The sequence below is a fragment of the Indicator indicator genome, chromosome 35 (assembly GCF_027791375.1).
Source record: "Indicator indicator isolate 239-I01 chromosome 35, UM_Iind_1.1, whole genome shotgun sequence".
Classification (NCBI taxonomy): Eukaryota; Metazoa; Chordata; class Aves; order Piciformes; family Indicatoridae; genus Indicator; species Indicator indicator.
The window spans coordinates 1,748,854-2,028,873 of record NC_072044.1 but is presented as its reverse complement, the minus strand read 5'-3'; the positions used below and the strand labels follow the sequence as shown (position 1 = coordinate 2,028,873).

The following is a 280,020-nucleotide window of genomic DNA, read 5'->3' as shown; positions in this document are numbered from 1 at the left end:
GTCAGTGTGCACTTGCAGCCCAGAGAGCCAAGCAGAGCCTGGGCTGCATCTGGAGAAGTGTGGCCAGCAGGGCAAGGGAGGTGATTCTCCTCCTCTGCTCAGCTCTGCTGAGACCCCACCTGGAGTACTGCATCCAGTTCTGGAGCCTCTGTTACAAGAGGGCTATGGACAGAGAAGGGCCACCAGGATGAGCAGAGGGCTGGAGCTGCTCTGCTATGAGGAGAGACTGAAAGAGTTGGGGCTGTTCAGTCTGGAGAAGAGAAGACTGTGAGGTGACCTTCTTGTGGCCTTCCAGGATCTGAAGGGGGCTCCAAGAAAGCTGGGGAGGGACTTTTTAGGGTGTCAGGTAGTGATAGGACTGGGGGGAATGGAATAAAGCTGGAAGTGGGGAGATTCAGACTGGATGTGAGGAAGAAGTTCTTCCCCATGAGAGTGGTGAGAGCCTGGAATGGGTTGTGCAGGGAGGTGGTTGAGGCTCCATCCCTGGAGGTGTTTGCAGCCAGGCTGGATGAGGCTCTGGCCAGCCTGCTGTAGTGTGAGGTGTCCCTGGGCATGGCAGGGGGGTTGGAACTGGCTGATCCTTGTGGTCCCTTCCAACCCTGACTGATTCTATGATTCTGTGATTCTATGATTCTATGATTCTATGCTGCTGCTCCCGAGGTGGTTTTGCTCAGCTGGAGGATGTGGGTTTGGATTTCAAACCTCCTGCAGCCTGGGAGGGAGTGAGTGTGGCTGGCTGCTCAGCTCCTCCAGGAGAGCAGTGCCTGTGTAGGAGGGAGCTGGGGCTGTCAAACCAGTATGGCCCAGTGGGTTTGCCCACCAGACAGCTGGGACCAGCCTGCTGCATCTTTGAAATGGTTCCTGGTTGTCAGGCCCTGGAACTCCAGCTTTAAACAGGGACTTGATGATCTTGAAGGGCTTTTCCAAGCCAAACAGTTCCATGATTCTCTCTTTCTAGGCCTTTAGGAATTAATTGCATTATAATTGGAGGGTTTTTAATGGGATGTTTTTGGGGTGTGGAGTGGGGGAAGTCACAACCAGGACAGAGCAACCAGCACAGGACCCCATTTTGAAGACAAATCCATTCACCCACATGGCAATGACCTTTCCCAGCCCGTGGGAGCAGGGATCTCCTTTCCTTATCCACCAACCCCTGCCCAAGGCTGTTGTCTCCTCCTCCCTATTTTGTTCCCAGAAGCTCTTCTCTAGCATTCTGCACAGTGACTCAGAGCCACCACCCTCCCAGCCACAGCAGCTTGGAGCCTCCACCTCCTGGGTAACACAAGGGAAATTCTCCCACCCTGTGTCTCTGCAGAGGCTTTTCCCCAGGGATCTAGGCAGGCTCTGGGCAGGTGGCAGCAAATGTGGGATCCAGCCAGAGCTTGGTGCCCACCATGCCCCACCACCACCACCAGGGACTCTTCTGCACAGCACAGAAGTTCCCCTCGTGACTCTTCATTAGAGATTGCTTTTAAAATTCCACAGAAATAGCCTGAAATAAATCCTGGGGAGATGAAAGGGAGGCCTGAGCTGGCAGGAGGTTCTTGCAAGAGGCACTGTTTATACAAACAGTCTGAGAGCACAGGAGAGAAGCTGCTTGGATGCTTTAGAAACTCCCCTGCTGATCAATATGCATCTCAGAAGGGTGAGGCTGGGGGAGGCAGAACAGGGTGAGGAAGACACAGAGCCAGGGGCCTGAGTTCTCTTCCCAGCTCCTCTTTTTGACCACCAGCAAATTATGGAACTGCAGGAACCTGCAACTTGCAGTAGCTTCTTTCTCTTGAAAGAAAGAGGGAGGAAGATGCCATTACTGGGGTGGTGAGGAGCAGGCAGCACTTAGCCACTTCCCTTCCAGCCCCAGGGCAGGGGGGTGAGGACATTGGTGTGGGGTGAACCCCATCCAGCAGCTTCTCAGACATTGGTGTGGGGTGAACCCCATCCAGCAGCTTCTCAACATTGGTGTGGGGTGAACCCCATCCAGCAGCTTCTCAGACATTGGTGTGGAGTGAACCCCATCCAGCAGCTTCTGAGACACTGGAGTGGAGTGAACCCCATCCAGCAGCTTCTGAGACACTGGTGTGGAGTGAACCCCATCCAGCAGCTTCTGAGACACTGGAGTGGAGTGAACCCCATCCAGCAGCTTCTCAGACATTGGTGTGGAGTGAACCCCATCCAGCAGCTTCTCAGACATTGGTGTGGAGTGAACCCCATCCAGCAGCTTCTCAGACATTGGTGTGGGGTGAACCCCATCCAGCAGCTTCTCAGACATTGGTGTGGAGTGAACCCCATCCAGCAGCTTCTCAGACATTGGTGTGGAGTGAACCCCATCCAGCAGCTTCTCAGACACTGGAGTGGAGTGAACCCCATCCAGCAGCTTCTCAGACATTGGTGTGGGGTGAACCCCATCCAGCAGCTTCTCAGACATTGGTGTGGGGTGAACCCCATCCAGCAGCTTCTCAGACATTGGTGTGGAGTGAACCCCATCCAGCAGCTTCTCAGACATTGGTGTGGGGTGAACCCCATCCAGCAGCTTCTGAGACATTGGTGTGGGGTGAACCCCTTCCAGCAGCTTCTCAGACACTGGTGTGGAGTGAACCCCATCCAGCAGCTTCTCAGACATTGCTGAGGGGTGAACCCCATCCAGCAGCTTCTCAGACATTGCTGAGGGGTGAACCCCTTCCAGCAGCTTCTCAGACACTGGTGTGGGGTGAACCCCATCCAGCAGCTTCTCAGACATTGCTGAGGGGTGAACCCCATCCAGCAGCTTCTCAGACATTGCTGTGGAGTGAACCCCATCCAGCAGCTTCTCAGACATTGGTGTGGGGTGAACCCCATCCAGCAGCTTCTCAGACATTGGTGTGGGGTGAACCCCATCCAGCAGCTTCTCAGACACTGGTGTGGAGTGAACCCCATCCAGCAGCTTCTCAGACATTGGTGGGGGGATGAACCCCTTCCAGCAGCTTCTCAGACATTGCTGAGGGGTGAACCCCTTCCAGCAGCTTCTCTGCATCCGTTTTGGCTCCCCAAAGGGCTGGATGGACACTGCACAACACGTGTGGGTCCAACATTAACCACAACAAAAGTGCATTGCACAGGGGCTCAGCATCAGCCTGGGTTTTGAATGTTTAGCTGCATCTCAACCTGCAAATGTCCCTGGGGTGTACACAGAGGCTGTGGCTGAGCTCTAAAAGCCACGAGGAGTAGTTATGGGACTTAAGCAGAGGGCTGCAAAGCATTTCCTCACTCTCCCACAACAACCTCCTCCTGAGTGAAAATTAAAACACAGGCAAATGGCTGGAGGGGCAGCCTCTGGGATCCAGCCCTGCACTGGAGGCACCACAGCCCTGTGTTGTCATTTAAAAGGCCATCAGCATGTTCTGAAGAGCACTGCTGGCACCTTTGCCCTGGCTACCTTTCAAATGAGACAGTTATTTTCAACCCTGCACTTGACCCGAGTTCACCCACCCCAGAGGTGCCCCTGGGCTGGATGGGGACAGTCACCTTCACCCTGGCTGCCTGCAGAAGTAAGAGATCCTTCTGCAGCTCGTGGAGATGAGAGATGCTCATCCTTTGCAGAAAGTTCTTTTCATCAGTAGCAGTAACAAAGCCAAGAATGCCTGGTTTGTGCCCCAGGAAAGCCCTGGGTAGAGCAGTGGCCAGGTGAACATGGGCACAGGAGCAGCAGCAGGAGAGGTGTGCAGAGCTTGGGCTCTCTCCAGGCTCCTTGGGGACCTCATGCTACACTGTGCCTCCTCCAAGCAGCATGGAATGTGATTCTGGATGCTACTGACATCCCAAAGGGCAGAGATGAGTGGCTGGGGGGTTTAATCAAGCCTCATCACCCCTCTCTTTGCTCTCTCCATCCCCTCCACTGCCCTGCTCATTCCCTTATTCCATGTCCCCTCCTGCCCTGCAGCTGCAGGGAGCCCGGGGGAGTCTCACCCACCTGAGGATCTGGGGATCCCTGGGTCAGGACCAGCAGGACTTTGGTTGCCACACAGGTGAAGGCTGTGGGCTCCAGGCTTTTCCTTGCTCCATCCTTTCCCTTTTCCTGAGTCTGGCTTGTCCCCTGTCATGCTCTGTGGAAATCTGCTGTGGGCAAGTCCTGCAGGATGGGGACTGTCTCAGTGTCCCTTATTTCTGAAACATGACTCACCCCCTGCCTGGTACCCACAGACTAATTCATCCTTGTCTGCAGAACCACTTGTAGTGGGGGGGGGGGGGGGGAGCTTTTATTTCCCCTGGATCTCTTTTAAGTGTGTTGTTTTTTTTTTTTTTCCCCCTGCCTTTCCTTCTCTGATCTCACCAAGATCTTATTTATAGCATAGCCATTTATGTCTGGGTAAGCCCAGAGTGGCCCCAATGGCTTAAAGAGATTTACTCCAGATTTACAGGGGTGTAATGAACAGGGGGATTTGGTCCTGGCTGCACTAATCCTCCCCGAGGTGGAAGCAGAGACTTTCCCCAAGGCATGGGGAGTCACATGGAAAGGAACAAACAAAACCCCACAGACCCCTTTTGAGGGGACAAGGAGCTGATGGCTCAAAACCAGAGAGGCACAGAGTCCATCTGCTGAGGTGGCCACAGGCTCAGTGCTCCCCATGTCCCCAAGGCACCTGCAGTGTTCCCAAGCCCCCACTTTGTCCCCAAACCCCCATGGTGTCCACAGGTACCTATGGTGTCCCCAAGCCCCCAAGGAGTCCCCAAGCCCCTCTAGTGTCTCCCAGCCCCAGTGGAGATCTTCAACTCTCTGTGGTGTCCCCAAGCCCCCATGGTGTCCCCAAGCCCCTCTAGTGTCTCCCAGCCCCAGTGGAGTTCTTCAAGCCTCTGTGGTGTCCCCAAGCCCCCATGGAGTCCCCAAGCCCCTCTAGTGTCTCCCAGCCCCAGTGGAACGCTTCAAGCCTCTGTGGTGTCCCCAAGCCCCTCTGGTGTCTCCCAGCCCCAGTGGAATGCTTCAAGCCTCTGTGGTGTCCCCAAGCCCCCATGGTGTCCCCAAGCCCCTCTAGTGTCTCCCAGCCCCAGTGGAATGCTTCAAGCCTCCAAGGAGTCCCCAAGCCCCTCTAGTGTCTCCCAGCCCCAGTGGAGTTCTTCAAGCCTCTGTTGTGTCCCCAAGCCCCCAAGGAGTCCCCAAGCCCGTCTAGTGTCTCCCAGCCACAGTGGAGTTCTTCAAGCCTCTGTGGTGTCCCCAAGCCCCCATGGAGTCCCCAAGCCCCTCTGGTGTGCCCCAGCCCCAATGGTGTCCCCACGCAGGCTCCCACAGCAGCTGCACTCCCATGCTGGTCCCTCCAGCCTGGGCTCTGCTGGGCACTTCTATCCTCATTTGCAACACAACACATCACAGACTCAGAGAGCCATTAAGGTTGAAAAAGACCTCTCAGATCATCGAGTCCACCACCACCTGTGCAGCTCAGAGAGGAGAAGACACCACCAGGGTCGGCGCCCACCTCACAGCCCTACAGCTTCCCAGGACAGAGGACAAAGGGCAGTGCCAAATGAAGAGGAGGAAGGGAAAGATTTTGGTCTTTATTTGCTCAGTGGTGGTACTGAGAGCAAACTGTTCTGAAGGAAGTGGTCCTGAGAGGGTACAAAGCACCTGGAGCCTCCCCAGGATTTCAGCTCCATGCTGGACCAGGCTCCACAAACAGGAAGATGAGCTGGAGGCAGCCAGGCTCGGGAGGCTGCCAGGGTGCAGGTCCACCAGGAGGCTCTTCAGGAAGGAAGCATCATTTGTACCTTTTTATTTTTAATCCCTGTGTATTCAGACCCAGCTGTTTCCATGATGGTTGGTGAGGATGGAGGCTTCTTTTGTCCTGCCATTACCTCAGAGATGTTATTTAGTTCCTGGGGGAGTGGAAGAGGGTGGAAAGGATTAAAAGGAAGGATTTCTTTCTCTTGACTGTCTGTTTGCAGTGAAACACTCATGGATCTCTCACTGGAGCAGCAAACTTGGGTGTACCAAGGCCACTCATTGCCAAGATTGCTGCCCTGATCTAGGGGAACAGAAATGGTTCTCAAACTCTTGCTCCAAATCACAGCTTTGGAATCTCCTAAGGATGCATCTGGAGTTGGCCTGTTGGTGCTGGAGGAATGACCACACACTTACCCCCACACTGGAAGGGAATTTAACCTGAGTGTATCACAACAGCACAACTTTGGTGCCCCCTTTAGCACCTGTTCTGTGCAGCTTTTCAGCACCTCAGGGCCCCAGAAGGAGCTGGCAGGTGATGGGATGGCTGGGCTGAGGGAAGGTTGGATGGCACAAGCATGACATTTTTTTGGCTGGAGGTCTTTGCTAACCCAAACAATTCTCTGTTTCTCTTTTCTCTCTCAAGTTGAACCTGCTGTGGGGCAGAGCAGGGAGAAGATCTGCAGCAGGAGCAGGCAGAGCCATTGCTGAGCGCTGCCCCTTTCTGCGGCTCACCAGCGAGCGTTTGATTGCCCTGTCTTGTACAAGTTCAATCTGTGGAGGAAATCCTGTCCCCTCTTTGCCTGCCTGGCCCTGGCCTGGCCTCCTGCTGTGCTCCACAGCCATTAAGGCAGGAAGGATCTGCAGAGCAGCCCTGTTGCCACCAGCCTGCCCAGCACACGGCCGAGGGCCCGGGGCAGATAACGTCACACGGGGACAGATCGCAGCCTTTCAGCTTCCTTGGTTACCCACGGCAAAGGTTGTAATCAGCTCTTAAAATAGCAAAGCCACTGACAAATGGGCAATTTACGGCCACCCTGAGCTGCAGCCTGGCAGAATCTTTGCCATGGTGGGAAGCAGAGCCTCAGAGGGGTCTTTGCTGGAGGTGAACCTGCACCAGACCCAGCTTTGTAAAGCCAAGGAGCTCACTGCACTGCTCAGCACCCTCTGGGTCCAGCCTGGCCATGCTGTGATGCATCTTGGAAGGAGTGGGTCAGGCTTTGTGTCTGAAGGGGTGGAGAAGCCACAGCTCTCACCAGCATCACCCAGAGCTGCTGGCCCCCCTGGTTCAAAGGCTGCATCTTGCTTCTGGCTCCAGCTCCATGTGCTGGGTGGTGTTCTGCCATCCACAACTGCCTTGTCCTGTGGAGCCACGTTCCTGGGTGGGCATTTCAAAGGTGCAATTTCTTCATCTCTAGCATCTCCTAAAGCAGCTCCAGTCTTTTCAAACCTCCACTCAGGAGAAGATTTTCAGGGCAGATGGAAGTCTGCTGGTCTTTCTCTCCCATGTTTTCACACCCAGTTTGAAGTGTGGACCAGGACCCAGCTCTGAATCAGAGGCTCCAGGTCCAATCCTGCCTGTTGTCCTCAGTGACTGATGTCTTTGGCCAGCTAAAAGCATCACAGATTTGATGGGGTGGTGGCAGTGGGCAGCAGCAGGAGGCAAATCCTTGCTCTGTAAGGATTTGAGGTCACAGCACAGGTCACTGCACAGAGAGATGTGGTGACACTGGAAGAACCACACCAAGGACAGGTCTTAGTAACTGCAAGGTATTACTCATTCTCACTTTGCATCAAACCTCAATGGAAACCCCCTGTGTGTACTGGCAGGACACCTGGTGAGGCAGCAGAAGAGACCAAGCCCCAGCAGAGCCAGCATTGGTGATCTGCTGCCATCCCACTGGGGTTGAAGCTGTTGCATGCCTGGAAGATCCCAGCTGGAGCAACAGGGAGGCCACAGAGGGGACGTCCATGGCTCCTGGCCAGGCTGGAAGGCAGGCTCCAAGCTCAGGATCGGTGCAGAGGGGCTGGAGCCTGCTCTGAGCTGCCCCTTTGTTTGCTGCCAAGGGATGGAGGACGCAGAGGAGAGCAAAGGAGCTGCTGGCAGGGCTGGGGAGCCCTGGCACCCTCCAGGTGGTGACAGGAGCCATCAGTGGGAACCTGTCAGTCTGGTATGTGGCACCTCACCACAGCACAGGGTGCAGGCAGTAGAAGCAGAGATTGCATGGGCTGATATCTCTGTGGTTTCTGTAGCTCTGGAAATACAAGTGGAGTTCTGTGTTACGAAGGTAACTCCAAGAACTGGCACCAGGAGCTGGTGTCTCAAAGGAGCTGGCAGTTCTGGGGAGAATCTCTCACTGTTTTGAGGAGCTGAGAGATCTCCTGGCAGATAAAGCTTCTCATCTCCAGCGTGCTGCAGAAAACAGCCCTGGGAGCAGCTTCATTCCAGCCCTCCCCAAAGGAGACCCCACGGCAGTGACTTGCTCCTGCTGGAGGGCTGAAGCAGGGCTCACTCCAACGTCCACCCCCCTGTTTTTGCAGGAGCTGGTGCCCCCAAACCCAGCTGTTTGCCCCCAGGCTGCTCTGCTCCTTGCTGGGCTGCATGCTGTGGGGTCACTGGGTTCAGCTGCTTGGTCTAAGTGCTGATAGAACTCCAGTCCCTGAGACCTTCACCTTCATCACTGCCAGTCCTACACCTCTACCACCATGCTCATGTTCAAGAGTTTGTCACACCCAAGTGGGCATGTCTTTGGAAAGCAAGAGGCTTGGGTGGCAAACAGAGGAGGAACCTAAAGCCCTGCATGGCTGTGATTGATTTTGAAGTCTTGGGAGTGGAAGGAAAAGATCTCAAAGCTGTTTCATGTTCCTGTGGGGAGAGGAGCTGCTGGTTTGTGCAGCTGGTCACAAAGTGGTGCCAGCCACAAACACGTCCTGAGGTAAAGCTTCTCTCTTCAAACCCTGCTGCTTCAGTGGAGCTCAGAGTCATTGCACATCTCCCTGCAGTATGGAAATCACCACCAAAGGCTGCTTTTAGGAAACACTCCACTTCCCACCTTCTGGGCTCACTTAGTGGCTTTGCAAATCCAAGCACAGGTGACTGGTGAAGGGAATGGGGATGGTGCAGCTGCACTCCTTGTGAAGAGGACTCAGGATAGGGGTGGGGGACACAGTGGGATGAAGAGAATGCAGCAGCCACTGTCCCAGAGCCACAGTAAAGAGAAGGAAGACTCAGGATGGGGAGGACACAGTGGGATGAAGAGGACCCAGCAGCCACTGTCCCAGAGCCACAGTAAAGAGAAGGAAGACTCAGGATGGGGAGGACACAGTGGGATGAAGAGGACCCAGCAGCCACTGCCCCAGAGCCACAGTAAAGAGAAGGAAGACTCAGGATGGGGAGGACACAGTGGGATGAAGAGGACCCAGCAGCCACTGCCCCAGAGCCACAGTAAAGAGAAGGAAGACTCAGGATGGGGAGGACACAGTGGGATGAAGAGGACCCAGCAGCCACTGCCCCAGAGCCACAGTAAAGAGAAGGAAGACTCAGGATGGGGAGGACACAGTGGGATGAAGAGGACCCAGCAGCCACTGCCCCAGAGCCACAGTAAAGAGAAGGAAGACTCAGGATGGGGAGGACACAGTGGGATGAAGAGGACCCAGCAGCCACTGCCCCAGAGCCACAGTAAAGAGAAGGAAGACTCAGGATGGGGAGGACACAGTGGGATGAAGAGGACCCAGCAGCCACTGCCCCAGAGCCACAGTAAAGAGAAGGAAGACTCAGGATGGGGAGGACACAGTGGGATGAAGAGGACCCAGCAGCCACTGCCCCAGAGCCACAGTAAAGAGAAGGAAGACTCAGGATGGGGAGGACACAGTGGGATGAAGAGGACCCAGCAGCCACTGTCCCAGAGCCACAGTAAAGAGAAGGAAGACTCAGGATGGGGAGGACACAGTGGGATGAAGAGGACCCAGCAGCCACTGCCCCAGAGCCACAGTAAAGAGAAGGAAGACTCAGGATGGGGAGGACACAGTGGGATGAAGAGGACCCAGCAGCCACTGTCCCAGAGCCACAGTAAAGAGAAGAAGAACTCAGGGTTTGGAGGACATAACAACCACTGCCCCACAGCCACAGCAAAGAGACCTCAGATGCATCTGCTGGACTCTGCATGTGTCTGCAGCACAGCTTGCTGCAGGGAGCCAGCCCTCAGGCACTGACAGTCCCATTAATGCTGAAACAAGCAGCAATAAAAAAAAAAAAAATTTAAAATCTCTGCAGCACCAAGAGCTCCTTTTCTGCTGGTGCTGAGTCCTGGGGGGGAGCTGCTGCAGCTCCGGTGCCGCAGTCTGTGCCGGCTGCCCTGCTTCTGCAAACCCATCTGCTCTGCTTCTCACATCAGATGCAAGTGTTTCCTCTTTGCTCATTTCTCTGGCTAAACACTGCCTGGGAGCTCAGCTCTTGGAAACCCCATCTGCTCTTATTTATACAAACACTCTGCTTTTCGAAGGGCAACAGAGGAAAAGTGATGAAAACCAAAGCACCTCCTCCCCCCAAGAAAAACCCCAAGCCACGTTTCTGAGATGGAACTGGGCTGGGTTTGTGCCACATGTGGCTCCATCATCAGCACAAACCCAACCCAATTACATGGCTTGGTTACCCAGCTGGTTCCCCACCTTCCACCATGTTTAGCTGCAGAAAAGCAGAGCAGGGTCTGCTGCTGCAGGTGTCCAGGTCCCATGGGATGACTCTGCCCAGCCTTGGTTCTCCTGCCCATGGGCAGAAACCTCTGAGGGCTGGAGAAACATGAACAAGACATCCAGCCCTTACTCAGGCAAAGTTTCCAGTCAACTGAGTCATAACTGGAGTGGAAATGACTCATGATCTGGTGAGGAGGCAACAGCTGATTCCAGAGATGAATTCATGGTTGTGCTGCCAGTTGGATGGTGACTGGGATACCCAAAAGGACCTGGGGCTACTGTGCTTGGGAGGGAGACATCTTCTCCTTAGGACAGGCTGTGAGGAGATACAGTGCCTCATGCTCCCTCTTAGTGTTTGCTTCACCATTAATGTACAGTAACAGCCTTTCTGTAGGAAAATACCTTCCCTTCCAGGAGCACAAAGCCAGCATCACCTTGTGCTCAGGAAGCAATCAGAACATCAGAGTGTCAGCTGAGACTAAGGGTTGTCCTGATCCTAATTACAGAGGAACAACCAACAAAAAGGGCCTCTCCTGGTTGAAGACAAGCTCCCACCAACACCTGAAAGCAGAAGGAGAAAGAGGTTTGGTGATTCTGCTGCAGGGTCTCCAAGGAAGGTCACTTAGGACAGCAGAGCAGCAATAATTGGAAGCACAAACCTCTTCTCCAGGTGAGCTCATCACTGTCTCACTGATGTCTTTGTAAACCCTGTCCTGAAGCCCTTGTTTTGGCTGCTGCTGGCTGGCTGGTGCTGCTGGCCTGGGGCTTGGCTGAGGGCAGAAGAATAGACTGAAGACTCCTGGTTCCTGCTATATCCCATCCCTGGGTGCTGCCAATCACCAGGACTGACCCTGGAAGCCACCAGCTGTCAACTGGGAGAAATTTGGAATGGGTAATGAAGAGACCTCACAGATCTCCAGGGGTTTCCAGTAGCTTGCAGACCAGTCACTGGATTGCTGCTGTTACCTACTAATCAAACATTAGCCCCTGGCTATGCTGCAGTCCTGATGTGACCAGGGTTAAACAAAACAAGGCTTTAAAAACCCAGAAACAAAACCTGGGAGCAAGCAGTTGGTGACTTAGACTTTCTCCCATTTCAATATCTATGACATTCAATCTCAAGGCAATGTTTGCCTCCTTGTGTGTGGTTAGCAGCACACCTACAAAGTCAAAGGCATGCCTCTGACTTCCTCTAGTACCAAAGACACTACCATTTAATTTTATTTTTCTCATGCTTCCTGCCCTTTCCTCATGCTATTTGGATTTTGCAAAGTGGAAGTAGGAAAATGGACACATTCCCTGCCCTAGGAATGGGTGAAACCAGCTGGCAGCTGCCTGTGAAGGATGAGGTTTGGTATCTGGGTGCTGCTCTGAGGCAACTCCTCATCATGTGGGGTGAGTGAGTGCTTGGCTCCAAAGTGCTGTAGGCAGAAGGTAGGCAAGAGCAGGAGATGCATGGCTGGAGCTGCCTTTGAACAGTGAGCACAGTTTGTGTCACCTGAAAGAATAACATTGCTCATTTTGAACTCTGCTGCCCCAGCCTTTCCTGCTTGAGGTGGTGCCTCCCTGCTCTTTGGAACACAGGAAGTTCCACCTCAACATGAGGAGAAACTTCTTTGCTGTGTAGGTGCTGGAGCCCTGGAGCAGGCTGCTCAAAGAGGTTGTATTGAGTCTCCTTCTCTGGAGGCTTTCAAGACCCAGCTGGATGTGTTCCTGTGTGACCTGCCCTAGGTGATCCTGCTTTGGTAGGGGGGGTTGGACTTAATGATCTTCAGAGTTCCCTACCACTCAGTGATTGCTGGGTGGGGGTCTGGGAGCTTATTTTGACTTGGTCTCCTGCAAACCCAACAGCTTTGGTCAAGCCACTTTGCAAGCTGTGCATGGGAAGAGTGTAGCTGATGGAAAAGCCAGCCCAGGCTTTCCCTCTGGAAACCCACTAGACCTTTTGTGGAGCTCTGCCATGGGACCTGCCAGCCCTCCCCAGCTCCCACACCTCCCAACTCATCTGCCTAACGATCTGGTAGCTTCACCCAGCCAGACAATGGGCATGTTAAAAATAGATCTGCTGCAGCTAAGGAGTCTTTGTGGTCCTGCCTGTCTGCTCTGGAACAGGCTCCTGGCTCTGGAGCTCACCTGCCTCCACAGATCTTGTCAGCTGCTGGCGTGTGTGAAACCATCCTTTACGGTCTGATTCCTGGCAAGGACACTGCACCCTCTGGAGCACTGCATCGAGGTGCTGCAGGGCTGGGAGATGAGCTGAGGGTGTGCTCAGTGACCCCTGTGTCCACGTTATCAGCCCAAGGAGTGGCTGCCAGCAGTGCCAGTGATGTGGGCACGCTGTTAATAACATAATTAAGTCATTATCCCTAATGACACACTGCAATCTCATCTGTAAAGAAAATATTATGTTTGTACTTCAAAAGCTCACGTTGAGCTCTTGGTAATGAGCATTTCCCCCCCCCCCCACCCCAATTCTTCCATGATTATAGCTGATAAAAGCCTATTATTGTAGATTTAGAGAGGACCAATGCCTGCTTTTGTGCAGTTTAAGTTCAGACAACCAGGACACAGTCAGCACCTTTCAATTCCAGCAGCCAGAGCAATAGGGATGATGTGTTATTAGCTTGTCCATGTGTTATTAGCCTGTCCAGTGTCAAATACACTTCCATTTCACTGTGCTGTTGATGTGCTCTTGAGCTCATTTCTGCTCTTGAGCCCTGTGATTCCATCAGCCAGGAATCCAAGCTCATTATGTGATGGCAAATTGTTTCTGGATTTCATTAAATTAGCAAGTGAGCATGAGATAGATATTTACATCAGCTGAATTTGGGATTATTTATCCAATTTGACAAGGAATAATAATAATAATAAAAAAAAAAAAAAGTCCTGAGAGGTTATGATTTGCTTTCCTTTATCTGCAGTGCAACCACTGCAACTCAGCTGCAGAACCAGGCATGGAACTGCCATCGTGGTGCTGGGGACAGCAGTGCTCAGGTTGTCCCTGCTACTACAACACACACACACAAAAATGCTGGTGTAATCCAACAATGTCCATGGATTTCATAGAATCACAGAAGGGCTTAGGTTGGAAGGGACCTCAGAGATGATCTGCTCCAACCTGCCCACCATGGGCAGGGACACCTCTCAACTAGACTCAGCTGCTCAAGGCATCACCCAACCTGGCCTTGAACATCGTCAGGGAGGAGGTAACCACAGCCTTCCTGGGCAGCCTACTCCAGAGTCTCACCAGCCTCATAGTGAAGAACTTCTTCCTCAGCTCCAGTCTAACCCTGCTCTCCCTCAGCTTCAACTCATTCCCCCTTGTCCTACTGCTAGACACCCTCATGAAAAGTCTCTCTGCAGCCTTCCTGTAGGATCCCTTCAGCTATTGGAAGGCAGCTCTAAGGTCCCACAGAGTCTTCTCTTCTCCAGGCTAAACACTCCCAGCTCCATCAGCCTATCCTCATAGCAGAGGTATTCCAGCCTTGGATCATCCTTGTGGCCTCCTCTGGATTCACTCCAACAGCTCTGTGTCCTTCTTATGGTGGGGGACTCAATTCTCTTTGCTTTATGACCTTGTGACGTTGCCGAGGTGGTGTGGAGTAGTGATCCTCTCCCTGAGGGTGTCAGCAGGTTTTACCCACTCCAAGCAGGTGTAGGTGATGGTGGCAGAGACACTGTGGGTGTCCCTGAAATCACAGAATGTGGTATGAATTGGAAGGGGCACTGAGGGAGAGACAAGGTGTGGACACAGGGCTTAACACCCTGCTGACAGAGTGGATTTGCTGACGAGCAGTCTCCAGCTGCACAAGAGATAAAGTGCAGCAGCACAGTGGTGAGACAGGCTCCAGGCTGACCGTGGGGCCACATCCCTCTGGCCAAGGGAGAACTGCAGCATGAGGGAGTGGGAGAAACCAAGATCCAGGTTTCAGTAGAAAAAAGAAATCCCTGTGATTGCATCTGGACCTGGCCCCCTTTCTCCTTCTGATCATCTCATTAGCAGGTTCCCATTCATCCAGATCTGATTTCATGTCCTTGCAAAGCCTGACTCAGCAAGAAATGCTATCAGCTTCCATTCCAGCCTGCAGAAACCCCAAAAAGTCCACCCTCCCAGAACAGACACCACAGAGGTGCTTTGTCTTGCTGAGTCAGGCCCTGAGCATGCCCAGACCCTCATTGTTTTGAAACTTCAGAAGATGGCCCACAGCCCATGGAGCAGATAAGTAGATTCGTTGGATGCTATGAAGTTCTTCAGTCAGTTGTGCTGGGCAGGAGAAGCTGCAGATGCGTTGATATCAGGGCCACAGTTTATTACTTTTTGAAGGGAAATACTGAACATTCTGCAAGGCTCTACCCATGAATCTTCATGTCTGCAGAGTCTCTCAGCAGACACGAGTCTCCTTGTACAGTGTCTGTCCACAGGAATGATTTTTTACTAACATGAAACCAGAATCATAGAATTGTTTTGGTTGGAAATGACCTCCAAGATCAAGCCCCACCATCAGCCCAACACCACCACGGCCACTAAACCATGTCCCCAAGTGCCATGGCCACACATTTCTTGAACACCTCCAGGGATGGTGATTCCACCACCTCCCTTGTTATTGTTGATGTTCTGTTTCTGTCTGGTTTCAAGGTACAGCCTCATGTTTTTAACACAGAGCTGGTGACTTCCTGAGCTCACAGATTTCATGATAATGTTTGTATTTGGAGGAAACAGGTTGTTCAACCACCAGGGCTAAGCATCCTTGAAGCAAGATGATACCACATCAGCTGCCCCACTATCAAGAGTGACTGAGCCCTGCTGCCAAGTCCTTTGGAGAAAGAAAAGGTGGAAAAGCCTCTGCTGAGATAATCCTGCCTCCAGCTACATGAGTTAGGACACAGCAATTCACTTGCTCCCTCCCAATGTGGTGGTCCTTGGGGAAAGAGATACCTCCTGAGGAATTGAGCCATAAAGAACAAGGATTCATAGATCAGTATCAGCAGCCATGAGTTGTACCTAGAAGCAAAATTCTCTGCACTATGTATTTCTAATTCAGGCACAAAGAGTGTGAGGGGAAGAAGCAGAGCACTAAGAATGGAGGGTGAGAGTGGGGGCTCAGAGCTGAATTCCTCTCCTGGCCACTGACACGCTGGGGATTTTGGACAAGGCAATCAATCCCTTTGTCTTAGTTTCCTCATCTGTAAACCCAGGCAAATGATATTTAGCCTTTTGTTTGGAGTTCTGGATGAAAAGCAGTGTGAATGCAAAAACATTCATGCTCTAGCCTCCAAATTCAACCAACCCTTAAGTTTTAGGAGCAAAGCACCCAGCCCACTGCCTCTTGCACAGCCCTTCCTCTGCACCCTCATCTTGGGTGTCCCCAGGGAAGGTGGCTGTGGTCCTCACCCAGTCCCTGGTTACATAAGGAGGAGACACTGTGTTGAAGAAGATGAGAGATGCTTCTGCACCTTCAGCAATGCTCATGGAAAGCTGGGTGTTCAAACTGTGAGAGCAATCACAGCTCTTCACAGGGCACTTAAACATTTTTGAACAAAAAAAATAGCATTTTGATGAAATTGATTAGCTGTTGGCATCAGCTTGAGCCTGTATTTTGTAGCTGAATTGTAGTTTATGTGAGCACTACGGAAGCATCTAACAGATGACGAGTGCCAGGGGTGAGCTTCTGCCCTGCTCCTTTCTGCTCAGCTGCTGCTGCTCACAAACATAAAACCAGCACCAGGATCCAGGTCTGTTGTTTCCTTTTTCTGCATCTCTTTCTCCTTGATCACTGAAAGATTTTACTCCAGTGTCACAGCTTTCCATGCTTTTTAAAACAAACCAAAACAAAGCGCTTTATTGTTAAGCACATCTTAAGCTGCCACCCGAGTTCTGCCCGCCGTGGGGCATCAACCCCACCCCACCGGCACCTTCCCCTCGATAAGGAACCGTTCCCGGCCTCATTATCTGCATAGCCGCTGCTCTGTACGCTGTCAACCGCTGCCTCTCTTGGCCCCTTTCCATCAGCCCTTTGCCGGGGCGGGTGAGGAGCTGGTGCCCCAGGACGGGTCCCCGGGGCTGCTCGGGGGGTGGGAGCCGAGGGGAGGCGAGGCCCAGCTGCCGCCATGGCCGCAGTGGCAGCGCCGGGACTCCCCTCGCACTGACCTTCGCCCGGGGTGGGGGAAGGACGGCAGGGAAAGGTTCCCGGGGAGGAAGGCAGCGGTCCCGGCACCTGCCCTGCTCCGCGGGTGTCGTCGCCCGAAACTTTCCACGGCCCTCCGCGGTCACCGCCCCTCCCGCCGCTGCGGCTCCGCGCCCCCGCCCGGCCCGACCCGGCCCGGCCCGGCCCGGCCCGCTCCGCTGGCTCCTCCCCAGGCCGCGGCCGGTGAGGGCGGAGCGGACGCGGCGCTGCCGCCGCGCACAGCAGCCGAGCCGGGAGCCGAGCGACGGCGGGAGGCGGCCCGGAAAGGCGGCGGGTGAGCAGGGCCGGCAACGGGGGAAGGAAGCGGGCGCAGGGAGCGGCGGGGCACCGCGGAGCGGGGGCAGTGGCGGGCCGGCTCCGGTCCCCTTTTCAACCCCGTGTTGGGGCCTGGCCGTGGCGAGGCGGCGAGGCCGCGTCCCGGCACCGGGAGCGAACGGGTCAAGGGGACGGTTCGGGAGCGGTGCAGGTCCGGCGGCGGGGCTCCGGCGAGCGAGGCGGTGTCAGCGGGGACGGGCCGTGCGCTCCCTCCCCCGGGGCGCGGCGAAGCCTAGCCGGCAGCGAGGGGGAGGCGGCTTCTCCCCGGCGTTGGCCGCGGCGAGAGGGCTGCCCGCGGGAGGCTGGGCCCCGGCCCGGGCGGTGCGGGGCTGCCCGCTGCCGGAGCGCCGATCCCGCGGCGGAGCCGGGGCTTGCCCCGTTCTCGGCGGGCTCGGGCTGGACATCATCCATCTTGTTGCGGCTGTGCCGGGGCTGCCGGCGAGGGCGGCCGGGCTCCGGGCGAGGGAAGGCGGCCAGGGCCGAGGCGGGGGCGGTTGGCCCTCGGCGCGGCGAAGGGTGTCACCGTGCCTCGGGAAATAACCCAAATTCTTTTGGTGTTTCGTATAGTCAGGTGTGCGCCGGGCGGCCCGGGCTCGAGGGGAGCTGCGCCCCGAGATGTAACGGGGCGCACAAAGCTGCCGTCCTCGAAGACCACCCCGAGGTAAATGAAGAGCGAGGCCGGGGGGTGCGGGAGGGCGCCTTGGGACCGTGGGGCAGGAACCAGCCTTCGCCAGCCTCCCCACTGCCCTGTTCCGCGTGGAGGGTTGGAGTTTGGGCAGGAGAGAGGAGGGGACAGTTTGGTGTTCCAAGCAAGTGCTGAGCAGCCCCTCACCATCCATGCGGAGCAATGCTCTGGTTCTTTGGGCCCAGGGTTCAGTTATCTTACAGCAGTCCAGCTTCCAGATGGTTTCTTGTGCTTCTTTCAGTTGCTTTAAAGAAGCAGCATGAAAGGAAACTGTTCTCTGCGTTGGGAAACTTTTGTGTATAGATACTTCATGTCAGTTAGTGTCTTTGCTTATGATGTTTGAGCCACAATACTACAGTACAGGTGGTTTTGGTGCAAGGACTTCTGCAGAGCTCTCTTGAGCTTTCTGCAGAGCTTTCTCAGCAGCTGGCTTGGGGTTTGGACATGCTGAGTTGGTACCAACCGACACAGAAATGGGATTAGCTCTTGGGTTTTGCTTTGCTCGCAACTTGGAAAGAGCTGCAAACAGGAAGGGCAAACCATGAAAAACTGTTTTTTTCCTTTCAGTAGCTTAACAAGGGAGATAATATTTCTTAAAATAGTCATTGGAGTTGAAAGCACTCATCTGCCTGCGGAGCATTGGCTCAGCACTAATTGCTGTCGCTCTGTAATTCCCTCAGAGCAGTCCTAGTGCTGCACGTGAGAAGAGACACCAGATGATGTGGAGAGTTCTGAGGAACCTGCTCTTTAGCTGAGCGTGGCTCTCAGCCCTGGGATGTTTCACTCTGTGGTTTTGATTCTTGCCTTACTGAGATGGTGTGTCATGAACTCTCAGTGGTGCTGGCAGATCCCTCAGATTCTGAAAGGGATTTAATGTGGGAATTCGGGAGGCTTTTAGGCAATAATGGATGAAGCTATGGAGAAACAGAAAGTAGTGTGGTAGCAGTCAAAGGCTGTGCCTTTAGTGAGAAGGTAACTGAAGTGAGGCAACTTAAAGGGAAGTTTTAGATGGAGCTGCTTTGCCTTTGTGCTGTCTGCAACTTTTTAACTTGGAGAAGCGGCATAGTTCATTGCGTCCCGAGCACGAAATGCTGTCTGATTATTCTGACATCATTACCACGTTGCTATAGTGACTTCATTAGGCTGGGAATGCCATGTCCACATCCTGTTGCTATGGAAAAGATCAGTGTAATAAATAAAACCATGTAATTTTCTGTTGATCATCGCGGGGCAGAAGTGCCCTCGATTTGTCGACCTAGTGGCCTGAAGGGCTGCCAAGTGTGCACCCAGCAAAAGCTAACCCGGGAGGTTGTCACTGGCACTTCTCAGCAGCTTGTCTCTCCCTTCTCTCCGGTGACTGGGCAGCAGGAGTTGTGAAATCCTAGTTTTGGAAATGAGAGTACAAACGTCGTTCTTCAAGGTGGAGCACAGGAAGTGCTGCGCTCGCGCACACTGCTGCTAAAAATAAGCTGCTTTCGTGCGCAGTGTTTTCTGGGCGCCGGGAGGAGAGGAGCAGTTTGTGTTCTCCCGGCCACACGCAAGTAGAGTTGTGCTGCTTAAAAGCAGACCTCTCTCTCTCTCTCTCTCTCTCTCTCTCTCTCTCTCTCTCTCTCTCTCTCTCTCTCTCTCTCTCCCCTGGCCTTTGTAAAGGCAACAGAAGGGTGCAGTAGGACTGGTCAAGGCAGCATGTGCAGGGCAAAGCTTGCTGACATCGAGTAGGCACAGGCGGTTGCTGGCAGAGCCAAGAGCTGTGTTGGTGAGGACAAGGAGGAAGCCAAGCGCGGTGCCTGCTGTCACGTGGCCTGGCTCCGGTGTGGCTCTTTGGAGGGTAAGTAGCTTTGATGAAGATTTTGAGAGGACTACGTGCCAAGTGGACTCAATGAGTAGCAGAGGGTAATTCCAGTGACAGGCTAATGCTTTTATTTGGAGACCAGTGTTTACGCAGTTTATCAGAGTGGTTTACATTGGAAAGCCTGAGCTGCAAACAGCCAGGCGCAGGCTGTTGGTGATGTGTTTCGTGGCTCTTCAGCCTCTCTTCTTACCAAAACTGAATGGAAGTAAATAGCAGTAGCCCAACACGTGGACATACTCTTAACATAAAAGCTTTGATTGTATATTGAATCATAGTCTGGGGCATAAACAACTCTAAACATTGGTTCGTCGTCTCTAGTGCAGTGTTTTTTCTTGTGCTGTGCTCATGTACTCGGTGCCACTTTGAACTTCTGCTTGGGGTTTCTAGAGCAGATTGCTTCTGTGCAGCTGTACAGAGGCTTTTAAAATCATCTTCAAGAGGAATCCCTATGTTCTGAGAACAGGAACATGTTAGCTGTTTACACTAGAGAAAAGGAAGTGAGGCTTTTGAACTTCCATGACGTTCAACTCTTTATTCTTTATGTTTGAAATGGTTTCTTTTTTTTTTTTTTTTTTCCACTTGTAGCTGTTTGACATTTGGAATTCCTTTGGTCCAGTGTTACATCCACCTAGCAGAGTGCTGCTGGGTTCCCTCAGATGGGTCTGGCCCAGGATCCTGGTCAAAACTTCCTTTCTTTTTAGGATAATGTGGGACACTTCTAGTACCTGAAGGGATCTTACAGGAAGACTGGAGAGGGACTTTCCATGAGGTTGTCTGGCAACAGGACAAGGGGGAATGGTTTGAAGCTGAGGGAGAGTAGGTTTAGACTGGGTTTTAGGAAGAAGTTCTTCAGTACAAAGGTGGAAGGACTCTGGAATAGGCTGCCCAGGGAGGTTGTGGATGCCTCCTCCCTGCAAGGCCAGGCTGGATGAGGCCTTGAGCAGCTGAGTCTAGTTGAGAGGTGTCCCTGCCCATGGCTGGGAGGTTGGAGTAGATGATCTCTGAGGTCCCTTCCATCCTAAGCTGTTCTGTGATTCTATTTTATTGCTTAATTTGAATTTCTGATGAGCCAGATGAGTGTTAAACATCAAGCACTCCTGGTAGCTTTGTGTGTTTAATTCTGTAGAAGCAGATTCAAGAGAGACCTAACTTCTAAAACTCAGTAAGTCCTGGGGCAGTGTTTGGATTAGTTTTGTTTTGGCCTTGCTTTGAGGTAGATTTTGGTTGTTTGGGTTTTTTTTTAGGAGGATATAGAGGGGATGGTGGTTGGAGCACAGCTCTGATTCATTTTATGCTGAGCTCTGAAGTAGTTATTGATTTGCTTTTACTCATTCAATAGGTAATAGGCAATTAAACAGAGTTTTAATGAAAGCATCGTCTTAGAGGGGTGCTCATAAATCCCAGGGTCATGGTTTTAGTTTTGTGTTCACACTTTGCCCAATCTGCTCCTGGAAACATGGCACCTAACGGCTGAAATAAGTCAGCATGTTAGAAAGTTCCTGGGAAGAAAAGTTCACCTTGATCCAGTCTGGCTTGTTCAAATGCTTAAAAACTTGCGTGAGGTGGTTTGTTTTATTTGCTGCAGTACTGAAATCTGCTGGCAGCCAGGATTTAAGATTATTTGGGTTCCTAGATTGCTCTCTGGCTACAAATCCATGTCCTAAAGAGCTCACCTTTCAGACAGGTTTTTCCTAGGATTGTATCCTGGCATCAGAAGTGCAGAGGCTAAAGGAGGACCTGGCTTTTTGTTCCTAAAGCACAGGTTGGGAGGAGACTGCAGCTGTGTTGGCTCATGGCTGTTATTCAGCAGGCTGAAAATATGATCTGCTTGCCACTGGTGCTGTTGCAGATGTAATCAAGTTCAGTTTATTTCAGCTAATGGTTCAAGATGGTTCTTGTTTGATGACCAGCTCTGCTCTGAAGCATCCCTCACTCTCTTGTTTTCCTCCTGTATTTGTGTCCCTGCCTATGGGTTTCTAAAGAGGTCAAGGGATGGAGGTGCCTTTGTGCCAGCATCTTTAGGGCTGGATCATTTGGGGACCAGGAAACAAATGAAAGGTTTGAGCTCCTTAGTGTGGTGTTAGGTGAGCAGGGGGAAGTTGGCCAGATGTTCCTCCTGCCTGATGGATTCTCTGGAAAACAATCCTGTGTCATAAGTAATGCAGATTCCTTCCTCAGATCCATCTAGTTGTTTCCTTTCAGAATGGAATATTTCAGTTGAGTGTGCTTTGAGTTGGTTTGGGTTTGCTCAGGTGTCAAAGCACACCATGAAAAACCATCCTCTGAGGTCAGAGTGGGTTTGCTATGGGTGACAGTCCTGAGAGGGCAGAGCAGGGAGCTTGGATTTCTCTGGATAGTGTCTTCCATGTGCAAAATTGAAGAATTTTCAAGTTCTGTGTTAGATTCCAAGTTAAACATGTCTCTGTGAGTTGGTTTTGTGTCTGCCAGCTGACTGAAACCATTCAGAGCTAAATGGCTCATTATTAGAAGCTTCCTTTTCTTTCCTGTGATAGTGGTCGTTTTGGTGATTAATGCCTGTTTGCTGAGCTGCCTTCTGAAGGAAGAGGGAAGCTCTGTAGACCCTCATGGCAGTGGAGCATCAGCCAGGACACAGCATGTACCTGCTCAGCTGCTGCTTGGTGTTTCCACTGGAGTCCTTTATTCAGGACCTGGCTCCACTGATGCCATTTCACTTCCAGGTTTGGTATGAAACAAGTTTTGACCTCCAGAGCCCTGAACAGGACAGAAACTGGTTAGTGAGAGATCACTTCTCCCTTTGCAGTAGTGCAAGAGCTGAGGTTGTTTGAAGCAGTCCATTTAATGAGATTGAAATGAAGAGGCTGTGGGAAGCAGATGGGTGGTGCTCAAGGAAGAAGCACTGAGCCCTACATTCCTAATCAGAAATGGTGTGTTTAAACTTAAACGGCGTTCAGCTGCTGTGGGAAGATCCTTTGAGGGGTGTGTGTGGGAAGAAATGGGCCACCAGAAACCTCCCCTGCTTTCAGTCACCAGTCAGTTGGGGGTTTATCACTGGTACCTCTGGTTAAAGGGGGGTTTGCAGCAGGGTTGGTGCTGTTTGTCCCTGCGCTGGCAGCACTCAGGGCATCACAAAGGGCTCGTTTCTCACCCTGCCAGCTGGCTGAGGCAGGTCAGGCAGCTCTGCCTGAATCTGAATGTGGCCACATGAAGATGATGTTTTGATGTGTGCTGCTGTGAGTGGTCCAGCAGGAACTGGGTGCTGGCTGTTGGGAAATACCTGCTCTACCTGAACAGGCGCTGCCTTGGTGCAGCTGTCGTGGCTTGACCTGAACCTGGGTGAAAGCACAGCTTTAAAGTTGTTGGGTTTTTTTCCTTTTGGTTGAGAAATCCAGATGCTGACAAAAGCAGGCCTGTGTTTGTTTAGAAAAGTGCTGTTTGCTGCCTTTTGCTGAGCAAAATCCTTTAGCAGAGAGAGGGGAAAGCCTGACCCTCCACAGTACTTTTTTTTAATGGGGAAGAAGCAGGTAAGAAGGCAAAAAGAGGAAGCCTGGGGCTGCTTCCAGCCCAGGGCTGCAGCTGGTTGCCTTGGCTTTGCTCAGCCTTTTCACTTTGTTTGCCTGAAAACACAGAGAGCCAGGCAGTAGCAGTCCTGTTGAGCAGGTGGCCTGAGTCTTTGTGGTTTGTTCTTTATTTTGAATATTGATAAGATGGAAAGGATTTAAACCCCATCTGGGGCACTGAAACGAGGGCTGGATGTAGCCACAGCAGTTGGCTGTGTTATGGCTGAAACAGATCTTTATTAATCACTTAAATGAAGCCATCAGGAAAGAAATGCTGCCCTGGTGCTTCCTACATATGTAAGAGAGTTGGGGCTCTTCAGCTTGGAGAAGAGAAGGCTCCAGGGAGACCTTAGAGCAGCCTCCAAGTACCTGAAAGGGGCTACAGGAGAGCTGGGGAGGGACTTTTTACAAGGGCTTGGAGTGACAGGATGAGAGTGAATGGATTAAAGCTTGAGGAGGGGAGCTTCAGGCTGGAGATTAGGAAGAAATTCTTGACAGTGAGGGTGGGGAGACACTGGAACAAGCTGCCCAGGGAGGTCATGGATGCCCCTTCCATGGAGGTGTTCAAGGCCAGGTTGGATGAGGCTGGTGGGAGGTGTCCCTGCTCGTGGCAGGGTGCTTGCAACTGGATGATCTTCATGGACCCTTCCAACCCAAACCATTCTGTGATTGTAAGAGGTGGAACAAGGATTTCTGCAGTGGGTCGCTGTTGGCCTGTGAAAAGTTGCTGGGGTATAAACCCCCTGCTTTTTGGAGATGCACTGCAGCTGGTAGCAGGTCATGGTTGTCACTTGCTGCGTTGCATAACTGCTGCTTGCTGGAGCATTGCAGAACAGCAGACGGTTGCATTTCACTTGTCAGTAGCCAGAACTGCCAATTCAATGCTAGCTGGGAATGTCTGGGGCTTTTTGTTGAAATATTCCTTGGATCCAACAGTGTTGTGCTCTGGAGTGTTCTAATACTGAAAACGTTTGGATTGGTCATATTTAAATCAGGATGTTGTGTGTGAACACATAGCTATGTGAGCTGCACTTGTGGTCGTGTTTCATGCTCCTAGGAGCACAACTGCTGTCAGTTGTTGTCCCAGTGGATAATATGTATGGAATTGGACTGGAGTGTCTCCAGAGAAGGGCAACAAAGTCCTTGGTGAAGGGTCTGGAGAACAGGGCTGGGGAGGAGCAGCTGAGGGAACTGGGGGTGTTGAGTATGGAGAAGAGGAAGCTGAGGGGAGACCTCATTGCTCTCTCCAACTCCCTGAAAGGAGGTTGCAGTGAGGTGGGGGTTGGGCTCTTCTCTGATGTAAGAAGTACTGGGGCAAGAGGAAATAGCCTCAAGTTGCACCAGGGGAAGTTCAGGCTGGACATTAGGAAAAATTTCCTTGCTGCAAGAGTGCTCAGGGATTGGAACAGGCTGCCCAGGCTGGTGGTGGAGTCACCATCCCTGGAGGTGTTCAAGCAATGTATGGCAATGGCACTTGGGGACATGATTTAGAGGCCACGGTGGTGTTGGCTCTATGGTTGGACTTGATGATCTTAGAGGTCTTTTCCAAATGAAACAATTGTAGGATTTTATGATCTCCCACATTTTTAAGCAATCAGTTGGAAGCAAACTCCTTCCTCTGGAAGCAGTGAGCACGTGGGAGGAGCAGTTCAGCTGGCTGTGTTGGTTGCAGTGCCCTTTTATGTTGCTTTTTTTTTTTATGTAATACTCTTTTTCTCTAATGCAAATAAAACTTGAAGCTGTAGGGAGGGGCTGCTGAGAAGAGGAAAACTCTCATTACAGACAGCTGACATGCAGAATGAGATCTTTTTATGTGCCACCTACCACGTGATGGTTTAAAGTAAATCAGAGTTCACTGGGTAAGGTTATTTCTGGCACGAGTCTCCTGTTTTGCCTCAGTAGTCTCATGCCAGCACATCTCTGTCTTTACCCTGAGGTTTGATGTGTTGATACTGGGCTGGATCACTCTTATTAGGCCTGAGGAACACAAAGCTTGATGGATTTATGAAATAAATACAGGTGAAGAGAGAAGGAATTTAGCTAGTTGGTGCTTTCTGCTGTGGATTAGAACACTAATTGTAGTTGAAAATAACATTAAGGTTAAAGATGCAGACTGCAGCGTTTCCAGGCAGCCTTCTCATGAAATATTCATGCATTTGGGGCTTTCAACTCCTCAGATCACTTATGAAGTTGTAAGGATTACAATACTCTTAGGCTTTGTTGTCTTTCATGAATACACTCCATTGCCACATTGATCACCAGCATGCGCTCAAATTGAGAGTAAAGCTTTGTCAGGAATCTCCTTTAAAATGATCAAGCAGATGTTTTAACGCTCCAGGGCACTTTTATCAGTGCTGTGATTCTGAGAAAATGAGGCTTTGCCTTTATTCTGGGACTTTGTAGCCTCTGTTAAAGGAACTGTTTGCTCTAAAGCCTCATCACAAACTCAACAGACAAGTACAAGTCAATTTAGCTCTGAAGCAAGCTTGGGTAGCTGAGCCTGCCATCAGCAGGTGTCAAAACCCCAAATCACATAGAGCTGAGAGGCTGAAAGTTTCAGAGCCAAGTTCATATCAGCTGCACCTGGATGGGCAGAAGCTTAAAGAAGTCCCTAAATGTCTTTCAACCCCAGTGGTGGTAGAGCCCTTGGGTTTGTGTGGCTGATGGTGTGTCTGTAGAGTTACAGGAGAGCAAACAGTGGAATGGGAGCTTTAACTTCCATGGGAGGATGTCCTAACCAAAATGGAAAGCACAGAAATTGTGGATCATGGCAATTCCCATTCAGATGAGGTGTGGAGTGTTCTAAGGCCTTGCAGAGCACAGAACTGGCTGTCTCCAGGCCACATGTTTAAGAAATTTGCATCCTAATATGGGAGAGATTTTTTTTCTTCCTATTGCATTACAGACTTATTTCAAAGACACACAAAAACCACCACCTGTTTTTTGTTACTGTTTGAATACTGTTAGTGAGGTGGAGGGGAAGAGCTGACTGATGCTCATCTTGTTAGCTGCTGTAGGATGTCCTCTCCCTTCCTCAGGAGTTACACATAATATTTCTTCTTCTGGGAGCAGGAATCCACCTGCCCATGAGGTGTTTTTGTTGTTTAAAGACAGCTGTAAAATAATAAATTTTGATTGTAATCAAACTCGACCTAGCACATACTGAAATGCCTCCTATAAAGCTGATCTAAACTATCAAAGCTCTTTCCTGTAGGGCTTAGTGGCACCTTTTTGTTTTCCATAAAGGAAATTCCAGGATGAGTTGTCAAAGTGGTTTTTGTCCTTTTAAGCCCAGCGGATTCAGGAGGATTTCAAAGCTTCAGTGACCCTCCCTGCAGCGCCGGGGTCAGGTCTGCCAACCCTCCTGGCCTGGAGGTTCTCACTCTGATGCCCCTCAGGCTCCTGCATGCTGGAGTGTTAATAACGTTTTTGAATATTCATAGACTCACAGAATGGTTTGGGTTGGAAAGGACCTTAAAGATCATCCAGTTCCAACCCCCCTGCCATGGGCAGGGACACCTCCCACCAGCCCAGGCTGCTCAGGGGTTCATCCAGCCTGGCCTTGAACACCTCCAGGGAGGGAGCATCCACAGCTTCCCTGGGCAACCTGTTCCAGTGTCTCCCCACCCTCACTGTCAAGAATTTCTTCCTAATCTCCTGTCTAAATCTCTCCTTTTGCAACTCAAAGCCATTGCCCCTCATCCTGTCACAAGAAGCCCTTGTAGAAAGTCCCTTCCTGGTTTTCCTGTAGGCCCCTTTCAGGTGCTGGAAGGCTGCTCTAAGGTCTGAAAGGAGCCTTATTCCTTCAGTTAAAATCTTCACATAGAAGAAAATGTTCTTTTTGTTGTAAAAGAAAACTCAGTTTCCACCTCCCTTTGCCCCCAGGTTCCTGGAAGCAGCATTAAAGGCCTGAGCTAAGTACTGAAGGATTAAGCAGCATATTAAATAACCTCATTTCTTTATAAACCAGAATGAACCTGTTACTTTTTTCTTTATTTGAAGTTAATTCTGTACATCACCTCACAGAGTGTCAGGGGTTGAAAGGGACCTCCAGAGATCATTGAGTCCAACCCCCCTGCCAAAGCAGGGTCACCCAGGGCAGTTTAGATAGGAATGTGTCCAGGTGGGTTTTGGAAGTCTCCACCAGAGAAGGAGACTCCACAGGCTCTCTGGGCAGTCTGCTCCAGGGCTCCAGCACCCTCACCATAAAGAAGTTTCTCTTCGTGTTGAGGTGGAACCTCCTGTGTCCCAGCTTGTACCTGTTGCTCCTTGTCCTGTCACTGGGCACCACAGAAAAGAGCCTGGCATCTTCATCTTGGCACCACCCCTCAGGTATTTATAGACATTGATCAGATCTCCTCTCAGCCTTCTCTTTTCCAGACTAAATAGTCTCAGTCTCCATAGCAGAGATGTTCACGTCCCTTCATCACCCTCATTGCTCTCTGTTGGACTCTCCCCAGCAGATCCCTGTCTCTCTTGAATTGGGGAGCCCAAAACTGGACACAGCATTCCAAGTGTGGTCTCACCAGAGTAGAGCAGAGTGGGAGGAGAACCTCCCTAGACCTGCTGGATGCTCTCACTGCTGCTCCTTCCCTCTCTCAAGCCTTAGGATGTGCCACGAGAACGTTTCAAGAGGCACAGTTTAAATCGCGCTGCTAGAATCCGTCCCTCATTAACCGTACTTGGGTGCTGGTTACAGGGCTACTGGTGGCTGTAGGGGGTTATTGAAGCTGATAACCAATGTAGTATTAATAAGTGGCCAGATGGTAAGTGGTGCTTTTCATTCACAAAGTGGATGTTCAAAGAGGTGTTTAATTAGCAGCAGTTGCGTGGGAACGGTCGAGGTCGGGGTTGCTGGTGGCTGACGCACGCCGAGCGGTGTGAAGTGTTTTGAAGGCAGGGAAAATCTCTGGCCTGCATATGCAAACCTGACCTTTAGATCAGTCTGCATGGTCACATCCAGGCTGCACACAAACTGAGTGCTGCAGCTTTGCCAGCAAGGTTTGAAGAATCTTCGTATTTATAAGTGAGCCTGGTTAGCTCCTGAGGATCGCAGAATGGTTTGGGTTGGAACCTCAGAGGTCATCTACTTCAACCCCCTGCCATGGGCAGGGATGCCTCCCAGCTAGACTTGGTTGCTGTAGGCTTCATCCAGCCTGGCCTTGAACACCCCCAGGGAGGAGGCATCCACAACCTCCCTGGGTAACCTATTCCTGAGTCCTACCACCCTCAAACTGAAGAACATCTTCCTAAGCTCCAGTCTAACCCTTCTCTCTCTCAGCTTCAAACCATTCCCCCTTGTCCTGTCTCTAGACACTCTTAGGAAAAGTCCTTCTCCAGCTTTCCTGTAGGATCCCTTCTTGTATTGAAAGGCATCTGTAAGGTCCCCCTAGAGTCATCTGTTTTCCAGGCAAAGCTGGCAGTGGTCCCTGCTGAAAGACAGCATCTTCGTAGAGGCCTAATATTGGTCTTATGATGCATAGAAATAATCTGAAGAGGAGTTTAAACTTCTACAATTGAGAAGTTTCAAAGAAACCTTCATCAGCAGGAAGCTGATTTGATCTCTCCACCAAAGATTCAGTGCTGGAGACCAGACATAGAGCAATGCAGTGATAGGATGAGAGGGAATGGATTTAAGCTGGGGGAGAATTAGACTGGAGATTAGGAAGAAATTTTTTAGAGTGAGGGTGGGGAGACACTTGAACAGATTGCCCAGGGATGCTGCAGATGCCCCATCCCTGGAGGTGTTCAAGACCAGGTTGGATGAGGCCTTGAGCAACCTGGGCTAGCATGAGGTGTCTGTGCCCATGGCAGGGAGGTTGGAACTAGATTCTCTTGAAGGTCCCTTCCAACCCAAACCATTCTATGAATCTATGACATAGGCACACACTGGGTTCCAGCCCCCAGCACTGAGCAGTGCCCAGGCTTTGTGATTGGTATCTGGGCACCAATACTGCAGAAATAAAAGAATTAAAGTGCAAGCTGAAATGGCAGGGCCAATCTACCTGCCTCATGTCACTTATTTCCCCTCATTATATAAACCAGGAAGAACACTGCTGAGGACGTTGCCAAGCTACTATCAGCACACAAATTATTCTTACCAAACATAATGTAGCTGGTGTTTTGCTGGGATTGAGCCTTCTAGAGTCTGTCTGGAATTTAATCTGTATTTAAAAGGTCAGAATGTTGTTTGGTTTGGGTTTTGTTTCCACTAAAGAAAATGGAAAAAAGAAATCTTTATAGGACTTAAAAATCAGTGGCAAGAGGGAGACAACAGATGGAGGAAGTGCCACGAGTGGCTTCCACCTCTAATGTATGTACCCTTGAACATTTACACGTTCTGCTGATGAGGAAGGATGAAGAGAAATGTTTCTCTTCTTCCAAAAAAGCTGTTGCCATCTCCTGAACCTCTGCTGAAAAGACTCAGGTAGCTCTGGATGGGAAGAGCCATGGCTCAGTGTGCCTGTGGTGTTGCTCAGAAAGGTGGAGGACTTGTGTTTGCCTTCCATACAGTCGTTCATTGCTGTTCTGCTTCCATCATGTGGCCACACAGTGCTTCCTAATAAGCTGGTTTATACCTCTGACTGAGAAAAGGCTGCTTTCTCCAAGCTCTGCCCTGTTGAGGTGGACTTCTTCCCTCCTGACTGCAGATCAGAGCTCATTAGGATTAAATTTTTATCCTTCTGCAAAAGGTTAAAATTTGGGGCTGTTAAGCATGGTGAAGAGAAGGCTCCAGGGAGATCTTAGAGCAGCCTTCTAGTACCTGAAGAGAGCTACAAGAAAGGCAGGAAGGGACTTTTTACAAAGGCTTATAGTGATAGGATGAGGGGCCATGGATTGAAGCTTGAGGAAGGGAGACTGAGACTGGAGATTAGGAAGAAATTCTTTCCAGTGAGGGTGGGGAGACACTGGAACAGGTTGCCCAGGGAGGTTGTGGATGCTCCCTCCCTGGAGGTGTCCAAGACCAGGCTGGATGAGACCTTGAGCAACCTGGGCTGGTGGGAGGTGTCCCAGCCCATGGCAGGGGGGTTGGAACTGGCTGATCTTTAAGATCCCTTCCAACCCCAAACCATTCCATGAATCTCTGAAGTTTGCAGCAGTGCTGCAGTCAGCTGGGAGGGAGGCTGCCAAGTCCAGGCAGTGACGTGTAGCTGCTGTTCTAATTTGGGCCTGCAGTGTGTGCTGGGCTTTGAGTTCTGCTTCTGGCTTCCTTTCCCCTCTCTTTGTCTGCCTGGCACACATCCCTAGCAACTTTCTGAAATGCAGACCCAGAGGACAAAAAACTAAATTAGCCATTTGAGCCTGGCAGGCTCGAGCTGCCCAAAGGACTTGTGCCTTGCTCCTCTGGCTCCTGTAGCAGGGCAAGTCCAGCTGAAGAAGTCAGCACCCACTGCCACAGAATGAACTTTATGGCATTTAAAATTGCAGGTTCAGCCTGGTCTGGTTGCAGGAGAGATCACAGGCTGAGGGAGATCAACGTCAACGTGGTTGTGCATCACATCACTTTTTCCAAGTTACAGAGTTGCTGCTGCTTTCAAAGTTTCTCTGACTTGCTTGAGCTGTAGTTCCTGTGCTGAAAGCTCCAGTCCTGCACAACACTGAAGGCAGAGAGAATTTCTCTGTTGCTAGAGGACTTTACTCTTAGCCCAGGCTTTTATGGCCCTGGCCCTGCATCAGCAGCCCTCACTGGACACCGTGGAAGAGGTGAAATTGTGCAGAAACTGGTGATTTAGATGTGGCTCAGAGGAGCACGTGGCTGGGACCTGAGTTTTGAAGAACTTTTTGAAGTTTTGAAGAAGTTTGAGTTTTGGGAGAGTTGGGGCTGTTCAGCCTAGAGAAGAGAAGGCTCCAGGGAGACCTGAGAGCAGCCTTCCAGTGCCTGAAGGGGCTACAGGGGAGCTGGGAAGGGACTTTTGACAAGGACTTGTGGTGATAGGATGAGAGGCAATGGCTTTGAGCTGGAAGAGGAGAACCTCCTCTATGGGACAGGCTGAGAGAGTTGGGGTTGTTCAGCCTGGAGAAGAGAAGGCTCCAGGGAGACCTTAGAGCAGCCTTCCAGCACCTGAAAGGGCCTACAGGAAAGCCAGGAGGGGACTTTTGACAAGTGGCAATGGCTTTGAGCTGGAAGAGGGGAGATTTAGACAGGAGATTAGGAAGAAATTCTTTCCAGTGAGGGTGGGGAGACACTGGAACAGGTTGCCCAGGGAAGCTGTGGATGCTCCCTCCCTGGAGGTGTTCAAGACCATGTTGGATGAAGCCTTGAGTGACCTGGGCTGGTGGGAGGTGTCCCTGCTTATGGCAGTGGGGCTTGAACTGGATGCTCTTGAAGTTCCCTTCCAACCCAAACCTGTCCATGAATCTATGAATTCCTGCCTTAATACCTGCAAGATGTCAATAGCCTCAGGAAAGGTGGAGGAGGTTTTCTGCATACCCTAAAGACAGGGACTGCCTTGGGGAAGGGCCTTGGCAAGGGAGCCCCTGGCAGTGCTGTTATGTGAGTAAATTGGGTGCTAAGTGCCAGGGTGGGTCTGTGGCAGCGTTTGTCTCTAATTGTGAGGGGAGGTGTCTGTTAATTAAGGGTGCAGCTTGCAGCCAAGCAGCCTTTCAGTGGTGCTCCAGCAGCCCTCTGCCCGGGCGCTTTGCTGGGGCTCTCCTCTAACAATTGCGTCGTTGTTGACAGCTTTGATTAATATTAGGGAAGCATTTAATGTGCTTTCAACTCCGTGGAGTCATTTAATACCTAAGAACACGGTGTATAACGAATAATTAATTAGGGAGCAGATGGGGAGTGGGGTTTGGCAGGGCCAGGCTGGGTGGCCGGACCCGCGCGGTGCCGCTGGTGGTTTGCAGCCCACGGTCCTTGGTGAGGCCAAGGGTAGGGCCCTGGGTCTGGTGAGTTCAGCCTTTCAAAAGCAGTGTAGCCAGCAGGTCAAGGGAGAGGATTTTACCTCCTGCTCTGCTGAGACCTCACCTGCTGTGCTGGGTCCAGCTCTGGAGCCCCCAGCACAAGGAGGACGTGGAACTGTTGGAGCGGGTCCAGAGGGGGTCATGAAAATCAGAGAGCTGGAGAACCTCTGCTATAAGGACAGGCTGAGAGAGTTGGGGCTGTTCAGCCTGGAAAAGAGAAAGATCCAGGGAGATCTTAGAGCAGCCTTCCAGTACCTGAAGGGCCTTAGAGGAGAGCTATGGATGGACTTTGGCAAGGGTGTGGAGTGACAGGACAAGGGGCAGTGCCTTTGAGCTGGAACAGGAGAGATAGAGACTGGAGATGAGGAAGATATTCTTTAGAGTAAGGGTGGTGAGACACTGGAACAGGTTGCCCAGATAAGTTATGGAGGCTCCAAGCCATGAAGTGCTCAAGGCCAAGCTGGATGAGGCTTTGAGCAGCCTGGTCTAGTAGGAGGTGTCCCTGCCCTGTCCCTGTCCAGCCCAGCAGGAGGCTGGAACTAGATGATCCTTAAGGTCCCTTCCAACCCAACCCACTCCGTGATTCTATGACCATTTTTTTTTCCTGTCAGTTTTGGTGTGATTCTGATCATCATAAATCTTCTCTTTGCAGAAGTGCTGGGTTTGAGTTTGTTTTGCAAACATGGCTGTGAGTAATGAAGGGATTCTGGTGGAGTATTGAGCAATGTTTAGTAGACACTTAAAGAAAAAATCCACCCCTTTTCATGGCCTAGTTTACAGTAACTTAAAAACCTGGCACGAAGAACATCTACAAGTTCAACATTAAACAGGTTTTGTTTATAGTAGCCATGATTCAATATTTCACTGCCAGGGTAAAAATAACCCAGACATGTGGCTGTAATGTCCCAGGAGTCTGCTCCTCTCTCAGGGAGGTGGGAGGGCAGTGGGTGGCACAGCCCTGGAGGGGAGGTGCTGGAGTTCATGTGGGCATCTGCACGTTTCACTCCCAAAGCTGTGAAATGCTGACTGCACATTTCCCTTGGAAATGGGAAAGGGTTTGGCTTCCACTAAAAAGAGGGAAGTGTGGGGGATGAGCAGGGCAGCACCCATGAGGAGGCAATGCTTTTTATTTCCTTAAAGCCAGATGAGAGAGGAGACTCAGGGGAGACCTTTCCACTCTCTCCAGCTCCTGAAAGGAGGGTGGGTGTTGATCTCTTCTCCCTAGTACCAAATTTTAGGTTGAGCAGAAACGGTCTCAAGTTGCACCAGGGGAGGTTTAGGTTGGATATCAGAACAAATTTCTTCACTGAAAGGGTTCTCAAAGACTGGAACAGGCTCCTCGTGGAGGTGGTTGAATTCCCATCCCTGGAGGTGTTTCAGAGAGGCAGAGATGTGGTGCTGAGGGCCATGGTTTAGCCCCAGCCATGGCAGAGTTAGAGAATGGTTGGAGTGGATGATCTTAAAAGGCTTTCTCCAACCAAATCTATTCTGTGATTCCAGTGGTGTTTACTCCCTGCCTCTCTCTCTCTGCTATCCCAGGGACATCTTTCCCTGTCTTTTTCTTGGGACCTTTCTTTCTGGGGAACAGCAAGAAAGCAGAACACGTGGCAGGGTAGCAGTGCACGTGGCTGTAGAAGCTGCACCTTGAGAGAGGCCATCTCTAGGATCTGCTGCCTGTGGTTTGCTGTGTGCTCAGTCACCGCCTTGCTATTTTTCTGTTCCTTTTCTCTAACCCTTTTTTAAACTAGGGCTGTCCCTTGTGCTTTTGGACGAGAGTGCAGCCTGCATTGCTGAGCTGTCATCTGTCCCCAGCCCTACAGCTGATACTGTGTCAGCACTTGCACTAAAAATCCCTCTTTCCAGGTATGTGCAGATTGGATCCAGGGACATGATTGCAGCTAGAGCTGCCTGAATGAGCTCTGCTGAGCTGGAGACTCACTTCTGTTACATTTGGAAAAGGATTATGACAGTTTCCTTATCTGGATGATCTTCAAGGTCCCTTCCAACCCAAACTATTCCATGAATCTATTCCTAAAACATTCTGGTTTCTGTGGCTCCAGGGTGGCACGTGCCCATGTCTTTGGAGTGCCAGATGGGTGCAGAGATGCTAAAAAGAAATATTTTGAAGGAAAAAGAAACATCAAATGACTTAGTTTTTCATTTAAACTTCCTGTGGTTCAAGCATTAAAAGGGGAACAGTTGTCCCTTGGAAGCTTTCAGAAACACTCTTGGGAACAGAAAGTAACCACAGAGCTGGTTTCCATCTGGGCAGGGCTGAGGGAGCTGGCACCAGGGTGGGCAAGGAAGAGCAAAATCTGAGGCTTCCTGAAAATACAGCACTTGCTTGGCAGACTTAGGGATGTTGGATCTGCTGCTCCAAATCCAGAGGGAAGCACAGAGCTGGAGGCTTTGAGTCATGAACAGAGACTTTGATGTTGCTGACGCTGGGTCCATGAAAGGCTGAAGGCAGAGGAGCCTTTGCTGGTCCTTGCAGCCATGGCTACAGCTGCTGTTGCTGTTTGAAGTGTCACTGCTGCTGCAGGCCAGTCTTGCTGACCAAAGGCTTGGGATACCACAGGTATTGCAGCCTTAAACACATGGACAAGGTGCCAGCAGGGTTACTGGGGCAGGGGAATGGGGGCACTGGAGCTTGTCCTGCTCTCAGGGTCTGGTGAGATGCTGTGTCCTCTGTCTGGGTGCAGCCCTATGCTGTCTTCTCCACCCTCTTCCTTTTTCATGGCTTGGAGATTCTCTTCCAGTAGTGTCACAGTGTGCTGTCTGTGCTGCCCAGGAGGACAGCCTGTTCCCCTCCATCCCAGGTGGCCGGAGGAGGAAGCTGGGGCCGGGGCACGGCAGGGCTGTGTGGGCTGGAGAGGTACAGGATGAGATGCCTGATGCCTTTCAGAGGGACCCTGATAGCATCAGTGCCTGGTGCTTCTGTTTCCTGCCTGTGGTGATGCTGTGCCTGCTTTAAACACAGCCTTCTGCCTTCTTGGTGGTAGAAAGTACCAGGTTTTCATCTCCTAAAATTGCAGACTTGACAGAACCTCAGATGGGGTGAGGCTGACCTCAGTTTGTCTTTTGTAAGTGAAGTTTTCTGCAGAGTGTATTAAGAAGAAGTCCACAGGAACACAGGGATTTGACTTTAGCAGCACCCATCTCACCTGCAGAAGAAAGTTGGCTTTTTGTTGTGGGAAAAACAAACTGCAGGAGAGGAGGAAAGAACCTGAGGAGCACGGGAAGTTCCTGAGTGCTTGGAGGTCTGTAACAGCCAGCTTTTGGGTGAGGGGTTTGGTTTACTGCAGTTTGTCAGAATGGATGGAATCTGTTAATCTGTTAGAATGTGGCTGTGGCTGTTCAAACCTGCATGCTGGATGTGTGCTCAGAGCACAGTGGAAGCCAGCCAGTGCCCTTGGTGGCATTTCCAGCCCCCCTTCAGCTGCCACTGCCTGCCCGAGCGGCTTCTGCAGCAAGTGTGAGCTGTTGAGGAGCAGATGCTTCCCCTCTGCCCTGCCTCCCCCCACCTCTCAGCCCAGCCATGGCCTTCTGACTCATTTAGTACTGACTCAGTTCTTAAGGCCTTTGCTGATCTGTTATCTGCAGCTTGTTCTTCAGAAACACGTTTCCCTGGGCTTCTGGGCTGATGCTTGCCCACGCTGGCACAGCCACGGCGTGCTGCAGGTGTGCAGGAGGCAGGGAGGGTGTCAGAGCTGGGAGAAGGGGTGTGGGAGGCCAGGTCCTGTTGATTTTCAGTAAGAGCTGGTCATTGAATTGTTTAAAAGTTCCCACCCCTGGGTTAGCAGAGCAGTGAGTGGTCAGAATCGAGGGAGGGTAGAGGGATGGAATCCATGGTGTTGCGGTAGGAGGCGTTGCCAGAGGAAAGGGAAAAAGTGGACTTTGGAATTGGGTGAGCTCTCTGCATAACAGGAAGAGAGGACAGGAAGGTCAGCTTCATAAACCCAAAAACTGCTTTAAAGAAAACAGCAGACAAGCTGCTGAGATAATGATTTGAAAAGAGTGCAGGACAGGGAACTACTGGAGAGAGAGCACTCGAGGCTACAAGGTTGATAAGGGACTGGAGCATCTCTGTGAGGAGGAAAGGCTGAGAGCCCTGTGGGTTGTTGAGGCTGGAGAAGAGCAGCCTGAGAGGGGATCTGATTGATGCTCAGCAAGAGCTAAAGTGTGAGGGGCAGGAGGATAGGGCCAGACTCTTGTCACTGTTTCCCAGCGGTAAGACAAAGAGCAGCAGGCACAAACTGGAACCCAGGAAGCTCAACCTCAACATGAGGAAAAACTTTACTGTGAGGGTGACAGAGCCCTGGAGCAGGCTGTCTGGAGAGGTTATGGAGTCTCCTTTCTTGGAGACTTTCAAACCCCATCTGGATGTGTTCCTGTGTTCACCTGCTCTGCCAGGGGGGAGTTGGACTTGATCTCTGGAGGTCCCCTCCAACCCTTAACATTCTATGATTCATGTCTTCTTCCTAAGGTTCACCTTAGCTGCAAGTCCAGGCTGTAAAGCATTTCTTAATGGCATTAGCACATAGAAATTGTGTTTTGCCACTGGCTTCCATCCACCCTCCTCAGTCTTTCACTGTCCTAGAGGCAAAGTTAAATTGTGCTGGACTTGCTGGTTTTAAGGTAATTTGATTGGAGCACAGAAATTGTGTGGGGCTCCATTGATAAAGCAAAGAGCAGACTTTGTAGCAGGCAGGTTTGGGTTGCAGAGCACACAGAGAAGATCTGAAGTCTGCATAAACATCAGATGAAAAATGATTCATTCTGGTCTTTTCTCTCCTTTTTTTTCAGTCCTTTATAGGGAGCTGAAGAAAACCTTCAGTAGGGCTGCTGACACTGATGAGAGATCTTTTATGCCAAGGTAGGAGGTTTTTAATGTTCTCAGTATATTTAAAATGAAACTGCTAACTGTAGAAACATTGGCACTGGGGGAGATTTGAGAAGTGCTGAGTGTTTAAAGTGGTGTTGAAGTGAAAAAGGTGTCTGAAGCTTGCTTCTTTGTGGCTGAATCTTCCTAGTGGGGAAAAGAAACCCTGAAGCTTTGTGTTCTCTCTTTCCTGAAGTCCTCTGCTCTTGTACAAAATACAAACTGATGATTGAATCTTCACAGTGAGAGTCGTGAAACACTGGAAGAGGTTGCCCAGGGATGTGGTTGAATCCCATGGGACATTCAAGATCAGACTTGATGAGGCCCTGAGCAGCCTGCTCTCGTTGGAGGTGTCCCTGCTGAGTGCAGGGGGGTTGGACAAGATGACCTTTGAGGGTCCCTTCCAACCCGATGCGATCTGTGACTCTGTGGTTGCAGTTTGCAGGCCTTAAGGCTGAGTCAAGAATGTGTCTGCTTTGATTTTTCTTTCTGTAAGCCTTTTGTTATCTTTTGCTTAATGGAGATTGTCATCAGTGATGGCCAACGCTTCGAGTTTTGCAAAGCCATCAGCCCACATGCTCTTGCCACTGTCTTCCTCACACTGAGCAGCAGATCTGCACCTCCTCTTACTGATAGCTCCATCAGTGTTTGGAGCAGGCAGGAGAAACTAATAAATGCAAAATGCCCTCTTCAGAGGCGTAAATTTGTACTTGGCCATCTGCATCTCATGGGGGCCCCTCATGTTTCAGGTCAGCCTGATGTTCCTGCACCCACTGTCTGTCAGTGCTGTGTTTACTTATCTTTGTTTATGCTTCTCTCTCCCCACTACTCAAATGATAAACTTTTTTGATGAGCTGGTGAAACATTTTTAACAGGAGCAGCCAATTTTTGCATCAGGTTTATCTGCTGGAGGGCCTGGGCTCTTCTCCCCACAGCCCCTGCCTGGCTGCTTCCGCTGCTTGGGAAATACCCTGAAGGTTCTGGTTCTTTGAACCCTGACTCAGCCTCTTGGTTGCAACAGGGCAAAAGAGGACTTGGTGCAGTTCAGAGAGCGTCTGAGTGCTTGGCTGAATAAAGATGAAGCTCAGAGCCAGGTTTCAGGTTACATCTTCACTTGCATTTGAATCCATCTGCTGCTCCTCGTCTGAGACCGTCCTGTCCACACTGCTCTTCATTCCTCTCTGATTTAAATGGATGTGCTGCAGTTTTCCTTCACCTCTCATGGGACAAGGCCCTTCACTCTTTCTTCAGAAGGGAGCTGGGCAACTTGGGGCTGCTGCTCTGAATAGCTGAGTGTCTGTCTGTCATTCCCAAGCAGTGTTGGTGACAGCAGCAGCAGAACAGAGATGCTTCTCTTAGAGAATGAAGAAGAGAGGTCAGGCATCTTGCAGTGTGGAAGCAAAGTTTGTTCATCATTAGAGATGAAATCTAAGAGATTACTCTGTGCTAAACTGGCTGTACAGGTGCTGGGTAGGTTGTTGAGCCTGGCAGAGCAGGGAGAAGGTGTTGAGGTGCTCAGGGCAGTGATGGGTTAGTGCCAAACATGCTCAATGCCCCAGGGTTGTCCTGCTGCAGCTTGGTGGCTCTGTGTGCTTGGCAAAGGGGAGCCACACTCAGCTTCTGCTTTTATTTCCCCACTGCAGCATTCAGGACTAATGAGACCAGTTTCACAACATTTATGACAACACTACAAGTCATTTTTTTTTTTTCCTACACTCCTTAGTGATTAAATTCTTTTCTTGACTTGAAAGGGACACTTAACACCCATAATTGAATTCCACTTGGAAAGGTGGCTGTCACTTCACAGCGTGTGACTGCACTAACCCAGAGCTGTGGGATGGAAATGAATGCTGCTGTGTCTGACTCTATTGAGGTGGGCACAAACAGCTGCCAAATGAAAGAGTTGGCCTGGATGCAGCATAGTAATTTCTTGAGCACTCTGGTGGTGGTGGAGAAACAGATAACATTTAACAGACTTGTGAAAGGGCTACAAGATAACCAAGGCGTGTGGGGTTTGCAGGAACAAGGCTCCTGCCTTTCAGGATCTTGGTTTCCTGTTGCACCTGAAAAAGAAAAAAAAAAAAAAAAAAACCAACCCAAAATATGAAATCAGCAAATACTGTAGAGATGAAATGAGAAGTGGGTCTTGTACTGCTCCCAGCTGAAACTTTCCCACAAGTATTTTTACTATAAATAAGAAGTGAAAGAGTTCTCAGCTAAATTTAACCCTTAGCTCGATGGCTTGCAGGGTTTTTTTAGGTGGGAACAGAGTGTGGAAGCTGTAGGAAGGTGAAGGTAAATTGAATCATTCAGTTTCATTTTTACTTCATTTAAAGAAAAAAAAATAAAAAATCCATTGCCTTTTAATTTCTAAGGATTAGCATGAGGAAAACCATTGATGATTGGAATTCCCTCTTCCTTCCCATCATGATTTTTGAAAGCAGGGAAGTGAATGCCACTTCTCAGGGAAGTTTTCAAGCAGAAGAGCTTACAGCTGCCAGAATTTTAACCTTAAAAAAAAAAAAAAGCAGTCAGTGTACCAGAGTGCACAGACATTGCTTGCTCTGCTTTTAGATATTCAAAGTTCCCACTCTGGAAACTCCCTTTCAGTTTGACTTAATTTCACAATTTCTCTTGAGGTTAAACAACTGCAGCTGAGCTGGAAGCTGTGCTGAACAGGCTGCAGAATTTGCCTGCCTCTCTCCAGCTGCATGTGGGGTGGGTTTTATTTTTTGTCTAAACCTGTGCTTATGTCATGTTTAGACCATAAAACATTTCTGTGGTCGAGGGATGAGGCTTAAAAATGGGATTGTTAGGGCAAGGGCTTGCAGTAAATGTGTTCAGCTGCTGGTCCTGATGCAACCCTGACCAGGAACTGGCTATGGGTGTGTGGCTGCACGTGGGTTTCCTCTGGACTCTTTTACAGCTTTCACTTGAGAATTGAAATGATAGGAGGGGGGGAAACAAAAAAAAAAAAACAACAACCCAACACAAACCTAACCAACCAAACTTTGTCCTGATTTAATGATTATATAAACTTGAGACACGGCTTGTCAGGGAGTTGTCCACAGTTGCAAAGCTAAAAATACAAACCCTCTTCTCCCCAGGCTGTCGCTAAGGGTAGGTGACAAGGTGCAAACCCCTTGCAGGAGGTTTTTATTTTTAAAGCAATCCTCAGCTGGTCGCCAGGGAAGCCAGAAGTCCTGTGGCAGGGCAGCCTTGCTTTGAAATGTCTTTGAGAAGCACAGCTTCATAGCAGTCATGTTTTCTGAAGCCTTACTTGGGAAGAAAGCGCCAAGTCCTCAGTGGCAGAGAGAAGAGGGGAAGATAATTAGCTGCTGAGGTCATTGTTTGCTTGAGCCCCGTTGATAGGGACAGCCCAGGCTGGCTTCTAATGTAAACACAGTGTAAAATGTTTATCACCAGCTTTGTCATTTGCCTTATTTGTCAGGGAATCTCAACCAGAATGAGGAGTTTTCTGGTGCCGTGCACTGAGTTGAGGGAGTTGCACAAGATTTCCATAAAAAGGCAGAGCCCTTGCTTGGGTGAGCAGAGAGCCTCTGCCTTGGCAGCCCTCAGCTACGTCTGACTTTTTCCAGGGAGAAAATCCTGACCCAAATCCTTCCCTGCTGGGGGTTTGTGGGAGAAGTAAACCCCTCTTACTTGCATCCTTCTGGTCTCATGTTCTTGTCTGATGCTCAGTGTTTTGTGCTGTGAAACGCTGGGGTGCAGAGACCATGATGGGCTTGTGGTGCACAGCAGTGGGAGCCCAAGTGCTGGGTGTGGGCCATGGTGTCATCATCCTCTTCCTCCTGAAGCACCACCAGGCTAACTGGTGCAGCTTAGAGCACCTCCTGTCAGAGCAGCCACGTGAACTCGAGTGCCCAAGTGTGAAAATGAACCCCACAGCACCTTTGTCCTCAGGTGGAGGTGGGGAAGGGGAGGCTGTGGCTGCTTTCAGAAGGCAGAGTCTTTGAGCTGGTCCATGTTTAACTGTTGGCTTCTCTCCTGCTTTCCAGGCCATCACTGTTTGAACAGACCACACCATGCGTGAGTACAAGCTGGTGGTCCTTGGTTCAGGAGGTGTGGGGAAGTCTGCTTTGGTGAGTTTGGGGAAGCACCTCTGAAACCCACACACACACACCCCCCCTCAGAATGGGCCTGGCTCATGGCAGGTGCTGCTTGTGAAATGCTGTGGGATGTTTGGATTACTATGTGTGTAGTGGCTTCCACCCAGCCCCTGTCACCCTGCTGAAAGAGCTCTGAGTGTGTGACACCTCTGTGGAGAGGCAGCAGGTGACTAATGGCTGTCACAGGAGTCAGCATTTCACTGCTGCAGTACTGGAATGACTGAGTGGCCCCAAGCTGCACCAGGGGGAGATTTAGGTTGGAGATTAGGAAAAATTTCCTTGCTGCAAGAGTGGTCAGGGATTGGAACAGGCTGCCCAGGGAGGTGGTGGAGTTACCATCCATGGAGTGATGCAAGAAACCTGTGGACATGGAACTCGGGGACGTGGTTTAGTGGCCATGCTGCTGTTGGGTTGATGGTTGGACTGGATGATCTTGGAGGTCTTTTCCAGCCAAAACAATTATGTGACTTGTACCCAAGTATTAAAAGGCTGCCATCCCGTGGAGCAGTGAGTGGAGCCTGGCTGTGCATGGCAGTGGATCAGTGATGGATGCAGCTTTGCCTCCCTTGCAGGCTTTGCTTCCATCCTGGACAGAGCAGCCTGGACTGGAAACACAGGGCAGGACCAGGAGCCACCTCCAACGTGTGTGCAGTGCAGAGGGATAAGCAGACTGATGACACTTTGCCCTCCTTAAGCACTTGTGTTGATTGTAAGGAGAGGTTTACACAGCAGAGTTGATAGTGAAGCATTGTGAGAGATTTCTGTCACCTATTTATCACCAATCAGTCAAGCAGCTTGCTCCTACAAGGAAGGCAAAGAACTGGTCAAGTGCAAAGTTATCTGCAGCAAGGAACTACCTTTTCACAGAAGATAACAGCTGAGCAGGGGCTGCACATTGAAATGGGCTGCTAATAATCTTGGTGAATCACCTGCAGGACCCAGAGCAACAGCAGAAGAGATTATTCAGTTGTGTATCAGATTTCAGGCACTCAGAGACCCCTGACAGAGGATCTTGCTTTTCTTAATGCAGTGTTGAAAGAGTCACTCAGATAATCCAGGGCAGTTATTAATATGCTGGACATAAAAATTATTCAGCATCTGACATACTTGAATTTCCTTATTTGTGATGTGAAGCCTTGAGTCAGCATCCAGCCCTGGCCTTTGGAAAAGCTGAAATGTGAATGCTTGGTCTGCTAAACAAAAGAGAAATTCTATTTGGCAGCCAAGGTGCTAAGTAAGCATATATTAGAATAATTCCTCTGCAAGACCAGAGTCATGGAATGGGTTGGGTTGGAAGGGACCTCCAAAGGTCATCCAGTCCAATGCCCCTGGGGTCATCAGGGACATCCTCCACCAAATCAGCTTGCTCAGGATTTTGTCCAGCCTGACCTTGAAGATCTCCAGGGATGGGGCCTCAGCTACCTCCCTGGGCCACCTGTTGCAGTGTTCCACCCACCCTGATGGTGCAGAACTTGTTCCTAACATCCAGTCTAAATCTCTAACTGCAAACCACTGCCTCTCATCCTATCACTGCAGACCTTTGGAAACAGTCCCTTTGCAGCCTTTTTGTAGCCCCTTTCAGGCACTGGAAGGCTGCTGTTAAGTCCCCCTGGAGCCTTCTCCAGACTGAACACCGGTGCTGGTGGACAGCAAGTTCTCCATGGAACAGCAATGTGCTCTTGTGGCCAAGAGAGCCAATGGGATCCTGGGATGCAGGAAGAAAGGTGTCCAGCAGGGCTAGGGAAGTTCTTCTACCTCTCTACTCTGCTCTGGTGAAACCACACCTGCAATCCTGTGTGCAGTTTTGGGCTCCTCAGTTCAAGAGAGACAGAGACCTGCTGGAGAGAATCCAACAGAGAGCCATGAGGATGATTTGGGGACTTCAGCATCTCCCCTGTGAAGAGAGACTGAGAGCCCTGGGGGTGTTGAGTCTGGAGAAGAGAAGGCTGAGAGGGGATCTGATCAATGTCTATCAATAGCTGAGGGGTGGGTGTCAAGGGGAGGGGGCCAGGCTCTTGTGGGTGGTTCACAGTGATAAGACAAGGAAGAATGAGTTCAAACTTGAACAGAGAAGATTTCATCTCAACATGAGGAGAAACTTCTTTCCAGTGAGGGTGACAGAGCCCTGGAGCAGGCTGCCCAGGGGGGTTGTGGAGTCTCCTTCTCTGAAGGCTTTCCAAACCCCCCTGGATGCATTCCTGTGCAGACTACCCTAAGTGATGCTGCTCTGGCAGGGGGGGTGGACCTGATGATCTCCTGAGGTCCCTTCCAACCTCTGCTATCCTGTGAGACTGTGAAAAGTACCTCGTGGAAAATCCATATTTCAATTCAAATCACATTAGAGCTCCAGTGGAGCTGCTCTGGATTCTGTGCCCAGAGCACAGGCATATTGCAGGGCAGCAAGTGAAATTTGGAGTGCTTCCAGGTACTCCATTTGTATTAAATCATTACAGGGGGAGTTACCACTCATGTCAAAGAGGAAGCCTTTCATCCCCTGTATCATTATTCAAAGGAAATCTAAACATTTCCCATCGAGCTGTCATTGGGATATGGTCCATCTCTGGACATCCAAGTTCTGTACATGCCCTGCTTTGGCTCCTGGCTGTCCACAGCTTTACTTTCATAGATTCATTCATAGAATGGTTTGGGTTGGAAGGGACCTTAAGGCACAATCAGCACCACCTGGGCACAGAGGAGTTAAACCAAGGAGGATTAGCAGTGGAACAACACCATATTGTAATCTCCACTCAGATTGTGAAAACACAGAGCTGGAAACACACAGCAGCCTCTTTGTTAGTTTAGTTTCTAGAGATCAGAGAAAGGAATTTTTAAAGTGACCTCCATATTATTTTAAATCCCACCTTGTAACTTCTCCTTGCCAATGCCTGTCAATAAGCAGTCACCTTAAAAGCAAAGTATTGTTGTCTTGGCTGCCAACTGGCACTTGTTGTGTCCTGTTATAAAGACAATGGATCAAAAGCAGCGTGGCCAGCAGATCCAGAGAGGGGATTCTGCCACTTTGCTCTGCTCTGGTGGCACCTCACCTGAATGCTGTGTCCAGCTTTGGTGCTCTCAACACAGGAAGGACAAGGACCTGGTAGAGAGGGGTCCAGAGGAAGGCTACGAAGAAGATCAGGGGACTGGAACACCTCTGCTATGAGGGCAGGCTGAGGGAGCTGGGGGTGTTCAAAGTATCACAGTCTCACAGGATAGCAGAGGCTGGAAGGGACCTGCAGAGATCATCAGGTCCAACCCCTCTGCCAAAGCAGGATCACTTAGGGTAGTCTGCACAGGAATGCATCCAGGGGGGTTTGGAAAGCCTCCAGAGAAGGAGACTCCACAACCCCCCTGGGCAGCCTGCTCCAGGGCTCTGTCACCCTCACTGGAAAGAAGTTTCTCCTCATGTTGAGATGAAATCTTCTCTGTTCAAGTTTGAACTCATTCTTACTTGTCTTACCACTGTGAACCACCCAAAAGAGCCTGACCCCTCCCCTTGACACCCACCCCTCAGCTATTGATAGACATTGATCAGATCCCCTCTCAGTCTTCTCCAGACTCAACACCCCCAGGGCTCTCAGTCTCTCTTCACAGGGGAGATGCTGAAGTCCCTAAATCATCCTTGTGGCTCTCTGTTGGACTCTCTCCAGCAGGTCTCTGTCTCTCTTGAACTGAGGAGCCCAAAACTGGACACAGGATTGCAGCTGTGGTCTCACCAGAGCAGAGTAGAGAGGTAGAAGAACTTCCCTAGCCCTGCTGGACCTTCTTTTCCACAGCCTACAGATTGCCAGTGCCTCTGATGGAATTACAAATCTTCCATATTTGGTGATTTTTATTTTTTTTTTTTTAATTCTTCTCAAGTGCCAGGCACTGAAGTAAAGGTGTGGTTTGAGGCTATCATCTTTCACAAATAAAACAAGTGAGCAAACAGTTCACATTTCAAAAGAGCTTTGAAAACCTTGCTGGAATAAATGGATTCTGAAACCACCAGCAAATGCCAGTTTGCTTTTATAAAAACAAAGAAAATATTTTTCTCTGCTCCCCAGTATTGAATTTTAACAGCAAGGTTAAGTAGTTTTGGTGGTGTCACCTCTTAGAATCATAGAATCACAGAATGGGTTGGGCTGGAAGGGACCTTAAAGAACATCCAGTTCCAACTTTCCTGCTGTGGGTAGGGACACCTCCCACCAGCACAGGTTGCTCAAGGCCTCATCCAGCCTGGTCTTGAACACCTCCAGGGAGGCAGCATCCACAACCTCCCTGGGCAACCTGTTCCAGTGTCTCCCCACCCTGACTGCAAAGAATTTCTTCCTGCTGTCCAGTCTCAATCTCTCCTCTTCCAGCTCAAAGCCATTGCCCCTTGTCACAAGTCCCTCCCCAGCTCTCCTGTAGCCCCTTCAGGCACTGGAAGGCTGCTCTAAGGTCACCCTGGAGGCTTCTATTTTCCAGGCTGAGCAGCCCCAACTCTCACCCTGTTCCCAGAGCCCTCTGATCATCTTTGTGGGCTGCTCTGGACCCTCTCCCACGTCCTTCTTGTGTTTGGTGCACCAGAGCTGTGTGCAATATTCTAGGTGGGGTCTCAGGAGAGCACAGAGTAGAGGGGGAGAATCACCTGGGAGATGTAAGCAGCATAAACACAGCTGCTTATTGACATGGCAAAAATAAAATCCCAACCAAAACCAACCAAAAAACCCCAACAAAGCAAAGATTCCTGAAATTGGGGGGAGGGGAAGAAGAAAAGAAAACAGGAGGTTTGTACACACAATAAAACCAAAACACACCCCCAGAAGGTTCTGTGGGAGCTCTACTAGGGGAGTTGATTCCTTGTCCATGCCATGATGCATGCTTGTGTGTGCACAAACCTTTAATCCAGACCTTCCAGATCTCTCTGCTTCCTTAAATGCTTCTTGCTGAATGTTATTGGTTGTGCTCAACTCAGTTAATCTTTTGTTTGTTTGATTGTTTTCTTCTTCTTCCCTTTCTCCCCAGACTGTACAGTTTGTTCAGGGAATTTTTGTTGAAAAATATGACCCAACAATAGAAGATTCTTACAGAAAGGTAAACTTAACATCCCTTTTGTGATTTATTTGATGTCTCACAGAGCTTGCTTCGTGTTAATGGTGCACCAAAAGCTTATCAGAATGAGAAAGGATCTTTCCTTGAGTGAATGTTGTGGCTGCATAACAGCAGCACAGGAAAACATCAGTCCTGGAACTGCTCTATGCAGATTGTTGCCTTTGGTTTCTCAGAGCTTGGGGTCTCTGAGTGGACAGAGCAAATTTTATCAGCAGCTCTCAAGGTGAATTATCAGGGAAGGAGAGATTTTGCTGTTAATTGGAGTGCTCCCTCACTTAGCTCTGTTTATCAGGAGGTTTAAACCTCTGTTACTCCATGCAACCAAGAGCTTTCACTTCAAATCTCCAGGGACTCAAATTAAAGCAGTTTGGGGCTGCAGCTCTCTGCTGTTTCTTCTTCAGAGGTTACCACAGCTGCCCAGAGAGAGTCTGGTGTGTTTTCACTGATTTCTACTTGTACTGGCATATGAGCCTGGTGGTTGGCAGACTGTGCTGCCCATCCTTCTGCCTGGCAAAAGGATCCTGGGGATCCTGGGAATAGGAGCAGCTCAAGCGGGCTAGGCCCAGACTCTCACTCAGATCTATTTGCTGTAACTCCACAATAGAATCACTCCTTCAAAACACACAGCTATCAGCATTTGCTGTGTGTGTGCTCTCTGGAGAAGCTGTTGTGAAGGATTTCCACACCATTCAAGCACAGCAGGTTGTGTTGCTGTGGCACATCAGTTGCCTGTTGCTGTTTCTTTTAGGAGTGGCTGTTCTGCCATTTAGTTCCAATGCCTTCTGCTTGCTTTGAAGCCATATGCAATTCTTCATGGCTGTTTTGGATGCAGGCTTGTAATTGCTGAGCAGAAGTCCTTGTCAGGATCCCTGATGCTGTGGTATTATGTCATTCTAGCAACAGAGCTGCTTTCTTCCCTCCATTGATGTCAAGTAACCCATTGTGTCCTAGATTAGCATAAATATTGCCATAATTAAAGGCACAAACCAGAAGACAAAACCTTGCAGCATTTGTGCCTGTGATAATTGGGTGTAAATTGTGGTATGAGCCCTGCTGTTAAATTTATTTGACTTTCCTGGAATTGCTCTTGTTGAATCTGAGATGTTTCTCAGGGGCTGGAGGACTTGCTAAGGCTCACTGTGAGGATCATGAAATGTTTTGCTTTTGCCTTCCTTCCTTACTCCCTTCTTCCCCAGCAGCAGAATCAAAAGGAAGCTGAAGGTCCTTTTGATTTGTAAGAGTGGATTTTTATCTCACTTAAGCTGAGATGTTTACAATGAGCTGCTCATTTAAGCCTTTATAATCAGCAGAGCCCTAGGGCCATCAATGAGCTGACCCAAATGCCTGGGCTTGGGGTGTGATCAATCCTCTAACAGCAGGGCCTCTGGCAGTGCTGGGGAAGTGCAGGTGCCTGGCTTGCTTTGAGAGGCTTTTGTGGCAGAAGTGAAAGCTCAGCTGAGATTCCTCTTGCCTGACCCATTTCTGACACTTTTAACAGCTTTTGTCTCTTCCTTTTTCTTTCCCCAGCAAGTGGAAGTAGACTGCCAACAGTGTATGCTTGAAATCCTCGATACAGCAGGGACAGTAAGTACAAGCTCTTGTTCTAGCTGCTGTGCAGTTCCCTTCTTCAGAATGAGACGAGGTGTTGAGAGTTCAACTTGTGTAATGATCCTGCCCAAGCAAAACCAACAGATCAGCTGCAGTCATTTAAACAGATTTTGTCCAATGACCCAAACCCCACTGCAGTGAGTGAGCCTCCTGCAGCCCTGCCAGCAACTTCAGCCTCTTCCCCAGCTGCTGTCCTGGTGCTGGGACACCAAGGTTGGTGCATCCTGTGCCATTCAGCTCTTCTCTGCCATCCACCCTCATCTTGCTGTCACCATACTGACAGGGTAGACAGTTTTTCAGGTTAATTTTGCAAGTGGCCAGAATCACAGGATTGTTTAGGTTGGGCAAGCCCTCTAAGCTCATCCAGTCCAACCATCAACCCAACACCACCATGGCCTCTAAACCATGTCCCCAAGTGCCAAGGCCACACGTTTCTGCAACCCCTTCAGGGATGGGAACTCCACCACCTCCCTGGGCAACCAATTCCATAGGTCAGACACAGCTTGAAGCCACCTCCAGGCAGTGCCCAGGGATCATCTCCCAGCACTTCACATCAGCCTACCTGGGAATGGTTCCATCAGTAAAGGTTTTGTACCTTTCAAGGACTGTTCCTGTAGCAGGTGGCACCTCCCTGGCACTGCTGTGTGCTGCTTTGGGAGCCCTCTGTTGACCCTCCAGCCTGAGAGCAGCCAGGGCCATGCAGTGACTGCCTTGGTCTCAGCAGTGTCACTGCCATGCAGAGTCCTCTCACTGAGTAAACAGAGCCTGTGATGGCTGAGTGCACATCACAGGGCAAGGACATGCTCCCTGAAGTTAGTTTGATGTAGAAAGCTTTGAAAATGATCAACAGCAATGTGAAGGCGTGGAAGCAGAAATCATTGTTCCAGGGCTCTGGTAAAGCCTCTTTCACAGGCCTGGACAAAGGCAGCTCTGAGCTGGGGCAGCGTTTCCAGCCTGCTCTGCATTTCCCTGCATTGAAGCTTTAAGCCACTTTCATGCTAGAGGTGAGGATAGAAAACTTTGTGTTCAGAGGTGAGCAGGCAGGGCCTGCCCACGCAGTGCTGCTCACACTGGGGGTGACTGTGGGACACCCAGGTCCATTTCACTGACCTGCTAGAGGAGGAACTGACTTGCCAGGCCAGATCTGGGGCAGCTGGTTTGATGGCAGACTTGTGCTTGACACCACAGTAGAAAAGAAATGGATCATAGAATGGTAGGGGATGGAAGGGACCTCTGGAGATCGAGTCCAACCCCCCTGCTAAAGCAGGGTCACCTAGGGCAGCTCACACAGGAACACAGCCAGGTGGATTTTGAAAGGTTCCAGAGAGAAAGATTCCACAACCAATCTGGGAGCCTGCTGCAGGGCTCCAGCACCTTCACAGTAAAGAAGTTTTTCCTCATGTTAAGGTGGAACCTCCTGTCTTCTAGCTTGTACCCCTGGTTCCTTATGCTGTCACTGGGCACCACTGAAGAGAGACTGGCACTGCATCCAGTTCTGGAGCCTTCAACACAAGAAGGACATGGACCTGATGGAGCAGGTCCAGAGGAGGGCCATGAAAATGATCAGGGGCCTGGAACACCTCTGCTGTGAGGACAGGTTGAGGGAGCTGGAGCTGTTCAGCTTGGAGAAGGCTCCAGGGAGACCTAATGTGGCTTTCCAGTGCCTGAGGGGGAGGCTAGAAGAAGGCTGCAGAGGGACTGTTTGCAAATGCCTGCAGTGATAGGATGAGGGACAATGACTTGAAACTAGAGGAGGTTTAGATTGGATGTGAGGAACAAGTTCTGCACCGTGAGGGTGGTGGAACACTGCAACAGGTTGCCCAGGGAGGTAGTTGAGACCCCATTCTGAAGATACTCAAGGTCAAGCTTGACAAGGCTCTGAGCAACATGATTTGGTGGAAGATGTCCCTGATGAGTGCAGGGGCATTGGAGTGGATGACCTTTGAAGGTCCCTTCCAACCCAAACCATTCTGTGGTCCTGATGGCCACCCCTCGGATATTTAGATCAAATCCCCTCTCAGCCTTCTCTTCTCCAGACTAAACAGCCCCAGGGCTCTCAGCCTTTCTTCCCAGGAGAGATGTTCAAGTCCCTTCATCATCCTCATAGCTCTCACTTGGACTACCTCCAGTGGATCACCACAAAGACCACCACAAACTATTTCAGCCAAACCTTCTTAGCATCTCATGTTGAAATTCTCTGTGTGTGCGTGTTATATTTTTGAGTCTTAACTGCAGGTAGATTTTTATTGCTGCTCTTAGTTATTTTTTTTCCCCAATTTTTTCAAGAAGCCTTTTTCTCTATTAGGATAGAGGGTAAAAAAAAAAAAAAAAAGAGGAAAGAGAATTATTGATGCTTTAATTAACTTTGCATGCTGCAGTGGGTAAAAAATGTCAGTGCCTGCTGTACCAAGGCTTTGTTGTGTCTCCATTACAACACAAGGCTGTAAATGTTCATTAGCTGCATTCACTGGCTAATTACTTCTTCAAATTGTTTGATTCCAGGAGCAATTCACAGCAATGAGGGATCTCTACATGAAGAATGGCCAAGGGTTTGCACTAGTATATTCCATAACAGCACAGTCCACCTTCAACGACCTACAGGACCTGCGGGAGCAGATCCTACGAGTTAAGGACACTGAAGATGTGAGTGGAAATTGTTTGTTTGGTTGTTTCATTCTGCAAAAGGTTCACATTTTTGGGGCTGTTCAGCCTGTGGAGTAAAAGAAGGCTCCAGGCAGACCTTAGAACAGCCCTCCAGTGCCTGAAGAGGGCTATAGGAGAGCTGGGCAGGGACTTTGGACAAAGGCTGGGAGTGACAGGATGAGGGCAAAGGCTTTGAGCTGGAGATGGAGACTGGAGATTAGGAAGAAATTCTTGGCAGTGAGGGTGGGGTGGCACTGAAACAGGTTGCCCAGGGAGGTCTTGGATGCCCTCTCCCTGGAGGTGTTCAAGGCCAGGCTGCTGCAGAAATAATTTCTGGGTGCTAGGATAAGAGGGAATGGAGTGAAGCTTGAGGAAGGGAGGTTGAGACTGGAGATGAGGAAGACATTCTTTCCAGTGAGGGTGGGGAGACACTGGAACAAGTTGCCCAAGGAGGTCATGGAATCATTTAGGTTAGAAAAGGCTCCTGGGATCATCAAGTCCAATCACTGAGCCTGCTTTACAGAGTTCACCCCTAAACCATAACCCCAAACAGCACATCTAAATGACCTTTAACCACATCCAGGGGTGATGACTCAGCCACCTCCCTGGACATCCTGCTCCAATGTCTGACCACTCTTTTCTGTGGAAAAATCACTGAATGTTACTTTATTTTCCTGTCTCTGTGTGAGGGCAGTGTCTGGGGAGGTGGGATGGGAGCCTCCTCAGTCACCTCCACTCCAGCTCTGCTCATTAGGTGTCGTTGGCCTGGCTCTTGTTGTGTGGAGCTGGCATTTGGCAGAGTCTGCAAGCCAGAGGAGCTCACCCAGTTGTGTGTATGGATTGATAAAAGGACTCTGGAGGAGGCTTGGCTGGTGACACCAGGTTGTGACCTTGTCCTAGACCCTTGCTTGGCAAGGTTGGGACTTGGGTTGTGTCGATCCCACTTTAAACTAAGGGAAGATGACATGAAAGGTGGTTTGCATTGTCCTGTGTGACAGAGCAAAAGCACTTACTGTGTTTCCAGCCCTGGGTGCTGTAACTGGAGCTTCCTGGTGAGTTTGAATTTCTAAGCACATGGCCCAGGGGAGGCTGCTGGTGGCTTTTGCTGTGGTTGCCACGTGGCTGTGGAGATGTGTGGGAACTGTCTCTGCAGGCTGCCTCCAAGAGAAGCTGAAATTAATTCTTTTTTTGCCTAACAGTTGGTAATGTCTTCAGGGCTTTGCCCTGAGGAGTGTGAAAGTAGTGCCTGGGTTTTCCCTTCTGACAGCTCAGAGCTGTCCCCTGCCCTGGGTGCCCATTGCCTTGGGGTTGTGTTGGTGGCAGAGCAGTGAAAGCAGCTGCAGCCTCTCCTCCCAGCCCTGTTCTGTGGCTGGGGGAGTGGAGCAGGTCGGTGGAGAGGGCTGGGGCAGGTCTTTAGGCCAAATCCTAGGTCAGTTCTGTGCATTGTTTGTAAATTGCTGTTCAGGAAAGTGCTCTGAGCCATGAGTGTGAGGGGTGGGACGAGCAGAGCCTGCAGCTCTGGGGCTGAGGGCAAGCTCCCAGGCTGCTGCTTTCTCTTGGATCTTCATTGTCCCACAGCCTGATTGCCTTGTTCTGAATGGCTTAGGTTCCCTCCTTGGTTTAACAAGCTGAGCTTCTATTTATGCAAAACTGATTTTCATTTTGGGAGGGGTGATGCTCACCCAGCTCCCTGCTTAGCACAGATGCTTTACTGGCTGGGGCTGGAGCCCAGCAGCTCACTCAGCAGCAGGGGAACGTGCACTGTAAGCTGCTCAGGTTCAGCAGCCACCAGAGGCTGCTGCTTTGGGCTTTCTTCAGTGATGTGATTGAATGATGAAAGTGCTTTTCTTCATTTTGGGTTGGAGGATGTTACTTGTTGAAGCCTGACAAACCTTCTGCACGTTGACACCATGCTCTGCTGAGCTAGGGAAATGCTCTCCTTCCTGTCTGCAGTGGCAGAAGGTGTCTTTAAAAGTGCTTAAACCATCTGTGGCTAACAAGTTTCAATTCCAGTCTCCTCCACGAAGCAGGAAATGATCAAAAGTTGGTTGTTCATCAAACTCCACTTCTGGCTCTGTGAGAAACAAATGACCACCTGTTGAAATAACCTTACCCAGCTTCACGTTTCTCAGCCCTCCACCCAGCCAAGGATCACTTTTTGTTACAAGGGCCTGTGGTGATAGGATGAGAGGCTTGAAACTAGAGAAGAGCAGGTTTAGATTGGGTGTTAGGAACAAGTTCTGCACCATCAGGGTCATGGAACACTGCAACAGGTTGCCCAGGGAGGTAGTTGAGACTCCATCCCTGGAGATCTTCAAGGCTCAACAAGGCTCTGAGCAAGCTGATTTGGTGGAGGATGTCCCTGCTGACTGCAGGGGGCTTGAACTGGATGACCTTGGGAGCTGGGGTTTGCAGCCTGGAGAACACTTCAGGGGGACCTTGGAGCTGCCTGTCAGTACCTGAAGGGATTCTACAGGAAGGCTGCGGAAGGACTTTTTGTGAGGGTGTCTAGAGACAGGCCAAGGGGGAATGGTTTGAAGCTGAGGGAGAGCAGGGATAGACTGGAGCTTAGGGAGAAGTTCTTCACTATGAGGGTGGTGAGACTCTGGAATAGGCTGTCCAGGGAGGTTGTGGGTGTCTCCTTCCTGGGAGTGTTCAGGGCCAGGTTGGATGAAGCCTGGAGCAGCTGAGTCTAGTTGAGAGGTGTCCCTGCCCATGGTGGGCAGGTTGGAGTGGATGATCTCTGACTTTCCTTCCACCCTAAGCCATTCTATGATCTGTCAGATGCCTGTTGTCAAAACAAACATCAGAATGATCAATAACCCTCAGTTCTCAGGCATAGAAACTCCTGAGCTGTGTCCCAGTGTCCAACCTGGCTTTGAAAACCTGATGGCTGGGTGCTCCAGCTGCATGGTCCTGGGGCTGTGTTTCCCCCTCATCATCTTGTAGGGGTGGAAGTGGCACCTCTTCCAATCCCTGACCACACTTGCAGCAAAGAAACTTTTCCTAACTTCCAACCTAAACCTCCCCTGGTGTGGCTTGAGGCCATTTCCTCTCATCCTATCACTAATTACTTAAGAGACCAACCCCAGGGAGCTGTGTTCAGGGAGTTGTGGAGAGCAATGAGGTCTCCCCTCAGCCTCCTTTTCACCAGGCTGAACACCCCCTGCTCCCTCAGCCTCTCCTCATAGCAGAGGGGCTCCAGCCCCCTGATCATTTTGGTGGCTCTCCTCTGGACCCACTGCATCAGGTCCATGTCCCTTCTGTCAGCTCACAGAATCATAGACTCATAGAATCAACCAGGTTGGAAAAGCCCTCAGAGCTCATCAAGTCCAACCTATCACCCAGCACCTCATGACTAACTAAACCATGGCTTCAAGTGCCACATCCAATTCTTTTTTGAACACCTCCAGGGACAGTGACTCCACCACCTCCCTGGGCAGCACATTCCAATGGGGTTGGGGTTTTGGTTTTTTGGTTCCTCAGGGAAAATGCCTCAACTCCTGGTTTTTACTGAGGGTTTTTTTCATGCTGTCTGTCTTGTCCTTGTTTTGCTGTCTCCTCAGATGCCTTTCTAAGCTGTAGCACTCCAGTCCATGCTGTCTGCTAACTGCTGCCCCTCTTGTTGCTTGTCTCCCCTACAGGTTCCAATGATCCTGGTGGGCAATAAATGTGACCTGGAGGAGGAGCGTGTGGTCGGCAAAGAGCAGGGTCAGAACCTAGCCAGACAGTGGTGTAACTGTGCCTTCCTAGAATCCTCTGCAAAGTCTAAAATCAACGTTAATGAGGTAACTCAGCACCTCTGGCCTGGGCCTTCCTGCTTCAGCACCACTGCCACGCTCCCCCAGCAGGAGCAGTCCTTCCTACAGGCCGTAACGGGGAGGATTCAGGGCCAGGCTGACACTCAGCCTGAGGAAGGTTTGGGCTGCAGCCTCTTCAGCTGCTGCTTTCTGGTGGTTCTGAGGGGATCTGCTCCCTTTCCTCTCCAAAGGGTGGGGGACTTCACAAGTGGCTTTCTACAGGCTGTGTCAGAGGACGTGAACAGCAGAGGGTCCTCAGTGAGGCCCTTTCAGTGGGTGGCTCTTGGCTTAGATCAACTTTCTGGCCAGACTCCTTTTTCAAGGTAGCTGCTGCTGCTCTTCAGAGTGTGGGTCATGCCCCAGTGTTTTCCTTGCCATCTTGTGCAGTGCTGGCTGGGGGTTCAGAGTCTTTGCTTTTCCTTTTCTTTTCCTTTTCAGCTTTTCTGCTGCTGGGAGTCTTTGCTTTCCCTTTCCTTTGCTTTCCCTTTCCTTTGCTTTCCCTTTCCTTTGCTTTCCCTTTCCTTTGCTTTCCCTTTCCTTTGCTTTCCCTTTCCTTTGCTTTCCCTTCCCTTCCCTTTCCTTTGCTTTCCCTTTCCCTTTCCCTTTCCCTTTCCCTTTCCCTTTCCCTTTCCCTTTCCCTTTCCCTTTCCCTTTCCCTTTCCCTTTCCCTTTCCCTTTCCTTCCCTTTCCCTTTCCCTTTCCCTTTCCCTTTCCTTTCCCTTTCCCTTTCCCTTTCCCTTTCCCTTTCCCTTTCCCTTTCCCTTTCCCTTTCCCTTTCCCTTTCCCTTTCCCTTCTGCATCTGGCTGCTCAGGCAGACACCCCCTCACAGTCCTCCTCTGGAGGCTGTGTCCAAACATCCCTGTGTCTGAACGGGGCCTTCAGGCCTTTGCAGTGCTGCTGCTGCTTCTGGAGGCCATAGAATCATCGAATTTTTGGGGTTAGAAGAGACCCTTAAGATCATCAAGTCCTACCTTCAACCCAACACCACCATGGTGATCAAACCCTGTCCCCAAATGCCATGTCCACACATTTCTTGAACACCTCCAGGGATGGTGACTCCACCACCTCCCTGGGCAGGGAGCTCTGCTCCACATCAGGCACCAAGTTTTTATTATCTGACTGTGACAGAGAGCAGGTTTCCAGCCACAAAAGCTAAGGTGACCCCATTGAGCATGGCTGGTTTGGTGCCAGGAGATAACTGGGGCTGTTTAGGAGGCTGTGTGATAAACAGGGGCAGCAGGATCTTGGCCTGGACCCAGTGCTGAGTTGGCAGCTGCTGGGACATGTGCAGCACTGCACCGCTGCAGCTGAGAGGGCAGAGAGCTCCTGGCTGCAGGAATTGCAGCTTCTGAGGCTGGGATGAGCCTGGCTGCAGGAATTGCAGCTCCTGAGGCTGGGATTAGCCTGGCTGCAGCCTGCTCTAATCTGACCTGGTAAATATAGCTCCTGAGCCAGACTGCTGCCAGGAGGGAGGGCTCTGTGTGTGTGTGTCTGAGCTGCAGTGAAACCATGGCTGTTAATGGAGAAACTGTTGGCTCAGGCATGGAAGGATCACCACAGGGTATAACAAACTCTGGTTTGTTTGTATTTCCACAGTTTGTGGCAGGGACTGACCTCTCCTTAGCCAAAGGTGCCTGAAAGCTCTCCCAGGAGCTGTGGGAAAGGGAATTCTCTGCAGGCAAGCACTGGGCTGGCCTGGGGCAAACACACAGCCCTGGTTTACATACAGCCAGCCCTACTGTGTGAACCCTCTGCCTGCATCTTTCCCTCTCCTGTCTGTCTGCTGCCTCCAGTGAGCCTCAGATCACAGAGAGGAAAATTACTATTTGGAGGATTAGTTTTTGGGTTTATGTGATCTTCATTTTCTGGTTTCCTGCCAGGTGTTTAGTTAGGAAAAGCATAAAAGCTGAGGAAATCAGAAGGAAGAAACACCACGAAGTAAGCAGCTCACTGCAGTGGTGATTTGGTTGTTCTGCTGGCTCACAGACTGGGGAAGCATTTGCATTATTCTGGCCTTTGGTTTTGCCCTTTTAGCTACTTTGGAACCTCTAACTTTGTTAAAATCTAGGCTAAAGGCTCAGAGATATCTGTGTGCCTTTCCTGGCAGTGAAGCAAACCTTCCAGATGATTCTGTGACTCTATGTTTACAAGGGCCTGTAAGTGGTAGGATGAGCAGCAATGGTTTGAAATTAGAGGAGATTTAAATTGCATGTTAGGAACAAGTTCTGCACCATGAGGGTGGTGGAATACTGCAACAGGTTGCCCAGGGAGGTAGTTGAGGCCCCATCCCTGGCTCTGAGCAGCCTGATCCAGTGGAGGGTGTCCCTGCTGAGTGCAGGGAGGGTTGGACTGGATGACCTTTGGAGGTCCCTTCTGACCAAGCTATTCTATGATCCTATAAGGAACTTTGAATCCAGAGTCAGTCTCAGCTGCAGCACTCCAGATGTCTCTCTGGTGAGCTATGTGATGCTCTTGATCCACACAGTCTTAGGGAGAGTTGTGCTGCAGAAGCCTTGTTGCAGACTGCTGTTCTTACACTCAGCACTAGCACTCAAATGAGCTAACTTCAGGTTCTTTTTTCTTTTCTTTTTGTCAGAGGGATTTTTTTTTTTTTCCCCTCTGTGTTAGTCCTGGGAAGGTGCAAGGGGTCACTTCAAGCCATTCCAGGGTTTCATTTGCCAAAGCAGAGCTGGTTGGTGCCTGCAGAAATTCAACCTCTCCTGCACATCATAATCCCATTCAGTCATCTTGCCTCTTGTTTATAAAGGCTTAGCTCCTGAAAGCTGATTTACAGCAGCACAGGAGATGCCACTTATTAGTTGGCTTCTGCTACAGAAAACATTTCTCTCTCTCAGCTGCACACTTTGGAAGGGCTTGGAGAGTCCAAACTCTTACTTCTACCTGAGGCTGGCAGTAGAAACCAGCAGCAGTAAGCTCCACTGAGGGAGCAGCAGCTCAAAGGCTGTTAGAAAATATTTCACTTGGGAGCTGCACCTTCATCTCATCCTTGTTCATGGAGGTAGCAGCCAAAAAAACCATAGGAAAGATCTCACTTGACAGCTTGGTAAAGCCTCCACCATGTTCATTTCATCTTTGTTCAGGGAGGTAGCAGCCAAAAAAACCAATCTTCACATTTCCAGGTGTTGCAATTTATTATAAACTGCTGCTTTGTCTCCTGAATTTCTTTGGAATCAACAAGAATTTGTGAGCTGTCAGCCACTCCAGGAAGGACAAAAAAAAAAAAAAAAAACCCAACAAGAAAAAGTAAACAGGGGCAAGGGTGGAGCCTCCTGAAGGTTTAAATGTTTTCTCCTCAGTGCTGTGACCCAGCTCCAAGCATTTTTGCACAGCTCATTTTGCTATAAATGGTTTGAGGATTGCTGGGAAAACAACTCACAGCAGAAGTGCTCACAAGCAGCTCCACTCTGCAGCTGAAAGAGGCCCCTGTGCTCCTCTCCTGCTGGAAGTGCCTGAGTGCAGGGCAGATGTTTTGCTTCTTCTTGCTAATTTGTATTAATAGACTGAAAAGATTGGACCAGGCAGGAAGGTGAAAGATTTGTTTGGCAAGGAGGAGAGTTAAGAGTGCTCCCCATGACTGAAGGTCACTTTGGAGAGGGGGAAAGCTCAGGAGAAGGGCTGCTTGTCCCTGCAGTGAGAACAGCAACAGCCCAGGTTGCACCAGGGAGAAGATGATCCTTTTGTCATTCCCGGTTTTCCCCTCCTTTTCCAAAGCAAAGGATTTGTTGCCATTTCCTTGATGTGCTCTTTGAAACCTTTGGCCATACATAACCTAAAGGAGAAAGCTGTGCAGGACAGGAGCTCACAGCTCATGCATTCTGCTCTCTCCCTCTCGGCTCCCTCTCTCTGCTCTCCCTCCCTCTCTCTCTGCTCCCTCCCTCTCTCTGCTCCCTCTCTCTCTCTGCTCTCTCCCTCCCTCTCTCTCTGCTCTCCCCCTCCCTCTCTCTCTCTGCTCTCTCCCTCTCTCTCTCTCTGCTCTCTCCCTCCCTCTCTCTCTCTGCTCTCTCCCTCCCTCTCTCTCTGCTCCCTCCTCTCTCCTCTCCCTCCCTCTCTCTGCTCCCTCTCCTCTCTGCTCCCTCTCTCCTCTGCTCCCTCCTCTCTCTGCTCTCCTCCCTCTCTCCTCTGCTCTCTCCCTCCCTCTCTCTCTCTCCCTCTCTCCCTCTCTGCTCTCTCCCTCCCTCCCTCTCTGCTCTCTCCCTCTCCCTCCCTCTCTGCTCTCTCCCCTCCCTCTCTCCTGCTCTCTCCCCTCCCTCCTCTCTCTGCTCTCTCCCTCCTCTCTCTGCTCTCCCCCCTCCCTCTCTCCTCTCTCCCTCCTCCCTCTCTCTGCTCTCTCCCTCCCTCCCTCTCTCTGCTCTCTCCCTCCCTCCCTCTCTCTGCTCTCTCCCTCCCTCCCTCTCTCTGCTCTCTCCCTCCCTCTCTCTCTCTGCTCTCCCCTCCCTCCTCTCTCTGCTCTCTCCCTCCCTCTCTCCTCTGCTCTCTCCCTCCCTCCTCTCCTCTCTCCCTCTCTGCTCTCTCCCTCTCTGCTCTCCTCCCTCTCTGCCTCTCCCTCTCGCTCCCTCTCTCTGCTCTCCCTCCCTCTCTCTCTGCTCCCTCCCTCTCTCTGCTCCCTCTCCTCTCTCTGCTCCCTCCCTCTCTCTGCTCCCTCTCCTCTCTCTGCTCTCTCCCTCCCTCTCTCTCTGCTCCCTCCCTCTCTCTCTGCTCTCCCCCTCCCTCTCTCTCTCTGCTCTCCCCCTCCCTCTCTCTCTCTGCTCTCCCTCCCTCTCTCTGCTCTCCCTCCCTCTCTCTGCTCTCCCTCCCTCTCTCTGCTCTCTCCCTCCCTCTCTCTGCTCTCTCCCTCCCTCTCTCTGCTCCCTCCCTCTCTCTCTCTGCTCTCTCCCTCCCTCTCTCTCTCTGCTCTCTCCCTCCCTCTCTCTCTGCTCCCTCTCTCTCTGCTCCCTCTCTCTCTGCTCCCTCTCTCTGCTCCCTCTCTCTGCTCCCTCTCTCTGCTCCCTCTCTCTCTGCTCCCTCTCTCTCTGCTCCCTCTCTCTCTGCTCCCTCCCTCTCTCTCTCTGCTCTCTCCCTCTCTCTCTCTGCTCTCTCCCTCTCTCTCTCTGCTCTCTCCCTCCCTCTCTGCTCTCTCCCTCTCTCCCTCTCTGCTCTCTCCCTCTCTCCCTCTCTGCTCTCTCCCTCTCCCTCCCTCTCTGCTCTCTCCCTCTCCCTCTCTCTCTGCTCTCTCCCCCTCCCTCTCTCTCTCTGCTCTCTCCCCCTCCCTCTCTCTCTCTGCTCTCTCCCTCTCTCTCTCTGCTCTCCCTCCCTCCCTCTCTCTGCTCTCCCTCCCTCCCTCTCTCTGCTCTCTCCCTCCCTCTCTCTCTCTGCTCTCTCCCTCCCTCTCTCTGCTCTCTCCCTCTCTGCTCTCTCCCTCTCTGCTCTCTCCCTCTCTGCTCTCTCCCTCTCTGCTCTCTCCCTCTCTGCTCTCTCTCTCTCTGCTCTCTCTCTCTCTGCTCTCTCCCTCTCTGCTCTCTCTCTGCTCTCTCCCTCTCTCTCTCTCTCTCCCTCTCTCTCTGCTCCCTCTCTCTCTGCTCTCTCCCTCTCTGCTCTCTCCCTCTCTGCTCTCTCCCTCTCTGCTCTCTCCCTCTCTCTCTGCTCTCTCCCTCTCTCTCTGCTCTCTCCCTCTCTCTCTGCTCTCTCCCTCCCTCTCTCTCTCTGCTCTCTCCCTCCCTCTCTCTCTCTGCTCTCTCCCTCCCTCTCTCTCTCTGCTCTCTCCCTCTCAGAGTCTCTCTCTGCTCTCTCCCTCTCTCTCTCTGCTCTCTCCCTCTCTCTCTGCTCTCTCCCTCTCTCTCTCTGCTCTCTTTGTTCCTTGGTCTGAGTGCATGCAAATGTTTCATTGCATTGATGAGCCTGCAGCCACCAGGGCAGGGTTATCAGCTTGCCAACCTGCCTGAGCTTTTAACATTTGCATAGTATTTTATCACTTGGATTTCTCAGTTTGTGTTTTTCATTTTCAGATCTTTTATGACCTGGTCAGACAGATAAATAGAAAAACACCAGTGGAAAAGAAGAAGCCTAAAAAGAAATCATGTCTGCTGCTTTAGACTCCCAGTGTGCAGCAGCTCTGAGCCAGGTAAGAGAGGGCTGAATTCCACCCACAGCTCAGCAGCAGGAGCTGCTCCCAGCAGAGAGGACTTGCTCCCTTCCTTCCACTCCTCTTCTTCCTCCCTGCTCCCAGATATAAAATCCTGCACTTGTTGGACTTCAAGAAGTCAGTTGTGCTGACTGACCTGGCAGAGATAATCTGCTTCCCTGCCTTTCTCCTCTGCCTTGGGTTGATGAATGCAACAGAGCAGGAACTTCCTTTTCACTCTTGCAGGTTCTCCCTCTGCCTTGTGACACCACAGCTCAGTTTTGCTTCCTTTTTCTCTTCTGCTGAAATCCATCTGTGTAACTTCTGCTGCTGCTGCAGCTCAGTCCTAGGAGCAGAGGAGACAACAGCAAATCAGTTTGGGTGGGGAGATGGAGATCAATAGCACAGAAATCAAGAGCTGCCTACCAAAAAAAAAGGCAACAATAACAACATTAAAAAAAAAAAAAACCCAAAACAAAACAGAAACAAGAAACCACCCCAAGGTTGGAGACAGCTATAAATAATCTTCCTGTGTATCTTGGCAGGGTGCTCTGTGTGCTTACAGCTGTTCTGTTGCACTCCTGAGAGGAAAGCTGCATTTCTGTAGCTTCAGTTTTTGGTACAGAAACATCAGCCAGGCTGCCCCAGGCCTGGCAGAGTGTTGGCACAGGAGTGGTGCTGCTCAGCACCATGCAGAGACAGGGGTGGGTGGGAGGTCAGAGGCCCACCTTGGCCCAAGGAAGTGAGAAATGGTCAGAAGACAGACAGATGGTCCAGAGGGTGGCTGTGGTGCACAGGCTATCAGCTTCTGATCATTTCAGTGCACATCAGAAGCTTTGTCTCCCTCAGTTTCATAAAGAGGTGGAGTGTAGCTGGCAAAGCAACTCAGGTGCCCCCATCCTGCAGGGTTTAAGACAAAACTGCTGTTAATAGAAGGATTTGGGGGCTGAATTCTGCAAGCAGGTGGCTCTGCCTTCTGCCAGGTCTGGTGTTCATGCTGTGGGTGGCCATTGGTGTAGCTTAGGTGTGCCTGAGTGGAGCTGTGCAGGTCACCTGGCCTCCAGTGTCTTGTGCTTCAGGGGTGGATCTCTCTTACCCTGAGCTTTGCTTGCCAGAACAGAACAGCTTAGGGTTGTGGGAAGCAATGGCTTAAGGAAGAGAAATTGAAGAGCAAGGCTCAGGTGGCTTTTCCTGTTCCTCAGGTGATGCATCTCAGTTTAGTTGGTCTGGTCTCAGGCAGGAGGACTTCTTGGAGGTGGCTTTCCCCACCCAGGGAGGACTCTCTGTGGCTCTGACCTCACCTCCTGCCCAGGATCTGTGCTGCAGAGCCCAGCAGCAGTATGCCAGCAGCTGCTAAAGGAGTTCTCCAGTCACTGAGGAGGCTTCTCCTAACCTTGACTTCAACCTATGCCCCCAAATCTGCTCTAGATGGTCAAAATATTGCACAGTGTGTCCTGCATTGCTGGTAAATCTCTCCCCAGTTCCTTGCATGCTAGAGCTGGAGTAGGACTCAGGGAGGTCTCCAACTCAGTAGACTTTAAGAGCATCCCAGAGACACCAAGGATGAAGTCTCCCTCCCATAAATGGTTCCTCTCTTGCTGAATTCAGTATCCACTTGCAGGCTGCCTGTCTGGGAGAGCAGACAAGTTGGGAGCTGGCTGTGGTTATCACAGCAGGAGGTCAGGGTGGTGACTGCCACTGCTCTGCTGCCCTCCTGATAAAGCAAGAACCCTTTCCTTAGAGCTTCCAAAGCCTCTTTTCTTTCTGCACCTCTGAACTTGGGGTGGGTAGGAGCCAAGCTCATGCTGGGGAAGATAAACTCTTCCTGCTGAGATGCTGTGTTTGTGTGGGCAGCTCTCGGGGGAAGCTTCCAGATCACTCATGGCCAGGAGGAGAAACTTTCCAGAGGAGGTCACAGAGATGATCAGAGGGCTGGAGAACCTCCTGAGAGAGTTGGGGTTGTTCAGCCTGGAGAAGAGAAGGCTCCAGGGAGACCTTAGGGCTGCCTTCCAGTACCTGAAGGGGCTCCAGGAGAGCTGGGGAGGGACTTTTGACAAGGGCTGGGAGTGAGAGGATGAGGGACAACGGACTGAAGCTGGAAGAGAGGAGGCTGAGACTGAAGATGAGGAAGGAATTCTTTAGAGTGAGGGTTGGGAGACACTGGAACAGGTTGCCCAGGGAGGTTGTGGCTGCCCTCTCCCTGGAGATGTTCAAGGCCAGGTTGGATGAGGCCTTGAGCAGCCTGGGCTGGTGGGAGGTGTCCCTGCCCATGGCAGGGCAGTTGGAACTGGATGATCTTTAAGGTCCCTTCCAACCCAACCCATTCTGTGATTCTATGAATGTTGTCTCCCTCTCTCTAGATCACAGGAATGAAGAACTGTTGCCTCAATGGAAAGTGCCAGCATCCCCCCACTTCAAAACCTTATGGAAATTAAGACCATATCTGAAGAAGCTTCTCCTGTTTTGATATCCTCTGGGAAGAGTTTAGCTCTTAAAATGGTTTGCACACAGTCCCTGGGGAAAAAAAAATAAAAAGAGAGAGAGAAAGAAAAAGAAAGAAAGAGAAAGAAAGAGAGAAAGAAAAAAAGAAAGAAAATTATTTTGTGTCTATCTCTTGGAAATCTAAGACCATAATACTCCTCCTTTGCAATAGCAATTAACAGATGTGAAAACAAACCTGATTGACTCTAGCTTGTGATCATCCAGAGGAGCATGGATGCATTGCAGATGTTAGCTACTGCTACCATAATTCCAGTTCCATATTGACCCTTTTATCATCCTTTCCCCCCACCAAGCACTAAAAACTCTCCCACTGTTATGTTTTCTATCTATAACCAGAGATATATTATCTGAAGTTCCCCTTCTTGAACTCACTGCAACAAATAACTTTTTTTTTTTTTTGTGTGTGTGTGTGGGGTGGATATTGAGTCATTGACTTCATTTTTTTTTTTTTAATTTAAAGGTTACAGAATCTCATTCTTTTCCTTCTGCCATTATATTCTAATGAGAAATATTTGTGCTTTCAGGGGGGGGAGGGAAGGATCTTTTATAGGAAAACAAAACAAAAATACCCAACCTGGGATAACTGATTTCTATGGCTTTAAAAGCAAAAAAAAAAAAAAATTAAATATATATATATATATAAAAAAAATATACTAAACCAACTCTAATATTGCTTCTTGTGTTTTACTGTCACAGATTAAATTACAGCTTTTATGAATGATTAAATTTTAGTACATTTTCAGTTTGTTTCTGTGTTTTTGTTATGGTTTCCAGGCTTTGGTTTTCCAGGGGTTTGGGGTTTTTTTTTTGTTGGTTTTTTTTGTTTTTCTCCCATGTTTTCTGAATTCCTCTTCCATTTGGCTGGATCCAGTTCTCTGTTCTAAGCAGTCCCAGCAGCCTGCTGTTGTCCCAGTGCCATCTCTTCACTCCCCACTGAAGCACAGCAGGCTCCTCCCAAGCAGCCTTTGGACCTTCTCCTGACTGGTTGAAGATTGGACTCAGCTGAAAATGCTTCCCTCTGGGCAATTCTTTTTGTATCTACAAGTTTGCTTTCATCCTGTAGCGAGGTCTGACTTCTCCTCTGACCTTTGCTTGCACACCACTGTGTACTTTGGGGTGGAATCCCTGGGTTTTGACAGTGCCACCCACTGGGCAGCAGCCCAAAACCATCTCTCCTGGTCAGCACCTGGATGCAGAGCTTGGAAGTTGGTTCTGTTTCAAGGCAGTTTCCACACAGCAAATGTCAGCTGAAAGCTGACAAACATCCCCATCTGCAGTCAGCTGAGGGGACTTGTTGGTCCAATTTTTGGGTTTGTTTGGGTTGGTTTTAGATACCTGTTGGCTTTATTTTTTAACCCCCCCTGTTGGCTTTGTCAAGTTGAAAAGGAGCAGGGTGTGAAGAGAGCCACTGGTGCTTGGCTTCCGCCCTCCTGTCTGTATGCAACTACCAGAAACCACCTTTGGAACCTCGGGGCCTGAATCCCATCCTGGGTGTGATGCTGCTGGGATTCCTGCAGTGCTGGAGGACTTGCTCCTGCGTTGCTTCTGTTGCTAAGTGAGAGGAGAAAATGTATCTTCACAGTGGAGAAAAGCCAGGCCAGACTTTGTCCTGCTTGTCCAAACACCATAGCTGGAGACCAAGTTTGGTCCTGGAGCCTTTGTGTGGTTTTGGCAGCAAGCAGGGGAAGAAATTGCTAGAAAGAGCTTTTTCTAAACCTGTGTTAAGCAGCTGTTGGCTGATGCAGAGCTCTTCTTAAGTGCAGCCCAAACAAGACTGGATGCAAACATTTGGATGCTGCTGATGTGACAACATTCAAACATCTGCCTACTTACAAGCTGCTAGGACAAATGGAGTTCCTGAGCTGGTTGTCTTCAACCTTCCTATGTGCTTCCTTTTTCAGGAGGAGCAGGAGCATGGGCTTGCAGGTTGGTTACCTTTGCTAAATGTACAAATATTTTAGTAATAAAGGAATTTTCATCTACCTGCTGCTGGCTGGCTTGTCTCTTCTCTGCAAACACAACCACAGCCTTTGTTCTAGCTACAGGGAGCTTTGTTCTCAGCTCACAGCAGGAGAGGGATCTTGCCTTCACTCCAAGAAGGACATTGAGGGGTTGGAGTGGGTCCAGAGAAGAGCAATGAAGCTGGGGAAGGGTCTGGAGAACAGGGCTGGAGAGGAGCAGCTGAGGGACTGGGGGTGTTCAGCTTGGAGAAGAGGAGGCTGAGGGAGACCTCATTGCTCTCTGCAACTCCCTAAGAGGAGGCTGGAGCCAGGTGGGGGTTGGGCTCTTCTCCCTAGTAACAAGTGACAGGACAAGAGGAAAAGGCCTCCAGCTGCAGCAGGGCACGTTTGGGTTGGACATTAGAAGAAACTTCTTCACTGGAAGGTTTCTCAAAGGCTGGAACAGGCTGCCATAGAGGTGGTTGAAGGATCCCTGGAGGTGTTCCAGTACCTCAGAGATGTGCTGAGGGCCATGGCTTAGCACCAGCCTTGGTAGAGTTAGAGAAGGATGAGAAAGGTCTTACCCAAGCAAAAGCATTCTGTCACTCCAAGAGCTTTACCCCTGCCAGCAGAGCTGATGTGTGTGGGGCTGGAGCTGCTTTCCTACATCTCTGCAGCATCTCCCAGTCCAGCCCTTCCCATGGTGACACTGGTGGGACTGGTGAAGGTTAAGTCCAGTGGCAGTTTTTGCCTGTAGCAGGGGCTGCCTAGAGCACATCAGAGCCTGCTCCTGAGCACCAAGCAGAGGTGTGGGTGTCTGAGGGGTACCCGATGGTGACTGCACCCTGAGCTCCCCAGGGAACCTCTGCTCTGCTCACCCATCTCCTGCCCAGCTGGCTCCATGGGGAGGCAGGAGGGGCAGCCTGGGTTCCTGAATAAGTAGTAAACTTGGTGGAAATGATGGAGCAAGAAGCGGAAGGGTAGTGGAGACTCTTCCCCTGCTCGTTTGCCACTAGATGGGGATGTGGGAAAGCGTCAGGGGCTGGGGTGGGGAAGGCTCTCGGTGGTGGCATCGCAGCAGAGCAAGAACCCTTCAGAGGGTGAAGCCCTGGCTGCTGCTCCAGGCTCCTCAGAGCCCTCCCCTTTGTGTCTGACACGACGAGTTCGTTTTCTTCCTGGATTAGATTTTTTTTTTTTTAATGGACTTTAGCACAGAATCTCCACTTCTGCCCATGGAGCCTTCAGCAGATGCTGCTGCCTGGGTTTGTGCCCAAGGAGAGGTTGTCCTGCAGTGCTCTGGTGTTTAATGGTTAGAAAGGAGTTCATAGGCTCACAGGCTGTTAGGGGTTGGAAGGGACCTTCGAAGACCATCAAGTCCAACCCCCCCTGCCAGAGCAGGACCATAGAATTCATCACAGGTCACACAGGAGCACATCCAGATGGGTCTTGAAAGTCTCCAGAGAAGGAGACTCCACAACCTCTCTGGGCAGCCTGCTCCAGTGCTCTGTGAGCCTCACAGTGCAGAAGTTCCTCCTCATGTTGAGCTGAAACCTCCTGTGCTGTAGTTTATATCCATTGCCCCTTGTCCTGTCACAGCCTGTCCCCTCCCTCTTGACACTCAGCCCTCAGATATTTATAAACATTGATGAAATCCCCTCTCAGTCTTCTCTTCTCCAGTCTAAAAAGCCCCAGGGTAGCCTAATGAAAAGGTAAAATGAACACAGACACACAGACACACCCCCCCCAGCAGAACTCATTTCATGTTTCTGCCTGTGAGCAGCACCCAACCAAACACAGGAACTCAGTGAAATTCCAGTGAAGCCTCCCAGTCCCCTCATCCATCCAGCTCCTATCCACATGGATTTGGCACAGCCTCAGCTGGGGTGATTCACTGCTGTCTCTGCAGCCAGCCTGCTCCTCAACCTCTCCACCTCTATTTACCTCTCTATTTTTGGTGTTATCTGAGGGCTATTTTAAATCCTCTCCTCCCATCCAGTGTGGGTTGGTGGAACAGCCAGGAGCTGCCCAGTGATGCCCTGCCTTGCTGGAGAGCTGCCAGGTCCAGTTTTGATTTGATCCAAACATGGCAGTGAAGCAGAAGCTGTGGAGGAGGTGTTGCATTGTCCTTGGAGCCAGCTGGTTGCCTCCAAGCTGGAGAGACCTTCTTCTATGAGGACAGACTGAGAGAGTTGGGGTTGTTCAGTTTGGAGAAGAGAAGGCTCTGAGGAGACCTTCTTGTGGCCTTCCAGGATCTGAAGGGGGCTACAAGAAAGCTGGGGAGGGACTTTTTAGGGTGTCAGGGAGTGGTAGGACTGGGGGGAATGGAACAAAAATAGAAATGGGTAGATTCAGATTGGATGTTAGGAAGAAATTCTTCCCCATGAGGGTGGTGAGAGACTGGCACAGGTTGCCCAGGGAGGTGGTGGAAGCCTCATCCCTGGAGGTTTATGCAGCCAGGCTGGATGTGGCTGTGAGCAACCTGCTGTAGTGTGAGGTGTCCCTGCCCATGGCAGGGGGGTTGGAACTGGCTGAGTCTTGGGGTCCCTTCCAACCCTGACAATTCTATGATCCTGCATATTGCACAGTGTGGATGTGTGAGGTCTCCAGCAGTGACATGAGACATTTAAGGTTAAGTTCAGAGTTAATCTTTGCAACATCCCCCAAACTAAAGAATGTTTTCTTCATTTTGCCAGGAACAGGCACTGAAGAAGGGAAACTGGATTTTGGAGGGGAGCAGGCACTGTGCAGTAAATGGCCAGGCAGATGCTGGACAGATCTCCTCACTGCTTCCTTCTGCAGTGACCATTCTGTGTCCTGGTTTTTGGCTGCAGTGTGGTCTGCCCAGCATGGGGCAGAGCCTGCCCCTGGTCTTCCTGGAAAGCAAACCCCAACCTGAGAGATGAGGGCTGTGCAGGAGCAGTGAGAGGAGCTGCTCTGGAAGGTGCATCATGAAGCTGCATCACAAAACCAAGAAATGCCCAGCAGCAAACCCAGCACTTGGCTGAGCTTGCTGCCTGTGGGGATTTCCTGGACCTTCAGCCTGGATTTGTTACCAGTGGTGGCACTTGACAGCCAAGGGCTTGGGCAGCAGGTTGTGGTGGCTTCCTTCACCCACCACTCACCTGGAGTTCCCCTTCCACGAGGAGCAGCTCCTGCCTGTGCCTCGCAGAGGTCCCTGCTCTGCCAGGGCCGTGCAGGAATCTCCTGCCCATGCTCAGAGCTGGGGACAGGCAGCTTTGGCCAGCAAGTGCCCTCTGAGCTCCCAGCCTGGGGCAGCTCAGTGCAGAGCCTCAAGCCAGCTCTAGAAACAGACTAATGAGAGGCTCTGCCAGGGCTAATTAGCCATGCTGCAGGTTCCCAGTAGCCCTGGCACAGGGCTGTGCCTCCGTGGCTGCTCCGGGCTGAGGCCAGGCTCTTGCCTTTAGCTCTGCTGCTGCCTAATCCCAGTGTTGGAAAACAGTGTTTGGATCATCCTGGGAATGCCACCATTTCTCCCTCACTTTGCAAGGAAGTTGCACAGCAGGAAACTTGGCTCTCTTCCTTGTGCTTGTTCCTTCCAGCAGCCAGCAGAGGCCAGAGCAGTGAGTGACCCCCTGTGATCCACATTGCCCTGGACCCTCTGTCCCTCTTCTCCAACGGGATGCACCTTGGAGAGAGCAGCAGTGGAGGGAGATGAAATTATTTGTCAGGGATTTTGGACAAGTCAGTGACAGAGCTGGAACTGCAGCCTTGTGCTGGTGTCTGAGGTGCCAGTCCTGCTGGTGTGGCCATGCCAGCTCCTGACTGAATCCAGACTGCAACTTCGGGTGCTGATTTCACCACCTCCCTTTGGACCCTGATTTCACCACCTCCCTTTGGACCCTGATTTCACCTCCCTTTGGATCCTGATTTTACCTCCCTCTGGATCCTGATTTCACCACCTCCCTTTGGATCCTGATTTCACCACCTCCCTTTGGATCCTGATTTCACCACCTCCCTTTGGATCCTAATTTCATCTCTCTTTGGATCCTGATTTTACCTCCCTCTGGCTCTTGATTTCAGCTCCCTTTGGGTCCTGATTTCACCTCTTTCCTTTGGATCCTGATTTCACCATCTCCCCTTGGATCCTGATTTCACCACCTCCCTTTGGATCTTGATTTTACCTCCCTTTGGGTCTTAATTTCACCTCCCTTTGGATCCTGATTTTACCTCCCTTTGGGTCCTGTTTTTACCAGTCCCAAGCCTGAGCTCAAGCACCCCTGGCATTTTCTTTGGGTGGTACCCACATGGAAAGCCAAAAGCCAGTTCCCCCCTACCCCCCCTTTCCCTGGCATGTCATGACAGCCCAGGGGGTGAATAAGGATCCTGTTTGTGCTGCCCAGGGAGGATGCTCTGGGCACTGGCAGCGAGCCCATGCAGTGCCCACGGGGCCGGCTGCGGCACGTGGGCTGCGGCAGCAGCAGGACTGGCACGGCCAGCAGCTGCTCCCCCCTGCCACGGCCCAGCATCCAGCAACAAAGGACAAATTCATCGGGCCCAGGGTGGCTCTGGGGGCCGAGCACACAGGGGCATTATGGAGCTGGGTGAGGCAGCAGTGGGCAGCCCCTGGCCGCGGGCAGTGGGTGACGACCACTTCGTGCTGCAGGGGGCCAGCACTGCCGCGGGCTCCAGGGATTAATTTCCATGGAGCACTGTTCTGCAGGCAAGAAACCTGAGACCCCCACCCCAGGTGTCCTTCAGAGTGGCCTCACAGAGAGAGCAGCAGCACCACCAGGAGCTGAGCTCTCAGCAAAACGCAAGTTGGTAACTGTTGCCTTTTCCCCCTCCCACAACTGAAACAGAAATCAAGATTCTTGCAACCCTTTGTGAGGGAGGGGTGGTGGAGCTGAGTGAAAGCTGCTCTGCTGCCCTGTCCTAGCCAGGTTGTCACAAATCTTGGGACAAATTGACTTCAGACACCTCCTGCCTCTGCTCAGCCTTCCCCATGGTCTGTCTGGTGAGGCTGCAGCTTGAATCCTGGTTCAGTTTTGGGTCCTTCACTCCAAGAAGGACATTGAGGGGCTGGAGGGGTTGAGAGAAGGGCAAGGAAGCTGGGGAAGGTCTGCAGAACAGGGCTGGAGAGGAGCAGCTGAGGGAACTGGGATTTAGTCTGGAGGAAGCTGGGGGGAGACCTCCTTGCTCTCTACAGCTCCCTGAAAGGAGGTTGGAGTGAGGTGGGGGTCAGTCTGTTCTCCTTAGTATCAGGTGATAGAATGGGAGGAAATGGCCTGAAATTGCATCAGGGGAGGTTCAGGTTAGAGAGGAGGAAAAAATTTCTGTGCTGCAAGAGTGGTCAGGGATTGGAACAGGCTGCCCAGGGAGGTGGTGGAGTCCCCATCCCTGAGAGTGGCCATGGCACTTTGGGACATGGTTGAGTGACCATGGTGGGGTTGGGTCGACAGCAGATCTTAGAGACCTCTTCCAGCCCACACAATTCTCTGATCCTCTCTGTGGCTGTAACATTTTGAGGGCTGTGGCCATCCAGCATCCTGTGCCCATTCTTCATTGCCAGTGAGCAGTGTCAAGCTGCTGTGTCAGTTTGGCTTAAATCCACAGGGGGGGGGGGGGGAAGGGCTGGGTTGATGGGAAGCAGTTTAGGTTATTAAATATGACTGCTGAGGAGCCCCTGCAGGATAATCCTGTGTGTGATAAATGATGTTTGAAATGAGGGAGCCCTGATCCTGGGGACTGGTCATGGTTAATCTGCAGGAGCAGGGAAAGGCAGAGCCCTGGGCAGCAAAGGGCAGAGGCTGGGCTTGGAGGAACCAAGAGCTAAACCTGTGACAGAGCCCTGAGTGTCACAGCAAAGAGAAACTGAACTGGAGATCTTCCTGTGAGGCAGCAGAGCCACCCCCTCTGTACTTGTGGGTTTCTCTCCTGGAACCTGCACCTTGGTGACTGATTCTTCATGTTGGCTTGTGCAGAAATCTGGCCAGAAACCAAAGTGGCAAAGAGAAGCTGCTTGTTTTCTGAAATCCTATTAGAAACATAGCTGAATTCCCAAGAAAACGTCCATCTTCTGCAGGGCTCCAGCACAGGGAGGTATTTATTTCCCCTGTCAGCCCATCACAGGCTCTAATGGAGCAAAGGAGAAGATGTTTTGCTGCCCTTGGAGCGAAGTTTTCTGATCTAAAGGTCTTGATTTGGGGCTGACAGGAAAATCCACTCAGGCCCCTGATGCAAGAGGAGGATAAAAGCACCCAGCAGCCCCAGCTGCCTCGTGCCCACAGGTCACTCTGGGGCTGGGAGGCTGTGTCCAGAGGGCACAAACCTGGTCCCCGGGGAGTTTCTAGTTTTGTCATCAGCTGGGACTTGCACCTTTCAGTGCCCTTTCCCAGCTGAAAAGCCTGCCCCTAAAAAGGGAAGGAAAAATCAGGAGAGGCAGGACTTGATGTGGCCCTGAGCAACCTGATCTAGCTGGAGATGTCCCTGCTGAGTGCAGGGGAGTTGGGCAAGATGACCTTTGAGAGTCCCTCCCAACCCATTCCATGGTTCTGTGGCCTGGATTTGCTGCACTCCTGAGCTCAGGGTGGTCCCCTCCATTCAGCTGATGATGCAGAGTGTGATTAGCAGCTGATGGGCAGCTTTTGGCCCTCTCCTTCTGAAACTATCAGTGCTGAGGGCTTGACCCAGGAGGATCTGGTGTGAGATAAGCTTCTCAGAGTGGGGCCAGGGCTGAAGTAATAACTGAGTGAGTGTGAGGTGCTGAGTGAGCCTCCTAAGGATGAGTCAGAGCAGCTGGCAGCAAAACCACTGCACTTGGGAAGGAGGGAAAAGGGCTCCTTGGTGTCTCATCTGCCACCTGCCAGCCTGGGACTGAGCTCTGGGAGCTGCCAGGAGTAGATTTCCTATGGAGAGAGGGTGGAGAGGGACATCCCTGGGGCTGTGCTGGGTGCAGGCCCCCCGAGTGCCATTGCAGCCTGCTCTGGGGGGCTGGGCACAGGGCTGGGCACCTGCTCCTCTCCTTAAACCATCAGTGGGTCAGGCAGTGCCAGAGAAGCTGTGGCCTCATCCATGCCAAGGCTGGCAGAGCCTGGACTGACCATGGAGCCAGAGCCTGGACTGATCATGGAGCCAGAGCCTGGACTGATCATGGAGCCAGAGCCTGGGGTGACCATGGAGCCAGAGTCTGGGCTGATCATGGAGCCAGAGCCTGGGGTGACCATGGAGCCAGAGCCTGGGCTGACCATGGAGCCAGAGCCTGGGATGATCGTGGAGCCAGAGCCTGGGGTGACCATGGAGCCAGAGCCTGGACTGACCATGGAGCCAGAGCCTGGGGTGGTCATGGAGCCAGAGCCTGGGGTGACCATGGAGCCAGAGTCTGGGCTGATCATGGAGCCAGAGCCTGGGGTGACCATGGAGCCAGAGCCTGGGGTGACCATGGAGCCAGAGCCTGGACTGACCATGGAGCCAGAGCCTGGATTGACCATGGAGCCAGAGCCTGGGGTGACCATGGAGCCAGAGCCTGGACTGACCATGGAGCCAGAGCCTGGGCTGACCATGGAGCCAGAGCCTGGACTGACCATGGAGCCAGAGCCTGGGCTGACCATGGAGCCAGAGCCTGGATTGACCATGGAGCCAGAGCCTGGATTGACCATGGAGCCAGAGCCTGGGGTGACCATGGAGCCAGAGCCTGGGGTGACCATGGAGCCAGAGCCTGGGATGACAATGGAGTCAGAGCCTGGATTGACCATGGAGCCAGAGCCTGGGCTGATCATGGAGCCAGAGCCTGGGGTGGTCATGGAGCCAGAGCCTGGGGTGACCATGGAGCCAGAGCCTGGACTGACCATGGAGCCAGAGTCTGGGATGACAATGGAGTCAGAGCCTGGATTGACCATGGAGCCAGAGTCTGAGATGATCATGGAGCCGGAGCCTGGACTGACCATGGAGCCAGAGCCTGGATTGACCATGGAGCCAGAGTCTGGGGTGACCATGGAGCCAGAGCCTGGATTGACCATGGAGCCAGAGCCTGGGGTGACCATGGAGCCAGAGCCTGGGGTGACCATGGAGCCAGAGCCTGGACTGACCATGGAGCCAGAGCCTGGGCTGACCATGGAGCCAGAGCCTGGGGTGACCATGGAGCCAGAGCCTGGGGTGACCATGGAGCCAGAGTCTGGGCTGATCATGGAGCCAGAGCCTGGACTGATCATGGAGCCAGAGTCTGGGCTGATCATGGAGCCAGAGCCTGGACTGACCATGGAGCCAGAGCCTGGGGTGACCATGGAGCCAGAGCCTGGACTGACCATGAAGCCAGAGCCTGGGGTGACCATGGAGTCAGAGCCTGGACTGATCATGGAGCCAGAGCCTGGGGTGACCATGGAGCCAGAGCCTGGACTGACCATGAAGCCAGAGCCTGGGCTGATCATGGAGCCAGAGCCTGGGGTGAACATGGAGCCAGAGCCTGGGGTGACCATGGAGTCAGAGTCTGGACTGACCATGGAGTCAGAGCCTGGGGTGACAATGGAGTCAGAGCCTGGATTGACCATGGAGCCAGAGCCTGGGGTGACCATGGAGCCAGAGTCTGGACTGACCATGAAGCCAGAGCCTGGACTGACCATGGAGCCAGAGCCTGGGCTGACCATGGAGCCAGAGCCTGGACTGACCATGGAGCCAGAGTCTGGACTGACCATGGAGCCAGAGCCTGGACTGACCATGGAGCCAGAGCCTGGGGTGACCATGGAGCCAGAGCCTGGACTGACCATGAAGCCAGAGCCTGGGCTGACCATGGAGCCAGAGCCTGGACTGATCATGGAGCCAGAGCCTGGGGTGACCATGGAGCCAGAGCCTGGGCTGACCATGAAGCCAGAGCCTGGACTGACCATGGAGCCAGAGCCTGGGGTGACCATGGAGCCAGAGTCTGGACTGATCATGGAGCCAGAGCCTGGGGTGACCATGGAGCCAGAGCCTGGACTGACCATGGAGCCAGAGCCTGGACTGACCATGGAGCCAGAGTCTGGACTGATCATGGAGCCAGAGCCTGGGGTGACCATGGAGCCAGAGCCTGGACTGACCATGGAGCCAGAGCCTGGGGTGACCATGGAGCCAGAGCCTGGGCTGACCATGGAGCCAGAGTCTGGGCTGATCATGGAGCCAGAGCCTGGACTGACCATGGAGCCAGAGCCTGGGGTGACCATGGAGCCAGAGCCTGGACTGATCATGGAGCCAGAGCCTGGGCTGATCATGGAGCCAGAGTCTGGACTGATCATGGAGCCAGAGCCTGGACTGACCATGGAGCCAGAGCCTGGGGTGACCATGGAGCCAGAGTCTGGGCTGATCATGGAGCCAGAGCCTGGGGTGAACATGGAGCCAGAGCCTGGGGTGACCATGGAGTCAGAGTCTGGACTGACCATGGAGTCAGAGCCTGGGGTGACAATGGAGTCAGAGCCTGGATTGACCATGGAGCCAGAGCCTGGGGTGACCATGGAGCCAGAGTCTGGACTGACCATGAAGCCAGAGCCTGGACTGACCATGGAGCCAGAGCCTGGGCTGACCATGGAGCCAGAGCCTGGACTGACCATGGAGCCAGAGTCTGGACTGACCATGGAGCCAGAGCCTGGACTGACCATGGAGCCAGAGCCTGGGGTGACCATGGAGCCAGAGCCTGGACTGACCATGAAGCCAGAGCCTGGGGTGACCATGGAGCCAGAGCCTGGACTGATCATGGAGCCAGAGCCTGGGGTGACCATGGAGCCAGAGCCTGGGCTGACCATGAAGCCAGAGCCTGGACTGACCATGGAGCCAGAGTCTGGGATGATCATGGAGCCGGAGCCTGGACTGACCATGGAGCCAGAGTCTGGACTGATCATGGAGCCAGAGCCTGGGGTGACCATGGAGCCAGAGCCTGGACTGACCATGGAGCCAGAGCCTGGGGTGACCATGGAGCCAGAGCCTGGGCTGACCATGGAGCCAGAGTCTGGGCTGATCATGGAGCCAGAGCCTGGACTGACCATGGAGCCAGAGCCTGGGGTGACCATGGAGCCAGAGCCTGGACTGATCATGGAGCCAGAGCCTGGGCTGATCATGGAGCCAGAGTCTGGACTGATCATGGAGCCAGAGCCTGGACTGACCATGGAGCCAGAGCCTGGGGTGACCATGGAGCCAGAGCCTGGGGTGACCATGGAGCCAGAGCCCGGACTGACCAAGCAAGGGTGCAGCAGGGACAGTGCAGCAAGTGCTGTGCTCCAGGAAAGGAGGCACAAGGGCAGCTCATGGTGCTGGGGCTCAGGACTAGCAGTGTTCCCTCCCTCTGGAATTCAGGTGTTTTCCCCTGGAAACATGGAATTTTCTGTGCTGTGTTACCTGAGTTGCACATTCCTAACAGGACTGGGGGATGCTGGTGCTGTCTCTGCTTTCACTGCTCTTGGGTTTCCCACTTCCTTTAATTTTTCATCAGCTGTGTGGTCACTGCTCTTGTGGAGGTGGCTCTCTGGGAAGCAGAAGAAATCAAGTGTTTATTTTTAGGAACTGCAGAAAGAGCTCAACCCAAGGCAAAATAAAAAACCAGAAAAACAAAAACAAAAAAAACCAACACCAAACCCAATTACTTCAGGTTGCTTGCAGCCTTCTGAGCAGCAAAGAAGAGAGATCTTGTAAATAGCAAATGCCCTAAACCCCCTTACCACGAAGCTGCTGTGCAAGGAGAACATCACTTAAACCTTTGAGGAGCACATTGAACTCCCCGGGGGTGGGAGGTGGTGCTGGCAGCCTGCTGCAGACACCTCACAGCTGCACACATCCCCTTGCATAGGGCAGCCAAGGGGGGGTGGTGGTGGTGCTGCTGCTGCTGCTCCTGGCAAAGCCCCTCCAGCCTGAAAGCCTCTGTCCTCAGGGGGATTTTTTTTCTGCTTGAAGTGGCCTCCCCGATGCTATTCCTGGAGCAGTTTTAGGGCATTCGTTGCCCAAAGCTTCTTGCTGGGTTCTTTCTGGAGACCTGGTGGCAGTGGAAGAGGAGCAAGGGTGGGAGGGAGGCTCCTCCTGGAAAGCTCTTGCTCTGTAATTAAGCTGAACGAGAGACTCTGAGCTAAATCTCTGTGTCTTGCTCTGCCTGAGCAAACACAAAGAAAAGAAAAGGACTGAAGCAGACAATTAAAACAAGCAATAAAAATCACACAGAGAGGTCCCTGGAATGATTTCTTTTTTTTTTTTCTTTTCCTCCCTGACACACTCTGCCCCCAACAAGTGCCACATGCCCTGTGTATAAATAGCAGCTGCCCAGACTTGCTTAATCATCCCATTGTTGCTTTATAATATTAATTAAACATTCCTCTGGGATTGTTTGCATCCTCATTAAGTCGGGAACATAACAAAAGACGGTGGAGAAACCAAACAAGTGGGTGCTGGGGGGGGGGGGTGTGCACAAATCCTGTTTTGCTGAAGTGTGCTGAAGCAGGAGGGGCAGGTGGGGATCAAAGCACTTTCAGTGGTCAGCAGTGATGGGAGCTGTTGGATGAAGGCTCCTTGGGGATCAAGAGCAGCTCCGGGGGTGTTTGGAGGGAGGGCTGTGGGCAGTGAGCTGCTGTCTGGGTGTGCTGGGGGGGGGGGGGGGGGGGGTGAGGCTCTGCCTGTCAACCAGACACGAGTGAGTCGTCTCTGGCAGGAACCCACCCATATCAAAGGGACAATTAATCTGCAGCTGCTCGGCGAGGGGGGACGGGGACGGGGCGGGGGACAAGGAGCTGCGTGAATGGCATTCAGCTGCCCGGCGCGGGCGGCAGCTGGGGGCTGGGGCTGCAGGAGGAATCCTGAAAATCCCACTGGGATGAGGGAGCCCTGCAGGTGGGAGAGGGGATGGCTGTCCAGAGAGGACTCTGCATCCATCCCCACGGTTGGAAATGGCCTCTAAGATCATCGAGTCCAGCTGTCAACCCAAACCATGGCCCCATGTCCACACATCTCCTGAACACCTCCAGGCGTGGAGACTCCACCACCTCCCTGGGCAGCCTGTTCCAATCCCTGACCACTCCTGCAGCAAAGAAATTTCTCCTCATCTCCAACCTAACCCTCCCCTGGCACAATTCCAGGCTGTTTCCTTTCATTCTATTACCTGATACTAGGGAGCAGAGCCCAACCCCACCTCACTCCAACCTCCTTTCAGGGAGCTGTAGAGGGCAAGGAGGTCTCCCCTCAGCCTCCTCTCCTCCAGATGAATATTTCACTGCAGCTTTGCTGTCATCTCCAGCGCTGGTGGGGGACACAGGGCTGGAGGCTCTGCCCTGGGAACAATCCTTCCCCAGGAGGAAGAACCCTCCCTGGCCAGCGTTCCCCTGGTGCCTGCTGGGCTGAGCCTCATCCTCTCCATCTTCTCCTTTCATGTAGCCAGGAAGACTTGAGCACATTGTTCCCGACTCAGACTCATGCACCCTGCAGGGATGTGCTGTGAATTACTTCCCAAATGATGTGAGTAATTAAACTGAATGAGAGGGTATCCTGTTAAATAACGTAATTAGGGGAGCGGAGCCAGCAAGATGAGCGCCGCCGCTGCAGCCGTTTTGTTCTGCCTGCAGACAGCTTTTAACTCCTTCCCTCTTCTCTCTTCCCTGGGCCCCTCGGCGGTGCCAGCCAGCCCAGCACTGAGCTCTCTCCAGGAGCTCCAGAGCCTCACTGCTTCCCCCAGGGCTTCTTCCAGACCCAAGGCTTTGCTTTCCCTCAGGCTCCATCTCTGAGCCATGTGGGGGACATGGGCAAGGCTGCAGCTTGAAGCTCATCGATATCATAGAATGGTTTGGGTTGGAAGGGACCTTAAAGATCACCTGGTTCCAACCCCCTGCCGTGGGCAGGGACACCTTCCACGAGCCCAGGTTGCTCAAGGTCTGATCCCACTTGGTCTTGAACACCTCGAGGGAGTGGGCATCCACAGTGTCCCTGGGCAACCTGTTCCAGTGTCTCATCACCCTCACTGGAAAGATGTTTTTTTTTTTTTCCTAGGATCCAGTCTAAATCTACCCTCCTCAATATTAAATCCACTACTTCAGATCCAATCACTACAAGCTTTTGTAAAAAGTCCCTTCCCAGCCTTCTTGTAGGGGCAAAAAAAAACCCAAAAGCTTCAGGAATGGTAAGGGAGTCACCTCTCAGAAGCAGCCAGCAGTGTTGAAGGTGAGATTTCCAAATGTCAGGAACTAGATGGAAAAAGCTGGGGGAGCTTTTTCTGCCTTAGAGAAAGCAGAACTGACTGTAATGGAAGGTCACAGCAAATTGCAGAATCTTTGACTGGTTTGGGTTGGAAGGGACCTTCAAGATCATCTACTTCCAACCCCTTGCCATGGGCAGCTCCCACCAGCCCAGGTTGCTCCAGGCCCCCATCCAACCTGCCTTTGAAATGGAAACATGTCCTGTGCTGAGCTCCAGCAACTGAAACATGTCCAGAGGGCCCCATGGAGTGGCAGAGAATGGCTCTTGGTGTGCATGAGCAATTGTCTGAGCCTTCCACCCTCAGCCCTGGGGACCAGGAGCAGCTGCAGGGACCTGCCTTGGGGCTGTCTCCCAGTCTGTTGCTTTCCCACTGTGAAACCAAGATGTTGGGCTGGGGAGGATGAGTGGCAGCACAATGGATTGAAGCTTGAGGAGGGGAGATTGAGACTGGAGATGAGGAAGAAATTCTTTGCAGTGAGGGTGGGGAGACACTGGCACAGGTTGCCCAGGGAGGCTGTGGATGTTTCCTCCTTGGAGGTGTTGAAGGCCAGGCTGGATGAGACCTTGAGCAACCTGGGCTGGTGGGAGGTGTCCCTGCCCATGGCAGGGGGGTTGGAACTGGCTGATCTTGAAGGTCCCTTCCAACCCAACCCATTCTATGATCCATGATTCTGTAAGGATGAGGCTGGATCAGACCAGAGCTCTCAATTCACCACTGTGTCCATTTCCAAAGACACTGTAGGCTTCATGTGCTAATTCCAGAGGAAACTAAATGGCTTGGGTAGCCAAATGCCAACAGGAGGCAATTCTGATCCTTTCTGCCTGTTGAGGGCAGGGGCTGGAGCCTGTCCCCAGCAGGAGGTTCACGTGGGTAGCTCCTTCCTCCTGCTGCTAACTCCAAGAGAGCTCTGCTAAGGGTGAAGGCATCTGACCAGATGGCTCCCACTGCAGGGCTGCATCTGAATCATTTATTTCTTGTCTCATGTTCAGGACTTTGCTGTCTCCCAAAGGAAGCATTGAAAAGTCCTCCACTTGGTGCTTGTTTCTTTTTCCCCCCCAGCTGTTCTGTGCAGAGAGATGTGGCCCTCTGCTTCTCTTTCATTTCCAGCTTGTTTGTGCTTCTGCAAGGTAGTGTTGGGAGGATGTGTCACACCTAATGACGCTTGTCACATTCAATCATATGATGGCAAAACCCCCCCAACCCTGAGCCCCTGCTGGGAACATAATCCCCTCTGCTAGGGATCTGGGGAAATGTGCCTCTGAGTGCTGCAGCAGTGCCAGCTCCTCCTGGAGGAGCTTTAAACACTCCAAGGGCAGGAGCACCTCCTCCTCAGACCCTCAGGGTGTAGCAGAGAGGTCCCTCCTGCCCAGGGGGGATGCCAGAGCTGTCACCACCATGCTGCCACTGTCACCATCCCCCCACCCTGCTGCTGGCAGCTTGGGGCTGCTCCTGCACCCAGGGCTTGGCTGGTGGAGGTGAGGTCCTGGCACCCTTTGGGCTGCAGCAATGCTCCTGAGCACGGGATCAGAAGGAATCACTGCTGAGGGTTGGAAGACACCACAGGTTTTGCTGTTTTTAGGCAGGGTGAGAGTGGCTCATCCTGCCCAGCCCTGAGGGATTTAGAGGGCTCATAAAACCTCTGCAGAAGGAGGACTTCTGCTCCACTTTTCCTGGCAGTGCATCCCATCTCCAGTGAATTTCCCAAGGCTCTGTGGCTGCAAGCAGAGGGTTTGTTCCCCTTCATCTGAGGAGACACCTCAAAAAAGCAAACAGCACAGGCTGGGAAGAGCTCAGACACTGCCAACAGCACCTCCCACAAGTGAGAGCTCTGAAAACCAGGTGAGCAGGGACTGGAAAGAAGCCCTTTGAAATCCAGAGGAGCTGATCCCTCCTTTGGCAGGCAGAGCTGGAGTCAGGGCACAGGAAACTCAGCACAAAGCTGCCCATGGAGGTTTCCACACAATTAGCAGGAGCTCAGGCAGCTGCCTGCAGAAGTGCCTGGCTGCCTGCCTGAGGGTGCCAGCTCCCAGTAATTGCTCTGGAGCAGAATGGGGAGACCAGGAGGAGAAGGTCTGGGCAGGTAGCTCAGGGCAGCTGCTGCTGAGTCACCCCAGAATATGAGGAGCACCCTCAGAGCCGTTCAGCATTCCATGATCATGGCCCTGGGGAAGGAATACCTTGGGCTCTGCAGGGTTGGCTCCTGGAGCTGGAGCTGCCCCTCTCAGCCTCACAGGGATGAGGGAGAGATGAAGTTCCTCAGGTCTCCAGGATGCTTTTCCTGGCTGCCTTGGCTGTTGGTGCTGGCTGCCAGGAGAGCTGTTGGGCTGCACAAGGTTAGCAGAGTCACCGGGCAAGTGGAGGAGCACAGGGAGCTTGTTCCTTGCCACTCACACCACTGCCTGCCTCAGCCTCTGCCCACACTGCAGCCCACACTGCAGCCCACACTGCTGCCCACGTTGCTGCAAGATGCTGAGCTCTGGGCCCTCATTTCATGGTGCACTGCACGAGGGACCTGGTGCTGCAATGCCTTCGGTCTGGAGCAGAGGTGAAAGACACTCTGCAACATTCCTGCTCTCTGGAGACACCCAGTCAGGCTTCTGAGCAACTTGTACAGCCCCAAAAGATTGTTACAGAGCTAAGCCAACACGAGGGCCTGGAGTGCCCCTCCAGCTCTCCCAGCCAGGCAAAGGGAGGCTGCTGTGACCATATGCATTTAAAAATAAAGCAACTGCTCCATTGGGCAGCTGCCTACCTCAGCCCCAGGGGCTCCTCCTGGTGCTCCCCTCTGCCTGCAGAGCCCTGGGAGGTGACAGCCCCCCCTGCTCTGCCAGCCTCCAGCCAGGCTCTGTCACTGCCAGAGCAAAAGGACTAATTAAACCCGACAGGATGTCAGGTTCCTCAGCTCCAGGCTGGAAACACCACGCTGCTGACTCCAGCCCCATGTGGGGAACGTGGTGAAGCCCCTGGGAAGGTCCAGCCTGAGCTGCTGGCTCAGCCTCTGAATGTAGGAGCAGATCTCCCTCCTCATCTGAGCCGTGGGACCCCCTCTCAAGCCCCCCAGAGAGCACAGTGGGGCTGGAGCCAGCAGGGAGGCTGTGTGGTGGAGCTGGCAGGAGCCACCCCTGTGCCACCAGCAGCCAGCTCTGCTCTCTGCCAGGGGGCTCCTCTGCCTGCCTGGGCACCCCCTGCCATCCTGTGGGCAAGGGCAGGTGAGCCAAGGCAGCCCAAGGCTGCTCTCCCTCTGCTCCCACAGCGAGGCTGTGGCTGCATCCAGCTCCTTCCCCCAGTGCTGGCAGAGGGTCCTGGGTGGGCTTTGGTGCAAAGGATGGAGCAAACATGAACAGGGAGCCCTCAGCTTCCCTTCCAGAGCCTGGAGCCTGTGTCCTGCTGGCTCTGGTGGGGCTTAAGTGAGCACTTAGAGCATGTCAGGATGTGCTCTCTGAGCTAACCTCCAGCCTGCCCAAGGTGAGGAGTGACACAGGGTCAGCCCTTCCTCCTTCCTGGGGTATTGATTTCCTCCCCTTTGCTTTCCTCTTCAGAGAAAGCCAAGAAATCTGAGCCAGCTCAGAGGCTTTGCTCAACACCACTGCTGCAGGCAACGCTCCTGAGAACCAGGGGGATGAGAAGGCACTGGAGAGGGTGAGCACCCAGCCAGGACCAGCCAGAGAGGAGGATGAGGACACTCAACCCCAACAGGGAGACTGGGCAGAGCTGAAGGGCTGAGGGTGCTCCCTGAGCCCTGCCACAGCCCAGCTTTGGCTGAGGCAAAACACAGGAAAGTGTTTTGTGCTGATGCTTTAAAGCCAGAGCAGGAGACTCCCTGCCAGCTGGAAGGGGAAGGATTTCTCCAGGAGAGATGCCACGTGGGTACAAATGAACCTGGGACAAAAGCAAAGAGAAATAAACCAGAGCCTCTTTCTGCAGAGCCAAGGGTGCTGGAGAGGCACAGGCCAGGTTCCAGAAATGCTGCTTGAAGGAGTGGAAGAGATTCTGCTGCTGATTAAAAATGTGAGGAAGGTGATTGGGAACGTGCTGGAGTGAATACAGCAGTGCTGGGCTCGAAGAAAAGGAGCTCTGAGATCAGCAAGGATCTGACAGTTGGGTTCTTTCCTGCTGGACTCAGCACCAGGGGAGCTGAGGGGAATTTGTGAGGTTTGCTCAGTCTCCAGCCAGAGCACTTCAGGTTGGTTGGGTGCATCAGCAGGGATGGGGAATGGGGACAGAGCCCAGGGTGGTGAGGGGAAGATGAGCACTGGCCCCAGGGGGGCTTCAGCAGCAGTGTGGATTTGCAGAGCACTGTGGGCTCCTCAGCCCCAGCAAATAAACCTCCTGGCAGTGGGAGAGGAAAGCAGGAGGGGCAGCAGGCAGCCTGTGTTTGCCTTTCCTCTAGCCCAGCATTAGCCTAAGAAGCTCCAGCTCATTGTCAGGAGAATAAGCTGTGGAATGGGTTTGAAAATCAAGGCTCTTTAATTACAGGCACATTTGGAGCCTTCTGGAGGCCATCTGGGGTGTCAGCACTGGTGGGGAGGGAGAGCCTGGGGGCGGGCAGAGTGAGGAGCAGCTTCAGGAAAAGCACTCTTGGTGATGAGCAGAGCAAATCCTCTCTGGAGGTTAAGCTGTGTAGGGCAGCTCCAGCATCTCTGCATTACAGGGGAGCTGGATCTGCTCAGCAGTGGCACAGACAGGGGGCTTGGAAGGGGCTGGGCTCTGCTCCTCATGCAGCCCTTGGTGAGCAGGAGCTGTGCTCCTCAGGCAGCCCTTGGTGAGCAGGAGCTGTGCTCCTCAGCCAGTTCTTGGCCAAGCAGGAGCTGTGCTCCTCAGGCAGCCCTTGGTGAGCAGGAGCTGTGCTCCTCAGGCAGCCCTTGGTGAGCAGGAGCTGTGCTCCTCAGGCATTCCTTGGTGAGCAGGAGCTGTGCTCCTCAGGCATTCCTTGGTGAGCAGGAGCTGTGCTCCTCAGCCAGTTCTTGGCCAAGCAGGAGCTGTGCTCCTCAGGCATTCCTTGGTGAGCAGGAGCTGTGCTCCTCAGCCAGTTCTTGGCCAAGCAGGAGCTGTGCTCCTCATGCATTCCTTGGTGAGCAGGAGCTGTGCTCCTCATGCAGCCCTTGGTGAGCAGGAGCTGTGCTCCTCAGGCAGCCCTTCATGAGCAGGAGCTGTGCTCCTCAGGCAGCCCTTGGTGAGCAGGAGCTGTGCTCCTCAGCCAGTTCTTGGCCAAGCAGGAGCTGTGCTCCTCAGGCAGCCCTTGCTGAGCAGGAGCTGTGCTCCTCAGGCATTCCTTGGTGAGCAGGAGCTGTGCTCCTCAGGCAGCCCTTGGTGAGCAGGAGCTGTGCTCCTCAGGCATTCCTTGGTGAGCAGGAGCTGTGCTCCTCAGGCATTCCTTGGTGAGCAGGAGCTGTGCTCCTCAGGCATTCCTTGGTGAGCAGGAGCTGTGCTCCTCAGGCAGTCCTTGGTGAGCAGGAGCTGTGCTCCTCAGGCAGCCCTTCATGAGCAGGAGCTGTGCTCCTCAGGCAGCCCTTGGTGAGCAGGAGCTGTGCTCCTCAGGCAGCCCTTGGTGAGCAGGAGCTGTGCTCCTCAGGCAGCCCTTCATGAGCAGGAGCTGTGCTTCTCAGGCAGCCCTTGGTGAGCAGGAGCTGTGCTCCTCAGGCATTCCTTGGTGAGCAGGAGCTGTGCTTCTCAGGCAGCCCTTGGTGAGCAGGAGCTGTGCTCCTCAGGCAGCCCTTGGTGAGCAGGAGCTGTGCTCCTCAGGCATTCCTTGGTGAGCAGGAGCTGTGCTCCTCAGGCATTCCTTGGTGAGCAGGAGCTGTGCTCCTCAGGCATTCCTTGGTGAGCAGGAGCTGTGCTCCTCATGCAGCCCTTCATGAGCAGGAGCTGTGCTCCTCAGGCAGCCCTTGGTGAGCAGGAGCTGTGCTCCTCATGCATTCCTTGGTGAGCAGGAGCTGTGCTCCTCAGGCAGCCCTTGGTGAGCAGGAGCTGTGCTCCTCATGCATTCCTTGGTGAGCAGGAGCTGTGCTCCTCAGGCAGCCCTTGGTGAGCAGGAGCTGTGCTCCTCAGGCAGCCCTTCATGAGCAGGAGCTGTGCTCCTCAGGCATTCCTTGGTGAGCAGGAGCTGTGCTCCTCATGCATTCCTTGGTGAGCAGGAGCTGTGCTCCTCATGCACTCCTTGGTGAGCAGGAGCTGTGCTCCTCATGCAGCCCTTCATCAGCAGGAGCTGTGCTCCTCAGGCATTCCTTGGTGAGCAGGAGCTGTGCTCCTCAGGCAGCCCTTGGTGAGCAGGAGCTGTGCTCCTCATGCATTCCTTGGTGAGCAGGAGCTGTGCTCCTCATGCAGCCCTTCATCAGCAGGAGCTGTGCTCCTCATGCATTCCTTGGTGAGCAGGAGCTGTGCTCCTCAGGCATTCCTTGGTGAGCAGGAGCTGTGCTCCTCATGCACTCCTTGGTGAGCAGGAGCTGTGCTCCTCATGCATTCCTTGGTGAGCAGGAGCTGTGCTCCTCAGGCAGCCCTTCATCAGCAGGAGCTGTGCTCCTCAGCCAGCTCTTGGCCAAGCAGGAGCCTGACCATCCCCAGCAGAATGGGGATCCTGGAAGCACCAAGTCCACCCAAAAGCTTCCCCTCCCACCTGCCCCTTCCTCCTGCCCACCCAAACTGGGGGGTGTTTTCCAGCCCAGATCATTCTGCCCAGGCAGAGCTGGCACCATCCCCAGCCTGCTCCCCTCTGCCAGTGCCAGGTGCACAGTGAGCAGCAGTTGAGTGCCAGTTTATTAATCCCCAGTGCTTGGGTGCCCATTATTGGCATCTATTTAACTCCAGTGTGTTTGATCCCACCCAGGCTAAGCAGAGCCCAGGAGCAGAGGTTTCTCTTCCATCTGAAGCTTCCTCTGTCTCACTGCCTTCTACAGGGGAGGTTCAGGGAGGTTTCTGTAAAGCTTGTCCTGTGTCTGGTACTCACCACCCCTCTCAGAGCTGCAGAGAGCAGCCAGGGCCTCATTAAAGGCTGTCATTGTGCTAATTAGGTGGGTTTCATACTTAATAACAGGGAAAAAAAAAAAAGAGGAGAAAAAGCCATTATAATTTCAGGAAAAGTCCCTGGAGAAATGGAATGCAATTCACAAACCCTCCCCTGCTCTATTAGCAATGGAGGATGTCTGGCTTGGCTGATAGCCTTGATTTCAATGCCTCTTGAAGAATAGTTATTAAATATTTTATTTATTTATTTATTTTAAAGCCCTTTGAGATCCAGCTGCCTTGACTTGCAGTTTTCAAAGGTCTGAGGCCCAGGTCACACTGAATCTGCTCCTGCAAACACCCTGGCAAACCATCACACTTGAATCTGCCCCTGCAAGCAGCCTGGAAAAAAAATAAATCTTAATTTTGATGCAAAACATCCTCTGAAGATCCACTGAGGAAGCAAAGAGAAGAGAAATCCATCTGGAGCTATGCTGGGCATTCAGTCAGCTGCACCATGCCCTGGTGGGGGGCTGCTCCTCTGAGAACAGAAGAAATGAAGCCACCCCCAGGCACCACCACCCTTGGCCTCAGCCAGGGTCCATCCTTCCCTGTCCCCAAAGCTGAGCACTCACCTCGCTGGCAGCTGCAGGGAGCAATTGGGGAGCGCTGGGGGGGGATCTGGGGACCCCACATGGGCTCTGACCCTGCTGACAGGGATTGGGGTGGGACCAGGCATGGGCTTGGCAGTGCTGGTTGTGGGTGGGAAAGGAACACGTGGGTGGCAGCTGGGGCCACGAACAGCCCCTGCCATGGGAGCTGGAGACAATGAGGGGACGGATAAGGCTGGGCTCAGCAGCTGCTCTTGGAGCAGTTTCCCGGAGAGAGCGGGCATGGGCAGGGTGACCTGGTGCTGCCCATGGGGCAGGGCAGCTGTCAGGAGTGCAGGGGCCAGAAGGGTTTGTTCTCAAGAGAAAAGCTGCCCCTGGGCTCCTGGTGAGAGCCCAGCGAGGGGGGAGCGGCACCGACAGCTGCTGCCGAGGGATGCAGCACTGCCAGGGGCCACCTGTGCTGGCAGAGGAGGCTTGGGGGTGTGAAGCCCCGGGCTGCACAGCCTCTGCAGGGGATGAATGGGAGTGGCAAGTCCCCAAGAAGCACTTTGCCCACTGACTAGGTTCCCACTGTGCGTTTTAGGCTCCAGACTTCCCAGTCTCCTGCATCCATGCAGCCTGATTCCATCGCCTTGCAGAGGCAACCACCTGCAGCAGTGCATCCAATGTCCCCTTCAGCTCTTGGCCAAAGTGCCACTGTAGCCATGCCCCCACCCCTATGCATGCCCCTGGCCATGCCCATATCCCTGCCCCACCATGCTCAGCCCTGCTCCTGTCCTGTTCCCCACCACACTGCTGAGGGCAATGCTCAGTGAGAAGCTTATAAAGCTCCTGGTGTGGCTGCTCAGCTCCCCACAGCCTCTCTCCACCCACCACGGTGCCTCTCTCTCTGTGGGCTCAGCCTTCAGTGCAGCTGAGATTGCTCCTGGGGCTAGGGGGTGCCACAGGGCAAAGCCAGCATGCCCCCCACTGCTGTGCCAGCCTGGTTGTGGGCTGGCTCCCCTGGGGTGTGCCTGGGCAGCAGGGCAGCCTTGGGGTGAGGTCATGCTGTGCAGGGATTGAGGTTGGTGCAGAAAAAGCTGCTGGTCTCTTCTGCTGCTGCTTATAGAAAGCTCCTTCTCCTCTTTACTGGAGAGGCTGGGGGCAGCTGGGAGGGTACAGGATGAGCTCCTGATAAAAGAGGAGGAAAACAAACTGCTTTAGAAGCAGCCTTTTGGTATTTAGAGGAACGAAGAAGGCAGAAAACAACCAGACCTAAAGCCTGTGGGGAGGGAAAAGAAAAGCTTGCTTGCAGCTCAGGTTCCTACAGAAGTGCTGAGCAGAGCACTGGGCATAGCTCTCAGATGCTGACCTGCTCCTCTCCTTGTATGGGCACAAACAAGGCTTCTCTTGTGCCTATATTTAATTTGCAAGGCAAAAAAAAAAAAAAAGAAAAAAAAAAAAAGAAATCCCTCTCCATTGCCTCTGCTCCACTGGCCTCTGACTTGGGAGGCTGCAGCAGGAATAGAATTGCATGGTTAAAAAAACCAGTGCTGCTGCTGGGCCATGAGCCCTTCCTAAACTGGGAGTGAGGGGAACAGGTTCTTGCAACCTAACCCTGGGGCACAGGAGGTGTTGGGTGACTCCCAGCTAACAGCAATGGGGGCCAGCCCCCGGGGCAGCTCCCCCTCCTCTGCAGCTCCCGGGATGGGCTCTGGGCCACTTCAGCCTGGGGCTGCTGGGGACTTGCCTTGATCACAGAATCACAGAATGCTTTGGGTTGGAAAAGACCTTTCAGCTCATCCAGTCCAACTGTTCTCTAACTCTACCAAGGCTGGGGCTATGCCATGGCCCTCACACCACATCTCAGAGGCTTTGAAACACCTCCAGGGGTGGGAATTCAACCATTGTGTTTAACTTCTGGGGCTAGTGAGAAGGGGTCAGTGGCAGGACCTGAATGGCCCTGGGGTGGCCATGGTCTTGTTCCCCTCAATGACCAGGGCACTGCACAGCTCCAAGGCCTTTCCCTCAGCAGCAGTTTCTCCCCAAACATCTCTCCCTTTGCCCTTCCCTCTGCTGGGGGAGGAAGATGGATGTTGGAGTGTTCCCTGAAGGCTCTCAGAGATATGCATGAACCACAGTGCCTCCAGAGCAGTGCTAGGACCCTGGCAGGGACCTCTGGCTGCAGCTCTTCTCCCTGCTATGATTTATAAGCTCTCCTGGAATGGAAACTCTCCTGGCTGCTCCCCAAATTCCTCGATCCCAGCTGGGAACAGGCTGACACAACCCACACGTGCTCTCAGTTCCAGCCCCACCAACCAAACCTTTCATCAAACCCCCCACCCAAAAAAAAAAAAAAACTTCTGCACTGGAGCAGAGCAGGATGAGGGTGAGCCCAGGGTGGATGGAGATGGCCCCACAGCACTGGAGACTGAGGACACTTTATTGGTAGCTCTGGGAGAGGTGAGCCTGGTGGTGCCCAGAGGAGGTTTGTACACAACAGGAAACAACAACAAACAAGGTCTGCTGCAACTCTGTGTCTCAGAGCAACTCCAACAAACAACTTTTTGCAATGCTGCATCTGGTGTGACCTGTGGGGACAAGGGTACTGGGAGAGGGAGCAAAATCCACTGAGGTCACAAACTTTCCATGAGCAGAGCCTTGTGTCCTACTGGTTTAACTGGCAGGGGAAGGAGAGGTGCTGGGAGTGCAACTGGGAGGCAACAAACGGCTGAAGGGCAGCAAAGTTGGGGCTCCACACCCCCATTTGGAACTGCTCCAGCCCTAGAAATCCAAACTCAGTTCTTCCAATTGAAAGAAGAGCTCCAGGTACAAGGCTTCAAAGTGGGTCAGAAACCAGGAGGTTGAAGGGCACTGGAGCAGGGACAGATTTTGTTTCAAACACCAGAGCTCTGTTTGCACACTCAGACACACCTGGGGAGCTCCCATAGATTGCCAGCTTGGAAGGGACCCCAAGGATCATCTTCTCCAACCTTTCACCAGAGATGATGGAATGGGCCTGAAGAGGCTACCCCCAGGCCATGCTCCAGGGGCTGGCCATCCCTGACACCACTCACCCTAAAGCTGCTAAAGGCTCTGATTGTTTCAGCAAACACCAGTCCCCAAAAGCCCTCCCAGGAGGTTGCAGTTCTCCAGAGGCTGCCACTTGCAGGGGACTGAAGCCCACGGCAGAGAGGATTCCTCATCTCAGTCCAGTTGGAGCTCAGAGGTGTCCTGAAGAGCTGTGTGCAGACTCCAGCTCCTCTCTGGTGGGAAATGTGCTCAGCAGAGCAGAGGACATGGACAGCCTCAGACCCAGACAGCTGTGTTGATGTCAAAGCCAGACTGGGTGTAGTCTATGGTATCAGGGACCTTCCTGGGGCCGGATTTGGGTTTCTCACTGTTGCTTTCTGCCTTTGGGCACCTCTCAGCTTTGCTGTGATGGTTCTGGATGCTCCCATGAAGCGGGAAGTAAAATGTCCCCTTGAGTTTGTTCATCTTTTTGGGTCTCTTAGAGATTCCAGGCTGTTTGTCCTCAGGTGGGAGCCAGCAAGGTTTCTCCTTGAGAAGCCTGTCCCGGTCCGGCCGAACGCTCCTCAGGAACTTCTTGAAGATGTTGGCTGTGAGGGAGAACTTCCTGCAGAGCTCCTGGGATCTGCTCACGGACAGGGAGGCTTCGCTCTTCTCCCCCTTCTTATCCAGCTCTGGCAAGTCCAACCAGTTCCCCACCAAGTCTGCAAAGATGTTATCCCCCAAGACCAGCGGCTGCCGGTTCCTGCTCTGGGACATGAGGGAGGAGGTCCAGTCGTGGCCATCCTCACAGCCTGGGCACTCCTGGCAGGCTGCCCACCCCCCAGCTGTGCCCTGGCTCCTGGGGCGGACGCGCTCGGCTCTGCTCCAGGTGGAGGAAGGTCCTTTTGGGTGGCACAGGTCCTCGCTGCAGAGGCTCCTGAGGGAGGAGGAGGTGTCCCTGGGGGGGTGGCCGCTCTCCAGGAGCACAGCAGGATGGGACAAAGCCTCTGGCCGTGGCCTGGCACAGGCGAGGGACCTGGTGCTCAGCTCCTCCACCAGCCCCTCCCCGCGCAGCCGCGGCTCCTGCTGGGCGCTGGGCAGGGCTCTGCTGTCCCAGCAGCACTGGTGCTGCTCGGTGCCAGGAACGGTGCCACGGCTCCCTGAGATGTCCAACTGCTCCAAAGCCGTCTGGACCTGGAGGAGTTTCAGCTCCTGCAGCGCACCCATCATGCAGTTCATCTGCTCCTGCAGCCCGTCCCCGACCTCCTTCATGGAGAGCTGCGGAGGGGAGGAAGCAGACACGGAGTCAGCGTCAGTCGCCAGGAGAGGAGAGGGCAAGAAAACCCTGCCCCGAGGGCTGAGCAGCTTTTCAAACATCACCTCTTCTGCTGACTGCACTTCACATCCATCCTACCTGGACCACAGCCACTGCATGGGGTTTTTCTTAGCTTTCTCTAGGAGTTTCCCCTCTAGGAACAAGAGGAGCTGACAGGAGGAGGGGATTTGATTTGATTTGGTTTTATTTGATTTGATATTTTTATTTTCTTTTTTTTTTTTTTTGACCTGACAATAAAACTAAGTAGTTTTGAGTTTCCATTAATTGCTTGGCAGAAACCCAAGGTGCAGAACTATGAATGGGTCTGGCTGCTGGCAGTTTTAGCATATTCTTCTGCTTTTGTGTCTTTTGTGCCCTGGAACTAAGTGAAATCACGAGCCAGAACAATGAGCACAAGTGCCTTCCGTGGAGACCCCATTTCTTCAGCTAAGTGCTAAAGCAAATCAAAATAGACCCCAATAAGACTCCCACTGCTCCTGTGGAAGATGCCCCCTGATCTTAATAGCCTCACTACAAGCACCTCTCAGCAGAGGACAATCAAAGACATTTCAATGCACTTGAGATCTGGCACAAAACAACCAACAAACTCTGAAATTACTCACATGAAACCAGCAAGCCCTTGGGTTCCTGAGCCAGGATCTTTAGCAGCAGTTCTGCTTTATCCCTGGACCTTGCTATGAAGATTTAACTCTCAATAGTAGTCTTAAAATAGGCAAAGTTATTTTCCAGGGCTTCCAAACCTCCCCTCCTGGCTCTTCTCTTTCCCTCTGTTGCTCTCTCTCTCTCATGTAGGATCTGGCTCATATTCCCAAAGTGGCATCATAAACCAACTGGGCTCCACTTGCCAACAGCTGCCACTTTGATTTTTTTTTTTCCTCAGCAGGGATGGGGAGGGGGAATGGGAAGGAGAAGGGGCAGAGCAGCAGGGGCTGGCAGGGCTGGAGGAGAAGACATGTCACATTAGAGCAAGGTGGTTTGCAGATTCCCACTGTCTAGGCAAAGCTTCAGCCCACGCTGTCAGAAACAGTTTAGAAAGGCTTGGCACAGGTTTTGGACAGCAAGAGAGCCCAAACTGAGGGTGAAAAAAGATCCCCAGGTTATGCTCAGCTTCCTGGTTATCCTCAGCTTTGCTGGTTTTCCATCTCCTTTGTTCTAACTCAGGCAGCTCAATTCCCTGCTCTCTTCCCACTCCTGCACCTGCATCTGACCAGTGACAAAGAGCAGCCACCAAAAAAATCAGATCCTTTTTAACAGTTCCCCTCCAGAAGCAGAGCTCCAAAGCTCCTCAGCACACACGTTTCAAAACCCAGACCCTAAAAGCAGCCAGCAGGTTGCAGGGATTTCCTTCTTTGTATTTTTTTAAGAGCTTCACTCCCAAGAATCTGCTTCATCACCTGGGACGAGCACACGAGCTACGAAGACACAGAAAAATCTGTTTAGCTTCTGACTCCACTGGCAAGTGTCTCCAGCTGATTTTCCAGCACCACAAAGAAACCTCCACTCCTGCAGACATGCAAATCAAGCTCCACTTACAGACCAGGCGAGCTCCTGGGCTTCCCATACCAGAGCTGGGCCATATGTTGTTCTCCACGCCTCAGACACAACTATCACCTTACCTCTCCAGATCTGCTGTAAGGCTTCTCCTCCTAACCTTCCTTGCCTTATTAATGGAAGTCTCTTTTATCTGGGGCTTTGCAAAAAGCTGGATTTGGAGCAGGCTTGGCCCCTCATTGGCCACTGCCACCAAATCCCCTGGCCAGCACGGGGCTGTAATCACACAGTGGGGAGTGACGAGGGTCCTGTGGTAATGGCTGAGCTGATCAAACCCTGCCTGTGCAGGGAGGCTCTGCTCCTCACCTCATTGATTCAATTAACCCCCACCTCGTGATGGGTGGCATCCTGACAACTCCTGCCTCATCCACCCAGGCAGCAGCGTTTCCTGGGCAGTGCTGGCATGGTCGTTGCTGACAGGCTGGTCCCATCCCCCCCCCAGCAAGAAGAGACCTGAGCCCTGACAGCTCCATCACTTTTTCCTTCTGAACAAAGGAGCTGGTTCTGCAAAACCTGGCACCAGCACCAGCCTGGGGAGCCTGAGCCACTGGAGGAGGAGTGGAAATGTTTTCAACTGTGGAAATGCATTCCTAGGAGCAACTGCAAGGTCTGGAAGCTCCTTCCCTCACGGCCAGGCTGGGCTGAGCTGTCCCCCCTGCAGCACAGGGGGAGAAACAGGGGCTTTGGGGACAGGACTTGTCTGTCCAGTTTCAGAGACCTGCTATGAGGTGGGACAAATCCTGCCCTCTGGACTCTCCTTCTGGCAATGTGAATCCCACTCTCAGCAAGAGAGATTTCAAGATCCTGAGGCTTTTAAGTCTGCTTACAAATGCTGCAAAATCTTTGGGTTGTGCAATGCAGCAAACAATCCTCCCTCTGCCTTATCTTTTGCTCTTCATGGGATCTGTTCAGTCTTTTCTAGACCTGAACAATGAGTGAAACCCAGCCCAAAGTGAAGTCACTGAATGGTGACCCAACAGTCTGCAGGAGTTTGGATTTCATCCACTGGTAATTACCCTGTGGTAATTAAGAGCACTCATCCTGGAGAGAAAAAAAAGTTTCCTCCCCAGTGTCTAACAGCAACTCTCTCCTCTTTGCCAAGAAGATGTCAGTTCTCCCAAGTTCAGACTGGCTTCTCTGAGACTCTCCAGAAGAGGAGCAACCTCCCACAGGAGAGAGACCACCACCCTGGCAAAGGTTTGAGGTTGAAGGCTGCTAGAGGACCAAACAGTTTCTGGGAATAACCCAGCAGATTGGGCTGGAAGTGAAGCAGATGCTCCAGCTGCAAGGTGAAGGGACCTCAAGCCCTGCAGCCTTGTTGGCTCTGTGCTCACAAGCTGCATGCAGAAGGAGCTGGAATCTGTGAGGAACTCCAGAGCAGCTTTAAACAGAGCATGAACGTGGCACAAAACCCCAGAGAGCCTTAATCTGGCGTGGAGAGAGCCCCTGCCTGTGCTTGCTGGGGTTATGCAAGTGGCATTATGTAAGCTGCCCACCACAGGGCACCAGGAGATGCTCTGCCTTCTGCTTGGTCCTGAGCTGTGAATCCCAAACCTGCTGCTGAATCTGCCCCCTGCTTGGTCGTGCTGCAGAGCTGAGTGCGGGGGAAACAGCATCTGCTGCAAACAGCAACACCCTGCCCCCTTGTACCTGCAGGTCTCTGCTCCAGGTGCACAAACACAGCAGCATTTCAAGGTCTCTGGGTGTCTCATCTGAGACACTCCAACACAAGTGGGGGGTTGGCACCTCTGCCACATTACACCTGTGACAACGTGCAGGTGGTCCAAGTTATCGCTGTCAGCAACAGTTCAAAATCAGAAGCCTCCAACTGCATCTCACCATCACCCCTGAAACTGCCAGGAGAAGGTTTTAGTCTAATCCTAAATGGACGGGATCCAGGGGAGGCCACAAAGATCATCAGAGGGCTGGAGCACCTCTCCTGTGAAGACAGGCTGGGAGAGCTGGGTCTGTTCATGTCTGTTCTGGCACCTCAGAGCAGCATTTCAGTATCTGAAGGGGACCTACAGGAAGGCTGGGGAGGGACTGTTTAGAAGGGGCTGTGGTGACATGAGGAGGAGCAATGCCTTGAAACTGGAGCAAGGCAGATCTGGGTTGGACATTAGGAAGAAGTTCTGCACAGTGAGAGAGGTGAAACATTGGAACAGGTTGCTCAGGGATGTGGTTGAGGCCCCAGCCCTGGATACATTCAGGGACAGGCTGGATGTGGCCCTGAACAGCCTGATCTAGTGGGAGGTGGCCCTGCTGACTGCAGGGGGGGTTGAACAAGATGACCTTTGAGAGTCCCTTCCAACCTGATGCAATCAGTGAACAAGCCACCACAGATGCCTTTTGTAGCCAGAGCAGTGCAGGGCTGGGCACAGCTGTGAGCTTTGTGCTCCCCAGCAGCAGCTGGGGTTCAGTGTCTGGTGGTGCAGGTTTCTTCTCCAGCAGTGAGGCTTCACCTCCATCCCAACCCTCCTGTGAAAGTGTGAACAAGGATGAATGCTCTGCCTAAATGCTTCTCCAAAGCAAAGCAAAGCAAAGCAAAGCTTGCTTGAACTCCAGTCACCTTGAACTCCAGGAACTGGAGTGCACAATTCAAAAGCTGCTGGGCTGGACCAGCAATAGCATGGCCAGCAAGAGTAGGGCAGGGATCATGCCTCTGTACTGGGCACTGGTGAGGCTGCACCTTGAATACTGGGTTCAGTCTGGGGCCCTTCACTCCAAGGAGGACACTGAGATGCTGGAGTGTGTCCAGAGAAGGGCAGCAAAGCTGGGGAAGGGTCTGGAGAACAGGGCTGGGCAGGAGCAGCTGAGGAACTGGGGTGGTTCAGTCTGGAGGAGGCTGAACAGAGACCTCATTGCTCTCTACACTCCCTGAAAGGAGGATGGAGTGAGGTGGGGGTTGGTCTTTCCTCCCTTGTATCAGGTGATGGAAGGAGAGGAAATGGCCTCAAGCTGCACCAGGGGAGGTTTAGGTTGGACATTAGGGAAAATTTCTTTGCTGCAAGAGGGGTGGGGTCAGGGATTGGAACAGGCTGCCCAGGGAGGTGGTGGAGTCACCACCCCTGGAGGTATTCAAGAAATTCATGGACACTTTGGGACATAGTTTAGTGGCCATGGTGGTGCTGGGTTGATGGTTGGACTCCATGATCTCAGAGGGCTTTTCCCACCAAACCAATTCTATGCTTCTCAAGCACTTCCAAATGCTCACCAAGAGATATTCAACAGGAAGGGGAGAAATAAACCCAACAAACACTGAGCATCTTGCAGGACTGGCAGAGTTCAGCTGTGGAGGTTTCTTTTTTTGCACTGGAGATCTCCCACCCTGTGCAGCACAGGGCTCAGCCACTGCCTTAAGCCAGGCCTTTTGAATGATTTCCTCAAAATACTAATTCCCACAACTGTGCCCACAATTGGTTTACACAGTTTCTAAATCAATGACCTCCCCCCCCAGCCCCAGCACTGATTAACACAGCAGGAGGCCAGCTGGCCCCAAGGAACATCCTCTGCAGCTACTGGCATGTTATCAAACCCAACCCAAACACCTGAGACTACACAGAAAGGAGATTTCACTTCTCACTTCCCAGGTTCATAAGGACCTTTTTTTTTCCCACCACTTTGGGGACTAATCCTGTTTGGGGACATCCTGTTTGCATCCACGTTCACCAGTTCTCAGGATGCAGCTCCTATCTGTGCCCTCCCAGCCTGCCTGCACATCTGGGGCTATCCAGACCTGCCAGCAGCTTTTGTGATGCTGAGGGGAGAGATGGAAAAACCCCAGTGAGCAGAGCAGGACTTTCAGCTGAGCAGAGGGAGTGAGAAGAAGAGCTCAGAGCCTGTTTGTTGTAATGAGGAGGAAGACAGATGTCCAGCTTGTAGGTGGAAGAAAGCAACAGAGAGGAAGTTATTGCTCTGAGGACAGGAAAGGACAAATGGCAAAGAGCAGTTTGCAATAATAGTGCTGACAGGCAACAGACCCAGCACCAAACAATTGGTATTTAAAGAGGATGACATAAGAGAGGCCAAAATTATTTTAGAACTGCTGAGCTGCTCATATTGTTTCTGTGTTTCCCTTTGGGTCACTAACTAGATTAATCTTCAACAAGCCTGCAGTTGTGGCTGGGCAGAACTATTTGGGGCACCCTGCGTGGTTCACAGTGCTGCCCTCCAGCCTGCTGCTGCACCTTCTTCTTCCTCCCCTTGCCAGCTGCCCCCAGGACTGCCATCTTTTTGTCCTCGCATTTTATCCCGGGGTTTTCAAGTTTTAATCCCAGGAATTCCAAGTCTCTTTTACACCTCTTGACTTCCCTGGGCGTTTTAAGGCATCAATGAGGATGTTAAGTGTGAGCTGACAAATCATCTGAAAGAGGAAGGATGCTGAAACTTTCCCAAAGCCTTTTTCCCAATAGTTTGAATAGATCTTAAACAGATGTTATCCATGAGAGACCCTCCTTACTCAGTCCCCTTCCTTCCCATTGTGATGATGGTGATGATGTTCTCTGCCTCCCATGCACGCTTGCTGTGTTTACAGGCAAATTAGAAAATCAGTTCCCTACAACCAGGAAATAAATGGACCAAACCCAACTCCAACCTTCAGACTTCTGCTTGCAGCCCACAGACAAGGGAGACCACGATGCCTCAGTGTACAGTTAGATGATGGTTATGGGCTGGCTTCCAGCCCAGTGCTCTGCTTCACTGGGGGGATCTGCTCTTTAACATTCATTCCTCAAAATGTGGAGCTGGGAGTCTAAAAAATTCCACCAGCATCTTCACAGCATCACACAGCACTGGGCTGGAAGGGATCCTCAAAGGTCATCTTGACCAAGCCCTCTGCAGTGAACAGGGACACCTCCAACTAGATCAGGTTTAGGACTCTTCAGGAGTCATCTCTGGAAACAAAGAAGTGGACAGAGCCCTGGACTCCTTTTTCTCTCTCCAGATTATATGTGATAGGACATCAGCTGTCAAGCTACTCCTCTGCACCTTCCCTGAAGGAGATTCTGCAATAACCACCCAAGTTCCCAACACTGCAGCAGTGCTGGGTAAAGCCACCCTTAAAGGGACCATTGCTTTTTTCAGCAGAGGCACACAGGGAGCTGTGGGTTTCCATCTTCTAGAGCTATGAGTGGTGCTGTTAACCCTTGAGTTCTGTCATTTGTGCCTTACTCCACTGCAGATCACAAGAGCTGCTCCTTCAGCAGCAATGAAGACAGCAGCAGGCTCCTGGAGCACAACACAAGCAATGAAGGCAGCAGCAGACTCCTGGAGCACAACACAAGCAATGAAGGCAGCAGCAGACTCCTGGAGCACAACACAAGCAATGAAGGCAGCAGCAGACTCCTGGAGCACAACACAAGCTACCAGAATAGGACCCAAGTGTGAGACAAAGGTAAAAATCATTGGCTGTATTTTGCCAACTCAGACCAAATGTTCTGTTCCTGCAAGATATTCATAGCAAGCAACATCTCCCAGGACTGTATGTAAGAAGGGAGTCAGACTCCATCAAGCTGAATAATTCCATGCATTTATTAGGAATGTGCAAGGAGAACATTCAGAAGGTCAAGCCAGAGTGGTGAGGTTTGTTTTAAATACCTACTTCAATACTTTTCCTCCTGGGGAAAACAAAAGCAAAACCAAACCAAACCAAAACCGGGCAAGAGGAACCCAGGGAGGTGGTTAAGTCACCAACCCTGGATGTGTTTAAAGATGTGGTGCTTGGGGATGTGGTTTAAGAGTGAACTTTGTAGAGCAGGGTTATCAGTTGCACTTGGTGATCCTGAGGGTCTGTTCCAACCTGAATGTTTCTGTGATTCCTCAGGAAAGACCAAACCACACAAGGCAGAGTTTACAACTCGAGCTGACTTGACTGTGACCCCTCACCAGCTACAGCCACCCAAGCCCCAAGTGCCAAGATAAATCTGTCCCCCATGGCCTCACCAGTCCCCAGCTGGGTAAGAAGTGATTTATTCTTAGGACAGAAGAGCCTGGAAAGCCCAGTCCCAGGGCATGGCCACTGATGTGGCTGTGTTTAACCAGCACCAATCCCTGTGTCCAAGCCTGTGGAGGTAATGCCATCTGCAGTGTGAGGCACAGAAATGAAATTCCTCTCTGCTAATCCCCCAGCAAGACAATTCTTGTTCAATCTCATCTTTCAGCTGAGATAACATTCTGCTAGCAGACATCATATTTCTGTGCCTCAGAAGGCTGGCTGCAGGCTCCCAACCCGGCTGATAAAAGTCAAGAGGAGTTTTGGGATGGGGGATTCATGGTGCCAAGGGCAGATTCACCAGCTCAGGGGCACTTCAAACAGCTGCCAGGTGAAGGACAGAAAGAGGAGTGGAGAAGTGCCACTTTTGGTCCCTGCTGTACACAAAAACCCAGAGATGTGGACAGGCTGGAAAGCATCCAGAGAAGGGCCATGAGAATGTTCAGAGGCCTGGCAGCTCTGCCATGTGAGGACAGGCTGACAGAGCTGGGTTTGTTCAGCCTTGGGAAGAGGAGGCTCAGGGCAAACCTTATTATCATGGACTAGGACATAAAGGGTGGCTACCAGGAGGATGGAGACTCCCTTTGCACAGAGTCCTATGGAAAAGGTGATGGGGACAAGTGGGTGATGGGGAGATTCCCATTGGAATCCAGAAGAAAATTTTTCCCCATAAGAAGAGTCAGAGATTGGAGTCATCTCCCAAGGGAAGCAGTGGAGTCCCCTACACTGGACAATTCTCAGACTCAGCTTGCCAGGCTGCTGGACCAGCTCAGTTCAACTCCACCATCACCTAGAAAGGTTGGAAGAGATGATCCTTGGGGTCCCTTCCAAGCTGGCACTCTGTGAACTTACTGCAGGCCTACAAACCAGCACTGCACATTCTCACAAACCACTCTGCAACCATAAATCTCCAGGGTTTTTCCAGAGGAGGTGCACAAGGTCCTCCTGTATTTGCTACACACAGAGCGAGGTGCAGAGAGCTGGCACAGCTCCTCCGAAGCTGCTCCAGAGGCTGGTGTCAGGATGAGGATCCTGGAACAGCCACCAGCTGCCAGCAGAGCTGCCCCCATCCCACGGGGATGAATGGCTGTGTCAGCTGAGGCTCTCCTGGCTCGGAAGCATTTGCCTGTGGAAGCTTCTGAATGAATTCCAATCAAAGGGACACCACACATGCCAGCAACGATCAGCTTACAATGGAAAACATGCACCAGGGAGAGCAGAGCTCCCATTGACTGCAAGGGGTCAGATTCAGCCCTGGCAGCCCTGGCAGAGCTTTTCCGGAGGTGAGGACCGGTGTGAGCACGCCCAGAGCCACGCTCACCCACGACTTGCCTGGCAAAGCCAAGAGTGATCTCAGTGCAGAGCTGTGTTGAAATGCTGGGGCACAGCAGCAGCCCCAGCCAAGCACACGACTACCGCAAGAGCAATGCACAAAGCAGGAGGAAGAAAAATGGGAGCTGGAATGCTCAAATCCCACCCTGGTGGAGGATAGAGTTGCACTTGGGGATAACTCTTCCTTGGGAACAGGGAGATGTGCCAACATCTGCTCTCTTCTGAGAACATCCTATCCTCTAAACAGCCCAAGCACTTTGAGACAGATGAAACCTCTGACAGCTAGTGGCCCTGAGCTCAGGTGGCACACTGGTCAGCTCAGCAAGCCTAGCTCCTCAGAGGGCAGCTTTGCAGAACTTCCCTGCAGAACTTCCCTGCAGAACACCTGCTCAGAGTCCCTCCCACCCAGCCAGAGCTGCTCCCTGCACATTGTGCACACCACAGTGCCTCTAAATTTGCAGTGGTGCCCTAGAACTGGGCTCCCTTTTAGCTGCACAGGGGGTGGCTCATTGCCTCCATCTGGCCAAGTCCTTCTCACCATTCCTGCTGCATGACTCTTGGTTCTGGTGCATTTTCTGTCTGCAGGCATGACCTGCCCAGTAATGAAGAATGTGGAAAAGCAGCAGGGTCAAGAGGTTCAGTTCCCACTCACCACTCAATGCAGATGGTCCCAGCTGTCTATGGTGCTGCCTGCTGCCCTTTAGAGAAACATCAATCTGCTCTAGTTCCAGCCTATCTGGAAAGTATTGATTTTTAAAGCTGTTGTTGCTCAGGATATCAGTTATGGTTGTTTTCATTGCTCTCTACAACCTCATTTCTCTCTACACCTCCCTGCAAGGAGGCTGGAGTGAGGTGGGGGTTGGACTCTTCTCCCTACCATCAGGGAATGAGAAGAAATGGCCTGAAATTGTGGCAGGGGAGGTTTAGATTGGAGATGAGGAAAAATTTCTATGCTGCAAGAGTGGTCAGGGATTGGAAGAGGCTGCCCAGGCAGGTGGTGGAGTCACCATACCTAGAGGGGCTCAAAAAACATGTGGACATGGCACTTTGGGACATGGTTTGATGGCCATGGTAGTGTTAGGTTGATGATCTTCTTAGAGGTCTCTTCCAACCAAAAAATTCCATGATTCTATGTTCAATGCAGTCCTACCCTCTGCTGAATGCAACCTGCAGTTCATGAAGCTGCTGCTGCAAGGGGTTGTTTCTGATGGATGCTGTAAATCTAGCTGTCACCCCAGGGCTGTTCTGGCATGCCTGTGCTCACAGCTCCCACACTGTGCTCTGGTAGCCTGGGAAGCTGCTGTTAAAGTCAGTTTTTAACTTTTAGTGGTGGGGTGGGATTTACACACAAAACTCTGTGCTTCTGATTCCTAAGGCTTAGGAAGTTTATGCTAAGGATGCTCTTGTGAAAGTGACTCCTCCTTTGGACCCATCTCACCTTCCAATGACTTTAAAAGACCTCCCAGGTTACACTGCACACATCCTGGTTCAGGATTTGCTTTGCACCCATCACACCCAGCTCCAGCACACCAGGGACTTGCAGTTCCCTTCGGTTTAATTCCTCCTTCAGCTCCTCTGTTTGCCAGGGGATCACTGGTGACACTGGCAGATTCCATGTCACTGTTTGCTGCCAGGCATTGTCAGGGCAAAGTGCCGCTGCCCAAACCCATGGTTCATAGAATCATTAAGGTTGGAAAAGCTTAAGATCAGGGAGTCCAACCATCAGCCCAACATGATCACTAAACCATGTCCCCAAGTGCCATGTCTACAGTTTTTTTGAGCCCCTCCAGGGATGGTGACTCCACCACCTCCCTCAGCAGCCTGTTCCAAGCATTCCTTGCCACTCTTGCAGGGAAAAAATTGTTCCTGAGATCCAACCTGAACCTCCCCTGGTACAATTTGAGGCCATTTCCTCATTCTATCACTAGTACTTGAGAAAAGAGACCAAAAGCTTCCTTTCAGGTAGCTGTAGAGTCCACTCTGCAGCTCACAGCTACCTCCAGGCAGCTACCTCCAGTGCATCCGGACCCTGCCCTGGCACAGCTCCCTGCCCTGGCACAGCTCCCTGCCCTGGCACTGCTCTAAATTCGGGTGTCTCTTGTCATGACTCAAACGCTGTTCCTGCACCGGGGGCAGGGTGGCAATGCCGCCTGTAAACCCATTCGGCACGACTCCGGTTTGCACAAACATCACCATCCCTCCCATGAAGCCCCACAGCGGGAAGCTTCTGTGCAACTTCACCCACCCGTGTCTGCCCTGCCTCGTTCTCCCCTTTTGTTCTCCCTCCGTCTCTGTCTGAACCCCCGCAGCGCTCCCCAGCCCTGCCCGGTGCTGGAGCCCCGTTCTGGGACGTGTCGGTTCTTCCACCCCCCCGTTGCGAGCCCCGTGTACCGGCAGCTCCCGGGGCCGGCGGACAAGCCCCGGCAAGTCGAGCGGGTGAGGTTTAGGGCTGTGCGGGCTTGGGAGGCGCGGGAGTTGATGACAATGGGTCCCTGCTCCCGCAGAAGTATTCCCGAGCTATGGAAGTGGCAGGCGCTCGCTCCCTTCGCATCGCTTTGGTTGCCTTGAACTTGCTCTCGTCAGAGACCTCTGCAGATGTCTCTGATTTCTGATCTTTGCAGGCATCTTCTCCCTAACCCCCCCGCACACCCCTTGACACCCTCCCCGCGCCCAGCACCGTGTTTCTCTCCCGCAAGCTACCGCACCGGTGCCCCCCGAGCAGCCCAAACCCCCGGGCAGGGTCGGTTGGATGCAACCGGGACCCCTACCCCCCCTTGCCCCGCCGCTCCCGTCCCGCCGTTCCCCCAGCTGAGGGCTCCGGGCACCGCCACGGCGGGACGAGCCCCGGGTGTGCGGGGACCCCCCCGTCTCTGCCGCCCCCTTACCAGCTCCTGCCTGAGCCGCCGCAGGTGCTGGTCCATGGCCCGGCTCAGCGCGGCCCTGCCATGCCAGCTCCGCCCGCCCGGGGAGGGGACGGCAGCCGGGCGGGGGACCGGGGGGAGCCGGGGGCGGCACCCGAGGGGGGGCAGAGCCCAGCCCAGCTCGGGCAGGGCCAGGGAGGAGGGGGCCGGTGCGGAGCGGGGTGGCGGAGCGGCTGATGAGAGCGGTTGAGAGGGGAAGGGGGCGGCCGCTGCCTCCCACCCCGGGCAGGGGAGTCCCGGTTGAAGGCGGCAGGCGAGGAGAACGTTCCTGAAGCGGTGCTGGAGCCGAGGCAGTGCTCGGTGCAGCCGGGACCGCGGGAGGAGGTGCGGAGAAGTTGGAGGGTTGTGTTTGTTGTGGCCGAGATGCTGCGCGGGGACGTGCGGGGAGCGGAGCGCCCCGGGGATTAACCGGCGTGGCCTCAATCACGGCAACGAGCGGAGCCCTGCCCTGCGGGATTCCCCGCTCGGCTCTGCCCTGGGGCTGGGATGCTGCGGGATGGTTCGTTCCTGGGCCAGCCGTGCTTTGTCACCCCGGGAGATGTGCCAGCTCGCCCCTGGCTGGTGGCAGGACCGCACGCAGTGACCTTCACCCATGGCCATGCCGCTAGCAAACAGCCCTCGTCGAGCAGCACAGGGTTAGAGAGCTGCAAGGAAGAGGCGTTGGAAATCCTTAGCGTGGATTTACGTCCAGAGCAGAAGCAGTTTTGTCCTGGCTGAGGTCCACAAACAGTGTCTGGGCTGAGAGAAGCCTGTGCACAGGGGGAGAAACTGGAATCTCCCTGGACCTGAGGGATATTCAAAGAATCAGAATGGTTTGGGTTGGAAGGGCCCTCAAAGATCATCCAGTTCCAACCCCCTGCCATGGGCAGGGACACCTCCCACCAGCCCAGGTTGCTCAAGGCCTCATTCAACCTGGCCTTGAACACCCCCAGGTAGGGGACATTCATCACCTCCCTGGGCAACCTGTTCCAGTGTCTCCCCACACTCACTCTAAAGAATTTCTTCTTAATCTCCAGTCTCAATCTCTCCTCTTCCAGCTCAAAGCCATTGCCTCTCTTCCTGGCACGCCCAGCTCTTGTCAAAAGTCCCTCCCCAGCTCTCCTGTAGCCCCCTTCAGGTACTGGAAGGCTGCTCTAAGGTCTCCCTGGAGCCTTCTCCAGGCTGAACAGCTCCAGCAGTTCGATGTCCTTATGCTGTCCCTGCTCTCCTCTCAGGGCAGGTTTGTTTATCTTTTTTCCCTTTGCTTTTGCTTGTCACCACAGGAAACCAGACAGATGGACAGAAGAGCCAGGAAAAGACAGAAGCACTTTGGTATCATCAGGCTTTATAAGTGCACTGAATCTGGAAGGATTTGAGGTTTTTCAGCATCCCTCATTTCTGTATTTTTTTTTTTATTCTCAGCTGATGTGCACAACATTGTTCAGCCTCTAAATGCTGATGGATTGGCCAGGTTTGTCCAAATCCTTCTGCAGTGGGCAAGAGCTTAACAAGAGGAAGAATATTACTTTCTGTGTTCACATTGGGGGTGAAAAAAAAAAAATTACTTGCTTCTTCCTGTAAAGTTGAGTGGTGAGAAAGGCTGTCTAGAGTCTGTGCTTTCCCAGCTCATAGATTTTGGTTGGTTTGCTGGTGGAAATCAGCCTTGGAAAGCTGACCCTTTGTGTCACCCTAAGAAATCAGTGATCTGCCCTTTCATGTGCCTTTGGGAAACACTCCAGAGGGAGCAATTAATGTTCTTCCCATCATCTCTTTTATTGCTGGTTCAATTTCCTGACTTTTAGCTCATTGCAGAGTTTACATTTCCTATCTGTTAAGGAAGCATGAAAACTGCATCACTCTGGAGAAGGTGGGGCAGTAAAGATATGAATGTGGTACAGAAATGACCTTATTAACAAATTAATCACTTCCAACAGGGGGATGCTGTGATGGGAATGGGAGACCAGCCAGGCCTGAGGCTTCCTTAGAGTCAAAGCCAACTTAGCCCTGCTATCATTTTTCTCTTGAAATCTGCTGGATTTGTTGGCCAGCTGGTGGTTCCCCACCGTCCAGGGTCGGGCTCTGTCTGTCCCCAGCCTACCCAAGCATATCAAGTATCATATGGCAGGCCTGAACAGCCAGGCAGTGGTAAAGAATCAAAGGGATGGCACCCTGTGGGGAGTACAGCCTGGACTGCCAGCCCCCAGCAGTTATTAGCAGAGCAGGGAATGACCAAACTTCCCTTTCCTCCCTCTGTGCCCCAGACGTGGATCTGTGTCCAAGAACAGCCTCAGCCTGAGTCCAGGTTTCTGTGTTGCTTGGGTAGCTCAAGCCCTTTCTTTCTTTTTTGCTCCTGGTACCATGGTTTTGCAATTTATTCTCTCAGTTCTGTCAAGTATGAGGTGGGCACAACTTCTTCCCCTGTAGCATGGCACCAAAGCTAACATCACAGCAAGGTGCTCCTCACCCTTGTAATACCTGGACTGGGTTTGAGCTGAAAACTGATTGTGAGCTGAACTCACCCAAGCCAGCTTTGAACAGTGATATTTTGGGGGTATTTTTGTGCATTTGGGAGGGAATAGACTTAAGAGTAGGCATCAAGAGGGAATGATTGATGTTCTCCTGGGCTTACCATGTGCACTGCTGGTGAGCACTGTGGCTTGGGCACCTTGAGAAACTGCATGGAATCAGACCAGGAGTTTTCCCAGCTACAGGATTGCTGCCCCTAATGTTTTCTTTGCAATGCTGTGGGTTGTTTTTAAAATCCTGTTGTTCCTGGACTTGTTTTAACTGATGCTTTTCACAGTGCTTTGACTAATCCAAATCAAAAGAGACACAGGGTTGTTTGAAGCATCAAATCTAAGTTAAACAACATTCATTTCCCAGCACATCTAAGCATGCAGGAGGCCAGCTGCACGTGTTCATGGCAACTGGCAGATGCTGTGTCCCAGAAAGCTCCTGGAACACTTGCAAGACACTGAACTGTGTGATCTGCTGGCAGATGAAGAGGCAGAGCAGAATTTTTAGCCTCTTTAGGGTCATCTTTTTGATCCTGTTTTCAGCCTCTGGGGCTGCTCCTGTCCCATGAGGCTGATAAAGCAGTTCAGGAGCACAGCATAAGGAAGAGACCAGAATATTAATGTGCTCCAAACTCCTGGGAACTTCTGAGAGAAGAGCAAAATCTGCTTTCCTCAAGTAGGATTTCCCTACTAAGCAACATTTAGACAACTGGTTCAAAGCAGCAGCAGCCCCACTTCCACGCCAGGCCCTGCACTCCTCCTTCTCTGCCTTGGTGCAAACCATGAGCAGATGGTGCAGTGCAGTGGGAAAAAAAAAAAAAAAATCAGGTCTCCAAGAACACAGAGAGCTGAGGATACAACACCCTCCAGCATTAAAAAAAAAAAAAAAAAAAAAAAGCTACATGGCTTATTTCAGGAGAAAATGAAAACCACAGATCCTTGGGCTAAAATAAACCCAAACCCCAGGCTGTGCCTTCCGAGTAGTGCATCCCACTGGCATGAAGTGCCTTGTTCCTTCCCATCTGAGCAAGCATCCATCCCTGCACAGCTGAAAGCTGAGCTCATTTGTTGTCTTTCAGTTCATTGATCTGGTTTCTCAGGGCTCACATGTGACTCTTCTTTGCTGAACCACCAAGCGTGGTTATGGCTGATTCCTGGATTTTTGGTTTGGTTTTGTTTTTTTGGACTTGCTTTCACACTGCAAGGCAAAAACCTTTTAAGAAATCTCTTCCCACTGAAGTGACCTGAATTGCATCACCTTTGTTTAAATTCACTGGGGCATAACCAGCCAGCCCAAAGAGGTAAGAATGGGAGGGCAAAACTTTCCTTCTGGTTTTATATTTGTGCAGCAAGAGATAAAAAAAACTACCCCTGAAAATGTGACCACTTCTTCCATTAAGCCTCATTTATTGTCTGTGCTCTCTGCATTTGTGGCCTTTAAAGTTCCTGACTTGCCCTTATCTCAAAAGCAAAACTTTTAACTTTGCTCCAGCCGAATTCCAGCTCCTGATGTTCCTCTGCTTGCACTGGAGTGCCAGGAATAAGCACCCAGGTAGGGAAATAACTGAAGGGGACCTACAGATAGGCTGGGGAGGGACTGTTTAGGAGGATTTGTAGGGATAGGACAAGGGGCAATGGTTTGGAACTGGAGCAGGGCAGATGTAGGTTGGACATCAGGAGGAAGTTCTGCACAATGAGAGTGGTGGAACACTGGAACAGGTTGCCCAGGGCTGTGGTCGAGGCCCCATCCCTGGAGACATTCAAGATCAGACTGGATGTGGCCCTGGGCAGCCTGATCTAGTTGGGGGTGTAGCTGCTGAGTGCAGGGGGGGTGGCCAAGATGACCTTTGAGGGTCCCTCCCAAGCCATTGCAATCTGTGAAATCCTTGTGCCTTCCCTGTGCTGTCTTGTGCTGAAGAACATTGGATTACAGCTCGGCTGGCTGCCTTTTGGTGACCTAGATCCTGCTCATAGGAGCTGACAAATAATTTAGCAAATTGTGGTATCAAAATATAGCTAAGATTAAAATGAGCTGATATTTTTTTATCTGGAGGGGAAAAGGCAGAAGTGAGCTGCTGGCTTTTCTCCCTGGTGTACTGGAAATAGCTGCTCTAAGCTGATACCCTGAGCTCTGCTTGCTGTTTGTCTGCAGCTGCATCTGCACATGGATCTACTCTGCCCTGCTGAGGCCACATCTGGACTACTGGGTCCAGTTCTGGGCTCCCCAGTTCAAGAGGGACAGGGACTTGCTGGAGAGGGTACAGCAAAGGGCTGCAAAGATGCTGAGGGGCCTGGAACAGCTCTGTGATGAGGAAAGGCTGAGAGAATTGGGGCTTTTTAGCCTGGAGAAGAGGAGGCTGAGGGGGGTTCTCATCAGTGCTGATCAATACTTAAAGGGTGGGTGGCAGGAGGATGGGGCCAGGCTTTTCTCAGTGGTGCCCAGTGACAGGGCAAGAGGTACAGAATTGAACATAGGAAGTTCTAAACATGAGGAGGAACTTCTTTAAGGGTGGTGGAGTCCTGGAGCAGGCTGCCCAGAGAGGTGGTAGAGTCTCCATCTCTGGAGAAATTCAAAACCCACCTGGAGGTGTTCCTGTGTGACCTTCTCTAGGTGATCCTGCTTTGGCAGGAGGGTTGGACTTGATGATCTCCAGAGGTCCCTTCCAACCCCTACTATTCTGTGATTCTGTGAATTCTTCTTGAAGGATGTGCCTGACAAGGAACCAAACCCATTCATCAGAAGGGCACTGAAATGAGGGCACTGAAATGAGGGCACTGTAAGACCCCTCAGCATCATTATTATTTATAACAACTCTGTGCTTGAGGCTTGCTGGAAAAAAATCTTGGCCTTTGCCAATTACTAAAGCAACAAAGAAGATTCTGCTGCCCAGAGAGATACTGCTGGTTGGTTAAGTCATCACCCAGCTTTATTCTTCAAAGGGAAATGAATGTGCAGGGTGTTTGGGGTCAGGTTTTGGTGGTGAATATGAAGTCACTGTCTGTGCCAGCATCAATGGCCCTTTCTCTGGGCTCTGAGTTACTGTACAGAGGGCAAGCAGAGTTTCCATGGCAGTGTCAACACAAACCACGCTCCCAGGAGTGAGTCACACGTGCAGCAGAGAAGGGAGAAAGTTCACTGTCTTCATCTGAGCACATCTGGGAGAGGAGGATGAGATTGCCTCACTTGAAAAGTATTTTATAAATACTCTGTAAAGCAGAGTTCTGAATAATTCCACGTCTGGGCAGAGAGGAAAGGCAAATCCTTGGAAGCTAAAGGAATGAGGCAGGTGCTTGTTTACAGTAGCACTCTGCAAATCTACCATGAATGTGTTCTTAAAAGCTGTGCACAACCCAAGCTCTCTGGAAGCCACCACGAATCACAGAATCAGAGAATGGCTTAGGTTGGAAGGGACCTCAGAAATCATCTACTTCAACCTCCCTGCCATGGGCACAGGGACACCTCTCAGCTGCTCAAGGCCTCATCCAACCTGGCCTTGAATACCTTCAGGGAGGAGGCATCCACAACCTCCCTGGGCAGTCTGTTTCAGAGTCTCACCACCCTTGTGCTAAATAACTTCTTCCTAAGATCAACTCTAAACTTGATCTCCCTCTTCAAACTGTTCCCCCTTGTTCTGTCTCTGGATGCCCTGATGAAAAGTCCCTCTGCAGCCTTCCTGTAGGATCCCTTCATGTGCTGGAAGGCAGCTCTGAGGTCCCCCTGGAGCCTTCTCCAGGCTGAACAACCCCAGCTCCCTCAGCCTATCCTCATTACAGAGGATCATCCATGAGCAGTTTATCTCAGCCTTTCAAAGAGTTACAGCAAGAATTCTATTGTCCTGGATAAGAAGTTCCACAAAAAGAAGAGGTGGATAAATCTGTGGTGACTGCATACTGCTCCTTGCTTCTTAGTAATGAGTGGTAGGATGAGAGGAGATGGCCTCAGGTTGTACCAGAGGAGGTTTAGGTTGGATATTAGAAGGAAATTCTTCACTGAAAGGGTTCTCAAACACTGGAGCAGGGAGGTGGTTGAATCTGCATCCCTGGAGGTGCTGAAAAGAGGCAGAGGTGTGGTGCTGAGGGATCAGCCTTGGTAGAGTTAGAGAATGGTTGGAGTTAGGAGGAATTAGAGAATCATTGGATCTTAGGGTTCTTTTCCAACCAGAGCAATTCTGTGATTCTACCAGTAGCAGGTACTGATCAGAAGCTCCTTTGCCTTGCATGTGTCAGCCAGGGGACACATCCAGAGTGTGATACCAGCCTTGCCTTTGCTGCTCAGAGTTTGGTGACAAGTGCTCTACACTCTGAAATGGCAAGAACCTGACCTGGAGCATCAGCAGCATGCACCTCCCAGGTGTGCAGTAATATCATTTATCCAAGCTGGCACATGGAGGAAAATGAGTCCTGGATGGAGTTAAAATCAAATCTGTAATGTGCACTTTGTAACAGGGACAAAAAAACCCTGGGGGAATGAAACATGCAGTGGGTGGATGTAGGAGCAGAAGTTTTCCCTACTAAGGCTCTCCTTGTAAGACCCAGAACCTAGAGGCTGTTTTCTGAGCCCAGCCTAGAGAGTTTCTATCCCTTCCTAAGAGCCAGGTATATTTTTATTTAATGTAACAGCTCAGGAGGAGGTCTTCTTTTCCTCACACAAATCCTTTCCCAGGACCCATTCTGCCTGCAGAGTATCCAGCTGAATTGTCAAGATCTCCAAAGGCTGCTGAGAGCAGGAATGCTTCCTTTGGATCTTGCTGCAAGCAAAAGCACAGCAATGTCATGGGGAAGCTGCAGATTTCCTCTTGGCTGGGCTGCCATGTGAAGGTCACCAATGTGAATTCAGTGCTTGAGAGCCACTGAGGTAAAATGAGGCCTGAAGGGTGAGGGCTGCTATTTATACACTGCCCCACAGAGGGTTTAAAACAAAGGTAGCATGGCTGGCAGTTAAGATCTTCTATGGGAACAAGAGTTTAGAAACAAAACTGAGAGAGCTGCAGGAGCTTGACCTAAATGGCAGCCCCATCAATAAGGGCCAAAACCAAAGGGAGGGGAACAATCAGTCTGCCAGGCACGGTGTTGGGAGACATTGGGATGGTTTGGAATCCATCCCTCCAGCAGCTGATGGAAAATGAAATACCTCCAAAGAGCAGCAGCAGCAGCAGCATCCTGAATGAGGGGGATGTGTCTGAATGTCTCATTAACAACATGCCACAGAGGATGAGGTCTGCCTCCAGACGTGCTCTCGACCTCAGGGGAGAGAAGGAATAGGTGAGAAAAATAAAGACAGGGAGCAGTTGGTCGTGGTGGTTGATTTGGGCTGTTCTCTGCCCTTCCCCCATGGGAACAGTCACTTCTGACTGCTCTTCCTTGTCTGTTTAAATCACATCAATTTAAAGGGGTTACAGGAGGCTGCATTTAATCACAGGTTGGTTATGTCCAGGTGTCTTTGGCTGTCTCCTTTCCCAGATTTATCTAGAGGTAATTATCTCATGGTGGAGCCTCGTTTCCCCTTGAGGACCAAGGAGAATATCTACTTAAAAATTTAAGAAATAATTGGAACCAACAGAATGTGTGTAGATGGCTGTCCTGGTACCTCTGCTCTGGGGCACACTTCTTGTCCCTACTATCTGGGCTGTGTTGGAACAAGTCCAGAGGAGGACACCCAGATGATCAGGCTGAGGGAGCTGGGGGTGTTCAGCCTGGAGAAGAGAAGACTCCAGGGGGACCTTAGAGCTGCCTTCCAGTACCTGAAGGGATCCCCCAGGAAGGCTGCAGAGGGACTTTTCATCAGGGTGTCTAGAGACAGGACAAGGGGAAATGGTCTGAAGATGAGGGAGGGCAGAGTTAGAGTTGATCTTAGGAAGAAGTTCTTCAGTGTGAGGGTGGTGAGACTCTGGAACAGGCTGCCCATGGAGGTTGTGGATGCCTCCTCCCTGGGGATGTTCAAAGCCAGGTTGGATGAGGCCTTGGGCAGCCTAAGTCTGATTTAGAGGTGTCCCTGCCCATGGCAGGGGTTTTGTAACAGATGACCTCTGAGGCCCCTTCCAACCTAAGCCATTCTCTGATTCTATGGCAGAGGTAAACGCTCAAAGCTGGAACTGCTCTGCTGTGTCCTCTCTTGGGGTGGTGCTCAGACATTGACATGAAAATCTCCTAATACTAAAAAGTAACAACTGAATGGAACCTGACAGCCTTGTCCTCCCCCACCAGGAATATAAACATGAAGAATTTCCAAGGCATGACAAAGCCCTGTGGTACCCCCAAGCCATTAAAATTCATTTAGGCTGCTTAGCAATGGAAGAATAATGACACAGTGAATGTGCTTGTACAGTAGAAGCCACTGTTGAGATTTTCCAAATCCCACTGCAATGAATTGAAGCTGCATGTCCAGGGCCTCTGGACTGCTCTGACAATAAAAGCTGATATGCATAAAACCACCCACATGATTTAAAGTAAGTGCTCTACAGAGGGTAGTAAGTAATGCACATACAACAGATTAACACACTTGGCCTTTGCTGAGGGGAATGCTCTGCTATTAATTTTGCCTCCTACCCTGCCTTTTAAATCTTGTTTCCCTGTGTGGTACAGATGTGTCCCAGACAGGGTTTTAATGGGAGACTCATTTCTAGCATCAGGATGGTGGAAGAAAGGGGTCAGGACAAGATGTCCCTACTGTTTCATTACAGTGGGACACCTGAGAGATCAGTGGGGACTGGCTAACTTGATCCATTTTGTTATTCTCATCCTCTTTTTGTCCTCCCCACCCTCTTTTTGTCCTCCCCACCCTCTTTTTGTCCTCCCCACCCTCTTTTTGTCCTCTTCATCCTCTTTTTGCCATTCTCATCCTCTTCTTGTCCTCCCCATCCCCTTTTGTCCTCCCCACCTGCTTTTTGTCCTCCCCACCCTCTTTTTGTCCTCCCCATGCTCTTTTGTCTTCCTCACTCTCTTTTTGTCCTCTTCATCCTCTTTTTGTCATTCTCATCCTTTTTTCGTCCTCCCCATCCCATTTTTGTCCTCCCCACTCTCTTTTGTCTTCCTCACCCTCTTTTTGTCCTCCCCATCCTCTTTTTGTCCTCCCCGCCCTCTTTTGTCCTCCTCACTCTCTTTTGTCCTCCTCACCTTCCTTTTGTCTTCTTCATCCTCTTTTTGTCATTCTTATCCTTTTTGTCCTCCCCACCCTCTTTTTGTCCTCCTCAACCTGTTTTTGTCCTCCTCACCCTCTTTTTGTCCTCTCCATCCTTGTTTTGTCCTCCTCAACCTCTTTATGTCCTCCTCACCCTCTTTTTGTCCTCTCCATCCTCTTTTTGTCCTCCTCACCCTCTTTATGTCCTCCTCACCCTCTTTATGTCCTCTCCATCCTCTTTTTGTCCTCCTCAACCTCTTTATGTCCTCTCCATCCTCTCTTTGTCCTCCTCAACCTGTTTTTGTCCTCCTCAACATCTTTCTGTTCTCATCACCCTCTTTTTGTCTTCCTCACCCTCTTTTTTTCCCCTCCCCATCCACATTTTGTCCTCCTCATCCTCTTTTTGTGCTCCTCATCCTCTTTTTGTCCTCCTCATCCTCTTTTTGTCCTCCTCATCCTCTTTTTGTGCGTCTCATCCTCTTTTTCTGCTTCTCATCCTCTTTTTGTGCTCCTCATCCTCTTTTGAAGCCTTCTCCACCATTCCTTTGCTGACTCCTTCCTTCCCTCTCACAACTCCTTCTTTCTCTCTGCTTGTTCTTTGCTAACCATTCCCTCCTGCTGCTGGCCAGGTGCCTGCTCTCAACCCTGCCCTGGGTGCCATGCCCTGAGCCCAGCTCCTCTCTGTGGTGCAGGTTTGCCTCTTGCTCTGGAATTCATGGCAAAGCCTCCACTCTCACTGTTCCACTTCCATTGTTTTTATCCTCTTTGATTATTGCAAACTTTTGTGCTGTTCATAAGAGGAACGACCCAGAGAAGTCTGAATTTCGTGCTGGTCATCCAACAGACCCAGAGACTTACAAAAGGCTGTGGCAGAGGTTTATCTTTCTCCATCCACAGGGCTGGGGTTGCACAAAACATCATCATCAACTCTTTCTGTGCGGATGAGCGCACCTATGGAGATACGCAGTCGGGAGTCACAGCCTCAGTTATTGGCACAAACGGGAAACGGGGGCTAAAGTTGGTACAAACAACTTAAAACCCCAGGAAACATCCTGCGGCGCTCCGAGCCGCACCCCGAGCCGCACCCCGCAATGCTCAGCCTGCTCTCCCCATCCCTGCCTGCCCCTCCCGGAGCGCTCCCGGCCCCGCCAGTCATCGCAGCGCCCCCTGGCGGCGCAGCACGGCGAGCGGCGCTGTTTGGCTCAGTGCGCCTGCGTGGCGCGTGTTAAATACGTCATAGGCAGGCGACGCCCCCCGCTGCCGCTTCCTTCCCTTCCAAGATGGCGGCGCCCGCGGACTCGCCGCCGCCGCCGAGCGATGGCCGGTTCCGCACGCGCGATGTGCTGATTCCTGGCGGCCCGTCCGACTTCGGGTCGCTGCTGCTGTCGGAGCCGGTGCTGGCCGGGCTGGAGGCGGCCGGGTTCCACAGGCCGTCGCCGGTGCAGCTGAAGGCCATCCCGCTGGGTCGCTGCGGGTTGGGTGAGCGGGCTGGCCGGGCGGGGGGCTGGGCGCGTCGCCGGGGGCACGCTGGGGCCTCTGGTGACCTCTGTGGTGGCTCTTTGCAGATCTCATTGTGCAGGCCAAGTCGGGCACTGGCAAAACCTGCGTGTTTTCCACCATCGCCCTGGACGCGGTGGTGCTGGAGAACCTCGCCACGCAGGTGAGTGCGCACCGGCCCGGTCCGATCCGCCGCCGGTATGCGGAGGGGGCTTTGTGTTTTGAGAGGGAATCGCATTTTCTCTTGGGGAAACCGTATTGTTGCCTCTAACACGTATGAAATCATCGTGATTCGAGGCAGGCCTGTAACGGTCAGAACCACCCTGCAGCTTTCAAGTTTAATCCCTGGCCCTCACAGATTCTGATCTTGGCTCCCACACGAGAGATTGCTGTGCAGATCCATGCCGTGATCACCACTATTGGCATCAAGATGGAAGGCTTGGAATGCCACGTCTTCATTGGAGGGACTCCTCTGAACCAGGACAAAACCAGACTAAAGAAGTGCCACATAGCAGTTGGCTCCCCAGGTATGGGTGGGCTTTGTTTCGTGCTTCAGGAGCTACTTCACAGTGCAGGGATTGATGTTCTTGGAGTCTGGGTTGGGTATTTTATTTGTCAGGAGCAGGGGATAGCCTCAAAGGCAGTGCCTGAGTCACTTAGACCACATGTTTTGAGTGAGGTGATTCTAAATACACCACCTTAGAAAGCCTTCTTAAACAATATTGTTAAAAATGCCAGGATTCATCATTCCAGCCTCTCAATTAGCATTTTCAAAGTTTCTTTTACTGTTTTTGTTCATGTGAAGGTCGAATCAAGCAGCTGATAGAGTTGGACTACCTGAATACAGCCAGCATCAGGCTCTTTATCCTTGATGAAGCAGACAAACTTCTAGAAGAAGGCAGCTTTCAGGAACAAATCAAGTGAGGGGGGGGGGGGAAACCCTGTATCATATCTCCTTATCCATCAGATAAATATTTGTTAGTCATTGCCTTTTCTTTGTCCCACAGCTGGATTTACTCTTCACTACCAGCCAATAAGCAGATGCTTGCTGTCTCAGCTACTTACCCTGAGTCATTGGCTAATGCTTTGACCAGGTACATGAGAGAGCCAACATTTGTGAGGTTGAACCCCACTGACCCAAGCCTCATTGGTAAGTAGGAGTTCATTTATAGTGACACTCCTCTCAGGAGTTTAAGAGTATGCTAAAACCATGGAGTCACAGAATGGGTTGGGTTGGAAGGGACCTTAAAGATCATCCAGTTCCAACCCCCCTGCTATAGGCAGGGACACCTCCCACCAGCCCAGGGTGCTCAAGGCCTCATCCAGCCTGGCCTTGAACACCTGCAGGGAGAGAGCATCCACAACCTCCCTGGGCAACCTGTTCCAGTGTTTCACCACCCTTACTGCAAAGGGTTTCTTCCTAATGTGTATTCTAACTTTAAAGGTACATTTTATTCTTCATCTCCTTCACAGATAAGTTGATTAATTTTTGAAATATTTATTCCCACTGCTGATGTATTCCAAACATCAGTGAGAACTGTAATTTTTCTGTTTCTTTTTCTATCTGTTCCAAACACATTTCAGCCTTTTAAAGGAAAATGTCTCATGGAGGTTCTTTTTTGATATGTGAACACCTCTGCTACGAGGGTGAGGGAGCTGGGGTTGTTCAGCCTGGAGATGAGAAGGCTTCAGGGAGACCTAATAACAGCCTTCCAGTGCCTGAAGTGGGCTTCAAGAAGGCTGCAGGGGGACTGTTTGCAAAAGTCTGTAGTGATAGAATGAGGGCAATGGTTTGAACTGAGAGAAGAGCAGATTGAGATTGGATGTGAGGAACAAGCTCTGTATTATGAGGGTGGTGAAACAGTGCAACAGTTGCCCAGGGAGGTAGTTGAGGCTCCATCCCTTGGAGATACTCAGAGTGGGGCTGGACAAGGCTGTGAGCAACCTGATCTGGTGGAGGATGTCCTGCTGACTGCTGGGGGGTTGAACTGGATGACCTTTGGAGATCTCTTCCAACCCAAACCATTCTGAGTGTTTAAATGTGAGGTCTTTGCTTTAGCTGCAGTGACTGGTGCTGGCAGCAGCATGGCACTGTGTCTGTTTTTATTGGAGGCCTTTAATTTGGTGGTTTTTGCTTTCCCACTCAGGGCTGAAGCAGTATTACAAAATTGTCAGTTCCCATCCACTTCCCCATAAAACATTTGAGGAAAAAACCCAGCACCTGCAGGAGCTGTTCAGCAGGATTCCATTTAATCAAGCCTTGGTCTTCTCAAATCTGCACAGCAGGTAATAAATGGGAAATGAAACCTGTGAAGAGCATGTTCAGAAGTGGTGGTTGTCATGTCCAGTGAGGATGAAACTTACACAGACAATCCTGTAAGGTCTCAGAGCAGTTTGCACAGTCCAGATCTGAAGAATGAAGGAATTCTTTAGCATGAAGGCACCTCAGACATGTTCAGAGCACACTGAGGCCTGGTGTCTTCTTTCTCCATCTGTAAGGCAACTATTGAGGAGATAAAGGTGGAAGTGACACTTTGGGGCTGTGTGGAGCAGGCTGTTGTTAAGTGCCCCATGAGGTTTTAAGACCTGCAGGTTTCAGCTTTCATTGTTTCTTCTGTCAGGGCTCAACATCTGGCTGAGATCCTGACATCCAGAGGCTTTCCTGCTGAGTGCATTTCAGGTAAAGCTGTTGCAGACTTTCTGATGGTGTTGAAATTGTGCATGAATGTGACCTAAAGGAGGAGATTAATCTTGGGTCTGGGTTTGCAAAGCCTCTGGTGAAATAACTTCAGAAGTGCATTTGAACCTTCGTGGGCCTTTAGGGCCTAAGGATTAACTTTTACATCGATGAACTTCCCTGCTTTCAAATTGACTTGTGAATCATTTCTGTGCCTCTAGGCAACATGAATCAGAACCAGAGACTTGATGCTATGGCTAAGCTGAAGCAGTTCCACTGCAGAGTTCTGATCTCCACAGACTTGGTGAGTCAGTGTTGTGCAGCATATCATGGGATGGCTCAGGTCGGAAGGGACCTCGGAGATCATCTACTCCAACCTCTCTGTCATGGACAGGGACACCTCTCAACTAGGCTGCTGCTCCAAGGCTCTACCCCTGGAGATACTCAAGGTCAGGCTGGATAGGACTGGGAGCAACCTGACCTAGGGGAGGATGTCCCAGCTGACTGCAAGGGGGTTGGACTAGATGAGGTCCCATCCAACCCAAACCGTTCTGTGTTGTATTTATTTAAAGATCTCTTCACCCACTCAGTTTTCTGTCCCCTTCTTTCCTTTTTTTTTTTTTTTTTTTCCCCCTCTTTCCTTCAAGACATCTCGTGGAATTGATGCAGAGAAAGTCAATCTGGTGATCAACCTGGATGTGCCTCTGGACTGGGAAACCTACATGCATCGTATCGGCAGGGCTGGGCGCTTCGGTAAGAGCTCAGAACTTGGGGGGGTTCTGGACCTTGCACCAATCCTCCCTGGCCCTCTTGGGGGTAGCCACACTTCTGCTGTCTGTCACAGGAACTTTAGGGCTGGCTGTGACTTTCTGCTGCCGTGGAGAGGAGGAAAACCTGATGATGAAGATTGCTCAGAGGTGTAATCTTCAGCTTCTCCCTCTGCCAGGTATGCTCTGGCCTGTGAATGCAGCTGCTTGTGGTGGTGGTTTTCTGTTCTTCAGAGCTGCAGACAAGTCCCCAGGGAGCTGATGGGGTTTCTGTGCTGGAGTTGCTTTCATTTTGGTACAGCTTCTTCATACTGCATGCCAAGGGCTGCTTCTGTGGCTGCTACAGTTGTAGGAAGTGATAGAAAATGAGCTTAGTTGCATGGCTGTGGGTAGGAGAGGAGCTCTGCATCCAGGTGGTGCTTCAGCACTTAGGGAACTCCTTGAATTTCCAAAACTCCAATGCAGAGCCTTTCTCAGGCTGTAAAATGCAGTAGGAGAAGGAAGGAATAAGATTTGCTACCCTTGCTTTGCCAGAAGCTGCTCTGCAGGTAGTGTAGCATTTATCTTGCAATAATTCTTTTTTTTTTTTTTTTTGCTGTTTAATTAGGATGTGAAAAATAGGTGACAGTGCCAATATAAAAGCCAGGTGCAGTGCTGTTTGTCTTCATCAGCTTCTTGCTGTCTTCCATGAAGAAAATGTTCTGGCTCTGGGTTGCCTTTCAGCACTTGAAGGGGGGGTCAGGTTGTAGCTCTGACTAAATGTGCCTGACATCATTGCTACAGTTGTGCAGAGCTTTGCTTTGATGCTTTTTGGAGTTCCAGAGGGAAGGATGCCCTGACCTGAGTGCCTGCTTTGCTTCCCTTTTGTGCAGAGCCCATCCCTCCTGGACTGATGGATCAGCTGGAAGATGGAGAGGTAGAAGTCAAGCCTGTTACACAAGGAGGTGCTTCAGTAACTTCTGCCACTGTGGGTCTTAGACCAGAGGAACCTGTACTGCAAAAGAGTTTATCAGAGGCACCTCAGCCTCTTTCTGATCTTCCAGGTGACAACTGGAAGCCAGAAAAGCCTCTGAAACAAAAACAGGTTAAAAAATGCACAAATCCTGCAAAGAGAGAGGAAAGGAATAGAAAGCCCCAGACTTCCAGCTGCCCCAGGGAGCAGAGGAGTCAAGTCAGACCTGTGGCCAGAGCAGATGGACAACAAAATGCTCAGGCTGCAGATGAGGAGACCTTAAAAAAAAACCTTCCTAGAATTCCATGCTTGTCTTCTTTCAAAAACCAGCCAAGCAGTCCCTGGAGCTTCTCAGGGTTTGTTGAGGACTATGAGTATTTCATCAAAGAAGGGCTGGAGAGAGAGGTTGAAATTGTAAGAAGTTATTCAGGCCCAGGAGAGCCAAGTGAGCTCCCCAGAAATGGTGATGTGGAGTGGAAAGAGGTGGAGTATAATGCAGAGATGGTAGTGAATGGTGCTGTGTCTGGTGACAGTGACAGCTTGGGCAGTTCCAGGGCATCCTCCAGCAGCAGGGAGAACAACTCCTGCTCTGAGGCCTCTTCAGACACAGAGGAGAGCAATGCTGTTCCCACAGCTCAGCGTGGTCATGCAGGCTTCCATCCTGCACCAGAGAAGCCTCAGGAGCCAGCCCCAGCCCCAAAGCAAAACCAAGTGAAAAAGAAAGTTGTGAGCCAAAATGCCAAATCAAAGAAGAGCCAACCCCCCAGGCCTTCCACCAGGCAGAGGGAGGACAACTGCTCCTGCTGCTCCTGCTGCTCCTGGGATGATGGTGGCCCCTGTGAGGACTGGAGCTACAGAAGCTACTGGAAATCTTACTACCAGGCATGGCAGAGCTACTATGCTGCACTGGCTCACTACAGGAGTTACAGAGAGCTCAGCTGGATGAATGCCTACCACTTCAACAATGTCTACCTTCAGGAGCTGCTCAAAAGTGGTGACTGATTGTGATGGCAACTGAGGATTTGGCAGCTTGGCACAAGGATGGACTGTGGAACCCAGAACTGCTAGTCCACAAGTACCCTGCCAGAGAGACACTGGTTAGGATTGAAGGCAGATGGCTTTTTCCTAAATCCCCTGTATCTAGGTCAAGGTTTTCCATGCGTTCCAGTGATGATGTTACAAGTGGTTGTTAATAAAAGGAAGTGAAAGGCCCCAGGATGGTCAGTTGCAGTCTTTGCAATCCAGAGGAAAAAGAGGACTAGAGAAGGCAGCTACTTAATGTAAGAAGAGGGGGGGGGGAGGGGAATACAAACCAAGCCCAGTTTTATTTGCTTGGTTTGTCCATTTTGAGGACTTTGGGGTGAAGGTGAAGCCACTCTAGGACCCAGTCTGTTTGGAGTTGGAGATCATTCCATATTCCATAACTTTAAACCCCAGGCACTGATCAGACACCAGTTAAGTGGCAGAGTGAATCCTGCATCTCCAGGCCTCTATTGCTGCTTTAAATGCAGTTAATTAACATCACATAAATAACATTTCTATAGCTAGGTGTGTGGCAAGCTGTGCAGTGGAGGATGCTTTAATTAGGGAGAGAGTAAGAAGCAATCCTAATTGGCCTGCCCCTCTGGGTGCAGCAGTATCAGACCTGCCACACTTTATAGGAAAGGCTTAATTAGAAATTCCTGCAAAAACTAATTGGTGGTTCCTGTTTGCCTCCCACTGCTTTGTCTGGAGCTGCCCTAAAGATGGGAGTCCTGGCTGGCTTAGGGGGGTGGGCTCTGGGATGGTGGAGTGCTTTGCTGGCTTTGAAACTTCACCCTCTAGCTCTGTTTGGGGTCAGAGAGAGAAAGTTCTTCATCCTTTGCTTTCTCTCAAAGCTCACCTGAGCAGGCCCAGGCTGGTGGTTTCTTGTTTGTGTTTTGTTTTGTTTTTTTTTTTCTCTTGAGCTTTCTTTTGGTGAAAGCTCTGCTTCCTACTTACTCTGATCTGCATGTCCAAGGAGACTTGCACCCTCAGTGTGAAGTGGATGTCTTGAGGGATGCTTGATTGCTCCCCTTCAGCAGCTTCCAAGTTCATGGTGAGCAGTACCCCAAGCTTTCACTCAGCTTCATAAATCATTCCCTCTGCAAGCCCTATGGTGTCCCTGGCACCACTTCCCCCCCTTGCTGGGGAGTGGTGGCTCTAAACAGAATCACAGAGTGGTAGGGGTTGGAAGGGACCTCCAGAGATTGAGTCCAGGGTCACCCAGGAACACATCCAGAGGGGTTTTGAAAGGCTCCAGAGAAGAAGACTCCACAACCTCTCTGGGGAGCCTGCTCCAGGGCTCCAGCACCCTCACGCTAAAGCGTGTTGAGGTGGAGTTTCCTGGGTTCTAGCTTGTACCCATGGTCCTGTCACAGGGCACCACTGAACAGAGCCTGGCACCTTCATCCTGCACCCACCCTCAGGTCTGTAGAGACATTGATAAGGTCCCCTCAGCCTTCTCTTCTCCAGACTAAACAGCCTCAGGGCTCTCAGTCTTCTCTCCCTGCTGTGCAGGAGAGCTGCAGGACTGATTTAGCTCATTAGTGACAGAGCACAGTGCCCTGGCTTGGTGTCCCCACAGCTGGGGCAGTGGTGGCCTCTGGTGGGTGTCAGCCTCTACTGCAGGAGAGGAGCTGACTGCAGGCTGTGCTGGGCCACTCTGCTCACCCCCTCAGCCAATTTCCCTTTGTTCTTCAAGCACTTCGAAAAGTTTAAACTGCCTCTCAGTGACACTTTCTGACGTGGGTAAGATGAGCTCAGCTCTGCTTGATTTGTGGCTCCACGAGGAGACCCTCCCTGCAAGACTTCGGCCTGAAGGGAGTTGCCAAGATGAGATTTGAGATAATCAAGGCCCAAGATGTGCTCTGTAAATCTCAAATTCCTCAGCAGGAGAAGGAGTTTTCTTTGTGCCTTTTTTTTTTTTTTTGTTTTGTTTTGTTCCCTGCCTCACTCAATTTGTGTCACAAATTGCCCCAGCTTGGGGCTTCACCTGGACTTGAGCTGTGTGGTTTGAAAAGGTTCGATGGCAATGTGAGTTTGGTTTCCAAGATGGATTTTGCTGCAGCACTTTAATCTTCAAAAGGAGGCTGCTGTAGGAGATGCTCTCAGGGAGCTGCATCAGCAGGAGGTGTCCCTGCCCATGGCAGGGGGCTGGAACTGGATGATCTTTAAGGTCCCTTCCAACCCAAACCATTCTGTGATGATTGCTCTCCTGTAACATCTCTGACGCTGAACACCTCTGCTATGAGGGCAGGCTGAGGGAGCTGGGGTTCAGCCTGGAGAAGAGAAGGCTTCAGGGAGACCTTAGGGGGAGCCTTCCAGTACCTGGAGGGGACTAAAAGAAGGCTGCAGAGGGACTCTTTGCAAAGGCCTGCAGGGACAGCATCAGGGGCAAGGGTTTGGAACTGAAGAAGAGATTTAGAGTGGGTGTGAGGAACAAGTTCTGCACCATGAGGGTGGGGGAACAGGGCAACAGGTTGCCCAGGGAGGTAGTTGAGGCCCCATCCCTTGGTGATAGTCAAGGTGAAGCTGGACAAGGCTCTGAGCAACCTGCTCTAGTGGGGGATGTCCCTGCTGATTGCAGGGGAGGGGTTGAACTGGATGACTTTTGGAGGTCCCTTCCATCCCAAACCATTCTATGATTCCATTTAAATGCAACTCGAGGGGCTGAAGCCAACACCCAAAATCCTCCAGAAAAGAAACTCCCAGCAGTTGTTGTAGAAGAAATCTCCAGCATCCTCTGGGTATTTGTGGCACATACTCTGTTTAATCCAGATTGGATACATCAGGTACAGCAGTGGCACAAGACTCAATACTGTAAATGATATACAAGTTTCAACATATGCACTACAATTCCAAAAGAAGACAACAGGAAACTTGGTTCTTCTAGAAAGTTGTTCTCAAATGAAGCTACCTGCAGCTGTGTACAGTACATCTTGGTTATCTGTCCTCTGATGTTGGTAAGCAAAGCCCATTTAATAGTATGAAAATAGAAAAGAATCAGGTTGAGAGAGAGCCTCTCCTAACATAGAACTACTAAAGAAAACACCATCTGTGGACTGCCTCACTGGCTCCTCAGAACCAGACCATCACACACCTGCTGGAAGAGATTCCTTGGGCTGAGGAGCCTGGGGGAAGGGAGGGGAGCTCCCAGTTGTCACTGGGCTTGGGGTTTGGTGGTCACCTTCTCACCCCTGAGTTGTGTGTGAGGCCTGGGAGTGGTGCTAGGTGGAACAGGAGTGAAAGGAAACGTGCACACAAGATACACACAGAGTAACAGAGCCTGGACTGAGAACAGAACTCAGGGAGGGGTTTGCACAAGCTCTCTGTCACCTGGGCTTTTGACTGCTGCCACCTGAAATCTTCCTGGCACAGGTTTTGCATTCTGAGCATGAGTTTGCAGAACTTTTTCTTTTTTTTTGAATTATTATTTATTTTATTATTATTTTTATTTTAAATTTTCTGGAAGGCTCTTTCCAGAATTCCCTGTGGTGTCCTAGCAGGGGGTGGTCAGGAATTGAGCTTCACTTCTTGAAAGAGGAAAGATTAAATTCTACCCAGCTTGGATAAAGGGCAAAAAGAGAGGTGTAAATGGCTTCTTTGAGGTCACTTAGGGGTTCAGCAAGACAACCAGAGGTAGAGCACAGCTTCCTGATGCTCAGGCTCCTAGCTCTAACCAGCCTGCACTCTGCCTTCTGCAGGTTTGGGAAGATAAAATCACTGAGAAGAGTTTGTGGCATCATGAGATGTAAAACCTCAAAGCTTGAGCTCTGAAATCACCTATCTAAGGCAGTTGCCTAAAGTGTTGGAGAAAAAAAAAAAGTGGTTTAAAACCCAAATCAAATCAATTCAGGTGTATCCGAGGGGTGAACTATGTGGCAAAGGTCTAAAAAATCTCCCAAGGGAAGCAGTGGATTCCCCTACACTGAGCAGATTGAAGACTCAGCTTGACAGGGTGCTGGGCCAGCTCCTTTGGTTGGACCAGGTGATCCTTGGGGTCTCTTCCAACCTGGCATCCTGTGATTATTTACCTAACTTCAAGCAGGATCAAGTCTTGAGCTGAAAGCTGCTGCTCTCCAGGAGCCACCTGTAAATGCTGACTGTGAAACTCTGACCTGGAGGAAAAAAAAGAAACAATCTGGCAGGATCCAAGGGGTGCTGTGAGCCATCAATGAAATGTGGTATTTTTTTTTTTGTTTATTAAACTGACTGAGTTTGCTTCATAACACAGGTAAGATCCAACAGGTTTACAACCTCTTGGAGGTAAAGCAAAGGATTTGCAGGCATTGCTCACTGTTTTCCATGCCCACCCCTGAAGCTGTCTGCTCTAGAATGATGAATGCAGCTCAACCTGCCTTGGGTTAAACAAGCAGCAGTGAGTCAGGTTTAGTGCTTCAGGCCAGCTGTAAAGGAGGATTTCCCAATGAATTAAAGAAGAATTCCCACTTGATGTTATTCCCCAGTAAAGCCATCTGTGTTTAGGTCATTTTTCTTTTCCCCCTAGTTCACTCCTTAGTCACAATTATTTGACAGACAAAAAGTAGCCTTTGGGATAAGAATTTGCTGCAGGAAGTTTTCTGCCTCCTCTCATGCTTGTAGGCAGCTGATGTGCTGTGTGGAAAGGAGAAGAATTGCCATGGTGTGAGAGAGAGAGGAGAAAATGAGGAGGGAATTATGGCTGAGGGGGGAAAAGCCTTGATGTTGAGATCAATTAGCCTGGAATAAACTCTCCAGGGAAGCAGAGGGAGTCCTTTCCTGGGATAATTTCTTCTCTACTCTAGAGGAAGCAATGCAATAAAGTGCAGTGAAGGGAGCTGGTGGGCAGAGGATGGATGGCATCTCTTGCTCTGATTTTGATCTACCAGGATGTGTTTGTGGCCTCTTCTTTCTGGGTGTCCTGAAGATTTTGAAGGAAAAATGGAAGTAAAACACAAATCTTAGAGCAGCTGGAAGTCAAAGCCTAGGTGTGAAAAAGATTTCTCATCGTTCTTTGCCAATCGGGTGTCATTCCTTCTATTAGCAGCCCTGTGCCAGGTGAGAAGAGAACAAATCTATTAATAGAATCTGCTGAAAAAGTGTGAAATTATTTTTTTTCCCTCAGAAGAGGCTTTGGAAAGAAAAGAAAATGCTTGGGGAAGGGGGGGAAGGGAAGGTGTTGCTCCTTTGATATTTTTAATATTGCTTTAAGAATCCCCTTCCACTTGCTCTTTGTGCAAATAATCTGGGTTTATTTATTTACTTTTTAAAAAATGAATTTCTCTAAAACCATAAAAAGTTGCAAGGAATTAGGGGCAGGAGGAAGGCTTTGGAGGGTTGTTAATTGAGCTGTTTTGTGCCATCTGCTTTCAGAAAGGTGGCAGGGCTGGAACCTGCCTAACTTTTGGATGCTTCTCCTGCTGGAGGTAGGTCCCCACATGAAGTAAACCTCTTCCCCATGCCTTAGGGCTGGCCAGGATTGGGGGTCAGGTGCTGGTTTTGTGTCCCTGTGGATGTCTGCATGGCCCTGGGCAGAGGGGTGCTGGTAGGGCAGGGCAGCCCTGGGGACTGCTGCAGAGGATGCTCTAAATCCTTCAGCTCAAGTGGTGGCTCAAGGGTTTTTCAGGAGTGGTTTGGCCTTTGCAGTGGTTTCTAAGCTGCTGTTTGATGATTACAAAGAGCCTGGCAGGCAGTGGAGCTGCTGCCCTCCCTTGCTTGGCAGTGGCTGCAGGGCACTTCCCATCTCGGTGCCAACATTTCCCTGTGGGTGCAGGATGCTGAGCTCTGCCTCACCAAGCAGGGAGGTAGTGGTGATGGATTCTTGTCTTTGCTGTTCCAATCAGTGCCCAGAGCTCCTGTGACCAGGCTAGAGCTGTGCTGGGGAACCCAGGAAGGGTTTGAAGCAGCATATTTTCAAGTGCTTGTGGAGGCATCATTACTGTGTCTGCTTCAAACCAGGGTATAAAGGGAGATAATGCCTCCATTAAAAATATTTTTAGCCCTCTTCCTCTAGGCTCAGACTTCTTAATTTTGTCTCTTTATCCTCTTACAGTCTGTGCTGAGGTTCTGACTGCATGGGGCAGCACCTGCCTAGTTAATGGCAGAAGCAGCAGGCCAGGTATTTGAGTGCAAGGATAACAATGATCCCTCTTCTGTGGAAGAGAACAAAGGCCATGGCTGCCTTGACATTGTGAGCCTCAGCAGCCAGCCAGAAACCCCAAGGAATGCCTTTCCTCCTTTTTTATTACTTTATTTTTTTTCTGTCTTAAAAATGCTGATTTTTGTTTGTTTTGTTTTGTTTTGTTTTCAAAAAGTATTTTGATTGCTAGCAACTAAATGCACTAATAGTGCTTCAGACAAGGGCTGCCTTGATTGCTATTTCCAGACCCAAAAGTGAGTGCAGAGGGATTGAAGGGGCTCCTTTGCCACTCCACAGTGAATCAGGAATAAGAAAGGCAGCATCAGAATCCACGCTGGGTCCCTAACCCTTTGTACTGCTGTGTGTTGGGAGGGACACTGCACCCTGTCAGCATTTAGCCCTCCTTCTGTGCAGGTGGAAAGGAGGTTGCAAGGTGGGTGGCAAGTGGTGGAGAGCAAGGCCTCTGGTCTAGAAGGGTTGAGGGTGTTTGGGTGGGGAGCAGATGATGAGAAATGAGGAAATTACAGCAGAGATTAAATTAAAACATCCAGGAAAACAAAACAAAACAAACAACTCAATAATGGGAAGATGAACTGCAGGGTAACTTCCTGCAGGAAGCAGCAGAGTGTTTGAATCAGTTCAAACTAAAGATAGTTTTGGGGGGGAGCATCACAGCACTGGAATAAATGACTATGAGCTGGTGCAGCTGCTGAAGGCTTAGCCATAGCCCTGCTGTTCTTAGAGGGGGGTGTGGAGTTCATGCATTGTCCTGCTGAGCCTGCTCAGGGTAGGAGAGCTCACAAGCAGTCAGGTCTAGCTGTACACATCTGTGCCTGCATTTGTGTGTGTGTGCCTCTACATGTGCATTTAAATAGTGCAGCAGGATGGATTGTGACAGATGTTCAAAGCAGTCATCCCTTTGAGTTGGCCTCCAGCATGCTCTGAGTAGGGTCTCTGAACTCCAGAGTTGGTGAACTCACTGGGTCAGAAGCAGGACACTCGATGGGTTTGAGCTGCAAGCTGCAGGGATTAGGTGCATTGCTGTCCCTGGGGTCTTGCAGAGGTGTTTGGGCATGGCCACAAGAATCAGCCAGACAGAGGATGGATGACAAGGGGAAGGTAGGTGATGGTCCTCACTCTGGATCACACCCATTGGGAGAAGAGGACTTGAGAAAGGCAGAACGGAAGAAAAAGTGACTCCTCTGAGTGGGGGGGGAAGGTCAGTCATGTTCCAGGACTGTGGATTTCCTTACAAGAAATCATTCCTAGGAAGATCTCAGAAAGAAGTGCCAGGACTGACCACAGCTCAGCTAAAATATGAACTTCTTGGCAGTGCCACTCGGGGTAGCTGCAGTTTTGGGCTGACTGGAAGTGCCTGGCCTTGGTGTAAGACTGCAGAGAGAGGACACTGCCTGTCCCATGCTTCACCAACCAGCTTCCAAACTCCAGCACTGCTCCTCAGGTGCTCTACATCCTGTGCTGGGACTGGAGAGCTAAAATTGCTCTCCTAAGCCTACCCTGAAAATCAGAGGGACCCAGAAGCCATTGATGAGCCAACTTGGAGCCCTAGGACCATGAAAAAGCCAAATACCTCTCTGTCCATGCAAGATAATTGGCTCTGGGGTTCATTATGATCAAGTATAGATCCAGACATTATTTGGCTACTATTTACAACAGGTCCTGGGCTAGCAAAGAAATGGGGCTAGAGAAGCCAAATTAAAAAAAAAAAAAAAATCAAAACCCCCTAAAAAAAGCCATGGGTACATATGACAAGAAACCTCTGGTAGACTTCTGAGTTTGGTGCTTTTCTTCTCCTTTGCCATTGGTGTTTACAGTGGTTAAAAAAAAAAAAAAAGAGAATCCTACCTTGATTTATGATTTTTTTTTTCTCTTCCTTATTAAAAATACAGAACTGGTAGTCTAGTCACACTGGTACAAGTGATAACAAAAATAGAAAGCAGATATACCCATGTGGGACTAAAACTCTACTTAAAAGCCTGTCCTTTTTTTTTTTTTTTTTTCTTGTTGGTTTTTTTTTAACTCTTCTTTTCTCTTTTTTGTTGTTTCTTTTTTTTTTTCCTTCCACGAAGATGTTTTCCACAGACAATAATTAGCAGACAAACACAGTTTGCAATTGCACTGTATTGACTTGAAAGGAGGATACAAAATTGTGTCTGAAGAAAAGAAAAGCCATCCAGGGTGAGATGATTTGGGGGAGAGGGGTGTCTGTGTGTGCCCTGCGTTTTCCTGCCCTGTGCCCAACCATGGGAAGGTGCCCTGCTCCTCTTTGCTGCTCTGCTGTGGTTCTGCTGCACACTCACACACAGAGACACACAGACACGCACAGAGGGATGGAAAGAGATTGCTGTGCCAAGTGGCTTCTGTGTCTAAATCTTTTTCCTATAAAAGAAAAAAAAAAAGAATGTAAAGTAGAAATAGAAGGAAAAAAAAATGTGGAATTTTGGTTGGTTTCAAGGTTCTGCTCCATGAAGACAAAAACAAATTATTTTTTCCTGCGGTTTTTTTTTTTTGTTTAGTTTTTTTCTTTGTTTGGTTTTCTTTTTTTTTTTTTTTCACAAAATCCATTGTCTGTCACCTTTTCAGTCATTTCCTCATGAATAAATATTATCCATTAAAAACCTTTAAAAAGGTGCTGCGATACACAGTGTTTAGATTTGCTTTTTGTTGACTCTCTTCTTGCCATGATGATTCCTTTCCCTGCAGCCTCAGCCGCTGCTCTTTGCCCTGTCCCATGGCACACCACGCTCTCCAGGCAGGGTTTTTTGTTGTTGTTGTTGTTGCTTTTTTTTTTCCTCTAACCAGCCTCTTCCTCCCTTTCCTAACCCTTCCTCAGTCCACAGCATGCGAGTCTGAAGAAAGCTGCCTCGTTAGATCTCCGTTAGCTAATTCGATGACAAAATGTCAGGTTGGTCCATCCAGGCACGATTTGCAGCAAGAAAGGAGCATGGAGGTGTGGAGGGAGAGAGAGGGGCACCGGTCTTCCAGCCTCCTTCTGTGCATGAGACGTCTTACAAGGCAGAGACCTTGACTATGTTGCTTGTGGTGGTGGTGGAAATGTTCGTGGAGTGGCCTGGGCTGCCGGGTGGGGGAGGTCTGCTCTCACCTTCTGGCGTGAGCGCCGGCGGCGTGGGGATGCTGATGATGGCTGTGGTGATCTGGGCAGCTTTGCAGTTCGGTCTCAGCCCATCATCTGATTTCATGTTGAGACTGGAACGACTAGAAAACAAAGTCAGTGCTTGGCGTTTTGTTTTCGGTTTCGTTTTTCAAGCAGACGGGAGGGAGGGTGGGGATGGTTGTACTGAATCGCGATCGGATGCCTCTGAACTAAGGGCACTGAAAGCTGCACTTCAATGCCCTCCCCCACCCAGTTCCTGCAAGGCATCATTCCTTTCTTCCCAGATTACACTCAGCTTTTAAAGCTTGGTTAGGATGTTTCCACCTCGTTCTTGCATAATCCTACTTTAATTAAGAGAACATCTGAAGCCACTGCCCTGTGTCCTGCCTCTTTCCAGAGCTCAGGTAGCTCTAAAGAGATCTCCTCCTTGCATTTCAAATGCCTCTTTCAAATTCCCTGTCCCTTGATCTTTCCTGTCCTTTCATCTCCCTGCAGTAGTTTCAAGGATCTGGCAGCTGGGAGCATTCTTATTAGATCTGCATCAATTGCATCCTCTAATTAATTACAGAGGGGAAAATGATAGGTTGACTTCTGTGCATCTGCACAGCTCCAGGAGTCTGCTGATAGCAGCCCAACGTGTTCCTTTGAAACACCAGGCCTGGCCTTTCTCAGATGCAGAGCTCCCACTTGGGAAGCTGTTGCTGCTGTGATCTCAGAGTGAGTCAACAAGAGGAGGTTTCTTGATCACTCAAGCACCTCAAGAGCACAGCAGAGCCCATTCTGCTCCCTCAATCACAAGCTGAGAGTTGGCCAAGCTGAGGGACTGGGTGGTTCTGCCAGTGGTGAGCAGTACACCCAGTCACTTGCCTTCCACATGCAAAAACAGAGAGCTGCTTTGCTTTCTCTCTCTCCATCCTTACACAGTTTGGTAAGGAAGGGAAATAAGGAGCCATGTGGGCGTTTAACACATCACTGGCATCTGCTTTGGGGCCTGCTGAAAGAGGTAGAGCTGTTGGCATTCTCCAAATCACTGCTTCAGGTGCTGGTTTAAGCTGTTGTCCTCTTGACACTGCACCAGACCGTTTGAACTATCAAACATTGGAATAAACTCCCAAGGGAGGTGGTGGATTCTCTTACATTAGACAGTTTGAAGGACCAGCTTGGCAGGCTGCTGGGCCAGCTCATGGAAACTATATTCTTACCTTGAAAGGTTGGGCTACAGATGATCTTTGAGGTCTCTTCCAACACAGTGTTCTATGAATCTATGCCTCCCTGGGCAGCAAATCACATTACATTACAGTACATTAGAAGTTGGAAGGGATCTGAAGAGACCATTGAGTCCAAGCCCCCTGCCAAAGCAGCATCACCCAGGGTAGTCCACACCGGAATGCATCCAGGTGGGTTTTGAAAGTCTCTGGAGAAGGAGACTCCACAACCTCTCTAGGCAGCCTGCTCCAGTGCTTGGTCACCCTCACTGCAAAGAAATTTCTCCTCATGTTGAGGTGAAATCTTCTATGTTCAAGCTTGAACCTGTTTTTTCTTGTCTTGTAACTGCACACCACTGAAAAGAGCTTGGCCCCCTCCACTTGACACCCACCCCTCAGATATTTGTACTGACTCCCTGGGCAGCCTGTTCCAGTATTTCACCACCCTCATTGTAAAGACCTTCTTCCTACTGCCCAAGAAGGAGGGGAACCTGGGGTTGTTCAGCCTGGAAAAGAAGAGGCTCAGGGGAGACCTTATTGCTCTCGACAACTACCTGAAAGGAGGTTATAGACAGGTTGGGGATGGTCTCTTCTCCCAGGCAACCAGAGGCAGAACAAGAGGACACAGTCTCAAGCTGTACCAGGGGAAGTTTAGGCTCGAGGTGAGGGGAAAGTTTTTCCCAGAAAGAGTAATTGGCCATGGAATGTGCTGCCCAGGGAGGTGGTGGAGTCACCATCCCTGGAGGTGTTCAAAAAAAAGCTTGGCTGTGGCACTTGGAGCCATGGTTTAGTTGTCAGGAATCACAGAATCATAGAATCAGTCAGGGTTGGAAGGGACCACAAGGATCATCCAGTTCCAACCCCCTGCCATGGCCAGGGACACCTCACACAGATCAGGCTGGCCAGAGCCTCATCCAGCCTGCCCTTGAACACCTCCAGGGATGGGGCCTCAACCACCTCCCTGGGCAACCCATTCCAGGCTCTCACCACTCTCATGATGAAGAGAGGTGTTTAGGCATTAGGTAATAGGTTGGACTTGATGACCTCTGAGTTCTTTCCCAACTTGGTTGATTCTGTGTGAACCAAAGACACTGCCAGCCCTCCACCCCCAGCAAGAGCATCCCATGGGCTGAAGCACTTGGGAGGCTTGCAGGCAGTGGCCGGGAGGCGAGAGCCTGCTGCCTGTACCTTGTAGTGAGGGAGGGCTGCTCGCTGCACTGGATGTGGATGGTGCTGAGCTCCTGCATGCTGCGCAGGCGGGTGGCTGGCACGCTGGAGTTGGGCAGGTGGGTGGTCTTCTTGTTGCGGCGAGAGCAGCAGGAGGAGGTGAGGCCGTGGTGGCTGGACAAGGAGGGGCTCCGAGAGGAAGGGTAGTTCTGCATCGAGCTCTCCATGCAGTTCTGCTCGAACAGCTGCTCGTCTATGAACTCGTGGTTCTGCCAGGGGAGGGGAGGGGGAAGAAAAACAGAGACATTACCCTCTGGTGGCACCAACAGCTGTGGCCCAACAGCAGTTTGTTGTCAGTGGTACCTTTTGCTAGGTTGGGGTGGGGGTGGGGGGACAGCCCCTGTCTGTGTGACATTTTCCCTGCCTCTGTGCCTGAAAATATTTGCATGAGGCAGATGGTGAAAAGAAAGGACTCTGCCCCTTCACTCACTGCAACCAAGAGATTTGGCTCTCCTCCATTGGTAGGGGAGTAAGAGAAGCTGTTGCAGTGACAAAACCAGGGTAGTCCACCAGTGCTGCCTTGCTTACCTAGTCTGAGGTGGCTACTAGATCATATTGGAATCTCCTCCCATTTTTGTGTCTGGATTCCAAAAGTGGCTTCCAAAAAAGTCTGCAATGCCACAGGGTTGTGAAAACCAAGGAGGAGATTCATGCTCCTTTTGCTTTGTGCCTGGGGGCAGGACTGTGTTTGGATGATCACTGGCATGCAGCTTCACTGCAGGACGTTGCTGCTGTTGGGTTCCAAGCATCCCTGCAGCTCTTGGAGTGGGAATAAACACAGCAGGGGAGAGTGGGAAGGAAATAGGGAGAGGAAATTCAGAAAGCTGAAGCTAAAAAGAGCTTTTGTGGTAAGGAGCAAGAAAACCTGAAGGAAAGAACTCTTCTGTGTGTGTATCAACGCCCAAGTGGTTCTAGTGAACATCCTTTATCCAAGACCCTGTCAGCATCAGAGAGGATGGGAAACAAATGCAGCCATGGTGAAGGCAGCCATCGGCTTTCATGGGAACAACCAACAGCTCCCCCAGGAAATGAGCTCTCCCCCAGGAGAGCCAGAAAGAGCCACGTGCACAAACTCCCAAGGACAAGACCAGGAACAAGAAAGGAAGCAAACACTCTCCAGACACGTCACAGAGACCACAGAGAAAACCACAGATTGAATTAAAAAGGAAATACCTTGATGGTGGAAGTTCGTACAGATAACAGGGGATCATCCACAAGATAGGACAATCCCTACAGGACAACATGCCAACAAAAGATAAAAACACAATTGATTGTCCATTCCAGCATTCAGAATCTCAGTTCCCAGCATTGCATCTATTGCCTCAGCATTCCAGCTCAAGTTTAAATGGGCAATGAGACCTTCCCTTCACCAAACCTTGCCCGAATCAGACCCCTTTGTTCCTTCCTTCTCCCACTTTATTCTTCTGTGGTTCAGTCTTTTGAGAGCTGAAGGCAAAGGAAAGCAAAGTCCCAGCTGCTGATTCATGCACACAACAAATTGGAATTGCATTGCCATCAGCTCTGGGCTTGGATCATACTCTCTGAAGCCCAGAGAAAGGTTTGGGTTGAAGGGCTGGATTCAGTGTGTCAGCACGTGGAGAAATCATGGCATGTGAATGGCCTTGCTCACTCTGAGGGTTAGAATGAGTGGCAGAAAGCTCCTCCTGTTTGAACAAACTCCATCTGCCATGTGAAGATGACAAAGTAATCTCCCTGGTGGCTCTCAGAAGCACTTGAGGGTCACTTTGTCATCTGACACAGCAGCCTGGTGAGACATTCACAGCCATGCACTCGTGTGCTGGTGCTGACCACAGGCACCAGGACAATAAATCACCTGCTTGGAGAATCCTTCAGCCTGGTTTAAGAGGAGGTGGATTGCCCATTGAAACAAGTTTGCAACCATGGTACATTCCTCATTCCATTCCTGCAATGTGGTCACAAAACGACTCTTCTGGCTTCAGGAATTCTTTCTCTATGATTTAGATTTCTGGGAGGAGAGCTGTTGCTGAGTGTTGTGGTAGGTTGTGTGAAGTGTAGAACCTCCACACAAGCTGGCTGAATTCTTTGGATGGATCATTTCAGACCACAAGCCAAACTTGCTCCATGATTTGATGCAGCATGGTGGTAAAAACTTGCTGGAAAATGTGTGTGGGGAAACCCATCAAATATTGTGCAGGTTTTTATTGTCCAGACTTTAATCACAAAGTGCTATTTTCTGCTGGGAAAATGCAATATTCTGAATGTTTTCCACCAGAGACTCCCTGTGAGCAGGCTGGAGGCAGCCTGGCTTTGTTAGTGTGGTGTAGGCTGATGCCATGCACAAACTGGGATATGCTCTGGCCACACCACTGCCAGCACCCCAACCAGCTCATTAGGAGTGGAGAGGCTCAGGCAGCTCCCAGAAATGTCCCCTTGCTTTGTGCAGAGGTCAGAATTTCTAAATGCCTTTACAAAGTCAGGGCCTTAGAAGGGCAGACCCTGGGGACAGGGCTGTCAGCTTCAGTTGGCTTCAGCCAATTTGCTGAAGTTTTCAAATGCAAGGATTCCTGTCAGGCACAGGGCAGAGGAGTGCAAGGTTTGTAAGGCTGAAGTTCTGAAGCAAAGAGTCAGATTGTGAACTCTCTGCTTGTTATGTAACATCCACAATTTGCTAGAAACAAAGGTGAGATGAGTCTTAGGAAATAAACCCAACAGTCATTGATACAGGAAGAATCAGTTCAGTGTCCTTGGCAGGGGTGACCTTGAGAGCTCCTTGTGCCACTCAGCAGGTCACTCTAATTAACCATCTTCTTCCAGTGTATCGCTGAGCCCTGAGTGATGTTACTCCAGCACAAGCCAAACTATGGAAGTGGAGGTGTTTTATCTAAAAGAAAGCTCTTGCAAGTCAGAAATCAAAAAGGACATTTGCTGATGGATGCAGATAGGAAAAGGCATGGATGTTTCAAGGGGCAACCTCTCTCCATGCTCTCTAGAGTGAATCATGGCATGGAGAGTGTGTTCCTTTCCTGCAGAACCTTGCCTATAAACCTGGAAGTTAAACATAGGTATCAAATAAACATCTGAAATGTTCCAGGGGGCTTCTGCACACACAATCACTTCAGAATGAAAGGGGAAAAAAAAATAGTCTCACTCCCAATACCTTGCCCAGCAGAAAAGTCATGTCTGGAGAAGAGAAGGCTCTGAGGAGAACCTGATTGTGGCCTTCCAGTATCTGGAAAGCTGGGGAGGGACTTTTTAGGGTGTCAGGGAGTGATAGGACTAGGAGGAATGGAACAAAAATAGAAATGGGCAGATTCAGATTGGATATTAGGAAGAAATTCTTCCCCATGAGGATGGTGAGACACTGGCACAGGTTGCCCAGGGAGGTGGTGGAAGCCTCATCCCTGGAGGTTTTTTGCAGCCAGGCTGGATGTGGCTGTGAGCAACCTGATGTGGTGTGAGGTGTCCCTACCCATGCCCTGGGTCCCTTCCAACCCTAACAATTCTATGATTCTGTGTTAGAGAGACTGCTTGAGAGGCTCTGAGCAAATTGAGCTGCTCTTGTAGCCAGAACTGCAGTGAGAGGAGACAATGTGCAGCCTTCAGACCCACAGAGGAGTTCATCTGCTCCCTGCCATATGAAGGGCCAAGGGTTGGTTATTTTCCAGCAGGTTGTAGTTTGGAGACCTTGGCAGCACCTTCCTCCTCTTAGAGCTTAATCCTCCCTCAGTACTTAATTAACACAACTGCCAGCTCCAGAGAAATGCAGCTGACTTCTCCTTCAGAAGCACTGAAGAAACTGATCCTAATGCACCCCTTTTTTCTGGGATCTCCCTGAGCCCAAGCTGAAAAGCTTCTTGTGTTCAAAAGAACTTTGCTGAGCAACCTGCTCCGGGCTCTGTCCTTGGTGTAGGTGACTCTGGAGTAGCAGAGTCACATCTTTACCCCTTGTTACAATCATTAATAGCTTTAAAGCAGACAGTGAACTAGAAGTGCATTTAACCCATTGCAGAAGATTCCTGGGAGCTGAGTCAGCCCCTCTGGCACAGCCTGGGGGGGTCTGGGGAACGTCTTTATCTAGGCACAAGCCCCGGCAGATGCAGGAGGATGCTGTTGGTACTTACGGTTGTTTTTTCCAGGCAGTGCAGCAGGTGGTGATGTTGGCTTTCGATTAAGGAGGTGCCTTTAGTCATGTGCTGCTCATCCTCGGTGGATCCCTGAAGAGCCAGAAAAAGGGAGGGGAAGAAACCAAACCCCAAAGCAGGTGTAAAACCAGGAAAACAAACACAGCTCCCAGCAGTAACACAGGGCTGTGGATAACAATTTCAGTCTTGCCAGCTCTCAGGTTTTTTTTTTTTTTCTCATCACACTTAGGAGGTTACTTCATTTTTATTTTTTTTTTTTAACCTTAACAACCTGGCTTGTAAACCCAGGTGAGGAGCTCAGCTTTGATCCAACCCTGGTGTGTTTCTAGCCAGTTGGTAGCAGGGGAGGAAACCTGGGCAATGCTCTTGACCTATGATGTCAAAGCTCAGGAAGCAGTAGGCAAAGAAAAAAACCTCAACCTGTGCTGGTTTACTTTTCCACAAAACATTAAGCCTTTTAAGCTTGGCATGACCTTTGAATGCCAACAGATGTGCCCTGATCTCTAGTCTCTGTTAGGAGACAAAGCATAAGCTGTCTCTGCCTGACCTTCAGGGCTGCACAGTACTGGGCTGCTGGAGCTTTGCAGTTCTGTTTGCTGCAGCCTCCTGAGTCACATCTGCACACCAGAGCAGAAATGGGGATCCAGGCTCCATGGCTTAGACTTTGTCAGGCTGTTTCCAGAGACAGGACTCCTGCCTCTGTCTCTCCTCTTCATGGACATCTCCTGTTGCTTTTCACACTTTGCACCTGCAAAAGGGAGTTGCTCTTTCCTGCCTCAGTGCATCTGGTGCTTGGTGGGGAGGGGCAATAGCAGCTCCTGAGGAGTGGGTTTGGTGCAGACTGGAGGTGTGGTAACCCTCCTGTGGCCAAGCCCTCTTTGGAAGGCTGGGAGAAGGCAGCAGCAGGCAGACTCTGCTTTATGTATTGCCTGTGAGAGTTAATATATAAAAATGATCCTGTTCAAGCATACTTGAAATGAAGCAGCATTGTGCAGCAGTGGCAAAGGGCTCATGTTCACATGAAATGTGGCAGCAGCTCCCCAGGGGAAGGAGGGTCCCATCTTCATTAGTTTCTCATGGATTGTGACTTTCACTGAAAGGCTTACTGTGATTTATGTTTTAGTGACACAGTGCCCAGGAGTCCTGTGAGCTGCCCAGGAGCCTTCTGTGCAACACTGAGCAGAAGAACAGAATGAAGCAGCCCCATTCCAAAGACCTCAGGATCCAGAGCTTGTTGTCCAGCAACACCTGAGCAGGGGAGGAGCAGCCTTCCCCTCTCCCCTCTCTGTGCTCAAACTGCTGAGATGTGGCTAACAGCTTTTTATCATTGAGAGGCAGCCTGTGCCATCTGGGAGGGGTTGGGTACAGCTGAGGGTATTTAGGTCAAAAACTATTAAAGGGAGTGGTCCCACCGAGGAGGATATAAAAGAAGCTGAGAGGGGAGAGCTGCTTTGGGCAGTCTGCTTTAGGAACCCTGGCTGGCAAGAATCTTTGGGGTGCTTTTGCTGGACTGTTCTCAGCTTCTCCATCATGTATGTGTGTGCAGAGGCTGCTCAGACTGCAGTGGTTAAGGATAAGCTACAGCTCTCAGAGCAGTCTCTGTGTTTTTGTTGAACTCAGGGCCTTGATCTGCTTGGAGCAGCTGAAATGGAAGTGGATAAGAGTGCAGGAGCTTGGGTTCAGTGCGTGTGCAGTGCTCAGCTCCTGCAGAAAGCTTGGCATGGAGCAGTCAGCAAACCAGCAACAGGCCAATGGAGTCAGCTTGGGGGGGGTGTGTGTGGGAATCCACTGCTCTGTGGTTTTGATTTCTGCCCTGTATCAGTGAATCAGGTGCTTTCCATGCCTCAAAATACCACCCCTCACTTGGCCTGTGAGCTGGTGACCAGCTGCACCTCAGAAATGGAAGGAAAAGAAGCAGTTTGGGCTCTTTTGAGAGCTTTTGTGCTGTTTGAGAGGTGGGATTGTTTTTCTCCCTTTCTCTGTTCTCTGGTGGCATATTTAAGATGTGTGTTGCTAAGGTTGTTCTCTTGCCATTGCTGCTTTAGCTCCTCAGCTTGACTTTGCCTGTGAGCCCATGACACCTTAATCTGTGTGTGCCCAGTGGTTTGCAAGCAGTAAAACACCAATTAGGTGTGATGAAAGGTTTGCCTCTGCTCCATGAGGGGTGTCTTCTGTCATGTGCCTACCTCTGAAAGCCAAAAATGGATGTGCATGGCTTGAGTTTTCTGCTCAGACACGAACCAGCAGCATCTAACTGCTCCAGAGAGAGAATGGGTGGGATGGGAGACTCAGCAGAGCATCTTGGCAGAAGTGCCAAGCCATTGTCTGTTGCTCTCAAGGGGCAACATGCTTAAAGCCTTGCTCTGAAATAGCCTCCTGTGTCCCAGTGAGTCACTGCAAATGTGTGTTCTGGAGGCCATTTCCAGGATGGTTCTGTGATCCTTAAATGAGGGAATAACTCTTCTCTCTGGCAGATGCCAAACCACAGCTCAACTGGTGCCATTAGGAAAGCTGCCTTAGTGCACACAGAGCTAATAGATGCCTGTGGGAGTGCATCTTAGGCAGGTTATGGATTTTTTTGGCTGTTGTTTGGGAAGATGAACGTTCCCAGAAGTATTTTTAGGAGTGGCCTAAAAAAAAAAAAAACAAAACAAAAACACAATCAAAAAAAAACCCAAAAAAAAACCTCTCTATAAAAATCAGTTCCATTTTCCTTATTAACAATCCTCCTGGTGAGCCAGCACATGGAGCTGGTCCTGCTCCTACCCTGCTGGGACTATGGGCTCCACTCTAGTCTGTGTTGGAATATTTCCCATGGAGGTCTTTGCAAGCCTTAAAGCAGATATGGTGCTGCTCTAAAGCACTGGAAAGGGAGAGAGCAAGAGCAGATGTTGCAAACAGCAGCTTTTTATGAGGGTTTGCTTGAATGGAGGTCTAAATGGCATCTGAAAGGAAAAACAAAGCTTCCACACCTCTGGAAGAAGCCAATTTTAGTAGCACAGCTTAGCCTCTGCTTTTGTTTTCCATCATGAGGCCAAGCCAGGTTGGGCTTACCACTGGTGGAGATGGATCAAGGGGGGGCAGTGGGCAGGTATAAACGAGCATCAGTGACTGTATTGTGCCAGGGGAGGTTTAGATTGGACATTAGGAAAAGTTTGTTTCCTGCAGGAGTGTTCAGGCATTGGAACAGGCTGCCCAGGGAGGTGGTGGAGTCCCCATCCCTGGAAGTGTTCCAGAAACCTGTGGCTGTGGCACTTTGGGACATGGTTTAGTGGCCGTGGTGGGGTTAGGCTGATGGTTGGACTCAGTCTTAGAGGTCTTTTCCTACCCAAACAACTCAATTATTCCTTTCCCTCTTTCTTCAATCAGCTCAGTGCTTTGAGAGCAAAGAGTGTGCAAGCACTGAGAACATCCTGGTGTGCAAATTGAGGAGGAGATCTGCAGGGACTGCTGCCCTAAGACAGGGAGAGTGCCAGCATCACTGGGATGCTTGGCATTGTGACAGCACTGTTGAGGAATGTGTCCCTGTAGAGGCTGCACCACTGCAGGCAAACAATCTGTGTCTTCATTAGAAGAGTCTGGCTTGGAGGGGAGGAGAGGAGAAGAGCTGCTTTGCTTTGGGGGCTGGGCTGCCAGTTTTGCAAGGACTCAGTGCCAGCTGCTGTCCAGTTTGTTCTTGGAAGACATTTGGTGAACTGCTGGTTGCTTGGAGGGAGGCTGAAACACTGTGGTGTCAGCTCTGAAATCCAAAATACTTCCACTTTACCTCTTCTGCTTAGTGCTTCAGCCCAGGAAAATCAGACACTGGTGAACTGAGGTGGACTGGTTGGGTGGTCAGACTGTCCCTTCCTGAGAGAAGGGCTACAGCACTTATCTGTGGCTAAGCAGATTCTGCTTGTGAAAAGGCACAAGACCTCCCAACCCACTGTTCCTAGGATATACACCTCCTAGCATTTGAGCTAAAAGGGAATTTCAGTGAGCTGTACAAGGAGATTAAGGCTAAGAGGATCTGTAGGCTGCTGCCATGGGAAGAAGCTCACCATCCCTTGAGCACTTCTGACATAAAGCCCACTAAAAACCTCTCTAAATGAGGGGAAAAAAAACCCCACCCTGTCTGAGTACTTTGTGTCTGGATGGCAAATGTAAAATGCCACAAATCCACATGCTCCTGAAGCAAGAGTCTTGCTAGCAGCAGAGCTCCTCTCTGCTGCTGTCCTTGGATGAATCCTTTCCTTTGCCATCACTTGACTTTGATGTGAGACTGCAGACTCACTGTTCCCTTGGTGTCAGTGTGTTCCTCCTGGTGCTAATGAAAGGACCAGCACCATTCTGGCACATGTTCTGGAGTCTTGAACAGTCCTTAGTTCCTAATTTGTTTGTTTGACTGCAAAGCCACAGCCAGGACATGCTCTGGGGCAGTTGTTTTCCATGGGTGAGTCCAGAGGAGGCCACAAAGATGATCCAAGGCTGGAGCACCTCTGCTATGAGGGCAGGCTGAGGGAGCTGGGGTTATGCAGCCTGGAGAAAACTCCAGGGGGATCTTAGAGCTGCCTTCCAATAGCTGAAGGGATCCTACAGGAAGGCTGGAGAGCCATTTTTCATAAGGGTCTCCAGAGATAGGACAAGGAGGAATGGTTTGAAGGTGAGGGAGAGCAGGGTTAGACTGGAGCTTAGGAAGAAGTTCTTCAGCATGAGGGTGGTGAGACTCTGGAGTAGGCAGTCCAGGGAGATTGTGGATGCCTTCTCCATGGGGATGTTCAAGGTCAGGTTGGATGAGGCCTTGAGCAGCAGAATCTGGTTGGGAGATCATCCCTGCCCATGGTGGGGAGGATTTGGTAGATGACCTCTGAAGTCCCTTCCAACCTAAGCCATCCTCTGCTCCTCTGAACCCTGGAGGTGTCAGACTGCAGGGCAGTCAGTTAGTTATTGATCACAGTCCTGTGTGAGTCCTGCTGCTGAGATTGGTCAGATCCACCATGGCCATGCAGTTGGAATCACTGCAGGGGAGCAAACCAGCCCTGTGGCTATCTGGCCAGTCTTGGGCAAGGTATCAAACTGGGCTGTGGACCTGAGCAGTGAAGCAGTTTGAGACTGATTTGAGTGACAGAATTGCACAGTGTGTAGATAGTGTTTTGGTCCCTATTATAGCAACTGCAGAAGTCACTTTTCCTTCATCTCTTCACAGCTCAAAACATTTGGCTGGCTAGACAAAGCTGTCAGTCACATTTTGTGCTCTTCAGATTAGTTTGTTCTCCTGCCATGAAATAAAAAGGACATAAAATGCTGCCTGTGGAGTTAAAAGTGGCCGTGTAGAGCTGTCCACCAAGGATGCTCTGCAGTTCTGGTGTTAATTAATGCCTGTGGCTGGAGAGACATGGCTCAGTTCTCCATCCAGGTGTGGGGCTGGTCCTTAAGTGCTCACTTGGCATTGGGATAGGTTGCCCAGGGGGGTGGTGGAGTCACCATCCCTGGAGGTGTTCAAGAAATGTGTGGCCATGGCCCTTTGGGACATGGTTTGATGGCCACAGTGGTGTTGGGTTGATGGTTTGAATGGATGATCTTCAAGGACTTTTCCAACCAAAATCATTCCATGAAAAATCATTTCCTGGTGGTCATGCAGATGCCAGACACAGCTTTGGTCATCTCTTGCTTCAGTAAATGGCATTCCTGTGTGTCACAGGTGGATGGTCACACTTCCTTCCCTGTGCCCCTTGCTTTTGACTCATTCAAGAGGAAGTTCTTTAGGGTGGGGATTGTTTCTTCAAAGGTATTAATAATGTTCAGTGCTTTTCAAAGTAGGGTTTGTGGATCAGACTGAGCTGTGGGGAGTCCTGATAGCATTTAAAGCCATGAGCCTACCTGGAAGGAAATTGCACCCAGACAACCTTGGGAAGACCTGCTCTAGGTGCTACTGTTTCTCTAAATGTACTGATTAATGGGTGGGGAAAAAATTAATAATCCACTAGAACCTCTGCAGAAATGTTTTTGTTTTCCTTTCTGTGTCTACAGCAGCTTTGTAGCCAACAAACTCCCCTTCCTCCACCTATTTTTGGGGAAGTGCCAGGAAATGAACCCATTCAGCCAAATATTTCTGTCAACCTCATGTGGTGTTGGGCTTGAGCGTTGGTGTGGCAGCTGCTCCTCCCTGAGTGGTCCTGGCAGGGAGTTTTGGTTGACAAGAGCAGTGAGGAGATGCTTGTTGGGATGACAGGCTGGAGGATCAAGTGCAAGCTGAGTGTCCCTCTTAAGCTCTTCTGGGATTTTTCAGAACCTGAAAAGCTCAACTTTATAATCAAATCTTTGTTCTTAGCCACTGAAAGAGCAGAATCCCAGCTGAGCTGGCACCCCCAGTCCTGAGCCTGGAGTCAAAGCTCTGGACTAGGTGTGACCAATACTCATGGTGACTTCTTGAGAAAGCAACTTTTCTGGAGCTGCTCAGCACCAACATATGATTGAAGAAACAGATTTTGAGTGGTGCTGCTATTCTCAGAGCAGGAGACAATGTTGGATGTGTAATCAGAAGGATCAAGCTTGTTTAAGAAGGGAGAACAGAAGCTGGTCTGGACTTCTGAGCTTCCAAATCCATACTTCATGTGAAGTGCTCTTGCAGAGTCAGTTTAGAAGCAATTCCAGTTGTCAGGGGGCAGATTCCTCTGACTCACTCTGCACTGAGCAGCAGATAAGGTGCTGCCCAATTTCTCTCTGTCTGTTATTCCCACTGAAGCTGGAGAGGAGGGTCCTGGTGGTGGGCTCAGGTCGTGGTGAGCAGCATCCAGCAGGAACTGAGAGCTTTTCAGCTTTGATTTTTGCAGAAGCAAGGATGTGTGCCAGGGAAAACAATGACTGTTTGAATGATTAGCTCCCAGGTGAGGATGCTTGGACAAGTGCTTGGTGCTTCTGGTGGCTCAGAGCATTCTTCTTCTTGCACTTTGCTCCCCATGTGCATGAAAGGCTGATTTATTTGCAATGAAATCCACGAAATGTGCTAATACCTGGACTGGTGTGAATCAGGCTTAATGTAATAACCTCAATTCCACTGATTCTGAGAGCAATCTCACGCACTTAAAGCTTTTCTTCTCCTCAATAGCTGGCATTAGCCTCCAGACCTGTCTCTTCAAAACAGACCTACCTCCCAAACTGCCTGAAGCAAGAGCTAGGAATGTTCTCCTGTCCTGCTGGGCAGGATCAGATCGTCCAGATTAGAGAGAGGCTCTTAGAAATAGCAAATGTTGGAAGAGTCTGGATATTTGTGGTATGGGCAGACCCTGGGCCATATCAATTGGAGCAGCTCCATCACACAGAGGGGTTTGAAGGTCATGATAAGGGGACTTGGAGCATCTCTTTGAGGAGGAGAGGCTGAGGGATCTGGGATTGTTTACCCTGGAGAAGAGCAGCCTGAGAAGGGATCTGATCAATGCTTATCAATAGCTAAAACCTCACGAGGCTGGGGCTGGGCTCTTCTCAAGGGTGCCCAGTGATAGAACCAAGGGCACTGGGTACAGACTGGAACTCAGGAGGTTTCGCTTGAACTTGAGGGGAAACTTTTTCCCTTTGAGGGTGCTGGAGCCATGGAGAAGGCTGCCCAGAGAGGTTGTGGAATCTCCTTCTCTGCTGAGCCTCAACCCTGCCACTGACCATTGTGATCCTGGGCAAGCTGCTGTGGGTGCCCTGCTTTAGCAGGGGGGTTGGACTGGATGATCCCCAGAGGTCCCTTCCATCCCCCACCATTCTGGGATTCTGTCATTGCTAGAAGCTCAGATCCTTTCCTAGCTCAAGGAAGCTTTTCCCTCCCATCCAGTCCTACAGCTGGATTCCAGCTGTCCCCCACACGGCACAGGGGCAGCCCGTGAGAAGGTCATTCCAGCACAGCACCGTGTGTGAAGCTGCAGCTCTGGAGAGTGAGCAATTATATGGCAATGGAGAGAGGGGGGGAGGGAGGGAGCCCTGGGAGAGGTGTGAGAGCAGGGGAGCTCTCCAGGGGGTGGTGTGTGTGCACTCACCGTCAGCTCCAGGGCTTCGTTCAGGAGGCCGTTGCGCTTGCTGTGCAGGTAGGCGTTGGAGCTGCCGGTCTTGGCCACGCGGATCCTCGCCAGCCGAGCTTTCTGTGGAGGAGGCAACGAGCTGGGGTTAGAGCTTGGCACAGGGGTGAACAGTTCTGTGCTGGAGACACAAGGAGGAAGGGCACTTCAGCTTTTCCCTCTGCCTCATAAAGCCTGGGGGGGTGAAGTTCAAGGGGCGTGAGTGTGGGGAGAGGATGGAGGTGCTGTTGAGGACGGCTAGCACAGGTCTGTCCCCAGGAGCTGGGTGAGTGGATGTGTCTGAAGAACATCATCTACCACAGCATGCTATCAGCCTTTCCAGAGAGGAGAACTGCAGGTTGATTTGTCCTTTCAAAAGTTAATAGTGTGGGTTTTTTTTTTTTGGGGGGGGGGGGGAGGTGAGATGCCCAGCAACTAGGGACACTTGTGCTGGATATGTTCCTGCCACAGGGTGACTGTGACCTGGCAGCCCCCATGTGCTCTGCGTGTTGCTTTTCTTGACTCCTCTCCATTCTAACCTGCTTGGTTGTTTAGTCCTCTCTCCTTCTTTCAGCTCTGTGCTCTGACATCTGTGGTGTCACTCGCCCACAGCGTCCCCCCCGGCGGCGTCCGCCCCCCGGCCGCTCGCCCAGCGTCCTCTCTACTCCGTGCCAGTAGCCTGTCCTCTGCTGGCTTATTTGCTCCCCGGTCGTGTCAGACTGGCCCGAAAGAGGCATCCCTGAGACCGACAGAAGTCCCTCTGCAACCACGCAGACATTCAACTCTTCTTGGCTTTATTTATCCCTGACCTCCCCCTCCAGAGGGGCAAGTCAGATGATAAAAAGCAGTCCAGAGCAAAGCAGACTGAGACGTTCCTCTTCCTTCTTTTTAGCGTTTCACTTTTCCTCCTCACTTGCTGCCTGCTTCTCTGTCAAGTGCTGATTTGCCTTTTTTCTTCCCCCCCCCTCTCCTTTTCTACTGTTAATTTATGACTCAAACACCCTTATAAAGTAAATACAGGCAATAGCTGTGACTATTAAAAAATAATTACATTGTGCTGGAGTTTAAAATGCTGCATAATCTTTTTAAATAAGGTGGAACTCGTGATTCTTTAATTTTTTTTCCCCCCTTTGTAATTAGAGGTGCTAATGGGTAGCTGCTGTAGGAAGAGTAAAGCCAAGAGGCAAATATCTCAGTGGGTCCAGAGAGTGTAATAATTCCAGGAGTTCTATTACTGTGCATTGCCTGAATGACTCTGGCCCTCAATATTTGAAAGATTTGTTTAACCTGAAGAGCTTCTCCTTAAGCAGACAGTTTCTCAGGCACAGACAAGTGCAGGATGCTATGTTGTGGCTTTAACTGGGTGACACAGGCTATGACCAGCCTAAAAAATAGGTCCTCTTTAGACACCCCAAAATGGGGACATCCAAAGTTATTTTTTTCTTTCCCCTAGACTTCACCTAGATTTCATTGTCCCATTTTAGTGTCAGGGCTCCAACTCAGTACACCGGAGTGAAATCTCTGATCAAAACTGCTTTGTGCTGGGGCCAAGGTATTTCTCAGGGCTACCTGGAAGGGTTCATAGATTGATGGGAATGGGTTGGGTTGGAATGGACCTGAAAAATCATCCAGTTCCAATCCCCCTGCTATAGGCAGGGACACCTCCCACCAGCCCAGGTTGCTCAAGGCCTCATCCAGCCTGGCCTTGAACACCTCCAGGGAGGGAGCATCCACAACCTCCTTGGGCAACCTGTTCCAGTGTCTCTCCACCCTCATCGGAAAGAGTTTCTTCCTAACCTTCAGTCTAAATCTCCCCCTCTCAAGCTTCACTCCATTCTCTCTCATCCTATCACTACAAGCCCTTACCAAGAGAGTTGCATTTACATGATGTAGAGTGAGGATGCAACAAGAAAATGAAATTGGATCATCGGGTTTCCTGAAGACTTTCCCCAACTGCTCTTTTGCTCTGAGACTTGAATAAGGCTGACCTTAGGCTAATCTGGCACCAAAGCCACAGACTGCTGTTGGTTGTCACAGAATCAACAGGATCATCAAGTCCAACCTATTACGTGATACCTAACACCTCCTGACAACTAAACCATGGCTGCAAGTGCCACATCCAAGCTTTTTTTGGAATACCTCTAGTGATCGTGACTCCACCACCTCCCTGGGCAGCACATTCCATGGCTCCTTCTGTGAAGATCTTTCTCCTTACCTCAAATCTTAAACTTCCCCTGGTACAGCTTGAGACTGTGTCTTCTTGTTCTGTTGCTGGTTGCCTGAGAGAAGAAACCAAGCCCCACCTGGCTACAATCTCCTTTCAGGTAGTTGTAGAGAGCAATAAGGTCTCCCCCTTCTCCAGGCTAAACAACCCCTGGGCCCTCAACCTCTCCTCATAGGGCTTGTGCTTGAGACCTCTCCCCAGCCTCCTTGCCCTCCTCTGGACGCATTCAAGAATCTCAATGTCCTTCTTAAACTGAGGAGCCCAGAACTGGACACAGTACTCAAGGTGTGGTCTGGCCAGTGCTGAATGAGTTATGAGTTAGGGGAGTAAAGAACTGAAGGAAATTCCATGCCCAGTTACTTGCCATTGTCTCCCTGTTACTTACATTTCTATTAAATTATTTCTTCTGTTTTCAGGTGTGTGCCTTTGTGTCTCTATTCCTTTTTGCCATGATTTTATCTCTTCTCTAATCAGGACTGGAGGCTGGGGCCCAGTGATGATCTTTACAAAGAGGCTCTGCTGGCAACCACAGAAGACTTCAACTTCATTGTGTGCTAGACAAAATATCATCTCCCCTCCTGAACCAGCAGAGTCCCTCACCTGTAGCAGGAGAGGTTTCATCCTCATCTGCAGTTCAGGCAATTGTGAAAGTGGATTCAGTCTTAGGCTCTTGTAATGAACATTATTCCCTTTGCCTCTGGGCTAGCAGGGGATCAAATATTAATAGCTGTGCTCCATGTGGACTGAGGATGGTTGGTTTCTGAGCTCCGTTCTCTTTCTTTTCTGCTTTGAAACAGGGCCACTAGGTATCTAAATAATTAAGCCCCATTGCTTTTGTGGTTTAGAACAGACGTTATTATTAAAAAAAAGAAAGAAAGAAAAAAAAAAAAGAGAAGTCAGTGGGGCAGGACAGAAGCAATCCTGCTCTCCTCACCCAGAAAAAGATGATCTGGGATTGTCACATCGCCTCGCTCCGCGCCCCCGTTGTGATTAAATTTGGTGGATATCTTGATTAACTCAGCTAGAGAAGTTAATTAAAAGCAGTGCCTGGGATGGGTTTGGCCCTCCAGACAGTTTTCCCATGTTTGGACTCGAAACAACTCGAAAGCCAGAGCTGATGAGTTGTTGTGAGAAGCATAAATGTGTGGCGTTTGGGAAGCAGCTCTCCGGTTTTTGCCTGAGAGGAGGTGGGGGTGAGGTAGGGGTTGGTCTCTTCTCCCTGGTATCAGGTGGTAGAAGGAGAGGAAATGGCCTGAAATTGTGCGAGGTTGGAGATGAGGAGAAATTTCTTTGCTGCAAGAGTGGTCAGGGATTGGAACATGCTGCTCAGGGAGGTGGTGGAGTCTCCATCCCTGGAGGTGGTCAATAACTGAGTGGCTGTGGTTTAATCCCCATGGTGGTGGTGGGTTGATGGTTGGACTGGCTGAACCCAGAAGGCTTTTCCCACCAGAACAGGTCTGTGATTCTAAGTGACACAGACTTTCCTCCATGCTTTAGGTGCCATGTGCTTGGGTGGGATCAGCACCTGAGTCACCCCAGTAGTAACAAAGGGTCTAAGTGCAGCAGAGCTCTGAGATGGACTTAGAGGAGTGGCCTGAGGACATGAAGGGCACCTAGCAGCCATGAGAGCCAGGTGACAGTGTGGAAGCAGGGAGAAGCTGGCTGGTTTGTGGGGAGGTTCTGGGGTACCTGTTGCAATGCATGGGTTGGGCTGTGGCTGGCTGGCAGAGGAATGGCAGCTCAGAGGAGTGAATTGGAGGCAAGAGCCTTGAGCTTAGGGCACCCCACACCTCTGAAGCAGGAGGATTTTGCAGGGAACCATACTATGGATTGCCACCTGTTTGGCTGTCAGAAATCTAGAGAATTTGGCAGACCACATCATCTTAATCCTGCTTGTTGTTAACCCATGTGGGTGTGGGTCAGTCCTTCAGCTCTGCAGGACAGCAGACAGACAAGTGGGGGACCATATTTTCCTGGCCATGTGCTGCAAATGGCTTTGGAGGGGAGGATGAAGCTCTTCTGCATTGTGTTCCACAGATGTAACAGACTAAAGGTCACTAGGGCCAGGCCTGAGATCACTGTTGCTGAATATAACCTCTGCACAGAGAGGCTATAAAAGGAAAAGCAAATGGCACACTGTGTCTGCATGTGGAGTGGTAAGAGGAGTTGCTAGGAAACCACAGGAGCTCAAAATGCATATGACCTAATCTGGAAGATAATTTATATGATGAAAATAATAATACTAATGACAGCCACTTACAGGTTGGAATGATTAATTTGGTTATCTTGGAGCCCACGTGTTTTGGAGAGCAGGCTGGAAAGCAGCTCCCAATGACTTTGGGCTCCTTCTTGCTTTTTAAGAAAGTGGAGGCTCAGAAGAAGCAGGAAGGGCAGTGATGTCCAATGATAGGGCAATGAGTGCAAGCTGAAGCAGAGGAGGAAGGAAAATCTTTTTCACTGTGAGGGTGCTGGAGCCCTGGAGCAGGCTGCCCAGAGAAGTTGTGGAGTCTCCTTCTCTGGAGACGTTCAAAACCCACCTGGATGTGTTCCTGTGTGACCTGCCCTAGGGTGATCCTGCTCTGGCAGAGAGGGCTTGGACTGGGTGGGTGATTTTTCAAGCTCCCTTCCAAGCCCTACCATTTTGTGATTGTGTGTGTGTGAAATACTCTGCACTTGGAGTGCTGGGAGGGTGATGCATGTGGCTGTCAGCACCCTGGGTATCTAGCTTTGGGTCTCAGCCTGCCTTCATCTCTTAGCTGCTTTGGAGAAGAGCAAGGAGCAGGAGTTGCTGGCTAGATAAAAATGCTTACCAGATGGCAGGCCCAGGAAACAGCTCATTATTATTTATTAATGATTTTCATCTAGTTCTTGTGGAGTTAATGTGCACTCTTGATTTATGTAGTATAATAAACTATTAAGTTATAACCTATGACATAATTTCATATTTGCCAGACAGTTTCAGCTTTCCAGATCTTCTGTACTTGAGCAAGGAGATGACTGGAGTGCAGCCATGGCAGGTGCTATGTGTACAGGTCCCATGTCCACTCCTGCTCCCACTTTGGACTGGTGGGGGGGCTGAATGGCTGAAAGCTGGAAGGGACTGGGATGTCTCTCATCTAGACTCAGATGCTCAAGGCTTCACCAACCTTTCCTTGAACAACCCCAGGGAGAAGTCATCCACAATCTCCCTGGATTCCTATTTGAGTCTCACCATCCTCATACTGAAGAACTTCTTCCTAAGCTCCAGTCTAACCCTACTCTCCATCAGCTTCAAACCATTCCCCCTTGTCCTGTCTCTAGACACCATTAGGAAAAGTCCATCTCCAGCCTTCCTGTAGGATCCCTTCAGCTATTGGAAGGCAGCTCTAAGGTCCCCCTGCAGTCTTCTCCAGGCTGAACAATCCCAGCTCCTTCAGCCTACCCTCACAGCAGAGCTGTTCCAGCATTTGTGGCCCTCCTCTGGACTCACTCCAGCAGCTCTGTGCCCTTCTCCTCATGGGAACACCAAAAGTGGACACAGGGGGGTCTCAGCAGAGCAGAGTGAATAGGCAGAATCCCCTCTCTTGACTCTGTCATAAAATACAGGCAGGGATTCAGCAAAGGATTCAATTTGTGCTTCTGAGTGGGAACTGAGTGCATGTAGCTTGGAAAGGCAAGGGATGATGAAACCTTCATCTGGTGGAAGCTAGCTTGGCTCCCTGGCCTGGTGTAGTTTTTCCTTGGTAAGCAGAAAACAAAATCTTCATTTAAAAAGAAATAAAGTAAAAGAAATTAACCAGAGTGGACCAGACATGAAGTGAATTCACTCTCTGTGGTGTGCTTCCCTCGGTGCAAGCAGGCAGCACTGCTCACCTGTCCTACCTACAGCCCTGGGAAGCTGAGCTGCCACCACTAACACAACCTGCAAGCAGGCTGGGCTGCCAGGTTAGGACCTGGAATTATTCCATGTGTCTGAACACCCAGTGAAATCACAGAACCATAGAAGGGCTTAGGTTGGAAGGGACCTTCGAGATCATGTTGGCTGTTTGAAAAGCAAATGGCCCTGTTGGTAACAGGCTCACAGGATGTTAGGGGTTGGAAGGGACCCCCAGAGATCAATGAGTCCAACCCCTCTGCCAGAGCAGGACCAGAGAATCCAGCACAGGTCACACAGGAGCACATCCAGATGGGGCTTGAAAGTCTGCAGAGAAGGAGACTCCACAACCTCTCTGGGCAGCCTGCTCCAGTGCTCTGTGAGCCTCACAGTGAAGAAGTTCCTCCTCATGTTGAGATCAAACCTCCTGTGCTGTATTTATATCCATCACCCCTTGTGCTATTCCAGGGTGCAACTGAGCAGAGCCTGTCCCCTCCTTCTTGCCCCCCAGCCCTCAGGTATTGCTAAACATGTATTAAATTCCTTCTCACTCTTTTCTCCAGACTAACCATCCAGGGCTCTCAGCCTCTCCTCCCAGGGCTGTGCTCCAGTCCCTTAATCATCCTGGTAGCCTTGCACTGGACTCTCTCAAGCAGATCCCTGTCCCTCTTGAACTGGGGAGCCCAGAACTGGGTGCAGTGCCTGCTGGTGGCTCTGCTGGTGGCTCTGCTGGTGGCTCTGCTGGTGGCTCTGCTGGTGGCTCTGCTGGTGGCTCTGCTGGCCCTTCACTTTCAGCTGGCTCTTCAGAGCCGGGTCAGTGCTGGCAAAGTTAGGGTCTGCAGAGCATCCTTCTGGCTTTGAAACCTTTCATTTTTTTCCCCCCTAAGACACAACTTTTGCACGTTTGAGAGGAAGGCAAGGCCAAATCTTTACAACAAAGAGCTTTTGAGCCACGTTCAACTCTTCTGTCACTTTTGCTTTGGGGGAGGTGGCATCGAGCTGCATATGGAGATGAGGCAGCGTGGAGCTCCTTCCTGTGTAATTTGATAGAACCACTTACACTCAGACCTTGATCTCATTTTTGGGCCTCTTCATTACTTTCCAGAGATGAAGGATTCCTCCTCCCCTCCTCTGTGGTTCTCCTTTTAATCCTACCTTACCCTTGGCACCATTAAAGCAACAGAAGCTCATTTCCAATGCACTATATCGTTTAATCTTTTCCAACCCTGCAGAACACCATGTCCAATCTATTTATAGAACAATGCACAGAATATGGAGTTAATGGCTCTCAGCTTCTCTAATAGCCACAGATATCCTGGCTGATTAAACACTGAACTTTGAAACAAGCCTTGGAGTATGCAAGACTTGCAGAGAGACCTGCAGGATGCTCAGGAAGCCTCTGGAGCGTGGAGGCTTGTCCCCCTCCTAGTGCAAACTTCCTTTGGTTCCTGTTCATCTTGACTTTAAACTCTGGCCCAAGCTTTAGTTCATCCCCTGAGCAATGTGTCTACTTTTCTCTGCTTTATGTAAAGGTTACCATCCATTCTCTGACAGCCTGCTTCAGATTTCTGTTCTGTATCCACAGAATCATTTCAGTTGGAGAAGACCTCTAAGATCACAGAGTTGGGTTGGAAGGGACCTTAAAGATCACCCAGTTCCAACCCCCTGCCATGGACAGGGACACCTCCCACCAGCCCAGGTTGCTCAAGGCCTCATCCAGCCTGGCCTTGAACACCTGCAGGGAGGGAGCATCCACAACCTCCCTGGGCAACCTGTTCCAGTGTCTCCCCACCCTCACTCTCAAGAATTTCTTCCTCATGAGCAGTCTCAATCTGCCTTTCTCCAGCTTCAATCCATTGTCCCTCATGCTGTCACTCCCAGCCCTTGTCAAAAGTCCTTCCCCAGCTTTCTTGTAGCCCCTTTCAGGTACTGGAAGGCTGCCTTAAGGTCTCCCCAGAGCCTTTTCTGATCTCAAGTTATGGAGCAGTGGTTAGATTAATGTAAGACTGGAAGCTGCTCCTTCTCCTGGGAGCCTATTTTAGAATTCCATTCTTCTATTAGGAAACTTCTTCTGATTTCCAACCTCCCTCTGTTTGTTGCCAGTTCTCCTCTGCTGTCATTGTATTGACTTTCCTTTTTTTTGGCTGTTCTTTTTCTTTTTTTTTTTTTTTTTCTCCACACAGACCAGTCCCTTCCTGGGGTCTGCTGTGTTCTACAGCAAAGAACAGCAATAACTTCATGTTTGGTAGGCTTTGACAATTCTCACTTCATTCCTTCTCTTGACATTTCAGTTGTGAGCTTGGGGTTTTTTGTTTTGTTTGTTTGTTTTTTTTTTTTTTGGAGGCTATTTCACATTTTTATCCTCTGTAGATGCCCTGCTTGTTTCTAATACCTTTTTTTTTTTTTTTCCCCACTTCTCCATCTATCCATCTACCCAGCAAAGGTCACAGCCAGACCTTGATCTCTCTAAGAACTGACCTCATGGACAGTTTTTCCTTGATTTGAAATATGTTCTACACAGTGACTGCGTCTTGGCTCCAAGCCTGCCCTGTGCTGAAGTTTCCACACTGCCAGTCCAGCTGCCTGACAAAGCTTTGCTCCCTTCTCTTCTGGAGTTTGCCTCTTGAAATAATAACAAGAAATTTCCAGGTACACTTCTTTTGTGTTCTTAATGCTCTAAGAAATTGTGGAGCTTGGCTCCAAATCATTCCAGGGATGCGTGGTGGAAGAGGTGCCACGTGGATTGTGGTGGGAATCTGGTGGGGTTTGGAAGCTAAGTGTTTTGGGGGTGTGAATCAGGGTGTCAGAGTTGGTTTCTTAAATAATACATTTCCAGAGATCTTCTCACTAAAAGAGCCTCACATTAGGGTGCTGGGATGGTTCAGCTTGAAGAGGAGAACTTAGTGCTCTACAGCTTCCTGAAAGGAGGTTGGAATGAGGCTGGTGTTGGCCTCTTCTCCCAAGAAACTAACAGGACAAGAGGAAATGGCCTGAAATTGTACCAGGGGAGGTTTAGGTTGGAGATTAGGAGCAATTTCTTTCCTGCAGGAGTGGTCAGGGCTTGGAACAGGCTGCCCAGGGAGGTGGTGGAGTCCCCATCCCTGGAGATGTTCAAGAAATATGTGGCCATGGCACATGGGGACAAGGTTTAGTGGCCATGGTGGGGTTGGGTTGCTGGTTAGACTGGGTGACCTTAGAGGTCCTTTCCCACCTTAATAATTCTGTTTTTTTTGCATCATGACTAGAGAGATGCTGCTCTCCATTATTCCAAACTAAGGCTCTGTGTTCCTCTGAAAACCAAGTGTGTGATGAGCATCTGTCTGCCTGTGATTTATCTGCCTGGCTGTGTTTCCAGAGCTCACTTTTATAACATCTTTCACACAGCTCACACCCCTAATTAATAGCTATAAAGTATTCAAGGGATGGAGAAATTAACAGGATTTGATCTACTGTCACATGCCAGCTTACTAGACCTGATAGATGAACACTAATTAATGGTGTGGAGGCCTGTGGTTAGCTACAGACAATGAAGGTAATTACCTCACCTAGTGCTGCTCACACCTTCCCCAGGAAGATACTGGCAACAGGGGGCTGAGGATAAGGACCACAAAGGCTTTGGGTGAAGCTCAAGGGAAAAATTATGCAGAATTAAAAAACTTGTACCCTTCATTCTCCCCCCTGGAATGAAGCCCAAGAGGAAGAGAGGTGATGATGGGGCTGTTCTCCTGCCTCCTTGCCTGCTGGCTGATAGTTGGAGCATGTCTCAGCTCTGCTGCTGCTGGTGGCTGTCCCACCAGCAGCAAGGGGAAGGAATGGGGTCAAGTGCCAGTGAGGGCAGTGCTGTAGGGGCCAGGAGCTGTGCCCCACACACCCATCCCACTGCTCTGTGCTCCATGCCACTGCCCTGTCCCAAAGCTTTCAGCATTAATGGACAGAAGTTGCTTGCTGGCAAACCAGAAGTGCTCAGAAGCCATCAGATGATGATGATGAAGTTGCTGTGTGGTGCAATTAGCACTTCGTTGTTGTTGTTCCTCTTGCTCCTGGGGTCTCTGGGGACAAATCTCTTGCATCAGGCTTCCCTCCCAAGCCTATCTTGTGGCCCTGTTTGATAAGTGAAGACTCTCAGCATGTGTCTGCCTCACGTCCTTATGCTGACAGCCACAACACGTTGGCTGCGTGCCTGTATCTGGCAGATGTGGAATCTGAAGCCTGCCTGGCATGTTTGTCCTGGCTGCTGGAATCTCCTGAGTTGTCAGCAAGAGCTGTGCAGTCATCCTCTCTATGTCCTTCTCTGGCCCTGCTTTGTGCATCCCAGTGTCACTGCATGGTCCTGTTAGGATGGCTCCTGGTGGTCCTGACTCCATGGCTAACGAAGCTGATGGAAGTGGACAGGGATGAAGCAGTGCCTGCTGCTGGAGCTGCTGCACAGTGTGTGGAGCTGCTCTGTGCTACTCTGTGTGCTCAGCTGGTGCTGGTCTATGTGGCTGCACTCAGAGCAGGAGCTGGGGTTGCTTTGGGCAGTGGTTTGCACAGGAAACAGAGTTCTGTGATGGAGAGGAGGAAGAAGGAAGAGTCTCCTTTGGAAGAGTCTGGCTGGTGGACTGAGCTGCCTTTTCTCCCTGCACAGTGCTCACGGGCAGATTCTGCTTTCCCCAGATAGATGTTTCTGTGGAAATTGAAAGTTTTCTGCCCACTCCTGGTTCCCTTCCCCTGCCAGCATTTGCTGGTGCCCTGCTTGCTGCCCAGGGGAGCAGTGCTCTCTTTCCTGCTGCCTTTGGGAGGTCAGCAGGAACTCCTGGTGCAAAAAGTCAGACAGACTCCAAGTCCTGAGTGTGAACAGCATTGCCATGGCTGCACTTGGAGACCTTGTACATGAACTAACTCTGCAAGAATGCCCAGAGCCAGGAGAAGTGGTGGATTTATCTCAGTTTTATGCTTGAAAAAGCCTGAGTCACAGAGAGGGGAGTGTGGAAGGGCAGTGCTACTGCAGCATCACTTTATCAAAACAGTCTGGCTGTAGTGGGGATGCAAGAGGTTGGCAGGCTCCTGCTCCTGCCTCGTGCTGGGTTAGAGCCTGGCTGAAGTTCCCAGCACTTAGTGTTTGATGGGATTTTCATGACCTTCAAACAACAAAGGCTTCTTCTGAGTCAGACTTTGCAGACCACTGCTGCTGGGTGGAGTGGGAGGAGTGGAGTAATAAGATTCTCTAGGACTTGTCAAGTTGGGCTGTAAGACATCTGGCAGTGTGCAAGCAGGGAAATTCTGCAGGGGCCCTTGAGGGATGTGCTGGCAGACTGCAGAGTGCTCCCATCCATCTGACACACATGATTAGAGGCCTGAGACCTGTGTTGCTATCCCAGCACCACATGTGTCAGCAGCAAACGTTGAGCTTTGTCTGCTCCTCACTGTCATGGTACAAATCAGTAACCACAATAAGCTTTGCTAGCATTTAGACCCACTCCTGGTGCCGTTTTCTCCTGGCCCAGTGGATAATTTCCATCCCCATTACTCCAGGCACAACTGTGTCTGCAGCTGGTGCAGGAGGGTTGAGCAGCCTGGGTTTGAGCAGCTGGGTTGAGCAGTTCCTTGTGCAGCCTGGGAACTTCCTGGCAGCTAAACTGCCCCCCAGCCCCCACTCCCTTCTGCAGGACTTAGAGTGGTAAAATAACTCAATAAAGATAACAGCAAAGAATCTGGTCTCTTAGCACTCAGTTTCAAAGCAAGGAGAGGGCTTCCCAGCATTTGGCTGAATGTTTTGCATGCAGGTCTCCTTGCCCAGGCCATCTCAGCTTGCATTTGTTTAGACATCTGGGCTGAAGTGGGCACCATCAGCCATTACACAGCCTTCCAACTGTGCTACATAATGAGCCATCTGGACAGAGGCTGCCACACACAGCCCAGGCAAGCTTCCAACAGGTGGGCAGAAGGGACACCCTCTTGCTGAGATGACCAAGGAGAGGCCCTGAAGGATGGATGAGTCAGGTTCTCACACACTGCAGGCTGTTAGCTGGTTATGGCTGAGACATGATGGGAAAAGGGCCTCAAGGCATGAAACTGAGAGTGGCTTCTGGGTACCTGTGGCAATGACTTCAGCTGGGCACTGGGCCACTGCTGGCAGCAAGCTGAACCTTTAGAGGTGCATGGGCTTGCTTGGGAGGCTCTGAGCTCTGAGCTCTAGCTCTCTGATTCCAGCCCCTGCTTTCAGAGGAGACATGGAGCTGTCTTATGCAATCTGGGCACAGGCAAATTTGAACTGCCTGAAGTGATGGGAAGATGTCATTTTGCTTTCCTGGGTGAGATAAAAGAGGAGAGGAGGGGATTCCTCACTGCTTTATTTGTTTTTTCTCCCCCCTGAGCTCTCTGAGGGATCTTTAGAGGGTGGTGAGACACCAGAACAGGTAGCCCAGGGAGGTTGTGGCTGCCTCCTCCCTGGGAGTGTTCAAGGCCAGGTTGGATGAGGTCTTGAGCAGCTGAGTCTAGCTGAGAGGCATCCTGGTCCCTTTCAGCTTCTAGCCATTCAGTCCCACCCAGTTCAAAGTGGGAGCAAGAGTGGACATGGGACCTGTACAGAGAGCACCTAGTTGAGAGGTGTCCCTGCCCATGGTGGAGAGGTTGGAGTGGATGATCTCTGAGGTCCCTTCCAACCCAAGCCATTCTATGATTTAAAAAAGCTATTAAAAAGCTGTTTCCTGCCCCCCTCCATCAGAAACTGTTAAATACCAACACCAACCACCCCAGATTCCACACAGCTTCATCGTGGTTGAAAACAACTCCAATGTTCTTTAAATGTCAGCCAGCTCCAGCTCTAACCTTATTGTTTCTCTCTCCTTAAGTTCCCAACCCCATCCCCTGCTGGGAACTGAGTCATGTTCTGTGGCTGAGCCCTCCTCAGCTCACAGCTTTGCTCCTCTCTCTTTTTCTGGCCGTTCTGTTCCATGCTCTGAAGTTCACCACCCCACCTCCCAAACTCTCAGGGTGTCAGCTGGGAAGCAGAACATTGCAGAGCTGCCTCCCCCCTGCTCAGAGGCAAATCAATTATTCTAATGGCCTCGTTCCTGAGGGCTGTGTGGGCTGCCTTTCTCAGGGGTATGAGGATGACATAAATCTCCTATTAAGCATTCTTTTCATCACCATCTCTCCTCTCCATCCCTCTGCTGCCTGCAGGCCTGTTTTCCATGCCTCTGGGAGGGAGGGCTGGGTCTGGAACAGGCTGTTTCTAACGTGGCCCTCATGGAACAATCAGAAAGACATTTGTGTCCTTACTCTTCCTTCCTTTTGGCTTAAGCCCCTTTTTAAGCATCTCCATAGTTACCTCTTCATCAGTCTGCAGAGTCATAGCTGCCTGTGTGCAATCATCACATGAGTAACTCCTGCTGTCAGGAATAACCTTCCTCCATCCACTTCCATCTGATAAGATGTGGCTCCTTCCTTGCCCCCCTCACTCCTCTCTTCTGCTGAGATTGGCTCTGACTGAACACTTTTTAATTCATCCATTGGGCAATGTGTCCACTTCCCTGCTTCACCTAATGGATACCATCTACTCTCTGACAGCCTGCCTCAGACTGCAGTTCTATATCCAGAGGATCACTTCACTCGGAGACCTCTAAGATCATAGAATGGTTTAGGTTGGAAGGGACCTTAAAGCTCATCCAGTTCCAATCCCCCTGCTACTGGCAGGGACACCTCCCACCAGCCCAGGTTGCTCAAAGCCTCAAACCAGCCTGGCCTTGAACACCTCCAGGCAGGGGACATCCACAACCACCCTGGGCAACCTGTTCCAGTGTCTCACCACCCTCACTGTCAAGAATATTTTCCTACTCTCCAGTCTCAATCTCCCCTCTTCCAGCTCAAAGCCATTGTCCCTCATCCTATCACTCCCAGTCCTTGTCAAAAATCCCTCCCCAGCTCTCCTGTAGCCCCCTTCAGGTACTGGAAGGCTGCTCTAAGGTCTCCCTGGAGCCTTCTCCAAGCTGAACAGCCCCAACTCTCCCAGTCTGTCCCTGTAGGGAAGGTGTTCCAACCTCTGATCCCCTTCATGGCCTCACCTGGTCCCACTACAACAGTTTGATGTCCTTCTTGTGCTGGGGGCACTGGAACAGAGTGCAGTACTCCAGGTGAGGTCTAACAAGAACAGAGCAGAGGGGCAGAACCACCTCCCTCCTCCTGCTGGTCATATCTCAATCAGGATCAGCAAGTCCAACTTTAAGAGGTTTAAGTGAGAGTGGCTCTGCAAAATGGTTTTGTCCTGGGTGCTCCTTTCCTTGTCTAGGTCTGGACAGTTTGGTCTTTCCTGGAAACTTAGACCCTGGAGGGTGAAATGAGGATTCTGTTTCAAGGATTTGGCAGTACATTGCTTGTTCTCATCCAGTCAAAGGCCACCAGATAATAGATGAAATGAACTGAACAGACTAAGAAGCTGGAGTCCTCCAAAGCATATTTCCTGCAGAGCTGAAAGCAAGCACTGAAGATTACTGAAGGGCTGCATTTAGAGATGGCAGTTCTGGTTTAGCCCCTGTGAAAGCCACCAGTAAAGCCATGCTAATCCCTCTCAGATTATCAACCATTCCAGGATCTTGGCTCATTTAGCAAATCTAACCATTAAAGAATAAAATGCACTTGACACAGGGCTTGTCACAGCTGCAGAGCTTTGCATTTCCCCCTCCTCTGCTGTGCAGATGTGAGGAGGCTTTCAGCACTCTGGAGCAGGGCCCTTTCTGAACCTTTGGAACTCAAAGGGAGATTAGAATGGAGATGAAGAAGAAATTCTTTACAGTGAGGGTGGTGAGACACTGGCACAGGTTGCACAGGGAGGTGGTGGAAGCTTCTTCTCTGGAGGTTTTTGCAGCCAGGCTGGATGTGGCTGTGAGCAACTTGATCTAGTGTGAGGTGTCCCTGGCCATGGATGATTCTTGAGGTCTCTTCCAACCCTAACAATTCCATGATCTGTTCCCTACCCCATTACCTGGCAATCTTGTGCAGAGAAGCTGTGGCAGTGCTCAAGGACAGGCTGGATGTGACCTTGAGCAGCTTGGTCTAGCAGGAGGTATGGGGGCCTGGTGCTGGTCTCTTCTCACAGCTAATTAGTGATAGAACAAGAGGGAATGGCCTCAAGCTGTGACTGGGTAGGTTTAGTCTGGACAGTAGGAAACATTTTGTTCCCAGCAAGAGTGGTCATGCACTGGAATGTGCTGCCTGGGGAAGGGGTTGAGACACCAACCCTGGAGGTGTTGAAAGGTGGTTTGGATGTGGTGCCTGGGGATGTGGTTTAGGGGTGAACCTTGTAGAGTAGAGTTATGGGTCGGGCTTGGTGATCCTGAGAGTCGGAGTTGGTGATCCCGAGGGTCAGACTTGGTGATCCTGAGGGTCAGACTTGGCGATCCCAAGGGTTAGACTTGGTGATCCTGAGGGTCAGACTTGGCGATCCCAAGGGTTAGACTTGGTGATCCTGAGGGTCAGACTTGGTGATCCTGAGAGTCGGAGTTGGTGATCCCGAGGGTCAGACTTGGTGATCCTAAGGGTCAGACTTGGTGATCCCAAGGGTTAGACTTGGTGATCCTGAGGGTCAGACTTGGTGATCCTGGGGGTCAGAGTTGGTGATCCTGAGGGTGGGAGTTGGTGATCCTGAGGGTCAGACTTGGTGATCCTGAGGGTCGGAATTGGTGATCCTGAGGGTGGGACTTGGTGATCCCGAGGGTGGGACTTGGTGATCCTGAGGGTGGGACTTGGTGACCCGGAGGGTGGGACTTGGTGATCCTGGGGGTCAGACCTGGTGATCCTGAGGGTCGGAGTTGGTGATCCTGGGGGTGGGACTTGGTGATCCTGGGGGTCAGACTTGGTGATCCTGAGGGTCAGACTTGGTGACCCTGAGGGCTGGACTTTGTGATCCTGAGGATCAGTCTTGGTCGATCCTGAGGGTCTTTTCCAACCTGAATGTTTCTGTGATTCTGTGAAGTGATCCTTAAGGTCCCTTCCAACCCAACCACTGATGATTCCCTGAGCTCTCTGGTGGGAGTCGTGGTGTGGCTTGGGCTGGCTCTAACTTCTGACCCAGGAACTGCTTTACTTCTGCTGCTGCTAACGGAGCAGCACCTCTGTAGCTGTTAGCAGCTGCCTCTGCTTTCTCTTTCGAGGGTTGAAAAGTGGGAGGTGTGGTCCTCAAAAGCCAGCACCAGATACTTGCCTCCTTCTCCTTAACATTGCATCCCTGCTGCAAGCTGAACACAGCAAGGGAGAGGCTCCAGAGTTATCTGAATCACAAAGTCATTCTCTTGTCAAGCCTTTTAAGTGTCAAACTCTCTTTTAAAACCAAATGCTGTGACATTCACTAGAGAACAGCAGCATTTCAAAGTCAGGAAGGTCTATTCTTAGTACATCAGTCAAAAAGAGAGGAGAGAGGAGGGGTGGGAAAAAAAAAAAAAAAAGGTCTTGAGGAAAAAAGAAAACAATTTTACCAGAATGAACCTTGTCAGAAATGATCAATTCATCTTCCATTCAGCTTGACCTGGACCTTGCTGCATGCCAGAGGACAAAATTTCATGACACAGCACAATAAATAAAAAATTCCCAGATCTCCTTGCAATTAATTCCCTTGCAGTGCAGGTTTGGCAAAGAATAATTTACCTTTAAGGTGATTAAATCACTGGTGGCTTGGGGTTTTTTGGGGTGGTTCTTTCCCCAACACCCCTCCCCCCCCCCTTTTTTTTTTTTTTTTCTTTTTTAGGAAGATTTCTCCTCAGTTAGTTGAAGAATAGATGCTGATGAGCAACAGCCACCTCCCAGGAGTTTTATTCATGCTCTTTAAATAGCTCTTCCTGCTAGACCAGCATCTCCTCAAGAGTTAAGGGACAAAGTTAGGACTGAGGCCATCATAACCCAGAGGGGTATCAGGGCTGTGCTGCCTTTCCCTGGTTTCTGGAGCACAGCCCCACAGAAGCACACAGTGCTCTGGGGAGCCCAGGTTTGCACACACCCCAGCCTTCAAATGTCACCCCCAGCCAAGGTGACTTTTGCTTTTATTAGTTCTCATTGGAGAGCTTCAGTCTGAGCTCATAAAACTGAGATATAAACATGGGCTTAGAGCCTGATCCTGAAACCTGCTTGTCCACTATAACAACCCTTCTCCAATTACCTAGAACTTTCTGAAGTGTTTCTGAAATCATTTTCTCCTCAATTAAAACAGGGAAAAAAAAAAAAAACCAAGATTTTATTTAGCATGCTAGAAACTTAGGAAAGATTTCAGTGCTGTTTCTTCAGAGCTGTATCTTCTAAACCCTGCTTATAAGGAGCTGCTGCTGGTGGGCTCTTCGACTTCAGGGGCTGAGAGAGTGCAAAGAGCTTCTGCCAACCTTCTTGAAGCCATGCAATTGTTTTTGTGTCTTTGATTAGATGGGGGGAGACTTTTGCTGTGCCTGAAGAAGGGATTCAGTTCACTGGAGGGTGATGCTGGAACAAGACTCTCTCAAAGCAGACCCTTAATGTCCCTCTCTATGTCCTAACCATTTCCAGAGATGTTCTTAATGTGCTTCTGCCTCTTTCCTTCTCTTTAGTATTCATGCAGTGATGATCATGTGAAAATTACTCACACTTCTGACTTGAGAAAACTTTCCTAGCCCAGAACTTCATCCAGTATCAAGGGAATTAGAAATTCAAATTTGGGGGAGAAATTATATACTCTGTGTATCAATGCAGCAACCATTATAACAGCTGCAATCAATCACACCAGCAGCAAAGGTGGTGGCACAGGTTCCTTGTCACCAAGTGGATCACAGCCCAATGAATAAAGGAAAAGGTGAATCAGAACAAGAAACTTCAGTCTGCTGCCTCCCTGGGAAGCCAATTCCAGAGTCTCACCACCCTCATAGTGAAGAACTTCTTCCTAAGATCAGTCTAAACCTATTCTCCCTCAGCTTCAAGCCATTCCCTCTTGTCCTGTCTCTAGACACCCTCAGGAAAAGTCTTTCTGCAGCCTTCCTGTAGGATCCCTTCAGGTATTGGAAGGCAGCTCTAAGGTTCCCCTGGAGCCTTCTCTTCTTTAGACTGAACACCCCCAGCTCCCTCAGCCTGTCCTCATGACAGAGCTGCTCCAGCCCTTGGATCATCTTTGGGGACTCCTCTTGACTCACTCCAGCAGCTCTGTGTCCTTCTTATGCAGGGGACACCAGAACTGGAGGCAGGATTGGAGGTGAGGTCTCAGCAGAGCAGAGCCAAGGGGCAGAATCCCCTCTCCTGCCCTGCTGGGCACAATCCTTCTGGCTGCAGCCCAGCACACAGCTGCCTGCTGGGCTGCAGGAGGGCACTGCTGGCTCCTGGGGAGCTGCTCAATCCACCCCCAACTCTCTTTCTTCAGGGCTGCTCTCAACCCACTCTGCACCCACTCTGGATTTGTTCCAGGGATTGGCCCCACCCAGGTGCAGGACCTTGCACTTTGGCTTGTTGAACTCCATGAAGTTGCCACTGGCCCACTTCTCAAGCCTGTCAAGATCCTTCTGGATGGTTTAATCTATATTCTGTTGCATGCCTAATCAGGTAAACAACTCTCCCTCCAAAGCACCTCCTGGAATTGGAGCAGTCTGCTGCTCCCCGTGCACGGTGCCAAAGCTGCTGCAGGTGTGTGTACAACCCAGCCTGGGAGCCTGCAGCTCATCCCTGCGTGGTTCTCCCTCTGCTGCTCTCCTTATGTGTTTTGACTGCCAAATTTTGTGGTTTTGTAGGTCTTGTATCTCTGCTGTCAGCTCCCTGAGATGCAAGAAGTAGGCAGAGCCCAGATGCCTGCTCAAAGCAGGAATAGCACAGCTTTCTACTACTGCTCTCCAGCAGGTCCCCTGAGCCTCGAATCTCTGGTAGACAGCATTCCAGAGGGAAGGGGGAGAGGGAAAGAAGCTCTAAACCTTCAGTTTGCAGTTGTGAAAAAGCTGGTTCTGGTTTTGGTGTAATTTAGCAGCCTGAACTAGAGAGAGAAGCAATCTGGTTGTAGTTTCATGGTGAATCAGCAAGCTTCTGATGGTTGAACTCAGTAACCTTAGAGGTCTCCTCCAAGCAAAACAATTCTGTGGTTCTGCTGGTGAAAACTCTTCAAGGTTTGGGCTGTTCAGGTTTCCAGGGGCTTCTGTACATTTCCCCAATGCTTTGTCTGTTTCAACCTGCAGCTCTGATGGGTGTGGGATGTGTGCTGGTGAGTGGATGTCTCTGGATGGGTGTTCTGAAAACTCCAGAGAGACAACAGGAAGGACAAACAGCTCCTGCTAATGACTGGAGGAGGGGTGTGAGTGTGTCCAGACTGACTTCAGACTGGGAGGTAGGAAAGGTGAGCAGCAACAGCCCCAAGGCTTCTGATCTAAGACAGCCCAGTACAGAAGGCACAGAAAGCTGCTGGGGCTGGGCTCTGCTTGGTGGTGCCTAGTGATGGAACAGTGGGGACAAACTGGAACCCAGGAGGTTTCACTTGAACTTAAGGAGAAACCTTCCCTTTGAGGGTGCTGGAGCCCTGGAGCAGGCTGCCCGGTGAGGTTGTGGAGTCTCCTTCCCTGGAGAGATTCCAACCCCACCTGGCCATTGTGATCCTGGGCAAGCTGCTGTGGGTGCCCTGCTTTAGCAGGGGTTGGACTGAATGATCTCCAGAGGTCTCTTCCAGCCTCCACTATTCTGATTGTCACTGCTGGAAGCTCAGATCCTTTCCTAGCTGAAGGACAAGCCCAAGGAAGCTTTTCCCTCCCATCCAGTCCTGCAGCTGGATTCCAGCTGTCCCTCACATGGCACAGGGGGAGTCCATGAGAAGGTCATTCCAGCACAACACTGTGTGAGAAGCTGCCAGTATGGAGAGCGAACAAGTACATGGCAACAGAGAGAGGAAGGGAGGGAGCCCTGGGAGAGGAGTGGGAGCAGGGAACTTCTCCAGCTGAGTGTCAGAAGGTGGAGTGTCAGCTCCAGGGCTTCATCCCTACCTTGTGTCTCCATGGCTGCAGGTTGCGTGCGGAGCTCCAGCAGCACAGGCAGAGGGCTGGGTGCATGCAGGCTGCCCTCTGCAATGCTTAGAACTGTCACCAGCATCCCTCAAGCCCCATGGTGACAAGGAGGGGCTGGGGTTTTCTCAGGAGGTGGCCGTGGGCTGCTTACCTTCTGCGCTCTCCGCTTGTCCGCTCGCTGGTTCTGGTGGTAAATTCGGCTGAAGTTGGACACAATGACAGGAACAGGCAGAGCAATGACCAGCACCCCACTCAGGGAGCAAATGGAGCCAAAGATCTTCCCAGCAATCGTCTTGGGCACCATGTCACCATAACTGGAGGAGGAAGGGGGGGGGGGGGGAAAAACACAAAACAAAAGGGAAGCCCTCAGACAAGCACAACAGCACCAGAAGCCTCTGCAGGTTGCCTGTGTCTGTGCAGCAGAGTGTCCAGGAGGACACTGAAGCTTAGAGATCCCCCAGGAAAGTGACAGTTCATGTAGTGCTGTCATCCTGGAGATGACAACTTACACCATGCTGTGGGAATGATTTAAACTAAGCCAAAGAAAGGCACAGGTGTTGCAGTATGGATATGCTGCTTCAGGCAGCAGCTGAGTTAGATTCACATCCTTGCTCCCATGCTCCCCCCTGCCTGTCCCCTTGTGGGTCCCCCCCTGCCTGTCCCCTTGTGGGTCCCCCCTGCCTGACCCCTTGTGAGTCCCCCTGCTTCAGGATTCATTCAAGATCTGGATTTAGTAAAGGGCCAAGTCCCAGGCTGAGAGCAGCTGAAGAACCCTCAGACAAAGCTCTGTGCTGGGTCTGACCCAGCAATCTGCATTAGCAGCTGTAATTTTTGTGTGAAATGGTACAGGCAGAATCTGAGACAGAATAATTCACTTGGCAGAGCTGGGGGAGATGTTGCTGCTTTAGGATCTGTGGGTTCCACACCACAGCAGCCACTGCTCTGAGGGATTATTTGCTGTTTGTGCTTTTACTTTGCATATTGCCACAGCTTCAGTGGTTTTAGGCTTGAGATTAATCTTTGATACTCTCCTTCTGTAAAGGGCTACTCATCTGTGCCCTGGGAAGGATCATGGCTGTGAGTCCCTCTTGGACTAGGGGCTCTGGGGCTTGGACACCTGGTGAGCTGTGCTGGCTCACTAAGTGCTGCCTTAGAGCAAAGACAAGTGGGGGTTCTGAATTCTGATTTGGCCTAATACAATCCCTATGTTGAGTCCCAGCTGGTTGAACCTCTTAGTTCTAACCAGCTGCTCCATCACTCACTGTTCCCTCATCTTGGAAACAGTGTTCCCTCATCACTGGGCACAGATTCTGATACCCAGTGGGCACCAGATGTTGGCAATGCAGAGGCTGTGCCCTGCATCTCTGGAGCTCTCCTATACTCAGTGGCCAGACAGTGTGTGGGCAAGCAGCTGATGATCATTGCTGGGCTACCACAGTCACTTGTGTCCTAGCCCAGGCTTAGTCCAGGCTCAGTGACAGCTTTTCTTGGCATGTTCAGGGTTGGTTTTGGTTGTGTGTGTGTGTAAATGCTTCAGGCTTTGCTAGCTAAGGCTTCATTATCCCTGAGCAGAATCCTTTTCCTGCCTTCACCTACATTTAAAACCCTTCAGAACACCTCAAATCAATAGGATGCTATTTTATTTCTAGTAACTTTTTAGCTGCTGCTTCATGCAAAGATAGATTAAAAGCTCTGCCTAAGTGACTTCTGCCTCATTTAACACTGTTCTAAAAAAAAAAAAAATCTTTTCTCTTACCACCCCTTAACACAATAAGGCTGGAAATTAATCACATGCCTCAAACATGATCTCAGTGACCTGGAGCACTCAGAGAGAGTCCTTCTGTGCATTTGTAGAAAGTACAATAAGAAGTGTCTGGCTCACAGTCTGTCTTGTAGAGTTTTGCTCCTACATGCAGGCTGAGAGCTACCTCATTACTTGGGGCTTCAGAGAAGCTTTGGAACTCCATCAGACTGGCTTGGAGCACTCAGGGTTTTGCTGGGGAGATGCAGGACTTCATTTCTGGGGCTCTTCTGAGGGAGCCTGCAGTTCTGCACTGGCTGGAGAAGGCTGCATGGGACCAGGACCTAAAACTTGCACTTTATCATAGATTCACAGAATGGGTTGGGTTGGAAGGGACCTCAAAGGTCAGCCAGTTCCAACCCCCCTGCCATGGGCAGGGACGCCTCCCACCAGCCCAGGTTGCTCATGGCCTCATCCAACCTGGTCCTGAACACCTCCAAGGAGGAGCTATCCACAATCTCCTTGGGCAACCTGTGCCAGTGTCTCACAACCCTCACTGGAAAGAATTTCTTCCTAATCTCCAGTCTAATCTCTCTTCTCAACCTTCAATCCATTCCCTCTCATCCTACCACTACAAGCAGTGCTCTCTGAGGAGAGAACACAGCTGGATTCATCCCTCTGGGTTTGTGTGGCACACCCTGCAGCCAGCTCCTCTGGCTTTGCTGGGCTCCCTCTGATGTGAGCAGTGCTGATGTTTGAAAGTGTCCTAAAATCATGGACTTCTTTTGGTTGGAAAAGACCTCAGAGGTCATCTAGTTCAACCTTCAACCTAAGACCACCACCCTAGCTTTGTCACCAGAGTAAATCCCACCAGCAGGAGCTGGATCCTAGGTCCTCTTGCACCTAATCATAGGATCATTAAGGTTGGAAAAGGAGATTGAGTCCATGGAAGGTTTCTTTTGACTTGGGCCATGATGGGGTTTGGAAGGAGCCTCTAAAGTTGCAATTGTTTTACTCCTCTGTTGACATCTGCAGCTGCTGCAATATTAATTGCTGGAGGGACTATTTTTGTCCTGATGGTACCATGAGGTACTAATGGCCACATGGCATATTTATAGTGGGTACAGAGCCAAACAATCTCAAATATTGGATTTCAGTTAGTACTAATTGGGCATTTTAGACCCAAAACTTCTCTTCCCCAGACTGGAAGGAGAGAACTCAACTTTGCCATCAATTTGTTTAGTAAAAGGCAACTTGTCACCTAAAAAAACTTCTTCTCCAGAAAGTGCATTTTAAGTAATTAATCAATAATCTCATTAGAGCAGCAAGAAGATGGAAGAGTCAGGTAATGATTAATACTCAGAGGGTCTAACTGGATGTAATAAAACAACAGGAGGCTGCAAATTCAGTAGGCTTTTAATGTGACCTCCAGTAAATCATTCCAGTTGCTCTCAGCTTCCCCAGTTGGTTGGGAAGCAGCAGTTGTTTGTGAAATGGTTACTTGTCCTTTGCCTGTTCAGCAGGTCATAGATGCTGCAGAGCAGGAGCTGCCCCAAGTTCTGGGCATCCCCAGCAGCCAGCAGTGCCCCTCAAGTGCTGCTGTGTCACAAACATTGATGACAGGAGGCAGTTGTGCAGAAATCTGGAGCAAAAAGCCTGTGCTGGCTCCAGGCTTGTCCAGAGGTTAAATGCTGAGCACTGCCAGGGTTAGATGTGGAATGTGCCTGGAGACAAACAGCACTTCTACTTCTTTTGCCAGGAATCTGGTGAGATGGCAACAGATTCAGGCAGTTTCAGCTGCTGAATGCATTGCTCTGCTTACTGTCTGTGCTGGGTGAGATACCCTCACTGCCAGCCCAGCTCCAGGTGTGTGACCTTTGGGAGGAGCTGCCCCTCAGTGCTCCCTCTGCACATGGGTGGTGATTCCAGAGCCCCATGCATGTATCCCAATTTTCCAATGACTTTGATCTGTCCCCTTTCTTCTCTTTCATCCATTCCAAACCCCATTTCCTACCAAGGAAACATTGCACACAGACTCTTGCTGTACACATGGAGAAGGTAAAGCAAAAGGCTCCAAAGATGCTGCAGGGGCTGGAACCATCTCTCTGATGAGGAAAGAATTGAGGCTTTTTAGTCTGGAAAAAAGAAGGCTGAGGGGGATCAGATCAATGGTGATCAATACTTCAAGGGTGGGTGGCAGGAGAATGGGAGCAGTTTTTGCTCAGTGATGCCTGGTGACAGGACAAGACAAGGGGCACAAACTGGAACATAGGAAATCCCATCTCAGCATAAGGAGGAACTTCTTCAAGGGTGGTGGAGCACTGGAACAGGCTGCCCAGAGAGGTGGTGGAGCCTCCATCTCTGGAGACATTCAAAATCCACCTGGAGGTGTTCCTGTGTGACCTCTTCTAGGTGACCCTGCCTTGGCAGGGGGGTTGGACTCTGATCTTCAGAGGTCCCTTTCCAACCCTTACCCTTCTGTGCTGCATCATGCAAAGTTCAAGGAAAGCTTGAAAAGAGAAACCAGGAAGAACCCCCAAACTAGGGAATTAATTTTAAATGGTCACTTTTCAGGCTGGAAAAGCCTGAGAATGCAGAATCTCAACTTTCTTTTATTCTATTTTTTTTTTTTTTATTTCTAGTGTGACTTCTGTGTTCTTTGGCTATAAAAGGGGTCACATGGCACTCACCCTAATTAGCAGCTATTAGCCTTGACAAGCATAATGAACTGCTGTTGTTCTCTCTGTCAGCACACAAAAAGTTGTCAAATAGAGGTCATTGCTTCCCAGTCCTGGTGGTAGCAGCAGAGGTGTCTGGCCACTGCTTAGCTCCCCAGCTGGAGGCAGCCATAAATAAGGTGCTGAGCAGCTCATCAAATGACTCCCTCTAAAAATAGACTCTCAGCAGCATCTCTGCTGAGCCCATCTCTCTCTGTGCAACGTTCACAGCCCTAGGAATAGGGAGCTGGAGTCAAAAAGCTGGAAGATCCAATGGGATAGGGACATCAGAGAGTGCTACAGCAATGACAGCTCTGTGGGGACAGCGGAACAGCTCTTCAGAGGATGCTATCTTCCAGCAGCCTCTTGAGGTGCCAACTCTTCAGCCAGTATGAAGCAGGCAGCTGGCTGAACCAGCAGGAACGGTGTGGCCAGCAGCATCCCAGGGCAGGGACTGACCCTGTACTCAGCACTGGTGAGGCCACACCTCGAATCCTGGGCTCAGTTTTGGGACCCTGGCTTCCAAGAAGGACCTTGAGAGGCTGGAGCATGTCCAGAGAAGGGCAACAAAGCTGGGGAAGGGTCTGGAGAGCAGGGCTGGTGAGGAGCAGCTGGGACCTGGGGGTGTTCAGCCTGGAGAAAAGGAGGACAAGGGGAGACCTCATTGCTCTCTAAACTTGCCTGAAAGGTGGTAGGAATGAGGTGGGGATTGGTCTCTTCTCCCTAACATCAGGTGGTATAACATGATGGCCTCAAGTTGCCCCAGGGGAAGTTTAGGTTAGAGATTAGAAACAATTTCTTTGCTGCAAGAGTGGTAAAGGATTGGAACAGGCTGCCTGGGGAGGTGGTGGAGTCCCCATCCCTGGAGGAGTTCAAGAAACCTGTGGCCATGGCACTTGGGGAGATGGTTTAGTGACCATGGTGGTGTTGGACTCGATGATGTTAGAGGTCTTTTCCTACCTTAATGCCTCTAACCATAAGCCTGTGCCCCTACATGGACATACAGAGCCCACACAAGGACATGGGCACAGCTGGCTCATGGGTCAGAAGGGGACTCTGCTTTCTCTGGGCACTATGTTTAAGTGGTCAGTGGACACTTCCTGCCTGCTCTTGCAAAACTACATGGTTCTCACACCCAGACTGTGAAAGCTGAACAGAAGATGGGAGCAGAAACAAAGCTGCTGCAGATGATTTGGTATTGCAGCCTCACGCTGCCATTAACAACTCTTTGAGAGCTTCTTTATCTCTCTGACCTTTTGCCCAGCACAGTAGAGTCAAAAGAAGATTTCAGTCCAGCCTGTAAGCTTCTGCTTTTAGGACAATAAGGACAGGATAATAACATTCTGTGCTGCACAATGGGATGTGATTTTGAAAGCCTTTTGAGTGAAAGAGGGAGAATAAAGCATGACACAAGCCTGTTGCTTTCCAGGTGCAGGAGATCCAGTTTTAGACTGGGAAGAAATTGCTCTGGAATGTTTGGATTTGCAGAAAGGAGGGGAGAAAAAAAACCAACAACCCAACAGTCTAGAATTCATCCAAGATGTCTCAGTGGTGTTGTGTGTGTCACATCTGACAGCTCAGAGGAGCTCACCTCCCTCCAGTTAATAGATCTGAGTCCAATGTAATCATGGTAATGCTGCTTTGAACCTCCAGTGAAATAATGATGGTGTCACTTCCAATGAGACACAGAAAAGAAAGCAAATTCCCCTCATTTCCTTCATGGGTTTGCAAGGGATGAAAGCACAGGGAGTGAGCAGCTGTGGTACAGGGGCTTTGGAGATAGCTGAGTCTTCTCTTTGGGGTTTAGGAGGACAACAAAGCTGGTGAAGGGTCTGGGGAGGAGCAGCTGAGGGAGCTGGGGTTGTTTAGTCCAGAGAAGAGGAAGCTGAGGGAAGACCTCATTGCTCTCTCCAGAAGCCTGAAAGGAGGTTGGAGTGGGGTTGGGTTGGGCTCTTCTGCCTAGTATCAGGTGATAGAATGAGAGGAAATTAAGTTGTACTAGGGGTGGATTAGGTTGGATGTTAGGAAAAATTTCTTTCCTTCAGCAGTGGTCAGGGATTGGAAGGGGCTGCCCAGGGAGGTGGTGGAGACCCCATGCCTAGAGGTGTTCAAGAAATGTATGGCCATGGCACTTTGGGATGTGGTTTAGTGGCCATGGTGGTGTTGGGGTGCTGGTTGGACTGGATGACCTTGGAGGTCTTTTCCAACTGAAGGAATTCCTTGACAGGCTGGACAGATGGGCAGAGTCCAACAGGATGGCATTCAACAAATCCAAGTGCTGGGTGCTGCACTTCGGCCACAACAACCCCATGCAGAGCTACAGGCTGGGGTCAGAGTGGCTGGAGAGCAGCCAGGTGGAAAGGGACCTGGGGGTGCTGGGTGACAGCCACCTGAACATGAGCCAGCAGTGTGCCCAGGTGGTTGAGAGCCAATGGCATCCTGGCCTGCATCAGGCATAGTGTGGCCAGCAGGAGCAGGGAGGTCATTGTAGCCCTGTACACAGCACTGGTTAGGCCACACCTTGAGTACTGTGTCCAGTTCTGGGCCCCTCAGTTTAGGAAAGATGTTGCATTGCTGGAGCATGTCCAGAGAAGGGCAACGAGGCTGGGGAGAGGCCTTGAGCACAAGCCCTATGAGGAGAGGCTGAGGGAGCTGGGACTGTTTAGCCTGGAGAAGAGGAGGCTCAGGGGAGACCTCATTGCTGTCTACACCTGAAGGGAGGTTGTAGCCAGGAGGGGCTTGGGCTCTGCTCCCAGGCAACCAGCACCAGAACAAGAGGACACAGTCTCAAGCTGTGCCAGGGGAGGTTTAGGCTGGAGGTGAGGAGAAAGTTCTTCCCAGAGAGAGTGGTTGGCCATTGGAATGGGCTGCCCAGGGAGGTGGTGGAGTCACCATCCCTGGAGGTGTTCAAGAGGGGATTGGACGTGGCACTTGGTGCCATGGTTTAGATAGTCATGAGGTTTAGGGTGCTAGGTTGGACTCGATGATCTTTGAGGTCTCTTCCAGCCTTCTTGATTCCATGATTCTATGATTCTATAATTCATTGTTCCCCTGCCACAGCAGCTGTTCCATCCACCACACCCCACAGCTCCCTGGTGCTCAGCAAGCTGTGCTGTGCTCACTTGGGACATTGCCCTGCCCAGATGGGTTTTGCCCTGTCACATATTGACACCTCCAGGGATTCAGGGATGCTGCTGCCTTTTCCAGTATCCAAGCTTTCACAGGCAAGATATGGAATTCCTCTGTCTTGGGAAAGGAAGAGTTTCCATTGCAGTGAGATCATCTGATGGATTGAGTGTAGGCTTGAGACACAGCACTTCTGCTAGACCACTCCTGAAGCCTGGAAGCTTGTTTTATGGTTGCAGGAAAGACAAAGCCACTTTGTGTCTGATTTTTAACATGCCCATAAGGGAGATGAAGACATTTTCAGAGCTGTCCCAGACAAGTGTTGTGAGGATTCATTAGCTGATGCTGAAATGATGCTTTGAAACCCTCAGAGAAGTGTTTTGTTTTTTTTTTTGTATTGTTTTGTTTTTTAAAAGGGTTTTGCAGACTCAGGCACAGTAAGCCACATCCATAAGGGCAGGCTGATGTGGTAGTGTCAGCTTTTTAAACAGAGTAATCCCAGAAGGAATGGGATGTGCTGATGGATGCCTGAGGAACCTGCCAGGGATGTGCTGATGGATGCTTGAGGAACCTGCCAGGGATGTACTGATGGATGCCTGAGGAACCTGCCATGGGAGCAGCCTTGTGGTCCCTCCACAAGAGCATGCTGTAAGCAGAGCCATCGTGGTTTTGAAGCAGGAGAAGCTCTACAGAGGCTGTCAGATGACAAACTTGAACAGCAAATCAGCTGTGGCCAGGGAAGCACAGAGCCTATTTCCTGCTAGGCTTCTTTTAGATGAAGTGTACTTATTTTCTGCCTTGTTTTGAGCTGGGCAGCTCCCCAGCTGGGTATTCAACTTCTGCAATAGCTGCCTTGGCTTTCCACTACTGTTTTCTTTCCTTTTTTGTTTTCTTTCCTTTTTTTTTTTCTTTCCTTTTTTTTCCTTTCCTTTTTTTTTTCCTTTCCTTTTTTTTTTATTTCCTTTTTTTTCCTTTCCTTTTCCTTTTTCTTTCCTTTCCCCCCCTTTCCTTTCCTTTTTTTCTTTCCTTTTTTTCCTTTCCTTTTTTCTTTCCTTTTTTCTTTCCTTTTTTCTTTCCTTTTTTCTTTCCTTTTTTCTTTCCTTTTTTTCCTTCCCTTTTTTCCTTTCCTTTTTTCCTTTCCTTTTTTTCCTTTCCTTTTTTTTCCTTTCCTTTTTTTTCCTTTTTCCTTTTCTTTTTCCTTTCCTTTTTTCCTTTCCTTTTTCCTTTTTTCCTTTCCTTTTTTCCTTTCCTTTTTCTCCTTTCCTTTTTTTCCTTTCCTTTTTTTTCCTTTATTTTTTTCCTTTCCTTTTTTTCTTCCCTTTTCTTTTTTCTTTCCTTCTTTTTTTTTTCTTTTTCCCCCCTGCCCTATTTTATTTGTTAATGTTTTCATGGCTGCTCTCCCCCTCCCCAGACATCCTGCTGAACTTACATCCCTTGGTGGAGCTGCAGGGGCTGTTGAGTGCTGGTAGATGTGTATCAGCAAGCAGAGGCTTATCTGCAAGGCTCACATTGGGTTTGATTTCTTTGCATGGCTGTGGTCAGCACTTAGCAGGGATTTTCCAGGTAATGTTGGCTTGTTTTGTTTTGTTTTGTTCTGGTCTTTTGAACTCGTGCTTGTCACTGCATTGCTTCTAATAAAAGGGCTGAGGGTTGCACCTGAAATCCTGATGCTGTTGGGCCCTGGGTGATCCTGCTTGGATGAGGGAGTTCAACTCCAGTACCTGAAGGGAGCCTAAAGGAAGGCTGGAGAGGGACTTTTCATGAGGGTGTCTAGCAATAGGACAAGAGGGAATGGTTTGAAGTTGAAGGACAGCAGGGTTAGGCTGGAGTTTAGGAAGAGGTTCTTCAGTATGAGAATGGTGAGACTCTGGAACAGGTTGCCCAGGGAGGTTGTGGATGTCTCTTCCCTGAAGGTCTTCAGGACCAGGTTGGATGAGGCCTTGAGCAACCTGGGCTGGTGGAAGCTGTCCCTGTCCACAGCAGGGAGGCTGAAGTAGATGATCTCTAAGGTCCTTTCCAACCTAAGCCATTCTACAATCTCCAGAGGTCCCTTCCAAGCTCTGCTGTTCTATGATGCTGTGACCCTTTTCTCATACCAGCAGGAGGGAATGTGGGACACTTGAAAAGGGAAGATGTGACATCTAACAGTGAGAGAGATTTCTGTGCAGTGTGAGGAGTTCATCCCCCTGGAACTCACTGTTTCAGGATATTGTGGGGAATTTGGAGCTTGACCAAGGGAGTGGTCAGCTGTGGTTTTGGTCACAGAGAGACCACATAATTACATCACCCAGGATGAAAAGGGATCACTGAGGAGGTGCAAGTTGTGTTGCTTCCCTACCAGTGAGAATTAGAAAGAGAAGAAGGTTATTCTCCAATGACTTGCTCAGGGGGGACCTGCATTTCTGGGCAGCCTGTACCAACCCACAGCAAAGCCAAAGGAAGGGATTCCATGAACTTGAGGTCAGGTGTAGCCTGCTCATTCCTGTACTTGTACAAGAAAGGGGCCAAGTTGAACAATTCTGAGAGCAACCAGTGGCATAAATATTCCTTACAACAACAGCAGGCACTGCCTAAGGAAATGGGAATGTTTCTGTAGGCTCAGGAAAAAAACCAAGTAGATTATTTAATAGACTGAGGCTTGAGAATACTTAATATGCACACACTGGTTCCATTTATTCTTCCCAGCTTGGATCAGCTTCTCAGCCTGTAGGCAGTTAAAACAGATGGTCTGAATTTGGGTAACATTCAGACCTTGAGTTGAAGCTAAAAATGGAGTTTCACAGGCAAAGAAAGTAGGTCAGGAAGCTCAAGCCCCTAGTCCTAAAGTGATGAAAAGCTTCCCATCAAGTGTGGTCTGCTCCCAGTCGTTCAAAGGAGCAGGGGAAGAAAGGTTGTCAGAGACCTTTGGGAAAGGGATTACAATGGGGATGCCAGAGGCCTCCTTCCTGCCTGCAGCAGAGCTCTGCATCTGCAAACCTGCTTTGCTGGGAGGGATGAATGGGGCCTTCCACCAGTGTCACTTCCACCAGTCCCAGCAGCTGGGCAGGAGCTGCAGCAGCAGGGTGGGACTGGTTGTCTGCACGGGAACATAAGCACCTTGATCTCTGCGTCAGGCAGAGGAGTGCTGGGAGGAGAAGCCTCTTTGCATATCCTCTGCTAATACCTTCCCCACTAATCACCCCCTCCATGCCAGCACTGTCAGCCACTGGCTCAGAACTGGTGATTTCATCACCTCTGCAGATTCTCACTTGCAGAAGTTCTGAGACTTTCAGCACTCTCTGATTTCTTTGCTCTCCGTCGCTCTCGGGTGCGTGCCAGCTGCTGGGAGTCTTCTGCACCTGAAAGCTGAAAGGCCTTGTTTGGAGCAACTGGGGAACCTGTCCCAGTTAACACACTGCTCCCAGTTCAGCACATTGCCTCAGCCCTTGCTTAGTGTGAAGCACAGAGTTAATTCCTGCTCACTGCCAGGATTGGTAACATCCCTGGCCAAATATTTTTGTGAAGTGGAACTAAGACAGATGTTTGCTCCCTGCATTTGGCAAAGCTGAGCTCAGACCCTGCCACTGCTCCTCTCCTTTTTCCTCCTAACTGCTTCATTCTCTGGAGGGAGGATTGCTCCTGCTCCAGCTGTGCCAGCAAAACCCACCCCTTGCTGGCTGTGTCCATGCCATGGGGGCTTTTCCCCATGGAGATAGAAGTTTGATGTTCCCCAGCATAAGAAGGACACAGAGCTGTTGGAGTGAGTCCAGAGGAGGTCACAAAGATGATCCAAGGCTGGAGCACCTCTGCTATGAGGACAGGCTGAAGAAGCTGGGATTGTTCAGCCTGGAGAAGGGAAGGTTCTGGGGCAACCTTAGAGCTGCCTTCCAATAGCTGAAGGGATCCTACAGGAAGGCTGCAGAGAGACTTTTCCTGAGGGTGTCTAGAGACAGGACCAGGGGGAATGGTTTGAACGTGAGGGAGAGCAGGGTTAGACTGGAGCTTAGGAAGAAGCTCTTCAGTATGAAGATGGTGAGACTTTGAAAGAGGTTGAGCAGAGTGGCTGTGGATGCCTCCTCCATGGGGATGTTCAAGGCCAGGTTGGATGAGGCCCTGAGCAGCTGAGTCTAGTTGAGAGGTGTCCATGCCCGTGGTGGGGAGGTTGGAGCAGATGATCTCTAAGGTCTCTTCCAACCTCAGTGGTTGGATGGCTTTGACCTTTGTGCTCTCTGCAGCCATCAAACCTCAACAATACTCAGGAGATGTTAGGAAAAAGTCCTGAGTGTTTAGTGTCCATCTGACTATCATCTGATGGAGGCAGCTGGCTGGGAGCTTCTCTTCTCCATAAAACACTCCTTTGAAAAGCGTTTGTTTTAATGGAAAAGAAAACATCCCAGATTTAAGGCATTATTTATTTCCAGCTGCATACACTAAAGGCCTTTTAAATGACTCCATTCATTATTAATTCAAGCAGAATCCTCATCTTACTTGCAGTGAAGGCCTTAGACAAGTACCTGATGGTAGAATCCAGGTTTGGTTTGTGTTGTTTTTTTTTTTCTCTCATCACCTTAAGGCTTTCTCTAGAAGAAATCTTTTCAGAAACACCCAGGCTGGAGAGGGCACTCAGTGCACTGAGCAATTAGAGCCTGCACCTAATAGCAGGGTTGAAGGCTCCCTGCCCTGTCTTAAATTCTTAACTGTGGTGTCAGCTTAAAGGTAATGCTGGGGTTTGGCTTTCATTTTATCCCTATCTTTCCCCCTCCCCCCCCCCCCCTCTCTTTTCAGTCTTTATTTTTTTTTTTTAAGCAGCTTTAAGTGTCCATGCTGAGCCATGTCACATTCAGAGTGATCCACACACATTTTAATGAGCTGCTCACACTGATGATACCAAAAGCAATCTCAGAAATATTTACTGAGGATAAAAAAAAAAAAAGAGAGAGAGAGAAAGAAAGAAAGGAAAAAAAAAAAAGGCCCTAGGGAATTAATTAGCTTTTTAAGAATTGGCTGTTTGAAAGCCTTCAGATTCTGGAGAAGCTGAACTTGGAACTAGAAGCAGTTTCAAAGGAGCTGAAGGAGCCCTTTTTACAAGGGCTTGTAGTGTTAGGATGAGAGGGAATGAGTTGAAGGTGGAAGAGGGGAGATTGAGACTGGAGATGAGGAAGAAATTCTTTGCAGTGAGGGTGGGGAGACACTGGAACAGGTTGCCAGGGGAGGCTATGGGTGCCCTCTCCCTGCAGGTGTTCAAGACCAGGTTGGATGAGACCTTGAGCAACCTGAGCCAGTGGGAGGTGTTCCTGCCCATGGCAGGGGGGTTGGAACTGGATGATCTTTGAGGTCCTTTCCAACCCAAACCATGTTATGAATCCATGTGAGCTCTGATGCTGAAGAAGCAGGAGGGGTGTATCATAGAATCACAGAATCAACCAGGTTGGAAGAGACCTCCAAGATCCTCCAGTCCAACCTATCCCCCAGCCCTAAGCAATCAACCAGACCATGGCACTAAGTGCCTCATTCAGGCTTCTCTTGAACACCTCCAGGGATGGTGACTCCACCAGCTCCCTGGGCAGCACATCCCTTTGGGCAATCACCCTCTCTGTGAAGAACTTCCTCCTAATCTCCAGCCTCTACCTCCCCTGGCACAGCTTGAGACTGTGTCCTCTTGTTCTGCTGCTGGTTGCCTGGGAGAAGAGCCCAACCCCCACCTGGCTACAACCTCCCTTCAGGAAGTTGTAGTCAGCAAAGAGGTCACCCCTGAGCCTCCTCTTCTCCACTGTGCTTGCAGTGCAGACTCTCTCAGCCTCTCCTGAACCAGGGTGAGCTGAAGGCTTGTGCACGCATTTCAGTGCCTTCAGCTGCAGCAAACATAGAGCCTGAGTGGCAAACATAGAGCCTGAGTGTGTCCCTTCAGCCTGCTGCTGGTGGCTGCAGTGTTCTCATCCACAGACTCACCTGGCTTGTGAGACAAATTAGAATGGCTGCAGGGTTGGATTTACAGAGTTAATGGGGCTCATAAGAGGGATTACTGGAGCACTGGTGCGTGCCTAATGCTGTTTGCCTTTTCCCACACCTAAATGATTTTGTGGAGCTGGCCCCAGACGCTGCACATGACTCGGGAATCCGCTCGGGTTTCAGATCACCCTGGTGGTGGGCAGAGGTTCAGGCTGCAGCAAAGGCACAGCCTGGATTCCATCCACCATGAAAATGAGCAGAGGGCTGGAGCTCCTCTGCTGTGAGGATAGATGGAGAGAGTTGGGGCTATTCAATCTGGAGAAGAGAAGGCTCCGGGGAGACCTGATTGTGGCCTTCCAGTCTCTGAAGGGGGCCTGCAGGAAAGCTGGGGAAGGATTTTTGAGGGTGTAGGGAGTGATAGGACTGGGGGGAATGGGGAGAAAAAAAAAAGAAGTGGGGAGATTCAGATTGGATGTTAGGAAGAAATTCTTCCCCATGAGGGTGGTGAGACACTGGCACAGGCTGCCCAGGGAGGTGGTGGAAGCCTCATCCTTGGAAGTTTTTGCAGCCAGGCTGGATGTGGCTGTGAGCAACCTGCTGTAGTGTGAGGTGTCCCTGCCCATGGCAGGGGGCTTGGAACTGGGTGATCCTTGAGGTCCCTTCCAACCCTGACAATTCTATGACTCTATGATTCTGTGTCCCCTTTGAACTGAAGCCTGCTCTGCAGAGCCCAGCTCTGGCACAACCTCCCTGATCCAAGGGAAGTGAGGGTTTGCCTCTGTGCCAGCCTAAGCCTGAAGTTCTCACTTCTCCAGAGATGCCATGGCTCCTCTGCTTCCCCACTTTGTGTTTTGCAACAACATATTTGCTAAAACTGGGGAGATGCCATCCAGACCCTGTGCCTTCCTCTGCTAACCCAAGCTGGGTTGTTTCCTCTGCAATGCAGAAGGCTTTGGGTTGCTGTGGGCGTGCTTTGTTCTACCTTGGGTTAGATACTTCATGAGCTCTTCTCCACACACCTCCCCTCCTCTTTAACAGCCTTGTTTAAAGATATATTAATGCCTCCTCTTCGAGCAGGTGCAAATCTGTACTCCAGAAAGGTGGTGGTATGGTTACAGAACCATTCTTCTATCCCTATCAATCATCCTCTCCTTTGCCTCTGGGTTGTAAGGAGCACCTGTGGCTATAGACTTCCGTGCAAGCCAGATGACTTCAGTGCTCCTTGCACATAACTCTGCTCCTTCTGCTTTCTTTCCTATGAATAAACTTTGATTTTTTTTTTTTTGAAGCCTTGGAATAAATTTTTTTCCCCCCTCCTCAAGAAACAGGTGCCCCTCTGCAACCCTCCTTAGTGCAGGACAGCAAAAGGTTGTGACAGATGACAGTGAGAACAAACAGTTTCTCCTTATGCCAGCTACTCTTTTACCTTCTTTTATCTCTTCTTTTACCTTCTTTTATCTCCTCTTTTAATAGTGCCTGACTGGGGAGGGGAAGGTGAGCCCTAAACCCCACACTGCAATACAAGATGTATTCTAGTGAGAATATTTTGCTTCCCTGTGTAGTTTAGTTTTGTTTTTCAGGTGAAAGCCCTGGTGCCACGAACCTGCTCTGAGCCATCCCTTGTTTTTGTTCTGCTTCCTTTGAGAACAGCCACACTGAAGGCACAACAGCAGCTTTGAGGCTGCCTGAGAGGATTTACTCTTGGTGAGCCTTTAAGGATAGGGACTGGCTGATGGCTTCACACCTTCCACCTACACCAACTCTTTTAGCATGATGTGTCCCAGACAGGTACCCCCAGGCTGCTTTCCAGTGCACAAATGGGATGGGAAGAAAAGCAGCATCCCTTCCAAAGGTGCTAGCCAGGAGCTTCAGTCTCGGTGCTCCTCTTGAAGTCACCAAGTGTCTGTGACACCTTTCCTCTCCCTGCCCTGTGCTTGCTGGCCCTCAGTGCTCCCCTTGAAGCCACCAAGTGTCTGTGACACCTTTCCTCTCCCTGCCCTGTGCTTGCTGGCCCTCAGTGCTCCCCTTGAAGCCACCAAGTGTCTGTGACACCTTTCCTCTCCCTGCCCTGTGCTTGCTGGCCCTCAGTGCTCCCCTTGAAGTCACCAAGTGTCTGTGACACCTTTCCTCTCCCTGCCCTGTGCTTGCTGGCCCTCAGTGCTCCCCTTGAAGCCACCAAGTGTCTGTGACACCTTTCCTCTCCCTGCCCTGTGCTTGCTGGCCCTCAGTGCTCCCCTTGAAGTCACCAAGTGTCTGTGACACCTTTCCTCTCCCTGCCCTGTGCTTGCTGGCCCTCAGTGCTCCCCTTGAAGTCACCAAGTATCTGTGACACCTTTCCTCTCCCTGCCCTGTGCTTGCTGGCCCTCAGTGCTCCCTTTGAAGCCACCAAGTGTCTGTGACACCTTTCCTCTCCCTGCCCTGTGCTTGCTGGCCCTCAGTGCTCCCCTTGAAGCCACCAAGTGTCTGTGACACCTTTCCTCTCCCTGCCCTGTGCTTGCTGGCTTTCTTCCCTCTGGAATGCCAGTGTCCATCTTTATCTGCATTTTTAGGCTCTCCTCTCCATTTGTCCCTCTAAACATGTGTTAATATTAATAACACAGAGATAATTTTTCTGAGTAAGAAATCAAATTCACCTACATGCTGCCAGCTCTACGCCTCCAGGGAAGTGTTCTGAGTCTGAGGCTGGGTGAATAATTCTTTTCTATTTCAGACTCCTCTGTCTTCAAAGGCAGCCTGAAGGAGCATGCCCACAAACATCAGTTTCTCTCAAAATGTTTTGGTGTTGTGGTTTTTTTTTTTTTTTTTTTTGTTAGAGAAAACCCAACCCAGCCAACAATCCAAACCATCAACTTGGAAAAGTGAAAGCCACAAAAGCCAGTTGAAAATCCAGGTTTGTTTGTGCATAGTTCAGTCCCCCCTGCCCCTGTTTGCTTAAAACCACCAGGGATTTAAGCATGATTTTTCTTCTAAATAGGAGAGACAAAACAAAAAAAAAAAAAAAGGAAGAAAAATAGCCCAGCATGAAGCTCACTGTTATTTTCTTCACCAGTGGAGTATTTTATCATTCTGAGCAAAAAAAAGAATTAACTGGAGTTGTTGAAGTTTGCCAGTGATTGATAGTGTCACCTTAAATGTTACTAGTCAAAACTTGTCTTCTGCTTTTTTTTTTTTCCCTACTCCTCCAGAATGCAGGTAGGCAGCTTGCCAGAGGGTAAAGCTCCCTGTTTGTGCAGTTGGAGGAGTCAGCAGAACCAGCTAGGTTGTCACTGTGAACATCACATCGAGGTAGGGACAGCAGGAGCAGGTCCCCAGCTGGGGCAACACTTACGACTGTGCAGAGTGAACAGCTGTGAGGGACACAGCCCCAGACAATCCCAGCAGGGTGGGGCTGCAAGAGACCTCTGGAGATCATCCAGTCCAAACCCCCCAGCTAAAGCAGGGCATCCACAGCAGCTTGCCCAGGATCACAATGGCCAGCTGGGGCTGGAATCTCTCCAGAGAAGGAGACTCCACAACTTCTCTGGGCAGCCTGCTCCAGGGCTCCAGCACCTTCACACTAAAAGAGTTTCTCCTCCTGTTGAGGTGGAACTTCCTGGGTTCCAGTTTGTGCTTGTTGCCCTTTGTCCTGTCAGTGGGTGCCACTGAAAAGAGCTCAGCCTCATCCTCTTGCCCCTCACCCTTTAGCTCTTGCTGAGCACTAATCAGATCCCCTCTGGGGCTGCTCTTCTCCAAGCTGAACAGCCTCAAGGCTCTCAGCCTTTCCTCCTCACAGAGATGCTCCAGTCCCTAATCATCCTCATAGCTTCCACTGGTCCTCTCCAGCAGTTCCCTGTCCTTCTTGATCTGGGGAGCCCAGAACTGGACACAATACTCCAGGTGTGGCCTCACCAGGACAGAGTAGAGGGGCAGGAGATGCAGCAGGACATCAGCCAGCAGAGCTCTGTGGGGTCCAGGGGCTGTGCTGAGCACTGGGTGAGGTGGAGCAGGACTCCAGGAGCAGGCTTCCCTGTGGTCAGCTGCTTCTGAAGATGCTGGCCAAGTAGAAACACAAGCCATGATTTACTGGAGCTGCAGAAGAGCTCTGGGCAGTGGTGGACCTGGAATGGTGTCATCCCATGTCTGATTTAGGGAGGCTTTGGGATGGGTGACCCTGAGCTCCACAATCCACAGCCTGGAGCTGCTTCCAGGGAGCCCGGCCAGGAGCCTGCCCATCCCTCCCAATTGGACTGGGACTGGGCAGCATCTCCTGCAGTGTCTGCTCACTTGGCCACTGGTGAGTGCAGAAATTTCTCCCCTCCTGCCTGTCCTGGGTCATAGGCAGGTTCTGGTAGCACCACCCATGACCATGTGTCCTTCACAGGGGCTGAGCTGTCTCAGCTGGGTTAGCTTTGACCACGTTCTGATGCATTTGCTTCACAACTTCCTAATGTGCAGGATTTTCTCCTCTGGCAGTGCACAGAAAGTGGATTTTGAACTTTTGGCCTTCTAACTGTGTTCCTCCCAGATGAGAAAGCGAACAGCTTGTGATGAAAATGAATTTGCTAATAAACATAATTAGTACACAAAGGGACAATCACCAAAACTGAGCCCTGCTTTGTTTCCCTAAGCTTGTCCAAGTGTTGCACGAATAGAAGCAGATTATAAGAATAAATCATCTGCAGGCTGCACCTTGGGACAGAGCTGAAGGCTGGGCTTTGTCTCTGCAGATACCTCCAGTCCTTTTCCTCCTGTCTTATCCATTTGAGCAGACAGATCTTTATGCACATTCATGAGCATCTCAGGAAAAACCCCAAAGGCTGCCTTGCCTGGTCCTTTTTCTGGCCCCACTCTCACCACGCAGTGAAATTACCATTTTGCAGCTTCCACCAGTAAATCTTTTGTCTAGTCCTAAATCCTCTGTCTAGCCCTTCCCATCACTGCTTGCAGAGTTGGTAAATTCACAGCTTCCCTGTCAGCACTTTCTATTTTCTAATTTCCTTTCTGTCTTGGATTTTTTTTTTCTCTGTTATTTGCACGATCTGAGTCTCAAACCAGCATCTGTCACCTCGTTCCTGTGTCTGCTGGGAAGAAGCCTTTTCCCTTCCCAGGCTGGAACAGGGAGTGAAGGCAGATTGGGTTTGCCCCTCAGTCTTTGTTTTCTCTGTGATACTACAGGGAGATGCCTGGAGAAAAAAAAAAAAATGAACATTTCTGAATTTGCTACTTGTGATAGGTTTGGGGTTTTTTTTCCCCCCTGTTGCTACACAAGCACCTGGAGAAGCTGAGCTTTTCCCCTGGGGATGTGACACCTCTGCTGCTGAGTCTGAGTTGATGCCTTCATAAAACCCCTCAACTATGACTGAATTCTCTTGCAGTTTCTGCTTCACCACCTCTCCTCCAGGCACTCACGGTGCAGATGATGTTAGCTGAGCTTAGCCACAGCCATGGGACACAGCAACCTTGATTCCCCAAATTATTTCAGAAGAAACAAGCAAACAAACCTAAGCCAGGACAAAACAGGGACCCCCTAACCTAACCCCCCTGCAGCACAGATCTGCTGCATGCATTTCTGTTCTTGCCTTTCCCGTGGGGAAAGGAGGGATGGCAGAGCTGGGATGTCTCAGTGTGTTTTGCAGAGCTGTGCAGGCTGCCATTTGGAGCTGTCACCACTCTAGATTGTGACTGGTGAGGAAGCTGCTGCACCTTTTCCCCACAGACTAGTCGCCAGCTGGATGAGCCACAAGAGATCCATAAGTGCTAGACAGTTCCTCTCAAAATTTCCAGGGACTTAGGTAAGACAAAGCCACCTGACAAGGAAGTCTTTTTACAATGAGAGTGGTGGAACACAGGAACAGGTTGCCCAGGGGGGTGCTGGAGGCTCTCTCTCTGGAGACATTCAAGACCAGCCTTGATGTGGCCCTGGGCAGCCTGATCTAGTTGGAGATGTTCCTGGCTGCAGGGGGATGGGACAGGACGACCTTTGAGGGTCCCTTTCAGTTTGATACATTCTGTGACAGAGGGTTGGTTGGTTGGATGTTGGTTTGTTTTGTCAGGGTTTTTTGTTTGGTAGGGTTTTGTTTGGGTTTTTTGTGGTTTTTTTTGGGGGGGGAGGGGTGGGTTGGGTTTTGTTTCTTTGGGTTTTTTGTTTGCTTTTTTGTGTGGGGTTTTTTCATTTGTTTTGCTTTGTTGGTGTTTTGTTTTGCTTTGTTGGTGTTTTGTTGGTGTTTTGTTTTGTTGGTGTTTTGTTTTGTTGGTGTATTGTTTTGTTGGTGTTTTGTTTTGTTGACTTTTTGTTTTGTTGGTGTTTTGTTTTGTTGGTTTTTTGTTTTGTTGGCTTTTTGTTTTGTTGGTGTTTTGTTTTGTTGGTGTTTTGTTTTGTTGTGTTTTGTTTTGCTTTGTTTTGTTTTGTTTTTTTTTTTTTTTTTTTTTTTTGTTTCGTTTTGTTTTTTTCAGTAGCTCTTACACAGTTCCCATTTGGGAAAGAAGCCAAAGAGTTTTAACTCATCCTGATTTAGGAAAATCTGTGGCTGACCTTTAAGCTGCCTGGATTCAGAACAAGGATTTCCTTTGACTTCTCACATTTTAAGCTCTGTTTCACTCCCTTTGTATTCAGGGGGCAGCTAAGCCCCTGCAAATCTAAGCCAGCTTTTTGCCCTCTTCTATCCAGTGCTGGCTCAAAAAGAGCTGCTTAAAAATACCTCAGGTTCAGAATGTTTCTTAGGGGTACAAACCTTTGCTTTATTTTGAGGGAGGCAGGCAAGAGGCATGGGAGACCACCTTCCCCTGACTGCTGAGTGAATGGAGTTGAGAAGAGAAAAGCTGGGACACAGGGACTGGGGGGTTTTAGTGGAAAGCTGGAAAGCAGTGCAGTTAAAGCTCTGCCATTAAAGCAGGGGAGATGTGGGTGTGAGAAGCCTGAGAAGTGCTAAATCAGGGTAGAGGACCTGAACACTTTTTGCTGTGCCCTCCCATTGAGGAGCTGGTGTTCCTTGAATCCTTGCTTTTATCCTAGAGGGACTCCAAGCGTGGAGCTTTCCCCAGTGAGCACTTCACCAGTCGCAGCTGCTGGTGGCTTTGGTTGCTGCCATTGGCCACCTCCATTTCTGGGCTCTGTCCCATGCAGGTCCCCTGTCCCTGCATCCCCTGACTGTGGTCCTGTTGGGAGGGGATTTTTCTTCCTCTTTTGGGGTTTTGTTGGTTTTTTTTTTTTTTTTTTTTGAAAGGAAATCATTTCGCTGTGGCAACGAATGGGCAAGCTTAGATTTCAGTGGCAGCAGCATGTTCCCAGTCAGATGAGCTTTATTCCCATCATCACACTTCCTAACTGTACCTCAGACAGTAACACTGTCACCTGAAAACAGCACTCAGACTTCCCTACCCTGTGACAGGTTTCATATTGCCTCAGGAAAATGATGTTAAAACTCTAAATGAGTCCACAGAGCTCACATCCACCCTGCAGAGGAGGAACTCTCACAAATGCTCATTAGTGCCCCTCAGCACATCTCTGACTGTGCAGGTGACCTCCCCCAAGTCAGGCCAAAACCCCAGGCCTCAAAACTTCCCCCCCCTCACCCCCCCAGGCTGAATGGCACAGCTAAAAATGAGCCTTGCCAAGGCAGGGAGCACACCTCCTTCCCCCCGAGATAAGAGCTCACATCCACCCTCTTGGGATGAGGTTGCTTGGTTCAGCACCTCCAGCCTTGTTTGGATTTACAGCTAGGGGAAGGGGTTTTATTTATCTGGTAGCTTTGAACAGGGCAACATCCTGGTCCTGGGTGTTCTGTGTGTCCTGCCTAAAGCACATCTGTAACATCAGGGCAGCCATAGCTCCTTGCTCTCCTAATGAAGCAGGCTGCTTAGGCACTAAGCCCTGGTAATCCTGTGTATGTTTTTATGGCAGTAAATATCATATGAAGATAGGCACAGCTTGTGCTTGATGTAAGCACTGAGATCACTGCACTGCTCCCAAAATCCTTTTATTTTGAGATTGATTTATTTGGCAAACTTTGCCTGCTTGCCTTCCATTTGCCATCCCTAGCTTGGGGTTTTAACCTTCTAGCACTCAGCTTCAGCTTCCTTTTGCCTTTGGTGGTACAAGAGGCATAGAGATCTTGTCTGTGCTCAGTGGAGGCTCTAAGGGATGTGACTTTTGGCTCTGTGTGACCTTGGACATCTTAAGCATAATCTTTCTCACTTACCCTTGCCTCAAAATGAGGAGCTGTTATTTCCTTCCCCCCAGCCACAGAATGGTAGGGGTTGGAAAGGGACCTCTGAAGATCATTTAGTCCAAGCCTGGTGTTTTCCCTTGCCCTTTATGTGAGGGACTTTGCTCTTTGCACTGAAGCAGTGTCTGGTATGAGGTTTTTTCCTTTCCTAATCACTACTTGCACTTTGATAAAGCATTCTGATTATCCAACAGATGACATTAATGATATCCAAAATGGCATTTTATGCAATCTTTAAGATCAGAAATTTCCAATTGGAAATCAATGAGGACATCTGCCTTAAAAAATCCATGAGCTGAATGTCTCCTTTATAGAAGCAGCACCTATATTTATCAATGCTGATAGAAGATGCTGTGCTTCTCTGTCTGTTCATGGCCCATCCAGAATTCTGTGGTGGTTTTCTCAGAGGCCACCAGCTGGATGTCAGGTATGGATGATTTTTACTCTGTCACCAATGTGGTTTAGATTTAAACAGCAGCCTGGAGATGAAATGCTCAAATCTACCATTGCCAGACCATTCCCTGATGCAAAGGATGCATCAAGAGAAGTGTGGCCAGCAGGGCAAGGGAGGTGATTCTTCTCCTCTGCTCAGCTCTGGTGAGACCCCACCTGGAGTACTGCATCCAGTTCTGGAGCCTCTGTTACAAGAGGGATATGGACATGCAGGAAGGTGTCCAGAGAAGGGCCACCAGGATGAGCAGAGGGCTGGAGCTGCTCTGCTATGAGGACAGACTGAAAGACTTGGGGTTGATCAGTCTGGAGAAGAGAAGGCTCTGAGGTGACCTTCTTGTGGCCTTCCAGGATCTGAAGGAGGCTACAAGAAAGCTGGGGAGGGACTTTTTAGGCTATCAGGACTGGGGGGAATGGAATAAAGCTAGAAGTGGGGAGATTCAGACTGGATGTGAGGAAGAAGTTCTTCCCCATGAGAGTGGTGAGAGCCTGGAATGGGTTGTCCAGGGAGGTGGTTGAGGCTCCATCCCTGGAGGTGTTTGCAGCCAGGCTGGATGAGGCTCTGGCCAGCCTGATCTGTGTGAGGTGTCCCTGGGCATGGCAGGGGGGTTGGAACTGGCTGAGCCTTGTGGTCCCTTCCAACCCTGACTGATTCTATGATTCTATGGTCACCTTAGAATAGTTAACTAGGAAGGGTTGTCCCTTCTCAAGTCCTACATGGCTCAAGGTGACTGAACAATTCCCTGCTGGAATGGGTCTGTTCAGAATAGAACTTCATCTGTTAGCCAGAGCTGGGTCAGGGAGAGAGCCTGGATTCTATTCCTAGTCCTGCAATTCTTTACCCTTCTGCAGCCAGCACCTCTGCTCCAGGGTTTATCCTGGATGGATTTAGAGACATGAGAGGTGACCAGAGCCATGGAAAGCAAAGGTCTGTGTGTGCCTGTTCTGGAATAAATCCCTCTCCATTGCATCTGGAGCAGAACATTTGCACTTTCAAATTGCAGAGGGATTAGGGCTCTGTTTGATGAGCTGAAAATTTGGTGTTTATCTTGAAGTTTTTCTGCATACACAAACCTCTGTCTCCTGTATCTCATTTAGCCCAGAGTGTAATCAGTCAAAAATTGCAGGGCAGCCTCATCACCTGTAAGCATTCTAGTGGGGAAATATGCAGCACCAGCAGGAATTCAGATTAAAGATGTTAAAAACCATATCCTTTCATCAGTGCTCTCTTCCTCATTAAATGCAGAGTTTGCTCCTAAGTATTTGCCAAACAAAAAGGGAGAAATAGGTAAAAGTTAATGCTATACAATTAAGCTGCCTTGAATCTTCCCAGAAGGTTCACCTTAGCTTAATTTAATATCCCCTCAGTTCTCCCAAGCCATCTGTTTGGCTGAGATGCAAAACAAATGTATGCAGTTGGGTGCATTTATCATGGGAGCCTTGGAGGTGACAGCAGCCCTTGGAAATTGGTGTTGCTCACTGACCCTGCAGGGCAGCTGCTTCTCCAAGGAGTCCTTGGGCTGTTGTTAGCTGTCCTGGGAGACACTTGGAATAATCCAGCAAGGCAGGACAAGCCTCTGTTAAACCACAGCATCATGAAATTGCTTTGGTTGGAAAAGATCTCTAAGATTGAGTGCAACCATCAACCCAACACCACCATGGCCACTAAACCATGTCCCAAGAGGCCATGGCCACAGGTTTCTTGAACCCCCCCTCCAGGGATGGGGACTCCACCACCTCCCTGGGCAGCCTGTTCCAATGCCTGACTTCTCTTGCAGGAAAGAAATTTTCCCTAATATCCAACCTAAATCATCTCTAAGCACGTCAAGAGTCTCACTGACTGGGTGAGGTGAGCTCAGTAGCTGTGGAGGTCAGAGGAGACACTGCCCAAGATGCCCAGCTGGATGGGGGCACTGGGGTCCACATTTGAAGCACCTGCAAACTGTTTCCTCCCCAGCTAGTTAAGAGACACTGTTGAAAGGAGCAGGAGAGCAAAGCCAAGCAGGAGCACTGTGATGGAGGAGCAAAGTTTCCTGACCCCTGTGGTGATAACCTTCTAGTTGCCCTCATTAGCACAGCTCAGCCTCCCCAGGGAGCAGATGCCAGCTTTGGGAGCTACTGCTGCTGCTCTTGTCTGGAGTGTGCTCCACACCCTGTGGGCTTTGAGCCCCCCTGGGCACTGCTGGATCCTCTGCAGCCCCACAGGTAGGGAGGTGCTTTGTCACAGCAGGTCTGGGCATGGTCTAAGCAATCTGGTCCTGTGCTCCCATAGGACCTGGGAGTGGAGCATCCACGTCAGTAGTCATGGACTTTGCCCTTCATGTATGGTCTGGTGCACAGATGGGCAAAGTGTGCCAGCTGGTGGCAAGCATGGCCTGAAGAGCTGCTTGTGAAGGCCAAAATAGGACACTGGGACTCTGGTTCCCAGTTCCCCCTCTGTCATGTCATTGCCAGAGAGAACTCTTCCCAGATCCCAAGGACTGCTGAGTTGGGAATTCTCCTGTCCCATCACAAGCAAGGGGCTAACACCAGCCTCATTACCCTCTATTAAAGCTTCCCCTTTCCTCCTCCAGAAGGAGAGGGTCACAACTGGCCCCAAGCCTTCAAGGTTCTGCAGGTGAAATAGCCAAGAGGTGGAGAGGTTAGAGGGACAGAAATGTGTGAAATGGTGAACTGCTGCCTCATCTGGTGCTTGCTGATGTTTTCCTCATTGCTGCTGCTTCCTGGCATTAAGGAGGTGTGGGTTTGGCACACTCATGAGTCCAGGTTGGTGCTGTTTTTCCCCTCCCTCCCTGGCCTGATATTTACTGGGCAGGTTGGAGTGTGGTCTGGTGACTGCAGGTCTTCCTCATTGCCCTGAATTTTAGGCTCAGAGAATCATCAAGGAAGGAAAAGACCTCCAAGTCCAACTGCCAGTCCAACTGCCAGCCCAACACCTGCATGGCCATTAAACCAGGTCCTGAAGTGTCATGTCCACACCTCCAGGGATGGAATTTCCCTCTGAATGAAAAACTTGTGTGTATAGCATGGTGAGGAGCACTCTGCACACTGAGCAGCTAGCTCCTGGGTGAGGAGTGAAATGCTTGTTAATTAACAAGAAGCCAAGAAGAACAGATGACTCCAGTGCCTGAAAGGGGCTGCAGGAAAGCTGGGAAGGGACTTTTTACAAGGGCTTGTAGTGACAGGATGAGAGGGAATGGATTGAAGCTTGAGGAAGGGAGATTTAGACTGGAGAGTGGGAAGAAATTCTTTGTAGTGAGGGCAGTGAGACACTGGAACAGGTTGCCTGGGGATGTTGTGAATGCCCTCTCCCTGGAGCTGTTCAAGGCTGGGTGGGATGAGGCTCTGAGCAACCTGAGCTGGTGGGAGGTGTCCCTGCCTGTGGCAGTGGGGTTGGAACTGAATGATCCTTTAGGTCCCTTCCAACCCAACCCATTCTGTGAATCTCTGAATTTTTACCAAACACAACTTGAACACTTGGCTGCCGAGCAGCAAGACAACCCTGCTGGGGCTGAGCCAAACGGAGCTGATTACACTCTAGTTTTTTCTTTTTGTTTGTTTGTTTGTTTGAAAGAACTGGATTGTTCCTCAAAGCCATCTGCAAAGAGTTGTACACCCAGGAGTCATTCCTGAAGTGCAGAAGTAGAAGGCTTCAGAACCCATCACAGCCACACTCCCTGCGCGCCTCCAGGCTGCGAGCAGCTCGCGTCGCTGCTCCTGAATCCAGGACTTGTTTGAAAAGAATTTGGTGCTGCTGTCATTTTATGGAAGGTGGGCTCCATCTCTCACTGCTCTTGTACCAAACAGGCTTTAGCAGGGTTGGGTTTGGGCTGTTTTTGAAACAGACCAGACTATTCCTCCTGGAGTGATCAGCGTGCGCTCACCCAGGGCTTAGTTCTCTGTAATCACAGAGCGAGCAGCCAGGGATAGGAGCTGGAGGAAGAATTTTCCAGCTGTCCTCAAAATATCATGGAACAGTTTATGTTTTAAAGGCAGAAGCCTTTTTTTTTGTCTCCCCCCAGTTCTGAAGTATTTAATTGTGTGTAGAACTGGGGAAGAGCAGTGTCTGCTCAGGCCAGGGGTCCAGCTAAGGTGGCAAATAGCCCAGCAAAGCTGGGTGGCTCTCAGCGACATATTGATACTTCTGGGTTGGATATCAGGAACCTTTCTTGCAAGAGTGGTCAGGGATTGGAACAGGCTGCCCAGGGAGGTGGTGGAGTCCCCATCCCTGGAGGTGTTCAAGAAACCATGTCCCCAGGTGCCATGGCCATGCATTTCTTGCCCATCTCCAGAGATAGGGACTCCACCACCTCCCTGGGCAGCCTGTTCCAATTCCTGACCACTCTTGCAGCAAAGAAATCATTCCTGATATCCAACCTAAACCTCTCCTGGTGCAACTTGAGGCCATTTCCTCTTGTCCTATCACTTGTTACTTGAGAGAAGAGACCAACAGCCATTTCACTCCAACCTCCTTTCAGGGTGTTGTAGAGAGCAATGAGGTCTCCCCTCACAGTGATGTGGTCCAGGTTGTCTTTTGCTTAACTTCAGCAGTTTTACCTCTCACCTTTTATCTCCAAGTCAGAAGTGCTGTCTACAGCAGGGTCTATTTTCCCTGTGTGTGTGTGTTTATGGCTGTTCCATTCATGTACCTAAGCAGCAGAGGCTGAGGAAGAGGTGAAGAGATTGATTGTGCCTTCTTATATAGCATCTTGGAAAAGCTGATTGCCTTTGCTTGCCTGTTCTCATTTCCTGCTGCCTGGGAGCTCCCATGGATGTTGAGGATTCTTCCTCCTTTCATGAAGGATTAGTGGGAGTTCAGCCAGGCTTCCCAGCACCTTTCTAGGGTGAGGAGATAACCAGTGGAGGCTGGCCCCAGACAATCCTGAGGTATGGGCAAACCAGAAAGGTTGTCTGGAGGAGGTCACAACTCCCAAGAATGTTGTTTGAAACCAATGAGAAAGGCCAACAGCTACAAGAGGTCAGACACAGGGAGATTTTGAGTTACAACTCAAGTACCCTTGAAAACCATGACAAATCTCATGTTCTGTCCCTGTCATCAGTAAAAATAAACAGAGTGAGACCTCCAGGTTCCAAGAATAAAGAGAGGAAGCTCTGTCAAGCACTTAAAGGAAGCAGCATTGATCCTGCACTGTTGAAGTGGGAGGAATTTTATGCTTGGCTTTGAGGGACACAAAAAAGGCTTTGAACTGGATTGCTTTTAATTTTTTTTTCCTAGCACTGTGAAAAATCCCTCCAGCTCCTGTGAAAAAGGAGTTTGTGTTATCTCCCCTGGCAGGGAAGTGGAGCTTGGAGAATGTGCACCTTCCTGGAAGCCAAACAGAAAAAATCAGTGATAAAGCTGGGGGGCAAACCTAAACTTCTCAAACTTCAGACCCCACATCATAGAGAGGCAAAGGGACTTCTCTTGTTGTGTGTTCCAAACAGAAGAACTCATCTGATGTGTCTGAACCTCCTTTCCCAACTTCTTTCTGATGGTGTAGGTTAAAAACTTGGAAGTAGGTTACAAAGGACTTGAGAGCTGAAGAGCAAATATTCCTCTGGTGACTTGCTTGGTGGCCTAGTTCCTGGGCAGCAAAGTCATAGGAGACAGAACATTTCAAAGCACACTAAACAAGTGCTGGAGGCACTTCTAGTAGAGGGCCAGGGAGATATGGAAGGAAGAAGTGAAAAGCTACTATTGGTTCTTTAGGAACTGATGGCTCTGAACAGGTTCCCTGGAGCAGAGGGGTCAGGATGTGCTCTGCCAGGCTGGGAGGCAGCAGTGCCACTTGCTCTGGGTCTAATGTTGAGGCAACAGCTTCATGAGAGCAGCAGATTGCACTTGAAGCATCCTCAAGTGCCTTTTTTTCTTTCCTCATCAACCTTCTGCTCCTAGCTGTGGCATTGCTGATGACCCTGGGTTCTTCTGCTTCTCCAGGTTCATTATGGCTTTTGATGACTGTTTGATTAGAAATTGCCTTTAATTCAGAAAGGAAAGGAAAAGAAAAGAAAGGAAAAGGAAATGGGAAAGGAAAAGGAAAAGAGAAAGGAAAGGAAAGGGGAAAGGAAAGGAAAGGGGAAAGGAAAGGAAAGGGAAAAGGAGAAAGGAAAGGAGAAAGGAAAGGAGGAAGGGAAGGTAAGGTAAGGGAAGAAAAAGGAAAGGAAAAGAAAGAAAAGGAAAGGAAAAGAAAGAAAAGGAAAGGAAAAGAAAGAAAAGGAAAGGGAAGAAAAGAGAAAAGAAAAGAAAAGAAAAGAAAAGAGAAAAGAAAAGAAAAGAAAAGAAAAGAAAAGAAAAGAAAAGAAAAGAAAAGAAAAGAAGAAAAGAAATAAACCTTCCCATCAGCTGCTAAATGTGGTCTCTGGTCACTAGAAAGAGATTTGAAGTGGTTTTGAAGGGGCAAAGTCTGACTGCCCTTGAAATGCTCTTCCTTGGGTGGCTCAGCTCTGTTGTGTTGCTCCCAACCACAGAAGCCTACTTTGTATAGGGAGAAGGAAGGAGTGAGCCTGTGTTGAAAGGTTTTATGGGACATGAAATAATTTTTGCTGCTTAAAAGCTCAAGTTTATAGTGTTTCTATTTTTAATTAAATATTAATTGCAGGAGGATGGCTCTGGAAATGACTGCTCAGATCATTTAATCCATATAGATGACCTTTACATTGAATTTATGCTCTCATGCTTACACTGCCCTTCAACCCCATCTGGGGACTGACCTCATCTGCCAGGCTGCTCCACACTTAATTAGAAAGATGCCTTCTTCCTGCTCTTCTTTCATGTTTATTAATGTTCCCTTGCTAGGGACACTGTAGGATGGAGACCTGGGGATTACTGTGCTGTAAAGTTTCTCTGGCAGTTCTTTATGTACAAACATAAGGACGTGGAGCTGATGGAGAGAGTCCAGAGGAGGCCACAAAAATGATCAGAGAGCTGGAGCACATCTCCTACAAAAACAGGCTGAGAGTTGAGGTTGTTCAGCCTGGAGAAGAGAAGGCTTCAGGGAGACCTTAGAGCAGCTTTCCAGTATTTGATGGAGAGCTGGGGAGGGACTTTTAATAAGGGCTTGTAGTGACAGGATGAAGGGAAATGGTTTGAAATTAGAGCAGGGGAGATTTAGATTGGATATTAGGAAGAAGTTATTTACTATGAGGGTGATGAGACCCTGGAACAGGCAGGTGTTTGATGGAGGCCCCATCCCTGGAGATATTCAAGATCAGACTTGATGGGGTTCTGAGCAACCTGATCTAGGTTGTGGATATCCCTGCTGACTGCAGGGAGGGGGTTGAACAAGATGCCCTTTAAAGCTCCCTTCCAACCCAGTGCATTCTGCAATACTTAGACTTTGGGAATGGGAGAGTCCCTACTTCAAAGGGACACAAAAAGGGGGGTGGGAGGGTGGACAGTTTCTTCTGCAGCTGAAAAGCCCACCCACCTTATATGCTCTTTTAGTGGAACACATAAGCATTACTTGAGGAGAAAAAAAAAAAAAAAAGGAATTTTTTCTCTCCCAACCATCTTAATTCGTTTCTTTTGATGCTGATAAGCAGCTTAGCACAGCATGAAATTTTCTGCCATGATTCTGAGTTGCCTGAGAATTCAGGTATAAAAGTGAACCATCAGCCAGCAAGAAAATGTGTGTTCGTGTGCTGAAAGGCTTGCAAGGATTAGGTGCCTTTGCAAAATGCTGTTTTCTCTTCAGAGCTCTGATTCTGCCTCTTCTGTTAAGCACAACACCACCAGCACTGCTCTGGGTGAAGAGTGTGATGTTAATTAAAGGAGGAAATTAAGGAGGGGAAGGGCAAGTGTCAAGCAGGCCAGCCTAGTTGCTTGTCTGTAGGACACCTGAGAGTAAGAAGCTTCCATCAAAGTGGAGGTTTTAGCTTTGCACTGCAAATGACTTGAGCTGCTTGGGCACACACGCTCCTGGGCTGCCACTGACCTGCTCCTGACATGCACTGAAGCATCTGGAAGGGACCTTAAAGTTCATCTAATTCCTGCCATGGCAGGGGAGGGTTGGGACTAAATGATCTCTAAGTTCCCTTCCAGCCCAAACCATTCTGTGATTCTCTGACTTTGGTGGAAATAACTCCAAGCAGCTACTTTAGAGGACCAAGAGACTTAAAGCTGGAAGTGGGGAGATTCAAACTGGATGTGAGGAAGAAGTTCTTCCCCATGAGAGTGGTGAGAGCCTGGAATGGGTTGTGCAGGGAGGTGGTTGAGGCTCCATCCCTGGAGGTGTTTGCAGCCAGGCTGGATGAGGCTCTGGGCAGCCTGATCTGTGTGAGGTGTCCCTGGGCATGGCAGGGGGGTTGGAACTGGCTGATCCTTGTGGTCCCTTCCAACCCTGACTGATTCTATGATTCTATGACTTAGTAACAGGGAGCCTAGAAACCTCTTAACTACCCTAGCACCTAGAAAGCTTGGACAGATGATCCTTGGGGTCCCTTCTGAACTGGCATTCTGTGATTCCCTGGCTGCTGGAGGGAGCATGATGGTCTCCTGGAGAGCAGACTTGTTTTCAGTGTGTGATTTGGAGGACCATGCTGGTGTGGATGGTTCCAGCAGAACCTTTGCTGTGCCACCACTTGCCTTGTCTAGAGATCAGAAGCCTCTTGTGTAGCTAAAGGTCAGATGCTTGTGGTGCTGACTATGGCTGGTGTCATTCTGGGGAGCAGAGGAGGGCACACCAAGCAAGAGGAAGACCTTAGAAAATCTGCTTTTCCCCTCTGGGGTGCCACTAACCCTTTCCCATGCTCTTTAGGAGAATTTAGTTGCAGCAGAGGCCTATCAGTATTGTTGCTGCAGTCTGGGGATTTGACACATGGATCAAGTGCCTTAAGCCTGCTCCTGAGGATTTGGAGATTTTTGTAAAGCTGAGATGCAGAGAGCAGCCTCTGAGCTGGGGCTGCTGCTGGATCAATGGAGCTGCATTTCACTCCCCCAGCACACACTGCCATGTTCCTCCTCTTGCCTCCTCTCCTGGCATTTCTGGTGAGTGTTTTCTAACACTGCTGTGGCTCTCTCTGTTGTTTTGAAACAACAGCCTCCATAAAGTGAGTAAAATAAACCCTGAGACAACCAAAGCAACGAGCTGTTTAAGCATATTTCTGAGGCTTCTCCCTGTCTGCCCTCCAGCTATAGCAAGTCTCTTGTAATTCAGATCAAACCATAAAGCAGCCCAAATCCTTCAGCTGGAAACTCAGACATTTCCGTGCTAACAGGGCCAGCAGAAGGGCTGTGGAAGCAGCAACTCCAAGTGACCCAACAGTTCCCCCTCCTCCCATCTCCTACAGCTCTGTTAGCTTCAGTTCCAAACTGAAGTGGTAACTAAGCTCCCAGATCTCTCTTCTTGCTTTAAACACAGACCACAGGAGTGCCATGGTGCCTGTGCTTTAGGTGCACCCCTCACCCTGAACTGGTGTCCCCTGGCTCTGCTGTCCCCTGCTCTTCCCAGGCAGGTTGAGCTGCAGGAGCAGACTCCAGCCCAGCAGCTTGTTTACTGCTCTGAGCACTGGAGGATCTGAACCTTATTGATCTGGTTTGAATACTGTCTAGACATGTCAACACCTTCCCCTTTGGGGGCCTGCTGTAACATTTGGACACCTCAACAGCTTGGCATTTTTTTATCAGTGGCATCTTCATCATCAGTCATTTTCCTGCTGCCTGTTCTTTGCTAGGGAACCAAGACCCTGGCTAAGAGCAAAAAACTTGCTTTTGAGAGCAGGCACCATAAATGGGACCATTAGAGTGTACCTTAACCCTTGTCCCCAGCTCTTTCATTCTGCTGATCATGGGAATGATCTGCTCAGAGCTCCAGCCCAGGCTCTGTAGAGGTTGGAATGAGGTGGGGGTTGGTCTCTTCTCTCTAGTATCAGGTGATAGAACAAGACCAAGTGGCCTGAAATTGTGCCAGGGGAGGTTTAGGTTGGGGATTACAAACAATTCCTTTGCTGCAAGAATGTTCAGGCATTGGAACAGGCTGCCCAGGGGGCATCCCTGGAAGGGTTCAAGAAATGTGTGGCCATGGCACTTGGGGGCATGGTGGTGTTAGGCTGATGGTTGGACAGGATCTTAGAGGTCTTTTCCAATCAAAACAACTCTGTGACCCCCACCAGCAATACAGCTGCAGGACCCAGCCAAGGACCTGTGGGCAAATCACTCCTTTTCTAGGCAAACACAGCTCCTAACACACGGATTGGGTTCTGATTTCCCTTTTCTGTCTACAAAAGCAATGTTGAGCAGGTACAGAGTAGCATCACGGAATCACTGCAGCTGGTAAAGACCTTCCAGACCCTTGAGTCCAACCATTCTCTAGCTCTACCAAGTGTGGTGCTAAACCATGGCCCTCAGCATCACATCTCTGTGTACTTTTGGCCCCCAAAATTAAGAGACCTGAAAGTCCAGTAAATAAATACTGACCAGCTTCATTGGGCAGCTTAACTCCAGAGGTCTTGTCAGTGCCTTTTGCCAAAGTGTTTGCCAGCTGAAGGCTGTCCATCAGCTTGCCCAAAGGGATTGTGCCTCCAGCCTGCTTCTAGCAGACCACAGCCACTGTCTGGTGTGGGGGTCAGCAGCACCAGTTTGAGATGTGCAGAGTGAAGGGGGAGAGCAGCTGCAGCTGCTGTGCAGTGCCCTTTGTACTCTCCAGGTCGTTGGAAATCTTCGCTTCGCTAGGTGCAGGTCTGAGCCAGCTCACTGAATGGTGTTGATGCCTTTCTGAATGGCTAAGAAAAGAAAGGCAGCTTGGTTGTCTCTCAGCCTGGTTGTCTCTCAGCCTGGTTGTCTCTCAGCCTGGTTATCTCTCAGCCATGCATTGCTCTCTGTAATTGTGGAGGTTTGGTCTTTAATTAGATTACTTAGCTCAGGGTTGGCCAAGACATTAACATTCATATAAAATGGGAAATGTCCCCTTCTTGTCAAACCCAAACCCTGGGTCCTGCTATTCCAGACTCTTGAAAGATATTTGAGGTTGGGATGAGGTCCTGGCTCTAAAGATTGCAGGGAGGTCACTTTTAATTCCTGTGTTTGCATTCTGGCTTTGTTCTGTTCCTGTGGCTGTGGTGGATTTGTGCTCCAGCTGGTTTGGACACCAGGAAGAAGGTTACTGAAGTCCATCTGAATGCCATGCACCTGTGCAGCTCCTGGTTTTTGCTCAACCTGTAACAATTTTGCACAGGAATATGAATTTTGAAGCTCAGGTGCTTCCTAAAGAGATGCTAAATGCTGAGAGGGTTACACAAATCGAATTTTCAAATAAAAATTCTCAATGCCCAGAGAAAAAGATTGCAGGAAGCTAAAAGAAAAATATCTGAATCTGATGCTGGATATGAAAATGCTGGCAAGTCACACTCCAGTAACCTCCCTATCTCCAGAAGCAGTACCTGGGGGAAGTGCTCAGCAAGCTCTGTTTTACCCTCTGCCTGCCAGCCTGGTGTCCTGCCTGCAGGTTTGTCACCATGCTCAGGGATTCATGGAATGGTTTGGGTTAGAAGGGACCTTAAACATCATCCATCCTTAAACAAACGACCCCTCTGCCATGGGCAGGGACACCTCCCACCAGCCCAGGTTGCTGGGATCTCATCCAATCTGGCCTTAAACACCACCAGGGAAGTAGCATCCACGACCTCCCTGGGCAACCTGTTCCAGTGTCTCCTCACCCTCACTGCAAAGAATTTCTTCCTAATCTGCAGTCTCAATCTCCCCTCCTCAAGCTTCAATCCATTCCCTCTCATCCTATCCCTACAAACCCTTGTAGATGCTGCTCCTGCTACTGAGTTTTACTTCAGAGCTGAATAATCTTCCTTGTGCAGAGCAGTGCTGGGCTGCTTGACTGAGTGCTTCCAACCACCTAAATCTTGGGGTAATTATTTTAATAAACAGGAATTGTGGGACTCCTGCCTAGAGATGCAATAGAAATCTAATGTATAATACAGATGGAGAGCAGTGCAGCTGCACTGTGGTAATTAAGTATACACCAGACATATGGCAATATACCTCCAGACCAACAGGCATGGAGCTCTCTTGGATGCAGTTAGCTCTTGTGCACACATAAAGAATCAGTCATCAGCCCCAAAACTTCCCAAATCATAACCTCTGCCCAGTGCTGAACTGCTCCAATTACACTGCAGGGACCTTTGTGCAGTCATCAGAATGCTGCTGAGGTTTGGGTGCCAGAAAAAAAAAAATAAGCTTATTTCCTTCTGCTTCTGATTTTCTTTGCTCTACAATTCCCACCTTAGGGCTTTGACTCTGAGGACCTAGAGGAATGGCTTTAGAGAGAAATACAATCCCAGAAGGGATGATATTCCACTGCCCTGCAGCTTGTGCAGTGATCTGTGTGGGTTTAAAGCAGATGCAAATGGGTGTAGAATATTCCTTGCTGGCGTGTTTTGAATGTGAACTTACACCCCAATGCACAAAGGTTCTCCACAAGAAAGTTTTGACCCAGGCAGTAAATACCAGAGCCAAAGAATAAGAGCTGGTAGGGCACAGAGTGTTCCATCCTTCCCTGCTGCTTGGGTGAGAGCAGCCTTGGGCAGCCTGGCTCTGCTGTGATGGACACTGAGCAAAATCACATGAGATGAAAAGCTGCTCCTGCTGATGTAAGTGACAAATCACCCCTGACTGTGAGGACACCTGCATCTCTGCTTTTCACTCCTAACAGAGCTGCCAGTGCTGCCTCACAGCTCACAGGCACCAGAGCATGGCTCAGCTGACCAAGAGATGAGGAGGAGGGAAGGAGATGAAAACAATTTGGATTCCAGGATGGCTGAAGGGTGCTCTGAGGCAGTCTGCCACCAATGGCTCTTCCCCAGTGCCAGGAAAATCCTGCTGGCCCCTTCCTCAGCGTGCAGTGGTGATGGGCAGGGGTCTCTCCTCTCATCAGTAACCTATTCCAAAGCTTTGGAGCTTCACACCAGTGTGGCCCTTGCCTCATAGCCCTTAGAGTGGGGGCACTGCACTGCTTCTAGGATTGCACATCGAAGGGGGTTTGATCTTTGCCAGGTTGAACACCTCAGACTGGCTGGCTGTCACTTGCACAGGGCTAGGAGCATATTGGTCCTTTCCAAGCAAAGCAACCACTTATGTTTTTTTCATCCCCTTCAACACAACCTCTCAGTTAAAGCCCCCTGAAGTCATTAAGGGTCTGCTGTTTGTACCAGGCTTGCAGTGCAGCTCTTGTGTCCAACCAACAGCACCTCTGGCTGGAGCCAGCTGCAGGACCTGACCCTCCAGAGAGGGAGACTTTGAGGGGAGTGTGGTTTATCTGAGCACAGGCAGGCTGAGCAGTGTTCACCTGGAGATTTCATGTGCTTAAGATCCCAGGATCACAGGATGTCAGGGATTGGAAGGACCCAAAGAGATCATGGAGTCCGACCCCAAGCAAGATGCAAGCAGGTTCAGCTATGTCTTGCTCTTCTTCCAGCAAAGACAGATAGCACCTCTTGGAGCAGACACTTAACACTGGCTTTTCTCATTCCCTGGCTGATGCAGCAGCCCATAATTACCTTTCACACCTTGGCTATGTTTAACTCCCCTCTGTCTCATCTGTTAACCTGCTAACAAGCAGCAAATGTGCTTGAGAGTCAGCTCCAAATGGGAGGCCAAGACCTAATGGTTCACCTTCTGAGGGAGCTCTTCAGAGGGCACCAGTCTTAAATAACTTTCAGATCTCTTAAATTCCTGTGTTTTTAACAGTCTGGGCAGGAGGCAGAGTGTGTATCTTAATATTAATGCAGAAAGTTGTAAATGGACTAATAGCTGATTGCATAAAATAATCTTTAATTTCCTTTTGGTTTTAGTGAAATGATTTAGCATAAGTGGAAGGCACCACCAGGCTTACAGCCTGGAGGCATCTTCCATGTGTCTGGCCAAAACAAATTTTGCTTCCCTGAAGCAACCTCCTGCTGTAGGCATTCTCAAAGTGATAGCAATGGGAAGCACTTTGTTGTGGAGTGCATGAAAACACAGATTTACAGATTGCATCAGGCTGGAAAGGACTCTCAAAGGTCATCTTGTCTGCCCCCCCTGCAGCCAGCAGGGACACCTGCAACTTGATCAGGCTGCCCAGGGCAAGCCATGGACCTTTTTGCTGCAGGAGCTGAGGGTTCATAATCCTCAGTTTTGGCCCATGGACACCATGGACCTTTTTGCTGCAGGAGCTGAGGGTTCACAATCCTCAGTTTTGGTCCATGGACACCATGGACCCTTTTGCTGCAGGAGCTGAAGGTTCATAATCCTCAGTTTTGGCCCATGGACACCATGGACCCTTTTGCTGCAGGAGCTGAGGGCTCACAATCCTCAGTTTTGGTGCATGGACACCATGGACCCTTTTGCTGCAGGAGCTGAAGGTTCATAATCCTCAGTTTCGGTCCATGGACCCTTTTGCTGCAGGAGCTGAGGATTCACAGCCCTATAAATGTGTGTTTAAAACCCCCCAACTAAGCTATAAACATCTATTGTAGGTCAGTGCTGGAGGCCAGGCAGATGTTCATGTGGATGTTTGTAGAGCAAGAGTGAGTTTGTGTTACATTGCCTGACTCTAGTGGAATCAGCCACCACCTGCTTATTTATCTTGCTTGTGCATTTTGACTTCATAGTTCAGATCTTCTTTGGCTGGCCAGGCTGCAAGAGTTGGGGTTGTTCAGCCTGGAGAAGAGAAGGCTCCAGGGAGACCTTAGGACAGCCTTCCAGTACCTGAATGAGGCTACAGGAGAGCTGGGGAGGGACTTTTGACAAGGGCTGGGAGTGACAGGACAACGGGCAATGGTTGGAAGCTGGAAGAGGGGAGATTAGGACTGGAAGAAATTCTTTGCAGTGAGGGTGAGGAGACACTGGAACAGGTTGCCAGGGGAGATTGTGGATGCTGCCTCCCAGGAGGTGTTCAAGGCCAAGTTGGATGAGGCCTTGAGCAACCTGGGCTGGTGGGAGGTGTTCCTGCCCCTGGCAGAGGGGCTGGCACTGGATGATCTTTAAGGTCCTTCCCAACCCAAACCATTCTGTGAATCTACGAAACGAAGAGCTGAGCTCTGATCTGCATCGTGCTCACCCTACAGCAGTCACTGCTTCCTTATCCTGAGTTTTGGGACTCAGAATCACAGGATCAGAGACTTGATCTAAGGCCAGCAGAAGCAGGAGGATCACCTCCACCTGTCATGTATCACCCTGAGGCTGACACTCCCACCAGGGTGTGGTGCTCCTCTGGGTGAGGGTCGCTCCTTTGCGTCAGCTGCGAGCCCAGGTTGGATTCCTTTGTTCCTTTCTTTATCTATCCATCATTCCCTCTGATCGTTTGCATAAGAATGGAGATTAAAACTTGGGCAATAATAGCTGGAGCTGAAATTGGATTCTAAGCTTCCCAGGCCATGGGATGATTAGAGTTGTCAGAGCCTGTTCCAGGAGAACTCTCTCCTCGTTAGCAGCTCTGATCCGGCCCCAGCCCTGCTCTCCCTGCAGATTAAAGGAAGATTGTTCTTTCATTTTCATATTCTGCAGCTCTTATTTGCAGAAGTAAATAGATTGAGGCCGCTTGTGCCATTTGTCCTAAGTCTCTTTTCCAAAGAGCTGCCACTGATATCTGACCTTTTTTTTATTTCCCATTGCTAATCCTCCCTCCTTCCTTCAGTGGTCTGTTCATTTACTAATCCCATCTGTCGCCTACCGAGAGGGCAAGAGATGGAAATCTAATCCCCAGGCAGTTTTCATTCTCTGGCTAATGGATTGATGAAGATCCACAGGACAGAAGCTTTTTTTGGATGGGGTTCTCAGGGTGCCTAAATGACCATCACTACCTGGCCTCACAAGCAAGCTCAAGCAGATATGGCTTTGGAATGGCTTTCTTCAGGCCAAGTTTTTGCCTATGGTTATCAATTGCACTCTTATCCTTCCTGATAACTTCACCGAGCCAAAAGTGCTCTGTTAAGAGGTTTGGAGCCTTTCCCAACCAGCAAACCTCTTTAAATAGGATACAGGCAGAGCTGCAGCTCCTCTGAGGAGATGGAGGCAGAGCAGGACCTGGTGGTGTCATGTATCCCTCACCCAGCAGGGTGGCTGGTGGTGTCTCACTGCATTTAGGATCCTCATTCCCAGCACAAAGTCCACAGGCTTGCAGCTCACATACTTTCTGTTCCTCAGGATGCCTTCAACTCACACACCCGAAGCACTGGGCTCTGGCTGCAGGTGGAGTCACCACCCCTGGAAGCATTCAAAACCCCTGTAGCCATGGCACCTGGGGACATGGTTTAGTGGCCACGGGGGTGTTGGGTTGATGGTTGCACTCCATGATCTCAGAGGTCTTTTCAAACCAAACCAATTCTCTCTGATTCCCAAGCATCAACTCCTGGCAACAAGGACCCAAAGCTGGAGGAGATGCAGCATTCTCTGAGTGACTGCTGTGCAGACCTGGAGGAGCTGGCACAGGCAATGTCACAGAGCAGAGGCTTTGAGAGGTGGGGAGGATTGACAAGTTTAACGTCACAGGCGTGTTACCAAATGGATCTGTTGTGATAGGTATTAGTCATAAGTACAAACTGCAGGGAGATTTGCATTTTATTCTCTTTATCCTACTTCAATCCTGAACAGCCCCTCCTGCCCACCCCACTTTGGCATATTTAAGGGGATTTGCTGCTTTTTTAGCAATTGAAGGTCCCAGAGAAGAGGGAGCTGGTTTGGATGGAACCTTGTTTGTGCCCAAACACTGCCATGGATGCTCCCATGTTCAGTGTGCTCATACCCATCCCACCAGTGTGCTGCTGGATGAACCCCCAGGAGCCAGTCTGGTCACTGCCTGTTTTGCACCCATGCCTGTTGTGAATCTCCCCTTCTGCCTTTACATGGATTCACAGATTGCACTGGGTTGGAAGGGACCCTTAGATCTTGTCCAACTGCCCTGCACTCATCAGGGACACCTCCAACTAGGTCAGGCTGCCCAGGGACACATCAAGCTGGTCTTGAATCTCTCCAGTGATGGAGCCACAACTACATCCCTGGGCAGCCTGTTCCAGCATTCCACCACTCTCACTGTGCAGAACTTCCTCCTGATGCCCAACCTAAACCTCCCTTGCTCCAGTTTCAAACCATTGCCACTTAGCCTATCACTCCAAGCCCTTCTAAACAGCCCCTCCACAGCCTTCCTGTAGGTCCCCTTCAGGTATTGAAACACAGCCCTAAGGTCTCCCTGGGCTGAACAGCCCCAACTCTCTCATCCAGTTCTCATAGGAGAGGTGCTCCAGCCCTCTGATCATCTTTGTGGCCTCCTCTAGATCTTTGTGGGTTTTCTTTTCTCCTCTCTAGATGTTCTGGGGGGCAGGAGGGGTGAGGGGGCAGCACATTTTGCCTTAGGTTGGCAGAGGTCCTGCAGAGCTGCTTGTACATCTCCAACACAGCATGGCTTCCCCATGCTGAGAGTCTGGATTTCTCTGGTACCTCTGGTCTCATTGCATTTTATGACCTTTAATTAATTAAGCTTCATAAAATCCTAATCATGCAGGAATTATTAATCCTGTTTTAAATTAACTGGCCAGAGAGAGGTGAAACATCTCAGCAGTGAATGGATACCTGATCTGAACCCTGACGTCCTGCTGATTCCAGCCTTGCTGGAACCCAGCAGGAAAATTTGCTTCACTCAGGTCTTCAGGTGAAGCCTTAAGATACTAAGTCCCTGTGCTCAGCTGCCCCTGTTGCAGAGGGCTGTGGCTCCTCTGACCCCAACTAAATCAAGTGTTGCTTCTGCTAGGAGCAAAGCCCAGCTCTTTTGGAACAGCCACTCTCAGGAACAGCAGAAGTGAGAATTCCCTCTGCTCCTCCTGTGCCAAAATCTTCCACATGACTCCTTAATTCCTTCTGCACAACTGCAGAAGGCAGCCCTATTTTATCAGCCTTAGCCTGGGATTTCTTGGCATTAACTGACTTGTCATTTGCTTTGGAAGGCAAGTTTGTGAGTGGTTATTTAAAGCTCTGTTGCACCTCCCCTGCGAGGTGTACCACATCTCTGTCCTTCCCAGGAAGGAAGTAATTCTGATGAGAATGTGTGTTCTGGCTGCACTTCACTGAGCCTGGAGCCAGGCAGGAGTGGGGGATTAGTGGTGGATGTTGCAGACTCTGTGTTTTGTGTGGTCACAGCCTTCTCAGCTTTGCCATCATTGCAGTTTGGGTTTTGCTGTGAAGGGCACACGCAGAGGCAGGGGTAGCTGTGACCTCAGGGGTAGCTGTGACCTCAGGGGTAGCTGTGACCTCAGGGGTAGCTGTAGGCAAACTTGCTCAGCCAGAAAGCTAATTTGCAGGTCCCAGCTGAAAATAACCTCACAAAACATTCTTGTAATGAAAAAACCCCAACCAAACAACCAAAAAAAAAAAAAAAATCCAAACCGCCACACCCAAACTTCTAAGTGCAAGCCTGCACTTATCACATCCTTCCATGAAGTGTTAGATGTGAGGAAGAGAAAAATGGTTTGCTCAGTGATGAAGGAAAGCTGACAGCTTGGTGTAGCCTGCTCCTCTCAAGGAACACTTTTACCAGTCACAGAATCACACAGAATCACAGAATCACACAGAATCAGAGAATCAATAAGGTTGGAAAAGACCTCAAGGATCATCAAAGTCCAACCTGTCACCCAAGACCTCATGACCACTAAACCATGTCACCAAGTGCCACGTCCAGTCCCCTCTTGAGCACCTCCCTGGAGATCCCTGTGCTGCTGGGGCAGACCATTGTGATACCTGCCAGAGCCAGCACTGACTGAGGCACCACCTGTGTCATGGTACTGCCTCCATGTGCCACCATGCCCTCTGGCAAGAGGTGGCCCTGGGGTGGCAGGGGGGTGAGATGGGCACACATCTCTCTTGCATGATTTTCAGGCTCTAATGACTTGGTCTGTGACCTTGGGCAGATCTGTATCTTCCCCTCTGCCAAAGGGCAGAGCAGACAGCTGGGGAGAGACTTTTGAGGATGTCATGTAGTGATCATGTGTGTGCCATGTAGAGATCATGTGTGTGCCATGTAGTGATCATGTGTGTGCCATGTAGAGGAATGGAGCAAAACTAGAAGTGGGGAGATTCAGATTGGATGTTAGGAAGAAATTCTTCCCCATGAGGGTGGTGAGACACTGGCACAGGCTGCCCAGGGAGGTGGTGGAAGCCTCATCCTTGGATGTTCTTTAATGCCAGGCTGGATGTGGCTGTGAGCAACCTGATGTAGTATGAGGTGTCCCTACCATGGCAGGGGGGTTGGAACTGGCTGATCCTTGAGGTCCCTTCCAATCCTGACAATTCTGTGATTCTATGAGAAGAGAATTCCTGTGTTCAGTGGTACCAGCTCCTTTTATATCCATAGGATGGAGTTGCTCACCTGGCTTATATCATGCCTCATGATTTGCCTGCAGCTGGGAGACACAAGAGGTCATCCAAGCAGGGGGGAAGAGCTTGTGCTCAAGCCTGGCAGCAGCTGGCTGGAACCTCCTGGCCCTGGGAGCAGGAGGCTGAGCCTGGCAGAGCACAGACAGGCTGGCATGGCTCAGGAGATGTGCTTGATTGTGGCATGGTTCTCATCCCAGCAAGAGGAGTTCATTCCCTGTGGATGCTCTCACAGCTCCAGTGCTGACCCTGCTGGGAGCCTTATGCTTCCTTCACTGTCTTTGAACCCTTAATTTGATCCAGGCCTTGGCTGACCTTTGTTCTGCTGTCTTCTCTAGAGCTTGCTGTTAGCTCTCGCTAGCAACCCAAGGAAGAGACAAAGAGCTGTGGAGTGTCCTAGAGCAGTGACACACAGCCCCCTCTTGCTGCCTATGAGTTGGTGCTGAAAGGCTGCAACCCCCCAAAAGACAAGAGCAGCCCAATATCACACATCCTCTGTGCAATGCTTTGGTTCCCTGCTCATTGTGATCCACATGCATTGATGGAATTAATCACCATGCCAGCACTGCTGTCCAGCTGCCTCAGAGCTCTTTGCAGACATTAGTCACATTAGTCTCCTAGGCCCTGTCTGAGGTGAGAAAATGCTGGCTCCTGCCAGCATCAGATGCTGCTTGGAAGGGAATCCATCAAAACACACCAGTGCCCTGTGCAGGAGCTAGGAGTTGAGGCTCTGCTTCCCTGTCCTTGCCCAGCAAAGGACAAGTTGCCTGATCCCTCTTGTTCCAGCCCCAGCACAAGGGAGAGGGTTGGATTTGCCTCTGGAGTGGGGATCACCAGCCAGCTGTGGGGCTGTGGGGGGGGCTGAAGAAAATTCAGCTGCTTCAGACTCACTCCCTCCCTTACCTGGCAAGAACTGCCAAGTGCCAGCCTGATGGGCAAGGAACCTGCAGTCTAGGGTTGCCACTTCATGCAGGGATTTGCTAAGAGAAGGGAAATCTGCTCTTGGGTTTTCTTCAGTTCCCTCCTCATATATCTGCTGCCTTTGTGATGAGGACAGACCCTCTTCTGTGTCATACCAAACAAATGAACCAAACCTTCCTGGGCTCTGGGCCATCACCCAAGTCCTCTGCAGCCCCACGATGTGCTCTCAGAGCTCCAAGTTCAGAGGAGAACACCTCCCCAGCTTTGCCAGGAGGGCAAGGCAAGGTTTTCTTGCTCCTCCTCTGCACTGAGCAGTGTTTGTGTGCTCAGGGTGACTCCCTCTCAGCATGCACAGCATCCACCAGCAAACGTTTCCGTGGGGTCGTGGCACCTTGAGAAATGAGCTCTGCTCCACGGAGCTGCTCAGCCTGCAGCACTCTTCCCAAGCAGGGCCCTGGACAATAATCTCCTGGCCTTGCTGAGATCTGTATCTGCTGAAGGCTGTTTATGAGATTAAAGGGTTATTATGGGTAACAAGTTCTGTTTAGCTCTTTGATGCTGTTTCTGTTGCCAAAACATTTGAAGTGGAGCGAAAGGGGCTATAAAGGGCTCTGGAAACCAAATATTTGCTTAGCCAGGAGGATTGTGGCTGTTGAAATGGGTTAATGACACGAAGCCAGTGCAGGCTGCACTGCAGGAGGTGGAGCAAAACCCAGCAGAGATGGGGAAATGTTGGGGCATCAGCCTGTGTCCCCATACACACATACAGAGAGCATAGAATCAAAGTAAGGCTGAGCCCAACCATCAAACAAACACCACCATGGCCACCAAACCATGTGCCCAAGTGCCATGGCCATATGTTTCTTGAATTCCTTCAGGGATGGTGACTCCACCACCCCTCTGGGCAGCCTCTTCCAATGCCTGCCCACTCCTGCATCAAAGAAATGTTTCCTACTCTCCAACCTAAACCTCCCCTGGTGCAACTTCAGGCCATTACCTCTCATTCTATCACCTGATACTAGGGAGAAGAGTCCAAGCCCCACCTCTCTCCAACCTCCTTTCATGGAGTTATAGAGAGTAATGAGATCTTCCTCTTTTTCTCCAGGCTCAACAAGCCCAGCTCCCTCAGCTGTTCCTTGTGTTCAAAACCCCTCACCAACTTCATTGCTCTTCTCTGGACACACTCCAGCCCCTCAGTATCCTTCTTGGAGTGAGTGAGGGGCTGGAATGTGTCCAGAGAAGGGCTACAAGGATGAGCAGAGGGCTGGAGCTGCTCTGCTATGAGGACAGACTGAGAGAGTTGAGGCTGTTCAGTCTGGAGAAGAGAAGGCTCTGAGGTGACCTTCTTGTGGCCTTCTAGTATCTTAAGGGAGCCTATAAAAAAGCTGGGGAGGGACTTTTGAGGGTGTCAGGGAGTGATAGGACTGGGGGGGATGGAGCAAAACCAGAAATGGGGAGATTCAGACTGGGTGTTAGGAAGAAATTCTTCCCCATGAGGGTGGTGAGAGACTGGCACAGGTTGCCCAGGGAGGTGGTGGAAGCCTCATCCCTGGAGGTTTTTGCAGCCAGGCTGGATGTGGCTGTGAGCAACCTGCTGTGGTGTGAGGTGTCCCTGCCCATGGCAGGGGGGTTGGGACTGGCTGATCCTTGAGGTCCCTTCCAACCCTGACAATTCTATGACTCTCTGATACTAAAACTGAAGCCAGCATTCCAGGTGCAGCCTCACCAGTGCCTTGTGCTGCTCAGGCTGTCTTTAAACACCCAGAGACTTCAACTTGGTGAAGTCAAAAAACTCTGCAGAGTGGAAATGAGAAGCTGTGAGTTCAATCACATCGACGATTTTTGATCACAGAGAGCCCAGGGACTTGAAGCAGGGATTTTAGTGATTGGAAATAGTGGGCTGAATATTTTTTTTTTTTTTTTTGGTGGTGGAACTGCTAGATCATCCTGATAACCTTGGCTTTTATTTGAAAAAGGAAGATTAACATCCTGATCAGGAGGAATAATTGTTGCAATATTTCACGTTGCACTGAGGCTTATTGCTAAAAGCCTCTGTTTGACACTGGTGAATATTCTGCTACTTTATCATGGGCTGCCTTGTAGAGGAAATGGGAGCTTCTGCCAGGAGTGAAAAAGTGAGGGGGGGGGGGGGGGAGGGTTGGCATTTCAAATAAATAAATAACCAAAAAGCAGCTCCCTGGGAGGGCTGCAATGAGGTTTTGATTGTGCCTTTGGACTACAGAGCAGAGAGACCTAGCAGTGGGTTAGTAACCAGCCCAGAAAGCAAATCACATCCTGGGCTGCATCAAAAGAAATGTGAGCAGAGGGTTGACATCTGCTCTGCTCTGGGGAGACCTTACCTGGAGTGCTGTGTCCAGCTCTGGGGCCCCCATCACAAGAAGGACAAGGACCTGCTGAAGCAGGTGCAGAGGAGGCCACGAAGATGATCACAGGGCTGGAGAACCTCTGCTATGGGGACAGGCTGAAAGAATTGGGGCTGTTCAACCTGGAGAGGAGAAGGCTGCAGGGAGACCTTAGAGCAGCCTTCCAGGATCTGAAGGAGACCTACAGGAAGGCTGGGGAGGGGCTGTTTAGAAGTGCTTGGAATGATAAGATGAGAGGCAATGGTTTGAAACTGGTGCAGGGGAGATTTAGGTTGGACATTAGGAGGAAGTTCTGCACAATGAGGGTGGTGAGACACTGGAACAGGCTGCCCAGGGATGTGGTTGGGATTCCATCCCTGGAGATGTTCAAGATCAGCCTTGATGTGTCCCTGGGCAGCCTGCTCTAGTTGGAGATGTCCTTGATGAGTGCAGGGGGGTTGGACAAGTTAACCTTGAGGGTCCCTTCCAACCCAATGCAATCTGTGAATCTCTGAACACCATTGATGCTTTCCCTGTAAACTCTGTAACCTTCACTGTGATTAGGGCTTGTCAGGCACTTGACAAAAATGTCCCAAATTCCACAGCCAAAGGAGAAAACTCTGTTAAAGTTAAGGAAGTGGGTCATTAATAACCTTCTGAGGCCTTTCTGCAGAAGTGGTTGGGGAGAGGTTATCAGGCAGAAGTTTGTAATTTCCTGGGCTTGTGACACTGATGCAGGTTCTTAACCTCTGTGATGCTGTTTGTGAAGCCTTCTCCTGCCTTTAAGTGCCTGCTTTTCTTTTCCAAACCTGATTTGATAAGGGACCTTTCAGAGGCAAATTCATTCTGTTGAAATGGCTTTGCCCCTGTCTTTCCCCCTCTCTTTCCCCCTCTCTTCCCCCCTCTCTTTCCCCCTCTCTTTCCCCCTCTCTTTCCCCCTCTCTTTCCCCCTCTCTTTTCCCCTCTCTTTTCCCCTCTCTTTCCCCCTCTCTTTTCCCCTCTCTATTCCCCTCTGTTTCCCCCTCTCTTTCCCCTCTCTTTCCCCTCTCTTTTCCCCTCTCTTTCCTCCCTTTCTTTTCCCCCTCTCTTTTCCCCTCTCTTTCCCTCTCTTCCCCCTCTCTTTTCCCCTCCTCTTTTCCCCCTCTCTTTCCCCCTCTCTTTCCTCCCTCTTCCCCCTCTCTCTTCCCCTCTCTTTCCTTCCCCTCTCTTTCCCCCTCTCTTTCCCCCTCTCTTTCCCCCCTCTCTTTCCCCCTCTCTTTCTCCCTCTCTTTCTCCCCTCTCTTTCCCCTCTCTTTCCCCTCTCTTTCCCCCTCTTTTCCCCTCTCTTTCCCCCTCTCTTTCTCCCTCTCTTTCCCCCTCTCTTTTCCCCTCTCTTTCCCCTCTCTTCCCCTCTCTTTTCCCCTCTCTTTCCCCCCCTCTTTTCCCCCTCTCTTTCCCCTCTCTTTCCCCTCTCTTTCCTCCACTCTTTCCCCCTCTCTTCCCCTGTCTTTCCCCCTCTTTCCCCCTCTCCTTTCCCCCCTCTTTCCCCCTCTCCTTTCCCCTCTCTTTCCCCCTCTCTTTCCCCCTCTCTTTCCCCCTCTCTTTCCCCCTCTCTTTCCCCCTCTCTTTTCCCCTCTCTTTCTCCCTTTCTTTTCCCCTCTCTTTTCCCCTGTCTTTTCCTCTCTTCCCCCTCTCTTTTCCCCTCTCTTTTCCCCTCTCTTTCCCCCTCTCTTTCCTCCACTCTTCCCCCTCTCTCTTCCCCTGTCTTTCCCCCTGTCTTTCCCCCTCTCTCTTCCCCTCTCTTTCCCCCTCTCTTTCTCCCTCTCTTTCTCCCTCTCTTTCCCCCTCTCTTTCTCCCTTTCTTTTCCCCTCTCTTTTCCCCTGTCTTTTCCTCTCTTCCCCCTCTCTTTTCCCCCCTCTTTTCCCCTCTCTTTTCCCCTCTCTTTCGCCCTCTCTTTCCTCCACTCTTCCCCCTCTCTCTTCCCCTATCTTTTCCCCTGTCTTTCCCCCTCTCTCTTCCCCTGTCTTTCCCCCTCTCTTTTCCCCTCTCTTTTCCCCTCTCTTTCCCCCTCTCTCTTCCCCTGTCTTTCCCCCTCTCTTTTCCCCTCTCTTTTCCCCTCTCTTTCCCCCTCTCTCTTCCCCTGTCTTTTCCCCTGTCTTTCCCCCTCTCTTTCCCCCTCTATTTCCCCTCTCTTTCCCCTCTCTCTTCCCCTTCTTTCCCCCTCTCTTTTCCCCTCTCTTTTCCCCTCTCTTTCCCCCTCTCTCTTCCCCTGTCTTTTCCCCTGTCTTTCCCCTTCTCTTTCCCCCTCTATTTCCCCCTCTCTTTTCCCCTCTCTTCCCCCTCTCTTTCCCCCTCTCTTTCCCCCTCTCTTGTCCCCTCTCTTTCCTCCTTTCTTTCCCCCCTCTTTTCCCCTGTCTTTTCCTCTCTTCCCCCTCTCTTTTTTGCCCCTCTCTTTTTTCACCCTCTCTTTCCCCCTCTCTTTCCCCCTCTCTCTTCCCCTCTCTTTCCCCCTCTCTTTCCCCCTCTCTTTCCCTCTTCCCCCTCTCTTTCCCCCTCTCTTTCCCCTCTCTTTTCCCCTCCTCTTTCCCCCTCTCTTTCTCCCTCTCTTTCCCCCTCTCTTTCCCCCTCTCTTTCCCCCTCTCTTTCCTCCCTCTCTTTCCCTTCCTCTCTTTCCCCCTCTCTTTTCCCCTCTCTTTCCCCCTCTCTTTCCTCCCTCTCTTTTCCCCTCTCTTTTCCCCTCTTTTCCCTGTCTTTCCCCCTTTCTTTCCCCCTCTATTTCACCCTCTAATTCCCCCTCTCTTTTCCCCTCTCTTTCCCCCTCTCTTTCCCCTTTCTTTCCCCCTCTCTTTCCCCCTCTCTTTCCCCTTTCTTTCCCCCTCTCTTTCCCCCTCTCTTCCCCTCTCTTTTCCCTCTCTTTCCCCCTCTCTTTCCCCCTCTTTCCCCCTCTCTTTCCCCTCTTTCCCCCTCTCTTTCCCCCTCTCTTCCCCCTCTCTTTTCCCCTCTATTTCCCCCTCTCTTTCCCCCTCTCTTTCCCCCTTTCTTTCCCCCTCTCTTTTCCCCTGTCTTTCCCCCTCTCTTTCCCCCTTTCTTTCTCCCTCTCTTTCCCCCTCTCTTTTCCCCTCTCTTTCCCTCTCTCTTTCCCCCTCTCTTTCCCCCTCTCTTTACCCCTCTTTTCCCTGTCTTTCCCCCTCTCTTTCCCCCTCTCTTTCCCCCTCTCTTTCCCCCTCTCTTTCCCCCTCTCTTTCCCCCTCTATTTCACCCTCTCTTTTCCCCTCTCTTTCCCCCTCTCTTTTCCCCTCTCTTTTCCCCTCTCTTTCCCCCTCTCTTTCCCCCTCTCTTTTCCCCTCTCTTTCCCCCTCTCTTTTCCCCTCTCTTTTCCCCTCTCTTTCCCCCTCTCTTTCCCCCTCTCTTTCCTCCACTCTTCCCCCTCTCTTTCCCCTCTCTTTTCCCCTCTCTTTCCCCCTCTCTTTCCCCCTCTCTTTCCTCCACTCTTCCCCCTCTCTTTTCCCTCTCTTTTCCCCTCTCTTTCCCCCTCTCTTTCCCCTCTCTTTCCCCTCTCTTTTCCCTCTCTTTCCCCCTCTCTTTCCCCCTGTCTTTCCCCTCTCTCTTCCCCTCTCTTTCCCCCTCTCTTTCCCCCTCTCTTTCCCCTCTCTTTCCCCCTCTCTTTCCCCCTCTCTTTTCCCCCTCTCTTTCCCCTCTCTTTCCCCTCTCTTTCCCCCTCTCTTTCCCCCTCTCTTTTCCCCTCTCTTTTCCCTCTCTTTCCCTCTCTTTCCCCCTCTCTTTTCCCCCTCTCTTTCCCCTCTCTTTTCCCCTCTCTTTCCCCTCTCTTTCCTCCTCTCTTTCCCCTCTCTTTCCCCCTCTCTTTCCCCTCTCTTTCCCCTCTCTTTTCCCCTCTTTTCCCCTCTCTTTCCCCCTCTCTTTTCCCCTCTCTTTCCCCTCTCTTTCCCCCTCTCTTTCCCCCTCTCTTTCCCCTCTCTTTTCCCCTCTCTTTCCCCCTCTCTTTCCCCCTCTCTTTCCCCCTCTCTTTTCCCCTCTCTTTCCTCCTTTCTTTCCCCCTCTTTTCCCCTCTCTTTTCCCCTCTCTTTCCCCTCTCTTTCCCCCTCTCTTTTTCCCCCTCTCTTTCCCCTCTCTTCTTTTCCCCCTCTCTTTCCCCCTCTCTTTCCCCCTTTCTTTCCCCCTCTCTTTCCCCCTCTCTTCCCCCTCTCTTTCCCCTCTTTCCCCCTCTCTTTCCCCTCTCTTTCCCCCTCTTTCCCCCTCTCTTTCCCCCTCTCTTTCCCCCTCTCTTTCCCCCTCTCTTTCCCCCTCTCTTTCCCCCTCTCTTTCCCCCTCTCTTTTCCCCTCTCTTTCCCCCTCTCTTTCTCCCTCTCTTTTCCCCTCTCTTTCCCCCTCTCTTTCCCCTCTCTTTCCCCTCTCTTTCCCCTCTCTTTCCCCCTCTCTTTACCCCTCTCTTTCCCCCTCTCTTTCCCCCTCTCTTTCCCCCTCTCTTTCCCCCTCTCTTTCCCCCTCTCTTTCCCCCTCTCTTTTCCCCTCTCTTTCCCCCTCTCCTTCTCCCTCGATGTTCCCCTCTCTTTCCCCCTCTCTTTTCCCCTCTTTTCCCTGTCTTTCCCCCTTTCTTTCCCCCTCTATTTCACCTCTCTTTCCCCCTCTCTTTTCCCCTCTCTTTTCCCCTCTCTTTCCCCTCTCTTTTCCCCTCTCTTTCCCCCTCTCTTTTCCCCTCTCTTTCCCCCTTTCTTTCCCCCTCTCTTTCCCCTTTCTTTCCCTCTCTCTTTTCCCCTGTCTTTCCCCCTCTCTTTCCCCCTCTCTCTTCCCCTCTCTCTCCCCCTCTTCCCCTCTCTTTCCCCTCTCTTTCCCCCTCTCTTTCCCCCTCTCTTTCCCCCTCTCTTTTCCCCTCTCTTTCCCCTTTCTTTCCCCCTCTCTTTCCCCTCTCTTTCCCCTCTCTTCTCTTTCCCCCTCTCTTTCCCCCTCTCTTTCCCCTCTTCCCCTCTTTCCCCCTCTCTTTCCCCCTCTCTTTCCCCCTCTCTTTCCCCTCTCTTTTCCCCCTCTCTTTTCCCCTCTCTTTCCCCCTCTCTTTTCCCCTCTCTTTTCCCCTCTCTTTCCCCCTCTCTTTTCCCCCTCTCTTTGCCCCTCTCTTTTCCCCTCTCTTTCCCCTCTCTTTCCCCCTCTCTTTTCCCCTCTCTTTCCCCTCTCTTTCCCCTGTCTTTCCCCCTCTTTCCCCTCTTTCCCCTCTCTTTCCCCCTCTCTTTCCCCTCTCTTTCCCCTCTCTTTCCCCCTCTCTTTTCCCCTCTCTTTCCCCCTCTCTTTTCCCCTGTCTTTCCCCCTCTCTTTTTCCTCTCTTTTCCCCTCTCTTTCCCCCTCTCTTTCCCCCTCTGTTTTCCCCTCTGTTTTCCCCTCTCTTTTCCCCTCTCTTTCCCCCTCTCTTTCCCCCTCTCTTTCCCCCTCTCTTTCCCCTTTCTTTCCCCCTCTCTTTCCCCCTTTCTTTCCCCCCCTCTCTTCCCCTGTCTTTCCCTCCCTCTTTTCCCCTCTCTTTTCCCCTCCCTTTTCCCCTGCTGTCCCGAGCCTTGCTTCCCTGCCAACACCCAGATGTCCTCACTGTCCTCCCCTGTCCCCAGGGTAGATGTGTCCCAAGGTGTGGTGGGACCCACGGCATTGTTGTGCTTTGATTGAAGGCAGGGGTGGGAAGTGCCAGGAGGCTCTGTGTGTGTTCTCCATGCAATGCACTCGGAAGCCCCAAGGAGGCTTGCAGTAAACACCTTCTGCCTTCTCTCTTGGGAACAGCAACCTCCCTGCTTCCTCCCTTCCAATAACTGGCAGTTTTCTGTTCAGCTCCTTTGCCAAGGTGTCAGGACCCCCACCTTCTGCTTTGCCAAAGAGAATCCCTCTTTTACCTCCAAGGAAAGCCATTGAGATGCACTTAGCAGCTGTCAGAGCCTATTTTTAGCTCCTGCTGGGGTGTAATGTACAAAATGTAATAATCTCGTGCTCGAAGCTTTTGTTCCCTTCCTCAACTGCTGTGGTTGAACAGGAGCAAGGAGCTCTGCACCTCAGCCTTGCCCAGGTCTCATTCTTGTTCTGTGTCTCCAGTTGTTCACGTTCACCTTCAGCAGTTTGGTTCTTTATGGGCAAACTCAGCCCCTGTGAATGTGCTGAGCAAGGTAAACCCAGTGAAGGCTTTAAGATTCTGACTGTGGAGCTGGTTGTTAAGGGTGTTTGTAGGACAGGGAGCCAAAGAGAATGAGTAAAGACCTCCATGACTTCAGGAAAGGTAGAGGGACAGAGGATTCAGTGAATGGAGAGTGGCTTCAACCTCTCCTCACCCAGTGGATGTGGGAAACTGAGCTTGTGGTGATAGACCAAGAGGCAATGGATTGAAGCTCGAGGAGGGGAGATTTAGGTTGGAAGAAATTCTTTGCAGTGAGAGTGGGGAGACACTGGAACAGGTTGCCCAGGGAGGTTGTGGATGGCCCCTCCCTGGAGGTGTTCAAGGCCAGGCTGGATGAGTGAGCAGCCTGGGCTGGTGGGAGGTGTCCCTGCCCATGGCAGAGGGGTTGGAACTGGCTGTTGTTTAAGGTCTGTTCCAACCCCAACCATTCTATGAATCCAAGAATCTGTGTTAACCTTGGTCCTAAGATGCACTTTCCATGTTCTGCAGATGCACTGCATGCCCTCAGACCCTGGGGCAGGGCTCTTGCTGGAGATGCCAAGTCTGCAGAAGGTCTGGGGGGGAAGAGATGTCTTCCATTAATCTGTCTGTGCTCTCTGAAGCAGAGTAGGAAGGATGATCTGAGGGCTGTAGAAGTGGGTTGGGACATGAGTGCTCCCAAATTACTGCTGTGCTACACTGTGAGAGACCTTGGCTGAGTCGTTAAAGTCATTAACCTCCATGTGATTTACTTCATCACTTTCAGCTCCTATTTCTCTCCTTTTTTTTCCCAGCTCTTAGACAAGGCTCTAATAAAGACAAAGTTTGTCTGTCACAACCTTCATCTGCTTCAGGGCACTCACCAGTCTTGGGGGAAGCTTGTGAGGCCACTTCATAGCTCAGAGGCTGGTTGGGGGGCATCTGGCCTTCCCCTTTGTTATTAGGTAGTGTCTTACTAAAATGAGTCTTTCCAGACCAGGCCATTGTGATTTGGTGCTGCTGTTTGGTAAGCTGCAAGGTCAAATCCAAGCTGCAAGGTCAAATCCAGCTTGATCCTATTGCTTTGTGGTGGTTCACCTAAGCCCTCAGACATGAAGAAGCTGCCCACAGCTTAGGTCCACACGCAGTGATGTGTGGGGAGGTGTCAGAATTTACTCAGTGAAGTGAATTCAGGTTGTGAACTCCCAGAGCTGCAAACAAGACAGAAAGTACTAGAAAGAGGAGAAGGCCACTCAGGCCAGGCAGTCCTCTCCTTGGAGCCAGGGGATGATGGCTCTCCATTGTGTATTTCCTGGCACTTTGTTCCCTGGAGTTTTGACTGGCAGAAGTGATGGGGCTCCCGTTGCTCCCTTCTGGAGATCAAGGGACCTCCTGTGCCAGATCAGAAATAGACTCTAAATAATTCATTGAATAAAGTCTAGGATCTTCTGTAAAGTCTGTCTGCTTCTCCTTGCTCTATTACTGCTGGTGTTCCTACCAACCCATGGAGCACACAGTCACATCCCTCCTCTCATCACTTCCACACTCAGATCATCCAATTTCTTTGAGCATTAGTTGCATTTTCCCTTTTTCTCTTGGATGTGGGAATTATTTTCACCTGATAGCAAGACTTTGATCTCTCCACTCAAGTGTGCTCTGCCCTGCTCTGGAAGAGGACAGATATTGACCCCCCTGCATCAGCAGCAATGGTGTTGGTTTTGCTTTCCCTTTAGAACCATAGAATTGTTTGGGCTGGAAAAGACCTCCAAGATCATTGAGTCCAACCATCAACCTAAGACCACCACAACCTTTAAACTATGTCCCCAAGTGCCATGGCCACACATTTCTTGAACACTTCCAGGGATGGTGACTCCACCACCACCCTGGGCAGCCCAAGCCAGCTGTGTCAAAGCCAATTCCCTGGTGCAGAGCCCAAGCTCTGCTCTGCTTTGTGTCCAAGCAAAATCCAGCCTGTGGAGCTCCAAGGCATGAGCTTCTCATCCTGTGCAATTTGTAGGACTAATAACCTACTCAGAGACTGGAGGGCACACAGCCCAATGGGATGGGATAAGGTCAGGAGGAACAGTTGTGAACCATCATTCTGGATGGGAGAAAACCACAGGGAATTTTTTTGTGATCATGTCCTCACTACCAAAAGGCATGAAGTTGTTTGTGCTGGTGAGCTCCAGGCTGGAACAGAACATAAACTACATTTCCTTGCAAAGCTTCACTCCTGGTTCAGTTGATGTTCTGAAATTCAATAACATTCCTTCTGATTTAGTCAGTGGGAAAAGAAGGAACAAACAGGCATCTAGTAAATTCATGGCTGTCACTCTGTGACTGTGAGATCCCCTGGGAAAGCAGGAACTGCTTGGAGAGCATCAGGCTCCTGTTCTCCTCCTGCCTGCTGCAGCTTTCCACCACCTGAGACAGATCCTGACTGGCTTCATGTTCACTCCCTGCCCTGGGGAGATGCAAAACCAGAATCCTTTCTTTGTTAAACTGGTACAAACTTGACTGATTTCCACCACAGTTCCATCCAGTGACTATTTCACATGTGGGGAGGTTAGGCTGGATTCATCCAGGCTAAGCAGGAGTAAAGTGGTGCTGCCTTTAAGCAGCCACCAAACCTCCTGTGAGCTCCAGTTTGCTCCACTGCATGAAACAGTTAACTCTGGGATGATGGTGAACTGGCAAGTCCTTAGCTAACTGGTGACTGATTCTACTTTTTCTTTTTATTGTAGAGGGCAGATCGAGCCTGGAGATGAGGAAGAAATTCTTTAGGGTGAGGGTGGGGAGATGCTGGAACAAGTTTCCCCAGGGAAGCTGTGGATGCTCCCTCCCTGGGAGGCGTTCAAGGCCAGGCTGGATGAAGCCTTGAGCAACCTGGGCTGGTGGGAGGTGTTTAGCTCCAAAGGAACTAGATTGTCTTTGAGGTCCTTTCCAACCCAACCCATTCTGTCAATCTGCACTTGCAGCCCAGAGAGCCAAGCAGAGCCTGGGCTGCATCAAGAGAAGTGTGGCCAGCAGGGCAAGGGAGGTGATTCTTCTCCTCTGCTCCACTCTGCTGAGACCCCACCTGGAGCACTGCATCCAGTTCTGGAGCCTCTGTTCCAAGAGGGATCTGGACATGCAGGAAGGTGTCCAGAGAAGGGCCACCAGGATGAGCAGAGGGCTGGAGCTGCTCTCCTATGAGGACAGACTGAAAGAGTTGGGGCTGTTCAGTCTGGAGAAGAGAAGGCTCTGAGGTGACCTTCTTGTGGCCTTTCAGGATCTGAAGGGAGCTACAAGAAAGCTGGGGAGGGACTTTTTAGGGTGTCAGGGAGTGACAGGACTGGGGGGAATGGAATAAAGCTGGAAGTGGGGAGATTCAGACTGGATGTGAGGAAGAAGTTCTTCCCCATGAGGGTGGTGAGAGCCTGGAATGGGTTGTCCAGGGAGGTGGTTGAGGCTCCATCCCTGGAGGTGTTTGCAGCCAGGCTGGATGAGGCTCTGGCCAGCCTGATCTGTGTAAGGTGTCCCTGGCCATGGCAGGGGGGTTGGAGCTGGCTGAGCCTTGTGGTGCCTTCCAACCCTGACTGATTCTATGATTCTAGGAACCAAAACCCAAGAGGCACATCCCCTGATCCACAGCCTTGCTGGTGGTTCCTGCCAGGACATTTCTCATTCCATGGCTGCAACAGACATGGGGGTTTTGGGTTTTTTTTTTGTGTGGGTTTTTTTTGTTTTGTTTTGTTTTGTTTTGTTTTGTTTTTCCCCTTTTGTTAATTACTTTTGTGTGTGTAATAGAACCTTAACAGTTTGTGTGGATGATGGAATTCCTGGGGTGTCTGTGTAGGGTGTCTATGTGTACAGGAGAAAAAGACTCTGGAGTCTAAACCCACAGCCATTTAAGCAACAAAAAAGCAGCAGCAGCAACAGCAGCAGCACAAAAGCAGAATGGCAGCACAGCTCCTTTCAGCCTCCCTGAAATTTCCATCAGGCCAGCAGTTGGGTGTTGTAGTTACTGTGGCACAGCTCCTTTTGCTTTGTTCCCTGGTGGATGTTTTTTGGTGGCTTTTTTTGGTGGGCTTTTTTTTTGGTTTTGTTTTGTTTTTCCCTGAGAATTCAGTACAGATGCTGAACAAATAAAAGCCTGTTGCAAATTGCTTTCCAACTGCTAGGTAATTACAGCAGATTTTATGCTAAATGTAAAGAATGTGCTGCTATTTTTCTTCTTCTTTTTTTTTTTTTTTTTTTTTTTAATAAAGGGAACAGATTTCCTTATCTGATGCCTAACCACTGTCTCATTTGTCTTACTTCCCAGCTGAAGGATAACCTTCAGTTGCTCACAGCCTGCTGGAGCTGCTGGCATCCAGAGAATCAGAGAATCATAGAATCATGGAATCAACCAGGTTGGAAAAGACCTCCAAGATCCTCCAGTCCAACCTATCACCCAGCCCTAAGCAATCAACCAGACCATGGCACTAAGTGCCTCATTCAGGCTTCTCTTGAACATCTCCAGTGGTGGTGACTCCACCAGCTCCCTGGGCAGCACATCCCAATGGCAAATCTCTCTCTCTGTGAAGAACTTCCTCCTAACATCCAGCCCAGACCTCCCCTGGCACAGCTTGAGACTGTGTCCTCTTGTTCTGCTGCTGGTTGCCTGGGAGAAGAGCCCAACCCCCACCTGGCTACAACCTCCCTTCAGGTAGTTGTAGACAGCAATGAGGTCTCCCCTGAGCCTCCTCTTCTCCAGGCTGAACACCCCCAGCTCCCTCAGCCTCTCCTCATAGGGCTTGTGCTCCAGACCCCTCCCCAGCTTCGTTGCCCTTCTCTGGACACATTCCAGTCCCTCAACATCTCTCTTGAATTGAGGAGCCCAGAACTGGACACAGCACTCAAGGTGTGGCCTGACCAGTGCTGAGCACAGGGGAAGAATAACCTCCCTTGTCCTGCTGGCTACACTATTCCTGATCCAGGCCAGGATGCCATTGGCTCTCCTGGCCACCTGGGCACACTGCTGGCTCATGTTCAGCTGCTGTCACCCAGCACCCCCAGGTCCCTCTCTGCCTGGCTGCTCTCCAGCCACTCTGACCCCAGCCTGTAGCTCTGCATGGGGTTGGTGTGGCTGCAGTGTAGAACCCTGCCCTTAGCCTTGTTACATTTCATCCCACTGGCCTCTGCCCATCCATCCAGCCTGTCTAGGTCCTTCCCTTGCCTTTCCAGACTCTCCCCCAGAATCTCCATCTTCCACCCATCAGCTGGAGGTGCAGCCCCTTTGTGTGCTCAGTAAGTAGCTTCAAATATTTGCCAGGAGTATGCTGAGGCTGTGGGGGCAGCTTGCTCTCTGTACTTCTTACCAAACCAGAGAGAAGATTTGGTTTCACCAGGCTTTGAGGATTACTTGGAGGTTTTCTCCCATTTGTCAGTGTTTACTGACAGGACTGCTGACGTTCTGATCTCTCATCTACTAGGCAGAGTAAATATGAAGCTCCCCAGCCCTTCCTAGAGGGAGGTTTCACTCCTTGCCTCTCTACACAACCAGCATCTCCTGCTGCAGGAGGAGTGGTGAGGATTCCTCTGCACTGGGATGGGTGGGGAGAGACCCTCAGCAGTGGGGTTTGGGGACCCTGCTCCTCCAGATGCTGAGCAATCCAGCACTAACTGCTCCCAGGTCTCTGTGGATGTTGCAGGGAGTGTTAAGCTGGATCTTCTCCCTTGCTCTTTGTGCCCTTCCTCAACTGCTCCATTAACTCTTACATGGCTGATTGATGGGAATGCAGAAACAAAGAGGTGCAAGCACCACAGTGAGCTTAGTGAAGAGGTTTGAGGCTCCTGCTAATTTGCTACCCAGATAGAGAAGCACCACCAGAGTACTCATCCTGGAGGCTCTCCTGGGAGGTCTCTGGGTGTCCTACAGATCTCCCAGAGCTTGGGCATGCTGTTGGCATTCACAGATGTGACAGGCAGCTCTGGTAGGTAGCCAGAGGCCTGACCTGCTCCCCTTTCTGGTGTTGGCAGAGGTGGTAGATGAGATTAAATAAAAGAAGAGATGGGAGAAGATGAAATGAGATGGGAGGAGACAAGGGAGAGCACTTCTGGACCCCCAGCTGGTGACATTATGTTCAAAACAAATACCCATGTGGCTCAGGAGGCCACAGAAACCCCACCCAGATCCTTTCTGACTTCCAGTAACACTGCTGAGCAGTTGAAATGTGCAATTTAACATATGGCTAATAAACTGCTAATTAAAACAAATAGGAAACAGTCAACTAATCAAATCCCCTTGCTGCCATATGGCAAAAATCCCTGGCAGCCTCTGAGAGAGGAGTCACCCAGCTCAGGGTATCAACAGGGACCCAGTGACTCAGCAGGGGCTAGGGTGAAGCAGGGAATTCAGGATGATTTCTCATGCAGCCATCAAACACACATCTCCTGTTCTCTCTTCTTTCCTCTCTTCTTTGGCTGCCATCAGGCTTTACCCTCTCCCATTGTTTTCTCTTGGTGACCAGCAGGATGGGTCCAGACCTGCTGCTTCTCCCAACCCCTGCTCCCAGCACCCTCTTTCCAGTGGGAGGAGAAGGAGAAGGGAAGCTGATGGAGCATTTGACATGCTGGAGTGGCAGCTGAGATGTTCTCCTTGACTGCAGCATCTTTTGAGGTGCTTTTCACCCACATCCAGGGTTTTTGTCAGCAGCTTGGAAGGTTGAGAAAAGTCTTGTAACTGCCTGTGTGAGTCCATGTGAGCAGCCAGCTGGGAAGCCAGCATCCTGGGAAACAGAGCTGGGAGTGCCAGGGATCCCACTGGAGCCATAGGCTGAGAGGAAGATTGCTGGGGAAGAGCTTGAAGCAATTCACAGGCTGGGATTTGCCTGCTGGATGTTTTGGTTGAGAAGTGCTGCCTGCTAATGCATGTGGCAGGAGAGCAGCCAGGCTGAGAGTAATGTACAGGCAAGGAGGGGGGAAAGGCTCTGAATGATTCAGCAAGAATTAGCTCTGCTCTCTGCATGGTCTCAATCCCATGGATGAGTGAGAAAAGCATCAGCTCCAGAGCTGAGAGCATGGTTAAGTCTCTCTGACCCATCACATCTTCTGCCTAGGCTGCTGGCAGTAGGCTTGGTTGTGGTGGATGTGTTGTAATGTGGCTGTTTTACTGCAAAGACTGCACAGATTGAAGCTTGAGGAGGGGAGAATTAGACTGGAGATCAGGAGGAAATTCTTTGCAGTGAGGGTGGGGAGACACTGGACCAGATTCCCCAGGGTGGTTGTGGCTGCTCCCTCCCCAGAGGTGTTCAAGGTCAGGTTGGATGAAGCCCTGAGCAGCCTGGGCTGGTGGGAGGTGTCCCTGCCCATGGCAGAGGGGTTGGAACTGGATGATCTTCAAGGCCCCTTCCAACCCAAACCATTCTATGAATTTATGAATCTTCTACCTAGGCTGCTGGCAGCAGGCTTGGTTCTGGTGGTGCACCACAGCTTTCTACTCCAAAGAGCAGTGTGCAATGACACTGTGCAGTGTTTGACACGTGCTAAGGGCAGACAGACTGCCCTACAGGGGAGAAGGTTGGTTAAGTAAGCTCCATTTTAGTCACTGATATGAATGAAGCCCCAAAACAGGATCTTTGCCCTGCCTCTCTTGTTAAATTCCTCCATCCAACAGCAGTGGTTGGATGAGTCACAGCCCTCACCAAGGCACAAAGGTGCCATGGCCACACAGGCTCCAGAGCCATGAAAACCCACACACAGCCAGCCAGCCCCTGAGCTGAGCTCTGGAGGCAGGGGAATCATTTTTCTGCATCTTTGTAGCCCAGAAATTCCATTTGAAACCGTTTGCAGCAGATCAGATTGGAACTGGCATGCAAGGAGACAACCTCGAGAGGAAATCCTGCAGTGAGCCATGGAAGCTGTGTGGCACTTTCTAAAGTTCTGTTCCTATAGAAGGAATTTTTTTATCCTCCCTTGAATAGTGCTCTCTAGTTCTTAAATGGAATCACTGTTGGTCAAGAACAAGCACAAATCCAGGCTGGGCAGGGACTGGCTGGAGAGCAGCCCTGAGGAGAGGGACTTGGGGGTGCTGGGGGATGAGAAGCTCAACAGGAGCCAGCAGTGAGCACTTGCAGCCCAGAGAGCCAAGCAGAGCCTGGGCTGCATCAAGAGAAGTGTGGCCAGCAGGGCAAGGGAGGTGATTCTCCCCCTCTGCTCCAGCTCTGCTGAGACCCCACCTGGAGTACTGCATCCAGTTCTGGAGCCTCTGTTACAAGAGGGATCTGGACATGCTGGAAGGTGTCCAGAGAAGGGCCATGAGGATGAGCAGAGGGCTGGAGTTCCTCTCCTGTGAGGAGAGGCTGAAAGAGTTGGGGCTGTTCAGTCTGGAGAAGAGAAGGCTCCGAGGTGACCTTCTTGTGGCCTTCCAGGATCTGAAGGGAGCTACAAGAAAGCTGGGGAGGGACTTTTTAGGGTGTCAGGTAGTGACAGGACTGGGGGGAATGGAATAAAGCTGGAAATGCGGAGATTCAGGCTGGATGTGAGGAAGAAGTTCTTCCCCATGAGAGTGGTGAGAGCCTGGAATGGGTTGTCCAGGGAGGTGGTTGAGGCTCCATCCCTGGAGGTGTTTGCAGCCAGGCTGGATGAGGCTCTGGCCAGCCTGATCCAGTGTGAGGTGTCCCTGGGCATGGCAGGGGGGTTGGAACTGGCTGAGCCTTGTGGTCCCTTCCAACCCTGACTGATTCTATGATTCTAAGAAGATATAACTGAATCTTTTCACAGCTTTCCCCCTTGCCTTGCCTCAGAGTTCAGATGTAAAACTCTTGTGCCAACAGCTCCTGGCCATGAGATACAGGAAAGGGCAAGGAGAGGATGTGAGGTCAGAGGGGACCCAAAACATGGCTGATAGGAAGGATTTGTGCACTGAGAACTCATCCCAGTTTGATTTGACTTCTTCTTGCAGATGGCTAACAGGAGCCAAAGCTTCATATTCTTCATGAAGTGACAGAATTATAGCAAAGTGTAACAGAAGTGACTCAACAGCCCCAGGGGAATGCTGGGCTGGATCCATCAAGACCCTCAGTGTCTCAGTCATCATCCAGCAAAGCACTTAAGCACCTGCTTTACTGTAAGCAGTGTTTAAATCAATGCTGATTTGCTTTGCTGAATCAGGAGCAGAGGTCAGGAGCTGGTCTGGATGCTCCTGTTTTGCATCTGCACAGTGGATTCATTCCACTTTTCAATCCTCTCTTCTGGAACTGTGAGATTTTTTGGGGTTTTTTTTGGAGCAGAGAATCTCTTAGCAGCTATCACAGCATCCCCAGCAGCCTGGTGCTGGAGAAAGGGAGAGATCCAAGTCACCTAACAGATATTGGTAGCAAAGAGAGGGGACTGAACTCAGTCAAAACCACCACTGGTTGCAAAACTAAAGCAAATTAGTCCTGAGCCCATTCCAGCTAGGGCAGATCTGCAAGCAGCTGGGTGGTTTGCTGCTAAACCAGGTTGCTCACCATGTTCCCTTCCTGCCTCAAAAGCTGCTAATCAATCCCTCAGCTCCTGTGGCCCATCTGGTATTTATTGACTACAGAATTTGCCTTGCTTCTGCTACTGGGCATGGAGGTGTCCAGAATCTGGCAGGACTTCTGAAATTATCATAGAATTGTTTTGGTTGGAAAAGGCCTCCAAGATCATTGAGCCCAACAGTCAACCCAACACCACCATGGCCACTAACCCAGGTCCCCAAATGCCATCTCCACACACTTCTTGACCACCTCCAGAGATGGTGACTCCACCACATTCCTGGGCAGACTGTTCCAATCCATGACCACTCTTGCAGGCAAGAAGTTGTTCCTAAAATCCAACCTAAACCTCCCCTGGTGCAACTTGAGGCCATTGCCTCTTGTTCTATCACTAATTACTTGGGAGAAGAGACCAACATCATTTCACTACAGCCTTCTTCCAGGGAGCTGTAAAGAGCAATAAGGTCTCAGGCTCCTCTTCTCCAGGCCACACAACCCCAGTTCCCTCAGCTGCTCCTCACCAGCCTGTTCTCCAGACCCTTCACCCTTTTGCTGCCTTTCTCTGGACCTGCTCCTTCCAGAGGCACAGAAGTGATCTGAGTGGTGGGTTACAGAGAAGGAGACCTCCCCTCACAGACTGCTTGCACAGGCTGGATGAAAAGCTGTGCAAGCAGAGGCAGAAAAATATCACACACAGAGTTGCCTTCAAGGATAATTTAGTCACATTAGATAAGTTTTATCCCCAGAAATGGGCTTTCTATGGCTGGACCTTGAGCTTTCCCTGGCATCCAACACTCAGCTTCTGTCTCTCCTTCTCGAGCTGGAGCAGGAGCCAAATGCTCAAACCCAAGCCATATGCTCACTCAGATTTTCCTCTTGGCCAGCAGTCAGGTCCCAAGCTCTTGCCTTCTAAGTGGGCCAGACAAAGACAGAGACAACAGGAGACAGGGCTGCCCTCCCAGAGGAGCTGCAGGAGGTGGAATCTTCCTCCCAAGGGTGCATCTCATTCCATGGAGGGTAGAGCCAGGCTGCTTTCTCACCCAGAGCTGGGTCAGCACCGGGCACAGGGATGTTCAGCCCTGGCTGTTGTGTGGCACAAGGATGTTTCTGCCTCCCACCATCCACGCAGCTGCTGGAAGAGAGGAGGTGCTGCCCTCCCTCCGTGGCAGGACCAAGCTCTGCCCATGGCAGTGTGCTCTGGAGGAAGGTGTGCTCCAGACCTGCTTTCACCTCAGGCAGTGCTCACTCTGAGTGCAGTCACCCAGCAGCAGGTGGCTTCTATTTCTGCAGCAGCTCTCAGGTCTGCTCACAAGCCACAGCAGCCTCTTGAGTCCTCAGCAACTACCTCACTGCTCCATCCTTGTGAGGCTTGACCAGGGGGTGAGTCATGAGCTGCTGTGCTCTGAGAGCTTCTTCTCCTCTCCCCCCTGACCCCTCTGTGCCAGGTTCACACCTCCAGCTCGCTTGAGTCACTGCACAGAGCGGACTTGGCAGTGCTTCCATCACTCTCTGCCCAGGAGGCAGTGACTGAACTGACCCCTGAAAAGGCTCTGAGGTCTGCTGATGCTCCTCAAGGAAGGCAGCATGACCTGGGCTGCTCAGCAGCTCAAAGCATGCACAGGAATGGTGCTTGCCATGCATCTCTGCTAGCCCTGGTGAGCTACCATGAGAAGTCCTGCTCAGAGCTGTGTGGAGCCATCAGTTCCTCTTGGTGCCTCTGTGCCCCTGCCCCCAGCTCCCTCTGCCCCATTTCAGGCTTTTATGGTTTGGGTTTTTTCCTACTCTACTTTTAAAGGGATCCCACACACATTAGTTTCTCAGCAGGGTTCAAAGTGCTCATAATCAGCCCTCTGAGATTAATTAGATACCAGTGAAGGCTCAGTCATTTGAGTTCAGTCATTTTTAAGGTCCTCAGCTGGAGTCTAAATGCTTCTCACTTAACCCTGCCCCAAAGTGCTGACAATTAGGTCTGGCCTGATGACACTGGAACAGGTTGCCCAAGGAGGTTGTTGATGTACCCTGACCCATCACATCTTCTACCTAGGCTGCTGGCAGTAGGCTTGGTTGTGGTGGATGTGTTGTAATGTGGCTGTTTTACTACAAAGACTGCACAGATTGAAGCTTGAGGAGGGGAGAATCAGACTGGAGATCAGGAGGAAATTCTTTGCAGTGAGGGTGGGGAGACACTGGAACAGGTTGCCCAGGGAGGTTGTGGATGTCTCCTCCCCAGAGGTGTTCAAGGCCAGGCTGGATGAGGCCTTGAGCAAGCTGGGCTGGTGGGAGGTGTCCCAGCCCATGGCAGGGGGGTTGGGACTGGAATGATCTCTAAGGTCACCATTCTGTCAATCTCTGAATCTCTGTGATGCTTTATGGGGTTTGTAGCCAAGGCTCTGGAAGGCTTGCAGCTGGTGCTAAAATCATTTGACTCCTTGCTCTTCCAGCACAAGTTCCTCTGGAAGGAGCTGGGTCGAGTGTGCAGGGGCTCTGCCCACAGCTTCACTTTGCCTTTCAGCCTAAAATAACAGAGTTGGGAGTGAGAAAATGCTGGTGACTGTGGAAACATGTGGCTGCAGGGCTCCAGACTCATCTAGTGCTCCTCTGCAAGCAGTCCTGTGCTCTGAGGCTTGAAGGGAGGATTTGAAGGATGGCAATGAGGTCATTTGTTTCAGATATTCACAGACTGCTCTTCAATGTTTGATGAGCGGCGTGGGGCTCTTGATGGAGGAAAATGACTACAGAGTTTTACAGGGTTTTCAGTTTGCTTTAATTTGTATTTATTCCAGGCTCAGAAGGTGTTTGGAGAGCTGATTGGGACTTGCTGAAAGCCTGTCTGAAAGCCAGGCTGGATGCTAGCAGCCTGTCCTCGCCTAGCTCTGCCTGAAGTGGTGAGCAATAGCAGCCAGGGCTCCCAGTAGTGCTGCAAACGTTCAGCAGAAGCAATCAGATGCCTTTAGTATCTCCACTGGAGAGTTTGTTTCATGCCTCATCCATGATTCAGTAAAAATACCCTGGCATAAAATATTTATGAACTACAAATGAAGATTTAGGCCCTCAAGTACTGCACCAAGGAGTTTCTGGGCACGGTGGAGGGCTCTGGGTTTGTAGGAAGCCAGGAGGCTGCTGCAGGATGAGAACTTGTGGCAGGTGGCCCTGCTCCTTGGGCTGTCCAGCTGGAGCACAGCCTCTCCCCTTCCCATCAGTGCTCCCCCTGGCAGAAGGACCTGTCTGACATCCTCTGAAAAGTCCTTCTTGGTTCCTGCTGGGCAGATGAATGGCTGTGACCAAGGCAGGGGCCAGCCCCTGGGATGCCAGCCTGGGACAGCTGGGTGAGATTCTGCTTTCTGCTCTGGCCCAGGTCAAATCTTGTCAGGAAGGGATTGAGGCATCCTGTCTCTTCTAGCCTGGGCTCTTTTCCCACAGACCTAACTTGGGGTTTCTGCTACCTTTGTCTGTTTCAGTTGGAAAAGGCCTCTAAGATCATCCAGCCCAAGCATCAACCCAGCACCACCATGGCCACTAAACCATAGCCCCAGGTGCCATCTCCACAAGTTTCTTGACCACCTCCAGAGATGGTGACTCCACCCCCGCCCTGGGCAGCCTGTTCCAATCCCTGACCACTCTTGCAGTCACAAAACTGATCCTCATGTGCAACCTAAACCTCCCCTGGTGCAACTTGAGGCCATTTCCTCCTGTTCTACCACTAATGACTTGTGAGAAGAGATCCACAGCCTCTTCACTCCAGCCTCCTTTCAGGGAGTTGTGGAGAGCAGGAAGGTCTCCCCTCAGCCTCTTTTTCTTCAGACTGAACAACCCCAGCTCCCTCAGCCAATCTTCATATGATTTTTTTCTCTAGACCCTTCACCAGCTTCATTGGCCTCTGACCATGTTCCATCCCAGGCTGTTTCCCCTTTCCTAGTGGCTGAGAAATCAGAGCTGCTTTTCCCAGGAGGTGTAGAGGTGTGCTTCTGGGAGCTGTGAACATCTCACAGCCAACCTACCCCTGCCTCTGAACATCTCACAGCCAACCTGCCCCTGCCTCTGAACATCTCACAGCCAACCTCCCCCTGCCTCTGAACATCTCACAGCCAACCTCCCCCTGCCTCTGAACATCTCACAGCCAACCTACCCCTGCCTCTGAACATCTCACAGCCAACCTCCCCCTGCCCTCTGAACACCTCACAGCCAACCTCCCCCTGCCTCTGAACATCTCACAGCCAACCTCCCCCTGCCTCTGAACATCTCACAGCCAACCTACCCCTGCCTCTGAACATCTCACAGCCAACCTCCCCCTGCCCTCTGAACACCTCACAGCCAACCTGCCCCTGCCTCTGAACACCTCACAGCCAACCTCCCCCTGCCTCTGAACATCTCACAGCCAACCTCCCCCTGCCTCTGAACACCTCACAGCCAACCTGCCCTGCCCTCTGAACACCTCACAGCCAACCTGCCCCTGCCTCTGAACACCTCACAGCCAACCTCCCCCTGCCTCTGAACATCTCACAGCCAACCTCCCCCTGCCTCTGAACATCTCACAGCCAACCTCCCCCTGCCTCTGAACATCTCACAGCCAACCTGCCCCTGCCCTCTGAACACCTCACAGCCAACCTGCCCCTGCCCTCTGAACACCTCACAGCCAACCTGCCCCTGCCTCTGAACACCTCACAGCCAACCTCCCCCTGCCTCTGAACATCTCACAGCCAACCTCCCCCTGCCTCTGAACATCTCACAGCCAACCTCCCCCTGCCTCTGAACATCTCACAGCCAACCTCCCCCTGCCTCTGAACATCTCACAGCCAACCTCCCCTGCCTCTGAACATCTCACAGCCAACCTCCCCCTGCCCTCTGAACATCTCACAGCCAACCTCCCCCTGCCTCTGAACATCTCACAGCCAACCTCCCCCTGCCTCTGAACATCTCACAGCCAACCTGCCCCTGCCTCTGAACACTCACAGCCAACCTGCCCCTGCCTCTGAACACCTCACAGCCAACCTCCCCTGCCTCTGAACACCTCACAGCCAACCTCCCCCTGCCTCTGAACATCTCACAGCCAACCTCCCCCTGCCTCTGAACATCTCACAGCCAACCTGCCCCTGCCCTCTGAACACCTCACAGCCAACCTCCCCCTGCCTCTGACATCTCACAGCCAACCTCCCCCTGCCCTCTGAACATCTCACAGCCAACCTCCCCCTGCCCTCTGAACACCTCACAGCCAACCTGCCCCTGCCTCTGAACACCTCACAGCCAACCTCCCCCTGCCTCTGAACATCTCACAGCCAACCTCCCCCTGCCTCTGAACACCTCACAGCCAACCTCCCCCTGCCCTCTGAACACCTCACAGCCAACCTACCCCTGCCTCTGAACATCTCACAGCCAACCTCCCCCTGCCTCTGAACATCTCACAGCCAACCTACCCCTGCCCTTGGGAGGGGAGTGGGAGCTGCCACCCTGCCATGGCCAGGCTCTGTGTGGGCTGCAGGACACCATTGTGCTGCCCAGCTGTGGGAAAGTGCTTCCTGCACTGTGAAGTCCCCCAGGACTCTTTCCTGACCCCTGTGTTTTATTCCTGTTTTCCAACCCCAGTTTCCCACCCAGTGCCATTCATGCTGGAGTCTGAACCTGATCCCTGCTGGGCTCAGACCTGACAAAGCTCTACCTGGCCATTAGTGAGGGACAAACAACAGCAGCTAAACATAGAGCTGACAAAGGCTCTCCTGAAATAGCTCCAGCACAAGGATGCAATCAATGGCATTTCTCACACAGCTCCTTGACAGGCTCTTGCTAGAAGAGTCTCCTCTGTGCCTGTCAGTGAGCCTCAGGTGTTCGACTCCTGTTAGAAAGTGTGGGGCCAGCAGTGCCTGCTGCAGGCAACATCTGAAGCCCTGCTCTGCCCCTTCCCTGGAGACCTTCTCCAGGCTCTGAGGAGACCTTCTCCAGGCTCTGAGGAGACCTTATAGTGGCCTTCCACTACCTGAAGGGGGCTACAAGAAAGCTGAGGAGGGACGTCTGAGAAGAGCTTGTAATGACAGGATGAGGGGGAAGGGATTGCAGCTGGAGGAGGGGAGATTGAGACTGGAGATTAGAAAGAAATTCTTCAGAGTGAGGCTGGTGAGGCACTGGAACACGTTGCCCAGGGAGGTTGTGGATGTCAGAGGTCAGGTTGGATGAGGCCTTGAGCTACCTGGGCTGGTGGGAGGTGTCCCTGCCCATGGCAGGGGGGTTGGAACTGGATGATCTTTGAGGTCCCTTCCAACCCAGACCATTTTGGTGACTCTATGAAGAGCCTTCTCCTTCCCTTCCAGTGTGTTGTCCCCTGGAGACCCTGGTGTTGGGCTCTGCAGTGCTGCAGCCTGGGCTGGTGAGGTTTGATCTCAGGTTGGATTGTTCCCATGTGTGCCTGGCAGTGAAGGTATTTGCTGCTGTCTGGTGAGGCACAAGCATCCTTTTGGCATTTCAGAAGAGGTGGGCAGGATGAATTATTCATTTTAAAAGTGTGTGACATTATGATGGAGCTTCGGCAAAGTACATTTAAACATTACAAAATAGGATGAATCAGTTTAAACTCATCTGAGCTTATCATATATCAGATGAAATGACTGATAGAAAGGCTAAAAAGGAAGAAAAAAGCTCTGCTCAAATAATTTCTAAATCAGACTCCGAAACCACACCAAATATGAAAGAGGGTTTATTTTCAGATCTTTTAATGCCAAGGGGTTTAGGGAACATTGATGAACAGGCAGGGTTAGACCCTTCTCTGCTCAAAAATGATACAACTGTTGGAACTGTGCTGATGAACATCCCTGGAAGTGCTGGGACTGTGGATCAGTGAGGATCTGAAGATACCACCCCCAGCTCCCTCAGCTGCTCCTCCCCAGCCCTGCTCTCCAGACCTTTCCCCAGCTTCCCTGCTCTTCTCTGGACCCACTCCAGCCCCTCAATGCCCTTCTTGGAGTGAGGGACCCAAAACTGAACCTAGAATATGAGGTGCAGCCTGACCAGTGCTGAGGAGAGGGGGACAATCCCTGCTCTGGTCCTGCTGGCCACACTATTGCTGATCCAGGACATTGGTGGCATCCAGGCCAGGATGCTGGTGGCATTGAGGCTCTTATCAAACTCCCCCATTGCCTTAGCTGTGCTGGCTGTGCCAGATGGGGAGCAGCAGCTGGAAAGCCCAGGAGCCATCACACTCCCTCCCTCCCTGCAGCCTTGCCTTCCTTTCCCTGCACTCAGGCTGTCCAGGTCTTCACACCATGCCCCCCTCCTTTTACTCTCCAAACAGCAAAGGCTTTTCTAGCCCAATGCTGAACTGCAAATCCTCTTCCCAGCAGGGAGAGCCCAGCTGCTCTGGCAGGCACTGGGACATGCCTTTGGGTTCCTCCACACTTCACGTGGCTGCCCTGCTTTGCCCAAATCCCCTGGAAGACTCCTAAAGCTCCCTGCTGATAAAGCTGTAAAGCCAGGGACTGACCCCTGGCAGTGGCTGGGATCAGAGGGAGCATAAACACAGCCAGGCTTGTGAGCAGTCACTCCAGAAATCCAGGCAGTCCAGCATCTTGTCATCCCTCCCCAGGGACAAATGGGGATTGCTTCTGAAAGGAGAGCCTGAGCTGGCAGTGAGGGGAAAGCACCACCAAGGACATCTCTCTGCTCATTCAAGAGGATCCTGCCCTTTTCAGGAGCCACCTTGTGTTGTTTTGACATCAATTCCTGGGTGTGGTGTGGAAATGTTTGTTCCTGCTGAGAGGGAAGCTGAACTCTTTCCTCTCAGGGCTGTGTTGTGACACTGGCTCCCCAAGGCTGAGGAGGTGGAGATGTGGCCATTGAGCTGCTTCTTGGATTTCCTCCCTTTAGTTCAAAACCTTTCTGATCTGTTTGCTGGATTTCTCCCTTTAATCCAAACCCTCTCACAGCTGTTTGTTGGATTTCTCCTTTTAATTCCAAACCTTTCAGCCCACTCCCAGAGCCTCTAAGAAGAGTGGGAATTGCACATTCCTCATCTGTTGCTCTTTGCCATTCATTGCAGATGTGGGTTGTGGGTTGGGTTTGGTTTGGTTTGGGTTTTTTGGGAACACAGAAATATTCCAAGCCAATCAGATCTGGAGTTCTCTAATTGCATTCTGCCCAGCTAAATGCCCTTGCAATTCCTACTGGCTGTGGTGGTACTCAGGAGGTGAGGTCCCAATCTGCTCTACCCTGTTGCTGTGCAACTGCTGCTGCAGTTAATCCCCTGGGGTCAGGAAACTGATGGAGTCCTCCTGCCTGTTTGTCATTGGTGAAGTGCTCATAGGTCTTTTTCAAGGGATATTACTTAATATTTAATAACAGCAATCCTAATGGCCTCTGCATTTCCTCCAATTAAACACTTGGAAGGCTGAGTTGTAAACTCTGTTGTGTCCAGCTGCTGAAGTCTGGGCAGTTTGGGAGAGACTTTGTGCTTGAGGACACGGAGAGAGGAGGGATTTGTGTCCAACAGGCTGCAGCTGCTGAAAGCATTCATCATAATTAATGTAACCATGCTGATTATCAAAGGATGTTTGTACCAAGATTGATTTGTCACTTGTAGTACAGCCGTGCAGGACAGCAGAGCACAAATCCCCCTGATTTACTCCAGCAGAGCTCTTCCTTCAGGGGCAACCTGGGGCTCTGCTGATCCTTCCTCCCCTCTATGTCCCTCAGAACCCTTTCTGGGTGATAAAACAGAATCACTGCTCCTGCCAGGCTTGAAAGAAGGGACAGGTCTGCCAGGGATGCTTCACAGCTTACTGGAAAACAACCAACACAAAAAAAATCTTTCTTCTCATCAAGGAGGAAAAGCAAACTGCATTCAGCCTGTGAGGGGACCTCTAGAAGGGTTTGATGTCCCCAGGCAGCTTTTCACCATCACCTTCCATTATTGCCTTCCCTATTTTTAGTTGAATTTCCAGGTTTCTCCCAAGCCAATCCTTTTCAGCCATTCACCACTTCTCCCATGTCAGAGGGAAGGATGGCTTTGCATGGTGTTGCCATGGAAACACCTGCTGGGTATGGGATGGAGATGGGAGAGGAGCAGGGTGGGAAAAGGAACTGAAAAGGGAAGGCAGAGGAGCCCTTGGGGGCTCCTCCCTTGGCAGGGCAGCCTGCAGCATTGAACCCATAGCTGCTGGATTGATGGGCACAGCTCAGGACTGGGGCACCTGGCACACTGCTGGGCAGGCAGCAAGGGGAAAGGGACAGAAGTTATCCCTGGCGGTTTCATATCCAGCATCTGATTTTTCCATGGAAATATGCTCCCAGCCTGCTCAACTCCCTTGCCCCTTTCCTCCCTGCAGCTCCTGCTCAGCTCCTTCCTCAAGGGTTGTCTTGGCAACATGTGATGTCTAGAGAGGGGACAAGGCAGCAGCCAGGCAACACAGAGGCTTTCTAGGCTGGTACCTTGTTCCCAGAGCATTGTAAAAGGCTTTTTTTTTTTTTTTTTTTCCCTGGGGGTGGGGGGGAAGGAAACAAAGGAAAAATGAGCAGAAGTTCTCAGGGTGGTGGTGCCAGGAGCATGTTTTCAAGTCTGAGTAGTGCACATTTTGTGTTCCTGACTCCAAAACTGGTGCTCAGTTCCTTCATCTGACAGCCTGATCCAGGGCTTGCTCCAGCCCACAGGAGTCTCTCTGTTTTCCTCATCAATCTTTGGCTCAGGAACAACCATAAAAGCTTTTGGATCACAGCACAGGTTGAGCAGAAACTCAGACAGGTATAAAGAGCATCTGTTGTGTTGAGTCACTTGAGCTTGTGCCATGCTCTAGGCCACTTGTGGCTAAGCCTTCAGCTTCCTGCTGGCTGTGTACCACTTTAAACTAAGCCTAAGCTCTGCCTCTCTAGTTTTAAGCAGAGGGAAAACTATTAGCTCTGTTTATGCCACTCCAGCATCATTGGCTCCACAGAGCTTGTGGGAGTGGAAGTGCTGAGAACAGGGCAGAGGGCTTGAGGAGGGCTGTGAGATGGTGAACTCCCCAGGCAGTGCTTCTGCTGCCTTTGCAGGGCTCTGAGATGTCAGTGAAGAGATCAAAAGCCCCAGGATGGCTGCTGGGGGTATGTCCATGGCTGGGTGGATGGCTGGTTACATGGATGGCTCAGATGGCTGGACACCTGTCTTTCCAAGATCATGTCTGAGGAACTTCTTCCTCAGCTCCAGTCTAACCCTGCTCTCCCTCAGCTTCAAACCATTCCCTCTTGTCCTGTCTCTAGACACCCTCAGGAAAAGTCCCTCTGCAGCCTTCCTGTAGGATCCCTTCAGGTATTGGAAGGCAGCTCTAAAGTCCCCCTGGAGTCTTTTCTCCAAGCTGGACTCCTCCAGCTCCCTCAGCCTGTCCTCACAGCAGAGCTGCTCCAGCCCTTGGATCATCTTTGTGGCCCTCCTCTGGACTCATCCTAACAGCTCTGTGTCCTTCTTATGCTGGAGACACCAGAACTGGAGGCAGGATTGGAGGTGAGGTCTCAGCAGAGCAGAGTCAAGGGGCAGAATCCCCTCTCCTGCCCTCCTGCCCACACTCCTCTTGATGCAGCCCAGCACATGGCTCCCTTCTGGGCTGCATGAGGGCACTGCTGGCTCCTGGGGAGCTTCTCATCAACCAATACACCCAAGTCTCTTTCTTCAGAGCTGCTCTCAACCCACCCTGCACCTAGTTTGGATTTGTGCCTAAACTTTCCCCTGCTATTCAGTCTGGAGAAGAGAAGGCTCTGAGGAGACCTTCTTGTGGCCTTCCAGGATCTGAAGGGGGCTACAAAAAAATCTGGGGAGGGACTTTTTAGGGTGTCAGAGAGTGATAGGACTGGGGGGAATGGAGCAAAACTGGAAGTGGGTAGATTCAGATTGGATGTTAGGAAGAAATTCTTCCCCATGAAGGTGGTGAGAGCACTGGCACAGGTTGCCCAGGGAGGTGGTGGAAGCCTCATCCCTGGAGGTTTTTGCAGCCAGGCTGGATGTGGCTGTGAGCAACCTGCTGTGGTGTGAGGTGTCCCTGCCCATGGCAGGGAGGTTGGAACTGGTGGAGCCTTGAGGTCCCTTCCAACCCTAACAATTCTATGATTCAATGATTTTCTGGTCATCCCTTATCCTGCTTTGATCCCTCCTAGTGTTACATTTTCCTCATCACTTGGTTTGCCTCTCTCAGCTGGGAACCCAAAATTGTCTGCTCAGCTATGGGCTTCAATTTGCCTTTTTTCTGCCTCCTGCAAACCTTATTAAGTCCTGTTGTATTAAATGGGAGAAGCAGGCAGTTAAGGCTGTGGTTTTCCAAATGCATTTAGACTTCTTTTCAAGTATGCAAAGTGTAAATGGATTTTTGTGCTTGGGGAGCAGAGCAGTGTGTTTACAATTTTGGTTAGATAAAAGGATGCTGAGATGGCCTTTAACATTGATTTTGTGTTACCTTTTTTTTTTTTTTTCCCTCCCCCACCCCCTCCCCTTGCTTTAATATAGCCTTAGAGGTTCTTTCAGCCTTTTGATTTGCAGGAGAAATCAGAAAAGGAGGTTTGGTTTGGTTTATTTATCAGTCAGTAATGTGCTTTCTGCTTTCTGCTCTTCCTCAGTGTGGTTAGCCCTGAAAATAGTAGCCTGGGTAATCTCATTAGGTCAGGCTTTCTTCTTGCAGGGTGGTTTGAAACGCTGAGGAATTAACTTTTGAACTCTTTCAGTGTTTTTCTTGGGGCATCCAGCTCAAAGCAAGCAGTTTATAGAGCCATTAAGAAGTCTGCATTAAGCCTGAGCCTTTTTGGAACCTGGAAAGGGCATTTTCTGAGTGCTGCAGATTCAGTGTGGGGAGAAGCTGGGCTGGGTCTGGTTTGGAGGTGTCATTCTGGTACACACACACAGAGGGGCAGCTCACCTCACCTTCCCAGCTGGAAAAGCAGAGCCTGATGCCACTTATTCATCCTGCAGAGGCAGTCAGAAGGTTGTGTTTGTTGTAAGAGCTCATAAACAAACTGAAATTTTTACAAGGGAAGGTTGCCATGGAAGTGCTGTGCTTAACCACACAGTGGTTTGTCCAGGGAGGGTGGCAAAAAAGCAGTGGCCAAAAACATCCAAAGGGAAGGCTCTCTCCTGGGTGAGGTTGTCAATAGCTGCTTGGTATCAACCTTTGGGTGACTGCAGAGTCAGGGGGCTCCTCTTGCAGGGGAGAGGGGCCACAGAAGCTGACCTGGAGCTTGGCCTTGCCAGGTGCCTTCGTTAGTGAAATCTAAATTTAATTCCAGTTATGATTACTTTGAGAGTGATGCCAAGTCCTATATTACTTGACCTACTTCAGAACTGTATGGAGAAGTGTAGCCACCACATTGACCTTCCTTTTGTCATTCCATAGCTCAGATGCCACTGCAGGGAGCTTGGCATTGATTTTTGCAGCAGGGAGAGAGAGAGGCTGGGGCAGCAGTGGGCAGCTGCAGGTAACAGGCTGCAAATTCTTATGGATCCCCAGAAGGAGATGTGGTGCCTGAGAGGTGGTGAATCTCCTGCTTGCTCTCTCAACCTGGCTGAGAAGGTCCTTCAGCAACTCTTGGGTTTAAGCATCCTCTAGAGTATGAGGATGGCTTAATCACAGACTCCCAGCATGGTGAGGGGTGGAAGGGGACCCCTGGAGATCATCCTGTAGGGCCACCTAATAATGCTGGAGGTTTGCTTTGCAGCAAATGTGTCAAATGGGGATTTCAGCAGGAAACCACAACACAAATCAAAACAGATCAAATCCCTCAGAGTCTTAACCAGCAGAGGGTGGAATATTTGGGCCATTCTCCTGTGCCTGGGCACACTCCAGAGCTCCTGTTTCCTGCTGCTGTGGTGAATTCCTTGCACTGCTGACATCCCTAAGCAGGTTTGATGCTGGCAAATTGGGAAGTAGCAGAAGCAGCCTGGCTGGAGCTGCTCTGTGTTCACTGAACCCACAGAAAAACCATGTGCAGAGCCCCCAGAGCTTCCCTGCCAGGATGGTTAAACCTAAACTTAAATGGTTAAACCTAAATCTCAGCACCCTGCCTCCCTTCTCAGCACCCTACCTCCCTTCTCAGCACCCTGCCTCCCTTCTCAGCACCCTGCCTCCCTTCTCAGCACCCTGCCTCCCTTCTCAGCACCCTGCCTCCCTTCTCAGCACCCTACCTCCCTTCTCAGCACCCTGCCTCCCTTCTCAGCGCCCTGCCTCCCTTCTCAGCACCCTACCTCCCTTCTCAGCACCCTGCCTCCCTTCACAGCACCCTGCCTCCCTTTTCAGCACCCTGCCTCCCTTCTCAGCACCCTGCCTCCCTTCTCAGCACCCTGCCTCCCTTCTCAGCGCCCTGCCTCCCTTCTCAGCACCCTGCCTCCCTTCTCAGCACCCTATCTCCCTTCTCAGCACCCTACCTCCCTTCTCAGCACCCTGCCTCCCTTCTCAGCACCCTGCCTCCCTTCTCAGCACCCTACCTCCCTTCTCAGCACCCTGCCTCCCTTCACAGCACCCTGCCTCCCTTTTCAGCACCCTGCCTCCCTTCTCAGCACCCTGCCTCCCTTCTCAGCACCATGCCTCCCTTCTCAGCAGTATGCTGATGGTTAGAAGGTTGTAGGTGGGAGGAATCAGTCAGGTTGTGTTCACTTTAAGGCTCCTGCTTTGCCCACTACAAAGCCAGACCAGCACAGAAGCACATCAGTGAGTCTTGTCCCTGCCCTGGATGTGATCCTAAGGAGGAGTCTCAGCTGTTGGCTTCTCTCTTTGTTACTAAACTGATCTGGGCTCTGTTGGACTTTGGTGGGTAAGGAGGATTGTTGGTGATGGATTTTGGGGGTTGGACTAGATGACCTTTGGAGGTCCCTTCCAACCCAACCCATTCTATGATCCTATGATCCTATGATCCTATGATTCTATGATTTCATCCAAGCAGCACAAATTCAAGACAATGTGGGGAACCCCTGCCTTTAAAAGTCAGCTTCTGCTTGGGCATCAAGAAAGGGGCCTGGAAATTCCTGGAAATTCCAGTATTTGGGGAAAAAAAAAAAAAAGAAAAAAACAAAACCATGGACTGTGTAAATTCCACTTACAGTTCCAGATGAGAAAGAAATCTAGAGTGGGTCATTATAGGAAAGAATTCTATAGGTAGATGGGCAAGTCTGCATTATCCAGAGAAAGTGCAGAATGAAATCTTTCCTTTGACAAGGAAATGTTTCCTTTGACAAGGAAAATGATATTTTGACTTCAGGGGAAAGAAAAACTGGAGAAAAGGATTCTACTGGCAGAAAAAGCAAATTTCCTGAAGTCTCAGCATGTTTTCCATCCCATTGAGAGCCCAGTGCTGCTTGTCACAACAAAGGCCACACTGCTCTGCTGTTTGTATCATTTTCTCTTCAGGCCAGGTCACAAAATCCCTTTTTCTTTTTGTGGTGTCTGAAGCAGAAGGAACTGGCTCAGCAGCTGAGTCCAATCAGGGTGAAAAACATTCAATCCAAAGCCGCTCTTGGCTTCCCAAGCCAGGAAAATATCCATGTTTTATTCATAGAAGAATCCTAGTCAACATCCTCCCGTTCCCTGGATACCACCTTGAGTCTATAAATAGCTGTACAGTGACACAGCAAAGTGGCATGGGGACTGCCAGCAGTGCCACAGCAGCCTGGCACTGGCATTGCCCAGGGCAGGCAGGGCTTGGCCAACCTGGCTACCTCATCAGAAACACACACAGGGCCAACTCCACCAGCTAGGGTCAGCTCCACCAGCCCAGGACAGCTCCACCAGCTAGGGTCAGCTCCACCAGCCAGGGTCAGCTCCACCAGCCCGGGACAGCTCCACCAGCCAGGGTCAGCTCCACCAGCCAGGGTCAGCTCCACCAGCAGGGAGAGCTCCACCAGCTAGGGACAGCTCCACCAGCCAGGGTCAGCTCCACCAACTAGGGACAGCTCCACCAGCCAGGGTCAGCTCCACCAGCTAGGGACAGCTCCACCAGCCAGGGACAGCTCCACCAACTAGGGACAGCTCCACCAGCCTGGGACAGCTCCACCAGCCAGGGACAGCTCCACCAGCCAGGGACAGCTCCACCATCCCAGGACAGCTCCACCAGCCAGGGTCAGCTCTACCAGCCATGGTCAGCTCCACCAGCCAGTGTCAGCTCCACCAGCCCGGGACAGCTCCACCAGCCAGGGTCAGCTCTACCAGCCAGTGTCAGCTCCACCATCCCGGGACAGCTCCACCATCCCGGGACAGCTCCACCATCCCGGGACAGCTCCACCAGCCTGGGACAGCTCCACCAGCCCGGGACAGCTCCAGCAGCCAGGGACAACTCTACCAGCCCGGGTCAGCTCCACCAGCCTGGGACAGCTCCACCAGCCTGGGACAGCTCCACTATCCCGGGACAGCTCCACCAGCCTGGGACAGCTCCACCAGCCTGGGACAACTCTACCAGCCCGGGTCAGATCCACCAGCCTGGGACAGCTCCACCAGCCTGGGACAGCTCCACCAGCTAGGGACAGCTCCACCAGCCAGGGTCAGCTCCACCAGCCAGGGTCATCTCCACCAGCTGGGCTCAGCTCCAGCAGCTAGGGACAACTCTACCAGCCCGGGTCAGCTCCATCATCAAGGGCAGGGCTGTGGTGTCAGCTCTGTGAGATCCCCACACCTAGGGTGTCTGTTCCCCCACCCCGGGGCCATCACAGGGTCCAGAGCTCCTTTCACTCATGCTCTGCCTTGCTCCCTACCTGCTGGCCCCAGCTCTTGCTCCGGGGTTTGGTGCAGGGTCATGCTGAGAGCTGAAGCTCATCTGAGTGACTTTTCCTGCAGGTGTGTGTGTGTTTAGGAGAAGGAAGCTTGAAGCAGTGGCCAGACTTGGGATGCAGGTGGGAAAGAAACCAAGCACGTGCCTGGCTGCTGCCTGCTGTCCTGCATCCCTGATGGATGCTCAGGAACCATTCTCTCTGTAGCTACAACTGGCCAGATCCTAATTTAATGTAAACCTGGGTGAGTAGAGCTGTAATAATTTACTCCAGACAGGGATGGGGGCCTGGGAGATTTTGTCTCGAGTTTCTCACATGTGCCTCAATCATATTTTAGTGTTGCTTTAGCAGTCCAACAGGCAGAGCTGGCATAACAAATTCATCACAAATCTACATGATTTATGCTCCTGTGTTGATATAAATCCTCCCTCTCCTTGTTTGCCAACGCATTCATCATCCTCACATGGTCATTTCTTTCCACACTGCAATTCTTACTTTAGTGTTTTGGCTGCTTCCTGGACTTTCTTAGGAGGTTTGAGTGCTGTGTCCAGCTCTGGAGCCCCTAGCAGAAGAAGGACCTGCTTGGAGCAGGTCCACAGGAGGCCACAAAGATGATCACAGGGCTGGAGAAGCTCTCCTATGGGGACAGGCTGAAAGAATTGGAGCTGTTCAACCTGGAGAGAAGGCTGCAGGGAGATCCAAGAGCTGCATTTCAGTATCTAAAGGAGACCTACAGGAAGGCTGGGGAGGGACTGGTTAGAAGTGCTTGGAGTGATAGGACGAGGGGCAATGGTTTGAAACTGGAGCAGGGGAGATTTAGGCTGGACATTAGGAGGAAGTTCTTCACCAGGAAGGTGGTGAGACACTGGAACAGGTTGCCCAGGGAAGGTGGCTGAGACAAGATCAGCCTTGAGGTGCCCCTGGGCAGCCTGATGTAGTTGGAGGTGACCCTGATGACCTTTGAGGGTCCCTTCCAACCTGATGCAGTCTATGAATCTCTGACTTTTCCCTGGAACAGAAGAGCTTTGATCCTTGGTCCTCCTGTGGTGCCTACAGAGGGTTCAGCACCAGAGCTCTATAGACCAATGCACAGCCTAAAGGTTTTCTGAAGCTCTGTTAATGTGTTGCTTGATTTCAGCACAAACACAAAGACAGCTCTGCTTTGTATTTATGCTCTTGGGACTTTTAATGAGCTTTTTCCCTGACTCTAATATTTATTGGACCAGAATAACATCAGATTTAGGATTCTCTGGTAATTCAGTTAGCCAGGAGCCAGGCTACAAGGCAGAGCTGTTCTGCTTTTAGCTCCAGACATAAAGAGCCCCTTAAAATATGAGCTGGGCTTGCAGCAGGGGAACACCACGTGGAGGAAGAGCAGCAGGTCCCACAGCACAGCTGTACTGGGGCAGCCACCTCCTCACCCAGCCAGGAGCTCTGGGACCATCAGACTTGTTTGGTGGTGGTGTGAGTGGTGGTCCCTGCTCCAGGCACCCAGGAGGGGTTCATAGAATGGTTTGGGTTGGAAAAGATGTCAAAGATCATCCAGTTCCAACCCCTTGCCATGGGCAGGGACACCTCCCACCAGCCCAGGTTGCTGAAGGCCTCATACAACCTGGATTTGAACACCTCCAGGGAGGGGACAGCCACAGCCTCCCTGGGCAGCCTGTGCCAGTGTCTCCCCAGTCTCACTCTAAAGAATTTCTTCCTAATCTCCAGTTTCAGTCTCTCCTCTTCTAGCTCAAAGCCATTGCTCCTGGTGCTGTCACTCCCAGCCCTTGCCAAAAGTCCCTCCCCAGCTCTCCTGCATTCCCTTCAGGCACTGGAAGGCTTCTCTAAGATCTCCCTGGAGCCTTCTCTTCTCCAGACTGAGCAGTCCCAACTCTCTCAGCCTGTCCCCATAGCAGAGGTTCTTCAGCCCTCTGATCATCTTCTTGGCATCCTCTGAACCCACTCCAGCAGTTCCATGTCCACTTCTTGAGCTGGGATTTGGGATGTGCCTCCCTGCAGCACCCCCAGAGCTGGGATTTGGGGTGCAACAAGAGGCAGACCTGTCTCAGCCCTTTCAGTGTGGGGATTCTGCAATTAAAGGCTGAAGATCTGGGTGAGGAGTGGGGCAAGGAGGGGCAGGTGTGTGCCCTGCAGGTGGGTACCTGCCTGCCCCCATTGCCAGTGGTGCACCCTGAGTACTAGAAAGTTGTCCAAGTTATTTTTAAATTGTGGAGGAAGTTATGTAAGGTGGATCATGCTAAAGGTTTATTTTATTTTTAATGACTATATTTAAAAAAAAAATTCATGCAGAAGCATAGAGGGACTTTTAATTACTAAATTTAAACTTTCAGGTGACACTTAAGGAAAAAAAAAAGTCTTATTCTTTCTTTGGTTTGTTTTTTTTTTTTAAATGTCCTCTTTTATCTTTTTCTTGCCTTTTTTTTTTTTTTTTTTTTTAATTGCAAAGCAAACGTAGGAGCAGGCTGGAGGTTGCCCTGAGATAAGGTAGAGTTCAGTTTGGGCATGGTTTAGATTAGATATTAGATTTCAGCTGGAGATTAGGAAGAGATTCTTTGCAGTGAGGGTGGGGAGACACTGGACCAGGTTGCCCAGGGAGGTTGTGGATGCTCCCTCCCTGCAGGTGTTCAGGGATGAGGACTTGAGTGACCTGGGCTAGAGGGAGGCATCCCTGCCCATGGCAGGGGGGTTGGAATTAGATGATTTTAAAGATCCTTCCAACCCAAACCAGTCTATGACTCTCTGAACTGCAGCAGCACAGCCCTGCCTCACATCTTACACTCCCCTGATAATGCCAGCATCCCTCCTTCTCCATTGCAGAAAGCAGCTCCAACAGAACCACTCTGATTTCCTTGGGGAGGCAATGATATTGCTTCCTGCCTAGCCCTTGGAAGAGGCACTGGAGCTGTCTGGAGCAGCTTGCCAGGAGAGGGCTAAGCTGCAACCCAGAGAAGAGCAAAGCTGATGTTTAAAGCCAGCCTGTACAGCAAACTGCTTAGGGAGGAGCTTTGCTGGAGGCAGCAGGATTTGGGCACCTGCCCCAATGAAAGTTGTGCTGCAAGTGCTTTGTTGAGCACTGAGCTGTGTGGTGTTCTCATGAGCAATTGCAGCTCTCACCAGTACATTTTCCACTCAAAACCCAATTCTACCTCCCCAAAAGAGATTTTTAGAGCTGATGAAGCAGCACACCTGAAAGCAGCATCTGGTCTGTCTTTAATCTGATTCAGGGGTGAGGGTTTTGATCAGAGGTGGAAATGAAGAGAAGCAGCTTCTTTTCTTGGGGGAAACTTTTAGGACATTTAATAAACTTGGAGCCCATAAGGTGTTTAGAGCCTTGCTGGAGTTCTTAGGGAGGAGAGTAGGTTCATAGCTATGGTCTCAGAGTTTCTACTCAGTGTAGAGTTTTTAACCATTCTCAGCTCAGTTCTGGGCTTCACAGGAAGTCTGAGCTGGAGGTCTGGCTAAATAGGAGCACCGAGGTATTGCTGGGTTCTGAGCCACCCCCATTCTTTCTGCATGCCTCCCAGAGGCAAGGATTATAAACCTCCTAATGAGGATCCACTTTAAACCCTCCAACCACTTTGAAATGTTTAGGCAGATAGCTGTTTCTCTTCTTCCATGCCAAAAGTGACACCAGAGGAGCACACATTTAGAGAGAAATAAACACATCATCAGCTCAGCTTTTGTGTTTGCTATCTAATGCTCTGAAGCATCTTTCAGAAGCCACAATGCACCCAGCAAGGCCTTTGTATTCCACCAGCCTATTGTTTATCTCATTGACTAGCAGAGAGAAGAGCAAGGGGAGGGGGAAAAAGTGCATTTTAATTAGCCATGAGAACTTCATTTGTATGGGAGGTCAAATTGCAGCTTGGCTGGGTTTGCTTGCAGAGGGAATCCACCCTAGGAATGGATCTGCCCTTAGCTCAGGGGTGGGTTTATGACACCCTGGGGCTTTTTAGTCTGGAGAAGAGAAGACTGAGAGGGGATTTAATCAATGTTTATAAATATCTGAGGGCTGAGTGTCAAGAGGGAGGGGACAGGCTCTGCTCAGCTGCACCCTGGGATAGGACAAGGGGCAATGGATAGAAACTGCAGCACAGGAGGTTCCACCTCAACGTGAGGAGGAACTTCTGCACTGGGAGGCTCACAGAGCACTGGAACAGGCTGCCCAGAGAGGTTGTGGAGTCTCCTTCTCTGGAGATTTTCAAGCCCCATCTGGATGTGCTCCTGTGCCACCTGTGTCAGATCCTATGGTCCTGCTCTGGCAGGGGGGTTGGACTTGATGATCTCTGGAGGTCCCTTCCAACCCCTAACATCCCGTGATCTGTCATCCTCCTGCTCTGTGCCTGCTCTCTGCTGGAAACCAGGCACAGCCTTGCACAGTGGCATCTGGGATCTCCTCTCCTGTTGCCTTTACCAGCAGCAGAAGTGATTCCTTTGCCTGAATCAGTTCCCACTGCATGCCTCGGCTTCTCCTCCTGCGAGGGGAGGGGAGCAACACTAACCTCCCTTGGATTTCAGGGGATGACAAGTGAGGAGAAACTCAGCTTAGATACACCCAAGAACGTTAGCTACTCCTCTCTCCAGCTTGTGCCTTTGTTTTGCTCAAGTGACAGCCCTGAAGGGGACACAGATTTTACAAGACTTTGAGCTTGTATTGCCTAAAGGGAACAAAACCCAGATTCCCCCTTCTAGTTGTATTGAATATAACCAATCAGGCACAATTGATTGCTTCAAAGTAATCCCACACCTCATGCTTCCCTGAATGGGAGGCCTCAGACACCATAATTGAAGTAATTCAAATCCTCCACAAGAAACAACCTTATTGTCTCCTGCTGTGGATGGCTTTGTCATTATGAAGATGGAATTGGTTAGCTCCCTGCCAGTGGACTCTAACGATGGAGGTGGCTGCTTTGGAGTGAAATGGACCAGGGATTCACTTTCAGCCCTCACAGCACCACTCAGATACACCCTGAGAGCCATGCATGGACATTGTGAAGCTTTCTGAAAGGATCTGAGAGCTTCCAGTGACACCAACATGGTTTCTCATGTCCCACCTGTCTAATGAATGCCAGTGAAAGGCTTTGGAAGAGATCCCACCACAGATTTTTACCCTGTTTTCTTGGAGCTGATATTGCCAGGTCTTCTTCATCCTTCCTGCTTTGCCTTTGCAGTCTCCTGTTGCACTGAGCAATTTCAATTCTCTCCCAAGCTCAGGAAACAGCTCTGAGCTGCTCCCATTCCCAGGGCTGAGAGAGCTCAGCTGTGGCTCTAACAGGAGATCTCCTGGGTGGGAATCATGTAGCAGATGCTCCAAATACCCTGTGCTCCTGCAGGATTCTGATAACCCCCAGGTCTCTGCTTTTGAGCCTGTAGCTTAGGGAACATTTGAACATCTGCTGGGCTCTGGGGAAGGAATCAGAGCTGCTTTTCCCTGCTGGCTGGTGGAGCTGGCAGAGTACAGGGGCTGCATACCCCATTTCCCCATTTCCCAGTATGCCTCTTCCCCTCTGGATCTGAAGTGCTGAGCTTCAAGAAGTCATGGAATCATGGAATTGCTTGGGTTAGAAAAGACCTCTGAGATCATCCAGTCCAACCATCAATCCAACACCACCATGGCCATTAAACCATGTCCCCCAGGTGGCCACAGGTTTCTTGAACATCTCCAGGGATGGTGACTCCAGCACCTCCCTGGGCAGCCTGTTCCAATCCCTGACCAACAATCCCCACAGTTGAGTAGAGGAAGGGGAAAATGAAGCTTCCCTGGCAAACAGGGATGCTGAGCAGGGCAGGAAGCTTCACCCTCACAGCCTGCAGCGAGTTGGTGCATGGTGGCTGTTCTCCCGAGGGCTCATGACTCCCATCAGCAGGAGCTTTGCTGTGCTCTGTGGAAAGGTGATCAGGTCATTGCCCCACAATGCACAAACAGATCTTTCCATTGCCCCAAACAGGTGCAAATCTCCTTAAAATCTTGAGTCCAATGCCAGGTATGAAAACCCTCAGGCAAGCTTTGCAGCCCTTCTCTTTGCCCTGCTCAAACCTCAGGGCAACTGCGAGATGGCTCCAGCTGTGTCTCTCCTGACACCTCCTCTAGAATGATGAAGCTGAAGTGTAAAGAAACCCAGTTTCTTCCTCCTCTTTTTGCATAAAGTGCTCATTGTTAATTTAGTCCTGAAAGCTGCTTGATGGATGATACCAGGTGAGCCTCTCCATTATTCTTTCTTGATATACAATTTAAGGGGAGCGGAGGGGGGGAAAGAAAAAAATAAGGAGGAGGCCGAGGAAACTCAAATCAGGATTCATTTATGCAGCAACTCCAAGCAGCCATTAATAATGAAATAAATAAATAAATCCCCCATTAAATGTTGTCCTCTGCTAAATTTAGGAGATGCTCAGGTGTAGGCTGGCTCTTGTGCTGCACAGAAAGTTTTAACACAGATCTAATCATCCTGAGTGTTAGGGGAAAGAGCTAATTAGATCGACAAATTTAGCAGGCGGCGGCATATGACATGGGCAGAAATGGGTGATGAGGTATTATTCACTGCAAAAAGGGACTGGCCCTGGGGAATATCTTTAAGGCTATTACATGACATAATCCTAGTTTAAAAATGGAGAAAGGAAAAGTTCACAGCCCCCTCCAAATCCATCCTCCTTTCGAAAGTCTTTCGCCCCTTGCGGTTCAGATTCGAAGCAGCCAGAGGAAGGTTCTGGGCTGGAAGAGGAAAGGTCCTGCTGGATCTTTGGATGGTGGCTCCTCTGTGCGTCTCTTCCTTGTCCAGTTCTGGAGCCCCTATTGCAAGAGGGCTATGGACATGCTGGAACGTGTCCAGAGAAGGGCCACCAGGATGAGCAGAGGGCTGGAGCTGCTCTCCTATGAGCACAGACTGAAAGAGTTGGGGCTGTTCGGTCTGGAGAAGAGAAGGCTCTGAGGTGACCTTCTTGTGGCCTTCCAGGATCTGAAGGAGGCTACAAGAAAGCTGGGGAGGGACTTTTTAGTGTGTCAGGGAGTGACAGGATTGGGGGGAATGGAATAAAGCTGGAAGTGGGGAGATTCAGCCTGGACATGAGGAAGAAGTTCTTCCCCATGAGAGTGGTGAGAGCCTGGAATGGGTTGTCCAGGGAGGTGGTTGAGGCTCCATCCCTGGAGGTGTTTGCAGCCAGGCTGGATGAGGCTCTGGCCAGCCTGCTGTAGTGTGAGGTGTCCCTGGGCATGGCAGGGGGGTTGGAGCTGGCTGATCCTTGTGGTCTCTTCCAACCTTGACTGATTCTATGATTCTATTCTAAGTTTTAGGCTGTGCCTAGGAAAATTTGCCACAGGTTGAGTAGGAAAGTGGTAGAATGTCAACAGATTACCACTGGATGTAAAAGGGAAAATAATGACAAGGTCTAAATACTGCCATGGGGCTGATGTTGAACATGAAGTCAGTTGTGTAAGTTAACTCTTTCTCTTTTCAGTTTCTTCACTCTAGCAGATAGCAGCTGGTGGCTTTTGCTTGGCTGTTGCTGACCTTAGCTGCATTCTTTGTTGTGGCTCAGTGCTAATAAGCCACACTCTGCCTTTCTCCTTTTTTCTCTTCTCCTGTGTACAGGGAGGAAGCTGTTGCCAGCCCCCTGGTTTTGTCCAGGGGGGGTTCTTGTGTTGTTTATAAATTGTAAATACCTGTAAATGTTGTATATTTTGTACATATTGATTGCATTTCATAGTTTTAGGTTGTAGTTTTGCTTGTAAAGAGAGCTTCATTTGTTTCCATCTGAGCTAGCCTGGCAATTTTATTTTGGGGGTAATTTCAACTCACCATACTCTGTCCCATTTTTTCACCCAGGGACTGGATGGAGAGAGCCTGCTCCCTTCATCCCCATGTCTCCAGCCCTCAGGGACCCCTCCCTGCAAGCTGCTCTGGTGTGGTTTCTGCAAAGAGTTGCCTTTGATTTGCCCCAGAAATTGTATTTTTTTTTACACCATTCACAAAAGGGTTGATGAGCCACGAGCAAATACCTCCTTCACAGCATTTTCAGTGTGACTTTTCCCCTAGGAAAGCAGATTTGGAAGGCAAAAAGGGAGCTGTTTTCTTGAAACAAGAAAGTCTCTTTCCTAATGTGATGCAGTGAGGGAAGTCTCAGTATTAATGACTTGGCTGAGCTTTGATCTCCACAAAAGATAGGTAGCAGGTTGGGAGCTGAGGTCTATGGAAGGCAGGAGAATGCTCTGTTTGAACACTCAGGGTGCTGGGCCAGCTCATTTCAACTCCACTCTCACCTAGAAAGCTGATCCTTGAGGTCCCTTCCAACCTGGCATGCTGGGATTCTGGGATTTTATAGTAGATGCTCTTATTGCTGTGCTTTCCAGCTCTGCTCACATCAGGTTGTGTTTCCCCCTGCTCTTCAGGGTGGTGAGACACTGGAACAGGTTGCCCATGGAGGTTGTGGATGGTCCTTCCATGGAGGTGTTCAAGGCCAGGCTGGATGAGACCTTGAGCAACCTGGGCTGGTGGGAGGTGTCCCTGCCCATGGCAGGGGGGTTGGAACTGGATGATCTTTAAGGTCCTTTCCAACCCAACCCATTCTGTGATTCTATGAATCCATGGCTCTATGAATCTGTGATTCTATGAATCCATGAATCTATGATTCTATGAATCTATGATTTTATTAATCTGTGATTCTATGAATCTATAAATCTATGATGCTATGATTCTGTGATTCTATGAATCTATGAATCTATGAATCCATGAATCTATGATTTTATTAATCTGTGAATCTATGATTTTATTCATCTATGATTCTATGAATCTATAAATCTGTGATTCTATGAATCTATGAATCCAGGAATCTATGATTTTATTAATCTGTGATTCTATGAATCTATAAATCTATGATTCTATGACTCTATGAATCTATGATTCTACGAATCTATGAATCCATGAATCTATGATTCTATGAATCTATGAATCTATGATTCTATGAATCTATGAATCCATGAATCTGTGATTCCATTAATCTGTGATTCCATGAATCTATGAATCTATGATTCTATGAATCTAAGAATCCATGAATGTATGATTTTATTAATCTGTGATTCTATGAATCTATGATTCTATGACTCTACAAATCCATGAATCTATGAATCTATGACTCTACAAATCCATGAATCCATGAATCTATGATTCTATGACTCTACAAATCCATGAATCTATGAATCTATGATTCTATGAATCTATGAATCCATGAATCTATGATTCTATCAATCTATGAATCTAATCCCACCAAATCTGAAGCTGTAGTCACCCAGCAGAGGCCTGTCCCCTGTGGTACTCATGGAACCACCATCCCCATGAAGCCCTTCTGCCCCAGATAGCCCAGTTCAGGACATCCCTTTCATTCCTCACTCTATTTGGGCAGTAAAAGAGATTCAGGGCTGCCTTTGGCAACTGCTTCCATCTCCTGAGGTCATTGTTCAAAGAGAGGTATAAAAAGTGTCAGGAGATCTGCTTACTCCACAGAGCCAGCACAGGGCTGATTGATAGGATGTGTCATTGCTAAATTGGTCAAATAAAAAATGATTCATTTCAGTTCCCTTAACACTTGTCCTTCCATGATCCAGCACCGTGCTACGGAGGGTACAAAACTGGGTGTTCACATTTCAGCCTTGTTTATAAACACAGGGAGAGAGGAGCCCAGGGAGAAATACTACAACTGGTTTAAAAGGGGCAATAAAAATAATAAAGTGTGTGGTGGTTAGAATCACAGAGTGGCTTAGGTTGGAAGGGACCCCAGAGGTCATCTACTCCAACCCTGCTGTCATGGGCAGGGATGTCTCTCTACTAGACTTGGTTGCTCAAGGCCTCATCCAACCTGACCTTGAAGACACCCAGGGAGGAGGCATCCACAACATCCCTGGGCAGCCTATTCCAGAGTCTCACCACCCTCCTACTGAAGAACTTCTTCCTAAGCTCCAGTCTAAACCTGCTCTCCCTCAGCTTTGAACCATTCCCCCTGGTCCTATCTCTAGACACCCTCAGGAAAAGTCTTTCTGCAGCCTTCCTGTAGGATCCCTTCAGGTACTGGAAGGCAGCTCTAAGGTCCCCCTGGAGTCTTCTCCAGGCTGAACACCCCCAGCTCCCTCAGCCTGTCCTCATAGCAGAGGTGCTCCAGCCCTTGTGGCCCTCCTCTGGACTCACTCCAACAGTTCCATGTTGGAGTGAGTTTGGTGTGAGGTTGGAGTGAGTTTGGTGTGAGGTTGGAGTGATTTTGGCGTGAGGTTGGTGTGAGTTTGGTGTGAGGTTAATGTGAGGTTGGTGACTTTGCTGCCACAGCCAGCAGGACAGGTTTGTGTGGAACAGAGTTGGAGGCTGGCTGGATACTTTGCAGCCTCTCCTTTAACTCTATCAGCAAAATCAATCATCAGCTTGTTTTGTCCTAAAGCACACATTATTTTTCTCTCTTCTAAAGCAAATGTCTGTTTCATCCTTCCAAAGGGGTTCATTTAATAGTGTGTGAAATGAAATGTCAAGAGGAATTAGAACAAATGGCATTGCAGTCCCCAAGAGACCACAAGTTTCTGCTGGGAGATATTTCCAGTCAGCCCAGCGTGGGCAGCGCTGGGGAAAGGTCTCAGGTGTTGTGGGCTGCTCTGTAGCAGTGCCAGAGCCCTCACCCTGCCTGGAGCTGTGTTTTGGGAAAGGTTGAAGGATGAGAACGTCAAAATTACCCCCAGAGAGTTGGACTCTCCTGGAGGCTTTGAGAACCTGACCTTAAAACCTGGGAGTAAAACCAGCTCCTGTGCACAGGGACGTGAGAGAGCTGGATCTCATCCCATCCTGTCCTTGTGTGGTGGAGCAGAGGGGTTTGAGAGGGTCCTTGGCAGAGTAGAGGGTCCCAGCCCAGCTGTTCCCACTGCCCAAGGCTCTGCTTCCCAAGGGGCTTGGACAGCTGCTCTGGGTACTGGCAGAGAGCTGCTCAGCTGCAGCTTCAGGGCTTTGTGGGAGAAAGCAGAAGGAGTAGGAAGATGGCCTAGGAAGAAAGCCAGATTGTTGCTCCTAAATCTGAGGTGGAGAAGCCTGAAACTTGGGGAAAAGAAGAAGAGAGAGAGGGAAAATCTGGCTTTGAGGCTGCAAAGAACAGTTCCTCTGAGCTGCGAGGGGCCAGCCTTGAGCTCTGCAGAGAGCTGCTGGCCACCCCCTGCTCTCACCAGGGGTGGGCTGTGCCTCTCAAGCCCTGACTTCACGCTTCATGGCCTCATCCTGCGGGTTCTGTGTGCTGTGGGGGAGCTCCAGCGACGGCCAAGGTGGCGCTGAGGGTGGGTGCCTTGGTGTGGTACGGATGCAGCTGCAGCAGGGAGCCATAAACACAGCTACTGCCCTTGGGATTGTTCCTTTTATTAGCCCTTAAAATCCATTGTTTATGGGAAGTTCAGGAATGCCATCAAACACGAACGTGAGGCATGCAAATAAATCTTGCAGGCAAAATTGTCACCGGGCTCATTATTGTGGAAATCGATTTCAAATGTGACTTTCGCGGAGCTGCCGAACGGCAGCAGCGCTTTGCGAGCTCCTGTGTGCCTCTGGCGAGGGAGCGCCAGGAGCTGTGGTGTGTGTGTGGGGGGGGGAATACTCCTCAGATGTTGCTTCTTTGGAAAGCAATTCCAGAGAAACAAAGGCTGTGGGATAATCAGGAAGTCTCCGCTGTGCTGGATGAGTCTCCATCGGCTCCCAGCCTGGCGTGGTGCTCAGGAGCCCTCCCCTGCTCCTGGCCCGTTTGCATTCAGCCCAGGGCTTGCACTGCAGCTCGGTGTGGGGATGTTGCTGGCTGCATAAAGCCCAATTAATGAAAAGTTAGGATGGAATTAAAACCTGAGAGGTGTCATTTAGTTCCCAGTGAGGTCTGAACTCTGGGGTGAGCTCCTGGAGCACACCAAAAAACTAATTTCTGAAGGCAAAGGCATCTGCTGTTTGTTTGTGAGTTTGGCTTGGCCCCAGAAGGGTTTTGCGGGTTTCTCTAAAGGGATGGAAGCAGCTCCCAGCCTCAGCTGACCCTTTTCAACCCTGTGATAGATTTGTGCCTTTCTAAAGGCAAGTGTGGAGTGTGGGAGGGCCGAGCAGAACCACGATGTGGAGGGAAATGACAGCATCAGAGCTACCTGCCCTGTCATCAGAGTCTTCTCCTGGGTAGTGCTGCAGTGATTAGCAGGAAAAGCAGAGGTTGGAAGGCACCAGACTGACTCTGAATAAACATTGGAGATCTCAGTGCCACCCTTTGCCTGTTTGGGGGAGGTGACCACGGATCACCTCCTCTGGCAGTCAGGGGTTGTAAAGGAGCAGAGAATATTTTGATCAAAGCTGCATCCAGGTTGCTTTCTCCCACTCCCTGAAAGGAGGTTGGAGTGAGGTGGGAGTTGGTCTCTTCTCCCAAGTGACAAGTGACAGAAGAAGAGGAAATGGCCTCAAGCTGCATCAGGGGAGGTTTAGGTTGGATATTAGGAACAATTTCTTCCCTGCAAGAGTGATCAGGGATTGGAACAGGCTGCCTAGAGAGGTGGTGGAGTCACCATCCCTGGAGGTGTTCAAGAAAGCTGTGGCCATGGCACCTGGGGACATGGCTTAGTGGGCAGGGTGGTGTTGGGCTGATGGTTGGACTTATGATCTTAGGGAGCTTTTCCAACGTTATTGATTCTCTGACTGTGCTGTGCTATCACTGTTCTGCTCCAGGGGATGGTCTGAGGGGTTGTATGGATTCCCCTACTCCTCTGATGAAGATGTGCTGCTCTGCCTCAAAACAAGGAACTCTGTTGCATGGTTTGTGCAGGAGAAGTTCAGTCATTTGCTGACTTGGGGTTTCCATCTGTGGAATGGAGATGTCAGTGTTTGTTTAGGAGGGCAGTCAGCTTCCATAAATATTTGTAGCATATTCTGGACAGCCTTGGAGAAGCTGCAGAAATGTCATTAAAGCTCACCTGCTCCTCAGTTATTTATTGCTTTGTTATCAGCCCAGTGACCACATGGGGATGTTTCTTTGCTGCAGTAACAAACCTGTGGCTGTTTTATTTGGTACAGAACTCAGTAGGAGCAAGCAGCAGAGTTCCAGTTGCCTGAGCACACCTAGCAGAGCTGCAAATGGCACCTATGTGCCTAACATCTGTAATTAAACTGATTGACCTTTCCATGTGCAGGCTGGAGGGGAGAAAAGAAAAGTGCTAGGGAAGATGGATTGAGAAGTGAATGAGATGCCAAAGTAAATCTCATTTACCCATCCCAGGTGTCAATAGTGAGCTGGGAGAACATTAGTCTCTGAAATCATCTCGTGTCACCCAAACCAGGCACCAGCTGCTTGCTGGTGGAGCTGGCACGGGGTGAGGGGAGACAGCTTCACACCAGGCTCACCTACCAGGGCCACAGGACAGGCACTTTCCCTCTCCCCTAAAACAGACCCCAAAGAAGAGCAAAAAGCTAGTGCTTGGGGAGGGAAAGGAAAGCAGTGTGTGTTACAGATGGAATGAGAAAATGATGCTTAGGGGGATGTGTGTTATGAGAGGCAGCAGAAAGAACTGGCCTCCCCTAGGTCCCTAAGAAAGAGTCTTTTAGGGTTAGTGATTAACCCCTGAGCTTGCACTGGAACCAACAGGTACTGAAATAGGACAGAAGCAGGTTTGAACTGTGCTCCTCCACCCTTCCCTGCCAGGGAGCTCCCACCTTGGTGCTGAGGTCAGGATGAGTGAGGACCAGGTCTGGTACTTGTCCTCTGGGCAGAAAAAGGCTCTGGGTAAGGAAATAAGCAATTTGCATTTAACCATTCACCCTCTTCCTGTGTCCCCTGTCTCCATGACCCTGGAAAAGCTGATGCCATGTGGGCACTGGGCAGGCTTTGCCATGCAGGTCCATGCCTGGGGCAGTGTGTCCTGCCTGGAGCTCACTCATTGGCCCCAACCTCACCATGGGACCATAGCCTGGCTGGGAGCCCCAGTGCTCAGCACTGATACTGTGATGCCTTGTCTGAAAGACAACCCTGAGCAGCGCTTAGCTCTTAAATAGATCACTCCTGACAAAGGCCATTACTCACCCTGGGCATAAAGCCAATATCCCTTTGGTTCATGGGGTGCTCCCTGGGATGCTGCTGTCAGCCCTGCTGTGTCCTGCCGGTGATGGGAGCCCATGGGGGGCACTTGGTGAGAAGGAAGAGGATTTTTATTGACAGCTGTGTACAATCTCTTCATCAGCCTAATCTCTGACATTTCAGACTTCATTTTCTACCCCTCCTTGTCATGCTTTCCATGTTTCATGTGTATAATTAGGCTGGGGTTCAGCTTGTTTGGTTGTACATTGGTCTGCAAACAGGCTGGAGTATTGCCCAGGATGTCCCAGAGGGTGTTGAGCTGCTCTCTTTTGGTGGCCAGTCTCAGGTCAGCTTTAACTCAGTACATCAGCAACTGAAGAGCAATTTTTCTGACATGTCTAAGCTCTCAAAAACTGGTGATGGTTTTGTTGTGAAGCCCAGGTGGGATAGATAGGGCAGGCTGGATTCACAGAATGCATTGGATTGGAAGGGATCCTCAAAGGTGATCTTGTCCAACCCTCCTGCACTCAGCAGGGACATCTCCAACTAGATCAGGTTTCTCAGTGCCCCATCAAGTCTGACCTTGAATATTTCCATGGACAGGGCCTCCACTACCTCCCTGGGCAACTTGTTCCAGTGTCTCACCACTCTCAATGTGAAGAACTCCCTCCTAATGCCCAATCTAAATCTATCCTGCTCCAGCTTCAAGCCATTGCCCCTCATCCTATCACCACAAGCCCTTCTAAACAGCCCCTCTCCATCCTTCCTCTAGGCCCCCTTCAGTTACTGAAAGTTTTCCCTGCAGCCTTCTTTCTCCAGGCTGTGGAATGGGCACAATCTCTCTGCTTCTGCACCAACAGCAGCAGGAGCAGCCCGGCGCAGGCTGGGCTGAGTGACAGAGTTCTGGCAGAGCCTGGGAGCTGTGTGTGTGTGTTCTGTACATGCCTGCATACATCCCTTGGCTGGAGGATTCTGCAGATTTGTTATTTATAGTATTTTAGTATTAAATAATAAATCAGCGTCTGGGAAAGAGAGAAAGAAAGAGAGAGAACTTCTGTTTGCCTTTTGCTGAATCATTTTCCATCTTTCCCTGTAAAGCAGGAAAACAGAAACCTGTGGAACCTCTTTTATTCTGTCATCTAAAATTCTGTCTGTTTTCTTTTCACCGTTCTCTCCTTTTTATCTGGGAGAGGAGATCAACTTCTTTGATATTTTATTTACACTGCATTGCACCTTGGGAAGGAAGCCCTTGGAGCTGAGGACTGACACACATTGTGACCACTGTCAGGTCACCTCCTCCCTCTGGACCCTTGGCCTTTTGGCTGTGACTGTCCTACAGCAGAATTGCAACTGGAGCCATCCCAGTGTGGGATGAGGGGGATTTACCCCTTTAAATTCCAGGTAGTTTGGGATTCAGAGGTTTTCCATCTATAAAGTTTGTTGCCCAGCTGTTAGCAGCTGCTTCTGGGTATGAGGAAGAGCAAAGCACAGTGAAGGAAACTTTGGATCTCTGTCATTTCCCAGCCAGTGGTGAGATCTGGGTCTCCCCTGACGTTGAGAATCTTGGCACAGGGATTCACACAGCCAATGGACAAATGGTCACCAGCCCCTTCCCAAATACCTGCTGAAGGTTGCTATGGGAAGCACAAAGTTACCACAGCTTTGCTTTGCCCTGAGTCCTGGTGAGAGCTTGCCCAGAAGCAAAGGTGCTGCTGTACTTCCATTTATGCCTTTCTCTGATGATAGGACTGGCTGAGGGAAATGGTCATGGCTGTCTACAGACCCCTTCACCCTCTCCCTTGGCAATTAAATCTGACCTTCAGAAGCCCATTATGCTGAGCCACTGTGACAGCTCATGAGGGAGAGACACTGTCCAGAAATGCAGGGCAGAAGCCATCCTCCTTCTGCAGTGTGGTTTATGGTATCCTGTGTTCCAAGTGATGCTGAGCTTTAGAGAGAGAGGTGGATCTTGATGTGCAATCCAGCAAGGAGCTTGGGAGCAAGCTAAGAGTAATCAACTAAATGGGACACATCAAGGTAAAGGGAAGCTGTCTGCCCATTTCTGCTAGGAGATACTCAACAAGCACTGCCAGGTCCCTCCTGCTCCCTGGCTGGCTTGCACTAATACTCCCAGTATTCCTTTGTGTTAAGCTCTAAACCAAGCTCAGCAGAGGTGCTGTTACTGCCCTAGAGCTGTCAGGTGGCCTCTGTGCCTGCCCACGAGTTCATCTGATCCCTGAATCATCAAATTGTTTTGGTTGGAAACAAAACATCCAGTCCTAAGACCATCCAGTCCAACCATCAAACTAAGACCACCATGCCCCCTAAACCATGTCCCCAAGTGCCATGTCCAAGCATTTCTTGAATCCCTCCAGGGATGGTGACTCCACCACCACTCTGGGCAGCCTGTTCCAGTGCCTGACCACTCTTGCAGTCAGGAACATCCAACCTAAACCTCCCCTGGCACTCCCTCTGAAATCTGCTCCGAGTGCAGGGGTGCATTAGCTGTACATATTTCCTCCAAACTCCACAAATCCTTCTCTGCCTTGCTCTCAGTCACCAACAATTTCCACCCTAAGTAGCTCCCACTGCAGATAAAGCACTCAGTGTGCAACAGATGTGCAGAGAAATGTCCTTGCAGCTTGGGGTGATTTTAATGGGTGGATTTAATTTGCTGTCTAGCCAAGTGCTATAGGTAGTAGATGCAGTGTGTGCTCACTCTGGCTTGCTCTGGCCAGGGAAGCAGTTGTTGGTGGCACACAAACTCCACCCAACACTTTTGCTGAAGTGCTTTAACTCTGAGCATCTAACACCACGAGCTGGGAATCTCCGCTCCGCACGGGATGGCTGAGGAAAGCTCTGGCAAGGCGTAAAAGCTGAGATACAGCTCTGGGGTGGACCTGCCACCAGAAAAAAAAAAAAAAAATCTCATGCCAGAATGATTTTCCCATAAAAGTAGTGCAGAACATGTCTCCCAAATTACAGCCTGACCTATTCAAGCCCACGGAGCCCAGTTTAGCTGTCAGTGACACTTGTTTGTCACTTCTGTGACTCACCGACTGTCATGAAGTTACTCCCAGCACATGTTGTGATTGTGGTGGGCAGAACCATTAAAGAGTCTTTACATGGAGAGCTGGAGAAGAGAAGGCTCCAGGGAGACCCTAGAGCAGCCTTGCAGTACCTGAAAGGGGCTACAGGAGAGCTGAGGAGGATTTTTTTTTTTTTTCACAAGGGCTTGGAGTGCTAGGATTAGGAGCAATAGCTTTGAGCTGGAAGAGGGGAGATTGAGACTGGAGATGAGGAAGAAATTCTTGACAGTGAGGGTGGGGGGACACTGGAACAGGTTGCCCAGGGAGGCTGTGGATGCCTCCCTGGAATGGTCCATCCTGTTCCCACGGGACCATTAGCAGAGTTTGTCATTCTCTTGGCTTGGAAGTGAAAGGAGAAGATGAGACTTCAGAAAAGGAGTGGAGATGGGGAAAGAAAATTCTTTCCTTCTGAATTTTGACTTCTAGATAGTAACACCTGCATTTCTTTCAACCCTCTTTTAACAGATTTTCAGCAGATACTGAAATCTTCTTTAAACTATTGAGCTCCTACAGTCACAGCCCTCCCAGGCACTGCCACTGCCCATCCCTTGGCTGTCATCATCTGAGCCGAGCTCAGAAAAACCTTCGAAGACGAACACGGAAGAAAAGTGTCTCTGAACTTTGAAGTGAAACATAACTGCTGATTGGGTGGGAGACAAAGATTTTTTAGGTGGAAACAGGTGTTGAATCTTAAAATACAGACATTTAACCCCATCCATGCCCTCAAGTGCACATCACAGGGTAAACAAACTTGCAGCCAGCTTGCTTGTAGATGTCAGTTTCTCTTCACATGACTGCAGCATGAAAGTCTGGCACCAAACCTACTGTGAACTGAAAATTAATTTTAGCAGCTTTTATGATTCCTTTTTTTTTTTTTTTTTTTTTTTTTTTGGCCAGAAACAAAGGAGGTGCCTGGAGCTGCTCCTCAGCCAGAGCTGGGGGTGTGTGGGGGTGTGTGTTTGTAAAACCTGTGCCTCAAATCCTGCCAGGTCTGCTTGGTGACAAACCTGCAATTCATAGATTCGTGGAATGGTTTGGGGTTGGAAAGAACCTTTAAGATCATCCAGGTTCAACCCCCTGCTGTGGGCCAGGACATCCTCCCTTAGCCCAGGTTGCTCAAAGACCTCATCCAGCCTGGCCTTGAACACCTCCAGGGAGGGGGCATCCACAACCTCCCTGACAGAAAGTGATCAGGATATGTGTGTGTGTGAGCAAGTCCTGTTGGTGTCCATCCCTGTCTGCAGCAGACTTTGCAAAGAAAGGTCTAAAGTGGAAAAGAGCCTTCCCCTTTACTGCTTTCCTGATCCATCCTGACATCTGCACCTTCAGGAAAGAAGCTGGCAATGGCTGTGACCATGCACCTGAGCTACAGATGTGCCTGCTGTGTGTGAACTGCTGGAGCTGTTTACCTGTGGCTTATCTGTTCAGAAGGCCTTCCCTAGGCTGGAAATCAAGCTTGTTCAACAGAGCTCGTTAGGTAATGAGCTTATTCCCTAAGCTCATTAGTGGTGGAATTCATCCTGCTCAGCCCTCTGCAGCCCAAAATCTTGCATCCCTTCAGCCCAGCTTACTACATGGTGTGAGCCCTTAGCAAGAGAGGTGACTTCTACCTAATTCCAGCTGGTTTGGATGCTCTCATTCAGCAGCTGTCTTGCTGCATGGATGTTTTTCTGTTCCTTAACCTGGGCTGCTCTTCCCTGACGAGCAGAAAAACATCAGAAAAGGGCTGAAGCCTTTTAGCATCAAGCGTGCCAAGGCTAGAACCTGATGCCAACTCATTTCATGAGCTGAAGCAGAGTGTCTGACTCAGTAGGACTCATCCTATTAGATGATGGATGCTCCCTGGCTTGCTGAACAGACGGTTAGGCAGATGTAAGTAGGCAGGAGAAGGAAAAGAGACACCAAGTAAAAGTTGTGATTGCCTCCTGCGAGCTGACCGCCGTTGCCCATCTGTAGAGCAGCTCCTGGTCCTGCAGGAACCTCTGCAGCACACACACAGAGCAACTCCTGGCCTGAAAGAGGGATTTCATGGGGGTTTTTTTGGTTAATTATGCAGAGATCAGCCAGTGATTGGGATCAAAAAGGGATCTCACAGGTGGGAGAGAGGGATTTAAATCTTCCTCAAGCACCAGCACAACCCAAGCCTGTGACAGTGAGGGATGTGTGCTGGCAGTAGTGCTTCATTGATTCATGCTCCAAGTGGTGAATTTCAGTCCTGTTTCTGCTTATTTCAGACACTGATTACTCGCAAAGGGCTCTCATGCAGTGGAGTAAAGGAGGTGTCAGAGGCTTTTAAATCGACAGCTGCCTGCTCCTGTCTGCCCTCTGAAGAGGCAGGAAGAAGCAATTGGAGCTTTTCTCAGTTTAATGTTGGTGACAGAAGGCTAAGAATCTGTGTAAACCCTCCCCAGACACTGAACCTGGATTGTAATTGAGAACCAGTTCTGAAATCAATTGCAGGGCAAGGACAAGTTTGTGTCTGCGTTAGCAGGGAGCGTGGCTCAGCAGGAGCTGAGCTGCTGCAGAAGACCAAGCATCCCAGGGAGGGTTAATTTAGCCTAGTCCTAGTTCAGTCCATGGACTGAGCCCCCCCTAAAAAGCACATTAGATGCATTTTTGAAGTGCACCTTCCAGTCCTTGTGCGTGTGCCCCCAGTCCTCTCTGCACTGTCAGCCAAACTGCAGCAGGGGCAGAGGACTGAGCTTGCTTTCCATGAGTGTTCCTGACCCACACTGAGACACTGAGGTAGGTGGACTGCAGGAGGAAGCAGTTCAGAGCAGCCTTCTCTCCTTTTGGCTTCCCTTTTGATGACAGCTCACTGCTGCCAAGCTTCAGGCTGCAAGAGTAGCTGGCTGGTGTTATCCCTTCCAGCTGAAAAGCAAAGTGCTACTTTTGCTCCTACCATAGTGCCTGTAATTAATATTTAAGGGGGATGGCTCCTGTGTGCTCCAGGTCATGCAAGCAGAGAGGGACATGAATACTGCTGATCACCTATTGCCTCCAAATTAAATCCCCAAAGAGTATGTAGAGGATCCAGACATGGAAGTGAGGGTTGTGGCAGCTGGGTGAGAGAACCAGAATCAAATAATAGTGAGAAGTGTTTTCCCTAGTACAGAGATGGGAAAAAAGGGATTGCCTGGTGGTGGGGGTGGCCATCAAGGCTGTGCATTTAGATATTAAAGGCTGGCAGGGACTGAAGATCTTCTCATCTGCTGATTTCACATCTGATGTGATACCCTGTGCCAAAGGCAGGGTGAGAAAAACAGCAGCACTTGGTGTCTTTAGATGGCAAAGGGGAGCCATGAGTCCAGGAAGAAGAAAGCAATCAGAACACGACCAATAATTACCCCTAAAGAAAGGCTGAGGGGGCCTCACAGTGTGCAGGCTGTGGTGTTTGACTGCCAGGAGCTGTCAGAAGTGAATCCAGCAGCTTTTGCTTCTGCCTGCTGCAGCCTGGGGGAGGTTCTGGGTGCTGGGGTGTTCCTTCTGCCCAGCAAATCCATCATGGTTCTCATTCAACACAGGGGCTGCTTCCCTCCAGATGTGTGGGGCATGGATGGAGTGACTTGACCTTGTGGTTAGGAGACTCCACAGCACAGTCACAGCCAGACCTCCATGACTGAGCTGAGCTTTCAATGACCTGCAGCCTGGTTCTGCTGGACCACTCTCACCAGATGCCAACTATCCTTCTCAGGGGCTTTCTGGGGATGTGCCTCAACTAAATTTCACCAGGTCTTGGAAGCAGAAACCTGAAGCTGCTCTGTGTTTGAATTCTGCTGCAGCTGGCAGGCCAGGGCAGGATCCCCCAGGTCATCCTTAGCAGCTCTCCTCAGTGCTCCAAAAACAGCTTTGAGTGGCTGCCCAGTCTGGGCTTGTTGTTGCTGCAGAAGCTTTTGTGGGTGAGAAATTATTCTGATGAGACTCTGGAAACCACACCAGAGTGGTTGTGGATGACCCCTCCCTGGAGGTGCTCAAGGCCAGGTTGGATGAGGGCAACCAAGTCTAGCTGAGAGGCATCACTGCCCATGGCAGGGAGGTTGGAGCAGATGATCCCTGAGCTCCCTTCCCACCTAAGCCCTTCTGTGATTCACAAGCAGAGCTCTGCTCTCCATCAGCAGGGACATTGGTGACAATGCCACCACAGTGCTCGTCCCCAGACCCAAACCCCTCATGGCTCCATGCAGAAAGTAAGAAGTCCACAGCAGAGAGCAGAACCAAGGAGTGAAAGGATGAAAGAATGAGGGAAAGAAAGGGGCAGAGGCTGCAGCTTCCTTTCTGGAGGAAGGGGCAGTGAAGATTCACACTTTTTAGAGGGGTAATGAATTGTTTCCTCCTCTGGCAGGCAGTGATTTGACTTGCCTGATGCCTCCCAGCAGGTTTTCATGTTGGGACAATGGAATTCTGTTAGATATTGATTTTAAAATAACTCTTCCACACTTACTTGTAACTTTAAGGGGTGAATTACAACCCTTGTCAATGCTTTAATGGAGCAGTGGTAAGCAGCTAACTAGGCACAATCTGTTTCTGCAGTCATTGCCTCTCCAAGAGAAGGCAGAGCTGAGCTGAGCCCTGCCTGACCTCCTGGTCTGAGCCCTGCCTGACCTCCTGGTCTGCAGGACAAACACCTAGCAGCCTGCCTGCTCTGGAGGGCAACATCCATAAATTCACAGTGGATGTGGTGGAATATGATTTTCTGAGCTGGATGTTGAAGCAGCAAGAGTGGGAGGGCAGAGGATAAATGACCTAATTGTGGCTCTGCTCATCTTCAACTCTGCTGAACCGTGGTGCTGGCTGTGGGGCATTGCTGCAGCTGCCCAGCAGCACCTTCAGCAGGCCTTGAGGGGTGGCCAGGGCTGACCCATGGGTCCTCAGACTGACAGAATCAGGCACAAAAGAAGGTTGCCAGAGCGCTGCCATGAGCACACTGCCATGAGCAGTGCAAAACCCTGCTGCTGAGTTGGGCTATCCCCATTCCTGGGGCTTCTGCTGCCTTCAGAGTGAACAGACCTGGGGCAGGTCTGTCCCTGCGTGCTGCTGCGTGGGCTGGAGCGAAGGGCAGGCAGATGTGGGCTGTGTTAAATGCAAACAGACTTCCACTGGGACCCTGCCCAGTTACAGGGTGCCAGGGAGAGAGTTCACTGAGAGCAGCGTGGTGCCTGGACTGCAGTCCAGCTCTGAGTGTGGTGGTGACCTCAGGGAAGGATGCTGGCTGATGCTGAGAAAAGATTTCTGTTTCTCTTAGACTTGTGATTGTCTAATGAAGTGATTGTGTTACAGTGCCTGGGTCACTCCTCTACAGCCTAGAAATCAGCTGGATTTGGTCCCAAGTATTCCCACATCCTGGCTTCATGGGTTTGTATTCATAGATTCATAGAATGGTTTAGGTCGGAAGGGACCTTAGAGATCATCCAGTTCCAACCCCCTGCCATGGGCTGGGACACCTCCCACCAGCCCAGGTTGCTCAAGGCCTCATCCAACCTGGCCTTGAACATCTCCAGGGAGGCAGCATCCACAACCTCCCTGGGCAACCTGTTCCAGTATCTCCCACCCTCACTGCAAAGAATTTCTTCCTAATCTCCAGTCTAAATCTGCCCTCCTCAAGCTTCAATCCATCCCCCCTTGTCCTATCACTACAAGCCCTTGTAAAAAGTCCCTTCCCAGCTCTATTGTAGCCCCCATCAGGCACTTCATCCCTTATGAAATCACAAGAAAAATTCCTCATGTTGTGTTGTTTTCCTAAAATTAAAGTGGGGCAGGAGTTTCACTTCGTGTTTTAGGTGCCCCCTGCTAAATCAGTGCCAGGTAAAATGGAGATCAAGCTGTGAGGTCCAGATGGCATCCATACCCATGTGGGTGACTGTTGGCACCCACCCAGGCAGAGGATTAACCTCTGGCCTAGGGGTTGCAGAGACAGGAGTCACTCAGGAGCTCCTCTAGAAGCCCAGCACAGAAGCCATATGCCCTCTGCTCCACTGCTCCGCTGCCAACCCATTCCGACTGTGTGAGCTGTAATCAGCTAAGAGACATAATTAGTTTGGGCTAATTTGTTGCAGGGCCTTGAACTTCACATCCCCTTTCCCTGCTTTCTGACTGACAGTGGCTACTCTGTCCCTTATTTTCAGCTGATCTATGTAAACTAATTACTTTTACTGGGTCAGCGCTGTTATGAAATTATCATTTTAGGAGGCTAAAAATAGCTCAGATCCAGTCAGGAAGCCAATCACTTCCTTTCATGGCCAATGAAAATACAACCTTATCTCTCATCTCTCTTTCTCAGGCACTTACTGTGATGCAGGCTAGAAAGAAAGGTGGGGGGGAAAAGAGAGAGAGGAGCTGAGAAAAATTTTGCTCATCACTTGGTAGAGATCTTTCGTACATCACTTGCTAGAGATCTTTTGTACATCACTTGCTAGAGATGCATCTCTGCCAAGGCTTCCATTGGTAAATTTAGCAGCCCTGGTACAGATTTAGCCAGTACCATTACTTAGCTTTCTTCAAAATAATTCCCTTCTGGTTTGCCCTGAAGGAAAATTATTTTGTCTTGCACATTAGGAGCGGTGTGTTTGTGCGGACGTGCCGGCGCTGCAAAGAGCCAGAGCCACACACACAGTAAAAACCTAAGGACAGATGGGGAGGGGGGAAAGAAAAAAAAAAATGAAAAATATAGTGAATTCCACTAGCTCTGAAAATGAATAAAGGTATTTTAATACTCCTGGGGTTCTGGTGAATACAAAGAGCTCAAAAAACTGAGCTGCTTGGCCGAGATTTGCATCGAGATAGCGAAGGGAAGAGGTTCCGCCTGTAGCTCCCGGTACAAAGGCGCTTTGCACACAGTGTCTGCAAATCCATTAGGAGAAGAAAATTGATACACAGTTTTGTATAAGATGAAGCTGGAGTCAAGAGAATGAAAGCTCAGGGAAATGGCTTCTTTGTGTAGCTCCATCAGTTCATTGTTTGATTGGATTTTCTGTGTATTAAATCCGAGCAGTTCTGTGGCCTGTGGACAGAGGAGTTGGTGACTGTGTGGGAAACGGGGGAGAGCGATGACATTTTAGCTCCTTGCTTGACAAAGGACATATCCCCCAGCCCATCCATCTTCCCCTTGATGATGTTGAATATGCAAAGCAGCATTTCTATGAAAGCCATTTCTCTGGTTGAGTTCAGAGGCTGCTGCTGAAGAGCTGACACGAACAACGTGGTGCCGGGGCCAAGCAGCAATCTTCTGGAGGAGCTGGGAATGGCAGCGCTCCAGAGATGATTTATGGCTTCCCTTCCCTTGCAAACCCCTCGTAGTTTGCATGAAGGAGGGTGAATGAAGGTTACTATCAGCTTGAGTGGTTTCAGTGCTTTGTGTTGGAGAGGTAGCTGCGGAGAGATCTCGCTTCGCACCGGGGCTGGCAGCGTCGGCAGCAGCTGTGGTCAGTGGTTGATAGGTTCAGGCTGGTCCAGCTGTCAACAGTTTGGCAGCAAGGATTTCACGTGCCTGGAGCACGAGACTGGTGAGGAGCAGCTGAGGGAACTGGGCTTGTTCAGCCTGGAGAAAAAGAGGCTGAGGGGAGACCTCATTGCTCTCTATAACTCCCTGAAAGGAGCTTGGAGCCAGCTGGGGGTTGGTCTCTTCTTCCTAGTAACAAGCGATAGGACAAGCGGAAAAGGCCTTGAGTTGCCCCGGGGGTGGTTTAGGTTGGACATGAGGAACAATTTCTTCCCCTTGAGGGTTGTCAAGTCCTGGCCCAGGCTGCTCTCTAAGCACTCAGCTAATAAAACCATTGAAAGCATTTCAGGTCTTGCACCAGATCAGGCCATTGACATAACCAGGCCAGCACATCTGTTTTATTGACTTCCTCACGTTAGCCTGGTTCCTTAAATGAATGGTGCAGACAGGGCTGTGTTGTCCAAGTGCACTGATGTGCATCTCTCAAATTCATTGACCAGCACAGCTGAATTAGAAACAGGGACAGGGCTCTCAAACCATTATGTGCTTGAAAATTGTAAGGGAGGCAGTCAGACAGAAGATAGATTCTCCTAAGACTACCCAGAGGGCACTGAGCTGGGGGAGCTCAGCCTTTGTCAGGCAACAGAGAATCCCAGAGCACAGAACCAAATCCACCTACAGCCTCTGCTCCTTGGTCTGTCCTGCTGCTGGCTTCTTGACACGACATGAGCAAAGATCTCAGTGATGATCCCCTCCAGGAAAAAAATTCTTCAGTGAAAGAGTGGTGAGGCATTAGAAGAGGGAGGTGGTGGAGCTGCCATCCCTGAAGGGGTTCAAGAAGCTGTAGATGTGGTGTTTCAAGGTATAGTTTAGTGGTCATGGTAGCTGGGTTGTGGTTGGACTCAATGATCTTAAAGGTCTTTTCCAACCTTAATGATTCTATGATACACTGCAGGTTTCTCATCCTTCCCTGCCCCAGTCTGCTCCCAGCTGTGGTGGGGAGGGGGTGCTGGGCTGGGCATGATGGGAAGCCCAGCAGCAACGCTCTGCAGAGTCCTCAGGAGCTCCCCATGCCCTGGGATGGTACAAGAGAGATGTGGCACTGAGGTTTTCACACCTACAATTTGCTGTCACAGACACTGCCTGTGAGCTGGAAGTATCTTTCTGTTGTCAGGGGAAATGAAAATAGCTATAAAAAGCTTAGAAAAATATGAGCTGCAGGCAAAACTTGCTGAGAGGGGTCCCCTACCGTGTTTGTGGGGTGTGCTGGTGGGCAGCAAAACATGAGGCTGCCCCATCCACGACCAAATGCTGCTGAGAAGTGGATGAAACTTGCACACTGGCACCAGAACTCGTGCTAATGAAACTGTCTCTCTCTAGCTGTAAAACTGGTGGCTGTTGTGTACCAAGCCAGCCAAAACCCAAGACAGGGACACAAATGCTAATGACAGGAGCCAGCACTGTGCTGCTGCTTTGGGCAGCACTTGCATGGCTGTGATGGGAGGTCCTGGGGTCAAAACCTCCTGCAGAGCAAAGAGAAGGTGCAGGCAGAGCTCAGGGTCCTTGTGTTGGTGCTTTAGACCAAGGGCAAGAGAGGAGCTGGGTTGCTTTTGGCCTCTTGAGAGAAATGTTTCTGCATGAATTGGAGAGCTGCTTCTGAATTAATTTTGAGTGGTTGTTTCAGTAATTCAGATTGATTTAAGATGCACCCAAGAATAATGCTTTCATTAGAAAACCTCCTGAGCAAAATTTAAATTGTGCTAAATTAAAAACAGTCTCTGGTAAAGCAGGGCTGATGAGCACAGCAGAGGGATCCGAGATGCAGGGTGAGTGTAATTGAATTCCTTTGCTTGCTTTCCCATGCCAGGAGAGCTCTTGTACCTGTCTCCTTAGGTTGGAAACTACCTGGGGAGACTCAAGTCCTGGATTCCTCAGGGCTGCTTTGCATAGTAACCCTCCCCAAACAACACTCACTCTGCTTTTGGCAGTGCTTCCCCTTCAGCAAGAAAGGAACCATTGTTGCTTTTCATGTACAGGGCACTCTGGAAATTCAGTTGTATGCTAGAGATACAGAGGGACCCTGACAGGCTGGAGAGCTGAGCCCAAGGCACCCTCATGAGGTGCAACAAGACCAAGTGCAGGGTCCTGCATCTGGGTCGAGGAAATCCCAAGCATAAATCCAGGCTGGGCAGGGACTGGCTGGAGAGCAGCCCTGAGGAGAGGGACTTGGGGGTGCTGGGGGATGAGAAGCTCATCATGAGCCAGCAGTGAGCACTTGCAGCCCAGAGAGCCAAGCAGAGCCTGGGCTGCATCAAGAGAAGTGTGGCCAGCAGGGCAAGGGAGGTGATTCTCCTCCTCTGCTCAGCTCTGCTGAGACCCCACCTGGAGTACTGCATCCAGTTCTGGAGCCTCTGTTACAAGAGGGCTATGGCCATGCAGGAAGGTGTCCAGAGAAGGGCCACCAGGATGAGCAGAGGGCTGGAGCACTTCTCCTCTGAGGACAGACTGAAAGAGTTGGGGCTGTTCAGTCTGGAGAAGAGAAGGCTCTGAGGTGACCTTCTTGTGGCCTTTCAGGATCTGAAGGGAGCTACAAGAAAGCTGGGGAGGGACTTTTTAGGCTATCAGGTAGTGATAGGACTGGGGAGAATGGAACAAAGCTGGAAGTGGGGAGATTCAGGCTGGACATGAGGAAGAAGTTCTTCCCCAGGAGAGTGGTGAGAGCCTGGAATGGGTTGTCCAGGGAGGTGGTTGAGGCCCCATCCCTGGAGGTGTTTGCAGCCAGGCTGGATGAGGCTCTGGCCAGCCTGATCTGTGTGAGGTGTCCCTGGGCATGGCAGGGGGGTTGGAACTGGCTGATCCTTGTGGTCCCTTCCAACCCTGACTGATTCTATGATTCTATGATTCTGTACCTGGGAATAGGGAATAACAGCAGCTGATGTACAGTGGGAGAGTTCATGTTCTCCTAGTGCCAGCCTGGTTTGTAAGTCACCTTCTTTTGTCTAAATGGAGCTCATTTTTAAAGTCTAAATAACCTGGGAAAAGTTACCCTGCATGTCCCAAATCACTTCTCTAAATCTCTCGGCTGGCTGAATTGTTAAAGGCAAGTTGCAGAAAATATTTGAGATATTCATAAAGGCTCTGAGTGTTGCTGGAAAGCCAGCAGTGACCTGGGAACCACTCACCAGGCAATGCTGGAGACTTGTGCATGAAATGTGGGATGCAAATGGCAGTGTATCAGAACTGAGGGGGTTTGTGGGGAAATGAAGGGGGCCAGGAGATGTTAACCACCCACAGAGCAGGAGTGGAAGTCCTGTGGTGGAAGTCAGGAAGGGTGGAAATGACCTGAGCCCAAAAGATTCCTTTCTAGTTCATGAATTTCTGAGCCATGATGCCAAGCTGTGGATCCGAGCTGCTGCATGCATGAGCCAGGGGCTAGTAGTGGCACCAAGGATGCCTTGCTCCACCAGTGCTGTCCCTGCACACTCCCCACCACCATCCTGAGCAGCTCCAGAAAGTGCCTCTCTGAGGGACTCTGTGGAGCTGCTCAGGCAGGAATCTAGTTTCATGGCTCCTAGTAGCAACTTCTCTTACTAGCAGAGGTTTTGGCCAAGCCAGTGGAGAGTGTTTGGCTTTGGGGGCTTGGATAAGAGGGGCTGGGTCCCTGCTGAGTGTGACCATGGGCAGGTTGGTGCTGTCAGAGAGCACAGAGGCTCTTTGGGTTCTGCTGCTCTCGAGGTTTCTGAGTTTCTCTTGAGTCTGTGGCACCACATGAAGCTTGGCTGATAGGCTGCTTGCTGGAGACACCTATTTTAATTAAGATCCTGCAACAAAACCCCCAGATCAGTAATAGAAGCCAGAGCTTTAATAAGTGTTTGATAGGTCCCTTTCCAGTGAACTCTTACAAAGCTGTGTTGAAATGTCTAATTTTAAACTTCTTGTCAACTCATGTAAAGCACTCATTCATCCCTAATTTCTGTGATTACAACAGATTGAGAACACTCCAGGTCCTCAGGAGCACTCTGCTCTGTCTATGCCTGCGTTCAGAAGGGAAGGGGAACGGAACGAGACCAAGAGACTGCTGATGGGAGCAGAGGCTTAGCAGCCCCACAGCACCTTCTGAATGTGCTCCACGAGCAGGGTTTGCTCCCAAGCAACACTGAACCTTCCCTTGACCTCAGCTCCCCTGTCACAGAGATCTAACAGCACAGATGTGTGGATGTGTGGGTAGGTACAAAGGGAGCTGTGATCCTTGTTCAGCACAGGCCAGGAAGCAGAACTGTGCCTTCCAGCTTGTGCAGGGGGGCACACCAACAGGACACCCAGGACAGATGTCCCTGTAAAGCAGCTCAGATACAATGGTGGGGACAGGAGGGTGGGAACTGACCAGTATGGACCAGTCAGAATATGGAAAGCTGAAGCACAGGGTGGGAGAGTGCAGGCATCCAAAGCTCAGCTTTGATTCCTAAGCGAGGGCTGACTCCTTCTCCAGGGAAAGGAGCTCAGCTTTTGCCCTGCAAACTTGCAAACTGTGCTTAGATGTTAAAAAGGAAGGAGGGGGGAAAAAAAAAAAAGATCTTTTTGGTGACTATGACAAACATGTTCTACATTCTCCTTTAATGAAGGAATTCAGATTTGCAGTTGTCATATTGCTCAGCTCCTGTGCCTTCCTGACAGCTGAATTATGATTTTAATAATTTACAAGTGCTACTGAGAGCCTGCTCCTCTCTAATGGGCACAGAGAAGTGTTTAAAATCAAAAGCAGTTTAGACAAAAAGCAGTCACCATAGTACAGGAATGAGAATTGTCTACATCTGAATGTTCAACTGTGTGAACCCTCCGGTGGGAAAACTCTTTGCAAAGCAACTCTAAACACAGGATATTGTTCTGGGGTGTGGAACAAAGAGCTGGTGGTATTCCATCAGAACTTTGGGACTGTCTGGAGCAGCCCTGCCTGTGATTCCTGCTTTCCTTTACATAACCCTGAGAGGGTGAGGGTTTGGTCATTCTGCTTACAAAGGTTTTAGTTCAAAGCAACAGAAGCTCAAATCTATAATCTCAGCAGAAACATCTGTAAGACAGAAATGAAATATAAGGGAGGGGGGTGGGTGGGGAGAGAAGTGCCCTCCAGGCTACGTTCCCCTTGCTTTGATAACATTATCTTTGTGCCTGTCCTTGGGAATGTTTGAAATCCCACTGCAGCTGCTGCACACACTGGTGTTAGTTTTTGCGTTTTAAACTCACAACTAAACAGAGACAAGAAGCCAAATCCTGCTCAGTTCAAGTACCAACCAGATCACCTCCTGGAGATTGCTATTATCAGTAGTGTGACCCAACATCATCCATTCAAATTCACCAAATCTATAGCTCCTGGCTTGCCAAGTGAGGAAACATCAACCAACACGGTGAGAAGGGACAACATTCACCCAGCAGCCTTGTAAAATCCCTGCTTGGAATGAATATCTGAAAAGCCCACAAGCTCTAGCTGCCAGCTCCCCTGCACTCACACTAACTCTTCCCTCCTGCAGAAGGAGAGGGAAGTAGGACCTGCTGCTCCACAGCCTCATTTACCATTGTGCCAAGCTTTTCTCAAGTGGGTGTAAGAGCTTTGCCTGCTTCCACCAACTTCACACGAGCAGAAATGGCAGAAGTGGCAAGGCAAAGAAACAATCGAGCCCCTCACGGCTCCAGCCCCTTCTCCAACATGCACCCTGGAAAACACTCAGGAGTAAGCAAAGCTGAGCTCCCAGCACATGCTTGCCTGCTGCTCAGTAGAAGGAAAAGTCCTACTCACCCCAGTGTTGTCATGGTGACAATAGTATACCAAAAGGAAGCGGGGATACTGGTGAATTTGCTCGCCGAGGAGCCTTTCTCCGCATAAAACATCACAGTTGCAAAGATGATGATTGCCATAGTGAGGGAAAAGAGGAGAAAGCCAAGCTCGGAGGCACAGCTCTTCAAAGTGTAGCCCAAGATTCTTAAGCCTTGGGAATGGCGAGAGAACTTGAAAATCCTGAAAACCCTAAAAACCCTTAGTGTCACAAAGGCTCCGCTGACGTCCTCGTTGTTGGTCATCACCAAGCCGATGTAGTAGGGCATGATGGCCACCACGTCGATGATGCTCATCACGCTTCGGATGAACCTGTAGCGGCTGGGGGCCGCGAAGAGTCTCAAGAGATACTCGACGGTGAAAATCATCACGCAAGCCGTGTCCAAGCAAAAGAAAGCCACCGCGTACCTTTCCCCGCAGGGAAGCTCCTTGTTCCCGGGCACCGTGCCGCAGGGGACGGTTTCCACCACGTTGGTGATCACGGAGACGGCGATAAAGAAGCCGGTGACATAGTAAAAGACTAAGGCTAAGGTGCTGGTGTGGGGGTTCTCGAAGGCTCGCCACATGGTCTGCCGGAAGCTGAGGGACGGCATGGACCCCTCCTGGTTGTTCTCGGAGTCGTTGTCGTCCATCAGCCGCTCGGCGTTCTCCCGCTTGCGGTCCTTGTACTCTTCGTAGCAGCAGTCCCCGATGATCTCGGGCAGGATGCCATAGAAGGCCAGCTCCTCGTCGTAGGCGGAGATGCACTCGTACCTGGGGTAGTGCAGCTTGCCAGTTCTATAAAAATTCAAGATGCAGCGAAAGACCTCAGGGTCCCGGTCAAAGAAGTACTCCTTGGTGTCCTCGTTGAAGAAGAACTCCTTCTCGGTGCTGCCCAGGAGAGTGTCTGGGTATCTCTCCAGTGTAGTCCTCCAGGTCTGGAAGCGCCTGCCGCTCACGTTGAGGATGATCAGCTCGTCCTGCCTCTTGTTTTTCTCTGTTGGAGCCAGTGGCATGGGGCAGTTGGCCACTGGCATCCATCCTATGGCAGCTGCCCTGGCAAAGGGCAGCCATGCTGCTACACCTGCCGCCATGGTGATCCCCGGCCTCGTTACTGGAGAAGATGGTTAGGCTGCTCCGGAGACCTCTTGGAAGTCAGATCAGTTCCATCTGAAACACAGAACAAAATAAAACCACAACAGAGTCAAGCGGGGTGTCCTGCCCCACGGTGTTAAAGAGTCAGGATGGACACACAGATGTGGAACATCTGGCTCGCCCTCAGGACCTGGTTGAAGAACGATGTCGAACAAGGCCCAGAATAATCAGCACAGCAGGGCTGTGGCATTATTAGAGATGGAAACACTGAAGAGCAAATGATTCCTCATTAAAAGCATTTTAAAAGTAGCATAAACACACTAATTTATATTTGCTTCCTTACAAACAGGAGTAATCTATCATTCCCCAGGTGTGAGCCTCGGGTGCTCATCAGTTTGACTACAGCTGTCAAGGAAGAGCTAGGAGCTCCTGTGAAAGCAGCTTGTGTTCACCCAGTGACATCTACCCCAGGAGAAGCCACCACTGGGCTGAGCTGGGTTCCCAGCCTGAATCAAGTTCAGTGTGGAATGAGTCTCTCACTAAGAACATTTTCACCTAAAGCAAACAGAAAATCTCTGGTTTTCGTCCACCTCCAATCACAGACCTGACCTCAGCAGCAGCTTTTTGTTGGTCTCCTTCATTTAGAGGCGAGTTTTAGTCTTGGGAATTGTTGCATCCCTTCACCAAACTGGAGGAAAATCCTGATGGTCAGGGAAACATTGTTCAGAATATGTTGAGCACAGGAGAGCTGAGTGACACTTGAATCCTAGGTTGGAAACCTGATGGATTAAGCTACCAACTGACTACTGAGAACATCAGAATCATAGAACCATAGAATGGTCAGGGCTGGAAGGGACCTCCAAAGCTTATCTAGTCTGACCTCCCTGAAGCATGAGGGAAACCTCCTAAAATGGACAATTTTCTTCCAGCAGGAAGATATCTTGGTTATTTCCTAGCTATCAGAGGCAGAAGCCCTTCAGGCTGAAGGACTGTGAGCTTTAAATGGAACATGTTCACTGCTCTCTTGCTTTCTAGATGAAAAATATCCCAAGTTGTCCAGACCCTCATCCACTGGGAGCCAATGTTCCCTCAAAGCTGGATTAGAACTTGTAGTTCTGATCTAGCCAGAGATCTTTTTGTTCTTGCAATGCTTAACTGTGTTTTAACTTCTATTTCCCTTCACTCTCCTCATGTTTTTCTGACTCTTACCCTAAAATTACCTGGAGAAAGTTGCTGTCATTTTATAAGAAGCATTAGGGACCCTATCAGAAATTGATTTATCAGTGGAAATCCCACTGATTAGACTGATTCAGGCTCTCAAAGCTTAATCCCTCTACATGGGATCCTCCTAAGCACTTCTACTCAGAAGTTCTTTAGTTGTGTGGAAGCTGCCCCTCCAGCTCCCAAATCTGCATCTCCATCGATTCCAACAGGCCATCAAAATACTGAATAAAAAATGATGGAGTCAATCAGTGGTGAAGATGACTGAACTGCTCACCGAGATGCTCTTCCTCTTCTGGGTGCATTAACATTCATCACCTTAATGTGGAGCATCTTTCCATGCAATTTTACTATCTAAAGGACAATTGAAATCCCTCGTGGAAGGATCTTACTGCTGCTGGAAGAGGTTTTGTAATTATGGAACAGACAATAATCCAGAGTGATGCATATCCCAAGGAGACACTTTGCTTGTACATGTGGCTCTGGAGCAAGCATCCCACAATATTTCCTGTGAGGAATTGTTCAATATTTCTGTGCACTGCTTATTTTTTTTCTCTCTCTCTTCCCCTGAAGAGGGGATTTGCTGTGTTCCTAGTGCCAGCCTGGCAGCCCTGGAGAGCAGGGTCTGTGCAGGGAAAAGGCAGAGCCCAGCTCTGCAAACTTGCTCTGCACCACTTTGCAGGCAAGCTCTGGCTCTGGTCTTCAGCTGAAGGGCCACCTCCAGGGGTTCTTCAGCCTCTGACAGCAGAGCTGCCCCTTTAACTTGTATTGGCATCTTTAACTTGTATTGGCTCTGGCCAGCCTGATCTAGTGTGAGGTGTCCCTGCCCATGGCAGGGGGGTTGGAACTAGATGATCCTTGTGGTCCCTTCCAACCCTAACTGATTCTATGATTCTATGATATCAAACACTGCATTAGGACTGCAAAAAGAGGAGGCAACCCCCCCCCCCCCCCATTTTGTTTATTCATCCCCAAATGTAAACAGGCAAATAACCAAGAGCCAAACATCAGACATCCTGCTCCTGTTTTCCCTGCTGGGAAGCTGCTTTCTCTGCTTTTTAATGTCAATTAATTCTACCACAATCATTCTACCTGGGCTGATTGGCTACATAGGGTGACCTGACCAGCTCCAGTACACTGGATCCTCATCTCCCCTGATTTCTCAGGGGAAGCTCATTAGAAATCTCTTCTGTACTTGTCTAACTTTGGTTGTCAATTCCAGGTTACCTACATTAGCTGTAGGCACTATAAATACTTCACATATAATTGTTCTAATGAAGGGCTGGTAACTCATAAGTGACTTACACATTTCTAAATCAAATTTTCAGGGTAAAATGGGTCCTGCCACGCTGGCAGTGTATGGACAGGAGAATAAAACAGAAGAGAAGGAGAGGGGTGTTCTTCTGGGGAAGTTTGGATCCCACTTCTCTGCGACCAGGAGATGCAGCTAGTTAAGGAAACATAGAGCACGCAGAGTGATATTCAAGGCTGCATTAGATCTGTCTTGTTTGATACACAAAATACACAAAAAGATAGTTTTTCAGCTGTAAATTTTCTGAAGGGCTGAGAGGGAGGAGAGAAATGAAACCCCCTGAGGCAGAGGTTTTTCTTTTACTTCTCCACAAGTCCTTGGAAGTCCACCGCTCCCTGGAGCGGAGGACAGGACGTTGAGAGGGAGCCAAGATTGGATTTGTAACTCAGAGCTGCACAAACTAAGCTGAGTGGGGAAAAAAAAAAAAGAAAGAAAAAAGCATGAAGTTTATCTAGAGAACGTGGAAAGAATCCTCCTTGTCTGCGTGCCTGGGTTCTGCAAAGAGCTAACCAGTCCCTTCAGGCTGGAAAGCAACTGCCTGGGCTCAAAATATAGTGCAGAGTCGAGAGAGTCTCTTCAGCTCATGTAGCAAGCAGCCAGACTTTGATTTTAACAAGTGCATATTTAGCTGTATGCATATTTCTAATTTTAATTACAGCAATTTCTTCGTGTAATTTGAAAAAAAACAGTTGATAAAAGGTCAGGACCCTCCTGCTGGCATTTAGAAGCCTTGGTACACAGTATAAAAAGATTTGCCTCCTCCTGACTGAAAGAAAAGTCAGCACCTATAGAGAACAGAACCTGTTTTCTGTAAATAATTAGGAGGACAGTGAAATGGTGCCAGCAAATTTGAAAGGAAAACCTGTGGGATGAGCTCCTGCATCCCTGCCAGGGACCCCCATCCCCATCCCAGTCCCTCCCTGGCCACTGCAGGCTCCGCAGGTCGTCTGCGCTGCAGCCGCTTACTGGGCACCATGGTTTCATCCCAGTTTCAGCCCAAAACCTGAGAGGCATGGCTGGGGCAGTAAAGCTCAAGAGGGAAACTTGAGAGAGCAAAGTCATTTCTAGTCACCTAAAGGGTCAAGAAATACAGCGGTGGATTCATACCCCATTAGCTCCCAGGGCAAAGCCACGCTTAACAAATGCTGTTCCTAGTCTCAGGAAAGCAGAAACCAACCCAAACTCTCACAGTGTTTCCCTTTCCAGAAGCAGACAGGGATGGTTTAAAGCACCACAGACAAACACACTGTGAGTTTCTGGATGAGACACAGTTACGAGGAGTGCAGAGCCTTAAGATCATCCATTCTGTCCTCTTCTGCCCTTGTTGGGTCAGGCTCAAGCAGCAGAGATGTGTTTGAAAGCAAAACATGTCAGCCAAAGCTCGATCCCCCCATCATTCACATCCTCTCCACAACCACACCAGACCATAAAACTTTCTGTAATACATTCCCTCCTCCAGTCCACTGCAGAGATTTAGGAGCAAAAGCAACAGGCTTAGGACAAATGCATGCAAACTTCTCCCCTCCCTCCCAGTCAGCCCAGAAGAACCCATCTTGGTGGCTGGTGGCAATGCCTTACCTGGCAAGGAAAGAGACTCTCGGCACCCAAAAGTAGGGCTGGCTGTGGGGAACGGGAAGGAAGGGGGAGCAGTCACTCCTCAGGATAAAAGGTGAAGTGTGCTGCCTGCCTCTGCCTCCCTCTCCCAGAGCAGTCAGAGGCAATCAGTAAATGTGATCATCACCAGGAAAGTCTATATCGAGAGATGACTAAACAGCTTCTCCTCATCACTGCCGAGACCGAGCCTCTCCCTGCCTCTCTCGCCTCAGCTTGATGCCTTTTGCCTCCTCCCCTTCCAGCACCACTCGGAGCTTTGCTCTCGCTGCCTAAAACCAGCTGGAAACGGCACCGGGTCCCGGGGAGTCACTGGTGTGGCCCCAGCTGTTGCCAGGCTGCGGGGCGAGGCTGGCGGCGGGCGGTATGAGCTGAGAGACAGCGGCAAATGGAGCCGTTAAATACACAGCAGAGCCTACTCTGCATGCTAATGTGCCAGCGGTGGCAAGGGGGGGATGGAGGGAGGAAAAGTAGGGGATGAACTTTACTGGTCCCTCACGGAGCTGCCCCCGTGTCCCTGACTCTCGGACAGGCGGGGACCGTGCAAGAGAGGTTGCTTCTCCTGACCAAGCAACTGAGCTGTTCCTCCAGCATCACAAGCCCACAGCCAACACCTCATCCAGGGCAGGAAGCTGCATTCAGAAGTAAAAATAAATAACTCAGGCTCAGGCTTCAACCAATCCTTCCCTCTTTTCTTCTCCCTCTTCCTTCCCACCGCTTGTTCCCTTTCCCTCATCCTGCTGTTCTCTCGTGCCCAGCTCCTCACCAGCTCTTACCGGTCCTGTCTCCACATCTCCTCAGCATCCCTCTCTCAACCACGGTCCAAAGTTGGACTCCACAGGCTCACAGACTTGGCATCCTCGCCCATTTATCTGTTTGCCAGCACATCTCCATTAAGTAAATAAGCCCAGATCAGATTTTCCCGGTCTCAGCCCAATCTCACCCTGCTCTCTCAGGCAGCTCCCAGCGATGGCTGACGCGCTGCAGCGATAGTTGGTGACTTCCATAAAGTGCCACAGAGACACACACGACACAGGAGCTTGCCATCGCCTCCCCCTACGCCCCCGAAATCACATTTTAATCGGGGGCTGGAGCGGGCGGGGAGGGTGTGGGGATGGGAGACAGCTGGGGGCACTGCTTCTGCCCTTTGTTGCCCCCGGCACGCCCCCTCCCCACCCGCAGGTGACCCCCTTGATGCCAGTGTTCACACCCCTCCCCCGAGCCGGTGTCCACCCTCCCGGTGCTGAGATTTAATGGCCAGGGTGGTGTTGGGTCGACGGTTGGAGTCGATGATCTTAAGAGAGCTTTTCCAACCGAAACGATTCCCGGGGTCGGTCCCCGCTCACAGTGCCGGTGTCCACCCCTACGGTTCTGGTGTCTCCCTATCCGCGTCCGTCCCCTCTCCCGATATAACCCTCCTGCTACCGGTGTCCCCCTCCCGGCGTTGGTCCCCCCTCCCGTGCCGGTGTCCCCCTCCCGGCTCCAGTGTCCCCCATCCCCTCCTATCCCACTCAGCAGACCCTTCCCTCCTCACCTCCTCAAGGCGCTCCCGGGCCGCCGCCTCGCCCTGCCCGCCCGGTGCTGCCGGCCGCGGCCGCCAGCCCAGCGGCTCCGCTGCCATGCGGCTGCCGGGAGCGCGGGGGCTGCGCGGGGCTGCGCGGGGCTGCGCGGAGTGCGCGGGCGCGGAGCGGCGGCGAGAGGAGGGCGGCGAGCGATCAGCACCACGGGCGCGGACAGCTCACGGGGGCCGCACCGGAGGGGCCAGGGGCTCCCCCCTGCGCTCGGCCGCCTCCGTCCGTCCTTCTGTCTGTCTTCTGTCCCTCTGCCCGTCCTCTGTCCTTCTGCCCGTCCCTCTGTCCGTCCGTCCCTCCGAGCCACCGGCAGGTGTCACCCGGAGCTCCCGGTGAGCGGCGGCGGCCGGGGCCGGAGGGGTGCATGAGGCTGGAGGCGGGACCCCCTGCGTGGGGTTGGGGAGGGCGAAGGCTGAAAGCTGAAAATGGGGAACCTGGAGGATGCTCCTGCAGAGCGGTCCCTTGTGGCGAGGGGAAAGAGCAAAGGTCGATGTGGCTCTGCTGTGGTACAACAGGGGACGTGGGGACTTGGCAAAGGCATCGCTGCCCGGGGCCGTGTCCAAGGGGCTTTGTGTGTCAGTGTCACACCCCTGCCTTCTGTGAGAGCTCCTGAACCAGGTCTGGTTTACAGGAAAAAAAGTAAATAAATTAAAAAAAAAAAAAAAAACCACCTTCAAATCCTCCAATGCTTCAACACTCAGGTTGCCTGATTCAGGAAATGTAAGCTGGAAGCTGATGCCAGCCCCACTGGCTGAGCCCCACGTTGTTGTCTCATCCCTGCTAATTCAATGCAATTACTAAAAAATAATACTAAATTCTCAGTGGCAGGTCCTGGGCAATCCTCCCCCAAAACAGCTTCACCCAGTATTGTTTGTCAACTGCATTCCAGTACCTGCAAACCGGTTATTAAGGTTATGCAAACACAACCTATTGTAATCCTGACCATATGGATACTACCAGTTGTGTGCTGGACTCATGAGTAGTTAGTTGTGTGCAAAATTAATCCTAAAAACTTCTCTGAGAAACTTTCCATGCTGTGCGAGCTGGAGCAGATCAAAGCATCCCGAACCCCTCTTCATTAGATGTCTTCAGAACTGCTTCCCCCTTGAAAATACCTCCTAGATCTCCACTTGCTCTTTCCCTCTTGCAGATGCTTAGAAGAAAGCAAAACCAGAAATGGCATTTGGCTTTTGCTGGTATCAGAGAATTCTCTGTGATTTACACTGTCCTCACTTCACAGTCTCTCGCTGGGGCGTGCTCTGGCCTCGCTCGCTGCTGGCTCTGGCCTGGCTGTGATCCTGAAAAGCTTCTCCCCCATGACTCGGCCCCCTTTTAACTTCCCATCTCTATTAAAAAGCTAATTTGGGAACTCTTTGTCAATGCTCCCAATTTTGTATTTTTAAATAGAGGCTGAAAGTCAAAAGCAAGCTGACTGCAGAGGCTGATGAGAAAATAGTCCTCCCTTTTCCTCCTTTTTCTCTTTTTCTTTCTTTTTCTTCTTTTTTCTTTTTCTTTATCTTTTTCTTTCTTTTTCCTTTTCCTTTGTCTTCTTTTTCCTTTTTATTTTTCTTCTTTTCCTTTTCTCCTTTTTGTTTCCCTCTCCTCTCCTCTCCTCTCCTCTCCTCTCCTCTCCTCTCCTCTCCTCTCCTCTCCTCTCCTCTCCTCTCCTCTCCTCTCCTCTCCTCTCCTCTCCTCTCCTCTCCTCTCCTCTCCTCTCCTCTCCTCTCCTCTCCTCTCCTCTCCTCTCCTCTCCTCTCCTCTCCTCTCCTCTCCTCTCCTCTCCCTCCTCCCCTCCCCTCCCCTCCCCTCCCCTCCCCTCCCCTCCCCTCCCCTCCCCTCCCCTCCCCTCCCTCCCCTCCCCTCTCCTCTCCTCCCCTCTCCTCTCCTCTCCTCTCCTCTCCTCTCCTCTCCTCTCCTCTCCTCTCCTCTCCTCTCCTCTCCTCTCCTCTCCTCTCCTCTCCTCTCCTCTCCTCTCCTCTCCTCTCCTCTCCTCTCCCCTTTTTCCTTTTCCTTTTCCTTTTCCTTTTCCTTTTCCTTTTCCTTTTCCTTTTCCTTTTCCTTTTCCTTTTCCTTTTCCTTTTCCTTTTCCTTTTCCTTTCCCTTTCCCTTTTCCTTTTCCTTTCCCTTTCCCTTTCCCTTTCCCTTTTCCTTTCCCTTTCCCTTTTCCTTTTCCTTTTCCTTTCCCTTTCCCTTTTCTTTCTCTATTTTCCTTTTCCTTTGCTTTCTTTCCAACTGCAGCATCTACCTCAGGGGCAGAAATGGTGTTCCCTAGGGCTCACCTAGACGTCCTTTCTTCAGTGGAGTTCTGGGGGAAAATTCATTTTGACACAGAAAAATCTTCTGACGATTGGATTTGGATGAAAATTTGACAGGCTTTCTTATGAAGAAAACCAGACTATTAAATCAGGAAAGTGTTTGGATCCTGGTGTAGTTCTCAGAGTCATCTGTCCATCAAGACATTGGTGTGTGATGGACAGCCCATATCCCTGTCTTGGTCTCCAATCCTTCAGTTGGTACTCAGAAGCCAAGGGGGCTGGTTCAAGGCCATCTCTGATTTACAGCGTGTTCAGTTTTCTCCTCCTCTATGTCTGGAGCTTTTCCAACCTGAAATAAAGCCTCACAGGCAGCTGCATTCTGCTCCTTTTTCCCAAAAGGGAAGAGGAAGGAGCTATGGATGGTGGCCAGCAGCTCTGTGAGCGAGCCAGCAGCTGCAACCTTGTCTGCTCAGCTGACCTCATGAATGGAGAAAAGATCTCCATGGGAGTGGAGGAGAAAGACCACTGAAGGGCAGGAGTGCTACTGAATCAGGGCTTTGATTTACTGTCCTCTGTCTCTCCCTGGTGCACACCATGGCTGGTTCCTCCAGTCTCATTTCACATGGAGAATGAAGTAACAGCACTCGTTGGCAATGCTGCTGACTGCAACAGCTCATCAGGGCTTGTGCTTAATTGGCCACATCCCACATTATCAACAACCAAACATTTCAGTAATGAGAGTGCTGTTAGCAGTCCTGCTGAGGGATGAGACTGGACATGTTGCAGGGGGCAGTTGGGGAAGGGCAGAGTGGTACATGGAGGGTGCAGGGCATGTGGAGGAGCAGGCAGAGAGCTGCTTTGGCTGCCAGGAGGCAACACCTCCAGATCAGTCAGCAGGGAAGTGAATTAGTGTGCTGGGTCTGCTCCTGAGACAGTGCTGCTGGTAGTTTGCCTTATTCATGCCAGAGTCCATCCTGAACTTGAGGCACTTTTTGTCTAGTGCTGCTGGACCATCAGGACCACAGCCCTGGCAAGCCTCTTGCTCATGCTGTGAAGGTGTTGGGAAAGTCACCAAAAACAAGGCAGTGAGAGCAGAGTGATGCCAGTGTGAGGGCAATTAAGACAATTAGCTTAAAGATAGAAGTATCTGAGCTCCTTGCTGCTTTGCTGTGCTCTCACTGCTAGTGCTTTGGTGTCCTACAGGCCAGGCAGGTCATCCCACCTTGTTCTTTCTCCCACTGCTCTGCATCCAGGTCTTTTTGCAAGGATCTACCTCCAGCCAGTTGGGAATTCTTGCAATTATGAGTCAAGCAAGGCTAAAAAGCTCTGAACTGAGCAAAGCACCAGCCAACTGCACTCCTTTGATCTCACACATGTTGGGTTAACCAGGCACCATCAAAGCAATCATTATCTTCTGGAAGTTGAGAGACCAATTAAAGAAAAGCAAAACAAAACCCAGCCCCAAACCAACCTGAAAGAAATGATTAATGTTAATCACCAGGTTGAAAATGGTTACCAGAGCTGAAGGGATGCTAAAGGCTTTGCTGCTAGAGTCAACAGCAGAATAAATTGCAATTGCAGGTTTTTGTGGCTCCCACCCAGTAAATCAGGGCTGTGGAACTCCACTTCTCCTGCAAATTTAAAGTGTTGTTCTTTCCATTTTAAGAGCACACTTTAAATCAAGTCATCAGCCATAAAGCACTATCCAACCTGCCTGGCCGTGATCTGGGGAATGAATCCTGTCCTGTCATGGTTCCTTTTTATTGGTGCTAGATATGGAGGCAGGGAGGAGAAATCTGGGGGAGAGATTGTCCCTGTTCAGGGTACATGGCTGCATCAGAAGCCATAGGCTGTCCTCCACCCAAGGCACTTTGGTTACTTGGTTTTGGGCAAACTGGAGTAAAATCCACCTGCCCCCACATGTTTGTGTTTTGCAGAGCTGGACAGGGGTGGCCATCAGGCCTTGCTGGCTTTCTTTTGCCTTTTTTCTTGGTTGGTTTGGTGTTTTGGTGGTTGGGTTTGGTGAAGCTCACCTGCCTGCTATAATCTATTCACCACGTGGGATGGTTTCAGCATCAATCAGCATGGCCAGGGCTGGGTGGGGAGGTGGTAAGAGGCTGAGGCTGTCAGTTGCTTCCTGTGAGTTCTGAGGTTGCTCTTCTGAGTGTTCCTGCATGAGGGCAGAAGCCTTCCTAGCTTTGTGGAAGAGGTTCCCTCTGGACCTGGGTGCTGGGCAGGAGCAGGATGAGGAGTTTCTCAGGTTGTGGTGCTTCTCTACTGCATTACAGAGCTTTGGCTCTGGCCATCACTGCCATGTGCATGGCACTGTGCTTGCCTGTCACACAGAGGCTGGAGGCCATGGACCTGCATCTGCAAGGTGAGTCCTGAAATTAAACCTCTGCAGAAATGTACAGACTTCTGCTGGAGAGCTTTGGGTGTCTTTTGAATTCTAGACAATAAATATGAGAAGATTTGTAGATGGAAGATGACTTTGCTCCTCTTGGCACATGGGGAGTTCCTGTCTTCTGACAGCTTCTCCTCATGCATTGGGTTTGGGCAGCTTTGAGGTGTGTGGGTCTGGGCAGGAGCAGCTGAACTCTCCCTATGTGCACAGCTGGAGGGTTCCAGGAGCAGGGTTTGGGAGAAGGGCTCCTGATGTGCCCCAAGAGCAGAACTGAAGCTGATGTTTCCCTGTTTCTCATCATCCCCTTTTTCCTAAAAGGAGCTCAGGACTTCTGAAGCTGTAG

At 50.6% G+C, this 280,020-nt stretch overlaps 4 protein-coding genes across 8 annotated transcripts; 2 read left to right on the top strand and 2 right to left on the bottom strand.

The window, feature by feature from the left end:
- Positions 1–16,820: 16,820 nt before the first annotated feature.
- Positions 16,821–63,229, top strand: RAP1A (RAP1A, member of RAS oncogene family). Of its 4 annotated transcripts, XM_054395891.1 has the most exons (11): positions 16,824–16,837; positions 17,446–17,539; positions 19,214–19,391; positions 36,668–36,737; positions 40,763–40,846; positions 45,860–45,928; positions 47,474–47,530; positions 50,057–50,197; positions 53,842–53,985; positions 60,001–60,116; positions 62,477–63,229. In XM_054395891.1, the coding sequence occupies exons 5-10, from the start codon at positions 40,790–40,792 to the stop codon at positions 60,085–60,087; spliced, it is 555 nt and encodes a 184-aa protein (XP_054251866.1). In that variant the 5' UTR covers positions 16,824–16,837; positions 17,446–17,539; positions 19,214–19,391; positions 36,668–36,737; positions 40,763–40,789; the 3' UTR covers positions 60,088–60,116; positions 62,477–63,229. The 4 variants fall into 4 exon arrangements, with proteins under 4 accessions (XP_054251867.1, XP_054251866.1, XP_054251865.1 ...); XM_054395890.1 differs by lacking the exon at positions 19,214–19,391; XM_054395892.1 differs by lacking the exons at positions 17,446–17,539; positions 19,214–19,391 and having other exon boundaries at positions 16,821–16,837.
- A 25,317-nt stretch (positions 63,230–88,546) lies between these two features.
- Positions 88,547–89,626, bottom strand: INKA2 (inka box actin regulator 2). The gene has a single exon (XM_054395775.1). It carries the CDS (start codon positions 89,624–89,626, stop codon positions 88,547–88,549), a length of 1,080 nt encoding a protein of 359 aa, XP_054251750.1.
- A 22,644-nt stretch (positions 89,627–112,270) lies between these two features.
- On the top strand, positions 112,271–118,086 carry DDX20 (DEAD-box helicase 20). Its single transcript, XM_054395814.1, has 11 exons — positions 112,271–112,469; positions 112,556–112,650; positions 112,846–113,014; positions 113,293–113,407; positions 113,495–113,637; positions 114,635–114,773; positions 115,109–115,167; positions 115,386–115,468; positions 115,812–115,917; positions 116,009–116,110; positions 116,804–118,086. The coding sequence occupies exons 1-11, from the start codon at positions 112,271–112,273 to the stop codon at positions 117,883–117,885; spliced, it is 2,292 nt and encodes a 763-aa protein (XP_054251789.1). The 3' UTR covers positions 117,886–118,086.
- Positions 118,087–127,050: 8,964 nt separating this feature from the next.
- On the bottom strand, positions 127,051–269,302 carry KCND3 (potassium voltage-gated channel subfamily D member 3). Of its 2 annotated transcripts, XM_054395867.1 has the most exons (7): positions 268,194–269,302; positions 161,921–162,083; positions 141,714–141,815; positions 133,693–133,785; positions 130,763–130,819; positions 129,551–129,798; positions 127,051–127,258 (listed from the first exon to the last, which is right to left on the bottom strand). In XM_054395867.1, the coding sequence occupies exons 1-7, from the start codon at positions 269,300–269,302 to the stop codon at positions 127,051–127,053; spliced, it is 1,980 nt and encodes a 659-aa protein (XP_054251842.1). The 2 variants fall into 2 exon arrangements, with proteins under 2 accessions (XP_054251842.1, XP_054251843.1); XM_054395868.1 differs by lacking the exon at positions 130,763–130,819.
- Positions 269,303–280,020: the final 10,718 nt, after the last annotated feature.

What these genes read in the sequence shown, in the direction of transcription:
- KCND3 (XM_054395867.1), bottom strand. Translation starts at nt 269,302, where the DNA reads ATGGCGGCAGGTGTAGCAGCATGGCTGCCCTTTGCCAGGGCAGCTGCC. An exon ending in GTCACCATGACAACACTGGG is followed by an intron (nt 162,084 to 268,193) that starts GTGAGTAGGACT and finishes TTCCTCCTCCAG; the next exon opens with TTATGGTGACATGGTGCCCA. An exon ending in ACGAAGCCCTGGAGCTGACG is followed by an intron (nt 133,786 to 141,713) that starts GTGAGTGCACAC and finishes CTGGCTCTTCAG; the next exon opens with GGATCCACCGAGGATGAGCA.
- RAP1A (XM_054395892.1), top strand. Translation starts at nt 40,790, where the DNA reads ATGCGTGAGTACAAGCTGGTGGTCCTTGGTTCAGGAGGTGTGGGGAAG. An exon ending in GTGTGGGGAAGTCTGCTTTG is followed by an intron (nt 40,847 to 45,859) that starts GTGAGTTTGGGG and finishes CTTTCTCCCCAG; the next exon opens with ACTGTACAGTTTGTTCAGGG. An exon ending in TCCTCGATACAGCAGGGACA is followed by an intron (nt 47,531 to 50,056) that starts GTAAGTACAAGC and finishes GTTTGATTCCAG; the next exon opens with GAGCAATTCACAGCAATGAG.
- DDX20 (XM_054395814.1), top strand. Translation starts at nt 112,271, where the DNA reads ATGGCGGCGCCCGCGGACTCGCCGCCGCCGCCGAGCGATGGCCGGTTC. An exon ending in TGGAGAACCTCGCCACGCAG is followed by an intron (nt 112,651 to 112,845) that starts GTGAGTGCGCAC and finishes TGGCCCTCACAG; the next exon opens with ATTCTGATCTTGGCTCCCAC. An exon ending in TTCTGATCTCCACAGACTTG is followed by an intron (nt 115,469 to 115,811) that starts GTGAGTCAGTGT and finishes CTTTCCTTCAAG; the next exon opens with ACATCTCGTGGAATTGATGC.
- INKA2 (XM_054395775.1), bottom strand. Translation starts at nt 89,626, where the DNA reads ATGTTTGAAAAGCTGCTCAGCCCTCGGGGCAGGGTTTTCTTGCCCTCT.